Source organism: Thermobia domestica, chromosome 11 (genome assembly GCF_964235325.1).
Source record: "Thermobia domestica chromosome 11, izTheDome1.hap1.1, whole genome shotgun sequence".
Taxonomy (NCBI): domain Eukaryota; kingdom Metazoa; phylum Arthropoda; class Insecta; order Zygentoma; family Lepismatidae; genus Thermobia; species Thermobia domestica.
The window spans coordinates 58,946,426-59,221,920 of record NC_137464.1 but is presented as its reverse complement, the minus strand read 5'-3'; the positions used below and the strand labels follow the sequence as shown (position 1 = coordinate 59,221,920).

At 35.8% G+C, this 275,495-nt stretch overlaps 5 protein-coding genes across 6 annotated transcripts; all 5 read right to left on the bottom strand.

Annotated features, from left to right (window-relative positions):
• Nucleotides 1–26,448: 26,448 nt before the first annotated feature.
• LOC145663581 (NPC intracellular cholesterol transporter 2-like) lies at nucleotides 26,449–54,139 on the bottom strand. Its single transcript, XM_081729696.1, has 3 exons — nucleotides 54,037–54,139; nucleotides 36,887–37,083; nucleotides 26,449–26,666 (listed from the first exon to the last, which is right to left on the bottom strand). The coding sequence occupies exons 1-3, from the start codon at nucleotides 54,095–54,097 to the stop codon at nucleotides 26,544–26,546; spliced, it is 381 nt and encodes a 126-aa protein (XP_081585822.1). The 5' UTR covers nucleotides 54,098–54,139; the 3' UTR covers nucleotides 26,449–26,543.
• Nucleotides 54,140–71,344: 17,205 nt separating this feature from the next.
• Nucleotides 71,345–102,756, bottom strand: LOC145663580 (NPC intracellular cholesterol transporter 2 homolog a-like). 2 transcript variants are annotated; one of them, XM_081729695.1, is made up of 4 exons: nucleotides 102,648–102,756; nucleotides 86,244–86,351; nucleotides 76,833–76,960; nucleotides 71,345–73,207 (listed from the first exon to the last, which is right to left on the bottom strand). In XM_081729695.1, the coding sequence occupies exons 1-4, from the start codon at nucleotides 102,745–102,747 to the stop codon at nucleotides 73,121–73,123; spliced, it is 423 nt and encodes a 140-aa protein (XP_081585821.1). In that variant the 5' UTR covers nucleotides 102,748–102,756; the 3' UTR covers nucleotides 71,345–73,120. The 2 variants fall into 2 exon arrangements, with proteins under 2 accessions (XP_081585821.1, XP_081585820.1); XM_081729694.1 differs by having other exon boundaries at nucleotides 72,968–73,207; nucleotides 76,833–77,029.
• A 13,685-nt stretch (nucleotides 102,757–116,441) lies between these two features.
• Nucleotides 116,442–161,958, bottom strand: LOC145663579 (NPC intracellular cholesterol transporter 2 homolog a-like). Its single transcript, XM_081729693.1, has 4 exons — nucleotides 161,842–161,958; nucleotides 126,277–126,384; nucleotides 121,242–121,438; nucleotides 116,442–118,787 (listed from the first exon to the last, which is right to left on the bottom strand). Exons 1-4 carry the CDS (start codon nucleotides 161,927–161,929, stop codon nucleotides 118,701–118,703), a joined length of 480 nt encoding a protein of 159 aa, XP_081585819.1. The 5' UTR covers nucleotides 161,930–161,958; the 3' UTR covers nucleotides 116,442–118,700.
• Nucleotides 161,959–172,830: 10,872 nt separating this feature from the next.
• On the bottom strand, nucleotides 172,831–218,487 carry LOC145663578 (NPC intracellular cholesterol transporter 2 homolog a-like). Its single transcript, XM_081729692.1, has 4 exons — nucleotides 218,226–218,487; nucleotides 213,708–213,815; nucleotides 203,878–204,074; nucleotides 172,831–173,046 (listed from the first exon to the last, which is right to left on the bottom strand). Exons 1-4 carry the CDS (start codon nucleotides 218,308–218,310, stop codon nucleotides 172,960–172,962), a joined length of 477 nt encoding a protein of 158 aa, XP_081585818.1. The 5' UTR covers nucleotides 218,311–218,487; the 3' UTR covers nucleotides 172,831–172,959.
• A 4,571-nt stretch (nucleotides 218,488–223,058) lies between these two features.
• On the bottom strand, nucleotides 223,059–273,526 carry LOC145663577 (NPC intracellular cholesterol transporter 2 homolog a-like). Its single transcript, XM_081729691.1, has 4 exons — nucleotides 273,363–273,526; nucleotides 245,767–245,874; nucleotides 231,535–231,731; nucleotides 223,059–223,734 (listed from the first exon to the last, which is right to left on the bottom strand). Exons 1-4 carry the CDS (start codon nucleotides 273,448–273,450, stop codon nucleotides 223,648–223,650), a joined length of 480 nt encoding a protein of 159 aa, XP_081585817.1. The 5' UTR covers nucleotides 273,451–273,526; the 3' UTR covers nucleotides 223,059–223,647.
• Nucleotides 273,527–275,495: the final 1,969 nt, after the last annotated feature.

Here is a 275,495-nt window from a genome sequence, read left to right as displayed (position 1 = left end):
AATCACATTTTCACAACTCAACCGAAACTGCTTTCAAGGATAAATTAGAGTGTTTTTCTCTTGTAGTTCCTGTTACAGTCTATAAGAACTGGATTAGTACTTGCAACTGGAAACACCTTACTTTATTGCTATAAGTAAATTATATAATAAACAACACAAACACGTAACTTCTAACTTTTGCCCTATCTTATAAACAATGACTTGCATTAAGCCTTTAAAGTCGGCTATTTTAAATCAATTTTTCTTCAGTGACGAAAGAAAATAAGAACAAACAATTTTCAAACTGATTTTTTATTGCGATACAATTACTTATTTCAGAAATTAAATGTAAATTATGTTTATAAACCACACCTATCCTCTCCATCTAGATTTTGTGTTTATATACCACGCACAACTCTAGAGTGTCTCTTCAGAAATAAGTTTTTCAATTTTTTTTAGTAGACGAAAAAATTGACTCCCTAGAAGCCATCCATATCTATGGTTGAGTATTGAATATCTTATTTGAGAAATTGAATCTCTTATTTGAGAAACGCAAATGAGTCTGATAAACCAAACCCGTTCTCTTTGTCCAGATGCTTTTCTTAACAGAACGATTGACATGTGTTTGTATGCAAGCCCGTTCTCTTTGTCAAGGTGCTGTTTATATACCCCACATGACCTCAGGAGAACGTTCGACGTGTGTTTATATGCCGCACTCGTTATCTTTGTCCAGATGATTTGATTATATAGCACGCCTGTCCTCAACAGAACGAACGACGTGTGTTTACGTCACATTGCTAGAGAGTTAATGTCTTATGTGCACTTTTGTCCCAGTATGGTCTTCGAACTTTTGCCCCTACAGATAATAATTAGATTCACCAACACATGCCACAAACTAAAGATGAGTTAATTACTTATTTCTGATAATTTCTTCTTAGAAATACAGATTCCAACCAGTTGAGAATGTTCCAAAAATATTGCCAGAACGAACTTAAAAAGAATGGAGAGATGGAGTGGGAAGGATAACTGTGATGTTCCTACTTGTAAAAATAAATCTTTTTATTGGATGAAAAGATCCAATTTATTTCAGGCAAAAATTTTCTTTTAGGCCTTATATCTCGAAAACTACATATAGTGTACCAAAACCAAAACTAACAATTTACTCAGTATGATGTGCTTATTCCGCAAAAAATACGAAAACTCGATTTAGGGGCGGTATAAAAATTTTGTGGCCCCTGATTCAAAAAATTCAATATATTTCACCTCAGGAGAACGTTCGACGTGTGTTTATATGCCGCACTCGTTATCTTTGTCCAGATGATTTGATTATATAGCACGCCTGTCCTCAACAGAACGAACGACGTGTGTTTACGTCACATTGCTAGAGAGTTAATGTCTTATGTGCACTTTTGTCCCAGTATGGTCTTCGAACTTTTGCCCCTACAGATAATAATTAGATTCACCAACACATGCCACAAACTAAAGATGAGTTAATTACTTATTTCTGATAATTTCTTCTTAGAAATACAGATTCCAACCAGTTGAGAATGTTCCAAAAATATTGCCAGAACGAACTTAAAAAGAATGGAGAGATGGAGTGGGAAGGATAACTGTGATGTTCCTACTTGTAAAAATAAATCTTTTTATTGGATGAAAAGATCCAATTTATTTCAGGCAAAAATTTTCTTTTAGGCCTTATATCTCGAAAACTACATATAGTGTACCAAAACCAAAACTAACAATTTACTCAGTATGATGTGCTTATTCCGCAAAAAATACGAAAACTCGATTTAGGGGCGGTATAAAAATTTTGTGGCCCCTGATTCAAAAAATTCAATATATTTCATTCAATCAAACAGTTTCTTGTACGCTCCATATTTTGAGAACTACATATACTGTAGTCAAGTCAAAAATAACAATTTACTCAGTATGATGTGCTTATTCCGTAAAAAATACGAAAACTTGATTTAGAGGCGGTTCAAAAATGTTGTAGACCCTGATCCACAAAATTCAATATACAGAGCGTTCAAAAAGTCTCTATACACCTGAATTGTCACATATTCAAAGCAACGAGAAAATTATTTTACTCAAAATTTATTATATTTTATGGCATAAAAGCACTATGTATAGGGCGTAGCATATACATACACATTTTAACACACATTTTCACAGCAAATGTTGGAAACGTCCCCCATGAGCCTCCAAACATACTTGCACACGTTTCTTCTTGTTCTCAAATACTCTCACAAGTTGTTCATGTGGAATTCTATCAGCTAAATCTCGAATAGCTGTTTCGAGTTCTTGTAGCGTGTGGGGGTTCCCTTTATAAACAGAATTCTTTGTATAACCCCAGAAGTAAAAATCCGGAGGAGACAAGTCAGGAGACCGAGGTGGCCACAATCCCTTTGAAATTATTCGAACTCCAAAAACCTCTTGCAGTAATCTCATGGATTGGCGAGCTGTATGTGCTGTAGGGCCATCTTGTTGTGTCCAAGCATTATGAATTTCGTCTTCCGTTAGTTCTCCCCTGAACTGGTGAATAATTTCACAATAACGAGAGTTGAATCTATTGTTTGTCTGAAAAATATGGGGCCGACTATTCTTCTTCTGAATATTGCAATCCACACCCCTACCTTCTGGTCATGCAGAGGAACTTCATGTATGACATGTGGGTTTTCTGCACACCACAAACGTGAGTCCTGGGCATTGATGTAGCCTGATAAATGGAACAAGCCCTCATCAGTTAAAAAAAATATCTAAAACATCGTCAGATTTGTCCATAACAAACCGTGTAAACCATTCACAATACTGCACTCGTTTTACATTGTCGGGAGGAAGTAACTGCTGCACCGCTCTCACCTTATACGGGATAAGACGCAGTTTCTTACGAACAGCCTTTTGTGCCGAACCAAGGGTTTATAGGGGCTACGTTGCATTGCATCCGATATGTGTAGCATTTTTTCTTCATCGAGCACTGACGGTCTACCACTTCGATCATAGTCCATTACCGTTCCAATGTCTCTAAATTTATCGATCAGTGCCCTTACAGTGTGACGATTCGGAACAAGTGTATCCGGCAACCTAGCTGCAAACTTATCTTTGACTGTCTGGTTGTACTCATCTTGTTCACGGAACAAATGTTCAACTAGGAATATTCGTTGTTCCAAAGTTAACACCATTGTTTCAGAGACCGCTAACTAGATGCAACAATCACTTCAACATCACTTTGCCGACTGGAATCTAAGAAAGGAACTTCTCACAAGGCGATAATATAGCAGTGTTGCAAACCTTCGCATAAAATTTTATTTCATGTGACTTTGAATGCGACTTTGACTTGCCACGATTCAGGTGTATAGAGACTTTTTGAACGCTCTGTATTTCATTTAATCAAAGATATTCATGTACGCTCCATATTTTGAGAACTACATATCGTGTATCAAAACTAACAGTATGATGAGCTTATTCCGTAAAACTATGTAAACTCGATTTAGGGGCCGTTCAAAAATTTTGTGGCCCTTTATTCAAAAAAATCAATATATCTCATTCAATCAAAAATTTTCTTGTACGCCTCATATTTTGAAAATCACATAGGAGACATAGAAATTGAGACCGAGAAAGGTTGTCCACAAGGTTCTATCCTGGGACCAACTTTTTTGGGACATTGAGCTACAACCATGCTTGGAAGTATTCAACAAGATGCAGGAAGTGGACATAGTTGTTGCATTTGCCGACGATATTGCAATAACAGCAAGTGGAAATAGCAGAAGAGAATTATAAATTAAAACTGCAAAAATAATAGAACAATTAGACAAGTGGAGCAAAGATAGTAAACTAAAACTATCAACGAGCAAAACTAAATACCTAATTTTTGGAACAAAGTTACAACGAAACCCAATAATAAAGCTAAATAATATAAACATAAAAAGAGAACAAAAGATAAGATATCTGGGAATAATAATAGATGAAAAACTAAATTTTGATGCACATTTTAAATATATAACAACTAGAGGGAACAGCATAGCAAATAAATTAATTACGATAGCTAGAAACAAATACAAACTACCACTGAAAATAATAAATTTGTACCAAGAAACCATTTTATCAGCTGCAATAACATATGCATCAAGTGTTTGGATTGGGAGAACATTAGAAAATAAAACATATAAGAATAGATTAAATAGACCACAAAGAAACATACTCATAAGATTAAGTGGAGCTTTTTCATCAACATCACATAGCTCATTAAGTATAATATTAGGAGTAAAACCCATGAATATTGCAGCTCTGCAGAGGGCAGCGAACTATTGGTTAAGAAAAGGAAATCTAGACAAAATCAGGAATACATTTGCTAAAGAACTAAATACCGAAAAAGAAATTGAAGATCATATGATAGCAATTTGGAATGAAGATTGGCAACTGTATGAAAAAGCTCACAGAGTACATCAGATATTTCCAAACATAAAAGATAGACTACAAATAAAACATTTAAATCCCACTTACGGAATAATTCATTTCCTAACAGGACATGGACCGTATGAAGATTACTTGTATAAAATAAAATCCAAACGAACACCAAGCTGTGAATGTGGAGAAATTGGCACACCAGAACACCACATTATGTGGTGCCCAACAATGGAAGATGACGTGATACTAAGAAGGGATATTCGAAACAAGACTTTACAAGAAATGTTAACTAGTAAGGAAGATTGTGAGAAATTGAAAAAAATAACTAATGAATATTCAGATATAAGAAGAAATATGTACAGAAGAAATTTAAACAATGGAGAGAATTAAAGTGATGAATGAAAGAAAATGAACGAATGTGAGACTTGTTCCTGGACCGGAGAAAAGACTCCAGGAGAGGAAACACAGGAAATCCGTGTCTCCCACCGGGAACAAATTGAATGAATGGATGCACCTCCAGCCTAGGGACTGGAAGAGGAATTCCGGTGCAAGAGTGTGTGAAGAAGAGTGCGTGAAGTGGAGAGTGGTGGTGGGTTCACGGGAGGGAATAGGGTAATGGCAAGAAAGGACAAAATGGAAAACACCGCATTTACCGTTTCGGGCGCCAGGTGAAGTTGGTGAGGATAGCACTGGGATACAACGGACCGGGGTCCACACTAAGTGCTCCGAGTGGACCCCGGACCCAGTCTATAAGAACCAGCCAAGATACCAAGGAACGCAAAATGAGCGGTTAAAAGAAATAAATAAATAATGAATACAGTATTAGAGTTAAATGAAAAGATAAATTTTTAGTATGTGGAAGTGAGAAAGTAGACAATAAATGAAAAAAAGAACATACAGGCTGAAAAACTAAAAGCTTAAGTTAAGCCAGAAATTCGTGTGGTGGTTAAATATATATATATACGAGTATATATAAATAGAAAGTCATATAGGTGAAAAATAAGTGTCAGTGATTATTAGTGTTAGTGACAGCAAAAGCATACAGTGTAGTGTAGTGTTAAGAATATTAGTTTTGGTGCACAAGTGCTAGTGTGGAAACACAGGTGAAAACCATTAGTGCAGTGAAAGAAATAGGCGAATACCAAAGAAATATATTTAAAAATATGTATATATGTATATATATATATATATATATATATATATATATATATATATATATATATATATATGTATATGTATGTATGTATATAAAACATATGGGTGAAAAAACCTAATCATATAGGGAAAACCTGCAAGAAACAAGAAGAAGCCTAAGGTAAAAAGAAGAAGCAGCCAATAGGTAAAAACATAAATACGCAGAGAACACAGATACCAAACACACACACAGAAATACACAAAAAACAAGCAATCTAGATTCAAACTTATTTGTTAAATTCTTAGTTTTTTTGTTTGTTTTTCGTTTTTGTAAATTTTCCCTTTTTTTGGTCTCTTTCCCTCCCAAATTTTCCTATTTTTTTCTTTTTTCACTTATGGAAATAAAGAAAAAAAACAAAACTACTATAGAAATCATTCGCAATGATGATAACTCGTCGGTTTTCGAATGCTCTAGGTAACAGACTAAGAGAAACGCGACTGAGCGAATGTAAAAAAAAAAAAAAAAAAAAAAAAAAAAAAAAAAAAATCACATATGGTGCAGTCAAACCCAAACTATCGCTTAACTCAATATAATATGCTTATTCCGTAAAAAAGTATGAAAACTCGATTTAGGGCCGTTCAACAATTTTTGGTCTCTGATCAAAAACTAATTATTGGCCAAGTTCTCAATCTTTTCATGCATTGTTTGGATCATTCCAAAAAAAATTTGGCCAAGATCGTAATCTTTTGATCCATTTTTTGGATCATTCCTAAAATTCTTGCCCACATTTTCGTCTGTTTCCCGCTAAACTTTGCAAATATCATCTCTTTATGACTTGCGGTTCCCGAGATATGGCTCCTTAAATCTCCCGAATTTAGCACTCTTTTAGACAATATCTGGTGAACGGTTGCCAGTTGGCCAGTGGCAACCGGTTACCATTTGATACCAAAATATTCACCATCCTTTTAGGTATTGTTCAACACCAATATAATTTCTTTATGATTTACGGTTCCCGAGATATGGCACCTTAAATATTTCGATATTGGAACTATTTTTGGCCAATATCTCGGGAACGGTAAATCATAGAGAGATGATACTGGTGTTAATCAATATCTACAAAGATGATAAACATTTTATTAACTATATTAACTGGTGGACACTTGCCAAACCAGTGACTAGTTGAACAGTGTCCACCGGTTACAATTTGATACCAAAATACTCACCATTCTCTTAGGTATTGATCAACACTAATATAATCTCTCTATAACTTATGGTTTCCAAGATATGGCTTCTTAAATCTTCGGAAATCGACTATTTTTTGGCCAATATCTCGGTAGCGGTAAGAGTGACTCGAAAAATTCCACCACTTTCTCAGATAGTTTTTGATACTCTATCGAACGGAAGGCTCAAAATTAAAAAAAAAAAAATCACAAATAGCAGACAGACAAACCGAAAACGTTATTCGAATAGTTTTCAGCTGTTATTCAAATAGGTGTTACTCGAGTCGTTTCTTCGCTATTATTCGAAATAACTTTTCTGTTGTTATTGGAATATGTGTTTTTTTTCTGCTGTTATTGGAATTTGCGTTATTCGAATAACTATTGTGTTATTATTCGAATTTGCGTAATTCGATTAATTTTCTTATCTTATTCGAATAAACGTTAACTCGAATATTTAGTCTATTGTTTGAAAATTCGTTTTCAATATTCGGACAATTATTCAGATATATTTTCAGTGTTCGAATAAAGAAAATCCGAAGACTCCATTATTCGAATAATGATTTATTCTAATTTCGATACCATTATGTACGACATGCCATAAGTACAACCTACCCATTAATACCAAGCGTCGCTTACTAGTTTGATATGATAAATTGTGCAAATGCGTACGTACCATTCCTGCAATTTCTTATTGGCAGCTCGCTACAAGACATAGAAATACACACAATTAGAATACACACCATGAGTGATAAACGCATTACTTAGCTTGATTTCTTTCACAATTTCTGACTCTTAACGCTTCTAGAGCTAAACGTGAAATGAAAATATGGGTGTGGGGAGGGTTGACTTGCAATAAAATTGTATTATGTAATAATAACTTCCTTTGACCTAAAAATACATGTTGTAATAAACTATTTTCGCAGCAGAACTTCCTTTGCTGTAAGTACTCGTAATGCTTTGCAAAAACAAAATTTATATAATTACATTGCAGAAAAGTTCCAAGTCCCTCTATCTTAGCAGTTTGTAATTGGGAATAGTTAAGAAATACCATGCGAAAACTTCCTTATTTAACATTTATAATTATGAGTTTTATTCAGCACACATGTTGTTATTCCGTAAGTTATGCAAGAGGTAGTTCTATAAATAAATAATAATTATATCTTTGAATTGTTTCACAATTTAGCAAGTTCCGTTTCACACGAAACTACAAGAAACTTCCAAACTATGAGAGTTATCTACTGAGACCGAAAGTAATAGATCTTGGAACTTCCGGTAGCAACATAGGGTTAAGGTCAAAGGTGGAACCGGTTCTTCGAACACAGACACAATATCAATAAACCTCTTTTACAATCAATTACTATACGGGGTGTAACATAAATGAGTGGCCCAAAGAGACGAGGTGATTGCGGACATCCAAATGAGTAAAACTGTTCCTACGAGTAAAATGAGTAAAAATATTCCAAATGAGTTCCAAATGTTCCCAATGAGTAAAAATGTTCCTCGTATAAACATGGGTGTGATGCCGCTTGGTTTCCGAGATACAGAGTGTTCAAATATCGAGTCCCTCCAATTGCTCACTATAGGAAAGTGAATGGAAATGTTCAATATTACAGGAATGATAAAATCAAGTAGAATTATGCCTGTAAAAATACATTTACACTAACATAGAGAGTGAAATTTATTAACATTTGAAGTTATTGAGTTGTCAGTGTTGCCATTTTGGTACAAAATGTCATGTTTTAAATAGCACTAGACATCAACACGTTAGCATATGGTTTCTGACATGAAAACGTTCCTAAACATGGTACAGATTCCGCTTTGTTTTCGAAAGAACACGCGTCGTAATTTGAAGTCAATTAACACCACACAATAGTAAATAACGATTCATAGATCACAACTATTGCATGTTTTCAAGGATAAGTGATCGAGAAAGGTATTTGATGGAAGCCACAACGTTCGTTTATACCACACATAAACTTCGGAAGACAGTATCTCATGTTTGGGAACGCTTTGATGTCAGAAATCACCTCGTCACTTTTGGTCATGCATTTATGTTACACCCTGTATAGTAATCAATACAGACAGTGAGACAATAAATTTTCTAGCACTTCCGAATGCCATAAACGAATACAGTTTAGGTATGGAACAAATGCTTGCGGTACTGAATACACATGGTGAATTAGTCTTAAAACCGAACATCATTGACTACCACCGCTTCCACTTTGAAAAGAGGGATAAAAATCGAAACGAAAATTATTCCTGGAATGCTGAATCCACATGATTAACATAATCCACATGATCTAGCTGCTCTCTCCTGTTGTTTTAGCTCTGTAGTGATCAATATTAAAACTGGAAATAGTGGTAAATTTCTTTCCGGTTTTGGTATTATTCTTGGTGCGCTAAATCGATAATAATAATAATAATAATAATAATAATAATAATAATAATAATAATAATAATAATAATAATAATAATTATTATTATTATTATTATTATTATTATTATTATTATTATTATTATTATTATTATTATTATTATTATTATTATTATTATTATTATTATCGACGACAGGGACAGGCCGAGTGGCCTGCATCGTAACAGCCGATAGACAGGCCATAATGCGTCAAATCGCGGAAAGTTTAAATGCAAGACAACAATGTCGTGTCAGCAGCCTCATAATTCGCAACCACCTGCTCGCCATGGGTTACAGATGCCATCGACCCAGGCGAGTATTCCTTCTAACTAGGGATGGTACCGAGACCGAGACGGACTTTTATATACCGAGACGAGACCGAGACCGAGACGGATTTTTAAATACCGAGACGAGACCGAGACCGAGACAGACCTCTATAAATCGAGACGAGACCGAGACGAGACTTAGGTCAGTCTCGAAAGTCTCGGTCTCGTCTCGAATATTGATATTGATAGATACTAAAATTGCCTTCACACAAAATTTGTTTCGTTGCTGTATTAGATAATATGAGAACAGTTGACTAATGTACAGTGGGGTATTTACGGGGGGGTTATCGGGCTCAAACCCCTCCCAAAATAAATTTGTGATAATTTTTTGCATTGCATATACAACGCAAATGTTTCTTACTCGTTCCTCAAGCATCTCCCGAAAAAAAAATCCACTGCTGATGCAAATAGAATTCTCTCTCTCTCTCTCTCTCTCTCTCTCTCTCTATATATATATATATATATATATATATATATATATATATATATATATATATATATATATAATATACTTTTGGAGGCGGTTCCATATACGAAATGAAAGAAAACAGTTCTAATAAACATGGGTCGAAAAACGTCTCCTTTCAGAGTTATGAACTACCGAAAATTCGAAATGTCACGTTTCAAAACATCCTGGCTTAGAAACTATAGAGCCTATCCCAAGCGGTTTAAGGAATTACACAGGAACTGGTATACGCTTTATCTAAATATCCATGTTTCAGAATTCACCGGTACCAGCGAAACGAACGCACCATTAGTACTTAAAGGAGTATCCCTATACTTCAACTTCCTTTTCACAGTTCCTTTCACCGATAACGGAAGATGGTAAAACATGGATATTTAGATAGAAAACGTACTAGTTCCTGTGTAATTCCTTAAACCGCTTGGGATAAGTCCTATAGTTTCTAAGTTAGGGAGTTTTGAAAAATCGATTTTCTAATTTTCAATGGATCATAACTCTGAAAGGAGGCATTTTTCGGCCCATGCTTATTAGAACTTTCTTCTTTCATTTCGTATAAGGAATCGCCTCACAAAGTTTGTCGGTGGAGTTACCTACCATCCTGTATATATATATATATATATATATATATATATATATATATATATATATATATATATATATATATATATATATAATATGGTCGCAGTGCCACCCAGGTCCGCCCTGTATGGGTTCCCGGAGCCCAACTTTAATTTTAAATGGAAGCAAGGGGAAGTGGTACCTCGTTCGATAGATCATCTTGAAAAACTAAAAAGCGTCGTGGCAAAAGATCTTTCATATCGGGCACTGTATTCAAAATGGCCGCCAAGACATGTTGCCTCTATCAGATACAGTAAAACGTGCAGTACCACTAATATGAAAACGGTTGAACATAAATGAACCGAACAAAATGTCAAATAGAAAATGTCATGTGGCACATCTATTGATATTGTCGCGGAGACTCCCAGGGCGACCCTTCATGGGGGCCTAGGGCGCAACTTCATAATTGTAAATAGAAACATGGGGTGAGTGATACCTCGTTCGACATATCTTTAAAAACTAAAGAGTGCTGTTGCAAAAGATTGTTTATATGGGTACCGTTTACAAAATGACCACCAAGACATTGTACCTGCATCAGGTAAAACGTCCAGTATCACTAATATGAAAACACCAGAACATATATTCGAATAGGAAATCACAGAGGGTATTTATCATTCTATAGCTCGGGTATGTTGCAACAGTCGAAAAGATGATTAGAGTGAAAGTGCCATAATGGAGAGGAAGAAATTTAACTCCTAGAAAGAAAATTATCGCTCCAACCTCACTCTGTACGTGAGTGAAGCGGGAAGAATCGGTGAAATTGCAAATGGGAGCCTTAGTTTTTGCAAATTGTATCTACGAAACAAAGTTATTTGAAATGTGTTTTTATAAGAGATAAATGTCTCTGTAATGGGATAAAGCATGTAAAATTCTTGTTAAATGGAACCTTCCATTTTGATTTCGGGCAATGGTTTGATGCAAAAATGAATCAACTGAAATGCGAAACCAATTTGTCGAACAATGCAATTTTAGAACAATGTTTACAAACGTTGGTTTTGTTCAACAGTCGTCTGCATGATATTGGTTCGCTTGTTTTCCTTCTATGTCTTCTTGCATGTGATAGAATATGAGTTTCACTGAGATGTCTACAGTTACATTCCGAATAACTTTCAACGGTAATTTCAGTTGTGATCCTTAGTAACGAAACGGTACATACTGATGCAGATATGTCGCAAAAATCTTGCACGCAATGCGTTGAATTATCAGGGGCGAAGAGTTGGGTAAAATGTTGTTAAACTTGAATTTCACCTTATTTTTATTCACATTATTTCACTTTATGTTTATTCATTATCATCAAGTGTGTCAGACAAATCATATCTATTGCAAATAAAACTGAGGTTCTCATTTGAGATTTTACCATTCATTCCCGCTTCACCTACTTACGGACAGAGATCGGAAAGATAATTATCTATCATTTCCTCTTTCGCATCATGTCAATTATACTTTAATAATCTTTTTCTCCGTTGCATTATACTCGAGCCGTGGAATGATAAATACCCTCTGTGCTTTCCTATACGAGTTTAATTCTGTTCGTTTATCTCCAATTGTTTTCATATTAATGGTACTGGACGTTTTATCAGATACAGGCACCATGTCTTGGCGGTCATCTTGAATACGGTGACCGATATGAAAAATATTTTGCCACAACGCATTTTACTTTTTAAAGATCTATGGAACGAGGTATTACTCGCCCCATCTTTCCATTTAAAATTTTAAAGTTTGGCCCTGGTACCCCATGAAAGGCGGCCACGGGAGGTGCCGCGACAACACTATTCAGTGTGCCCCATGGCATTTCCTATTTGAGTTTCTGTTCGGTTCATTTATGTTCTACCGTTTTCGAGATATCTCCGTGGAAAGATTAAAATGGGCCATCCTGGATATATATATATATATTAAAATGCTGAAATTTTGTACCAAGTTGGGAAATTTTTCTTGATACTCTGCAATATCACTAGATAAACAAGCAATGTTGCTAAAGCAAAATAAAGTTGTATTTTCTCAAATTGCGCAATGTCAAGTATTACATATTTCTAATTTAGTTATTTTACAAAACCACAATACTGGACGGTGCAATGCGCATCAACTGTACCTTAGTGTCAAATACTGTGATCATGGTATAATATATTTCGAATGAATGAAGGAACAAAGTTACAATAAACGGAAATCTAGATGTTTCTAAAGACTTTACTTCGAAAACGCGCTGACATATCACGTCTCATCATGCAGATGCTTCCAAAAGACTTAAATGATTATAACGCCATTTACAACAATTGTTATTTCAAATCGTTTCAGAGATACCAAACATTGGTAGTGATTGTTATACTGCTTAAAATGACGTATTTGTATTAAATTTTTTATAATGATTATTGCTTTCCTTTGCTTCTATAACATTACAACAATAGTTTTTGGTGGTTTTAATTACAAGTCGGCTACATTATTTTAAGCAGTGTTGCCCACTTAAATAAATTGCTAAATATTATTCTAAATATGTGCTAATAACGTAGATAAACTGCAAAATATTTTAAAATTACTCGTAATTCGTTTCATGGTGCAAGAATGCTTTCAAGAGACGACGTTTTTCATAGTCTTTGGGCTACTTATGATGTTAATGTTTAAGTCTTCGTTCCAACAACACATGTAAATGCAAATTGTAACTGAAATTAAATGTAACTGATGCATTTTCAGTAACAGTAGTTGTTCCCCCTAAGCCTTAGGCCAGGTGTACACTTTAGATTAAGACCGTGCTTAATTAAAAGTTCTAATTACACCCTAATTACATTTCACTTGCTTTAGTTTGACCACCGACCACCTCAAACTCGATCCATACCGTATAGCTATATGCAATTATTCAAGGACTTACAGTTAGTAATACACAGTGTTCCCTTTTGTTTTGTTTTGTTTTAGTTTGACGTCCCACAGTTATGCTAGGGCGGCTAAAGGAGACGTGGAGCTAATGATTATAGTGGAATCCGAACCACTTCAGTCGTTCAACTTTACCCCTACCAGAAATCGAACTCGGGACCACGCGAACCGAAATCAAGAGTGCTACCCGCTAGACCAAATGGGTGTCCTCACATTGTGTTGATTTAAATCATTCAGTCAGTCTTGCCAGATCTGAAGATTAAAAAGTAGCGTGTGTGTACTCCGAAAGTAGCGAATTCGAACTATTTGTAGCCCAAATATATAGAAATGAATACTGATGGTGCTAATGAAATAATTTAATATGAGCTGGAAAGTGTGCTGGTCGTATTGCAAGAAGAAATTATGATAGACGGACGAAAATAATTCTAGACTGGATCCCACGAGACAAAAACAGCCTGGGAATCCTCCCCATGCAAGAAGGTGTGACGAAATCAAGAACCACGGAGGAGTAACCTGGAAAAGAAGGAAAAGTTAGATAGTTGTGGAGAAGACTTGGAAAGACCTTCATCTAGCAATGGATTGATAATGGTTGATTATGATGATGGTGATGATTTTATTATATGTGGACATTGGAGGTAAACTAAACCAAGTCATAATTTCGTAATTTTACAGAAGCGAAAAACCGGTTCCTCAACTAAGACTAAATATATAACGTTTACTAGGTAAGGTAGGGTAAAAATGTATCCAAAATTTAATGAAAGTCATAGAGCGAAAAAAATATTTTTGACTATTCAATCCATCATGATACAGCAAAACTACGAAAATTAATACAAAAGAAAACTAGAAAGTTAGGAATCACCTGTTTTGGCGAGTGAGAAAAAATAGATACAAATAACTCGAATTACCTATATACTTATATAATATGAATGTCCATGTTTCGCAAGTAATTTTTAATCAATATAAAATTTCAACGTAATGAACGCAAGATTAGTTTTCTCGAATAAAGATTGCGTGCACCGTTGAGAGCTAAGGAATAAGATTAATCTATGTTACGGCACTGGATATGTGCTTACGTAATGCATTACGACCTTATGAACTTGTATAAGAAACAGACTGCACTTAAAATGAGACGCGAACTATATGAAACATCGGACTTTGAATCTAACTTGTTTTGTGATCCGACTCGAGACCTCACATAGCAAAGATGAGTGTAGTAGCATCCACCATAAGGTTCAGGACGTTCGTGTTAAAAAGTGTCAATTAAACACGGATATGTGAAACGGTAATATAGCATTTCATCAATTTCAAGCAAAATACGTATATTGTAGTAATTTTACCCTATTTGTTAAGATAATGAACGTTATATTTTGTTTTTAAAATGACAGTCAAAACAGAATGTATTGAATAATAAATGAGAAATTGTAAAGTTTCAATTTCGATGCGATTAAATACATTCTTGCTGCTATGAGTTGCGTTATCCGTTAGGAGGTATTGAACAATTCTGATTCAAAGGAAGGAAATAAACTACTGTATAGTACTGGAGTTAATTTAATAGAGTTTAATTGTATACGCAGTTCTGAGGCTATATGAGACAGAGTCTATTGCTGAAAGTGAAATATGGGTTCTATTAGAATTTTAGCGTGATATACCCACTGACCATTGAACCTGGAATACGCGCATGGAAAGCATTAGCACTAGCAAATTAGCTACGAAGAGGTACACCATACCATAATTCTAAGTCAAAATGAAAGGAAAAAGTAAGCGGAAACGACAGACTGTACGAGAATAATACTTTCACTATTTTAATTTCACAGTATTTATTTCGAGACTTTCGAGACTTTCGAGACGAGACCGAGATTTGGTACTCGAGACCGAGACCGAGATCGAGACAAGCATCTGTTGACCGAGACGAGACCGAGACCGAGACGGTGATTTTTTACTCGAGACGAGACCGAGACCGAGACCGTTCTTTATCAACCGAGACGAGACCGAGAGTCTACAAAGTCTCGTCTCGTCTCGTCTCGATACCATCCCTACTTCTAACAGCACAGCACAGGAAACAACGTCTAGCATGGGCAAAGGAACACTGCCTCTGGACCTTGGAAATGTGGAAAAATGTTGCCTCAACAGTTTCACATTGGTACATGCCGATGAACCGGTAAGGGTGCGTCGCCAATCGCAAAAGGAAATGGATCCATCGTGACAGCAGGAAACTGTGCTGGCCGGTGGTGGTGGTATTCTCATCTGCGGCATGTTCACATGCACTGAAATGGGTATCCTAACACGTGTGAGACAGTTTCTCACAGGTAGACGCTACTGCGATATTCTGGACGATTATGTCATGTCATTTGCTCGGCTGCTACATTCATGTCGTGACCTCATCTTCCAGCAGGACAATGCGCCGTCCCACCGCTCTAGGATAGCAGCAAACTAATTTGATGAACACTCCTCTGATCTGGCAACACGGTCATCGGACCTCAATACGACTTAACACATCTGGGAGGCTATGGAACTACGCCTGCGACTGTGGACTCTCTTCAAACTAACCTGCAAGCTCTGTGGGAGACTTCGCAGCAGATATGGATTGAGATTCCACAACAACGCTTCAGGCTCCTCATGGAGTCCATACCGCGGTGGGTAGCCGCCTTATCAAAGCGAAATGTGGTGTTACACGCTATTAAGTAAGTGTCTATAATTCAACTGGTGATCAGTTCCTTTTTATAACTAAAATACTTTTAATTTTAGCAGTTTAAAGAACCTAAAAATCTAAGCACAGAAGAATCTAAGCACAATTATAAAAGCTAGTACTATACTGAAATAGTGAAAAACATGAAACAGGATGTGATGGTATTTGCTGTGTAAATCGGATACAAAATGCATCCCCAATAATTCCGGTTAGTATATTTTCCTTCATTCTTAATAATTAGTCCCTTGTTTAAATCACCATTTTAATTTTTTCCTAAATTTATATTTTCAAGTACTACTAGATAAAACTTTAAGGTACACTGAACTTTTGGTAACACGTAGGCACGTAGCCAAGGGGCAGGTCGGGTGGGTCCGGAACTCGCCTTTGAAACCAGAAATGAAGAAAATAGGCTTGCCGCTGTATTCTATTGTTTCCGCTTTGATACCTGTCGATAGACAGACGGACGGACAAATAGACAGATAAATATAGGCATTATGGGCATTCTATTAATGTTTTCTGCTCAAGCATATCATAAATTGGAAGTCGAAAAGCTGAGATTGGGTTTAAAACGCTTTTTCAACGAAATTGACACTCTTTTGAAATGAAAACCAGGCATTAAACTTTGAATTTATACTGTATCTTTTAATTCAAACTGTTTCACTACTGGGGTATTGAAAAAGAGTCATAGTGTGGAAAATACATCAAAATTGATGTCAACAGAGCACTGTTGATAAAATTGCAAAGGAAGGTGCAACTTTTTAACAAAGTTTCACATTCAGCAACTAGTATGGGCTTAGAGGTGAAGCTGCTAACTTTCCAATGTAATCTTTGGTGACTTGAGAACATATTCCCTATGACGATTGCCATAACAGACTGAGGTTGTGAATTCTGACTTGCTTGTTGCAGAATTGTCAGTTATTTGTGATAGATTACCATGATGTTAGTAATGAAGGTGAATGATCTATAGGCGCTACTATTGCACTTCCTTCTGCATCCGAATTCGGTGACTTAGTATAGTGATGCTACTATGGCGTAGATGTCCCTTAGTGCATCCAGGTAAAAGATAATGACCTACAGAATTTTGTCTGTAGACTGGTATATTTTCTTCAGAACTTGGGGTGTTGGCTTAACTACAATCTCATGTAAGGGTGGGGTGTCGAAATTCTCATGTAGCTGGATTGTAGAAGTTTCAGCGATAGCCTGGTATTACTCTTGTACTCGTAGCATTGGCTATGTACTAGTTGTAGGTAAACTTAGAAAGCAGCTGCAACTCTCACAGGCTAATTGAATGTAGAATGTAGAGATCTGGCAATCATGTTGTGCATTTTTGTTCTTGCACAACTAAAGTAAAACTGATGGGTTATGAAATTTATTATTTTGCGATTCTAATGTTTCGTGTTTATTCTTTTTGTTTTTACTCTGGCTAACGTTATTGTTATTGTTATTACTTGCCTATTAGAAGCTTCCTTTTTGGTTCAGAATTTAAAACGTTATCGTTATTTGTTCAGAATGTACATTAAGAGAACTTTCTTGTTCTGAAATCACGTAATCATGGATTTTGCTTGAGTGAGGAATCCTGTTCATGGTGTTCATTATTTTCACCAGTAGATAACAGCACTTAATTCTAAGCCTAGATTCTTCTTTCTCAACGTCATAAGCATAAAGGTTTGTCAAAACATGGCCAAAAGTTTCGAACGTCATTCAAAAATTATTACATTAATTTTCTGAACTAGAGCTTAAATTGCTATTATTTATGGAAAGAAATTTCACATAATTTACTGTAATAAATTATTATTATTATTATTTTATTACAAATCACTATTGAAATTTAGTTATGTGGAAAACACTTAATAAGGCCTGGTTGAATTTTAGAAAACATTCTCCAATTGAGCATAAATAATATGATCGTAATACCGATAACGGAGTATTCATCGTCCTAATGATGCTATCCGCCGTGCTGAGGAAACAACAGCTTGAGATACTCCGTTAGAGAGAGAAAGAGAAGGAGAGAGAGGAGGGGAGATCTGACATATATTATATTACAATTGAACACAGACCTCCACAAAAGCGACAGAACTTTCTTAATTACTTTTATAGTAATCAATATTGATACTGGAAGTTTTCTTTTACTTCTGGAGGTCATAACTGAATAAAATGGGATCTATCATTACATTTTCTTTTACTATGGCGATCAGTCTTAAAATTGGACATCATAGTTTTCTAGTACTTAGACTTTGAATATAGTAATATAAATCAAGACTATAATAATAATAATAATAATAATAATAATAATAATAATAATAATAATAATAATAATAATAATAATAATAATAATAATAATAATAATAACGCTTGTAGTTATTTGTGACCGGTTTTGTTCTATGACAACAAACTCTTTGAGTTTTATGTCCCACGGTTATGCCGGCTAGGCTAATGGAGAGGGTGATGATGAGAAATGAATGAAATGGTAGAATGAAGAAAGTGGGAGTAAACGGGAGAACCCTAAGGAAACATATGCACCTGGTTGTTCTCTACCACAAAGTCCACTTGTAGCAAGCTGGGGTCGAACCAGGGACCTTATGCACTAGATGTGAACACTCTACTACTGAGCAGTGCAGCCTCTCTATGACAACAACTTCGGATAGGAGATTCATGTAGGTATCAAAGCCAACCTGGGAACGCTGAATCGATTGTAAATACCGCTTTCCGCTGCATTCTACCGTTACTGCTTTGATGCCTGTCCATAGACAGACGGATGGACAAATAGACAGAGAAACAGGCATTATAGGCCTTCTATTAATGTTTTCTACTAAAGCATATCATAAATTGGAAATCGAGAAACTGGGATTGAGTTTAAAAAGCTTTCTTTCAACAGAATGGACTGTTCTGAAATGAGAACCAGATATTCAACTTTGAATTTATACTGTAACTTTTAAATAAAACTGTTCCACTTATGAGATGTTGGAAAGAATCCGTAATGTGAAGTATCACGATTGTTTCAACAGTGCTAGTGATGAGCTGGGGATAAAGATTGCAAAGAAAGGTGCAACTTGCTGAATAAGTTTCACTTTCAGCAAATGGTATGGGTTTAGATGTGAAGCTGCTAGCTATCCAATGCCATCTTTGGTAACTTGACAACATATTCCCTATGACAATTGTCATTACGGACTGATGTTGTGAATTCTGACTTGCTTGTTGCAGAATTGTCTCTTATTTGTGATAGATTATCGTGATGTTAATAACGAAGGTGAATGATCTATATCCGCTACTTTTGCACTTTCTTCTGCATCCGAATTCAGTTGAGTTAGTATAGTGGCACTGTTCTGTTGTAAATGTTCCTTAGTTAATGCAGCAAATCGATGATGACCTGCAAAACTTTGTCTGTTGACTCGTGTACTTCCTTCAGAAATTGGGATGCTGGCTGATCTACAATCTCATGTAAGTATGGAATGTCTAGATACTCATGTAGCTTGTTTACAGAAATTTTAATTACAGCCAGGTATTACCGTACCATGGTTTTGTACCCGTTGAAGGTAAACTCAGAAAGGAACTACACTTTCAAAAGCTAATTGAATGTATAAAGTAGAGATCTAACAATCATGTTGTACGTGTTTATTCTTTGTACATCTAAAGTAAAACTGATGGGCTGTGACTTGTAACTATTACAGGTTCCAGGTTCCATTATTTCTATGTTTCATTTTTATTCTTTTTTGTTTTTACTTTAGTTAACGTTATTGTTATTGTTATTATTAGCCTATTAGTAGGTTCTTTTTTGGTTCAAAATTTCAAACGTTTTCCTTATTTGTTCAGAATATATGAAGCGTGATTTTAAATAAGTATAATTTTGAAATTTGGCCGCTGCAGCGCTGCATTTGTCAGTCTGGTTCATTCTAAGGATGGCCGGAACCAGCTCCTGGTGGAAACGGTTTTCGGTTCTGAACGGATCCGGTTCTAGAAGATCAAGTTCCGGAAAAGGGTTTTCGGATCCAGGTCTGGAACCGGGTTTCGGATCCAGGTCTGGAACCGGGTTTTCGGATCCAGGTCTGGAATCGGTTCCTAAGATCCGATTCTGGAACCGGGTTTTCGGATCCAGGTTTTGAACCGGTTCTGAAAACCGGGTCTCAAAGAATCGGCTCCTTATGGAACCGGTTCCGCCGGAACCAGAACTTTTTTGCCATACCTAATTCATTCGCGCTGTGTACCTACATCTATTGGTAAATCAACACGCCATTACGTAGACATTCGATTGTGTTTACATTTTGTTTGTGAGTAGTTAAAATGGCTCCACCGATTGTGAAAATGTGCGCTGTGATTCGTTTTCTTAGTGCTAAAGATATGAAAGCAGCTGAAAGTCATTGCCAGATTAGTAAAGTATATGGAGAAAACATTATGATCGATGAAATGGTACGGTAAAGAGTGAGTGGCTTTAAAGATAGCTGCACCAATGTTCAGGGTGATGAACAAAATAGATGACCTTCTGTCATCATTGAAGACTTGGTGCAGAAAGTCAACGAAAACGTTAAAGTGAACACACGTTTTACGATTTCGTTGTTATCTGATAAGTGGCTACCAATGTTCGTGCCTTTGAAAAAGCGTTTGAGTGGGCAGCGCCACGACAACGATGATGAGGTCAAAACGGTCGTGTTGCAGTAGTTGTCAAATCAGGCGCCAGATTTCTATGAGTCTAGTATGCAAAAGCTTATTTTACGATATAATAAGTGCCTTAACATTGGTGAAAGCTATGCAGAAAAGTAGATTAAGTTACATACTTTCACGTAATAATAAGATTGTTATGAAAATAATACCTGTTTTCTTATTATTGCAAAACGATAGTTACTTTAAAAAAACACGCCCCGTACATTAAAAGAACCTTCTTGTTCTGAAATTTTGTAATTATGAATAATCCTTGAATGAGGAATTCAGTTCAAGATAGGGTTCAATATTTTCAACGACAGATGGCAGCAGTATAAACTAAACCTAAATTGCTGATTCCAAACGATATCTCAGCGTCTTGTTTCCTCAGAGGATAGCAACATATTATTATTATTATTATTATTATTATTATTATTATTATTATTATTATTATTATTATTATTATTATTAATAATAATAATAATAATAATAATAATAATAATAATAATAATAATAATAATATCAGGTATTATGCCTTTCGGCAGGTCCTGGGACTAATGATTTTTTTTTCAATTTTAGATTTGAGCCTGGAAATGTTTAAAAAAATGGAAATGTTTCTTCCACTTTTGTCGATCTTCAGCTTCCTCTTTTAACTCCCAATATTTTCTCCTATCTTTCAAATCATCGATCAGCTGTGTTCTTCTTCTTCCTATTCCTAGCTTCCCTTCCATCTTTCCTTCTATGACTGTGTAAAGAAGACAATTTCTTCTCAACATGTGTCCAATCCAATTGTCCTTTCTACGAAGAATGGTGCCTAGAAGTGTCCTCTTCTCTCCTATCCATTTTAAAACATCTTCATTTGTTGCTCTCTCTTTCCATTTCATCTTCTCCATCTTCCTCCAACACCACATTTCGAAGCTCTCTAAATATTTCTTCTCTAATTTCCGTAATGTCCAAGTCTCTGAACCATACAGTCCAATGCTCCATATATAGCACTTGATCAACTTCTTCTTAAGTCCAATATTGAGCCTGCTAGTTAAGAGTGATCTTTTCTTGTTGAACGCTTCTTTAACTATGGCAATTCTTGACTTGGTCTCTTTGGAGCAGTAAGCGTCTCTCGTCAAAATACTTCCCAGATACTTGAAATTACCGACCTCTTCAAGTTCCCTTTGTTCTACTCTGATTCTAAGAGCGTGTTTCCACGGGATATTCTCATGACTTTCAACTTTTCGATGTTAATTTCCATTCCATACAGTTTTACAGTGTCAACTATTTTGTCAATCATCTCCTGAAGTCCTCCTTCTGTTTTAGCTATTATAACCGTATCATCTGCATACCTGATCCTGTTAATGATCTTTCCTCCAGTCTTGAAGTCTCCAGTTCCCATTAATGCTTCCTTCATTAAACATTCACTGTAAGTGCTAAATAATTGGGGCGAGAAACTACATCTTTGTGTGACTCCTTGTCCAATCTCCACGCTATTGGTTTCTCATTCATTCAAGCGCATCTTCACTCGTTGTCCTATGTACAGGCTTTGAATGAGTCGTCGATCTCTCCAGGTGACTCCGATTTCTTTAAGTATTTTCAGAAGTTTCGTCCAATTGACTCGGTCGAAAGCTTTCCGCCAGTCGATAAAGCACAAACACATCTCTTCCTTTACATCAAGAATTCTTTCTGATATAATTCTCATCCATCCAATAGCATCTGTTTTGTCTTTTCCTTTCCAGAATCCAAATTGATCTTCTAACCTCTCATCTATCTTGCTTTCCAGCCGCCTGTTCGGTATGCGTGCAATGATCTGTCCAGTGTGGGGAATCAGGCTAATGGTTCTGTGATCGCTTCACTTCTTTGCTTGATTTTTCTTGGGCAATGGAACCATTGTAACACTAAGAAAATCCTTTGGCCCTTCTCCAGTCATTTAAATCTTATTAATAAGTGAAGTGAGCACTTTCATTGCATTGTCTCCTAATTCCTTGAGCAAATTTACTGGTATGTCGTCGTCTCCAGTGGCCTTTCTTCTTCGCATGTCTTTGACTGCTTGTATTACTTCACTTTTCAATATACTGGGTCCTTTTTGATCATCATCCACTTCTTGCTCTGCTTCGATCGCAATATCTTTGGGGCGGTTCTTCTGATCATACAGATCTTTTATGTATTCCTCCCAAATTCTAAGGATTCTTTGATGGTCAGTGGTTACATTACTGTGTTGATCTTTGATATCGAACGTTCGTATACTTTTGTTAGCTCTCGCTCCTAATTCTTGGGCTTTCTGGTACATCAGATCATATCTGCCGCGCCATTGAAGTTCCATTATTTCTTCACATATCTGCTCCATGCACATTTCTTTGGCTTTGTGAGTTTCTTTTCTCAATTCATTATTAAGCCATCTGTACTCATTAATGTCCGTGTTTTTTGCCCTTCTGCGTTCCTCCATCTTCTTAAGCATTGCTTCAGTTATCCATGGTTTTCCCGGTGCTCTTTCCATCCTACCAATGTTATTATGGAGAATGTCAAGTAGAATCTGTTTAACTTTTCCCAAAGTATGTTCTATATTGTCAACCATATCTCTCATTGCACAGAATGTTTCTTCAATCTCTTTCACATCATCGTCGATATTTCTTAGTCGCTCTAAGTTCCATTTTCGATTTCTCCTCCATTTTTCTTGATCGATTTTAACTAGGTTTGCACTTCCGCCACCAGTAGATTGTGAACCGAATCAATGTCCGCTCCTGCCAATGTCTTTACGTCTTGTACGCTATTTCTGAAACTTTACTTCACAAAATGTAATCGATTTGGTAGCGTTTCTTATCTCCTGGACTTTTCCACGTGTACAACTTGGTCTTTCTTTTCTTAAACCACGTGTTCATGACCACCGGATCATGTTGTCTACAGAAATCGATAAGCATTTGACCTCGTTCGTTTCTTCTACCTAGTCCTGGGATCAATACTCTGTTATCGGGACTAGCAACCTATTATCCTGGCTCAATAGCACAACGTTTTCTAAAATTCAACTAACCATTAAGAATTGACAAATTATTCATATGACAAAAAGCTGTGAAAGTAAAGTTTGAGGAATGGTGAAATACATAAACTTATTTCACAGGTACATAAATAATCCGTTGTAGGCTGAAATATCTCTTTCATGAGTTTTCTCTAATCTCTTGATATAGACGTGTGCATTCATTGGAACGACAAATTTGAATGGTCGGAACAGCGGAGAGTCTTGACGGAAGTCGTGTTGGTAAAATCCACAATGTTATTGCTCCTAGTATAGGGAAGAAAAATTTGAAGAATTAGGATATCAGAACATAATTTAGAACATTAGCTGTAAATCTTTCTCTCTTTGCTTGTAGCGATAAGATGGTAACATTTAACCAACGTGACTTCCTTATATAATATAGGGCTTCAAAACTCCGGGGTCATAGTCCAATTCCATTATGATTAAAGACACGAAAAACGTGTAAAGATGGGAAAATTATTGACAATAGGTAGTTTTCAATCTAAACTGGCAGATTTTATCCAATCACTCTAGGCATACTGACAAAGAGGCTTGTCTCAAATAAAGTAGCAACATTTCCAGTTTATCCGCCTGCTCGATCGGAAAATAAAGACATGTTAAAATGACACAGAGAACACGCACATTGTTATAGAAGGGAACTTAAAACGTCTCGAATCTCTTTCCGAACAATACTGTATTATTATATTAGTATGGTGAGGACCCAAGGGAACAGTTTGTTGAATTGGCAACGTTACACTTTTTTCAATTAACATAGAGTAAGTTGCCAGTGTCAAACTCAAACGTACTGTACGGATAGTACTATTGAAAAAATTCTAGCATTTTAGATTGAAAATTCTCTATTTCCAACTTTAATTTCTTTCCATTTACTCGTACCTTTACTTTATTCGTATCTCGAACTTTTGAGATAACTTATCCTGTAGACGTGCATGTTCGCAGGTATTTATTTCAGGAGGAGTATAACACTTTTAAAAGAGCTCAAATTCAATATGAAAATAGATTATATTAAAATTTGTAAAATCAGTCCTAAAATTAGACTAAATTTACAGAAAATTCGGGATTTAATTGAGTCTGGACTCTTACGATCCATCCCTGCACACATCTCAGCCTTAGGATAAACTTCTTCTCTTTGGTTACTTCTAACACCTTGTTAAACTTATGTGAAAATTGAACAAACGTTGCATGGGAAATAACCGAATTTTTAGATTTCTAAGCCTCTGTATAGCTACTAAGCACTTTAAAGCTATATAATAAATCATATTGTACAAGTTAAGAATTCTATAAGTGCAAATCAGTAACTTAAGAAACATTTTATTTAAAAATTTAACCCTGCAGTGGTCGCTTGCGGACTCTCAGTCCGCAGTCAACAATGGTTGAATTTTTCTCCCGTGCAAATCACCCCTCCCCCTTCCTGTTTTACATACCTCCTAACAATCGGCTTCTGCTTATCAGTACAGAGTTGCACTTCGAAGCGTGCACTAGTGTTGGAGATATTAGCTAATGCGGAGTGTGAGTCTGCAGCGACCATTAACGTTAGCTAAATAAAGTGGTGACCAGAAAGATGTGGGAAAGCTCAGTGAGAAATAAATATGAATATGACGAAGAGAAAAAGCCTATCCAGCGTTTGTTGGATGAGTGCTCAGTCGATGGAAATGATACCATGTATGAAGATGATGAAGATGACAGAGAAGACGACAATTTGACTACTGAAATCATGGACACGCACACCGAACAGGAAATATCTGATGAAGAGGAAGTGCCACATAGCAAGCAAGTTAGTTCATTTTATCTGGGGAAAGATCAGAAGACAAAGTGGAGTGTGCACGTACCCCCGAAAAACGTAAGAACAAGATCAGTGAACATAGTGACGCATTTACCTGGTGTAAAACAAGCCACGAAGGATTTGAAAGAATCACTCCAAATTTGGAAATATTTTTTTTCGGAAGAAATAATGAACGCTATTGTAGAAAATACAAACAAAAAAATTGCACTTGTAAGACAAAACTATACGAGTGACCGAGATGCAAAAGAAACAGATGTTGCTGAAATTCAGGCCCTCATTGGCCTGATATATTTAGCAGGCGTTTTGAAATGTAGTAGGCTTAACGCTGATGACCTGTGGCGAACGGATGGTACGGGCGTAGAAATTTTCAGACTCACTATGTCTCTATCCAGATTTCGATTTCTCCTCGTGGGAAAACTAAGTGATTGGGAAAATATTACAGAATGTGATTGTATCTAGAACATGCGTAGTTTGTATTGAAAGGCCTTCAGAAAAAAAAATCAGTGTTGACGGAAAATGATTTTTTTTATTTTTGCGTATGACACTATAATACAACAATATGCATACTATCTCTTTTATATTGTATAAGCTCTGAGTTACGATAATGCTAAACAATTGTGATTTTAATTAAATTTTATCACGTAAAACATGTTTTGTAACTCATTCTAAAGCAACGATTTACTACAAGAAAATTAAATAAACAGAAATACGCTAGCGATAAATACAAATCACTAAATCAAGTGATGAAATAATAATAGTTTTATAACAAGTGTTTTCGTGAAAGTGAATATTTTTTCAATAAAATAGTTAATATTCTTTGCGATTTTTGTAATATCGTTTATTTAGTATGCAATTAAAAACTTTAATACACCTGCGGAATGTCAGTCCGCAGCGACTACTCATGTCATAAAATGGGCGCGACTACAGCAGGGTTAAATCAAGGTTGTATTTTATACAACTTTGCATCAACAAAATTTCAGTTTGATAAAAATATGCGAATTAATTTTCATATTAAAATTGAAGAACGTCCTTTTCTTGAGCTTGGTTTCGTAATTCTTGCAGGAATAATAACACAAAACGGTGTTTTGCCTTCACGAGTTGCCAGTTTCCAATGAACTCTCAGACGTACCTACAAATAAGTAATATTAATATTATGAGCTTAATACAACAAAGTTTCAGTAATATATCCTATGTAACTTATTAATACTTGAACAATGTGGTGATTACAGAAATTATGTATGACATATTCCACCTGACACATTCAAGTAGGAACAGTATGGTAAAAGAAGTTGAAATTTATATAATTGGTTTTAACACAATTGACATTTTAGTAATATTTCTCTAATCTGCCAAGCATGTTGATTTCACTTATGTGTTCATCCTAACTAATCGAAATTGACAGTGCAATTTTGAACACTTCAGGGATGGCAAAATTAAGGCGTTGGATGGCAAAATGCGTAACTCATATTTTTTTAAAAAATGATAATAAGCCATTTAAGTAAACTTGGAAACATAACTTATTAGATGGCAAAGTTGCGTATCTCAGAGTTAAAAGACCAGGCCATAGGCCAAAAGATGGAAGCATAAAAAAACCGATTTTGTCGGCTCTTTCTATATCGATTCTAATAAAACTCTCAACATCTCACAACGTTTCAAAACTTAGTTTCGGCACTTTGCCATCCAATGCCTCAATTGATGTTCTCTATTTATGTAACATATAAATACATAACAAAGTTATGACAACATTATTTTTACAATTGCAGAATTTGGATAGTGGTTCTGTCTTTATTAAAAAGAAAGATTAATCGAAATTTGCAAATTCACGCAAACATTAAACGGAATATTTTGACCAACGTTAATAGTAATCGCATTACTACCTCGACGTTCCCAGCTTGACAACAATATATATTTGTACTCAAATCACATTGTACATTACAGATTACATCAAGTCACACTACACAAACCTATATTTTCACAATGTTTACATAACTCTTAACAAAGTATGTGTTTGATTGTCTAAAACAGTCTTATATACAAACTTTAAAAGAAACTTGGGAACATTGATTGCCTAAACTTTGGTCTATAAATTTAGATTACACATTGAAGACGTAGGATTTTTAATTGAATTGTATTTGTGAATAAGAGTTCCTAATTTTACTTCAAAAATTAACTCACTTACTTCACTTTGAACTGAATAAACAATGTTGCCAGAATAAAAGAAAAATGAACTTGTAAATTTGAGAAACAATAATTATTCGAAACACACTTCACATTCCTTATATGAAACTACTCTGCATACACAAAACTATATTGGTGACTAGAAGAAGTTAGTAATATTGGATTATCTATCTGAAAGTCTATATTATGTAATATATCAAGAAAGCTCGAGTTTTCATTTTCAACATTTCAAGATAATTGCATTTCTATCTTATTTGTAGCTTTTAGGAGCTACAACTTTGCAAAAAAAAATCTTCAATGGATCTTCTAAATATAAGCTTTATAAATTTCAAACTTGTTTTTCAATGGGCAAGTATTCCTTGTTAGTACACAAACTTCTTACTGCAAATTATTTTGCATGTTTTTGAATTGTACTGCATTGCTTCTAAAACGACTTATAAATAAAAAGAATCTAACACAACTTAAGCGTTATTTTCTGTTTCTAAACAATAAGGACGAAAACAGATTTTACTAATGCAAAAACAACTATGAAACAAAATGTGTAACATTAAATATTTTTAAACTATTAGTATTGAAGCTAGTGTATTGAATTTACTATACGGCATGTTACTGCTACGAGGGCTGCTATATATATTTCTGGCCTAATAATGAAAATACGAATATTTATCAACGAAAATGGTTTTATTGTTTTTCAAAATATTCTCCATCAAGATTTATACACTTTTGCATGCGCTCAAACCAATTTTCGAAGCACTTTTTCCACTCCGATTGAGACACCTCCAAAACATGGTTTTTGAATGCTTCAACAGCATTTTCTGGCGACGAAAATCGTTGACCACGCATTTTTTTCTTGATGTGTGGGAATAAAAAGAAGTCATTGGGTGCCAAGTCAGGGCTGTACGGCGGATGACCCATCACTTCGACGTTTTGGCCGGTCAAAAATGCGCTGGTTTGAGCCGATGTGTGAGAGCTCGCATTGTCATGGTGCACAATGATTCGTCTTCTCTTGTTCATTTTTCGAATTTCTCCGAAGACTTCAGGCAAACAAATGGTGGTGTACCACTCAGAATTGACCGTCCTACGTTGCTCAAGCGGAACAGTCGCCACATGACCAGTTATGCCGAAGAAACAGGCGACCATTTGCTTCGAAGTGCTTCTTCCACGAACAACTTTCGTTGGATTTGGCTCGTCTTGGAAGACCCACACGGTCGATTGCTGTTTTGTTTCGGGCTCATACGCATAGATCCATGATTCGTCACCTGTGACGATCTTATAAACGTCTTTTGAAGCACCGCGATCGTATTTTTTCAGCATTTCTTTACACCAATCCACACGAGCTTTCTTTTGAGCGATTGTCAAATTGTGCGGGATCCAACGAGAACAAACCTTTTTTACGGCCAGGTGTTCATGCAATATCGAATGTATGCTGGTGGAAGAAATGCCTAGGCATGCCTCTATCTCACGGTAAGTCACATGACGGTCTTGCATTATCAGTTCACGTACGGCATCGATGTTTTCTGGCACAACGGCTGTTTTTGGACGACCTTCACGGAATTCGTCTTTGAGCGAGCGTCGGCCACGATTGAATTCGTTGTACCAGTTTTTCACAGTGCTATAGGATGGTGCTTCGTCGCCATACAAAGATTTAAGTTCATCGATGCACTCTTGTCGTGATAATCCACGTCGAAAGTTGTGAAAAATGATCGCACGAAAATGTTCACGAGTTAATTCCATTTTTTTGCCAAGTTGATTTCTTCAAGTACCTGTAAAAGAAAAAAAAATTGTCGTAAGTCAAAAAGTTCTGAGTACATTTATGCTACAAAATGTCAAACTTTCCAATGGAAATGTCAGATTGCACCTGGCAACACTTAGTGTTGCCTAGGCCAGAAATATATATAGCAACCCTCGTATTACTATCGTTACAACAGTACATCAATTCAAGGAACATATCAATCCAACATTTCTGCCAATATATATTTTTTAAACTCTGTTTTAAACAAATTAAGTGAATGTACTATTTAACGTATTAACGGCAGAATTACTTAAAATAGTTCGAAGAAAATATTCAGTTAGGTATTCTACATGGATTAGGATTACTCAAGTTAAGTCAACTGATAAATATGCGGAAAATATATTTTTTTAAAATAAATTTGTTCGACAACAATTTCGTACACTGATTGAGGGAGAATTAAGAGAAGTATGTCGCGACTCAAATTCGACTCCTCCTTCTTCAATCCCCCTAATCCTCCCTCAATCAGTGTACGAAATTGTTGGCGAGGGAAGCAACAACCTAGATATGTATATAAAAAATAGTGACTTATAGGGATTAGTAAGGGAAAAACTTGAAGCATTGGAAATCCCCATTCCCTAGGGCTTTTCACCTTCCTTTCTCTCGATGTATTTTTTCAACTTTTTTGCAGCATAGACATGCAGTACACGCTATTACTATGTGTGTATTATTTATTTATCACATATACAAAAATCGTTAGTGATATTTATCAGTACCATCTAAAAATGTTAGCGAATACTATCTATAAATATTACTGCCGAATGTCGCGAATACCATTACTACCCGAAGAGCGACATAACACATTCTTGTAATATTTCAAGAAACGTTTTGTCCAAAACAGACAATATTACAACCTGTAACAGTTGAATATTCATAAGTGTTAGTTTTTATATTACAAGCACGTAACCTGTTTTGCAGTAGAGCAAAAGATGAAAACAGTAATAACACAAAAACTCATTGTTCTACTGCTGCGAAAATCCTCCCACTCACAGAAGTACACAAAATCGCAGATAGATGATATACTAAGCAAGGATGAGTTCACTGGCACGTTGTGAATTCGTTGCAATCGGCATCTATGGCCACCACCACATATCGGCTCGTAGAAGCACGGCTAAGAAGTATGTTTCGAATTTGCGATAGTCGTCCGAAAGGTGTTAATTTCTTAGCTTTAATCATCAGACACCATTTCGAAGCAAATCTTATTCATGCTTCAAAAATAATGAACTGAATAGTCTGCAGTATGATGCAATCAACAAAGTAAGGTAGGTTGCATATATCGAAATGATTAAGAGCATCTTTGTAGCCAGTATTGGTGATGCCATGACTTCTTTCATGGCAGTCTTTCTCGACTTCTGGCGGAATATCATCCTTTTTTCTTCAGTGATTGGTCGCCCACTGCTAAAGCATCTTGAAGATCGAAAGCAAAAAATTAAACAAACATAAGAGAAAAATAACCTGCCTAAGAGCGCACTAAAAGCAGGAAATAAAAAAAATTAAGAGAAAATAACTGAACACCAAAAACACTAAACAGGAGAAAATAATAATCGTTAAGCGCATAGAAGTAGAAAATAATTTATTACTATTACACGTAATCCTACCAGTGATACACATACTTCTAGCCGTGATGCACATACTCCTAACATTGATACACATGCTCCTAACAATGCTACGCATGCACCTAACAGTGATACACATACTCCTAAGAGTGACACATATGCTCCTAACAGTGTCACATATTCATAACAGTGATACGCATGTTCCTAACAATGTTACACATGTACCTAACAGTGATACACTCCTAACAGTGACACATACGCTCCTAACAGTGACACATATACCTAACATTGATACTAGTGCTGTCGAAATCGGTTTTTGAAAAAACCGAAAACCGGTTTTTGAAAAAAGTGAAATTTCATAAAACCGAAATGTCGGTTTTGGAAACCGCTTTTGCGGTTTCGGTTTTGAAAACCGCTTTTGCCGTTTCGGTTTTGAAAACCGCATTTGCGGTTTCGGTTTCGAAAACCGCATTTGCGGTTTCGGTTTTGAAAACCGCAAATGTCACAAAAATTGTACAGCACTAATATCAAGTAACGACGAGAAAACAGCAAAGAATCTTTCCCCACACCGGCTTACAGTTGCCAGATGGAGGGAAATTTCCCTCGGCGGCGTAGGGAAAAATGATCAAAATTTGCAGAAGGAAAAGAAGGTATTTTTTCTTAAAATGTCCTAAAGTGTAGGGAAATTCTATACTTTTACAATTGGCAGAATAAAAAAAAAAAAAGTTGCAATTTCTCAAAGAGGCACGGCTATCGTTATTGGGAAGTAAAAAGATACAGAATAAAATATGATCGGTGTTTCCGTCTAGTATAAACTATTGCAGGTGTCTGGGACTTGCGATAAGAAGCCAGTCGACACATGCAAAACCACAACATTCACATTTATCGGAGTAGCAACAAATCAACAATAAAATTGTGTATTGCGATAGAGATTTTCTTTCTTTCTTTTCTCTTTCTTTATATTAAGAAAGGGAGGTGGTGCCTTTTTGTTAACAAAAGAAAGAGTGGCAGTACTATTTTTAAAAATATGGGGAAAGAGTAAGAATAATATAAAAGATGTTAGTCTAAGTGGATGATATTTCAAATTGAATTTCATGAGTTGCATGTGTAGTGATCTTAAATAGGGATATACCTTATTTCTATTGAGTGTTGGCTTATTACCCTATTTTAGCGGGTACCACCCGATTTTCAGGTTATATATTCGTCCCCCGCTTAAACATATCTTAATCACGAAAAACCACCCGCTTTTTGGGATTGGAGAAAAATCTAAGAGGACTTAGTTGATAAAGTGTTGGTATGGTATATTCAACGTAAACCGCTACACCTTTGACAATCTCAATCGCGATTGAGTTAAATTTGGACTCGCGCTCAGGCTCAGTCTCTGGGCTGTCTGAGCAGTGCGCGTGTGCAGAATCATTTGCTAATAAGAGATCTGCTCTAATGCACAATGGTTTTCTTTGTATAGTTCGTGTGTTTTCTATGTAATGTATTGGAGGTTCTATACGAATGAATATTCGTTTGTAGATGTTGTAACAAACATACTTGAATTATTCATGCCTTCACAAGCTACAAGAATGCCGAACGACAATTTCAAGTGTAACTTTAAAGACTCTTATAGAAGCGAATTTACGTTTCTTAGCCAGGGCAGAACTGAGTTTGAAGCAAAATGTACACTCTGGAAAACTGTTTCGTTTGAAAAGTGGGATGCAGGGAAGCAAATTGGACCTCCCCTGATTTTTATATATTTTGTAAACTTGATCACGAGGAACACGAATCTGAAGGCGTTTTGACATTCCGACCTCCGGAACTCGAGATATTAAAACTTAAAGTTTACGTAATATAGACGCTATATGAAAAAAAACACAATATTCTCTATACGAAACATATTATGTCCTGTGAGATATATAAAGGTAACCAAGAAAGTTCTGTCGCTTTTTGTGGAGTTCTGTGTAAAATTGACCCTCATACCCTGAGTTGAATGCGAATGGAGATAAGGCGAAGGTCAGTTGTTGGTGTGGGTATATCCGACATTCTACCTGGTTGTGGAAGTTCAGTTACAACGTAAACGTATGTAAGGACGGAGTGAATATGGAACCTCCACAGAGCGTCATAGGGGCGTGTATGCTGTATGAGTTCCAGCTTGGATCAAACGCCACTGTAGCGGGGCGGAAGATACCTCAGGCCTTTGGTGAGGGTGTCGTGATTACGCAGACAGTGCAAGGGTGGTTTAGCAAGTTTAAGAACGGTGACGAAACACTCACGAAAGACGCACCACACGTGCCGGAAGACCAACACATGTACAAAATGAGGATCTTCAGGTAGCAATTGAGCCGAACAGACATGTGAGGAACTGGTGTTAACATTCAATGTTAGTCGAGAAACCATTCGCCAGCACCTCCATCAATTTGGGAAGCACTACAAGTTGGGTCTATGTGTCCCAGATGATTTGTTTCCGGGCCAGAAGGCTACGCGTGCAGACACTTGTGATTCTTTGCTGTCTCGTCTGAGGAAGGAGCCATTTCTGGACAGGATGTTGACATGTGATGAGAACTGGGTCCTGTACGAAGCTCCACGGCGCCGTCATCATTGGTTAAAATCCCATGAACCGGTTCCAAAACAGCTGAAATCAGCAATGCAGCAGAAAGTCCTCCTGTGTGTTTGGTGGACTGCTCACGACATCGTGCATCGGGAACTGCTACCGGGCGGTCAGAGAAGAACATCAATGCAACTGTCTACTGTCAGCAGTTGAGCCGTGTTCAAGAAAAACTCAAAACCCTGGAGCCAACACTTCTCAATCGCTAAGGGGTTCCCCCATTACGGGACAACGCTATGCCCCACATAGCTAGAATGAGCCGGAACACCATCCTACACCTTGGATGGGAAACACTATTGCATCCGCCATACTGTCCGGACATTATAACGTCCGGTTATCACCTGTTCCTTTCCTCGGACACTCACTTTAGAGGACTCCAGTTCAACTCCGTAGTAGAGGTGCTAAATGCACTTGATACCTTCTTCGCTTCACGGCAAACCAAGTTCTACCGCGAAGGAATCCATGCCCATCCCGAACGTCGGCAGAAGGTCATTGATACTGATGGGTACTATTTTTGATCTTCCAGGTACGTCTTAGGTGACATATCGATGCTCTAAGTGATAGGTCAAAAAGCGACAGAACTTTCTTCGTTACTTTTATACATATTACATAAAACTACTGTATAAGTTCTAGTATCTCGAGATCGGGAAATCGGAATGTCAAAATTCGTTCAGATAATTGCTAATTTTGGTCGTTTACAAAATATATAAAAATCAAATAGTGTCCTTTTTGCTTCCTGGTTACTTTATGTTCGAATATCTCGAGTTCCGAAATTCGGAATGTCAAAATTCCTTCAGATTCGTGTTTCTCGTGGTTTAGTTTACAAAATATATAAAAATCAGTTAGGGTCTAGTTTGCTTCCGTTTTCACTTGATGTTCGAATATCTCGAGTTCCGAAATTCGGAATGTCAAAATTCCTTCAGATACGTGTTCCTTGTGGTCTACTTTACAAAATATATAAAAATCAGGTGGGGACAAGTTTGCTTCGATGGTCAATTTATGTTCGAATATCTCGAGTTCCGACATTCGAAATGTCAAAATTCCTTCAGATTCGTGTTCCTGGTGGTTTAATTTACAACATATATGAAAATCAGGTGGGGTCCAGTTTGCTTCCCTGCAGCCGAAAAGTACATTGAGTGTCGTCAAAGAAATAACTAAAAAAAAAAGCTAAGGATCGAACGTCAGTATTTGTCACCCTAATTTAGCTGTGAGTTGTACAACCATCGAACTATCCCTTTCGCACTGTGCTGCGCATATTACCATAATAGTCTTGCAGCAAATAAAAAAAGTTAAAACACACATATAAATCAATACATTTGTCTCGATCGATAGATGCTTTCACAATTCTAAAAAGGTGTAATTAAAAACAGCAAACATTGTTTCTGCTTTGAAAAGGACAATCCCTTATAAAACCGCAAACACGGTTTCGGGCGGCTTTCGCTTTCGAAAAGAGCTTTTTCGGTTTTAGTTTGGAAAACCGCATTTGCGGTTTCGGTTTTGAAAACCGCATTTGCGGTTTCGGTTTTGAAAACCGCATTTGCGGTTTCGGTTTTGAAAACCGCTTTTGCGGTTTCGGTTTTGAAAACCGCATTTGCGGTTTCGGTTTTGAAAACCGCTTTTGCGGTTTCGGTTTTAAAAACCGCTTTTGCGGTTTCGGTTTTAAAAACCGCTTTTGCGGTTTCGGTTTTAAAAACCGCTTTTGCGGTTTCGGTTTTGAAAACCGCATTTGCGGTTTTCGGTTTCAGAAAATCGGTTTTCTCAAAAACCGAAAATCGCAAATGTCACAAAAATTCAACAGCACTAATTGATACACGTATTCCTAACAATGATACACGTACTCCTAACAGTGATAAATATGCTCCTAACAATGTCACTTATGCACCTAACAATGATACACGTACTCCTAACAGTGACACATATTCCTAACATTGATACACGTATTCCTAACAGTGATACACCTGCTCCTAATAATATTACACATGCTTCTAGCAGTAATACACGTACCCCGTACAGTGACACATATGCTCCTAACAGTGACACATATTCCTAACAGCGATACGCATGCTCCTGGCAATTTTACTCTTGCATCCAATAGTGATACACGTACCCCTAACAGTGTTACATATGCTCCTAACAAACACACATATTCCTAACATTGATACACGTACTCCTAACAGTGACATACATCTGCTAACAATGTTAAGTATTCATCTAAGAATGACACACGTACTCCTAACAGTGACACAATTTTCTAACATTGATACGCATATTCCTAACAGTGTTACACATGCTCCTAATAATGTCACGCATGCATCTAACAGTGATACACGTACCCCTAACATTGACACATATGGGGGCCGCGGTGGCTCAGTGGTAGAGCGTTCACCTCTGGTGCTTGGGGTTCCGGGTTCGATCCCAGCCCCCGCCAAGTGAACTTTGTGGTGGACAAACACCGTGTGCGTGGGTTTTCTCGGGGAGCTCCCATTTCCTCCCACTTTCTTCATTCCACCATTTCATTCATTTCTCATCATCACCGTCTGCTTTAGCCTAACCGGCATAATCGTGGGACGTAAAACTGAAAGATTTCATTTTTTCATTTCAGTGACACATATGCTCTAACAGTGACATATATTCCTAACACTGATACACATATTCCTAACAGTGATACCATGCTCCTAACAATGTTACATATGCACCTAATAGTGACACCCATTCTCCTAACAGTAACACACATTCTCTTAACAGTGACACACATGCTTCGAACATTGATATACATTGATATACAGATAGTTCTAACAATGACATGCCTACTCCTAATAGTTAACACATATACTCCAAACACTGACATAATACTCCTAACAGTGATATAAATATGTCTAACAGCGACGAATACTTCTAACAATGACACATATACTTTTAACAGTGATGCACATATTCCTAAGAGTGACAAACATACATCGAATAGTGATATACCTACTCCTAACAGTAACACAGATAGTCACAATGACACACGTACTCCTAACAGTGACATACCTACTCCTAATACTATCACAAATGCTCAAACAATGACGCACTTAACCCTAACAGTGATGCTCATAATACTAACATCTAAATTAACAATATTTAAGTTTGGTCCATACAACCTTCCCCTCTATTCTTCTCTTTACATTTATTTAAAAAGTTTGTTGTATTTTAAGAATACTTTTTGGTATAGCTAATAGTTACATAATTACCTCCGGATATAATCGGTAAATAGGGAAAGAATTGTTGTATGTGTAAATTTCATCTGCCTTCAAAGGCAAGGTTGCCTTTTCTCCATTTGCAGTGTAAATGTCATTGTCAACAGTTGTATTGTCGATTCCAAAAAATGGAAGTAGGATACCACCAATTTCAGCATAGACATGGTTTATTAATTCAGGGATATCTTCTACTGAAAAAGAAAGAATATTATTATTCTTAGCTTCTTTAAAATTTTATCAGGACTTAACATCTCCAATTTTCAGCTTGTTAACCATACTTATAAAATATATAATTTTGTAAATTAACATTAGTTTCTATTACTTACCTTTTATTTTATTTTAAAGAAATTATACAATTATTTAGGTTAGAGACAAATATACATAGTATTTCAAAACAACACCGACGTTTGGGAGGTTGTTCCTGACACCAAGATAAGATAAAATGTATGCACTATCCTGGGTGCACAAATGCTTCCTTTCGGAGTTATACAGGGTTTGTCCGGGAAGTAATAGGACTGATTTTATTCCGCCATGACTGTACTTCGGAGCGTGCGCGCACCGACTGGATCCGGTAGAGGGCGTTCCTAGCTAACGAACGAGCGGCTGGTCAGTTGTCTCAATGATGTCAGATTGAGGGAAATTTCCCACGGACATGGGAAAAATAGAGATAATTTTCAAAGTGTGGGAAAAAGGGAAAATATGCAAAAATAGAACGAAAACGTGGGAAATTTCAACAATCGTCTTAGATAGGTTTTATTAGTGGTCAAGTCAAGCGAATAAAAATTTCCTATATTCAGAGAGCAGGAAATATAATGGGTTTTCTAGCAATATTTTAAAGAATCACACTCCTCACGGGTTAAGGAGAAATAGTTTTATTCCCCTCTGTACAATATGTTGAAAATGTCTCCTTTTGCTGCAAAAATTTAAGCCAATATAACTGTATTACAGCTTTACATTCACCTCAGAATATTTATAGCACATTGTTGGGTTCTTATAAGTAAACGTTAATCAAAGTAAAAACCGCTCCAACCGTTGCGATTTCACAACAATTACAATAAGAGTAAGATAGATGAAAAAAGCATGTCAACACTCAAGAGTTATACAATTCACGCATTGTCTTTTTCTACTTCCAGAGTATATATAAACAAATCTGTCAACACTCGAGAAAATTCTACTTACAGACATCTAATTTAAGGAGTAGACCTCCAGTCCCTATATCGAAAGCATTATGTAGGTGGAATCCAAAACTGGAGTAGGGTAGGCGGAGTTTAAACTTTACTGTATTCACCTACTGCTTTCCAATTCAATTGCCGTTTGTATGATTATTGTTATGTGTAAATGTTAAGTAACGTACTGCACATAATATTTTCTTTCGTTAGATTGTTTGTATTATTGCGGTGAGGGTAGGATGTGGCATTCCGTCCACACGTATTAAAAATATTTCTGCGTCTTGTTTGAAATTGAGCGTCATATAAAATATCGTCATTCGGATTTCATTAAGCACGAGACTTAAGACGTAATAGGATTCTGGCAGTGCCTTGTCTGGATTATGAACATTTTCGTTTGTGTGCAGTGTGTGGTGGTGTAGCGCTGTGTTCAGTAAAATGAATAAATTACTAGGACGCCAAAAAGAAAAGGAAGATTCGCTGAGAACTTTCATCTGAAGAGAAAGGGGAACAAAGCAGAGAGAAAAAAAACATTTCATATGTCTACACAAGAACGCAGTGAAATCATTTTCGGCAACACCATCAATCAGTGGATATGTGCAAAAAAATAAGACACACACTAAATATTCTACTAAGTTCTCAACGAAAGTGAAACTTAGATAAAACTTGCCGCTTTCTTCGCTGAGTACAACGTAGTGTTCCAAATAGTTGAGCACCTAGTTCCCGTTTTTCAAGATATTTTCAAAGATTCTACAATTGCTCAGGTACTAAAATTAAAACAAACGAAATGTACGAGTTTGATCAAGAATGTTGTTGCTCAGTTGAAACAGATGAAGTTGTGAACGATATCAATGATACCGCGTGCTCTATTTTAGTTGACGAAAGTGCATATATTGGATTTTAAAAGTTTCTTTGTGTCCTTGTGCGCTATATTTCACCGATAACAGAGAGAGTGAAAACTCAGCCCTTGGAGCTTGTAAATCTAGATTCACGAGACTGTTCGGCAGAAAACATATATACCACCTTTAAAGAGTGCCTTATTTCCAAGGATATACCCTTAAATAATATAGTCAGAGTTGCTTGTGATAGAGCCAGTGTTATGATCGGGGCCAGAGACTCTTTTGTTTCGCGCCTTAAAAAGAATTCGAGTGACCTAATTCCCATGGGATGCATCTGTCACTTTGCAGCTTTAATCGCTAGCAAAGCCTGTGAGAAACTCCCTCGGTCACCGGAAGAACTTGTAAGGAATATTTCCTCCTATTTGTCATGCAGCTCAAAACGAAATGCACAATTTCACAAAATTCAAGAATTTTTGAACACGGAAAGGAAAAAAAATTCAAGCCTGCCCTTACGAGATGGTTAGGAATGCATGCGTGCGTGTGTCGTATTCTTGAAAATTAGGAAGCGCTCAAAAGTTTTTTTTTCAATTAGCAGTCTTCGAAGATAAATTGAAAAGTGCAGAAATGATATTGACAGAACTTAACAATCTATTCACAAAGACATACATGTTTTTCCTCAAATACGTGTTCATGTACCTTAATACTTTTAATGTACTTTTTCAAGGTCGGAAAATACTTATTCATACCTTAACCGAATCTGCTGTGCTTGTTCTGAAGGAGATAGTGCAGAACTTTTTAGTGTCAAGTGCTTTACAAGATATAGAGACAGTGAAAGCTTCATGTCCCAGAAACTTTCTTCCCTTGTCCGAAGTGTATCTTGGCCAGGACGCTGAGAATTTGTTACGTGAGTTACCAAATTCCGGGGCAGAAGAAGTGCGAAAGAGATGTTTGCAATTTTATGTTACAGTGGTGACTGAAATTCAACGACGCTTAGCAGTGAATCAACCTCTCCTTCGTGAACTAAGGTTTCTCTCTCCCTCTGTAGCCTTAGAAGTAAACTCTAGAAATGAGCTAAAAGAGCTTACACATTTAGCCAAACATTTCATTAAGAGTATTAACGAAAACGATTTGTTTATTGAATGGAGGGTTCTGCCACACTTCTTTAATGAGAACGAAAAAAGTAATTTAATGGCTATGGAATTGGATATTATGTGGGATTTCACTTCAAAAACGAAAGATTTTAATGATGAACTTAAGTTCCCCAACTTAGGCAAGCAAGCTTGCAAGACTTGTACTCACTTTGCCCCACTCAAATGCTGAATCGGAAAGAATTATCTCCATTGTAAATTATGTGAAAACAAAAAAGAGGAACAGATTTGGAGATGATGCTCTTAATGCAGTGACAATCTAGTGAGATCTGCTTTTCAGGCGAAGAACATAGATTGCTACCTGGCTGCTAGCCTGAGAATACCTGTTCACAATACGTCGCCAGGAAAGCTTCAATAGATAATTGTTATTTTTCGTCAGATTTCTTCAGTATGTAAAACTTTGATGTGTGTTGTTGTTGTTGTTGTTAATGATTTCATTAATCTAATGGCTCTTATACTGAATTAGAAATTTGGGTCCTTATGCAGAGTCGTTTTGAAGTGTGATTAGTGCCATACTAAAGAGTTCGACTAACTTAAGTCTCCTGCAGTAGTCAGTGTTTTAGTTTGACGCTAATCATACTTCAAAACAACTCTGCATAAGGCGGATAATGTTTTACATCAACCATTGAAGCCGCTGTTTGTACAAGTCCAGGTTTATCAGCACATGATAGTTTTAAACTTCGATTTGCGCAGAACAATGGTTTAATTCGTTAATGCAAACCATCCTCGTATTAATTGCTAATATTTAGTCTGTAAACTTTTCTTCCTGTTAGTGAAGAGGGTTTTCTAGCAGGGGCGTCATTTAAGACTTCGGTTGGGGGGGGGGGGCAAGAGCACCACCGACATAAGACTTTCATGCTTTGTATTAGTATATTAGTATACAATTGATTAAAGTATACGTGTTCCATAAACTCTTGGAAGGGCAATTGCCCCCTCCTGCCCCCCATAAAGGCAGGTCTTCGGTTTCTGTGAGAGGTGCAAGCCGAAAATGCAGCGTTCGTTAGAGCAGAGGTACGCGATTAAATTCTCTGTTAAACTCGTAAATCTGCGACAGAGACGTTTGATATGATCAAGCAGGCTTACCTAGATGATGCTTTAGCAAGAAGTGGTGTGTTTCGGTGGCACAAGGCCTTTTCGGAGGGCCGGGAAGAGGTCGCCGATGAAGACCGTGCTGGAAGACCTTCGACTACGACAAACACCGACAATGTGACTCGTGTGCGCAAAGTTTTGAACTCAGACCGTCGACTAAGTATTCGTTTAATTGCCCAGATGTTAAATTTACCAAAAACTGTGGTTCATGAAATTGTGACGGAGCATTTTAACATGCGCAAGGTGTGCGCGAAGATTGTCCCAAAAGTGCTCATTGACGACCAGAAATTGCGGCGAGTGGAATTGTGCCAAGAAAATTTGAACATGTGTGAAAGTGACCCCCAATTTTTGAATAACGTAATCACAGGTGACGAATCATGGATCTTTGAGTATGATCCCGAGACAGAGGCAATCTTCCGAGTGGCACACGCCGGCGTCTCCTCGCCCAAAAAAGGGAAGAATGAGCAAATCCAAAGTGAAAGCGATGCTCATTGTCTTTTTTTGACATCAAAGGCATCGTCCACCATGAATTTGTTCCTCCTGGACAAACAGTCAACGCCAAGTTTTACTTGAAAGTGCTCAAGAGACTCAAACGAAGGGTCAATCGGGTCTAAACAGACATCGGAGCCGACTGGAAGCTGCACCACGACAACACCCCGGTTCACACCGCCTTTCTTGTGAACAGCTACCTGACCAAGGCCAGCATCCCAACGCTTCCGCAGCCGCCCTACAGCCCAGATGTGGCCCCCGGACTTCTTTTTGTTTCCTCGCCTGAAACGCCCGATGAAAGGCAAGCATTTTGAGACGACAGAGGGAATCCAAGCAGCTTGCACCGCGGCTCTCAAGGCTATTCCGGAGAATGACTTCCGTGACGCCTTCAATGCTTGGAAATCGCGCTGGCAGCGCTGCATCGACGCAGAAGGAGCCTATTTTGAAAGTTTTTAAAGAATTGTAACGATTGGCTCAATATATTTTTTTTAAATCGATTCAGTCCTATTACTTTCCGGACAAACCCTGTAGGTTGCCGAAAACATGTAAAAAAAATAATAATAACCTTTAAAGATCCATAGTTCCATAACTATGGAACCAACCGTAGTCGGGTCAAGACTTCACTTAGGAACTAGTATGCGAGCTATTCAAATATTCAAATTTCACAACCCTGCTGTACTTCCGCAACACTTTTTATGGTGGTAGTTGGAGAATACATCATATTATATGTCAAACTCCCTCTATTAAAAAAATGCTTCGTGAGTACCTTAGGATTCTGAAACATGTGTTTTTGGATAGAGTACACGTTAATTAATAAGTGACGTCTTGATCCGACTGCGGTAGGTGGTTTTGGAGCTATGGACCTCTGAAGTTCATTTTTTCATGTTTTTGTCAGCCTATAACTCCAAAAGGAAGCATTTGTACACCCAGGCTGGTCTATATTTTTTGTCTTATTTTGGTGTCAGGAATCACTTCCCAAACTTTGTCGGTGTAGTTTTCAAACACCGTAAAAACTGTTTCCATTGGTTCTAGCAATATCTTCAATTTGGCAACATGCATTTAGAAGGAAAGGACCCCGCACTTTCCTTATGGAAAGTGGCTTTCGGCTAATGTTGTTGAAACTTCGCTGGTTGATAGTTCTTAACATGTGGATCAAAAGTCTCAATGGGCACAAAGACCGAAATCCACTCCTTCCCCCCAAAAACCGCCTCCAAGTAGCTGGGGGGAAGAACTGATTTCAGCATGTAAAACAATTTGTTGTTTTAATCAACTCAACAAGGAGCCCAAACAACCACATGTTAGACTATCAAACTACCCCACTTGACACCGCCCTTTGCCCCCCACATACCCCCCGCCGCGAATTACCTTACGGATGTTCCATATTACTGTAGTTTATAGTTGCGCGTATGTGTTGAAATACCTACAGTTTTGGTCTCACCGACGATATAATGGGATTCACGTATCGCTGATTACGAATCTGAGGTGAGACTTCTAGAATTCAAGATGGAGGATCAATATGGCGGATCAAAAACACGAAACTCCTGAATGTAGCCACAAATAGCTGTTTACTAGGGTATTTTGGGTCGTTGGTTACGAACCTGAGGTCAAAATTCTTGAATTCAAGATTTCAGATCCAATATGGTGGATAAAAACGTCGAAGCCACAAATCGTAGTAGACTAGAGTGTTTTTAGATCGCTGTTTAAGTACGCAAAATTCCTTGATACTTCAGGCACCATGTAGAATTATTCTGCACCCTTGCCCTTTACCAAAACCCACCACAGATATCTTAATGCTGAACGGTGTTAAAATAATTCATCAATTATCTGTTTATATTTTCATCATTTCGGTTTGCAGCATGTAATGTGGTACTTAGCAATGAGTCATCGGGATATCTAATATTCTGTAAATGTCGTGCATGGCCTAAATACCACAAGACACTTGCAACATGCGCATATGTACCTAATGTACGAGCACCGCTTTGACATATACAGTAGTAACCTTGAATAACATTTTGATCATAATCCTGGTCATTGTGTTGGTAGACAGAGGATACCGCGATGCAATTCCTTTACTGGAATATTTAGGAATTGATCATATAATGCCCGCACTCCTACTACCACGTGAAAGACAACTATCAACAGAAGATGCGAATACTTCTCGACTAGTTACTAAAAGTCGATGGATAGTCGAGGCAAGAAACGGGCATCTAAGATCTGTTTTTAAGTTTCTAGCACAAACGTTGAATCTGCAACATGCAAAGAAACTGAATAGTTTCTATCGCATAGCTGGAGCTATTTTGAACAGATACCATCCCGTTATTTTCATGCAAGATGCAACCATTGAATTAGCTAGAGAAATGAGAAATAGGTCAATCATGCCGAACGTTGTTAAAGCAAGAGTGGATGTAGATAATCTTATTAGAAGGAACGGTCAATGGGTACCGCTGAATGATCAAGGCCTAATTGATTTCTCTGTACTTAACTTAAACTACTTACGAGATTTCACTGTAGGCACATATCAAGTAGATCTCTCATCCTCTTACGTCCAAGATAAACTAATACGAGATAAGGATGAGCAATTCCAGCTTGACGAAAACGTAACTGAACCGGGATTCCTGCGCATACGTCTCTGCTCAAGGTTCCGCAATGCAACTAAGCATCAAGTTTTCATAGCATATGTAGCCAATGATGAAGATGACCAGGATTATGATCAAAATGTTATTCAAGGTTACTACTGTACATGTCAAAGCGATGCTCGTACATTAGGTACATGTGCGCACGTTGCAAGTGTCTTGTGGTATTTAGGCCATGCATGACATTTACAGAATATTAGATATCCCGATGACTCATTGCTAAGTACCACATTACATGCTGCAAACCGAAATGATGAAAATAATGAACAGATAATTGATGAATTATTTTCACCCTTCAGCATTAAGATATCTGTGGTGGGTTTTGGTAAAGGGCAAGGGTGCAGAATAATTCTACATGGTGGCTGAAGTATCAAGGAATGTTGCCTACCTAAACAGCGATCTAAAAACACTCTAGTCTACTACGGTTTGTGGCTTCGACGTTTTTATTCACCATATTGGATCTGCAATCTTAAATTCAAGAATTTTGACCTCAGATTCGTAACCAACGACCCAAAATACCCTAGTAAACAGCTATTTGTGGCTACATTCAGGAGTTTCGTGTTTTTGATCCGCCATATTGATCCTCCATCTTGAATTCTAGAACTCTCACCTCAGATTCGTAATCAGCGATACGTGAAACCCATTATATCGTCGGTGAGACCAAAACTGTAGGTATTTCAACACATACGCGCAACTATAAACTACAGTAATATGGAACATCCGTAAGGTAATTCGCGGCGGGGGATATGTGGGGGGCAAAGGGCGGTGTCAAGTGGGGTAGCTTGATAGTCTAACATGTGGTTGTTTGGGCTCCTTGTTGAGTTGATTAAAACAACAAATTGTTTTACATGCTGAAATCAGTTCAATCCCCCCCAGCTAATTGGAGGCGGTTTTTTGGGGGGAAGGAGTGGATTTCGGTCTTTGTGCCCATTGAGACTTTTGATCCACATGTTAAGAACTATCAACCAGCGAAGTTTCAACAACATTAGCCGAAAGCCACTTTCCATAAGAAAAGTGCGGGGTCCTTTGTGAAAGACGTTCTGCAAATGCATGCTGATTTTATCTTCTTACTACCCTTATAACATTTTTTTTTTTATCATTTCAATTATCGATTGTGTGACTGTTCAGTATATGTAGACAGAAAATTTGTTTTCGACATCCGTACTGATATTCACTATACCTAACGTTCCAATGTGAAAAATCGGCCCCTCGAACTCGTTGGCAGGTATTGTGATAAAACTTATCCATATTGTATTAATAAATTGTGTATGTTTTCTTTCTTTTTTTTCTTTCTTTTTTTTTTTTTTAATTTTCAACCTAGTTCGCTTTACAAATTAACTCAGCAATTTTGTACAATCGATTAGCTAACCTTGTCGTGGAACAAATATTCAATCAGAAGAACAATAGGCATAGCTCATCTTTTATTTTACAACCTTACTATGAATGAAATATAAGCTATATTTGCAGCATCTGTGTTCATATATTGCACTATAGTAGTGTGTTAAAATTTGAGCCGCTAAATAGCACTTATATATTTCTTTTATTTCCTTTCTTTCTTTTCGTCAGAAGGAACGCTTAGTTGAACACATGTTTTTACTTTTATGCTCTTGGGAGTGAAATGGAAGAATTTAAATGCTGGTCAGATTTTGAAACTTCTTCACGAGGAATCCGTTTTGGACCCATTTAGTTGTACGGCGACACCTTCAAATTCGAATTTTAACAAGCTTAGAATTTTGAGCTATTTTTGTACCTTTTAGTACCACCAAGAAAACAAAACGTACGTTCAAATTAACAAAAGAGGGTCAAAACCAGAATTTGGGCCATTTCAATGGCCTGTAATGCGACATTTTAAATTCAAATATTAACTAGCTCAGAATTCTGTATTATTTTTGAGCCAGCAAGGAAACATTCTGTTCCATTCAAATAAACTAAGGAAGGCCGTTTTAAAATTTTGGGAGCTTATTTAGCTATACTTCAACATTCTATAATTTTGGGAGATTTTACTATTTTAGAATTCTGTCCTACTTTTGTAGCTTTTTATACTATCAAGGAAACAAATTGTATCTTTCAAATAAGCGAAGGAACGCCGTTTCAATGTTTGGAGAGCCTTATTTAGTTGTGGTGTGTTACCTTCAAATTCAAATTTTAACTACACTCATGCTCAAAAATTAAGGATAATTGCAGATTGTGGTACTACACAACGTGGCACTATACAAAACTGGCGCTAATAGCATGGGCACATAGTGAACACAACATACGAACAAACGGAACATATCAGTACCACGGTATTGGTGATATCCACGGTATCCACGGTATCCACGGTATTGGTGATAAGTTGAGAGACACATGTGCTACACAACGCCACTGTTTTCTGCGCATGTACCCCGACATCAATATGGGATATGATCACCATGCACACGTACACAGGCCGCACAACGGGTTGGCATACTCTGCATCAGGTGGTCGAGCAGCTGCTGGGGTATAGCTCCCATTCTTGCACCAGTGCCTGTCGGAGTTCCTGAAGTGCCCTAAGGGTTTGAAGACGTGCATCGACCTAGAGCATCCCAGACATGCTCGATGGGGTTTAGGTCTGGAGAACAGTCAGGCCACTCCATTCGCCTGATATTTTCTGTTTCACGGTACTCCTCCACGATGGCAGCTCGGTGGGGCCGTGCGTTATCATCCATCAGGAGAAAGGTGGGACCCACTGCACCCCTGAAAAGGCGAACATACTGATGCAAAATGACGTCCCGATACACCTGACCTGTTACAGTTCCTCTGTCAAAGACATGCAGGGGTGTACGTGAACCAATCATAATCCCACCCCACACCATCAAACCACTACCTCCATACAGGTCCCTTTCAAGGACATTGTGGGGTTGGTATCTGGTTCCTGGTTCACGCCAGGTGATAACCCGGCGAGAATCACCGTTCAGACCTGGACTCGTCCGTGAACATAACCTAGGACCACTGTTCTGTGTACTATGTACTGTGTTCTTGACACCAGGCTTTACGGGCTCTCCTGTGAACATGGGTCAGTGGAATGCACCTTGCAGGTCTCCGGGCGAATAAACCATGTCTGTTCAGTCGTCTGTAGACTGTGTGTCGGGAGACAACTGTTCCAGTGGCTGTGGCAAGGTTCCGAGCAAGGCTACCTGCTGTACTCCGTGGCCGTCTGCGGGCACTGATGGTGAGATATCGGTCTTCTTGTGGTGTTGTACACTGTGGACGTCCCGTACTGTAGCGCCTGGACACGTTTCCTGTCTGCTAGAATCGTTGCCATAATCTTGATATCACACTTTGTGGTACACGGAGGGCCCGTGCTACGACCGGCTGTATATGATCAGCCTCCAGTCGGCCTATTATTCTACCCCTCATAACGTAATCAATATGTGTTCTTTGAGCCATTTTCAACACACAGTCACCATTAGCACGTCTGACAACATCTGCACACTTACACGCTGCACCGTACTCTGACATACACCAACACACCTCTGCGTATTTGTACTGCTGCCATCGCCACCGTGCGACGACCGCACAGTATGCACCGCACCGAATGGTCAAATGCACCGCATGGTCATACCCCGAGGCGATTTCCAACCGAAAACTGCCCAACAGACCGTTGTTTCACCATGGATCCGCATTATCCTTAATTTATGAGCACGAGTGTAGTTCAGAATTGTGTGTTATTTTGAATTTTTTTACCAACAAAAAATATTCGATTGAAATAAACGAAGGAAGATTACTTCAACATTTGGGTGATCTATTTAGCTATACTATGACATTTTTGAATTCGAAATCTAATCAGCTTAGAATTTTGTACTGTATTTTGTAGCTTTCTATAGCATTAAAACAATAGTACCACTCAAATAAACAAAGGAGGAAGTTTTTTTTATTTATTAGAAGGCATGTAATTGTGGTGGAAGACCTTCAAATTTGAATTTTAATTAGCTAGGAATTAAGTACTATTCTCATACCTTATTTTAACCACAAAGAAAATGTTTTGCACACTTCAGATAAACAAAGACAACCACTTCAAAGTTTGGCAGGATTCATTTAGTTGTGGCGTGACATTTTCTAATTCGAATTTTAATCAGTTCAGAATTTTGTACAGTTACTGTAGAATTTAATTTCGTCAAGAGAAATACTTGTAAAATTTAAAAAAAGAAAGTTAAAATTAGGGCCAATTATCTAAAAATATAACACGTTCAAGCTCGTGCATCAACTACTACTAGATTGAACTCTTCAACTAGAATAATGGAACAAATAATTTATGGTGTTCAATTTTTAATTCGTAAATCGTAATATGATGATATTAAGTGGGAATTGTGATTATATTCACAGGATACGTATCTACCAATGATTGTACGAACATTTTACTCTACACTTTAGGAGAGTTGTTCAGTGGAAGTATCAGGATGGACTACAACACCTCCCTTGGCCTACTCAATCCTCAGTCCTCAACTTTATTGAAATTTTTTGCCCACTTCTGAATGTCAGACTCCTGGTCGGGTATCCTTATACATTCTCGTTTACAATACGACGTGCTGCACTGCGTTAGAAATGGCATCATCATCATCATAGGTATTCTGCCATTATTGGCAGATCACTTGCTACAACTGAGAAGCTTCCATGCTACATGGTCTTCCGCTAACCTCTTCGTCTTCATTGATTATCTTTCTCTTTCTATATCTTCCATTAATTGTAGCCTCCTTCGCTCTCTCCCTCTCTTTCCTGCCACCATACCCTCCAACCTGTCCCTCATGATATAGTTCCTTCTTACCCAGTGTTCTAACTACTTTCTCTTTCTCTTTTTTTTTTTTTTTAAATCTAAAATTGTTCTTTTCTCTCCCAGCATTTCTGATATCCTCATTCGTTTTCCACTCAACCTAGCTAATTATTTCCATTCTCCTCCGCACCCATATTTCGACAAATTCCAGTCCTTTTTCATCTTTCTTGCGTAATGTCCATGTTTCTGATCCATGCAGCACAATACTCCACAAGAAGTATTTTATAAGTCTTTTTTTTCTCAACTCTTTATTTAAGGTTCAACAAAGCTGTATTTTTATACTCCTCAAGGCTTCATTCGCTACTTCTATCTTTGCTTTTATTTTACTTTCACTCTTCATATCATCGTTAATATAATACCCAGAAATCAAGAGCTAGTCACCTGTTCTATTTTCCCTCTCGTTCTCCTACTGACAGCTTCGTTCCAATCACCATAACTAACATTTATTTTCATCCCATATTCTTCACAGTCCTTCCTCAAATTTTCTAACTTCTTATTGATTTTCTCTTCAGATTCAATCATTGTATCATCTGCAAACCGTATTAATGTAATCATTGTACGTCCTACTGAGATTCCATCTTCATTTTGCAGGCTCTTTTTCACTATCTATTCTATATAGATATTAAATAATGTTGGCGAAACAGAACCCTGGTCGAACTCTCTTTTCAATTGCACTCTCCTATGTACTTTCCTCACCTATTCTAACACTTACTTGCTGGTTCATATATAAGTTTCTTATAAGCCTCCGATCTTACCATTCCAACCCAACTTTCTTTATATCTTCCAACAACAATCTCAGTTCACGCGGTCAAAAACCTTTTCTAGATCAATAAATACAACATACGCCTCTTTTCATTTTTCCATAAACTTTTCATGAATCACCCTTAATAAATCACTTGCATCTCTTGTGCCCTTACCTCTTCTGAACCCTAATTGTTCCTAATAAACTTCTTTATTGGTTCTTCCATGCAACCTTCTGTTAAAAATTCAATGCAAAAGTTTTGCTGCACGAGATGTGAGACTAATAGTTCTTTAATTCTCACATTTCTTTGGGTTCTCTTTCTTAGCTATCGGTATCATGATCGTCTTCAGGAGGTCTTCTAGCCACTCTCCTGTTTCATATATTTCATTGCAGAGTCGGAACAATTCTTCCTTGCCCTTGTTCCCCATATTTTTTATGAATTCCATTGGTATCCGGTTGCCTTTTTATTTCTCGGATATAGCTTTTTGAGACTCATCCGGAAGAATACTAAACCCTTTATCATCCTCGCTTACTTCATTTTCTACTTCAACCACTAGGTCATATGGTCTATTTACTCTCATATAAGTCCTTAACATATTCTTTTCATCTTCCTGAGACTTCATTTCTCTCACTGACTACCTTCTCTTTCTTTTTTCTACTACTATCGTAATACCTCATTGCTTCATCCGCAGTTCCCATAGATTTCTCTTTTCTGTACATTTCCTCTTATTTCGCAATTGTTTCTATTTCTTCTATGTTCTTGCATGTTTTGTAAAACTTTCCTTGCTCTGTCTGTTTCTCTTTCCAACTCGTTGTTTAACGTCCGGTACATCTTTTTGCCCTGTTCTGAATCAACCCTGTTTTAACGCCTTCCTTTCACCAATTTTCTATAACATCTGTTATAGTACCCATGGTTTCCTAGCAGTTCGCAGATCGCGGTAACCTATTACTTCTTCTGCTGGCTCCTATCTGATATCTTCCACCGCCCACTGGGGATTTCCATGTATATCGTCTTCTCTTGTGTTGATTGAACCACATATTCCCAATTACTAGTGAATTCTCTCTACAGAAATTGACCAGTTCTTCTCCCCTTTCCTTTTTTCCCTCCAAAACCATGTTTGCCTACGACACTGCCTTCTTATTTTCTCTCACAACTGCATTGAGATCTCCCATTACAATTACACATACCTTCTTCTCCCTGTCTATAATTTCTTCTATTTTCTCATAATTTTCCTTTAATTCTTCAATTGGATGAGAAGTCATCGGTGCATATGTCTGTATCACTACTAGATTCTTCTTTTTTTTCCCTTTAAGTCTTAACATCATAACTCTATCATCAACATATTCTACTTCCACTGTCTTATCTTTCAAACCCTTACGAAGAGTTATTCCTATGCCCTTATGATCGCACTATTCATTACCTGAGTAAAACATTCTATATCCTTCGCTGTTAAACACCCCATTACCTTCCCATCTAATTTCACAGACTCTTACTAAATCTATATTATTTTGTTTCATTTCTTCTTTAAGAGTTTGTAATTTACCTCCCTGTAACATGGTATGCACGTTCCATGTCCCTATCCTAAATCTTTTTTTCTTTAGCGTATCTTTTTTTCCCTATCTATCTTGCCCACATTATTACCTTTTCATTCAATAATCCTTTCTAAATCCTCCTCCTCCTGGAGATCAAACTTGGGTTATATTTTACGTCCGGAACTATATATTGACCTGTGGCAGACTATTGTACATATGTTCTCTTTCTGCTGTCAGCAAACCACCAGTCAAAAGTGGAGTGGTGGTTTCCCGTTCCCTTCCACTCCGCAGTATTACAGCAGCCGTTAAAGTCACTCTGACTTCGCCTGAAACTAATGTCCAAGTTGCCATACCAATCACTATGGTTTCCGCCAACTTGTCTACTGGAGAACTGCTGCTTCCTCCCAGAACACTCCTCGTCTGGCTTCTGCGTTTAGACCAATTCGGTTGAGGTAGCTCTTCTGGTAGTGAACTACCACCGAAATAGCTCTAAATTTCACTATAGCATGCAATCCTCCTCACTCGACACATAAATGTCTTCGTAAACGTGGTGTTTATCGGGAAGGTATAATATTATTCTGAAAATTGTTCATGACTCATATGGATCCATTGGAAGACCAATCAGAGTATCACAGCAGTCTAATAGCAGTTGAATTCGTAAGTAAATAGATAAGTTACAGTTCCTTCAGTTTCCATTGTGGGACAACTGTATCTCGGTGATGATGGGATTACCTTTGATGCTTGGTGCAATGAACCCCGAGTTTTCAAATAGTCCTCCTTCGTATATTTGAATAGGTATTTTTTTAGCGGTTCAAAAGTAGTACAAACTTTTCAGCTAGTTAAAATTAGAATTTGAATCTAAACATGTTAGACATTTGAAAAGAAAAAAATGTTAATTTAAAACAAACAATGGAAATGCGCATGAGTGTGTCACTTGAATGCGAACCTATAACTTTAAAAAAAATTCGTGTTTACGTTGTTATGCTCTAAATGAATGTTTAGTGTACGTGGATGGTCCTAGGTCCCTACTGTTCTTATTGCTTTTTTTTTTATAAAAAAGCTAAACTCATAGTGTGCATTCCAGAAGTTTAATTATATAATCACAGCAAATTTAAGGCGAAATTATTTTTAAATATGAGACGTTATTTAATGCTTTTCATTCAGAGGCGGCTTTATTATTTTAATTTTGGGTAGGCCTACCTCCTCGTTTATGGATACATACATACACATTTGATTGATTAATGACAGTAGGAAATTACTTTAACAGTAGTAGTTGATGCTATTTGTTAAATAATTATCTACGATTAACATAAATAGTGGAAAATATATTTACTCTTTATTGTATCTTTTAGCGTTTATATATTTTTCAAAATTTCTGGGTAGGCCTGTACTTACCCGGCCTACCCGCTAAAGCCGCCACTATTTTCATTAACTTACAATATTCAACTTTGATATCAGCTCTTCCAACCTTAATTCTAAGACCTCTTACATAATGCCAAAGGAGCCATATGTGTCTCAGCACATCCAGGCTTTTAGTGCAAACATTTTTGAATAATAGAAAAATCCACAAGATTTTCCTGGTATGTGCCACTCATGGAACATTATTTGGATGTTTAAATGTCACATTCTGCGATTATCGCGCAAAGAATCCAAAAATATCCAATAGGAAGAGCCCTTTGTAGTACATAAGCGGACACCTGAATTTCGGTGGGGTCTGTATGGTACACTCAGGAGAAAAAATTAAACATGCTGTGGGTATCTTACAAGGAACGGACATGAACGTGTCATTCGGAAATGGAATAGATATGAGGGAAAAGTTTGTATACCAATACACGCTTTTTCATCATTTCTGTTCTTTCTATCAATACAAAACTTGGTACACTCATTTCCGATCCCCTATAGTATTTTTCGAGATAGACGTGGATTGTATACTTTAACCCGGGGCCACTCCAGAAGAGTCCAAAGTTGATATGTGGGATTTCTTCAGGGAATTTTCTCGACACTCTCCTAATTTTCCCTCTTCAAGTTCATTATGGTAATAAATACATAGGACCTCTGGAAAGTTTGTTTTATGCAGAAGAGAATGAACTATAAATCATGGCTTTCCAATAAACAGTGTTAATGCAATAGCAATTTCACTGCGAGTCTGTGTATTTCTTTATACTTCCAGGTTTAATGGGCCCCAGAGACTTACTCCGTTGTAAATGGCACCTAATTTTTTGTGCATGAACATATCTTTGTTGTGTTTATCGAATGGTATAGACTTGATTCAGATGTACGGAAGACACGTTCATGTCCGTTCCTTGTAAGGTTCTGAGACTGGCATTCCTTGAATGCCTAAGGGGCAGATCTGAAGTGCGGACATTCGTTTCGAGATGAATGTGAACGGTAGAATATCAAAAATGGGAAGAACGGGAAAACGCCGAGTAAATCCTTGCAAACGGTACTTGTTCATCACAAAGCCAGCTTGGCAGCAGCTAGGATCAAACCAGGATACCCATGCATCAAAATTAAGCGCTCTACCATGAGCATTTACTCGCAATTTTGCACCATACGTGTTTTAGAACAAATGTTTCTGCATATTATAAATATGTGCAATATTGTTTTGTTCTAGCTCCTGAGGACATAAATTTGTAGTTTAGTACTAGAAGAATTAAATTTCAGTATCATTATATGAAAATAAGCTTGAAAGATATACCTATTTTTTTCTACTTACACACTTCGAAGGTAAATTCAATTTTGGTATTCTTTGTTTTTATTAATCTGCAGTCATCCATATCGCAATTTGATACCTTCACTGAAACAATTCGGCCAATGTAGTGCTCTGGAAGTAAATATTATTTTATAAATATTAAAGTCATTTTTAGGGCGATTTTTTTAAAGAAAACTCTTTTTCATCAAAATTCATATAATTTTCGAATGATTACACATAGGACAATATTTGTCAACCCATGAAATTATATTTGGCTGTATATATAATGTATTTCCATATATAAACTTAATAATATTAAATAAATTAAATTCGTTTATTACATATTGCATATCTGCCTGGTCTAACCAAGTTAGTTTAAGTCCTCCTGAAATAACTGGTAGAAATTTATAATCAGCGTGGAACAACCCGATCATCAAATTGCACCAATCAGTGTTACTAGAAGGAGCAGATACCCAAGAGGACAAGGCCATGCTTCTCGCCCCCTCATCTCCAATTTTAGGTGCTTGGCTATAGGCGTTACCTTCACACAACCTAGGACTACACCTTTCAAATGAAAGTTTTCGAATTGCAGTTGTACTTCGCCTAGGTGCAGACATCTGTGAATCACACAACTGCTCTAAATGTGGTGTATCAGACAACCAGAAAGGTCTACACAGTCTCTCTTGCATAAGTAGTTCCGGAAGACATGTGAGACATTCGAACGTGAACGGTATTATGTGGAGAGCACTCATATCGGCGGAAGTTTCATCTGTTCGTGAACCTCCGGAATGTAACAGATCTGTCGGCAAAAGACCAGATAGCATGACCCTACTACCATGAAAGAGGGGAAAGATTCTTTGGGATTTCGCCTGCTGTGACACTTTCGCGTCATCCAATCTTACTCTTTCATCATCACTAGAAGGAGCAATTGCATCCCGCAGAGAATGCGAAGAAAGATGAAAATATAAAGAATTACTCGATAGGTACATGCTCGTAACCGTGGCCATTGAATCGAGCTGTACTTGGGGCCTCGAAGTTCTAAATTTCATCAAAGAAGTAGGCAAACGTATTGTATACGTTACTGTTGACAAACGGGCTGCTAATTTTCTGATAGAACGTATCAGCATAGTCGTTCAGCTAAACAATGTGGCTTCCATTTTAGGTACATTACCTCAAATTGTTAGAAGTTTTCCTTTTATAACTATGCAGAATTTGCTGTTTTCTCATATTTTTCGTACTTTCTTTACTACGCACTATCGTTTTATCTTTATTTTTCTTTACCTTCTCTCTTTCTCTTTCATGTCGGGCCATGTTTTTCTCAAAATATTCAATTAGAACTGGACAATCTACACAAAATTTGGCCCGACCAGCGAAAATGGCATGTTTATAACACTTGTGGTTTTCGAGATCTCATTGTCGAAAGAATTGGGGACAAACATATAAACTTTTCTTTGGAGACAAACATATAAACCTTGCATTTTAATATGTAGATTTTTGGCACATCAATGCATCTTGAAATGAAACGAGATCTTTTAGTTTTACTTCCAACGCTTATGCCGTGTAAGCCAAAAGGGGTGGTAATGATGAGAATGAATTAAAGTGGGAAGAACCCCGAGAAAACACACTTACATAGTGTTCGTTTACCACAAAATCCACTTAGTGAGAGTTGGGATCAAATCAGGGACACCACTTACGAGAAGTGAATGCTGTACCATTGAACCACCGTGGCCCTCATTTATGTATATTGTTCTGTGTTGAAGACCAAAATGCTTGTTTTACTCAAACACTACCCTAACACTTTAGAAACACATTTTGAGGTGAAAATATTGCCGGCTGCACATTTATATAAATTAAGCCTGCGCTAACCCCTGTAAATTAGAATAGTGTTATCTTATACACGTCTACTACAAATATATGTTTATTCAAAATTGCTTAGCACATTTCTTCTGTAACTGAATAGATTCTATTACGAAAACATACTTACCATCTACACAAAATGAATATCTCGTTTCACTGCCACAAGAAAGCGTCAACAAAGAAAGTAAACAAATTAGACGAAAGCGACGCATTGCTTTAAGAATTTGATCTGCAAATCAAGTGTCCAAAATTGAAAAAAAAAATTCTAGAAAAAATATTGCATACGGTCTTTCGCGGTTCACGCTACTGTTGACGCATTACAATTTACCAGTTTTGAAAATTCAATAAAACTAACTAAATGACTGTGTAGTGCTTCTCTTGTGCTTTTAATTCTTGTGATATAAGCTTACACAGTATAAATAGATTAAGGTTACGAAAGATGCAAACGTGACTAAAATAAAGAGATTTTAGTCAACATACTATCTACAGTTATTAATACGTGTGCACATGATGATTTTAAATCTTTATTATCTGTTATATTTATTATCTATTTAGTCAATCCTAGTTATACGTATGAAGTTATTTTACGTGAGCATATTGCAAATACAAAACTAATAATTATCCTTAATATTATTACTATGATGTAATCAGCATACTGAGAGTATGACAGCTTATAATAGCAGTGACGTCATTCGGAGCTCCAAGGGGGAGGAGGACAATTGTATTCTGAGTTTTGAAATATATTTACATTTTATCCAGTATGATAATAATATACAAATGTAAAACGTGAAATTTCATTTATATCGGAGGGTCTTGGCCCCTCCTCAAGCAATATCTGAAATGATGAAGTTGGAGAAGAGTATGGAATTATATTTATTTTTTGTTCTTTTTATATTACGTATTTATGTTGTATATTTCTGGGTACTCGGCATATACAGCTTTTGCCCACACCACCTAGGGGAGTAGGAAAGGAAGAAAGAAATGAGGAAAGAAAGAAGGGGCCTAAAACTTTAATGTTAGGTATCATCCTGGCATTGTTCTGGCATGAGTAAGGAAAACCCGGGAAAACCTCTTCAGGATGGCTGCCGTGAAATGACTTTAACACCTTTTCTAACCGAGTTGACCCTATTTGGAATAGAACCAGGGACCGAACAAGATTGCCGAATACTACTCCTACTACCATTACTGTTGCTACTACTACTACTACCACTACTACTACTACTACTACTACTACTACTACTACTAATAATAATAATAATAATAATAATAATAATAATAATAGTAATAAAAACTGATCAATTAATCTTCGTTTGATTAGGTTACACCAAAATTTCCAACGTTTGGTCTGCTTTACTAACAGAGAAGTAAAGGGTAGTAGAGGGAACTAGGCACCTACACATTTGATTCAACACTTTACCATCTCAATTTCTTCATCCTCGTTTGATCTCGTATGATCAACAATTTCCAAAGTTTGATATCCTTTGCTAACAGATATATGGTGTCCAATATACAATGCATATAGTTTTAAACTAGGGAGCAACGATTGAAGTGCACTAAGAACCACACAGTGTCTCCAGATGTAACCGAAGGTGTAAATCAATTTTTTTACAAGTCACGTTAATTGACTCATAACTCATACTTATAGATGTTCTGTCGTTAATTTTCAGTTTGTATAGTTGGAGTAGCTTGGAAACTGTGGAATGAAAAATTTTTTTTTTATTTCCACCGATAACTAAACGGCGTGATAAACATCTTGGCATTTGAAGGCGGTGCTCGCTCGAAGTTCCCTTTAAATGCTGCTAGCAAATGAGAGGCCAGCGGTATTGCCATGTTTATTTTGTACACATCTACGTCTATCCTCTGCCACCTGATCGCACTGTAGTTTGTCTGCTTAGCCATAGCCACACCCCTTAGCATTCGGAAACGTCGGTTCAGAGCTTGCGTTTTATTCGTTTAGCTGAAATGCCAAGATGTTTGTCACAAGCTTTAATCGGATGAGGCCTCTGTAAGGGGTTACTAGGGAAAACGTGGTTATCGTAAATTAACCTTCTGAATTGGCAATAGTGTTGATGTTTCAGTGCATCAAAAGGTCTTTTAAGGATCTGTCTACATTATGCAATTCCTGAAAACAACGAAAAAGAAATTTTGAAATTATGATAAAATTTTTCTTACATGCGCCCGGCAAGATTGCTATTCATCACGAGCTGAATTGTCAGTTCTACGGCAGATTCTGGAAGTGTCCTCGTTTTGAATAGGGATGGTCACATTTTCCGGAAAAACGGATAATATTTTTTCCGGAAACCGAAAAATTGAAAACGAAGACGGAAAATTTTCAGGAAAAACGGAAGACGGATAATTTTCCCGAAAACGGAAGACGAAATTTTTTTCGGAGAAACGGAAGACGGAAAATTTTCCCGAAGAACGGAAGATGAAAATTTTCCGGAAAACGGAAGACTGAAAATTTTCCGGAAAAGGGAAAGACGGAAAATTTTCCCGAAAAACGGAAGATAAAAATTTTCTAGAAAACGGAAGACGGAATTTTTTTTCTGGAAAATGAAAATTTTTACTTGGAATAGTGATATTGGTCGTCTTATATTAAGAAAGATAACGAAAAATGCTACGCGAAAACAAGTAAATGGGGCAAAGTTCTTCACTATCTTGTGCTAAGAAACGCAACTCAAACTTAACAGTGGATAGGAGAGGAAAGGTCGAGCAAATCAGCGACGAAACCTACTTTCCTGCTACATTTATTTGTACACTTCCTTAATCAGGTACTTTTTCTGTTTACGTGAGGGCTTGCGGATCATTCATTTGCACCGGGAAATTCCGATCATACATGTGTTTCGGGGAATCCCCGATTATGCGTGTGCCTGAGGGCAGACCCCTGGCAGTAAAGAGAGCTGGCAGTGTGTTATTAGTGCAACTGGTATGTTTATATTACAACCATTTCTTCATTGCTTATCATGATCACTGTGATCTGTCAAGGTCACAGATCCTGGGGGGCCGGGGACAGTCCTCTCAAAGTTCATGTGGACCCCGCATTGTATTTATAAATATACAATATTTTGCATAATTTGAATTCAATTTGTCTTAAAACCCTCATATATGCCCTTCTGCATCTGAATGGATCCCCAAAGTTACAGAGAAATCGGCGTCCTAGATTCTATTGAATCCACACGCAGTAGTCTTGCATCATTTCATAGGCGGGAGTACACTACGGATTCCAACTGAGCTCTTCAAACCCTGCTCCCGCCAAGTGAACTTTGTGGTGGACAAACACCGTGTGCGTGGGTTTTCTCGGGGTTCTCCCGTTTCCTCCCACTTTCTTCATTCCCCCATTTCATTCATTACTCATCATCACCGTCTCCTTTAGCCTAACCGGCATAACCGTGGGACGTCAAACTCAAAAATTTCATTTCATTTTTTCCAACTGAGCTCAGGTGTTAGAAGATCGGATTAACACTCAAAAGACCGATGTTCGATTCAAGCGCCCTACCGGCCCGACTGTTTTTTTTTTCCTGTAAATTTATTACTCAGCTACACCCGACCTGTGCCATAGACTTTTTAAACCCGTAAGATAAATTCAGTTCTACTGAGAGCACTTACCTCTAGCGCGTGGGTTTCCCGACCAAGTAAGTTAATGGTGGACAACATCGTGTCCGTGGGTTTTCTCGGTATACTCCTGTTTCCTCCCACATTCTCAATCTACCAATTCTTCCATTAATCTCCATTATCGTCTCCCTTAGCCTAAAGAGCATAATATTGCGACAATAAACTGAAAAATTATTTCAATCTTCCTTCCAACCGGAAAAATTCTTTGCAAAAAAAAAAAAAAAAAAAAAAAAAATCTCCACTTATGAAAGTAGTTTGACTTAGATGAAAGGAGCATAACATTGAAGAATCATATGAGAACTCGGAATTATTGAACGTATTGAAACGAAAGGATTCTATACAGAGAGGAACGAATGCTTGTTTGGAGGAATCAAATTAGAAAACTTTATATTGCTAGTAATCTATATAATATATGCTTTATTGATATTGCCAATATGCTCTAATGATTGTGTAAACTATCTTGTATGTGTATGGACAAGACATATGCATGGTTTCGGCAGACGTTGCACTTTGTGTACTGTAAACGCCCTTGTCTAGAGAAGAGATTTGAATAGTAGTACTAATTTAAAAAGTGTTTTGTTGTTGCACCGCAAACGTCCAATACCTGACACGATCTTCCAGTCGAAATTAAACCAGATACGTTGTGTACCTAAAGCTACTCTCTATTAGCTACTGGGCCAGAGAAAAGGCCTACAGCTAGTCCTTAATCTGGAATACTATTAGCTGAAATTTTAATATAAAATGGCTGTGACTCTGCTCGGAAGTTTCGAAGCTTCTACTTTACGTGAGATTCAGACAGTCTTCTCATACTCGTACAATTCACTTTGAACATGGAAGTGTTTGTTATAGGTTTCCTATGTGAAACGCACAGGGTTACAATTTAGTAACATTTCTTGCATTTTAACATACTTTCTTTATATGTTACGTTAACAACAATAGCAAAAGCACTGTAATTACCTATCTTATCCATATTCACAGATTTCCGCCTTGGAGGGACTTTCGAAACACGGGCAATGAAGCCCACCCAGAAGTTCTAGTGTCTGTGTTGCACTGGGTCCCAGGTTTTATCCCTGGTGAGAGAATCATGAATGTATTAAAATTGGATGTTTCATATTTCATCGGTTCTTTAAATGTACGCTAAGTTACATAAGAAGTTCAGGGTATGGAGGCAAAAATAGAGGTAAGTAAAATTTCTATGCTTCCATAAAAAATTATCCCCTTGACTTCTGAAATGAAATCATAATTGTTCACAGATGAAGTTGGATTGCTTTGTGTGAATAGAATTGCTCATAACATCCATTGCAACAGAGGGCAGAAAATAATAATCTCGAAAAGATTCTTGTTCACTTTAATCTCATAACATTCTTATATAATATTCCACATTATAAATGGAACTAGAATAAATAAATACTTTTAATAGTAGGTCTAATTAAAATACCTTAAAATTGAATGAAAATCAAAATTCGTATTTTCTTCTTGCTGTTAGCCAAATGAGCTGTCCGGTTATTATTGATAAATGCTACGCGTAACATGTTGGAATGTTACAAAAGCTGCCCCCTAATCAAAGCATTCAATGTGACATACTATTTATTTCACAGTGTTTCAAATGTTTTTACTGTTCTTTCGAATGCAATTGAGATATATATGTATTATTTTCGAATAAAGTTTCAATGTATACATTGTATGTGTATAAATTAACTGCCAATAAAGAAAGTTGAGCAGCCTCGCTATTACCATCACCATGTGGAACTCTCACATCTAATAGCAGAAAACGAATATTGCTGCTTATAAGTGGAATGAACTCAGTTCAGTAATGGATCAGACAATTTCTAATGTGTGTTCTTTAATGAAGTATCTAAGATCAAAATTTGATGATGCGTACAAATGACTATATATGAAAGATCAACTTTGAATGTTGAAGGAAAACATAACGGAAGTCGGGATATAAAATAACACGAGTGCATTAGCAGAATATGTAACATCAGAAGCTGGGTGAAAGAAGTATTAAAATATCGAATATTAAAACTGGAATACTTTTTTGTTTGTTCTAAAGGAACAACTTTTTATACGTTGTAATTAATTAATTAATTTGTATAGTTTCAGATACAGAACGTTGGCCATTTCATACTGAAACATATATCAATAGTAGCACGTAAACTAATGATAATAATAATACAAATAAAATAACAACATCAACAAAATTTTACATGATATTTTTAAATTTAATTTTGCCCAATTCGGGTTAATTAATTCTTTGAGGGATTATTCCAGATTTTGAATGATAGATTTCTCTCATTTGTTTCGTAACATTTGTAAAGGTTAATTATTCATCTAACGCATTCTCTATTCTTTTGTCCAATTTTATGAACCGATGTCACGTATGTTTTCCTTCAAGGTTCAAAGTTCTTTCATACATATAGGTTGTTGTGCAACCGTTAGCTTTTAGATTCTTCCCAAAACAGTACATATTAGGATTTAGTTTACACAATTATGAATTGTGTCTATGGTTCCCCCGTCAAGACTAATATTTATTCTGTACTGTTGGATTGCTTGAAGTGAAGCTTAGCATTTCTTTCATCATAGAGGCTATATGAGACGTGGACCTATGGCTGAAAGTTGGATGCGAATCAAATGAGCTTCCGTCGGGAATCGAACCCTTGTCACCTGCTCAAAGATACGTACTCTAACCATGCAACATAAAGGGTGTTCTTCTGTGATGTCAATGTGAACAATTCCAAATGTGGGGTTGGCAATAAAGAACACTGTTATACAAAATAGAATCTCCCTCTACCATATGTGGGTCTGACGACATTTGTCCATTCTATCTCCTTTAACTTTGTAGTTGTAACAATTAATTAGTCTGCTAAGTAGAAAGGAATAATATTGATAATTGCATTTTGTGTGCAATATTAGCTTATTGTAATGACAAATTAGTACCAAATATTGAATTGTATTCATTATTCAAGTTTAACTAGCTATACTTATCATTACATTAACTTCCGTTGATTGTTTTAATCCACTGATCGAACTCCACTGTAAATCACAATGATAAATTACAAACACATTAGAAACTCGTTTATATTTTGTTTCTTATTCTTCATGAGGAATTGACGTTTGCGTACCCGTCGAGAATGTTATACGTTTCCTCTAACTTCCTCAGCTTTTCGCCTAAGCACTAAATTTTGAACAGTACCCCAAATGACTTTTAAAAAATGTCGCGTAATCAGTATTGCCTTCTATGTTAAACATCTGCCGTGAAATGAACAAATCTCGTATACTTACGTTTATACTACGTTAACTGTGGTCAACTGGATATATGATAAATGAAATCACTTACCCCTGATGCGTCAGGTTTCTTGTTCGAACCCCAGCCAATTAAGTTTATGATGGACAATATCTTGCCCATGTGTTTTCTCGTAGTCTCCTGTTTCTTTCCACAATCTTATTCTACCAATACTTTTACCATCATTCACTTGCCTCCCGTCTCCCTTAGCCTAAACACCCGTGGGACGTTAAAGTGAAAGATTTCAGTTCATTTCATAGATGATAAACTTTGGCACTCTCACTTTACCTACGGACTTATGTATTCAACATTCAATGACGCTACACTCTGTGCTAGCAGTGAGGTATATATATACACCCTCCATTCCAAAAGAAACCGAACTTTTGAAAACAAATAGTACCACTAGTGCCATCTGTTGTAATATTTTACCGGTAGATGGCGTAGTCCCTCATTGACAACTGGTATAAATGTCATGACATTTGGATGTACGGCAACAAAGTTATTGCGTTTCAACTGTCAGTGTGTTGTGTACATCGGTCGGAAAATGAGTTTCAAACAACGAGCTGCAATTGAGTTTTGTGTTAAACTGGTTAAAACTTTTAGTGAAACGCACCAAATGCTACAAAATGCATATGGTGATGAGTGTCTATCCCGTATGCAAGTTTACGAGTGGTTCAGGCGATTCAAATCGGGTAGAGAGACGCTGGATGATGACGAAAGATCATGCCGTCCCACAACCGGATTATCGGAAGAAAACATCGAAAAAGTGCGTGAATTCATCAAACATAACAAAAAATCGTCGGTGAAAGTTATTGAAATGGAATTAGGCATTCCTCAGACAACCGAATACCGCATTTTGACCGAAGTTTTGGGCCTTAAGAAGGTTAATTCGCGGTTTGTACCACACAAACTCACCGAAGACCAAAAAGTTGATCGAATTGCGCATTGCAAAGACATCGTTAAAAGTGCTCGGCAGGATCGAAACTTCTTGAAATCGATTGTAACTGGTGACGAGACGTGGTGTTTTGAATATGAGCCCGAAACAAAGCGGCAAAGTGCTGAATGGAGAGCGCCGGATGAAGGAACACCCAAAAAAAGTCGCTTGGTGAAGTCAAAAGTTAAGGTGATGCTGATTTGTTTTTACGATTCAAAAGGAATTATCCACAAAGAATTTGTTCAGCCCGGCCTGACAGTCACTGGAGAGTTTTACTTGGGCGTCATGAAGCGTTTGCTGGCAAGAATTCGTCGTATTCGGCCCGAATATCGCGAAATCGGCAGTTGGACTCTTTTGGACGATAATGCACCATCACATCGTTCGCGACTTGTAACTGAATTTTTGGTCAAAAATCACATTATTCGGTTGCATCATCCGCCCTATTCACCAGATCTCGCTCCGTGCGATTTCTATCTGTTCCCGAAACTGCATTTGGCGATGAAAGGAAAGTGGCACGCATCGATTGATGCCATTGAGAAGGCGACGACCACCGTTCTAAAGACCATTCCAACAAAGGACATGGAGAAGTCGTTTGACAACTTGTTGGAGCGTGCAAATATGTGTATCGATGCAGAAGGGGAATACATTGATTAATAAAAATGGTTTGTTCCAAAATGCAAATTGCTTTTTTGTTTTTTAAAACGTTCGGTTTCTTTTGGAATGGAGGGTATATATATATATATATATATATATATATATATATATATATATATATATATATATATATATATATATATATATATATATATATATATATATATATATATATATATGGGGGAAACCGGGGTATTCGCCGTACAACCAAGTTTACGCCCAAGGAAGCTTGTTAAAAAAGAGATGATTATGCTGCAGGCTAGAGGAGAGACCTGAAAAAGTGTAGCATAAATTTGGTGACAGTCAGTTGAGTGCATTGCAAGGAAGAATGCCTTTTGTTGTTTTTGTCGATTCACTTATAATGTTGATTCAAAAATCTGGGCAAGGTAAATTGACTCTTGTCTTGTCAATATATTCTCCTATATGTGAGCATCAGTTCTTTGTATTCTTACTAGCCTGTATGCAGTCAATGATTAGTTTTAACTTTATCAATAAAGTGGTGTCTCATGTCGAAATGCCAGACAGAATGTTTGCCATTACCCCGGAGTGTTCGGGATTGCCCCATGGTGTGAAACAAATTATATATATATATATACACACACAGAGAGAGAGAGAGGTCTTTTTGTTGTTGTTAAAATGTAAGTAATAAGTTAATGAAATTGGTTTGGGAAATAGGTCATGTCTTGGTAATAAGCGGTAACAGCTTTATTAATTAGAATAGTTTGCTATATTTATTATTTTAGGCCATTAGTCGCCTACTTCATTATTCTATAATCAGTAATCCTATTTTAGATATCTGATACTTCATAAGTTGCATTTTTTTGTGTGTGATTCACAGAGTGTTCTACAAATTTATTTTGTCCAGTAGCGTCCATTAGCCATTTTTGTTCATCCTATTAACCGGATTAGAACATTGGACTAATAAAGGATACTGTCTTTGGGGGTAAAACATTAATGCGTATATCTACAACTCCAAATAATGTTTTCATTTCAATGAATGTTTTACTTAATGCATCATTATTTTTGAATATGTTTCATAAGAGTACATTTTGTTTAGCCTATCACCTATTAGCTTCCATTTGTAATAGTTCAAAGATGATGAGATCAGGTCATGTTTCTCATTAACTTGAGTTGTTTGCAATTATAATTCTTATTAAAGATTTAAATACTAAATGAAGGTGTATTTTTAATGTATTTTAATGCATTTCGCTTCTTTCGTAAAGAAAAGTTTAAAGTGAACAGTATGTTTGGGATTACCTCAACCACTGGGACAATACTGAAGATAGGTACATTTTTAAAATATTTCACTAATTTGTTGAAAAACGTTAGTTTTGTCTTTTCTTTACTTTAGTAAACAGCAAAAACTCCAAACTTTCTATACACAAGAAATCGTTATTTTATCTCTAAAAACAATAGAGTTATTTATAATCAAAGCTTAAGTGTTCGTGAATACCCCGGCCTCCCCCTATATATCAGCTCTATGAAGTTTAAAAAGATAGCACAATAGTTTCTGTATATATGTTAAAGGGAGGAAGAGACTACAGCATAGCAATTAGAATAGCTACAATGCGTTTAAATAATTATTAAGAAATATTTATAATTGAGTGTCCCCTCTATAGCTCTTTATGAAATTCAAAATACATACACACATGAAATTTAATCAATATTATATGAGAAATATAATAGCCTCTTTCAAAGCTAATTTTTATTGCGACCAGTGGCGTATTTACGATTTTGTATCGGGGAGGGCTTTGCTAACTTTCGGGGGGGGGAGCTTTGCCTGAAAATGTGAAAATTCTGCAAGATATTTCATATACTTTACTATAGTAAGTAAGATTTCGGGGGGGGCTTAAGACCGGAAGCCCGCCCCCTAAATACGCCACTGATTGCGACTGTTAAAAACCATTACAATCAGTAAATTATCTTTCATCATTTAGCAACAGATGATAAAAAACTACTGTTTAGTACTTTTCAGAAGTTGTAATAAATAAGATTCGTAAACTTACACAGTTCTCTTTCCTCTTATTAAAGATTATTGAAAAATAATTTATTCCAATTATAGAAACAATTCTTTTGATATTTTTCTTAAAATCTATAAAATTCATTCAGAAGTCTATTGTACAGAAAATCAGTGAGCACAAGATAAAATGTATAAGCTGATATACCTTCTATAGTCACTAATTCAATAAGTAAATTGTTTCTTATATGGCGGCCATGGATACACATTGCAACAGTGTATATTCATTGTGACAGACTATACCCACACCGATTGTTGTACTTTGACTTAAAGGATCTACGCAGAGATGTATGGAAGAGATACATCAAACAAATGTTTTACCAATTAGCTGTACGACAACTTGCAGGAGACAGGTAATGTAGTGGACGCACCCGAAAGCAGTCGATCGAGATAACAGAAGAATAGTTGATGGGTGTGAAAGATGCGTATGTTGCGGGTTTTAACAGCAAAAGAAAAATGTAAGAACAACTTTCAAGCCTGCCAAGGCTCTAACTACCAGGGAACCTAAGGCCTTGAACAAGTGTTTGAAATGATACTTATATAAAGTTAGAGCGGTCCAGCAACCTCTGCTTGAAGACATTGATGCTCAAAAGACTATTGTCGTTGATTCATGGAATCTGTAATGTCAGAAAAGAAAGAACTCGATGATTGGTCCTAGCCGGATGATACATTGTTCCATCTGCATAACTCATCCGCAAAGTGTTAAAGAATGGAAAGAAAGTTTTTGTTCCTATGTTGATATCATTACAGATAACATCGAAAAGGATTTCCATAAACATAGTTTGTCGTATTTATAAAGGTAATCAAGAAAGTTCTCTACCTCTTTTGGAAGTCTGTGTTTTGGAGGTCTGTGCCCTCACACCATGAGTTGAATGTGAATCGAGATAAGACGAAGGTCAGTTGTTGGTGTGGGTATATCCAACATACTACCTGGATGTGGCAGTTCAGTTAAACCGTGAACTTTGACCTCCCTAGAGCGTCATAAGGGCATGTATGCTGACATGTATGTTTGACATGTATGCTGGAGTCAAACGCCACTGCAGCGGGGTGGAAAATATGCCAGGCCTTTGGTGTGGGTCTTGATTACGTAGATAGTGAGCGGTGGTTTAACAAGTTTAAGGACTGTGACGAAGACGCACCACGTGCCGGAAGATCAACATGTACAAAATGAAGATCTCCAGGCAGCAATTGAGGTGAACACTGGCCATACATGTGAGGAACTGAGACTACAATTCAGTGTGAGTGGAAACTATTCGGGAACACCTCCATCAACTTGTAAAGCACTATAAGTTGAGTCGATGGGTCCCACGCGATTTCACTCCGAGCCAAAAGGCAACGCTAGCAGACACATGTGTTTCTTCGCTGTCTCGTCTGAGGAAGGAGCGATTTCTGGGCAGGGTGTTGACATGTGATGAGAAGTGGGTCCTGTATGAAGCTCCATAGTGCGTCATCATTAGTTAGCACCCAATGGTTAGCATCCAAAGCAGGCGAAGCCAGCACTGCACCAGAGGAAGGTCCTCGTGTTTGTTTGGTGGACTGTTCGCGGCATCGTGCATCGGGAACTGCTAAAAGCCTGTCAGAGCATAAATGCAACTCTGTACTGTCAGTAGTTGATCCATGTTCAAGAAAAACTCAAAACTCTGGAACCAGAATTCTGAATCACAATGAAGTCCTCCTATTACAGGACAGCTCTAAGCCCCACGTGGCTAGGATGACCAGGAACACCATTCTACGCCTTGGATGGGAAACACTATTGCATCCGCCATACTTCCCGAAAATTACTTCGTCCGATTATCAGCTGTTCCATTCCTTGAACAATCACCTTCGAGGAGGCCAGGTCAAATCCCTAGTAGAGGTGCAAACTGCACTTGATATCTTCTTCGCTTCACGGCCCACCGAGTTCTACCGTATGGAATACATGGCCTTCCAGAACGTTGGCAGGAGGTCGTCGATGCTGATGGGTACTATTTTTGGGCTTCCAGGTACGTCTTAGGTGATATCGATGTTCGAAGGTGGTAGGTGAGAAAGCGACAGAACTTCCTTGGTTACCTTGATACTGTGTTTATGTGAAGAACAAAACGTTAATCGCATCCACTATTTAGTGTAGAAAATTTACAAAATATTAATAAGAAACGTTTTCCCATAAGCTTCTGTAACATTCTGAACACCTTGTATTCAAGAAGCTATATATAATTTCAACATCTCCATTTTAATTTATAACACATACAGTTTCAATTTTTCTCTGGCCGTTCCTCGGTGTATAGTATTCGGCTACGCTATTTAGATATGATGACTGGATTTTGTACTTAGGAGAATTCCATACCTCAAATAACCGGAAAACTTATCTAAATGTCATTCCAAACTTCCAAGTGATTTAGGATAAAATAAGTAGCAGGTTCACGTGTATGGTTATTTTTCAACAAATATTATAATCGGTAGTATAGATGTTAGAGTGAAGATGGAATATAATTTTCGGACGCTTATGAGATTGAAAAAAAAAGAGCTCTTATGGCTATCTATTACCCATTTTTCTCTTTAGTGATCAATGTTAAAATTGGAACAGGTTGATATATGTCATTTTCGGTTTGAATATTGGGCTAAGAGTGAAGGCGATATTTATTTATTTTTTTGAGAAACTAAATCAATTCCAGGAAACTTTTTCTCTCGCTTTTTCTTAAACGTTTATCCTCTGCGTAGATCAATCTTGAAACTGAGAGTTGTAACGGAATTCTGTCACTTCTGGCATTAATAGGGAGTTAAGGATGGAAATGAAATGTGCTTTTGGAGAGCTTAATCGATTTTAGGATACATAATCTGTTAAATGTGTTTCTCACAACATTTTACGTTTTGGTCCATAGTGACCAAGGTTAAAACTGCAAATGGTTGATATCATTTCCCTTAACGAACTCGATTCATTATTTCGACGTTCTGCATACTCTCTAAAATCGATGGTGATCCATCAAGTGGGTCTTGAGATTCTGTGTCTCCTTGACGGACAAACGCATGGGTAGTCAAGGCAAATATTTAAAGAAGTTTTGATAAACCAACCTCCTTAAAAATTGAACATTTTCTCTCGAAAATCCGTAACTGTTTAGAAAAGAGTTCAAAACTGTTTGAGATATTGGACATATATGATACTGATAATATATTGGTATTTATTAAATGTCTAGAGTTGGGCTTCTTATCAAAATACAAGCTTTGTTTTGTTAAAGAGAAGCACAAACGTGGTGCTGGAAGTACGAGAACATTCCCGAGGAACAACAACATTGGAAGTGGGAATTTGAAACACCGCCACCAACATGCTGAACAATTGCCCGCTTCGCGATAAATTCGAAGCATAACCACTTGCCTTGCATATTTTAGTCACAAAGATTTTACCTATTTTACACATTTTTTATTTGCTTTTTGGAATGTACACTTAATGCCACTAACAACAGTTGAAACAAAATATATAATTGACGGTGCTATGACGTCATAAATCCTTTAACAAAGACCTTAACATTAAACTGTTAAACTGTAACATTGTTATCGAGTTTGCAGAAAAATGCAAACTTTTGTTACAGATCCTACGAGTAAACTCGGGTTGATAATATATTATACATAACATGATTCCGAGTATACTCCCAGTATTCCGAGTAATAAGGCAAGTGGTTAAATGCAAAGTTAAAGATATGCTCAAGGAAAGATCCAACCTAACACGAACAGATAGAAGTCCGGGTCCAGTACTGCGGTGTTGTAAGATTTCACCCGATCACTGCCAAAATCAATGGTCCACGAGCATGCGAAAGTAGGATAAGCCAATCAAGTGAAAGAAACATTCTAAAGGGAGCGAATACATTCCAAGATTGCTACATGCGATGAATAAGGACGACCCACATCGAAGGATGGAATACTGTGAATGGTTTCAGCACATGGTTGGCAAGGATGCGAAATTTGCAGGAACGTTTGTGTGCACTGAAGAGGTCAATTCGATCTTAACGTACTGCGAACCGCCAAAATTCTGTCTACTGGGCTCCTGAAATTCCTCATGGTCATTTGAACACAACAATGAATCTATCGGGGGTTGCTGTGGTCTATCAGTAAGTACCCTTGTTCGATGGTACCGTAACTGGTGAGACGTATATTGATATGCTTCAGATATAGATTTTGCCTGCCATCCAAAACCTAAATGGTGATTATTTTTGTCGTCCATTACATATCAAGGCCGAAGCACGTTCTTCCACCAGTGCGTAGAGAATTTGCCAAAAGAGGTTCATGATTCTGGCCGGTTTCTTGTACAGGGGCAAACTGCGTCTCCGAAAGATGGAATGAAATGTCATAATCAATGCTGCATGCTACCAGGCTCATGTATTGATTAAAATATACCAGCATAAAATCCCAGCATAAAAAAGTGTAAACCAGGTTTAACTGCAACAAGTGGCGCCTGCCCAATACCTAGTCTGCATCATCTGCAGGCTGTGGAAAGCCGGTAAAGAGGATTGGGAAGCAATGCCCATGGTCCATCTGGAACGGTGTCTCCTATAATGGAAACTCCGATGATAATAGTCAGTAAAGATGGCTTGCAGATGGAACACAATCGGAAGTTGAAACACACCATTTACTAGGTAAGTGGAACTTTCAATTTCGGCTCAATAAAAATGAATCAACCTCTGAATGAGGACGTTCCTTATTTCATTTGTTTCTCAATACATAGTTAAAAAGTATTTCTGTTCAGTAATCATAAATTCTTCTTCCAGTGTGACATGTATCATAATTAAATTTTCTGAATCTTGCTGATTTTTCTAAAATGAAATTCTGTTCGGAAACACCGTTGTTGTCAAACCTATCGCTGACAATGGAGAATATTGACAAATTAATATAGGTGGTTGTAAATAGATTTATATCATCCCCTCTTTCATCCTTTATAGACTTCCAGTTCATTTTCCCGTCTATCAAACACACACAGAAACTTTAATCGAAATAGACATGTCTTTATTTTCACAATTACATCTTGCACACCTATTAAAACTAGCATTTACATATGCAGACGTACACTTAGTGAAAAAAATGCATATTTTGAGATATGATCATTTTATGTTACGTAAGACTTACATTTTACGTAGAGTATTGACAAAATCTGAACATAGTTCGAGACTTATAAATATATATGAGAAATATTTGTATTTGGAATAAACATCTTGATAACCTGACTTCATTACTTAATAGAAAATGAGTCAAACCAACTGTTCTCAAAACACTGCTGAATAAAAGTCTCTTGAATTCTTCTTCATAACTATCTAGCTCCCTTGACATTTTACATTTTTCTCTACAGTTGGTTTCTGATTTCGTCTCACAAAAGCTAGCTTTTGTTCATGTTGTTTATTACCTGCTTGGCATTTTATATTTACACCAGACGTTGCGGAGACAAAACCCAATCGCAACCAAACTATATATAGAAATATATCTTAACGAGCTATGACAACATTACAAAATAAAGTTGTCTTTCGTTTAGCTAGTTCACTATTTAAAGAACTTTACATCTACGTATATTTTATTGTTAGGTACCCTATACAAAATTTCGTTAATTAAAGACAGGAAAAAGAAACTGCATGAAATGTCATTTACAGCTTAGCAAATAACACAAACATTATTTTCGTTTATGTTTCCTTTATACATATTCTTTAGTGTAAAATAGAAAGTGTTAAGTTCAAGAATAATAAAGATAATTTAAGAATGTTTCATAGGAATTTTCTAAAATTTCTTTCTTTTTTTTTTTAAGAAAGAAAGGATGAAGTTTAATTTACAGCTTTTAAAATTTAAATGAAGATTATATATAACATATGGACCTTGTTTTTGGGGGGCCTAGAGGATGTGGTAGAGCCTTCAGTTCTGGTATGCATGAGTTTTCTCTAGTTCTTCCGTTTCCTCCCACTTTATTCATTACACTAATTCAGTCTTTCTTATCATCACAGTAACGTATGGCCTACACATCATAATAGAGGGACGTAAAACAACAAAATTTCATTTTTATACATTGTTTTCATTTATCCATACTCTTTGCATGTTCGTTAATTGAAGCACCCCGCCGAACAACACTGTTTGTTACATTTTTATGATTTCGAGAGAAACGAAAAGAAAAACTGTAACACATATCGTTTTTCCGGTCAGAAATCACTTTGGCAGTACGCCAGTACCAAGGGGACCGAAATACTTTGAGTATATGTCCGACATGTTCCGTAGAGCATAATTTTACTGGCAACTCACAATGTTTCAACATGTCACATGTATCGTTGTTCGGCGGGGTGCTTCAACTGTAGAACGGAATGCGTTGGGATCAGTTATGTTCCAGAAAATTGACTACTTTACCAGAAAATTAAATTTAATTTAGAAAGGTTTCATAGTAACCATCAACAAAACTTCATTTAAAACAATGCTGCACAAAGTTTCATTTAGAGTTTTTTGGAATTTTAATGAATGTTATTGTATATTATTACACAAACTTAATACAAACTAAAAATACAAATCACTGAAGAAAACAACGCTCAATACAAAATAATAACTGTGTAACAGTTTCGCCAACTGACTGAACATATTGGCTTCATCAGACAGTCATCTGATGTGTGATGAAACCAAAATGTCTAGTTAGTTGGCGAAACTGTTACACAGATATAGTAAAAAAATAAACATTTTTTTTATTTATTTATGCTCCCTTTATACATTTTTATTGATGAAATAGTAGTTTGTATTTCTTTATTTACATACTTTTTTTTTCTTACGAAATAATTCGTGCTGGAATAATGAAACAAAATGCTGAATGTTCTTTCTTGTTTCTCAAAGACCAATGAATGTCAAATGGTACCTGAAAAATAAGTTTAAAAAATATAAAAATAAAGTATTTTGTTGTAATGATAAATAAGAAAGGGAATAGAGTAATTTTCCTTGAAAATTTCTAGACCATTGAAAATACAAAGGGTATATTTATTATGATACTTACAAATAAATTATTATATAGAGTGAAGTATTAAATTTAAACATATATATATATATATATATATATATATATATATATATATATATATATATATATATATATATATATATATATATATGAGAACATTTCGTTGAATAAAGCATAACATAAATTATGGAAACATAGTATATCGACATACAAATGCTCCCGCACTCAAAGAGATATTCAACAGGAAGTTCAAAGCTTTCCATAAGGCAGAATACTAAAATTAATTACTTATTAAATGTTTTAGAAAGGTTGTTAATTAAGGTTTAGAAAGATTATAAAGGTTAAGAATTGTAAGACTCAGCCATTGTTACTTTGAACCACTTCTTTGAAGGCTCTGCAGCTTTAGCTTTTTTGTTATTCTCACAATAATATACTTAAAATTTTGGAATGATTCCACTCAGTTTATAAACTTACTGCTAGGCTGAAAGATACTAGACCAGGGTGCAAAATTTCAAAGTCAGACGCACTCGCCAATTTAAAAACGATGGTCTCCAGTATCTCTCACGTACAAATTATGAGAGGTCCCCTCTTCCCAAGGCTTTTGGTTTGACAAAGAAAGAGATTATATCAGGGCATAAAATTTCAAAACCAAACATTTAGCTTCAGGATAGTCAATTTTGAATTGGACAATTTATATACATATTTAAAAATATCTTATATAAGACTTCACGTTTGTTTAACGCATTTTCTGGACTTCACATTCTGTTTTTTCTCTCACTCAGTAACAATTATTTTCGTGCAAAAGCAGAAACTGCGCAGCCCTCTGAGTGTAGGCAGGAACCATTTCTACTGAACACTGGCTCTAAATTTCTAGTCACCAATATCGACCTGGCGACCGGAAATTTTGCGCCCTGTATTATACCACACCGGACGAGTAACTTACTTCTTTCTTTTTCTTTTTCTTTTCTTTTCCTTTTTTTTTTTTTACAAAGTATTCACTAATATGAAGTCACTGACTTCAGAATCCCTGAAATGTAATTCATGTCTCTCTTTACAATTACATTCGATTTAAATATATATAGGGTGTATCAAAAAGAACTTTCCAATTTTGAAAACTCATATTGATTTATATACTTAGCTTACAGAGATGGTTTTGCTGTCGGTTTTAGCAAATACATCAAGTTTTTTTTTTTTTTTTTACCTTATACCTAAAAAGGTTAAATGTGGTTTCCATTGGTAATGCGGTACACATGTATCTGAGGTCGATTTCTTGCCAAAAATTCCATACGAGCAATTCTATCAGTGTCTTTTAATTCTTGCACCGTTTGTTATTTGTATGGTTTGAGATGCAACCGTTTTCTCAACATAACATATGTCAAACTGTCATGTGTGCGACCTCCAGCTGTCAGGAATCATGCATGGTTTATTTTGTAGGACTGTTCACAAAGCTATGTCACTTCCTCTACATCTTCAGGGGACAACCTGAAGATCTGTTGTGTCTTACCGAACATCCAGTTGCAATAAAATACTTATGCCACTGATAAACAGTAAACCTATTGGGAGGATGTTTACCATACTTTGTACGTAAACGTTGCACAATTGCAGCAGACTTGGATTCTTCAAGCGGGCCGCGCTGGCTCAGTGATAGAGCGTTCACCTTTAGTGCATGGGGTCCTTGGTTCGATGCCCGCTCGCGCCAAGTGAGCTTTGCGGTGGACAAGCACTGTGTGCATGGTTTTTTCGGGGTTCCCCCATTTTCTTCATTCCATTATTTCATTTATTTCTCATTCTCACCGTATCTTTTAGCCTAGCCGGCACAACTGTGGGGCGTACAAATTCAAGATTTAATTTCATTTTTTGGATTCTTCAATCCAAAACACACAGCTAGCACACTCGGTACCAGTAAAGGCAGCTATCTTGATGCAACTGCCGCTACCGCTTGCGGTGGCTTGTTTCTGAACGAGTGTACTACGTGAGACAAAACGTGATGTATTATTCTACAAAATGACACCAAAACCATGTCTATAAGATAAATGAGTGAACCAATATTAGTTTCCAAAGTTGCAAAGTACTTTTTGATACACCCTGTATCTGTTAAGCTGTAAAAGTTTAGTAGAATCAGCCCAGAGTGAACCGGTGACACGGTATGACTGTAATATAGCGAGACATCGCCATAACATGGGAAATGTGTGCAAGGTTCTAATACAATTCTAACAAACATGACTCTCGCCTGTCTGCCTATCTTCTCATTAAATCTAGAATTCTCTTTCTAGCTTGTTGTTTACGCTTTTGCTTGCGTTAAGGAAATGCACTGAAAGAAAACAACAAGTTTGATCATGGTACAAACGCATGAAAATCACAGAACTGATAAGGTACATGGCTTTCTTATGAGGGATCATTGAAGTTTAATAGATGCGAACCTGAGAACTTGTCATTCAGAATACAGAACAGAGAAGATGTCACTAAGGTCAAACGGTGTTCTATTAAATCGTTTTATATAGTCCATGATAAAAAAAAAAAAAAAGAAACGCATATGGAATTATATTTGAAATAAGCTAGACACGGTGGTTTGATTAAGAAACTTCTCGCTGGGAATCAATCAAAAATGCATTTTCGAGCTCGAGTACAGAATGTCATTAAACCAACTATAAATTTCTGCATCAGTATTACAAAGTATATATATTGGGAATACTGATCGTCGAGTTCATTGGAGTCATCGGATCTGTCCAGGTCACCAGGCCTGTCTGTGTCATTGTGTCTATTCCAGTCAGATCATGGCTGAGAAGACTCGTATGATCTAGAACAAAGTCATGACCCAAATGACCTGTGACCTATGATCCAAATATATAGTAAATTTAATAGTCTCTAATGAAAGTTAGAAAAACTTAATAGAACATTAGAACGTTTTACGCAATTAAGTAAAAATACACTTTTTCATGCTCTTTCTTCCTCACAAGGGAAGTTCCCACAAGTTGTCGCTCCAATCTGATTGCCACATAGCATATCTGATAGAGTATCATAAGAAATGAACATGTTCAAAATTTCGGGTGATATGAACCAGAAGGATAGGACCTATAGAACTTCAACATTTGAATACTTTTATGCTGAGTTAGCAACACTGCTTCCTCTGCGGCAACACCGTTTGTGGTTTTCGATACGGCATTTTGTTCTCATTATATTGTGCAATTTTTGTTTTGATTGCTTTAACGGTTTTCAAGATATTTACTTTAAACGTAAATGAGATTTGAGCGACAACTTGTGGGACCTTCCCTTGTCAGCACTGTTCTGTGTGTGAATGAGTTATTCTAATTCTTGAGAGAAGTCACATTCGTTAAAAAAAAAAAAGTACAAAATAAGAGGTGAAAGTTTACCTAACAGAGTAATTCTTGTGTGCAACTTCATGGAACTGTGCGAAGCTTTCCTTCCTTAATTTTCAATTGCAAATTTTAATTTTTTTACCGACTTATCCACCGTTCATAATTCTAATAATAGGTTTACTATCATGAATGCAAGTTTTGTTACTCACCTGTGGATACAAATGAAGAACTTTGAAGGTTTTTTGGTACACATATTCTTCGTCCTTCTTCAAAGGGAAATTGGCTCTTTCACCTTTCAATGTATAAATATCATTATTAGCACTCGTTCTATGGAATCCTGGGAATGGGAAAGGAGTCCCAACAATGTAGGCGTAGACGTAGTTTACTAGATCATATATGTCTTCATCTACACAATAGAAAAATATACATTTTTTAAAGATGATTGTGAACTTGATAGATATTTGAGTTTAAGCTGTTAACTTTGAATTCATATGGCAAGCTTAATTCAAACTTGCTGTTGACGGGTATAACGCATTTCAAGGGGCGACATTTTATCATGTCTTTCAATCTTCAGTAAGAGAGCAAAAACTCTTCCTTGTGCTCATCCAACCGAGAAATGTCGTTGAAAGCAATCAGATAAGAAATTTTACATGTTCCCACTCAGCCGTGGACCCAACAACTCTCGTTATCCTTCGATCAGCGTTTTTCTGCTAAGATCACTATAAACGTTCTCCAAGGAAGTGATTCTTTGTCACAAAAAATTGCTTAGTTCATTTATAAATTACTGATTCCATTTCACAGGTAGTGAGGTATATGAAGGCACAATTATATACGAATATCCAAACTCCACTGCTATTCCAGTTGAAGTTGTCTAATATATGTTTCAAACAAACATTCTTGTTTTGAATTTCTTATTGCTGATCGTTGGGAATATATTACACTGTTCAACAAATTTTGATCGAAAGTACCGGTATGTAAATTCTTTGAAATTGCGATTTTTACATTCATTTAAGCACAATATGAAAGGAAATGATAATAGAAAAATTTTCTTAGCTCAGGTTGTGAAAAAAAACACCCTTGTACAACAGTAGCTGTATATACACAAATGTATTAATATTTATAGAACATTTAAACAACCTCCTTGTAAAAACCTACATTTCACTTTTTTTATCTATTTCGCTGTGATGTGATAAGCTGGTGAGTTAAGAAGTACCCTAACCTATAGCTTTCTATACGTACCCTTGTACTTCCTTTTTCATAATTGCGCAAATTCCAGTTTCACAGCGATACAGAAAATAAAATAACCGTGGTCAAGTTAAACATTAACAATTCCGTAATAAAAATCAGTATTAACATCAAAACATGAAAAATATGTACAAATACCTTTTGTGCAAGAACTACACTGCAATGTAGATAAAAGTTTCAAGTGATCCCTTGTACAGGATTATGTTTATTTTATTTTGAGCGTCTTCGCTTGGCTTGCCTTTTGTAGGTTACATCTGGAGCATCCCTTGCAATAGTCCAACATTAGTCGGCCAATATGTTAGAACTCCACTTTCCCTCATATCTCTTCTCCATGGCTGCAATATCTTGGAAACGCTCACCATGTTCGTCACTTAGTGCTCCACAATCTTCGGGAAAGAAGTCTAGATGTGAAAGAAGAAAGTGGAGTTTCAGAGACATATTGCAACCAAGATTTTTGTAGCACAATAACAACTTTGCTACCAGTTGTTTGTAATTTGTTGCTCGGTGTCTTCCCAAGAACTGTGAACAAACACTCTTCAAGCTTTCCCACGCAGCTTTCTCCTCACCTTGGATAATTTCGTCGAATTTGTGATCTTTGAATAGTTGCCTAATCTGTGGCCCTATGAAAACACCCTCTTTAACTTTGGCATCACTTAATCGAGGGAATTGTCCTCCTAGGTACTTATAGGCCTCATCCTCTTGGTTCATGCTCTTAACAAAACTTTTCATAAGACCTAATTTAATATGTAGAGGGGGAAGCAAAATTCGGTTACGATCTACCAGTGGTTCATGCTGCACATTTTTCACTCCCGGCTGAAGAGTTTCTCTGGTACTCCAATCACTTTTGCGGTAATGAGATCCACGATCTCTACTGTCTCATTCACATATAAAGCAACAATACTTTGTATACTCTAACTGCATACCTAGCAACGGTGCTATTACTTTAAGGTCACCACAAATGAGCCACTGAAAATCGTAATATTTAATGGCTTGAAGTAAACGTTTCAGGCTTTCATAAGATTCCTTCATATGAACTGCGTAACCTACAGGAATTGAAGGAAGTTCATTTCCAATATGTAAAAGCACTGCCTTTAAACTCACCTTGGACGAATCTATAAAGAGCCTCCACTCCGTAGGTTCGTAATTAATTTTAAGTGCCCTCATGAGACCATTTACATCTGTACATGCCACAAGTGTGTCTTCCATAGTAAAAAATAAAGTGAACATCTCCCTATTCCGATACACTGAAATATTTACTTTTTCCTGCAATAAATTCCATTGCTTTAAGCGTGACGCTAAAATTTCGGCTTTGCTTTTCGAGAGGTCCAAGTCTCTGATTAGATCACTTAGTTCCTCTTGAGTAAGTCTATGTGGTTCACATGGAGGTTCTACAACAAACGTAGGGTCCTTCGAAGTACTTGATTCAGGAGCTTCAACTTCTTGATCATCATCAGAAAAAAGATCGTATTCTTTAGGTAGGTCAGGAACAGGTAGTACTTCTCCATGTGGAACAGGGCGCATTGCAGAAGGAATGTTAGGATAGATCAAGGCCCGCTTCTTCTTCGTGGAAATTCCCTTCTTGACGGAAGGAACCATACAAAAATAACAGTCTCTGATGTGGTCGCTTGGCTCCCTCCAAATCATGGGCACTGCAAAAGGCATTGAGCGCCCCTTCCCATTAATCCAATTTCTTAGATTGCTGGCACAAGTGTTACACACAATGTAGGGTGCCCAAGATTTATCTTGGTCTCCAATTTTACAACCAAAGTAATATTGATAGGCTTTTCTTATTAGTGGTGTTATAGTCCGCTTTTGTGAGGAAAATGTCACTTCCCCACACACGTAGCAGAAGCTATCCGCACTGTTTACACAATTTCGCGGTATTTTTGTTAATTGAAATCCTCAAAATGTCACTTGAAATAGTTCCGACAACTATTTAAAAATATACATTCGAAATACCAGTATTTTTGCGTACTTGTAGTTGTATTTTTATGTCCTGCACTACACAAACGTCACACCCAAAACGCTTATAACTGCACTAAACCTGTCTTTTCTAACAATAGCAGAACACTACTGAGATAAGGAACACAATGAAACCAAGCGTTCATATAGTTTCTCCAGTGTTGCCGGATCAGTGTAACATTTTACCCCCAACGAAGCGAATATATTTATTTTTAAAGCGTTATTATTAGACATGCCTGTAAAACGATAAGTAAAGCTAATATTCGAAAATAACTTTCAAATTCGTGATCAGCATCACAAAATCAATAAGAATTAGCTGATTTTGTTCAATTTACATTTTCATTGTTGAACAGTGTTATACAAGTGTAGAAATGTATGACCGTTCAAGTTAGGACTTTACGTTGATTAGCATAGAGCAAAAACGATAATACCTGGCTACAAGCTGTATTTTTTAGAATTGAATCAGATTCTCAAGAAAATATATAATCTCTAATTATAATATGCTGCTAAAACCGAACATGGTTGAAATTTAGTAGTACCTCTGGTCTCGTTATTGATTTCCATTAAGCAAAAATGGCGAGAGTTATCGAGAAGTGTTTTCCTGGAATCGATTAAACGTCCCAACAATACATGCCTTCTACTCCGTTAACCCTCTATTGAAACCAGAAGTGGTTAAAAATCAACAATTTCTAGTTTTAACGTTGATAGCGGTAAATAGATAGGGACGAATAGTTTTTGGAAATCTCTTGAGCGTTTCAAGGAATCATACCATTTGCAATCTTAGCATTCTACGAAACCGGAAATATTTAATGCTTCTTAGTTCTTCCGGTATAAAATTTGATCACCGTAGATCAGAAACGGTAAAATATAGCGAGTAATGGCTTTCTAATACAGGGCTGTCATTTGGGAGGGCAGGGAAGCAATTGTTCCAACTTAAGTTTAAGAAATACATGATTCTCTTAATGTAGCCTATTCTAATATATAAGAAAAAACGTCGAACTCTTGTCGGAGCACAATCTTGCTTCTCTGACAGAATGTGGAATGCCGCTATTGTTCTCATATGTATTCAATGTCCCAAGAAAGGAACGTATTTATTTCTCTATCCTCAAAGATTTACATTAGTTACACTTGTCTATATGATAAGCTGTTGTGGGCCCTGTAATAAGACAAAAATACTTACTTTCACAATCAAGTGCACGTTAATCACATCTCAGGTGCGTTTTAATCTAAATATACTGTATAATATGTGATGAACTTTCTAGAAATCAGTTTCCCTTAGTTTATTGTCAATTAGACTAGTGCATAAATTTTGAGTTCCTGTTTGAAATCGAAGTATTGGCTTTTTTTATGCCAACTTTTGTCTGCTCTTTTATTGAAGCTCCGAAAACTTGGACCCTCTTTTATATCTCGTATTGCAATTCACATGGTTAAGTCCAATCAAGTGTGAGAAGTCTTTGTTTTACGCTTCGCAGAATTGACTCGTACGTGATAGACCATATTCATTCTATGCTGGCAGATATAATGGCATTACTCTTCGGTTCCTCAATTAGTTGCTGAGTTCGACAAAATACCTCCTCACATAATCCAAAATAATCTATCAAAAGTCTGTCTGCAGTTCCTCATTTTTCAGTACGCTCTGCAATACGTTCTACATTACATATGTCTCAGGCCACTTTCAACTTGATTCACTGCTAGAAATGCTAAGCACAAATCATTCCACTACGGTTGTACGCACTGATTTATCTTCCTTGTATAAAGTTAGTGAATCTAATGCTTGAATCTTCCTCCACACAGACTGCAACAAATGGTAGAAACAGCCTTTCACATTTACACTAGGTCCGAAACTTTTTCTCTTAAAGGTTTATTATCGCCATTTCGAAGCCCATCACAATAGTCAAAGAGTCAAGTATTATACTTAGAGAAACATACTTTTGATACTGTGTATCTCTTATCTCTCTGAATAGTATAAATTTTAGCAGTATTAGGTATAATTTGTTTTTGTACCATTTTAATATATGTCGCGTCCTTAGAGCGCAAAGGTTCTAAGTCCATTTTTTTTTCGAAATTGAGTTTTCTATACTTATAAATGGCGCATGATGTGCTCTTTCACATGGCGATAAGAAAGCCTATGAAATCGTTATTATTGATGCCATATGTTCTCCTTGGTCCTATGTCCATTCTTTTTGCTCCACTGTAAAATTTCTAAAATTGTACATAGAACCTTTGCGCTCTAAGGGCGCGATGTATCTACAATAACTTCAGTAGGTCTAGACGTCCGTTCGCAGTCTCCATCTTCATCTTCAATCGTAACTTAAGGCTGTAATTGCTTCTTGTTACTGGAATGATTATGGTCTACGTAGTTGTTTGAGTCTTGAATCTACATTCATTTTTCAATGACATATCATTCAAAAATTATATGCTTATTATACTGACAATAGATTTTACCCTCTTGAATTTCTTCCGTCTAGCAAGAATTTTGCTAGGTTTCTGTCTGCTGAGATTGTCACTTGGATTTTGCCTTTTGCCATCGCATTTCGCCTCTATGAAGCAATTTACGGAAGCGGTTATATAGTTTTCGTTTAAAATATATAATTAAAATTTTCGTTACTCACATGGAACTCTACTTAAAACAGATTAAAATACGATACCCATAAAAATAGCTATAGGCTTCAAGAATAAGGAAATAGCTGAATTATTCCAATGGAAATCTAGAAGAGATTCAATGAAATAATGTTAAATTTATTGGAAAGCTTATTATGGATAATTTGGATGTGGTTCAGGTACCAGAAGTAGGCTGACAGTACAATATGTGGTTATTTTTTATTTCTTGCGTACTATTACATTCAAAAGTTTCTTTTCTTTTACTTGTTTTTTTTTTAATTCAAAGCTTTAAACATACTAAATTTTAGTGTTCGATTTGTGAGAGGAAGGTTGGGATACATCCGCTTGTATTTTTAGCCTACCTCTGGTACTTGAACCACATTCAAAAATTGCAATTTTTGTCATATATCATCTCCTTTTCTAAAATTTCATAAATCATAAAGTATTCCACTTATTCTGTTCTACGTTTCCATTTGAACAATCTATTCATGTTCTTTAAGTCTGTATTTGCATAGGTATTGCATTCAAGAGCGCCCAATTGTGGTTTCCAAGGGGGCGGGACAAATATAAGCGACGTTTCAAAAATAGTTCCAAATTTTGCTGTAACGAATGTTAAAAAAAAATATATTGGATTTTCGATATTCTGAAGTACAATTTCCTCTAGGGGCCGAGCGCCCCATCTTGCCCCCCCCCCTGATGGGCGCCCTTGATTGCTTTTATTTAAATCTAATCTCGAAATTTAATTTGAATAATTAAAATTCAAAATATATATATACGTATATTCAAACGGATGTAAATGCTCCCCTAAGCCATCTCTTGGAAGCGAGAAACAGTAGTGGGAAAAATCTGCCATGTACTCATATAACATGATTTTTGATTTACTAATTGTTTGTAGAGTTAATGGGTACATCACTATTGATGCATTTGTTCCCCGTTACGAGAAATTCGATTTTGTATGATTATTTATGTACGCACCAATTCCTTCGGGTATAATTATAGAACAGTGTTAACCGGGGAAATACAAACTTGAGTAGTGGTTCAGATCCCACTTATACCCCGTCTCGCATATCAAAGAAGGAATATGTATTTGTCATATATATTAGACAATTTGAATCGAAATAACAACTTGAGCTTTTGTTGCTTACGGGTATAAAACTCATATAAACGAATTTTATATAAATCTCAATCCACATTTTTTTTGTTTTAAATAACTAATTTACAATTCAATTTTGGAGATTTATATATAGACCCTAAACGTGCCTTCATATTCCTCGCTATTTGTGAAATGGAATCAATATTTTAAAATGAACTAGTTAGTGATTTCCTGTTATTTTTAATGCGTGACAAAGAATCACTTTCTTGGAGAATGTTTATAGTGATCTCGGAAGAAAAACGCTGATCGAAAGATAACGAGAGATGGTGAGTCCACGGCTGAGTGGATACCTGCAAAATTCCTTATCTGATTGCTTCCAACGACATTTCTCGGTTGGATGTGCAAAGAAAGACTTTTTGCTCTCTTATTGAAGATTGAAAGATGACAAAATGTGGCCCCTTGAAATGTGTTATACCCCTGTTGACTTACGTAGTTTAATTTACTTATAGTAAAATTTTATACAGACAAAATGAACCTTTGTCAACGAACTTAAAAAGGTGTTACTGAACTCTCTCTCTCTCTCTCTCTCTGTGTGTGTGTGTGTGTGTATGTATGTGTGTTGCGAATTTTTAAATTTTGACCCCTCCATTCGATAGAGCATAAAATCTATATGAGAAAGTGATTGAATTTTTCGTGCCACTCTTACCATTGTCGAGATATTAGCCAAAAAAAAGTTCCGATTTCGGGAGATTTAAGGAGCCATATCTCGGGAACCGTAAGTAATATAGAGACGATATTTTGTGAATTTTTCAATTATGAGCACTTCATTTTGAGCATGTATCTTCGTAAAACAACATATCGTATAACAATTTCACAGAACTCTTAAACAAAGCATATGGAAAAATTTAGTACTCAATGAAATTATAAATGGATAGAAATGCAGCAGGAATTGTTTAATGAGTATAATAATAAAGTACATAGAAGATATTGGTATGAAACCTGTAGAAGTCAATTCTAAAAATTAATTCCTTTTAAGTTCATTCTGGCAATGTTGTTGGAGCATTCTCAAGTAGTTTTATCTACAATAAGACTATCTAACGGATATTTAGGACAACACGCATGCTGTCAGTGAATCAAACATTGTTATAGTTACAAAGAGATAGCCACTTGACATTGTGACCAAAAAAACCAACAAAGTTTATCGTACAGAGATGTGAATGAGATAAGAAAAGAGTCTGTTCTATCGGGGTGTGTTATGAAAGCGACAGTAGCGTACCCAGGAATTTATTTAGGAGGGGGTCCAAACTAAATATGAAGGTATTTTATATTAAAATTCCTAAAATTACCCCTAAAATTACGCTAAATTTTAAAAAAGTCGAAATTTCGGGGGGTCCGGAACCCCGTGACCCCCCCTCCCCTGCGTACGTCCCTGGAAAGCGATATCTTGTCTCGAAAAATGGATCTGTTTCTATTGGAAGAGTTTCGTCTCGTTTCCAATCCTGTGACGAATATTCTGACTCATTACGTCTTTGTGTGCAAATCTACGCTGATCTTATTAGGATCATGCAAGTAAGGCTTACAACACGGTAACAATAGTACTTCCATTATTACACGCAATGACTCTTGAACGAAAGAGAATTTGTGAACTCTTGTCTTTTGCAACAGGTAGCTATAACGATTATCTCGGTCTAGTTGTTAATGAGATGATTCCGTTAACATCTTCACGATCAGCAGTGACTTACGTCCGTCCGTTAGCAGATAAAATCTGTTTTATATTTGCAATACATAGGTCGAACTATAGTCTTGGCTATGTTTGTTAATGGTCCGATAACGTTTGCATGGTAACAGTTGTTACGCATATCCTATTTTTTCTATAGAAACAAAAGTATTATAATTGTATAATAATAGAATGTACACATCACGGCGTTAGATGACAGCAAACATCCTTCACCAGATGACATCTACCGAACGAAATCGAAACTTCGCATTATCCTCATTACTTTTTTTTTTTTTTAACAATATCGACCATAAGTTTTGATATTTTAGGATAAAAGTAGATTTTCTTTGTATGTGAACTTATTACATGCAATTTTAAGCCAATCGCAATGAAAAGTCCAGCGGGGGACACTTCTAAATGGTACACCTTAGCCGTAAATCTCCATATGGCTGTACCATTTAGAAGTGTCCCCCGCTGTACAAGGTAGTTTGAATATGTTGCTGTAAAATCGGAGCAGTTTTTAAAATAGCAAAGACAACCAAATATACCATGTTAAAGGTAGGTCATCTGGTAATAATGGCCTGTATGTATGTGGACCAATGTAGATATTGGAAGAGTGATAATCATCGAAAACCAAATAGCAGCATATCTCTACTTATTTCAATCACTTTCTTTCCACAAAATTTACACTAACTCAGTCAAATTCAAGAGATGAGTGTTAAAACTTGATCCCGTTGGTCTATTGCATGTGCCTTTAGTGCACTAAATTCCAGGTTTGAATTCCGGTAGATTCTCAATGTAGTGGTTCGGATTTCATCTTAAACTGCAGTTTCAGTTCTTCTACATCCTTTGTTGGTGATCAAAAGGAACCTCAGATTCTTATAAAACAATTAATAACAATTAATAAAGAAAATATAGCTTATAAGACAAATACAGAAAATTCTAAGCAAGATCTTAATATATTATTGTTACTATTGGAGTCTTATATTAGTTTATACTTACGTGGTTTAAAATTGTGTTTAGCTTCTATGTCAGTGTTCTTCTTTAGTACGCAAGGGATCTTGTCACAACCTGACACCTCGACTTTGGTAACATTTCCAATTAGATTAACTGAAATAAATAAATAAATAAATAAAGTTGTTGCTGCTTATTACTGTTTAATTGAAATTGTCTTTCACATAAGATTAGACAGGATTTCTTTTATACCATGTTCCACCCGTTTTCGAGCCCTCCTTTCTTCACCCGTTAAAACAAACATTTTAGAAAACACCTGTTTCTCTGATTGAACCAAATACTTGTTTTTCTTAAGTTTTAAGAAACAAGAAAATATAAGTAGTTGTTAATGATATTTATTTCTCCTCTCTACTGTCTCAGACAGTAATGATTTCAGGAGCCTGAGGGTAAATTCCCCTCTGCTCCGAGCTACGAAATTCCCCAACGTCATTTCTCTGATCGTCTTAAAGGAGGATTACCATTATATTTGTAGTTCTACTTTCACTCCCTGTGTACTTAAATTTCCCCTTCTCTCGCGGTATATCTTTTGAAATCATCACTTCTCTCAGACGTTTTCAAAGGTAATGACAAGGTCAATCAATTGTTGAATATGCACGGTACGATAATTTGAAATTGGGACTGATATTTTTTTTCTCGGTAGGTAATATAATTTTGCAAGCGTTCTGTGGTGCAAGTATGTGAGGAATATTTCATCAACAATTGTTGCACAATTAAAGCAAAAACCAAAAATATAGGCGGGTTGCGCGCGCAACAAAAAGTGGGTGGAGAGAGCAACAGCCAACTAGCAACGTACGCACTTGCCACATTTACATTTGTCTTGCTCAGTCACTGTCAAGGTTTCATGTTTCGCGCGCGTGTTGAAGATTAGTTACAGCAGAACGCAGGCTTTGAGCTGTGGCTGGATAAACGGCTGTCGTCTGCTTACTCCTGCAACAGGAGGGGAAGGAGGTGGCACATGATAAGGGAGAGTTGACAACAGCGAGCTGTAAGGTGCGCGCGCAACCCGCCTATATTTTTGGTGTTTGCTTTAGTTGACTTTGAGCGATATTGCCGCGTGTGGTAATACTAAATATTAGCACATGAGAGGTGCGTCGTGATTTCAACATGGAATACAAGTCAAAGTTCTATGCGCATCGGAGTATAAATTTGCTACGGGAACATTTTACACATTGCAGCAAGTCTATGGGGACAGTTGTTTATCCCGTACGTGTATATTTAAATAGTACAGACATCTCACTAGGGAAGTACATGAAGTGGTATACGGGGATCTACATGTGTTACAATCGTTGGAAAGGTCATACTGAATAATCTCGCTGAAATGGGTCTTGTATGGGGCGTGGCGACCATTTGAAGATCAAAATAAGGCACGCTCCGAAACACAACAAAACGTGGACAAGACAGAAAGGTATGATGTAGTTGTTTTGAGACGTGGTATATATAGGTTCGAAAGATAGCTGAATACTAATCTGACATCAAATGTTTACAAATCAAAATGGCGGATCCAACTTGGCGGACACAGATTACAAAAAACAAGCAATGGATCTGAAATTGGATATATAGAGACACTCGCCGTCGCTATATATGAGTCGATACCAAAATATAAAATTCAAAATGGCGGATCCAATATGGCGGACAAAATGCAAAACACTGCTATTGAACAGAAAGGAGGTATGTAGAGGTTTTCGTGGTCGCGGAGTGCGAATTTAATGTTGAAAGTGAAAAATGCAATATTACGCATCCAATATGGTGGACAAAAGGTGCAAAAGTACAGAATGGGCGTATGTGTATCGAGACGAGCCTGGGCCCGTCTCAATTTGGAAAAATACATTAGAGACGAGACCGAGACAAGATCGAAACTAGTCTCGGTGTCAGTACCATCCCTATTACGGAGAGTGGCCATTTGTCATACATATTGCTCACAAGTGTGCATGGCATAATATGAAACCGGAAAGACAGTTATGGAAGCATAACGTTGTTTTAAACGCGCACTTTGCATTGTCATTGTTCGAATCTTCAACTGGTATCTATAAATAATCGCAACGCATCCTACAGGTGCCATTCAAGTGAGATCAAGTGTAGTCGATGCAGTTTTTCAACTATATATAACAAATGTTGATCCCCCCGTATCTCATCGGGAGGGGGTGAGGGAGTTGCTACTAAAATAATTATTGTCTATGATTACAATCTGTTTCTATCATAAGACTTTCATGTGCACTACAAAACCTGCCCTGCATTCTTTGCCTCAATTTTGGCATGATTGTATAGCAAAAAACGTTCCTTGTTTATTGTAAAACATCACCTGTCCCTACTTGCCATACTACATGTGTAAGAATAACATATGCCCGTTCTGTACAGATTTTTTGCACTTTTCGTCCGCCACATTAGATACTTCATATTGCCTTTTGCACTTTTAACATTGAATTCGTATTCCGCGACCACAAAAACCTCTACATACCAGCTTTCAGTTCCATAGCAGTGTTTTGCGTTTTGTCCGCCATTTTCAATTTTACAGTTTGGTATCCGATTCATACATAGCGACATCGAGTGTATATATATATATGCATATCCAATTTCAGATCCATTGTTTGTTTTTTTGTAACTTGTGTCTGCCATGTTGAATCCACCATTTTGATTTGTAAACATTTGATGTCAGATTCGTATTCAGCTACCTTTCAAACATATATATACACCACGTATCAAAACAATTACATCATATCTTCCTGTCTTGTCCACGTTTTGTTGTGTTTCGGAGCGTGCCTTGTTTTGATATTTAAATGGTCGCCACGCCCCCTACAATACCCATTCAAGCGAAATATTTCACATGTGAGGTATACTCAGTATGACTTTTCCAATAATATATAACATATGCAGATCCCCGCGTACCACTTCATGTACTTCAGTAGTCAGTAAAGAATGGAAGTCAATATGGGTGCTGTAAGGACAGCAAGAACGCCGACATTGGCTGCGAAAGTGAGAACAGCTAGTACTGAAGACCAACATTTACGCTCCAAAACCTTGCTAATGAGTTCAAAGTAAACATTGAACGTACAATTCAAACAATAAGTCAGTTAGTGAAAACAAGGCCCCTTCAACAGGACAAGTTGATCACTGTTGAGAGCTGACTTTTACCGCCAATTTTTTGTTTAATATATCAAAAGACGATGCATGAAATTTTCAGCATCCAGGGGTGTCTAGGGGGCGGGCGTCCCCTCTAAAAGTTTTTGCTGACCCCTCTAAAAGTTTCACGGTATGCTTGCAAATGAAGTATAATATGGCGATGAACTATAATTGGGTTGGATCGGCCCCCCCTAACTTCAGCCGGACCCCCCTACATTTTTGGGCTGGCTACCGGCCTGTTTTTCAGTATGATCCGTTGATAAACTGTCAAAATAAAAACTGAAAGTCTTTGAACTCCTAACAAGCCAAACTAATTGGATCAGTCAAAGTCAAAAAATGAGACTTTGTATTTTTTTAATGACAATGAAGATATTGTGAACAAGGAATTTTTGCCTACAGCACTGTCTGGTTAGCACTGGACTTTATCTTGAGACACTGGAATGTTTGATGTAAAGAATAACACTTGTAGGATGCTAATATCAGCGTGATGGTATTAGCATCTTCCTCATGACAACGCCACAAGTCACAAGGCTTTGGTTGTGAACGAGCTTCTAGCCCGCTAGGGAACTTGTGTGTGTTTTCAGACCCTGACTATTCACTGTTCCTGCTCCCTATTGTGTTTTATGTTTCTTAAACTGAAGACCGGTAGGAAAAGTTTCTATTTTGATGATTTACCAATAACCAAGAAGCATACGCCATGGATTAAAAAAAAAAAAAAAATTCTAAACATGAATTCCAGCACTATTAGGCAGAGTGTAATGGATGCAGGAGAGTTCTACTTTGAATGATCCAAAGTAAATATCTTTCTATGAACATTGTTTAAATATATATAGCACCAATACCAATTTCAAATTCCTTCACTACGTATGTATGACTTTATCTGCAATTTACTGCTCAATTGCGGTAAATGTTTTTTTTTTTTTTCTGTTGTGCACTGTACATGTGTCATTACAATGATACGAGTGCATAAACTATATTATAAGTGGAATGGAATTTATTCTCTTTTGAATTAACAAAATACCTTTAGTATTTATGGTTTAATATTAGCATTGCTTAAAGATAATTATAAATGTTAGTTTCATGGGACACTGGTTCAGAAGGCGAATGAGACAAAGAGCAAAACGATAACTCTGTAAAAAAAAAATTATATAAGTAAGTTTCTATGATCTGAAACACATACATAGCATGTACCATAATCGTATCGTATTCAGTATTCGTAGTTTGAGGGAAACTTTTCTAATCTAGGGAATTTAATTTAGCAATAAGGAAAAAAAGGGATTTTTTTTACAATAAAAGGTAAAAAATCAGGAAAATTCTCGCAGAGACTGGTTGATCAATATAAATGTTTAAATTTTTCTTTGTTCTTCAGAAATGAACTACTACAATAGTAGTAGTAGTAGTAGTAGTAGTAGTAGTGTGTTCAAAGAAACATAACCTGTATTCATTGTTGTCTGAGTGTATTTATGTGTATTTTGCACCAAAAAAGGTAAAAGTAAAAGAAATAGAAGCAAAAATTAATATGTTGATGCTTCCCTTAATATTTTCTGTAGCTAAATTAAATTTATCACATAACATCTGTCGTTGGAAATGGACACTCAACAAACGAGGGATAATTTGATAACAAAAGGGAAAAAATTGTCAGTCGTAGCAAATTTTCCTAATGCAACCTACGAAAACTGATTGTCACTAAGAGTGATTTTCTGAAGGAAGTAAAGATAGCAAAGAATGTGTGAGAATTTCATGAAAATTGTTTGTTCAAGATCCTTCCACTTTAGTTTTTTTTTAAATTGATTTATTCTAAAAAAAAATCAACGACACTCACTATTTAGAGTGTTGTTTTCAGGGACGTACCCAGGGGTGGGTTCTGGGAGTCTGAACCTCTTGAAATTCCGACTTTTGTGTAAATATAGCCTAATTTTAGGTGGAATTTCAGAAATTTTAACATAAAGTACCCTCATTTTGAGTTTGGACCCCTCCCGAAATAAATTCCTGCGTACGCTACTGGTTATTGGTTACCGTATCATAAAATTGGGAACTGACATTGCACACCAAAATAAGAGAAAATGATCATTGGTACATATATTTCTTAATTTCAGAGCAAGACGACGTTAAAATCGGAAGAAAAACAACTTTATACTGATGTTTCTTCGCCAATCAATCAACGTATGCATCGCAGTGTTGTGCAATCCGAAACTGCAGATAGTAGAAATGCGCAATAACTGTTTATAGGATTCCCTAAAGTTAAGACGAATTACCCAAAACTTTTAATAGTCGCATAGTGTATTAGTATATTTGCTAGGGCAGGGTACATATTTTCAGATAATCTGGACATCATCTAGTATTTGGGAAACAGAGTAAAGTCCAATTGTTAATCGCCAAACCAAAATATTTGGTCACCAATGGGGCAATCTAACGACCGGAAATTTCGAGGCATGCACTAAGGCTTTGGTGCTCATTCACTGCATTTTCGACTATGTGCTTAGGGCTGGAGAATTCTAGAACGGAAAGCGTGAAAACGTTCCCGTGCTTGGAAAGTGTGATTACTTCGGAGAGCAAAACTACGGGAGATATTATACTGTATGGCGGTAAATTAGTTGTACAAAAGCAGAGGAGTGATTCCTGAGATTAAAAAAAAAAAAAAAAAAAAAAAAAAAATGTTACGATAAACATAGGGCGAAAACCGCGTCGTTTACGGTGTTAAAGGCTGCCGAAATCGTGGGAAAACAAACTTTAGAGTTAAATATTGTACATACTACTGGCCGTAGATATGATGTGTCATGGTATCGTCAAAGAATCCTAAGAATATAGTCAAATTTGCAGTTTTCAGATTTGTGAAATGGCGTCGCAAGGGATTCCCCAAAGGGCGTTAGAAACATGATATAAATTGAGTGGACAAGAGCATGTAAAGGATACCTCATTCTCTGGGTATAATCGTATGTGGCAGGTCAGAATTCATACACTCAGATTAAAAGATGGCGGATGAGGTAAAAATCACTGTGCGTGGTTGCATACCTCCTCAAAAAGTACGAGTAAAGACGTTGTACAATACGAAGCAAAAAACCTGCAACATGAAAGTTTAAGTTCATTGTGAAACTACGCCAACAACATAGGCAACCAACCTAACGTCTTTGTGGCACTGATCACGCCACGATAACCTTCGGCTTCGTCCCCCTGCACACTTCGTTTGGAGCAAGAAATGCATAGACCACGTGACTACAAATCACAAACTTCTCACAAGATGGAGTAATAGATTGAGGTTCTTCTCATTTCTCTTCTCATTTTACATCCTCAGTTTTAAAGAGAGAGAAAGAGAAAAAGGTCAACGTGATAAAAACTAAATATAGAGGAATATGCGAAATATAAAGGAAAAGAAAACGTGCGCATATATTGACAAATGACACATGCACTTCAAAGGAGACCACCTCAAATTTTGTTATGAACCATATATAATAACTGTGAGAATCAGCAAACCACAAAGACATAATTACACACAGTAAGTGTTATATAACACATATTTATTTAAACAAATAAAAATGCTCGCAGAAAGCTGAAAATGTCTTTAAAATCTCAACCATAACTGAAACAAGAGATTACTTCTCTATTGTTTTTCTTCGTAGCATCCATCTACACGGAGAAATGAGAAAGAGAGAACATCTTAAGAGATTCGCACGTATACAATTTTGGAAACTGCTAAATGGAAAAAATTACAGTCCTTGGATGGGATTCGAACCCAGAACCATAGTATTAGAAATCCCACACTCTACCGATGTAGCTAGTCTGGCAGTAATACCCTGTTCCTCCATCATTACCTATGAAAGATGGAATGGAGTCTGCAGAAAACTACGTCTAACATGTCCACGATAGACCGCCTATAACTTATGTCTAATTGGTACTTAAAAAAGCTAGTTCTACACGTGCATAGAAAAGTAAAATCAAATGAGTAGTTAGTACACATCACTTTGTCTGTCTCACTCTATCTCTGACTATAGAAATCGAGGAAGAAGAAAAAAGTATAGAGGTGAGAACATAGGAAGAACAAGCAAAAATATAAGTTGCAGAAACTGAATATCAAGGGGAGAGAGAGAGAGACATAGAGACAGAGAGAAAAATAGAGGAACGGAGCAAATAATTTAATATACATCGGAAAAGAAGGTTCACAACTGTGCTATACATTTAATGTATTGAATACTCTGCAGGCCCGTCTTCACGGGGGGGCTAGGGAGGCCGGGCCCCCCCTAAACTTTGGCCGGCCCCAATAAAGGTTTCACGATAGGCTTGCAAATGAACTATAATATTGTGATGAAGTATAATATGATTGGGTCGGGCTCCCCCTAACTTCGGTCGCCCCCCCTAAATTTTTGGGCTGGCTACGGGCCTGATACTCTGTTTCTTCTAAATTGCTTGCTAGATGACAAATATTAATTTGTAAAAACGTAGCAAATGCCCGCGTTGTCTTGTTTTCTTACTGTTTCAGTAATAGTGGAAAACGTGGTTTATGCAACATAATAAATTACTAATTTTCCCACAACAATCATGTAGATGTTGTTGATGATTTTGAGTTAACGTCCGTTCTGCAGCGAGACTATATGAGACGTGGACCTACTTATTAACGTGGAATCCGAACCATATGAGCTGCTGCCGGAAATCGAAGCAACCATGTACTGTTGGTAAGAAATTTCTAAGCAAAAGAAAAAACTGATCAGCAAAATACATAAAACGATAGTCCTGCAAACTATTACTTAAAGAGAATTTATTGTAAAATCAATACATCCATGTGGCGGTATATAGTCGTAAAGTGATTAGAAAACTTAATATTAAACTGTCGATCACATTGTTTTACTTATTTGAATTCAATGTCGTATAGATTCGGTTTTAGCTCTAGATTTCAGCGTTCTCACTTCGATTCTTAACTTGTTGGAAATATGCATTAATCGAAATTATAAAAGTATACGAAATTTAACTAGCTAAAAGAAGAGAATAACATAAAAATCCGGATTAGAGTACGTCGTCGCCAACATGTGCTTTTATTTCAGGGAGCATAAAGTCGAGAAGATCAACATTTTTTTACCATTAAGTCGGCCTATAATTCGATGGATACCACCTCAACCTGCAGTCTCGCATATCCATCCCCAACAGTGAATCGTCACATGACCCATTCGCGCTGAACGGACCATATATTGTGGATCAAACCGTCTTCCAGATGGGCGATACACACGTGTTTTCCCAAAGTTTCCAGTGGAAAATATTTTCTCATCTGTAAAGACAACAGTGCCCCAGTGACAAGTAATATTAATACGCACTCATTTTGGCGTATTTATTTAAACTAAACAATTCTATAACATATAGTAAACGATTTTTTTAAACATACTCAAAAGTTTTAATTTACGATTTTTAAAGTCCAAATTGTTTTCAAGCTCAACGGTTATTTATCCAAAATTTATAAATAAGTATTCCAGGAACTTGCAGCAGTGCCACTCCGAACAAGAAACCTCAGCGTATCTTACATACTATACTATTAAGTGAACAAAATGCTTATATGTATATATTATTATTTCTAACCTATATTATTATTCGTTTAAATGGAAATAAAGCAATATCTCTGAAATCTATAACGTTTGGCGTTTATTATTTTCAGATGTATGATGCAGCTCATAACAACGAACTTAATTACCAAATTTACAAAACCATGGATAATTTATATCCATAATTAAAGATTTATTACATAGTTTTACGATAAATCACAGTAATAATTTATAATAATTTTCAGTTATGTAGCTAATCTGTCTAATAAATACTTTGTTTCCAATACACGCTTATTTATTCAATTTATACATCTCTATATCATATGCTGGAATCTATGCCTGGTTTTCCATGTTTAATTATTTCTTTTATGACTGAACAATCAGGAACATCCCTCGTCAATTTATGACGACAACACAAAATACATTTTATATTACTCTCCTTTCAGATCATAAAGCTTTACTATAATGAGAGCTCAGCAACACAAGAATGTAGATTTTTTTTTTATAAGAATAACTTACTCTCTTCAATAAGAATAATATGTGCACATTATCACAATTCATATCTCAGTAATACGAGTTTTCAATCTCGTCACCATTTTAGTATATACGATTAACACAAAAGTAACACAATTAATAACTAACCTCCCTAGTCTAAAACGCTATACCTATACTATACCTAACCTAGCTAACTTAACCTATTTATCATTGATAAAAGAAGTCCCGACTCGATTTATCTTATTAAGATCTTATCCTCCCTTAACAATTAATTCTAGGTTGGAGAACCAGTGCATAGATCCTATGAATCATCCTCGTATACATATCATTAAAAGTCAAATAAGAAGATGTGATATTTTTCTTAGTTTAATGTTAAAATTCGATTTCATACTGATTAATAAATTATCAACGAAAACGAGCTGCAAATGCGAACTATTAACTCGGCCGAACAATGGTTTGGTAAATATCGTTATTCTATTGAACTAATTTAAATATGTAACAGCTTGTGTGCTATGTTAGTTACTTTCTCCGCATGATTATATTGACTTGGTCTTGCTAGATTATATATATATATATATATATATATATATATATATATATATATATATATATATATATATATAAATATATATCGTGACCTCTTATAATTCAGTGATAGAACATTTAGGCCTATCGATTAAGAAGCAACAATTTAGACATGTCCCCTTTTATAGTCTGCCCAGATATGTGCAACCGCGAATTTACCTTAATTAGCCATAGTAATAATAACACATACTCCCATCAAACTTGTAGAAGAAAACATCCGATGAATAAATTCTTGTAAGGAAGTTCCAATACACCTTTTACGAAATTAAAAGTTTAAGAAAACAGGACCCTCTTTAAACTATTAGCAAGATGGCGATCTTCATTACTTTTTGACTATTGGACTTTTTCACAATTTCAATTACGTTACCTTCTAAGTCTACGTGGCCCTTAAATATATCCAAACATTGTTCGATGTCCAAACTTCCTTTTTAAACAGATTTTATAGTCCAAATTTTTACATTAGATATCAATCGTCCAAATTTCCGGGCCCAAACTATACGATGAACTTGTTATTTTTTTACTATCTTCTTCTATTGTCACAAACAGTGTAATTATGGTAATACGAAATTTCATGGAGTATAAATGGAGTATAAATAAATTCGTTCAATTGCACCTATGGACTAATTACATTATAAAATGTATATCAAATTTGTGTACATTCGCTTGAATATGTTAGCACTATACTTAGAATTTACTTTCTATGGCCACACAAAATAGCTTTATATATATATCTGTATTTTTTATAAAATGCAACGATCCATGCGACGCAGGTCAACATTAATGGCACACAAGTAAACATTTTTTTTTTGGTTAGTACAGGTCAACATTATACACACACCAAATAAATAACATTAAGTGCAGGTCAAAATTAAACACGCCAACATAAACGAACTCATACCTAACAATAACCATATTTAAGATTGATTTCAATGATACGATTTGCTTTTACCAAAAGCAGGTCGTAACAATATTTAGCTCTGCAAACGCCAGTCTATCGACTTTGTGATCTTCTGTCAATCTCTCCTTAACAGCAGCCCGGAAGGACCTTAAGCCTGCGGCCCGAAGTCGCCGTCGGACTGTAGTTACATCACCTGGAAAGGCGGTAGACTGCTGCAGTTGTCGGGCACACATGAAAGGCTGTCGACAGCATTGATCAACTAATCGTTGGTCTTGTGTCGGTGAGGACACTCGTGGCCGACCACTTCCAGATTTTCGAGTTAGACTTCCAGTTTCCTCATATTTTTTTCCACCATCTGAACGCTGCTGCACGATACACGCCTAATCGAGCGCCTGCTTCAGGAACACTCAATCCCGCATGTTCAATAAGAGCGATAACACTCTCACGTACAGAATGATCATATTGCGCCATTCTTACACAAAAGTAAAAGTGCTAAAAACGTCTTTGAATATACGATAATGCACAATATTGCTATACATGACGTCGTATTATGAAAAACATGCGCAGAAGAAGTAGATGTGCCTGTAATCAACTGTTGTTGCACGCAAAAATACTCATTCACTGTTAGTAACAAAATATTTTCCATTTTTTTTTTTAAATCCAATACACTAGAATATAGTAGCAGTTACTATCTTTCAAGAACATAACTTCCATCGAGTGGTGGGCATAAACAAAAGCTCGTAACTATGCAACAGTTAACTTCCATCAAAACCCCCGAAGCACATTACAGATTTAATCTGATTTATTTGTGCAATTTAGATACATATAAGATTACAACTTGTCTGGGAAATTTGTTCATACTCGTCTAAAACAGTTCTATTCTATTATTCGCCACTCGTATACATTATATGACAAACAACAAAACAGAAACAAGTAAAGTGCAAATACTCTAGACAATATTTTTCAAAACGTACTAGAGAATTAAGATATAGCCGAGCGGTTTGGTAGAGTAGTCTACTACCTCCGCCTTCTCGTGTTCAAACCCACCTGAGGTTTGTGTCTATTCTCTGCTTTCTTTCTTGTGCTTTCACAACGAACGTTTTTTCTATAATTCCTATAAGCTATGACTTGCAAACCCTAAACAAAATACACATGTTTATTGTAATACTCTAATCCGGATTTCTATGTTATTCTCTTCTTTTAGCTAGTTAAATTTCGTATACTTTTATAATTTCGATTAATGCATATTTCCAACAAGTTAAGAATCGAAGTGAGAACGCTGAAATCTAGAGCTAAAACCGAATCTATACGACATTGAATTCAAATAAGTAAAACAATGTGATCGACAGTTTAATATTAAGTTTTCTAATCACTTTACGACTATATACCGCCACATTGATGTATTGATTTTACAATAAATTCTCTTTAAGTAATAGTTTGCAGGACTATCGTTTTATGTATTTTGCTAATCAGTTTTTTCTTTTGCTTAGAAATTTCTTACCAACAGTACATGGTTGCTTCGATTCCCGGCAGCAGCTCATATGGTTCGGATTCCACGTTAATAAGTAGGTCCACGTCTCATATAGTCTCGCTGCAGAACGGACGTAAACTCAAAATCATCAACAACATCTACATGATTGTTGTGGGAAAATTAGTAATTTATTATGTTGCATAAACCACGTTTTCCACTATTACTGAAACAGTAAGAAAACAAGACAACGCGGGCATTTGCTACGTTTTTACAAATTAATATTTATCATCTAGCAAGCAATTTAGAAGAAACAGAGTATCAGGCCCGTAGCCAGCCCAAAAATATAGGGGGGGCGAAGTTAGGGGGAGCCCGACCCAATCATATTATACTTCATCACCATATTATAGTTCATTTGCAAGCCTATCGTGAAACCTTTATTGGGGCCAGCCAAAGTTTAGGGGGGTCCCGGCCCCCCTAGCCCCCCCGTGGATACGGGCCTGCAGAGTATTCAATACATTAAATGTATAGCACAGTTGTGAAGCTTCTTCTCCGATGTATATTAAATCATTTGCTCCGTTCCTCTATTTTTCTCTCTGTCTCTATGTCTCTCTCTCTCTCCCCTTGATATTCAGTTTCTGCAACTTATATTTTTGCTTGTTCTTCCTATGTTCTCACCTCTATACTTTTTTCTTCTTCCTCGATTTCTATAGTCAGAGATAGAGTGAGACAGACAAAGTGATGTGTACTAACTACTCATTTGATTTTACTTTTCTATGCACGTGTAGAACTAGCTTTTTTAAGTACCAACTAGACATAGGTTATAGGCGGTCTGTCGTGGACATGTTAGACGTAGTTTTCTGCAGACTCCATTCCATCTTTCATAGGTAGTGATGGAGGAACAGGGTATTACTGCCAGACTAGCTACATCGGTAGAGTGTGGGATTTCTAATACTATGGTTCTGGGTTCGAATCCCATCCAAAGACTGTAATTTTTTCCATTTAGCAGTTTCCGATATTGTATACGTGCGAATCTCTTAAGATGTTCTCTCTTTCTCATTTCTCCGTGTAGATGGATGCTACGAAGAAAAACAATAGAGAAGTAATCTCTTGTTTCAGTTATGGTTGAGATTTTAAAGACATTTTCAGCTTTCTGCGAGCATTTTTATTTGTTTAAATAAATATGTGTTATATAACACTTACTGTGTGTAATTATGTCTTTGTGGTTTGCTGATTCTCACAGTTATTATATATGGTTCATAACAAAATTTGAGGTGGTCTCCTTTGAAGTGCATGTGTCATTTGTCAATATATGCGCACGTTTTCTTTTCCTTTATATTTCGCATATTCCTCTTTATTTAGTTTTTATCACGTTGACCTTTTTCTCTTTCTCTCTCTTTAAAACTGAGGATGTAAAATGAGAAGAGAAATGAGAAGAACCTCAATCTATTACTCCATCTTGTGAGAAATTTGTGATTTGTAGTCACGTGGTCTATGCATTTCTTGCTCCAAACGAAGTGTGCAGGGGGACGAAGCCGAAGGTTATCGTGGCCTGATCAGTGCCACAAAGACGTTAGGTTGGTTGCCTATGTTGTTGGCGTAGTTTCACAATGAACTTAAACTTTCATGTTGCAGGTTTTTTGCTTCGTATTGTACAAGAATTCACTGGAATCGTCACGTCGGTACAATGTAAAAATACGTACAACACAAGCCGATAGGTAACAGAAAATAAATTCCGTTTGCTGATCTGCTCATATTAACGACATAGCAACCATTTTGGGAACGTGTCAAATTTTACTACTACAAGAATTGAACAAGAACAAAGTTTGTTTAATTGAACCGTTTACTGCAGAAACCAAACATGTCCACATTTCATAATTTTCCAGGACAGGCAAAAACCTGAAGAACACTATCTTTACTATATTTCCACCATAACATGTATTTTTCTTTAATGATAGACGTATACGTGATAAATACACATGCAAAATTTGTGTATGACGTAAGGGGATGGAGGGGGGCACTGTTTTGTGTTTTGGACATGTTTCCTTTCTGCAGTAAATGCATTGTTCAAACGAACTGTGAATTGAATGATTCAAGAAAACGACCATGAAACTGATGAACCTCCTTTATTGGAAGTTAACTGTGAAACACTTCTGAATAATATGTGAGTCGTGGAACTCTATATTAATCATTTACCTTTGATATCAAAACTTTTTCCATTGTGATGGGCCAGGATGCTATTGAACTCCAAGACAGCATCTATTCTTGAGATATGTAGACCAATGTTTTTTTGCTGCCATCCATTTTCTTGTTGTTTATGGGCAGTATTGAGTTGCAGGCTTGTCAAAGTGTTTAGAAGAGTTCCTCAGCCTAAAAGTATCGATTTTATCAACCCACCAATATTCATGTTACACTGAACAGTACTTGGAGTTAGAGATGAGAAGGTATTCTCATGGTATTTTGAAATTCCTTTTTAGGTGTTTAGGGAAATTTTTGCCATAAGAGTAATCGCTCAGACATTATTATTATTATTATTATTATTATTATTATTATTATTATTATTATTATTATTATTATTATTATTATTATTATTATTATTATTATTATTATTATTATTATTATTATCAGGGCCCGGATCTTGTTGACCTAAAATTTTCTAAAACGTGACCTATAAAATGACACTAAAATTCCTGTAAAATGACCCTAAAATTCACAAAAATTAACCTTAAAACTTACGTTTTTAAAACGTTTATTTCGTTAAACATTGACACTTTTTGAATATCTATTAGACTTTAATCACCTTTTCTCAGTCATTTCAAAATTTTTGTTTCAGTTAGTTGCAGTCCATTGTACAGCATTGTACGTACTGAAAGCACCAATTCACCCCAGAGTTGTAACTAGGAAGCACACTTAAAGAATAGAAGTTCGCAAATATAGACTGTATACACAAGAATAATAGATAAAAAAAAACCTGTTTAAAACCTTTGTGTCTTCTAATCCATTTTTAGTTATTCACGTGATCACATCTTTTGTGGTTAACAACCCAAACCATGTGTTTGGCCACCTACCAACCCTTACCTCTCGCTAATCAGCTGCAGCTTAGTGTTCATTAGCATTTTAGGAATGCCGTTTTCCACCCCAATAGTCAGGAAACAGGAAAAGATAGAACTTCGTATTTTTCAAATCCGTAAACAGTGTTCATTTTAAGATTTCCTTATGTAAAAGAAAAAAGGACTAAAGGACCATAAATGACCTGAAAGTTACCTTAAAATATTAAGAAAAATGACCTGAAACTTCAAAACGGCAAAAAGTGACCAAAAGTTGACCCTAAAAAATATACTTTAAGAACCTTGAGTTGACAGATAACGTTTCTATTTGAACTTGCCTTGTCCTATGCGTAACAGAAAAAAAAGTTGACATCAACAAGATCAGGGCCTTATTATTATTATTATTATTATTATTATTATTATTATTATTATTATTATTATTATTATTATTATTATTATTATTATTATTATTATTATTATTATTGTAAAATTGAGGCCACCAGGAACTGTAGTCAATGAAATCAGTCGCTTTCATTTGAACAATGCAATACTTGTTGGGAGATGATAGAGGATTTTTTTATAAGGTCAACAAGGTCAGCCACTGTGTATTTTTCCTTCTTCCTCGCCTTCTTCGCTATTATCCCGAAATCAATATCATTGGGCATGAAAGAGTGACTTCTAACGGAAAAGCTGCAAAGTCTCATTTTCTGCTGATAAGAGAACTCGTTCGGGACAAGTATCCTTTCTGCAGTACGCTGAAAATTGAAGGCATCGCGATGTCCATTGTTATTGGGAGGAAATGTGTCATTATGTCCAGTGTCATTTCCGTGCTAAACGATCCATTGATCTACTACAAACCATTATCGTCACAAAAAAAGGAAATGTGTAAATGTTGGACATGTTTGTTTTCTGCTGCAAGCGATTTAATTATGCAGTAAATAGATAGAAAAAATATATCCTTAAGTATCAAATTCTATATAGAAAATATAATTAATCACTTTCTCTTAACGGTGACAGACGCACTTCTAATTGTGTCACATATTGCTTGCAAAATGAGAGAGGTAAAAAAAAAAAAAAAAAAAAATCACTGTCCAATCTTTGATAACGCGTACCTTCCAGAAACTTCATTAGAAGTTATTGCTTTTTTATACATTTACTATATAAGCTTAATCAATTTAAAATTAAACGAAAAATCCATTTAAAAAAACATTACTATTGCATTTAACAAATGTAATTATAGACTAACGAATATTTACTTACCATCGCGACATAACCTTACTTTTAACTCTCCGCCGAATACAGTTACCACAAATATTAAACATACAAGAACCAACACTCGATGTTTACTCATGTTGAACATACCTCTACACTACAGAAGTGTTTCGTTAAATAAGAACATTCGAGCACGAGGCGTTAATAACAATATTGCAAGTTTAGTGTGAAAGTTGTTTCCCATATACTTAATTTCTCTACGTCATAAATCTAGAATTTCAACACTTTTTCTCTGAAAACAAAACACGCTTATTTCCTCGAAGCAATTGTAGATGTTTAGATGCACATGTGCTCTTCACTTGTGTGTTATTAACAGAGGATTTGTAGAGGTAGGTTTCACTGAAAAAAAGTAAACTAAAAAATACAACCCATTCATAAAGTCCATAAAAGATAAAATATTTTTCTAGTGAGGTAAGATGTGAAAATTGGACTAATGTGAAAAGCATTGGGAGACTGATTATGATGGATTAGAGGAGCTACTGAGGGCACCCAATCCCACATAGCACAAGTACGTCCACGGGATGTCCGAGACTGAGCCCACAACGGACGACGGGACATCCCGAGATTATCCGAATGTGCTCCCGGGACATCCACAGGATTTCCGCGGGAGATCCAGATGTCCGCTAATATCCCGTGATACGGGATATTCAACGGGACCACGAAGGGATGTCTATTGGTTTTCCCTCGGCCCTCCTGTCCCATCTGGGACGTCCCATAAACATCCTACATGAGTATCCTTCAGAACGTCCCGTGGAGGACGTCCATGGGATGTCTTCTCATTGTCCCGATAATCCCTGGAACCGAATGAGATGATTAGGATCAAAATGGGACATTCCAGGGACGTAGTGTGCTATGTGGGAATGCTTTTATAGTCATACAGGTGCAATCCATAGCAGCTTTCGAAAAGAGTGTTACGTAGTATATGCAAAACATGCGAAAATCGATTAATTCTTATAACTTCATGTATCTTGTTGCAAACTAAAACACAGATTTTGCATTGTGTTGACACAAATCTTTACAGGATGAGGCCGTTAGTTCCATTTCTTAATTTTTCACCATCAACAAAATTACTTTCTCCTTTTTAAAGCAAATTCTAAAGCATTGTTTCTTATAAGATATTTTAAGGTTATTACTGTAAATGTTTTTTTTTTTTCTTTTTAGTAAGACCTTTTCATGAACTCCTTCGTGGTAATATGATCGGCATACACGTCTCTCGCGCGGGAGATCCGAGTTTAAATCGGTTGCAGCTCATATCGTCGGTAAAGGCACGTACAGGTGTATCATAATGTTTTTAATTTTACAGGGAAGCAATTTAAAATTATTCGTATAACGTTATATCTTACCACTCATTTCATTTTCAACACAATGTTGAAACAGTTTGTACCCAAAAAGCTTTCAGTTTAGTGTTTATGAAGACAGCATTATAAGGTTGACAAAGTTGTACTTTTTGCGGGAAAAATGTGCCTTAATCAGTTCCGCTGGTTAAGCTTCCGCTGGTTATATTTCTAAAGAAAAAGTCTAAGTTGCGCCCTTTACAAATTAAAAATAAGATATAGCAATGGTGTTTAGCATTCAAGAATACACTGATGTCCATAAATGAAGTCGAGCCGGAGTGCGCCTAGGCGATGCCTTAGTACTTTTCTTACTGCTAAGGCAGCGCTCCGGTACGTTTTCAGATACTGGTGTACTGTTCTGAATATTCCTTTGCGAGAAACTTTGTTTTTATGTTTTGCGGTTTGAATTCAATAAGTTTGTAAGTACTACAGTGTGTGTGGCCATTATTATTATTATTATTATTATTATTATTATTATTATTATTATTATTATTATTATTAATAATAATAATAATAATAATAATAATAATAATAATAATAATAATAATAATAATAATAATAATAATAATAATAATAATACGCGATGTTGAGCGCCACGGCACTTTCCTAATCATTACTGCCGTATGCATCTCTTTCCTGATGACACTCCAATGTTTTTGTAATTGGGGCCAGGAAATAATAATGTTCCTAATATAGGTAAAAGTGCTCTTCCTTTTGAAAGAAACAAATTAAATTATCAGTAAGAATGTTTTCTTCTCACACGTTACGTTGACTGCCAGAGCGAAATCGGTTAAGGTGCATTGTGAGACCATTTTTATTGGAGGAGAATATGTACCAAAATGATCAAATAATTTCTAGGAAAGAAACTATCACAAGCCGAAAACCAAGGACGCCGAACATCTTTCTGAGGCCAGGGTATTTATCTCACTATTTAGAACTTATGTGCCTATGCATCACCGGTGATTCAGTGGTTTCAAAAAAAAAAAAAAAAAAAAAACATTGATGCAAAACCTGTGAATCACATATGAAGCACATGGTTGTCAACGTACTAAATAAAGAATTTTGTAGTATCATACTCGCATCTTGAATCAGTAAGATTAGCTATTGGTGTTACAAAATAAGAATACTGTATAACAAGATAAGAATCCTAAAGAAAAATATTGTTTTTAATGCAACTTAATCCTGCACAATGAAATTGCTAACAGTACCAAATATAATGCTATTTCCATTATTATTTTTTTTTTGCATCATTTAAATCATATTTTTATTACATACTTAGCAAAACAAGAAACTCTTTATATTCCGCAAACTATTATTCATCAAACTAAATGTTATAGAAAATAACATTTAGTTTGTTTCTTTTTTCTATCTTTTCTTTTCTTTCTAGAAAGAAGTTATGCCAGATTACTCTTTCACAAATAGAAATGACACAAGGAACTAATGAACGCTCGAATAGCTATATGTTAGTTATGACTCTTCACAGATGTTTTTTAGAGGCCTAATTTGAAGATATGCCAATTTCAGACAGCTCATATCTCCATTCATATAAAGAATTCAGCTCTGAAAGTTTTATGGTCGATAAAGCAGGTTAAATATGCATGTATGGTGCTCATAACTCAAACTCACAATGTTGCAAGTTGCGCCCCTACGTGCCTTTACCGACGATATGGTTCCGAAGCAGTAGGTTCAAGTGTTATATAACCTCGGTGCTGGATGGAATACTAAACACCAAACCAACAAACCAACTGAAATGCTTTCACATTCGATATGAATTGAAATTCTAGAAGATGTCGTGTGTGTCGCAGTGTATATGTCAACTTCAGAATAGTTGTGGTTGCATAGCGGAAAATTATATCATATATAGCTAGTAGGAAACAATTAAGTACCTTAATTAATTTTATGGTAAAACAATATGTTGAAGGAAAATTATGTAAGACATTAAAGGAACGAAGATATTGTAATAATAAATAGAGAGAGAGAGATAGGAGGAAAGGTGTTAAAATAGGACCAAAATAAGGGAAATAAAAATTAAATGAGTCATCCTTCAAAAATTTGGCAGCTGTTTCATCTTTTTAAAATTTAATTGCTTCTTTCTTAAACTTTAGGTCCCTTTTTAGCGTTCAAGCTACCACTCACTGGATTGACAGTCAGTGATGATTTCAGATTTTTCCCAGGGGTAGATGGTGAAAGTAGTACTGCGTAAGTAGCGACATGAAATGGAATGAAATCACTCAGTTTAACATCCCATGATTATGTCCTTTAGGCTAAGGGAGACGGTGATTAAAGCAAGTGAATTATGATGAAATAATTGGTGGAATGAGAATGTGAGAGAAAACGGAACGGAAAACTTACTTACACAATGTTGTCAACTACGAACATACTTGACTGCGAATCGAACCAGAGACCCCACGCGCCAGAACGAATGCAGAAATACTTGCAAACCATATTGAGAATGAACAAAAATATGATTCCGGGATGAAATATCCGTATTTCGGGGGAAAGGTGGAGATTTTTCCCCATGTTCATCCCCTGAAATTATCATTGCCTACAATTCAAGGTGGGAATTTGAACAGCCCTAACGTGTTCTATGGTCTTCCAGTGATTACGAACCCGAGAATGTATTTCCCAAAGGTACGAGTAGCAGCCACAAAAGTAAACGAAAGGACGTGTTAGCTAATTGAAAACAATTTAATCCAAACTGAATACATCTTCATAATGTGTATATTTGTATTATGTGTACGCTGACAAGACTTCATACTCAGTTCTTGCCAGAGAAAAGGAGAAACATAAAAGTGTACTATAGAGCCACTGTACCTCCCTTCCTAATATTTAGAGATAAAATATCTTTGTAGAAGCTAAACCTTCCCACATCCACAAACAACACAACCAGTGGGAATTCGTACGTCTATTAATTCTGAATGATAATCAAACCCGTCCGCAGAGGGATGATCTGGACCCACTTCCTCCGAAACCTCGACTTTTCTCTAAATTTTAGTATAATTTTAAGGGCGAATTTACTGATGTTAACATAATTTATGCTCATATTTCATTTGGAAACCCCCAAAAGCTTTGGACTCTACTCAAAATAAATTCCTGCTTGAGGGCTTAATGACAACTCTCTATGTTGCAAATTAGATAAGATGCATGTTCTTCTGAAGGCTAAATTAAAGCTTATCTTTGACAAACCCACGTAAGTGCTTCTTCACCACCGAAGTACACATAAACTATTCTTTTAATGAAGGATTGTTGTTCCTAAATTTGAATGGCACCTATCACATATTTGAAACAATATAAACAAACGTTGAGGCTACCTTGTGTACTCTCTGGCTGAAAAATTTGTTTCGTGGCTTAAAAATCCTATTTGAGTCGTATGGATCGACAGAAAGTACAAAATACTGAATCTATTCAAAATTCTCACACAAAAAGACATTCTCACTCTATATTCTCTAGCCAGTAATAAAAATGGCAAATTTCGACCAGGGAAACAGATCCATGATTTCCGTTTAGGCAATGCTATCAGGACATTTCCGATACAGGACATTTGCAGTACAATGAGACAACCAGTTTTTCTGGAACATTTGCGGTACTGTTCAAAACTTTTCCTTAGACATTGGGACATTTGTGGTGCACACTGTAGAACCTATGAACATTCTGAAGATAGATGACGAGACAAACTACCTGTTAGCAGATGACACCACAAAAGAAGGAAGAATGTTAATATTTGGCACTGCGAGGGAAAGACAGTGTGCAACTAGCACATTGCGTTTTTCATGGATAGAACATTTTATAGTACTGTAAGACTATTCATGGCTTTGGATTGATTACTTTAACAAAAGAGACATTGACCAAAGCTGAAAACCCACTTTATTTTAAATTATAATTTGTAACTGTTTGTAATTATAATGTGTGTTACCTATTAATGAATTATGGCAAGGAAGTTTGAATAGCATAGAGAAAAAGAAAATAAATATTTAAAAAAAGAAGACCCTTATAAGAACCAAAAATGAAGGAACGTGATTAGTTGGAAAGTGAAAACGAAGACTTATGGGATTGGCTGAAGGCCTCAGTAAATAGGAATAATAATAATAATAATAATAATAATAATAATAATAATAATAATAATAATAATAATAATAATAATAATAATAATAATAATAATATATAAATAAATAAATAAAAATAAAAAAGTACAACAACAACTATACATACCAGGGAAGCAAGAAAGTTCCTGCGCTTTTATACTATGGAAGAAAACTGTCAATTACAGGGTTTTAACGGTTAGTTTATTCGGCAAAATAGCCTCCATTTGCTTCTACAACCTTCTCCCAGCACTCAACAAGCTTGTAAATGCCAGTTTTGTAGAATATTTGTTCCCCAGACTCTGAAAACTCAGCAACTGCATTTTTGATGTCTTGTTCAGTCTTGAACTGCCTGCCACGCATAAAGTTGTCTATGGCCAAGAATAAATGGCAATCCGAAGGGGCAACATCTGGGGAGTAGGGAAGATGAGATACAAGCTCCCAACCAAGTTCTGAGATTACTTCCAGCGCCTGTTTTGCGGTGTGAGGGCGCGCGTTGTCCTGGTTATAGAGCACACTTCTTTTGTTTACTAGTGCTGGCTGTTTCTGGGTCAGTTTGGTGGCTACCGTTCTCAGTTGTGATGAGTACACATCTGTGGTAATTGTCTTACCACGTTCCAAGAATTCGTAGTGCACGATACCGTTTGTAGTCCACCAAACACAGAGCAAAACCTTGTGCTGATGGATGTTCGGTTTTGCAGTCAAAGGCTTCGGATCATTCGGTGATAGCCAATGGTATGACCGTTTTTTATTGTCATACATGACCCACTTCTCGTCACAAGTTATTATACGGTCCAAAATTGGACAGATTTTGTGTCTCGTCAACAAAAATGAACAGATATTCAGTCTTAGAACTTGGCTCATAGCGGTCAGCTCGTGAGAGACCCACTGACCCAGTTTACAGGTCTTCCCCAACTGATGCAGACTTACCCGAATAATTTTCCTGCTTACCTCGAATCGGTGAGCAAGTTCCTCGCATGTTTGACTGGAATAATCTTCAATAGAGGCCTTCAGGTGGTCCATATCCACTGATTTAGGCCTCCCAGAGCGAGGCTTATCTTGAAAGGTCTCGTCACCAGTTGAAAAGGTCTGGAACCATTTTTGTGCTGTACATTTACTTATTACACCCTCTCCGAGCGCAGCACATATTTTTCTAGCTGCTTCTGCACCATTTGTCCCCAATTTAAACTCGTAAAGCAAACAAGCTCTAAAAATTTCATTTGACACTGACATGATCACTAGCGATTTTTACACACTACACTGACAAATGCGTTGTTATATTCACCGTGGCTGATGCGTCAATGAATAAGCTTCCCCAAACAGTCAAAACTTTCATGCTACGGGGACAGATGTCGCCACAGCAGACAAATGGAAGCGGGAGTGGTTCAAAAGCGCACGAACTTTCTTGCTTCCCTGGTATGTCTGTTAAAAGAATTTAAACTTTTTCATAATAATGACTATATATATGACGGTTAAATAATGTAAACTTTGTCATAACAATATTTATATATATGTCTGTATTTTCATTTATTTTCGATAGTGTCTGAAGAAGGATATGCTAGATATCCGAAACAGTTACAAATTATAATTTAAAATAAAGTGGGTTTTAAGCTTTGGTCAGTGTCTCTTTTGTTAAAAGAAAATTTTAGTGTTGCAGTCAGCAGTTTGCTCAATATACATTACACATAGGCATCGGAAGTAACTTGGAGGAAACAAACATTGTTCTTTCGATCTTCGGTCTCTTACTATCAAGAGATAGTAAGACGTAGTCTATCAGAGGATTTTCAGTTTGATGAAGTCTAATATTGATGATTGGAATCCGCAATTAATCAAATTGGATTTCGAGCAAGCCACAATAGTATCTCTAAGAACACTGTTGCCGAAAACGCACATTAGTGGATGCCCATTTTCATCAGTGCTTGTAAAGGAAGATTCAGGAATTAGGACTCACAAACAAGTATAAATCAGTTCCAGAGGTGAGGCTTTCCTTATAATGTGTTCTTCTTTAACATTTCTCCCTGTAGATGATATCGAAATGAAATCTTTGAGTTTTACTCCCACGGTTATGCCGGTTAAGCTAAAGGAGACGGTGATGATGAGTAATGAATGAAATGGTGGAATGAAGAAAGTGGGAGGAAACGGGAGAACCCTGAGGAAACCCACGCACACGGTGTTTGCCCACCACAAAGTTCACTTGGCGGGGGCACTGATCGAGATGATATCGATGTTGGGTAGCTTTCCATTATGTAAGTTGCACCACATCACGAAAGACTTCAAATGTCGCAATACCGCAAGTGTTGAGCTTTTTGATTGTGTCTCGCTCTAAGTTCATGGTGCACGGAGAAATGTGTGAAGTGCATAATTTCGTGTATGTTGTGCTAATGTGAATCGCATCACAAGGAAATATGCGACACAGAGTCCTGGGTCCACCACACCTACGCGAGACCTAGAAACCAGCCTCATTGTAAAGAAGACCCTTTCACTATTGTGTTTTTCGGGTATGGCAATCTCCGGAAAACCTCCAAAGGGCGTGTGGTGGCCATCAGATGCCGCACATCACAGGTGACATTCAACCGTGCTATCCGCAGGGATTTATGCCTCACGTCCGCTAGAGCACCCTGAAACCCTGTCATATAACTAAGCATAAAAGGAAATGGAGAAGGCTGTATGAAGTCATCTCGCGTTTGATCGGTGAAGTTTATTATCTTTGTTGAGGCGTGGATTTGTCTCACAGACACTTGTAAAGTTCGTCCATTACACACAGACCTATTGATGTCAAGGGCCGAATCACATCACACGAATCACAATAGACTCCTACGGTGCATTCTTACTCCGCAAGATGTGATTGTTCCACCTTCGAGTTCGCACTACTATGTGGTGCATCTTACATAATAGAAAGCTACCCAACATCGATATCATCTCGATCCCAACCCCGGCCAAGTGAACTTTGTGGTGGACAAACACCGTGTGCGTCCGGTCTGTGGAAATTCTGCAAAGACGAGTGAGATGTAATTCCCATGGCTCAGTTGCAACAGTCTCCTGAAATGGAAATTCCATTGCCGAGGAATAGTCAGTAGAGTTAGCTTGCAGATCAAACACAACCAGTGGTGGAAACACAGCATTTACCAACTAGGTAAATGGCACATTTAAATTTAGCTCAATATAAATGAATCAATCTGTAAATGAGAACTTTTGTTAGGTCATTTGTTTCTCAATACGTAGTTAAAAAGTGTTTCTGTACAATATAGTGTTGTAAAGGCCTGAAAAAAAAAACCGGAAATTTTGGGTTTAAAAAAATAGTTTTTTATCGTTTTTTCCCGAGCTTTGGAGAAAAACGGAAAAATTGAGAAAATGTGAAATTTTCGAACATTTTACTGCATTATGCTTTTAAATAAAAACTATTTTATATTTACTAGTTTGCAGTTAAGATCATAGAGTATTTATGTTCCTTGTATTAGAATAGGGAAAATTTGCGGCAATAAATATATGTGGACCACTGATTCAAACACATTAAAGTTAGCACCATGATAGAATGGAGCTATAGCCACAAAAGACACTAAAATATATTCCTAGTTAGATTAATTAATAAATAAAGTTAGATTAATCAAATTCATTTAAATTATCTTAAGTAAACTTATAAAGTTACCGTTTTATGACAGGAAAGTGTTAAAATAACAGAGTCAGAATCATTTTAGTTAATACCAGTATGTAAAAATCAAATATATATTTTATGGAGATACGTATCTTCCTTGTGCTGTGTAAAATTTCCGGGAAATTTTGAACCCATCAGAAAAAATCTTTTGTTTTGAAATATTGGCAAAACCCGGAAAACATAATTTAAAACTATTTCTTCGCCTGATGCTAATCTTATTTGCTGTAATGTGTCTGCAGCATATATAGAACGTATTTCGCTAGCATAAGAAACACAAAGCAACATATGTTAATTTTACTTTTTAGTTTTCTGATTTCTGTTAAAAATCCCTCTTTCTTATTTGTATATTTTTCAAACAACCCCAAAAAAGAGAGGATCTTATTTACATATACACATACATTTTTTTTCTAATCTATGGAAATTGCGTAGGTAAATTTAGCAAAAAAAAGGGGAATAGCAAAATCACTAAAACGTGAAAATCTAATGAAATTCTCAATCTGGTTGTTTGAACAATATAAATGCTTAATTTTTTCGTTCTTCAGAAATAAATCATTGCAATAGCAATAGTTTGTGTGTTCAAAATAGCGTAATTTGCAACCATTGTTGGTTGATTGTTTTGTGTGTGTGTGTTTTTTTTTTATGAGAAATGAGGAAAAAAGTTAAAAAAAATGGAAGCAAAATGCAAATGAATTACACAAACGTGGTCCACACTTCCTTTAGTATAGGTAAATTAATCTTATCAGATAAGTTCTGTATAAGAATTCAACAATCAACAAACTAGGGAAAATTTGGTAACAAAAGGGAAAATTTGTGTCAGTCGAGGGACATTTTCTTAACCCTGGAAAGCTAACATGTTCAAAAAGTTACGTTAAAGCTAACGTATCGTAAAATTTACGACTGGCTACAAAAACTTAACTACATACATATCCCTTTACAAATTGAGACTTTAATAACTACAGTTGGTAAGAATACATATTAGTGAACATTTATGCAGCCAATTTGGTTGCTCAAACTCTTTCCGTGCAGTACACACAGCATTTCCCACGATGTTCTCAACAGATCGACCTGTTGCAGCGGCAGCAAAACATTGTCGTCATTCTCCTCTTGGCTGATGGGCAAATCCCACAAATTGTGTGAGGCTGGTTTTTGGACTGGACAATATTCTTCTCTGGCAGCGGTATTTTCAGGATATCAGCAATATATTGCCGGAGTTTTTGGCAAATTTGAGTATTGAACTCATTCTTGGAACTATCGCTCAATAAGACTGCTGTGAGTTTTCATGGTGAATTTTCTTGTAAAAAGAGCCTTTTGACGCATTTTCACAACGTTTCGTACATAAATGACGTATGCATTAACCAGGGTTATGTTTATCATCCCAAAGAAGACACACAAGGGCCATCGTTTGGTCTTACGTCTGCACGACATCTGATCACACATTTGATTCAGTGCATTAACGTCTCCTTTCGTTGCATTATAAGTCTCGATAAGGTCCCTACCATCAATACGCGTTCGATTCATTTTTTAACTTTCCTTGCATAAATACTATAAAATAAAACCAATACTTTCACTAAAATGTATTTGTAAGTACACTCTAGAAGTAGAAAATAATAGTAGGCAATATACAAAAATCCAAGGGTTATTCCTAACGTATCGTAAATCTTACGAGCGGTTAACGAGCTCATATAGAAATACGACCGGAAACTGAGCAAAGAAAATACTGCCCAACAATGCAGGCTTAGTAGAAAACGGAACTCAGCGGACGAGTCCATTTTCGCCGGATGAGAGGAGTGAACATCAAAATAATACTACTCGCTCGTAAAATTTACGACACGTTAGCTTTCTCGGGTTAATGAAACCTATGAACACTGCTCCCATGGTCTGAGATCGAACCAGAAGTGTATCCTCTACCACTTTTTTCTTTCTTGTTTTATTGTTAATCTATCTTATTCTTATAGATTGTTCGTTAAACATTGATGTGTACCAGACTATAAAGTGATATGAATACAGAATCATCGACAATAGTTAAAGGTATGAATGCTTTTAAGAGGGATTCGAATCACAGATGGGGTTCACTTCACCGTCGTCAGGCTAATGCAGGATTTTTCAACATCGGAGTCGTGACCTCTAAGGGGGTTGCGGGAGGGTTTCATAGAGGTATTGAATATAAGCGGAAGAGATAGTTATAATTAGAATCAAGTACCGGAAATATTTTTAAATATTATTTTACGCTTTGTTCTGATAGTCATATTTTTATGTTTTATACATACTGTTAAGAACAACAAAAGATAGGTCTACTAAACATTTTCAATATGTGCAGAGTTGTTTAAAAATCAATTTAAATGAGAGGTGTGATATGAAACTAATGAGAATTTATTTTTTCAGCTGACAAATCAACAATGGACAAATTATTCAACAATGGGTTGCTTTTGTTTGGGATCCTTTATTGTTCTTTGCCGAATTGTACACGTTTGTGTGAGCGAATAGCTTTTTTTTTTTTTCAGCAAGCTGGTCACAATGAAGTTAGGTTTTTGGTGTGGGATTTTATTTATGTCCTAAATTTTAAATGGAAACAAGTTGCTTTTAGCAGTTTTTGGTGATACTGAACACATATAAAACAATGTACGAAGTTCACAATAATATGAGGTAACTCAAAGTGACAACCTCTCGAAAGTTAAAATAGTCAAACTTTTTAAACAACTGTCCAAGATTTTTTTATTATCGAAAATTAGAAATTATTTTATTTTTTCTTAAATCATACGACCTAAAATTAAGGGAATTATGAAGTTTTAAAATTTTCAGACGGCCTCCATTTTGAAATGTTATGACCGATCGGATTCGATATTTGAAATGTGAATGAACTGACCAAATTTGACTTTAATTCAAGTTACTGGATAAACTATATACAAGAAGTGGATTTTTACTATTATAGAAGTAGATAGATATTGAGAGAGCTCCGCAATAGATTTATTAAAAATCCTACAGAAGCTTATTATAAACGAGAAATTATAAGGGGGTCGTTGACAAGAGGTTGTGGTTAAACGGGTGTCGTAATAGTAATTGGGTTGAGACTCATTGGGCTAATGTGTCGGACCATAATATTATGACACTGTGGTATTGTACCCCCTAACAAAGCTCAAACATGTAATTGCGTTAAATAAACAGACAACAGCATAACGATGGAAGTAGACTGCCCACAATGATAGAAAAACACAGAGCAACCTTGAGGACTAACCTTAGAGTCTTCGACAATGCGTGTGACAGATGAAGGATATAGCAACAGAAGTGTACGAAGTGCTTGTTAACGACAACGAATTTTAATATTTTTTTTTAAAAAAAAAAATTATTTTATTTTACGTATTTATTTATTTTTAGCGGTGTTAGAAACACAGCCACTATCAATTAAAGCAGCGTTGAAATTACAGTCACTTAAATACATTTCACACGCTACGCACACTGAATGGAATTCGACGAATCTTTGGATATCTACATTGTAATAGAGTAGTAAGGGCATGATAATTCTTCACGTTGCGCTGGTACACTACGTTGTGCTGGATATATATTTGTTTCACCAAGAACAAGCTCTTATAGCTATTTCCTTCAAATAACAAATTAAAACTAGAAACCTTTTTTTATGCTTCTTGAGTTTAATGTCCCACGATTATGCTCCACAGTTTAATGTCCTGACCAAACTAAGAGAGAGTGATGATGATACCGAACGACTGGAGATTCCCGACAAAATCTACGCGTAAGGTTGTACACTACAAAGCCAGTTTGAGACAAATTAAAGACAAACTACAGAGGATCCATGGACCAGTGGTTATACTACTGAGCTAACGCGGCCAGAAAGCAATTTAGAATGAACTCACGCATTGATTTTTAGATTCAGCAACTTTTGTGGTGGATTAAAGTGTTTATAAGCTAACGGAATGGGATGAAATTGAAAATTTTATTTGCATTGACACCTTGTTCACATATTAACTATAAGAAACGCTTAAAAGTGTATATTTTTCATTTCGTTGAAAAATTTGGAAAACTGTAAGATTTATGTACTCGCTGAGCCAAGATATATGGAGGCAGTAGCTATAACGTAAGATGTCAGTTTTTTCTTTAAAAAAAAAACACTGTAAACGTGTTATTTTATTCTTCTTAAATAACAGTGTGTAATTTGTAATACAAAAGTATCTTCTATAAACTGATATTCCAATAAGGCTTCGGGAAGTTATCATTTATCCTTATTATGCAATTGATTTATATTATTTCAATAACAAATGTATTTGTGATGTTACGCTTTGGTAAATAATTTGACATCAAATTTTAATGTTCCAGATAATACATCTTTGTCTCCTGTATTAATGCTACAGTCATATTGATCTATTAACACAAAATTTTAGTGTTCCAGATCTTTGTCTCTGTTATTATTGCTATAGTCATAGATCACTGTAATAATAAAATTGTGGAAATGTTTGTTTTAAAAATCGTATCATTATGAATGATTATGGGTTACATCAGCATTGTAATGTAGGTTGGGTCCACTATAAAATTAATATTTTAACATTAATTATTGACACTCAAGCCATACAACTGCTTATACGTAACTTTATTATACAATACCAGGAAAATACAATTTTAAAAAGTTTGAGAGGTATCCTCTACAAAACTTCTTTAATGAAAGAAAGGAAAATAAAACTGCACGAAGTTTCATTTATAGTTTAAGAACTTTAATAAAGATCATATTATACAACACATATATTATTTTCATTATAATTTCTCTATACATATTCATTTAGTGTAAAATGGAATACAGTAAGTTAAAAAAACAAAACTTATCAAACAAACCAGGATAATACAAATAAATTAAGAATGTTTCATAGGTACCCCTCTGCAAAATTGCTTTTTGTAAAAAACGCACGAAGTTTCATTTAGTCCTTAAATTTAAGTCAAGATTATACTAGGTATATAACATATAGACCCAGATTGTTTTCGGGGGGGGGGGGGTAAAGTGGTTCAGTTTAGAACGTTCATCTCTGGTCTACATGGGTTTCCTTAGAATTTTCCCGTTTCCTCCTACTTTCTTCATTCTACTATTTCATTGTCTCTAATCATTTCAGTATCGTGTGGCCTACAAGACATAAAAGTGGAACTTAAAACTGTAAGATTTCATTTATATACATTGTTTTTATTTATTTTTATATTCATTAATCGTAGGACAACATGCATTAAGATCAGTTATGTTCAAGAAAATTTACTACTCAAACACATAATTCAGGTAAATACACATAATTTAGAAAGGTTTCGTAGTAATCCTTAACAAAATTTCTTTTAAAACAATGCAGCACAAAGTTTCATTTACAATTTCGGAATTTTAATGCGTGTTATTGTATAATTTTACACATACTTTTTTGGATCAAAAGATCCAATATATTTCAGGCAAAAATTTTCTTGTAGGCCTTATATCTGGAGAACTACATATAGTGTAGCCAAACCAAAACCATCACTTAACTCTGTATAATGTGCTTATTCCGTAAAATATACGAAAACTCGATTTGAGGGCCATTCAAAAATTTTGTGGCCTCTGATCCAAAAAAATTGAATATATTTCATTCAAACAAAAAGATTCTTGTACGCCCTATATTTGAAGAACTACATAAAATGTAGCCAAACCCAAATTATCACTTAACTTAGTATGATATGCTTGTTTCGTAAAAAAAAAAAAAAAAAAAAAAAAAGCTCGATTTAGAGACAGTTGAAAAATTTTGTGGTCCTTGTTACAAAAAATCCAGTCTATTTTATTCAATCAATGTTTTCTTGTACATATCTGGATAACTACATATACTGTACCCAAATTTAAACTATCACTTAACTCAGTACCGTATGATGTACTTATTCCGTAAAAATGCGAAAACTCGATTTAGGGGCCGTTCAAAAATTGTATGACCCCTGATCTAAAACTTCCAATATATTTCACTCAATCAAACATTTTCTTGTAAGCCCCATGCTTGGAGAACTGCATATAATGTTCCCAAACCCAAACTATCACTTAACTTAGTATAATGTGCTTATTCCGAAAAAAAAAAAAAAACGATAACTCGATTTAGAGGCTGTTCAAAAATTCTGTGGCCCATAATCTAAAAAATCCAAAATATTTCATTCATTCAAACATTTTCTTGTACGTCCCATAACAGGAGAACTACATTTAACGTAGCCAAACCGAAACTATCACTTAACTCAGTATGATGCGCTTATTCCGTAGAAAAATCGAAAACTCGATTTAGGAGCCGTTCAAAACTTTTGTGGCTCCTGATCTATAAAATACAATATTTTTCATTCAATCAAACGTTTTCTTGTACGCCTTATATCTGGAGAACTACATACAGTGTAACCAAACTCAAACCATCACTTAACTCAGTATGACGTGCTTATTCTGTAAAAAGATACGAAAACTTAATTTAGAGGCCGTTCAAAAATTTTGTGGCACCTGATAAAAAAAAACTAATTATTGGCCAAGATCGCAATCTTTTGATACCTATTTTGGATTATTCCTAAATTTCTTCGCCAAGATCGCAATCGTTTGATGCGTTTTTTTTTATCATTCCTAAAATTCGTGGCCAAAATCAGAATCTTCTAATCTATTTTTTTAAATCATTCCTAATATTCTTGTTTAAGTAACTAGTTCATATTAGCTTTCCTATCCTAAATGAACAAAACTAAAAATACAAATCATTGAATAACGCAATGTTTTTTTTTTTTTTGTTTTTTTTTAAATAATAACTGTCTAACAGTTTCCACAACCGACTTAACAATTTGAGTTTATCGGAATGTCTGGTGAAGCCAACATATAAAGTTAGTTAGAGAAACTGTTACACAGTTAAGAAACTTATTGTTTTTTAAAAATAAACTTTTTTATTTATGTTTGCTCTATACATGTTTATTGATGAAATACATAATAATCGTATTTCTTTATTCACATACTTTTTTTCTACGAAATAATTCGGGCTGGAAGAATGAAACAAAAAGCTGAATGTCCTTTTTCGTTTCTCAGAGACCAATGAATGTCAAATCGTACCTGAAAAATAAATTAAAACAATGCAATATTTTGAAGTGATTTTGTTTTAATGGTAAATAAGAAAGGGAACAGAATAATTTTGCTTCAAATTTCTAGACTAGAAAAAATTTTAAAAAAAGTATAATTATCTATTATTATATTTATAAACAAATTATTGTATACTGTAAAGCATTCGATTTTTTTTTAAATGACGAAAGTCCGTTAAACAAAGCTTAACATTAGATATGGAAATGTAATACATTGACGTGCGACTATTCCCGTACCCAAATAAATCTCACAAAACCCAAATAACCCAAAACCTAAATAAATCTTCGACAGGGACTACAAAACTTCCCATAAGGTAGAATACTAAAACTAGTTACCTGTTAAAGTTTTTGGAAAGATTCTCAGATTTATCAATTGTTTGTTTGAACTGTCAAGAATTTTTTTTTGAGTCCTTACAGATGAAGCTTTCTGCTATTTTCACAATGATTTGCTTAAAATTTTCGTATTTCTCAACACAGTTTATAAACTGACGGCTGAGCTGAAAGACATTTGACTATACAGGAAGAGTAAGAAATTCACTGATACGAAGTTACTGACTTCAGAACCCCTAAACTATTATTCGTGTCCCTCTTTATAATTACAATCAATTTAAATATATATTTCGTAACCTCCTGAGACCCTGCGCGTTGCATACAATACGTTTTTCGAACGCTCGTCATGGCTACGAATATTCAAGAACATGCCCGAATCTCGGTTATTGTATTCGAGAATTGTCGAAATTACTGCAGAAAAGGCAGCTGGTTTTTGTTTTTACCTGCAGGTGGCTCTATTGTCTGCTGAAGGCGGGTAGAAGACAATTGGGGCTATGGACGCATCTGATCCAGGTACATTGATTGAATAATTTCTCAGAAAATAAAACATGGTGAAGTAAATTTCAAGTTTAATGATTTACATATTTTATGCTTATATTACGAAGGGAAATATACAATTTTCCTTGTGTATTGTATGCAATACATAGCAATTTGAGACCCAAAGTACTGCATACAATTCGACCCATTACCGATCAATAGGACAGCAGTATGACAAAATGGTTTTTAAATATGTACTATTGGGTCTGTTGTTACCTAATATACAAAATTTTATCAAAAGTTCTTGACAAATAAATGCTCTTGTCTCAAGAGGTTAATCTGAAAAAATCCTAGTAGAATTGGTACAGAATTAATCGGTGGCCTGGTATGACGGTAATATGGCAAGACATCGTCATACACAGGAGGTATCTTGTGAGGTTGCTAATACGAGCAACCTAACAATTCGTATAATTCTAACAAAAATGTTTCTCGCCTATCTGCCTATCTTCTCATTAAATCTATATTCTCTTTCTAGCTTCCTGTATACGCTTTTGTTTGTGTTAAAGAATTGCACTGAAAGAAAACTACAAGACTTATCAAAGTAGAAACACATTAAAATCAAAGAAAAGATAAAATGAATGTTCGAGATTGAGTACTGAAGACCATTAAACCAACTATAAAAATCTGCATTACTACTGCAGAGCTGATTATTGAACAAATTCCCAGATACAGCATAACATTCCCATTTTACACAGGGAAATGTTAACCAACAGGAAAAAGAACAATGTTAACAAAGAATGTAAAAATAGTAGTATTTCACCAAGACTCGTTTAGTTGCTCTCTCAAAGCCAGGTAACTCGAAAAAATGTTTACAACAGTTCGAAATGTCAGGTCAGAGTTATTTATGTATACTCCCTGTGTCTGGATATCAAGATGTGGCAAGAGTTTCCCCTTAGATAATATTCGAAGTGAGGGAACACGAAAATGTACTATAACAATAAAGGAATTGAGAATAGAATCAAGTCTGGAGAGATTTGCAGGTGCTGCCATGGCCCATATGGGAGAGCAGTATTCGATCTTGGGTTCTATTGGAGTTTTATAGAATATTGCTAATGGTGCCCCACTGCATAGTATACTAAATTGATAAAGAAGCCCGAACATACGCATTGAGTTCTTAAGTATTGAGGTGATATGGTCAGAGAATGTGAGTTTCGATTCAAAGATGACACCAAGATCATTATCACTACCAGAATGGGTTGTAGATGAATCGTTAATATGACATTTGGAGTGAACAGAAAACTTTTCTAAAGAAATGATAATATTGTTATATTTTTTACTCTTAAGTTTCAAGTGTCATATTTTACATCAGCCTATAAGGTAATGTATGTCTTCCTGTAGGGCAATCCTGTCATGGAAACACCGTATTTCTCTGTATAACTTACAATCGTCAACAAAAAACAGAAGGCCACTAATATATTAATTCTTGTATATAGGTTTCTGAAGCTGTGTGAAGCTTTCATTCCTTAATTATATATCAATGTCAAAATTTCAAATTTTTACCGACTTATCCACCGTTCATAATTCTAATAATACCATCATGAATGCAAGTTGTATTACTCACCTGTGGATAAAAACGAAGAACTTTGAAGGTTTTGTGGTAAACATATTCTTCATCTTTCTTCAAAGGGAAATTGACCCTTTCCCCTTTCAATGTATAAATATCATTATTAGTACTTGTTCTATGGAATCCTGGGAATGGGAAAGGAGCCCCAAGTATATAGGCGTAGACGTAGTTTACCAGCTCGTTTATGTCTTCATCTACAGAGTAGAAAAATGTATAATTTTTATATGATTGTGAACTTAACTGATGTTTGATTTTAAGCTTGGCAAGCTTATTTGAAACTTGCTGTTGACTTTTAACATAATTGTTATTTACAGTGAAACTATATAGACAAGATGAACCTTTTCTATCTACAATATTGTAAGACAATCGAACGGCCATTTAGGACAACGCACAATGATGTTAGTGAGATACAGTTACAAAGAGTTAGAAATTTGATATTGTGAGCAAAAGATAGAAGGTAGTTTAGTCTACAGAGATGCAGACACGAAATATGAAAAGCGTCTCTCTCGTCTGGGTGTGTTATGAAAGTGATGTCTCGTCTCAAAAAATGGATCTGTTTCTATTGGAAGAGTTTCGTCTCGTCCCGAATTTTGTCTGAAAATTCTGACTTTTTCCGTCTTTGTGCGCAAATCTACTCTAATCTTATTAGGATCTTGCAAATAGGACTTACAAAGATGGTAATGATTATACGAGCATTACTACACGCAATGACTCTTCAACGAAAGCGAATTTGTAAACTCTTGTCTTTTGCAACGTGTAGCTATAACGATTGTTTCGGTCTAAACATTGTTCGGCGTAAGCTCTAAACTGCGATAAACAAAGCCACGTGAAACTAAATATCGCTGATTTGCTGTTGTCCTACCGACTCCGCTTGTACTCCTCCGCAAAATAGTTCATGTAATTGCATTATTACTTTTACTATGAAGTTTCATATAAAACTGCTATATTATTATAAATGACAAAAATATAATAGGATTATCTAATAATACTGCAATCGAGTGTGGCTAATGAAACAATAGAAATAAACACTAAGCATGCGCATTAATTATGGCGCCAACTCAACTGTGGACGGGTGTTCTGCTTTTAAAGTCTGAAAGATGACTGGCATGAATCCCGGTTCCGCGAGTGTTGTGGGGAAACACCAACAAGGCAAACCTTTACTCACTAAGCAACAACTGTTTACGAGCGAAATTCAAATACTTTTTTTTAATCTTTCGAGTTTCTTTTCTTTCTTTTCTGCTGCTGCTGTAAGTATCTGGACAACACGAGAAAGTACTTAACATCTTAACGATTAACAGTGTATTACGTCTGTCCGTTATTCTATAATTAATTTTGCAATACTTAGCTGGAGCTATTATCTCACTGTGTTTGTTAATGAAGTCAATCTTCATAGGTAAATGTGACTTTAATGATGGCTATGCCTATCCCATTTTCTTCTATTGAAACAAAGGTATATAATTGTAGAATGCTAGAACTTACATATCACATCGTTAGATAGCACCAAATATCCTTCAGCAGATGATATCTGTCTTTTGCAATGTGTTTTTCTTCTTCTTGAACAATACTGACCATAAGTTTTGATCTTAAGGATGAAAGTAGGTTTTACGTGTATGTGAACATATCATTATATGCAAATTTATATCAATTGCAATGAAAAGTACAAGTTACTTCCAATGTGTTCTTGTAAAATCGAAGTCACTTTTAAAATAGCAGTGACAAGCAAATACAATGAAACATGTTAAAGGTAACAATGAAACATGTTAAAGGTAGGCCTTCTGGTAATATTTGTCTGTATATATGTGGACCAATGTAGATATTGAAAGAGTGATAATCAGCGAACAACATATGGCAGCACGTCTATTTATTTATTTATTTCCTTTCCTTTCGAAAAAAAATCAATACCCTAGTGAAATTCAAGAGGTGGGTGTTAGAACTTTATCCCCAAAAAATAGTTTAGTATTTTTGCTTCTAAAAGGTAAGTTTAAAAGACACTGTAGGTTTACGGTATTTATTAGTGATAGACACACTTCTACACTTGTATTAAACTTACGATATGAATAAGTTGGAACATTTTGTATGGAAACAAAGCTGATAAACTTACACTGAATTCACTATTATATCTTTATAAATTTGTATAGATGATAGATAATCATACATTTATATGGAGATACGAATTGTCAATTTTGGGTGGAGCTTATTAATCAGGTTTTCACTTATAGTTCTTATTATTTAGAATATGTTCATGTTTAAGTCAGTTGATAATGTTCCAAGAGCATTGTCAGAACGAATTTAAAACGAATACAGCAATAGAGCGGGAAGAATAACTGTGATTGTTTCTACATGTAAATCTTTTTATCCACACCTTGTTCTGTTTCACGCAAAAATGTTCAAAATCTTATTTTTCTATGACTTACAGTTCCCGTAATATGGCTCCTTCAACCTCGAAATTTGAACTTTTTCGCCAATATCTGGGGCATGGTGGCCAGTTGGCCAGCGGCTACCGGCTACTATTTGATACCAAATGTTCAACATCCTCTTTGGTATTGATCAGCACTAATATGATCTCAGTATTATTTACAGTTCCCGAGATATGGTTCCTGAAATCTCTCGAAATAGGAACTAATTTTTTGGCCAATATCACGGAAACGGTAAGTCATAGAGAGATGATATTGATGTTGCTCAACACCTAAGAGGATATCGATATTAACTGGTGGCTATTAGCCAACTGGCCACTGGACAAACCAGTGGCGAGTTGGGCAGTGGTTACCGGTTACTCTTTGGTACCAAAACATTTACAACTCTCTTCGATCAACATCAATATCATCACTCTATAACTTATGGTTCCCGAGATATAGCTCCTTAAATCTCCTTGAATAGGTAATTTTTTGGCCAATATCTCGGGAACGGTAAGAGTGACGTGAAAAATTCCACCACTTTTTCAGATAGTTTCTGATGCTCTGTCGAATGGAGGACTCAAAATTGAAAAGAAAACGCAAAAAAAAAAAAAAAAAACAGACAGACGGACAGACAGACATATAGACGTAGAGAATTCAGTAACGAACTTTTTAAGTTCGTTGAAAATGATTTTTTAAAAAAGAATTTAGCATTTTTTTTTCACCATCGAGAGCATACAAAACATGTGTTCATAGTTGAATTATAGCATCAAATTTATACTTACTTCTACGGAGAAATCAGAGTATATATTTCATATACAAAAGTAAGTAATACTACTGAAGTAAAACTATGTTGTTAATTTTCAACATAGAACAAGACAATAATTTATTGATAACAACAAAACAAAGGATACTTTGTACAAACTGTTACTATAAACATAAATATCACAGCATATAGAATATATTATATTATAATAAAAGTAATACATAATTTTATGATGCCGTTTTCTTCTAATTTTTCCTCCCCGAAAAAAAGTTAAAATTACATAAGAAATGTTCTAAAAAGATTTTTAAAACACGCTTTAACAGAAATCCAACGAACCAACCTATCATCCCACTAGTTAACAGTGTCTACGCTTGAATAAATTTCTAATTTTATTTTTTTATACAAATTTGAGGAATACACTGAATCCGATTGAACTATTTTCCAACCTGTACGTCCACGAAGTACTTTGCTCCCACTTTTCTTTCATCAAGAGGGAATAAATATTGTTTTTAGATTTGTTTCCTTTAGAGCCACTGAAGGCAAAGCGATTGAGTTGAATTAATTTTGAGTTTAACGTCCCTTTCAGCAGAGAGGCTATATGAGACGGACCCTACTGATTAACGAAGAATCCGAACCACATGAGCTCCCGCAGGGAATCGAACCCGTATGTCCCACGCTAAAGACTCGTACGCTAACCGCTTAGTCACGTGGGAGCTGTTTAGGGCAAAGCGAGTAGTGGGTCGAAATAAGTAACTAACTAACTAACTAACTAACTCTATGGCCTATGGAACCCGCAGGTTTAGTGCCGCGTTCACAAAAGCTCTCCACTGACTTCTATCCTTAGCTAATTGCATCCAGTTTCTACTTTGTATTCCTATCTCTGCGAGATCCATTTTAATATTGTCCTCCCATCTGCGCCTAGGTCTTCCTAATGGTCGTTTTCCTATGGGTCTTCGAAATGAGTAATGTTATGAAAATTAAGAGCTGGCAGCACAGCAAATTTTTACCTTTTGTAGTTAGTCAATGTGTTTAGTCGAGTTGTGTCTACATGTATTCCGGTAAACACAGTAGGCAACAAGCTTCTTCTTTGAGGGGAAAAAAAAAATTGGAGACCAATACAACCTGTGAAGCACTATGGCTGATTAGATTTGGTTTGGTTTAATTTAGTTTAACGTCCCACGGTTATGCATGCTAGGCTAAAGGAGACGGGGACACCTAATGATTATTGTGTAATCCAAACCATTTTGGTCGTACAACTGTACCCCCAGCGGGATCCGAACCTGGAGCCATGCAAACCGAAGTCAAGCGTGCTAGCCACTAGAACAAGTGGGGGTTCTATGGATGATTAGACAGCTTTTAGTTAGTATGGTATATGGTTGTCACGTTCATGTAAATCACGGTTACTTGAAATTGTTCTAGTTTGGAGTTCAATACCATTTAATTCAAGTAATTTCTCGCCACATCAAAAATAGAGGAACTAGAGTAACATCAAAAAATTATCCCGGAATTGAACTTAGAACCATGCACACAAAAGACATGCGTGCTTAACATCCTTCTCTTTCAATGAAAACACAATACCAGATAACTGCTCTCTGCGCTGACCTAGTGGCTATTGCATGTACCTTTGGTGCACTAGATTCCAGGTTTGAAACCTGGTTAATTCCCATTCTAATGGTTCCGATTTCATCTGAAACTTTAGTTTCACTTCTCATATACCCTTTGTCGGTGCTAAAAAGGGACCTTAGATTCTAATAAAACAATTAATAACAATTAATAAAGAAAACTTAACTCGCCAGACAAATACAGGAAATTCAATGCAAGACCTTAATATGTTATTGCTAGTATTGGAGTCTTTATATTAGTTTATACTTACGTGGTTTAAAAGTGAATTTAGCTTCTACGTCAGCGTTCTTCTTCAGTACGCAAGGAATCTTGTCGCAGGCTGACACCTCGACTCTGGTAACATTTCCAATTAGTTTAACTGAAAGAAACAAAAGAAATGAACTTACTTCTCCTTGTTATTATTTATATGAAATTGCTTTTTAAATAGGATTAGATTACAGGATTTATTTTGTACCCTCTTCCACCAGTTTTTGAAGCCCTTCTTTCTTCACTCGTTTAAAAAAAAAAAAAAAAAAAACTTTAAAAACATTCGTTTCTCTGACTGAATCAAATACTTGTTTTTATTAAGCTTGAGGAAACAAGGAAATATAGGCAGTTGTTAACAATATTTGTTTCTCCTCCCACCTCTCGGATAGTGATGATTTCAGTAGGCCAGGGGAAAATTCCTCTTGCCCCGAGTTGCGAACTTCCCCCGGGACATTTCTCCAATTGTCCTCAAGAAAGATTACTATTCTATTCGTAGTACTACTTTCATTCCCTGTGTGGTGAAATTCACGGGGGTTTCTTCTGAAATTATCACTTATCTCAGACGTTGTCAGATCCCAAGTAGCAAGAAAGATTTCCGCCAGTTGGCGCCTGCTTGGCTTTTGGCTTTCTACGCTTGCATTGAGATGAGTTGATTTTGAGTTTAACGTCTCGCTCAGCAGCAAGGCTATATAAGATGTGGACCTACTGATTAATGTGGAATTCGAACCACATGAGCTTCTGCCGGGAATCGAACACGGGTCTCCCATACCAAGGGCGCTTACGCAAACTTCTTAGCCACGAAGGAGCTCTACGCTTGCATTTTCAATGCGTGCTTTCATACAATCTGCCTTTTGTTGTACATGCAAGCTATGCTTTAGATATCCGCACAGCGTCATAGCAATAGTCATATTGGCTATTGACTTACCGCCAGCGTAAAACACTTTCATCAAGCTTGAACGGAAGACTGAATGCAATGTTGTCTCCATGTAACTTCGTTATTGGAATCCAGCTTGCGGCATGCTTGCATGCTTTCCAATCAAAATGTATGCAAGCTTAGAGTAAGTGGTTTGCAGGTTGTCTCTGCTATTAGGGATATAATGATAAGGTCAATCAATTGTTTGAATATACACCATGCGACAATTGAAATTAGGATTGATTTTTTCCTAGGTAGGTAAGTCATTATGTAAATGTTCTGTAATGCAACCATGTGAGGGATATTTCAGGAATAATTGTTGCAGAGCTCGTTGACATTGAGCGATATTTTGCGTGTAGTAATACTGAATATCATCACGTGTCGTTAAAGTGCGTGAAATCAAAAAAGCAGTGTTGGGTAAGTTACTTGTAAAAATGTAACGCGTTACAAGTTACTTTACTTTCTCTTAAAATGTAACGCGTTACTTGCCCCCAAAAAGTAACTGTTACTTTACTTCGAAAGTAACGCGTTACTAACGCGTTACTTTTAGGTCCGAAACTTTGAATATGTTTAAAAATCTTATTACTTCAATTTTCCGTACTATTACTACCGCTATTATTATTATTATTATTATTATTATTATTATTATTATTATTATTATTATTATTATTATTATTATTATTATTATTATTATTATTATTATTATTATTGCACGTTCTGAATCACTTTATGTAAATGCAAGGACAAATTTTTACTTGACAGCTATATGAATATTTTCATATAATGTAACATTGACTAAAATTCCATACTGCGTTACTCGTAGGGATGGGAGGGGGCGCGGTGGCTCAGTGGTAAAGCGTTCACCACTGGTGCTAGGGGTTCCGGGTTCGATCCCAGCCCCCGCCAAGCAAACCTTGTGGTGGGCAAACACCGTGTGCGTGGGTTTTCTCGGGGTTCTCCCGTTTCCTCCCACTTTCTTCATTCGACCATTTCATTCATTACTCATCATCACCGTCTTCTTTATCCTCACCGGCATAATCGTGGGACGTAAAACTCAAAGATTTCATTTCATTTTCGTAGGGATGGGTTAGGATGAGCAGATTTACTGATTTTCGCAGTACAGTATTGTTTTTCAAAGAGCTGTCCTACGTGTTGCGAAGACGCCTTGAAAATCGAGAAATATCCTTCTTCTTTAAAATGTCGTGCGAAATGTCCAGAGTTAATTTATTTGCAATATCTTAATGTTTCATTCTTTATTCACAATATTTTGAATCAAAGGCACTCTTTTTCTGAATGATGAACCGCTGTTTTTTTTAACACTCCTCAAGAGACTAGGGATGGAGAACAATCAACAAACTATTTTTTACAATACATTGCTGAGAAGGGCTTGTTGATATATCGGTAAAATAGGAAAGGGTTTATTTTTCAACTTATGATAGTGATGATCAAGTTAAGTACCTGTAGAAGTTTCCTTGTGCCGGTCTAAATTTTCTCTCATTTCTTAAAATAATACCACGCTTCGAAAATCATTTTTTTTTTTTTTTTTTACATATACCAACACAAAGTTTCACTGCACGTTCATAAAAATAAACCATTTTGTCATTCATCAAAGCATTTGGAGTTGTGTTGAATTCCTTTAATACTTTTGTTCAGTGTTTCTTCTTTTTAACAAAAACGAACGATAAACTTAAGGTTAACATTAAATGAAATAAGGATATGCGTATTGCCGACGCAGTAAACTACTCGTACTATTATACTTGTGTCCTACTTTTCGTTTGTTAGAATCTGGTCACCCTAGGATGGGCACGAGCGAGTACGAGCGAGTTTTCTTTGAAACTCGATTTGACTAGAAACAGACATCTTTGAGCTCGACCCGAGATCTCGACTCAAAAAATTTCCTCCAACTCGACTCGAATTCGGGTCGAGTTTCGAGTCGAGTCGAGCCAAATCTGGTGTGTAGTTTTGAGTACTCTCTTCAAGTATCTTGCATAAATATAGGTTATCAATGATAGTACTACTACTACTATTACTACAACTTTTATTATTATTATTATTATTATTATTATTATTATTATTATTATTATTATTATTATTATTATTATTATTATTATTATTATTATTATTATTATTTATAACAACACTGTGTTGAAACAAGAAAGATAGGCGGTTTGTATTTGAATACTAAAAAACTAGTTGATTGCCAACCTCGGTAGTCGTGAAGTCTAGGAGTCAAGGACATTGTTCACGAGCTTCTGAATTTGGGTTGAGGGTCTAGATTGAGTATTCGGACTCGAGTCAAACATTGTTAAAAGTTATAGGGCACTGACCAAATATCTTCAAAACTGCTCAGCCCGGGTTTAGAATTGTCAACGACTTGAGCAGCTCGGCTCACAGCTCATTCACTATCGACCCGAACCGAGAAGTGAGCCGAGCCAACAGCTCACCCAACCGAGTCGGCTAGAGCCTTCGGCTCAGATGAGCCGAACCGAGCAGATGGCTCATCCCAACCAAGCCAGCTCCAGCCGATGGTTCACCCCAAGTGAGCCGGCTCGAGCCATCCTCTCAGTTGAGCCGAGCCGAGCTGAGCTTGTTATAAAAAATCTCTTGTGGTCTCGATATCGAGACGAGAAGAGATGCGAGCAGTGTTCCCTCTCGTGAGCAACACTAAAAGTATTCCATATTACTGCTTAGCTTATTCTATATTTCTCATGGCTTTTGCTTTCCAGTGTAATCAGGCCATGATTTCAAAACGAGTTAAAACGAGCGAACCATTTATCAAACTCAACTCGACTCGAAACTTGACGCCAAAAACAGTGAATCGGCTCGGAACTCGACTCGAGAATATTACCTTGACTCGACTCAAAACTCAACTTGAATCTGAATCGAGTTTTAGCTCGACTCTTGCCCATCAATATGCGTTAGAAAATATGATTGCTTATTATTCTTCTGCTAAACTAATTATATAATAATAACCAGGGGCGGATCCAGGGGGTGATCGCCCCCCAGAAGAGAAAACTTTCTTATTTTATATATATACGGTGTAGTCTAAATAAAACCCATTCCAAACTTTGAAGTCCTTAAAAGTAGCAGTATGACAACCCCCCCCCCCCAAAAGTCGGTCCTGGATCCGCCCCTGATAATAACAATGTTGTTATGTAAAATTAAAAATACAGAATATAGAGTAGCATTATAATATAACTAATAAAATGAGAACACATTAACTGAAGGTGAATCAAAACTTGCCAGTAATTTTAAAATCGATACATGATTTTCAAAGCTAGTTGTTCCAAACTCTATAATCAACGGAACTCTAGGATATGCAAACTGATCTGAAAGAACTCCAATATTACATACCATCAACAAACTATTTTCTAGTAATAAAGTAGGTCTGCTCAAAGAACACAGTTTATTCAAATTAACCCCTTACTGTATATCGTTAATTATGGCACCCTAGTTGTTGATAAATATTTCCCGCCGGGCCACCACTTTACTTTTAAATTCTGTCCACCATCATCTTCAGCTTTTAAGAAGAAGTATCTTTCAAATGTTCGAACGGTAAAATATTTTCGTTCTCCATCTTTATAAACAGAACACCAACCAAAGTAATATAAACTATCGGTACAATTGCACTCGTTGTTCACTCACTGAATGGACTTGGAGCTGTCAAAATCTATGACAAAACATTCCAGGTGCTTGCAATCAATACACATGATTTCCCTGAGGCTGTCCTCATCTTCCAAAAACAGCAAGTGGTACTATGATCTTATCTGTTTCTTTGAGTGCAAGTGACTAACTGTTGGTCACTGACATCGTTGATGCTCTATTGCTCCATTCCGAGAAATTCACTTACAGGAAAGAAACATTTGTTTCCGAAAAATATATAATATACATATATTGTAGTTGCTCATCCGAAATGTAACGCGAAAAAAGTAACGCAAACTAGGTACGTTACTTAAAAATTTGTAACGCGTTACCGTTACCGTTACTTTGGAAAAATGTAACGCGTTACTAGGAAACGTTACTTGCGTTACGTTACTTCCCAAGGCTGCAAAAAAGTCAATATCGTTTTATGCGCGTCTGGGTGCATCTGTTATGGAAACATTTTATACACTGCAGAAAGTATATGGCGATAGTTGTTTATTCCGTACGTGTATATTGCAATAGTACATGCGTGAGTAAAGAACGGAAGTCAATCTGGTTGGAGCAAGGACAGCAAAAACACTGAAAGTGGCTGAGAAAGTAAGAACCATCAGTACTGAAGACCGAAATGGGAGGCTTCGAAACCTTGCTAAAGAGTTCAAAATAAACACTGAACTTACAATTCAAATGGTAAGTCAGTTAATGAAAACAATATCCTTACAACAGGACAAGTTGATCACTGTTGAGAGCTGACTTTTACCGCCAATTTTTTGTTTAATATTTCAAAGGACGATACATTAATTTTTCAGTATGATCCGTTGATAAACTGTCAAAATGAAAACTGAAAGTTTTCGAACTTCTCACAAGCCAAATTAATTGGATCAGACAAAAATCGAGACTTTGCATTTTTTAAACGACAATGAAAATATTGTGAACAAGGAATTTTTGTCTCCAGGACTGGCTGTTATGGCTGGACTTTATCGCGAAACATTGAAACACTTAGTATAAAGAGTAACACTTTGTAGGATCCTAGTATCAACGTGATGACACTGGTATTTTCCTCATGACAATACTGCAAATCAGTGTTGGTAAGTAACGTAACGCAAGTAACGCGTTACTTGTAACGCGTTACATTTTTCCAAAGTAACTGTAACGGTAACGCGTTACAAATTTTTAAGTAACGTACCTAGATTGCGTTACATTTCGGATGAGTAACTACAATATATGTATATTTTTTTTTTTCGGAAACAAATGTTTCTTTCCTGTAAGTGAATTTCTTAGAATTAAACAATCCAGCATGAACTATGTATGTCAGTGACCGACAGTCAGAGACACACAGAGAAACAGATAAATTTATAGTGCCACTTGCTGTTTTTTGAAGATGAGGACAGCTTTTGGGAAATCACGTGTACTGATTGCAAGCACCTGGAAGATTTTGTCGTAGATTTTGACAGCTCCAAATCAATGCATTCAGTGAGTGAACTAGGAGTGCAATGATACCGGTAGTCTATTTTACTTTAATTGGTGTTGTTTTTATAAAGAGTAACACTTTGTAGAACGAAAATATTTTACTGTTCGAACATTTGAAAGAATACTTTTTTCTTAAGAGCTGAGAATGATGGTGGACAGAATTTAAAAGTAAAGTGTCTGAAGTGTCCCGGTGGAAAATATTTATCAACAACTAGGGTGAAATAATTAACGATTTACAGTAAGGGGTTAATATGAATAAACTGTTTTGATGAGCAGACCTACTTTATTACTAGAAAATAGTTTGCTGATGATATGTAATATTGCTTATCCTAGAGTCCCCTTGATTATAGAGTAGTGTAATGTTTCTCTATATTCTTTATTTTTAATTTTACATAACAACATTGTTATTATTATATAATTAGTTTAGCAGAATAATTATAAGCAACAATTTTTTCTAACGCATAGGGATGAGCACGAGTCAAGCTAAAATTCGACTCGACTCGAATTTAAGTCGAGTTTCGAGTCAAGTCAAGGGTAATATCCTCGAGTCGAATTCCGAGCCGATACAGTTTTTTGCGTCGAGTTCCGAGTCCAGTCGAGTTTGATAAATGGCTTGTTCGTTTTAAGTCATCTTGAAATCATGGCCTGATTACACTGGAAAACGAAAGCCATGAGAAATGTAAGCTAAACAGTAATATGGAATACTTTTAGTGTTGCTCACGAGATGGGACACTACTTGCATCTAGTCTCGTCTCGATAACGAGACCACAAGAAATTTTTTATAACAAGCTTAGCTCGGCTCGGCTCAACTGAGAAGATGGCTCGAGCTGGCTCGGCTTGGTAGGGATGAGCCATTTGCTCGGTTCGGCTCAATGAGCCGAGGGCTCTAGCCGAGGCGGGTGAGCTGTTGGCTCGGCTTACTTCTAGGTTCTGGTCGATAGTGAATGAGCTGTGAGCCGAGCTGCTCGAGTCGTTGACAATTCTAAACCCGAGCCGAGCAGTTTTGAAGATATTTGGCCAGTGCCCTATAACTTTTAACAATGTTTGGCTCGAGCCCGAATACTCAACCTAGACCCTCAACCCAAATTCAGAAGCTCGTGAACAATGTCTGACTCCTAGACTTCACGACTACCGAGGTTGGCAATCAACTATCTTTTTAGTATTCAAATACAAACCGCCTATCTTTCATGTTTCAACACAGTGTTGTTATAATAAATAATAATAATAATAATAATAATAATAATAATAATAATAATAATAATAATAATAATAATAATAATAATAATAATAATAATAATAATAAAAGTTGTAGTAATAATAGTAGTAGTAGTATCACTGATAACCTATATTGTCTATGCAAGATACTTGAAGAGAGTACTCGAAACTACACACCAGATTTGGCTCGACTCGACAAGAAGCTTTGCTTTTTATATACCCTTGCTTTTTATATACAGTGTTATTATAATTAATAATAATAATAATAATAATAATAATAATAATAATAATAATAATAATAATAATAATAATAATAGCGGTAGTAATAGTAGTACGGAAAATTGAAGTCATAATTTTTTTCACATTTTTAAAGTTTCGGACCTAAAAGTAACGCGTTAGTAACGCGTTACTTTCGAAGTAAAGTAACAGTTACTTTTTGGGGGCAAGTAACGTGTTACTAACCCGTTACATTTTAAGAGAAAGTAAAGTAACTTGTAACTCGTTACATTTTTACAAGTAACTTACCCAACACTGCTGCAAATCACAAAGTTTTGGTGGTGAACGAGTTTTTAGCCCGCTAGGGAACCTGTATGTGTCATCAGACCCAGCCTATTTATTGGTTCTACATCGTGTGCGTGGGTTTTCTCGAGGTTCTCCCACTTCCTTCATTCCACCATTTCATTCATTACTCATCATCACCATCTCTTTTAGCCTAACCGGCATAAGCGAGGGACGTAAAGCTCAAAGATTTCATTTTCATTTCCTATTTATTGGTTCTGGCTCTGCATTGTGTTTTTTGTTTCTTAAACCGAAAATTGCAAGGAAAAAAATCTATTTTGATGATATACATAGAATCAAAAAGGCTATGACATGGATTTTAAAAGGATTTCTAAAAAAAAAAAAAAATCCAGCACAACTAAGTAGTATGCAACGACGTATGGATGCAAGAGAGTTCAATTTTAAACTATCCAAAATAAATATCTTTCTATGAATACTTGTTTCCTGTTATAGCACCAGTATCAATTTGAAATTGCCGCACTATCTATGACTTACTTTGCAATTTACTGGTCAATAGTCTGTTTTTAAAAAATAGTTTTGCAATACATCTATGTCATTACAGTAATACGAATGTACGAACTCTATTATTAGTAGAATGTTTATTGTCTTTTGAATTAACAAAATATATTTAGTATTTGTGGTTTAATATTAACATTGCATATAGTTATGCTTAAAGAAAAATGCAAGTTCAATGGAACACTTGTTCAGTGGGCAAATGAGACAATTAGCTAAATGTTAACTCTTTAAAATTGATATAAACAAGTGTCTATTACTTGAAACACACAGCGTATACCATAGTTGTATTGTGTCTAAGACAGATCATCTGAAGAAACTAAAAGTAGCAAAAAGAATATAAAAAAAAAAAAAGAAAAAAAAAGAAAAAGATGTCTGAAAACCGTCATAAAAATGGTTTGTTCAAGATTCTAACACTTTCGATTTTCATAGTTTTATCTTGAAAAATCAAGGGCACTATACAGGATGTTAATGGCTACTGTGTTATGAAATGAAATTTATTCTCTATATGTTCATTGAAACGTATAACATTGTAAACCCTATAGTTTCCGAGTGAGAGGCCTGTAAAATCGGGAGAGAAACAACTTTATAGCAATTTTTCTTCGACAAGCAATCAACTTACGGGTGGTAATTCCGCACTATCGAAACTGCAGCTAGTATACATACGCAATAACTGCTCATGGTGTTTCTGAAATTTGTGTGTTCCCCAAAAGTTTTATCAATCGCATAATGGATTAGTATATTCACTAAAATAGGGCACAAATTTTTACAGAATTTGGTCTCTATCTGGTATTTTTCAAAAGCCAATTCTTTGGGTAGAGTAACGCTCAATTCTTTATCGCCAAACTAAAATATTTGGCCACAATGGCGACGTAAATTTCGAACCATGCGCTAAGGATATGGTGTTAATTCACGTCATTTTCGCCTAGATGAATATTCTCTCCTAGAAATACCTTATAATCCGTTAAATTGTACTATGCAACACAAATGGCTTCTATCCGCGAGATTCGTTGTATATCTACATAGGGGAGCGAGCATGATGGATTAGTGGTAAAGTCCTTATCTCTGGTGCATAGGTTCTCTGGTTTGATCCCTGGTCAAGTAAGTTTGTGTCTGTGAGTTTTCTCGGGATACTCCCCTTTCCTCCTACAATCTCGTTCCATCAATTTTTCCGTCATCATTCACTTGCGTCAATCAGCCATGTACCTTGCCTTAAAGGGCATTACTGTGGACTGTTAAACTAAAGGATATAACTACATAATCACTTTGGCGTTACTCAACCATACACAACATCTGAAACTTCGACTATTGAGACTCTGATTATAATATCGAATTGTTCATCCGTGATTTCGGGATTCGTAAACAAGGAGTACGATAGGGAAAACACCACCCAAATACTTATACAGAATGAAAATCGATTACACAGTTTGACACAGACTTTCGTACACTGTAAACAATTATGGTTAACTGACCGATTACCGTCAATTCAGACTGTCAATCGATTACTCTAAAATTTATGGTATTTGTGTGAAAGTTATAGAAATAATCGCATAAATACGGCCTCTTTATAGCATATAACTATAAATTTTACAGTAATACTGTAAATTTCAGAGTAATCAGCTGGCAGCCAGAATTGACGGTAGTAAGCCAGAATCCATTAAAAAAAAACTTACTATCTACAGTACAAATTTTACAATATGTCAATCGGTTTTGAAACTGAAAACAGCAAACTTTCATCATTTCTGTTCAGAACCGAGAGATAGTGATTGAAACAATACTTACTCTTGAGATCCTTAATCTATATGAAGAAACCGTAGCATAATATGATTTTTCTTTTACCGTTTCCAACTCTATGCAGTTCAACATTTTAACTACAGCTACTATTATATTTCTACTGCTTCTGTTATTAGCAGAGAGCAGGTGAACACTAATAAAATTTTCGTTGGAATCTGTCCAAACTTTAGGGGAGGGGTCCAACACTACAAGCCACTACGTGTATGTAGTATTGAATGGGTATTATTCTGCACCCGAAAAGACAATAAGTAGTTGTAAAATACTTCTACTTATATTTTCAGAAATAAATGATAGAACTAGATTGTTTTTATAGGTGAAAAATATAAAGGAAAAGAAGTATTTATGTTCCACGTTTATGTCGGCTAACTTAAAGGAGACGATGATGATGAGAAATGAAGGAAATTGTAGAATCAAGAAAGTGGGAGGAAACGGAAGATCCCTGGGAAGACTTACGCACACTGTGTTTGTCCACCACAAAACTCACTTGGCATGAGATGGAATCCAACCAAGAAACCCACGCACCAGAGTGAGCGCTCTACAACTGAAAGACAGTTGAGTTGAGTTGATTTTGAGTTTAACGTCCAGTACACCAACGAGGCTATATGAGACGTGGACCTACTGATTAACGTGGAATTCGAACCACATGAGCTTCTACCGGGAATCGAACCCGGGTCTCCCACGCCAAAGGCGATGAACTACAGCAGTCCCCTATAAAAGAAAGAGTATAGATCAAGTGTGAGAAGATATTTTCGTTCTAGATCCATCTTTTCCCTATTAAACAAGAGTAGCTTTATTAAGAAAATATACAAATATATGTGGAGTTTGGAAGTTTTTTTCGGTGTGCCCCTGGTAGAGATATTAGGTTGATATAAAATTATTCTTGTTACACTGATGCAATTAAAGTAGAAAAAGAACGTTTATCTCCTATAATTTTTATTTACCCTGATACCTGCCTCGACAGATAGACCAGCAGACATAGTGTAATTTTTTTACATTTACATATCAAAAGCTGAAAGTCTAATAAGGAAAAAAGGGAAATGCCGTGAAATATAGAAAAGAAGGACGGAGACTAATCAAAATATAAGACTGGTGAATAGAGCGGAAGGCATGAGGACGTCCGTCCGTGCTTGGCAGTGAAGTATACAGGACAAATGTTCGAGATATTATGTGCGACACAAATATCTCAAGAGAAACAATAATTTTACATTAAGAAATGCTAGTAACTATAATAATAATAATAATAATAATAATAATAATAATAATAATAATAATAATAATAATAATAATAATAATAATAATAATAGGGTGGGTGCGCTATATATGGAATACGTTCTTAATATGAAATACCAGACTATTTCGTCTACTATGTGCTGCCGCCGAGAAGACTTTACGTAAACTTGTACACAGTGACACCCTCAGTCTGCGCATGAGTGGTTTGCTGCCGAACGATAACAAAACATTTTCTTTTGTTGCAGAATATTTTTCTAAAGAACTTGAGTTTTTCGGACGTACCCTTCCAAGCTGCTGAATGTACGCAAAAAGGCATGTATTATCTTTGAGTTTGTGATGTTTAGATTACATATATAGTATACCATAAGGGCATAAAGATACAGCACACTGAGAATCACGTAAACGTGTGTAGGAAGAGAACTATCCAAAATAGCAATTTCCCTAATATCGAATACTAGCAGGATCCTAATATGGAATATTCCTAAATAGGTTCATACGTATGTGAACTAGAAGTGAATAAGAATAACTGAATTGTAAGATATATTATAGTCCGAGTCACTCGAATTGGCGTATGGCGTCAACCAATAAACTTGCAGTGCGCTGTTGGCAAACCTTCAGTGAGATTTCTAATCGTTCGTAAATGACCATAAATATGAACAAAATCAACTACGAAAGATTAAATTTCGTACTGAAGGTTTGGAATCAGCGCACTGCGAGCTTATTGGTTGACTCCATACGCCAAATCGAGTGACGCTGACTGACAGGCCTGACATATTATTTTAGACCGAGCGTCAGCGAACGTCTTCTAGTCGATACGTTTGGCATTTGTGTTGTCTGTCTGTGTGTCTCGCGATAACGCCTGAACGCGTGAAACGATTTGAATGAAATTTTCACAGATTAGTTATTAGTTCAAATGTCCCAAATACCGTGTCGTCTACAGTGCAAAGTGAAGAGAACAGCACGACAGTACCGATTGAAATAGTGAGTCTGGTACCACAGCATTGCAGCATTGTGAGTCCACAACTACAGCCACAGCATTGCAACACATTTGGTCAAAAGCCAGGTGAGGCTAAAGTAGTTACGAACACTCTATACAAAAATGATTTAGAAGGTGCCTCTACCTCATCACAACGGGCCTTTACCTCATCTCTGTGAGTAGTTAAAAAATGTTTAACTTTCCAAGCCCCTCCAAAAAAAAAAAAAAAATCAATCGAAACAGCCAAAGATAAGGACATCAAGTGGCTACAAGCTAGAAAGTTAATCTGAAGAGTCAGTGAGTGATTTGAACGAAGATCGTGATAGTTTAAGTGATCCTACTGATGATGATGATGAGGAGGAGGAATGTGAACATTGTGGTAAATTATGGTCGCTTAGTGCAGGGTAGAGACATTGGTTAAAGTGGACACTTTGTAAAAGATGGTCCCACGAAACGTGTCCCATGAAAGATGGAGAAAAATATGTTTGTGGCCAGTGTTTTGCAAAGCAAAACTGAAATTAAAAAATTGTACGCCTTGAAAGACACTAATCCAGTATGTTTGAACTTTTTCTTTATATAGGGCATTTTTGTATACTTTATTTGTCGCACGTACATGACATCGGAAATTTGCTTCATAGTTTGCTTCATCAGAAATTTCGTTTTACAAGCATTTTACAAACATAGGCCTAATGAATAAGTCCAGTCAAGTTCGATAATTATCTTTGTACTACGTAGAATTCTGGTATTTCTGCTGTTTAATATTTTAATTATCTTAAGAATGTTATGTAATTTTTGTTTATTTGTCTTATAGACCTATAGGCCGCAATGCCTACAAGGCGACATTTGGATAATTCGAGCATGGGCACGATCACTGCTCAGACCGCCCATTCTGAGTGAGGTTTTCCCTTATTTTCCTCCGTCCCATCAGGCGTATGAAGAGATGGTACTTTTCTGGAGGCCGGACCGAGTCCTTTTCAATTCGTAGACTTATATTAAGGGCCTATGTGATTTCGGAGTTCGAGGCTTGAACACTTCATATGCTTCTTTCCTTGAACTAATTAATATCTAAGTAAATTTATTCCTCAAATAAACAAATAAATTGCTCGAATACATCGCCCATGCTCGAGTTGTCTAAATGTCGTATTGTAGGTAGACACATACATTTGTTCTAGTATTCCATTTTAAGAACAGGTAGTGTTTCATATTAGGAGCGGGGTGTGCCTAATATGGGAAATTGAGTTCCTTTCAATTTTGTAATATTGTAAAAAATCAATAATGTGGAACACACTTTCATACTTGTATTTTGTTTTGCAAAGGTACCACAAGTATTATGATGTATGATATTTTTATTCTGGAATAAGCATTTCTGAGAAATGAAGAAGAAACAAAAAGTATTCCATGTTCGATGCCTTTTCCCTAATAATACACTTTTATTTTAAGTGCTGTGAACACCTCATAGGCAAAAATACAACACTATGTTAAAACCATTATAAAATCATTTTAAACAAACCAAAAAAAATGTACAATAGAATGAATATTAAGGGGCCCATCAATGCAGATACATGCATGAAGAAACGTTCCAACTTCCTTGAAAAGCTATAAAACCACAGACAAGTTTATCGTGTATGGCCTCGGTTATGCAGGTTGAAAGTTTTCAAAATTTGTAAGCATTCCGATTCCTGATGGTTTTGCCGATCTTCATGCGTGTGTATGTGCTCATTCATGTAACATGGTTGTTTTGGTGTCCCGACAAAACGTACCACTTGAGTTTTCGCGACAAAACGTACCACTTTTGACGACCTGTCATAAATGACAACCTGTCCTGGACTAATTAAAACATTTCAGATATTAATCCGCGACAAAACGTACCACTTAAAGGAAAAAATTGACCTTGAAATGTCAGACATTTAGTTCGAGGTCCGTGGTGGTTAATAAAATTTACTTTCACCAAAGGTTTTCCTGGGGAGGGGGGGGATAGGCCTCCTCGCTACTGAGAAGAACTCTACAGAGACAGAGATGTGCGGCGCAAGGAAATAGAAAAGAGCCTAACAACTGTAAAGAAGTGGTGTTAGAAAAAGAAACACTCAAGATGCTTGACGGTACTTCTTTTCTGTTAGCTGATGACAGAGAAGAAAATAGAATTATATATATATATATATATATATATATATATATATATATATATATATATATATATATATATATATATATATATTGTGGCGATAAGGGCAAAGAGAGTTTGGAACGCTTTAATCATTTTTTCATGAGTGGTACTTTCGAGTGCTCTAGTAAACAGTTTTCTCAGATTCATAGTATCCATGCAGACTTTGGCAGTTCGTATGAAGAAACAACATCAATCCGGTAGTTTTTGCTTTATTACCCAATAAGAATAAAGAGACAGATATTCTTTTGTTTCAACTCATCCTTCAGTCTGTCCCGGAGTGGAAACCAGAAATAGTGAACGTGGATTTTGAATCGTCGGCAATATCAGCGCTTCGACAAGTATTTTCTTCGACCGGAATCAGTGGGTGCTTCTTCCATTTTAAGAAATGCCTTTGGGGGAAAATTCAGGAGATAGGACTTTCGGTGGAGTATCGACAGAATGAGGAAATCAGTCATGGTCATGGTCGTGCATCCCTTAGTCTTAGTCTTGGTCTTACATCGGTACTTTTCTCATCACCAATCTGTTCAACTTTTAACCTTATTTTGTCCGGTGTATATATATATATATATATATATATATATATATATATATATATATATATATATATATATATACTTATATACCATCCTATCGAGTGGTAAGTTTTGAAGCCTGTCATTATTTGATGGCTGATTGGAAGACTCTTTGGAAGTAGCCCTCCAGGCAAGTGGTACGTTTTGTCGCTTGTCATTATTTAAAGTTTTTTTTAGAAAACCCTTCACAAGCAGCCCTCAGGATAAGTGGTACGTTTTGTCGGTGGTACGTTTTGTCGCGTATTCGGTTGTTTTATATTGAGTTCCGCCAATCACGACAGCGGAAGAAATCACGCAACTCTTTCCTCTGTATCAAGGTCGTTAAGTTGGGCAACAAGTTGGTACGTGTGTGGACAAAAATTTCTTCCAACATGCTGATGAAACAAGTCTTTCATGCAAGTGTGTGCATCTATGGCCTCCTTTAGAACAGGTTAAGATGCTGTGAGAAGGTTAATATATTCAACTTAAAAGGTTCAAGCTGATTTATGAAACAAGATTATTTTTTTAAAAAACAAAAGTCAATTTCATAAAAAAGCCTATAGCGCGCCATAGACGCACGCACTTGCATTACCAACATGTATGAAAGGTTTCTTTCATCAAGCATCTTGAAAGAATTTTTTGCCCACACACGTACCAACGTGCTGTCCAACATACTGAAAGTAGTTGGAGAAATGTGGAGGACGAGGAAACGCGTGCTTTTTCTTTCTGCAACTGCACGACCTTGGCATGCGACGGAGGAGAGACTCACGTGATTTCTTCCGCTGTCGTGATTGGCGGACCAAAATATAAAACAGCCACCTTGCATGATCGAGCCCATACACGGTAAACATGCACGCAGAACGGCTAAAACATCAAACATGTTTTCAGAAGATTTTGAAAACTTTTAACATGAATGAACGAGGCCATACACGATCAACTTGCCTGTGGTTTTATCATTTTTCATACAAGTCGGGCTGTTTCTTCAGGCATGTGTTTACGTGTATGGGCTGCTTATAATTTGCAGAACTATGCAAATTAAAGCTTTCTTTAACTATCGTTTAAAAGAATGAGCCAACCTTGCTTAAAATTGGACACCGCGATACAAAAGATCCTGTTGACTAATTGTCACACTCCAGCATAAAGGATTAGTTCTTTGAATAAAAGATTATAACTAAAGATATTCTGAAGATACATACCTCTAATAACCATAAAATCAAGAGTGGCACCTAGATACCTTGTCATAAAGTTCAAAAAAAAAAAAAAAAATGAGTTTTGTTAAGAATAGCTCTGCTGTTTCCCCCAAACATATGTTCATTTTAAATTATTGTAAGAAATTATCCCTCTTTTCAGCATTTCCCAATTTGAATTTAGTGCTACCAATGTCGATCTACTCCTCACACTATACATGCTGAGAAAAAGATATGTTTGATGTACGTAAAACGTAAGTTACATGTGGAAATCCTGTAGCTTTTGCACTTAACGTAGGGAAACGTATAACTGAAAAAAAAATAATATATATAGTTCCTTAAAGATTTGTTTTGAGGAACTGGTCTAAGAGCCTAATGGATTTTAAGATATTGAGTTGTGTGCTTACTTTTGCTAGAGAACCCGATGGTGGAAGGCATACAAAAGTAACAATCTGTGAGATCACAGCGATGTTCGTGCCAAACCATGAGTCAAGCTAATGTAACAAGTGCAGCAGCAAACTTTTGAATCCAATCGTTGTTCTGATCGTCAACTTGGCAATCCAAGTAAAATTTCTAAGTAGTTTTAAGAAGTGAAAAAACTGGTTTTCGTTGTGTCTTTAAAGTTAATTCTCCGCAAATACAGCAGAAGCTATCGGGATGACTTTACAGTCGCGTTACATAATTAAGCAGTAAGTCAATGCCCGATATTAATCACAACTCGCACTCATGTACTGTAATTCATTTGGGCAAAGCCGGAGTAAACAAATATCTACCGTTTTACACAGTTTCAACAGCTCGGAAAAACAGAATCCCCGCCTAGCATACCAACAAGTTGAGTCTACAATCACTAGAGTCGTGATGAGGGAAGGTAAGGATTATAGCGTATGACTTCCGCAAATTTAAACTTGTCAAAGCATGAACAACTGTGTGCAAGCCTGAGCTATTGAGCCCATCAACGTGGTAGAGTGAATTACAATTTAAGGATTTACAAGCCTCTTTCCTGCTGGAAGGCTCTTCCGGAAGGACTTCTGTACACAATCCGCCGTCCTGCCGCCAGGACGCACCTCCTCTGTGGTGAGAATGAGTTTGTCCTTCCGGAAGGACAGAAACCTTCCAGCAGTACGTATTTTAAAATATACAATAAACAATATAACAGTAGGGTTAGTGTTTCCAGTTATAACCGAAATTCGATATACTCCTTGTTTGGTGTATCAAAAAAGGAGCGTAACGTACACACAATCACCTTTACAACACATCTCGCCATTATTGAACTAACAGTCCTACAAAAATGATTTGTTTTGGAGCTAAAACTAGCGTTCATGCTCTTGCCACCAGGAGAAAATTCTGTCCTGGTGGACGTATACAAAGTACTCTAATTTATAGATAAGCATGGTAGGACTTTTAGGACGTTACGTCCTGCCGAAAGGGCGTTGTACATTCTACAGTTAAGGGGGAAAATTACCTCCAGATCTATCTCCTTTCTATAATGTTCATGGTTTAGAACTTTTCACCTCGTTAGCCATTCAGAAAAATGTACAAGCTAAAATAATAATATTTTTCATCCCTCCCAACTTTCAAAAAGTGTTAGAAATAGGTGGGGGGCTCCTTCAAAAACTATGGGTGATGGGGGAAAACGAAGGTCATATTCAAATTGAGGAGGTTATTTCACATAGGAATCAGCTGGAATATTGTTAGGGCCGATTTTTATGCAGACCAACGTAATAATAATAAAAATAATTGATATTATTTCTTCCGCTGGAATCAAAGTCTTTATTGATTTATTGCTGTATATATGTGGAAAAGATACGTCGTTAAGTATCACATTCTATATATCATTAATCACCTTACCTTAACAGTGACACATTCGTACTTCTAATAGAAACACACACACAATACTTGTAAAACGTGAAAAGGATAGAAAAAAATAGTTTCAGGCCTTTGATCATGGGTATCTTCGAGTAAATTTTATTAAGAAATCCTTGTATTCTTACAGTTACTATATAAGCTTAATACCTTTAAAATAAAAAGAAAAACAAGAAAAACAATACTATTGCAATTAATAACTATAATTATAGACTAATTAATATTTACTCACCATTGTGACATAATCTCACTTTTAACTCTCCACCGAATACTGTTACCACAAGTATTAAACATAGAAACAGTACTTGACGTTTATTCATACTGAACATATCCCTACTCTACTGTAGTCTTTCTTTAAATAAAAACATTCGAGTTAGCGTTGCTGCACGAGAAACTAACAATTGCATTGCAAGTTTAGTTTGGAAATTAGTTTCTCACATACATAATTTCTCAACGTCATACGTCTAGAACATAAAACACTTTTCTGTGAACAAATAAAATTTGGATATTTCCTCGAAGCAAACCTGGTTCTTTAGATGCACATGCACATGTGACCTTCATTCGTGTATTATTAACATAGCGTTTATAGAAGTAGTTTTTGTTTAAAAAAATACCTACAAAATACAACGGTTTCATAAAATTCTTAAAGGATAAAATATTCTTTTAGCGGGAAAATGGAACTAAGAATGAGAAAGCATTGGGAGATTGACTATACAAGGTCCTGAGAACACCTAATGCTTTAATTGTCATACAGGCGCATTCCATAGCAGCCTTCGAAAAAATGTGTTACCTAATATACGCAAAACATGCAAAAATCTATTATAGCTTCATGTCTATTGTTGCCTACTAAAACCAGATTTTGCTTTGCGTTGACTCAAATCGGTACTGAATGACATCCTTAGTTCGATTTCTTAATTTTTTACCACCAACAAAATTACTCTCCCCTTTTTGTACACAGGTTAAAAGGATAGTTTCTCATGTTTCATTACGGTTATTAAATGTTTAATTCTTTCGTTTTTGTTATTAGATGTTTTTATGAACTCCTTTAGGGCAATATAGTTGCATTACGAGCCTTTCGCGCGGAAGATCCTATTTTGATTTCCTCCAGGAGCTCATATGGCTCCGATCTTGTGTTAAGCAGTAAATCTAAGTCTTATATAACCCCTACGCTGGATATAACTCTTAAACACCAAATCAATAAAATCAACTAAAATGCTTTCCCATTCAATACGAAATGTAATTCTGGAAGATAACCTGTGTTCATACTGTATATGTCAACTTCAGAATAGATTTGAGTGTATAACAGAAGATCACATACGTAGTTAACACAAAGCAATTAAGTAACATAATAGTTCAGCAGCTAGATGAGTACCTTCATTCTCTGGAACCTAATGAAGAAAATCTAATGAAGAAAAGGGATTACCTGCAATTATCGTAAGCGATTGATCTTTTTTACGGCCAACCCCACCTCTATAGAACATTTTCTTTAAGAAATCTTATAACCTTGCAGTCTAACTTTTCAGTACCAACCTACACGCAACAACTCATTTCTACTGTGAATAATCCTCAACCTATACCTAATTATTATTCACAATCTTTACACTCCGCATCACGCCTACAGAACCTTTCCCACAACAGTCAATCACAATAAATACCTGAAGTTTCAAATCTAAGTCCTTACCAAATCTAAGTCCTTACCAAATAAATCAAAATCTACTCTCACAATTTCATCATACCAAACTAACCAGATGAGCAAACCAATTAGCCTAATTTTCGTTAATAGTCGCAAGTAACGCTATGAAGAATGATTTAAGCATAATAATGGATTGAGAAATCGGCAGAGAAACGGACAACAAAAGAGCGGCACGAAAAACACTGGTAAAATTGAATTAAAAAGATAAGCACAGTAAGAAATTCAAGAAGGACGACAAGATATCTTACCATTTTTCTCTGAAACTTGTCTCGATAGACAGACAGGCGGACATATACACTCAATAAGAGTTGTTAAGTATATCATAAACTGGAAGTCTAATAAGGAAAAAGAGAAACATCATGAAATATAGAAGGAAAGAACAAAGACAAATCAAAATATACACTTAGGACGGGAGAATAGAATGGAAGATACGAAACCATTTCCGTGCTTGAGAGGAAGTGTGATTATGTCGGACAGGAAAAATGTTCGAGATATTGCATAGAACATATATAGCTCAAGAGAAGCAATCGTTTTACAGAAAGAAATAATAATAATAATAATAATAATAATAATAATAATAATAATAATAATAATAATAATAATAATAATAATAATAATAATAATAATAAATCTGCTAAAGGTAATAAAAAGGGCCGCGTGAAGTTACACTATTTTATCCGGTAAATCCGAAATCCGCTAAAAGCTGAAGTAAGTTTATCGACATCTAACAGCGCGATACGGTATATAACTTCTAGCATTGCACAATTATACATATTTGTTCCAAGATAGAAAATTCTCGATTGCACGTTTCTCGACCTTCAGCTTCCACTTTTAACTCCCAATAAATATTTTCTTCTATTGTTCAAACCGTTTATCAGTTTTCTTCTTATTCTTCCTATTCGTCGCTTTCCTTCCACCTTTTCTTCTATGGCTGTATGAAGAAGATAATTTCGTCGGAGGATATGTCCAATCCAATCAGCCTTTCTACGAAGAATGCTGGTTAAAAGCGCCCTTTCCTCTCTTATCTCTTTTAAAACATCCTTCGTTTGTTACTCTCTCTGTACATTTTATCTTCTTTATGTTTCTCCAACAGAAAATTGCGTAGCTCTCTAAATGTTTCTTCTCTAACTTCCGTACTGTGCAAGTGTCGGAACCTTATAGGCCAATGCTCCATATTTAGCATTTGACCAACTTCCTTCTTAGTCCAATGTTAAGCCTGCTAGTTAAGAATGATTGTTTCTTCTTCAATGCTTCTTTCGCCACCGTTAAAGTAACCGTTACTATAGTACACTGTATGCTTAAGACAGAAAGTCCAAAATGATTATTATTTCCTGAATTTTAATTGTACTTTAACTATAATACTGTGCAAACATAAACCAAATTTCAATCGATAAATTACGTTGAGAAGAATAAAAAGAGGTTAGATTTCTCATGCAAAGTTTATAAGAAAATCGCAAAAGCAAGCAAAGAATTTTAAGATACTAAACTGTATGTAGTTCGTTGACAATAACAATAATAATAATGATAATTGCTTTTTTCTGCTGGAAACAGATTGTTTATTTCATTATGCAGTGTAAAAGTAGAAGAGATGGATCCTTAAGTATCACATTCTATCTATCATTAATTGTGTTCTCTCAGCGGCGTAACATACATCCTTACATTGACATACATACTACCTATAAAATGGGAAAGAGATGTCAGAAAACATATCAGACCTTTTGATCACTTTGTGTAAACTGCGGTTTAAAAAATCATCCTTGTGTTCACTGTTACTATCGAAGCTTAAAATAAAACAATAAAGAAATATACACCAATAATAATAATAATAATAATAATAATAATAATAATAATAATAATAATAATAATAATAATAATAATAATAATAATCCTATTGCAAATAATAAAAATTATTCCAGACCAGTGGCGTATTTACGATTTTGTTTCGGAGCTTAAGCCCGGAAGCCCCCATAAATACGCCACTCTTTTAGACTAACGAATATTTACTCACCATTGCGACATTAACCTTGCTTTTAATTCTCTACCGAATACAGTTATTACAAATATTAAACAGAGAAACAATACTTGAGGTGTACTTATGTTGAACTTGTTTTTACACTACAGTGGTCTTTTCTTAAATAAGAAAACTTGTTAGAGTTGCTGTTCGAAAAAAAACAAATTAGTAATATTTGCAACTTTAGGTTTAAAGATAGTTTCCAACATGAGTTCTCAATGTTTTACATTAGAATTTAAACAGTTCTTTTCTGTAAACAAATACAACTCGGTTATTGTTTCAAAACAATTCAAGTTGTTTAAAGGTTCATATGTAATTCGTTTTTGTATTATTTATAAAAGTAGTTCTCACAGAAAAAAATTACTAAAAAATATGATGCTTTCATAAAATGCATAAAATAAAAAATATATTTTTCTATGTGACTAAGGATATGAAAACATTGTTGGTAGATTAATTTTGTTGGATTTTCGCTTCCTACTTAGAGTGGCCAATGCTTTTAATATCAATCATACAGGTGCAAGGGCACCCATCAGGAAGGGGGGCAAGTTGGGACGCTTCTCCCCCTCCCTAGAGGAAATTGTACTCCGGAATATCGAAAACCCTATAGAATTTTTAGAATAGTTACAGCAAAATTTGAAACTATATTTGAAATGTCGCTTTTTCTTGCCCCCCCTTTGAAACCACAACATGGGCGCCCTTGAACAGGTGCAGTCCAGAAGATCCTCCTCCCAATAAGTGTAGTACATAATGCGGTACACAACAATTAGGTAAGCCAAGAGGAAGCTTCCTTTTTTTCTATGAATAGAAAAAACGGTTAGATTCACTGCTAAATATTTGTATCACATCACCAGTATGCAATTCTTGTCTTTAAAACTGGAATCAATGTAGACATTTCAGCTTCATCTTGTCACAATATTGTCTATCAGGTAAAAACGTGCAGATAAAACTGAATACTTCTATTGTTTTTTTAATATGAAATCAGTTAAGTTAAAATGAGATGACAAATATTCAACATGTGTTTGTAGGAGCGTCATTTTAGTTTTGCAGGAGGGGGAAATAAGATCCTCCATCGACATAAGAGTTTCAAGTTTTTTCCTAGTATATTAGTAGACAATCTTTTAAAATATATTTAATTCTCAAACTCCGGTGGGCAATTACCACCCTGCTTCCTCGTGTCGTGCATAGGCACCCGAAACAAAATCCTAAATACACATCACTGCCTCAACGTTTACCTAATTATTAGCAAACGGAATACTCACAACCTCTACCCTCTGCACCGCCAGTGCAGATTGTTTTCTCATCAGAGTCAACCTCCAGTCAACCGTAATAAATATATAAAATTTCACATCTAATTCTCAACAAAATAAACCAGAATTCACCCTCGCAATACCATCATACAAAGCTAACCAAGTGACCAAACCAAATGGCCAAACTTACATTAATGATCGCACACAATGTTATGAAGATTAATTTTAAGCTCAATAATGGATTAAGAAATCGGTAGAGAAATGGACAGCGAAAAAGCGGCACGAAAAATACTGGAAAAAGGAAATTACAAAGATAAACAGAATAACAACTTCAAGGAGGATTACGAGATATTATTTTTACTGTGATATATATCTCGACAGACAGACGGAAGAACATGACTCTCAATAAGAGTTGTTAAACATATCCTAAGCTAAAAGTCTAATAAGCAAAAGAGAGAAGTATCATGAAATATAGATAGGTAGAACAAAGGCAAATCAAAAGGTACACTTTGGACGAAAGAATAGAACGGAAGATATGAAAATATTTCTAGAGGGAAGTGTGACTACCTTGTTCAGGAAAAATGCTCGAGATATTGTATACAATATAAATAACTCAAGAGAAACAATCATTTTACAGAAAGAAATAATAATAATAATAATAATAATAATAATAATAATAATAATAATAATAATAATAATAATAATAATAATAATAATAATAATAATAATAATAATAATAATAATAATAATAATAATAATTATTATTATTATTATTATTATTATTATTATTGTTATTATTATTATTATTATTATAGAATTTTTCTGCTGGAAACTATTGTTTATTTAATTAAGCAGTGTATACGTAGAAAAGATACTGTACATCGTTAAGTATCTCATCCTATCTATCGTTAATTGTTATTTGTTAACGGTGAAACCAGAGCTGGATTTAGGTTTGATGGGGCTCTAAGCTACTGAAGATAATGGGGCCCTTTATGTGTTCCGATGAACGTAGGACCCCACATAGAAAATGAAGAAACTAGTGATGTTTTAGGATTCTGGCTAGCAGAAGGGGCCCCATTACATACATCATATGGACCTACACAAACGAAGCACTATTGTTATATGTAGATTATACTTTATTTATTGTTTTGCTTATATTTTGGAAATATGCACTCAATTTTTTGCTTTAATTTTTTGGGCCCCCAAGACCGGAGGGCCGTAAGGTATAGCTTGTTTAGGTTATACGTATATCCGGCACTGGGTGAACATTGATAGAAATAGTACTTGTAAAACAGGAAAGATGCCAGAAAACATCTCAGACATTTTCATCGTGCGTATCTTCGAGTAAACTTCATTTTAAGTAATCTTTGCGATTTCACAGTTACTATTTAAACTTTATTAATCTAAAATTAAACATTAACCTAAGCTTTATTAATTTAAAATAAACTATCGCAATTAATAAAAATTAATGAAATTTACTTGCCATTGCGACATAACCTCACTTTTAACTCTCCGCCGAATACAGTTACCACAAATATTAAACATAGAAATAATACGTTAGGTTTACTCATGTTGAAGGTAACTTTACACTACAGAAGTCTTTCGTTAAATAAGAACATACGCGGACGAGCTAATAATAATAACAATATTATAAGCTTAATTTGAAAGTTAATTTCCCACGTACATAATTTCTCAACGTTATACGTCTAGCACTTAAACACTTTGTCTGTAAACAAATGAAACATGGTTATTCCCTGGAAGTAATTCTAGTTGTTTAGATGCACATATGGCCTTCGTTTGTACGTTATTAACAAAGAATGTATAGAGGTAGTTTTCATCGAAGAAATATTACTACAAAATGCAACGCTTTCGTAAAATGCATAAAAGATGAAATATTTTTCTTTGGGGGTAAGATGGAAAAATGGGGCTAGTAATGTAAAAGCGTTGGAAGAGTGATTATAATGGATTATTGAAGCTACTGAGAGCACCTAATGTTTTTATGATAATACAGGTGTATTCCATAGCATGCTTTGAAAAGAATATGTTGCGTAATGTACGGAAAATATGAAAAAATCAATTATAGCTTCGAGTCTATTGTTCCTAAGTAAAACACAGAATTTGCGTTGCGTTGACGTGAATCGTTGCAGAATGAACCCGTATTTCCATTTCTCAATTTTTACCATCAACAAAATTACTCTTCCCTTTCTTTGTTCATATTCTAAAAGTATAGTTTCTTATAAGTTTCTTCATTATTATTATGTGTTTTTATTTACCTTTGTGTTGAAAGATTTTTTTTATGAACTCCTTCGTGGTAATATGATTAGCATACGCCCCTTTTGCACGGCAGATCCAGGTTTAATTCGGTGGTAGCTTATGTGACTCTGATCATATATTAACCAGTAGGTCTATGTATTATATAATCTTGGTTCTGGCTGAAACTCTAAGCACGAAATCAACAAAACTAAGTAAAATGCTTCACATTCGATACGAAATATAATTCTCGAAGATATCCAGTGTTCCATAGTGTATATGCCAACTTCAGAATAGTTTTGGTTGCATAACGGAAATATATATATAATTAGCAGGAAACAATTAACTAACTTTATTAATTTTATAGTAAAACAGCAAGTTGAGTGAAAATTATGTAATAGGTAAATATGTAAGTGCGTGAAAATAAATTCCCAAGATTTGAATTCACCACACACATACTACACACATCAAAGTAAACAAGATATTGTAATAATAAAAATATCTGATATGCACGTCTTTATATTACGTTCCAATTGTCACGATTAGAGTTTCAATTCCAAGTTGGCTTCCCTGTCACCCTCCACGACGAGGGATTCGGCAACATGCAATAGGACTTTTTGTCTTCTTTTGATATCACGAATAACCCGGTTACTGTTTGGCACCTAAATGTTTACCATCGTCTTAGGTATTGATCAACACCAATATAATCTTTCTGCGATTATGGTTCCCGAGATATGACTCTTTAAAATTCCCGAAATTCGAATTTTTTGACCAATATCTAGGTGCCAGTAAGAGTGACGCGAAAAATTACGTCACTTTCTAAGATAATTTTTGATGCTCTATCCAATGGAGGGCTCACAATCTAAAAAATTTGCAAATAAGAGAAATACATAAACACACACATATACGCATATCCAACCCACCCACCCATCTACACACATAGAAAATTCAGTAACGAACATTTTAAGTTCGTTAAAAAATTTAACACTGATGATGCGTACCTTCGAGTAAACTACATTTTAAGAAATTCTGTTTCCACAGTTACTATGTAAGCTTAATCGATTTAAAATAAAACAAAAAAGAAACACACACCAAAAAAAAGCAATGCTATTGCAATTAATTAATATAATTAAAACTAACTAATATTTACTTACCACTGCGACATAACCTTACTTTTAACTCTATGCCGAATACAGTTACCACAAATATAGAACATAGAAACAATACTTGAGGTTTACTCATGCTATACTTATCTTTACATTACTGCAATTTTTGTTAAATAAGAACATTCAAGTTGATGATGCATCACGAGGAAGTAATAATAATAATATTGCAAGCTTACGTTGAAAGTTAGTTTCTCACATACATTATTTTCTCGAAGTAATGCTAGTTTTTCGGATGCACATGCACATATAACCTCTGTTTATGTATTATTAACAGAGGATTTATGAAGGATGTTTCCATCGAAGAAATGTGACTACAAAATGCAATGCTTTCATAAAATGCATAAAAATAAGATTAAGAATGGGATTAAGAATGTAAAGGTATTGAGAGATTGTCTATAATAGACTAAAGCAGCTACTGAGAGCATCTAATGCATTTATAACCATACAGGCGCTTTCAATAGCATCCTTCGAAAAGAATGTGTTGCGTAATAAACGCAAAATATACAAAAATCAATTATAGCTTTGTCTATTGTTCCAAACTAAAACCCAGATTTTGCGTTGCGTTGACTCAAATCAACACCAAATCAAATCAATTTCAAATCAATCTTAATTTTTACCACCTAGAAAATTACTCTCTCCTCTTTTGTGCACATTCTAAAAGGATAGTTTTTTATATGTTTCTTTATGGCTATTATATGTTTCTTTCCTTTTTCTTGTAAGATGTTTTCATTAACACTTTCATGGAAACAAAGTTAGGAAACGAGCCTTTTGCGCAGGAGATCCTCGTTTGCTGGTTTGATTCCCGGTGGGAGCTCATATGACGCCGGTCATATGTTAAGCAATGAGTCTAAGTCTTATATAACCGCGGTGCTAGATGGAATACTAATCAACTAATTAACAAAATCAACTAAAATGCTTTTCCATTCAATACCAAATGTAATTCCCGAAGATACCCTGTGTACCATAGTGTATATGTGAACTTCAGAATAGCTTTGGTTGCATAACTGAAAATTATATATAATTAGCAGGAAACAATTAACTTATTTTATTAATTTTATGGTTAAACAAAGAGATGAAGTGAGAATTGTGTAGTAGTTAAGTATGTAAGTTAGTGAAAAAAATGCACGATTTGAACTCATCACACACACACTTACAAACATACAAACTACACACATTAATGTTACGGAGGCATTGTAATAATAAAAAGAGAGGAGGGGAAGAAAGGAAAAAAATAGGACGAAAATAGGGCAAATAAAGATTATTTTTTTCAAAAGTTTGACAGCTGTTTCATTTTTTAAATTTAATTGTTTCTTTCTTAAAATTAGCGTTCCTTTTAAGCGCCCGAGCTACGGAAGAAATGGATCAACAATCAGTGATGATTTCAAATTTTCCCAGGGATGAAATTCAATATCAGAAAGGGTGCTGTACTACAAAACTTCGGAAATGAAATGAAATCTTACAATTCCAAGATTATGCCCTTTAGAGCAGGGTGCGAATTACCGGGGGGTTGAGGGGGATTTCCCCCCTCAAACACACTTTGTTTCCCCTCAAAAATACCAACTGAAGTATCCCTACTGGGAATGCTCGGTTTCCCCTCCAAAATTTGCTTAGTATAATGCAAAGTTTCACTAATTTTTGTCATTCCTTGTAAGTTTAATCATCTAGCTGTATTTCGAAATGAGCAATGTAAACTATTGAGCTCTGTCATTTCTAATTTCTCCACTATTTTCATTGTTGTTTAGTTGAACTATATTCCCCATGTAGCAAGCGTCGGTGGATCACCGGGACAACTAGCGACCTCCCGCCAAAAATTGGTGGCCACGCAGCGACAAAAGAGCGGCACAAAAAACACTGGCAAAATTGAATTACAAAGGTAAGCAGAATATAAGAACTTCAAGAAGGACGACAAGATATCTTATCATTTTTACTTTGATACCTGTCTCGACAGACAGACAGGTGGACATATACACTCAATAAGAGTTGTTAAGCATATCATAAACTGGAAGTCTACTAAGGAAAAAGAGAAACATCATGCAATATAGAAGGAAAGACAAAGACAAATCAAAATATACACTTAGGATGAGAGAATAGAATGGAAGATACGAAACTATTTCCGTGCTTGAGAGGAAAGTGTGGTTACCTCGTTCAGGAAAAATGCTCGAGATATATTGTGTACAACATAAATAGCTCAAGAGAAACTATCATTATACAGAAAGAAATAATAATAATAATAATAATAAATTTATTGAAAACAATTACTAGGATCTTAAAAAGTTTCGATTTCGTCCGGTGAAGGTCGAATGCTGAAGTAACTTTGCCGGGGTATAATGGTGCAATATATAACTTTTACCATTGCATAATAATATACATTATTTTCAAGGTAAAAAATGCCATTATGCATTGTTATTGTTAATAAATATTGTACCTTTTGGCAAGTCCTGGTATCCCAGATAGCAAAAATTACTTGCAACAAACCTGCAGCAGATTTGCAACCCAAGTCTGGCAAACTTGCAGCAGACTTGTGACGCAAGTCTGCAAGTTTGATGCAAGTTTAATGCAAACTTCCCAGTTGACGCTCTTCGAACTTGCAGCACGCCTGCAGTACAAGTGTATGGTAAGTTTGCAAAGCAAGTTTCTGTAAGGGGTTTACTTGCACAGCAAACCTACTGTAAGTGTCCACTTGCACTGCAAGTGCACAGCAAGTTGTGCAGGTTTGACGCAAGTATATGCAAGTATATCACGTGCACTGCAAGTGCACAAGTTGGCAGCAAGTTTATGTAGGTTGAAAGCAAGTCTTTGCAAGGATACCACTTGAACTGCAAGTCCCTAGCAAGTCTACAGCAAGTTTGTATTAAGTCTTTTGCAAGTGTATACTTGCATTGCAAGTCTACAGCAGGTTTTCATCAAGTGAGTGTAGTAAGTCTTCTGCAGGTATATACTTGCATTGCAACTCTGCTGCAAGTATGTGGAAATTAGCATATCAAGCCTGCAGCAAGCACTTTACTTCCTCTGCAAGTCTGCTGCTAGTGATAGCACATTGAGGCATGCATTAGCGAGTACAGCGTGCACTTTCATTGCAGAAGAAAAGTGCATTTTTTTACTATAATACAAATATACCACTTGGAAAGACCAAGTGATGTACTTGTAAAACAAATGGTAAAAGATGCATTTTTCTTTTAGAATAGAAAGTCTAAGCCGCGTATACAAAGTTAATCGCCACTCGCCACTGCCTGCTGACTAACACAAGATTTATGGAAGTGCATTTTTTTCTCGGGTACGGGAATAGGGTAACATTGAAATCTTTATTCATTAAATTTTGTTTTATCCTTATAAAATAAGTTCCTACTCCCAGCCATTAGAGGGTTACGCCCTCTCTTTGGCATAGGTTACAATACGTATTGGTGTTGCTAATACAAGTACAATAGATGGTCTGGGGAATTAATCATCATTTTATTCAGGTTCTATTTTATTTGATCATGATAAAAAAGAGAAAAAGAAAATTAGAAGAAGTAAATGAAAAGAGGAACATGTAGTGCGCTGTGACAACACAACACAGACGTGATAGTGTAACAGATGAATGTTATGTTCTGTCCAACTTTGGACGTGATGAAGACAAACGGTGCCCTGGTAAGACATGAGGTTGTTATTGTGCAGAGGATGAAGGTGTTATGAAATGAGGATGATGAAAAAGCTGCAACTGCGTCTAAATCCGGATGATCAGGAGGTAGGGTATAGCGGTAAAGTGCAAAGAGTAGCGACAAGTAGGTGCATCCAGTAATTTGCGAAGTGGATTGAACGGGATATCTGCTTGCATTGTGGTTAGGAGTAAGGGATGCCAGGACTCGAATCGGTTAGTAATATACTTCGTCCGTAAAGCTTCAAGATGGAACAGAAGATGTGGAAAGGGTATAATTTCGTAAAGATCTTGAGTAGGACTAGGAAGTTTTATTCTGTAGGCTATTCGTATGGCATGTCGTTCTAGTATTTTCAGTTTTTCATAATGACGCTGGAGTGCGGCTATCCATGCAGTGAATCCGTAGGTCAGGACTGGTCGTAAGAATACTTTGTAGGTGTTAAGAACGGTATTAGCTCGTGGCCCCCAAGTAGTACCCGTGAGGCGTTTGAGGAGGTTAATCCTGTTATATGCTTTCTGTATTACATTCTGAAGGTGAGGGCGCCAAGTGAGGTGGTGGTCAAAAATAATTCCCAGATACGTTACATGTTTAGCTGGATGAACCCGCATGTTATCTACTTGGATATTCAGAAGTGAAGGATTTCGATGTACCCATGATCTGCGTTTTGGCGGGAGAAACACTATTGCTTGTGTTTTATCTGGGTTGAGTTTCAGACGCCACTTCGTACACCAGGTGAGAAAAGTTTGAATTGCTGCATTAATTTCAGTACTTATACGATGAATAGTCCGGCCTAGTGTAAGAAATGCAGTGTCGTCTGCATACTGAAAAATATGTGTGTTTGGTTGCAATGGTGGCATATCTGCTACATATAGAAGATACAGCAAAGGTGATAAGGTAGACCCTTGTGGTACTCCAGAGAGAATAAATATCGGGTGCGAGAAAGTGTCATTAAGAGCAACATAAGCAATACGGTTGTGAAGAAAATTATAGATAAACCTGATATATGATATGGGAAGTGTCAGACGGGTAAGTTTATATATGAGAGCTGCATGCCATACCTTATCGAATGCCTTTTTGGAAGTGAAACGCTTTCAGAAAGTACTGCATGTAAACTTACACTCATACCAGCAAGAATTAAGAATCCAAATGATATCAAAGAAAATAACAATATGGTCTAAAATTCTGCAACAGCAAAATGTGACAAAATAATCTAAAAATTATTTTGCTGTAACACATTTCCTTTTGCATATTTCGCTCCTACTACAAATGACGACCTGGCCGGGAGATTTCTAAGATTAGACTTTTGTGCAACCTGTTGGTGGAAACTAGAACTGACACACTTGCTACAAAGTTGTAGCAAGCCTCCAAGGCAAGTAAAATCTAGCAAGTGAAAATCAAATTACGACATTTGAGGGAAACTCTTTCAAAAAGCCTGCAGCAGGTGTACAATGCACGGAAAGTCTAACAAGTTAAAATCAAATATAGTGAAAGACTTGCTGCAAACCAACATGCTAGTAGGGATTATTTTTTTTTTTTTTTACGTTTGAACCTACAAATGTTTCTACCAAGTTTCTCGATCTTCAGCTTCATCTTTTAACTCCCAATATTTTATTCTATTCTTCACACCATCGATCAGTTTGCTCTTCTTCTTCCTATTCGTAGCTTTCTTTCCATTTTTCCTTCCATGGCCATATGAAGAAGACAATTTTTTCGCAAGATGTGTCCAATCTAATTCGTCTTCTTACGAAGGATGCTTGTTAAGAGCCTCCTTTTTTCTTTCTAATAACCGTTTTAAAACATCTTTGTTTGTTAGTATCTCTGTCCATTTTATTTTCTTCGTATTCCTCCAACACCACGTTTCGAAACTCACTAGATATCTCTTCTTTGACTTCCATAATTTCTAAATCTCTTAATCATACTGTCCAATTCCGTACTCCATTTATATAACACTTGACCAAACCTTACTTAGTCCAATATTAAGCCTCTAGTTAAGAGTCGGGGGCGCGGTGTCTCAGTGGTAGAGTGTTTACCTCCGATGCTTGCGGTCCCTAGTTCGATCCCAGCTCGCGCCGTGTGCACTTTGTGGTGGACAAACACCGTGCTTGTGGGTTTTCTCTGGGTTCTCCCGTTTCCTCCCACTTTTTAGTTTCCACTATTTCATTCATCTTTCATCATCACCGTCTCCTTTAGTCCAACTGGCATAACCGTGGGACAAAACTTAGAGATTTTCTAGTTAAGAGGGATCTTCCTTGTTGAATGCTTCTTTGGGTATGATAATTACGCATAGAAACCGGTAAAGTAACCGTTACGATAGCAAACTATATGCTTAAGAGACTCCAAACTTATTATTATTTCCTGAATTTTAATTACAGTTTAACTATAACAATACACAAACATAAGACAAATTTCAATCGATAAATTAGGTCGAAAACAAAACGAGTGTATATTTCTTATGCATAGTTTACGAGAGAATCGAAAAAGGGGGCAAGGAATATTTAGATGCAAAAATATGTATAGTTAGTTGGCAATAATAATAATAATAATAATAATAATAATAATAATAATAATAATAATAATAATAATAATAATAATAATAATAATAATAGACATTTTCTGCTGGAAACTATTGTTTCGCAGTTGTCTATTTAGTTGTAGTGCGACATTTTCGAATTTGAATTATAACTAGCTCAGAATTTTGTCCAATTCTAGTGCATTTTTGTCCATAAAAGAAAAAAATGTACTATTTAAATAAACGAGGGAGGTCAATTTCAATATTTATCACACTTCGATCAACTGTAGTGCGACATCTTCAAAATCGAATTTTAACTAGCTCAGAATTATGTCCAATTTTTGTCCACCCAAGAAAAAAAATATTCAAATAAACGAGAGTGGGCTGCTTCAAAATTTGGCCACTTCTATTAGCTGTAATGCGATGTTTTCAGATTCGAGTTTTAACTCGTTCCAGTTTTTTGAATTTTGTCCCATTTTTGTCGTCATTGAAATAAAAGAGCGAGTGCCACTTCAAAATTTCGCCACTTCCATCACTAGTATTGCGAATCTTCAAATTCTAAATTTAATTATTCAGAACTTGGTCTAGCTTTTGTTCATTGTAGAACCACCAAGAATAAAATTTGTAACATTCAATTTAACAAAGAACTGTACAGATGGTGATTAGAAAAATGGAAACACCTGAACGAAATTGCAACTTACCAGATTAATATGGTGTCGGGCCATCTTTCGCCTTCAGAACAGCCTTGATGCGACGTGGGATGGAGGCATAGAGGTCGTGAATGGTAGCAAGTGGAATTTTACACCATTCCTCGTGGAATTTTACACCAACGGCCAGTTCTTTGAGAGAGGATGGAGGTGGAAATCGTTGCCAGAGTCGTGTTTTCAAGACGGACCACAGATGTTCAATTATGTAGATATCTGGGGATTGGGCGGGCCAGGGGCGGTGTTGAACTTCATCCCGATGTTCCTCAAACCACGCTGCAACAACGCCAGCTGTGTGAATGAGTTCATTATCATCCTGGAAGATGGCGTCATTGTCCGGGAACAACATCCGGACCATAGGATGCAAGTGGTCTCCTAAAATTGCGACATAATCGTTGACAGTGATTCGTCCGCTAAGTATGACCACAGGACCCAATGAAAACCACTTTATCAAAAGTATTATTTAATATTATAACGCATCCATAATTTGCTGTATTCCGGCCCCGACGCGCTTCTATGCATTTAGTTTTCTTTGCATTTACTTCTAAACCCATGTCCCTGCAAGCGTTTAACAAGATCTCTGCATTTGTTTCTATTGTTCTCCTATCATCCCCTATTAAATTTACATGATCAGCATACACCATAACTTGGTGAATACCGTTCAACTGTAGGCCCTGATTGCTATCTTTGATTTTCCTTATAGCGTATTCCGCAGAATACGCTATAAGGGGGGTAATATATCACCGGGGAATTTGTATCCTCATGCTGTTTTAAAATATAGAAGTGAAAAGTTAACTTCAATTGTAGGAATCGACTGGACATTGTCAAAGAACTCGATTAAGATAGTTCCGACACTATTGTTATAACTTCTCTTTCGTCTAGCCATGGGGTGGGGAATTTATACCCTCATATTTTTTTAAAATATAGAAGTGGAAAGTTAATTTTAATGGTAGGAATCGACTGGACATTGCCAAAGGACGCGATTAACATTGTTCCGACACTATTGTTATACCTCTCCTTGGTGTAGAAGGGGGTAACATTTCACTTGGAAATTTGTATCCCCATACTGTTTTAAAATATGAAAATGGAAAGTTAAATTCAATGGTATGAATTTACTGGACATCGCCAAAGCACTCGATTATGATAGTGCCGACAATATTATTATAACTTCTCCATATCATTGAAGTTAACTTTCAACTTCTACATTTTAAAACAGCATGAGGGATACAAATTTCCCCTGTGAAATCTTACTCCCGGTTAGGTCAAAGGAAAGTTATAACAATAGTGTCGGAACTGTCTTAATCGAATCCTTTGGCAATGTTCGGTCGATTCCTACCATTGAAGTTAACTTTCCACTTCTATATTTTAAAACAGCATCTGGGTATAAATTCCCCGGTGAAATCTTACCGGAAGCTAAGAAATCTCCGGTGATTTTGTACTCCCGGTACGTTTTTCACAATGCAGGTTTCCACCGTGACACCAGCTCAGTTGCGATGAGCCATCTGCTCGGTTCGGCTCGACTCAGGTGAGCCAGGGCTTGGTTCCTTTTGGCTCACGAGACTATGGGTTCGGTTTGGCTCAGTTGCGATGAACCACCGGCTCAGTTCGGCTCGGCTCAGGTGAGCCATCTCGCTTTGGCTCGGCTCAGATGAAACATCGGCTCTGTTCTGCTCGGCTCAAGTGAGCCATAGGCTCCATCCGGCTCGGTTGGGTGAGCTGTTGGCACGGCTCACTTCTCGGCTGAGCCGTGAGCATAGCCGCTTGAGCCATTGACAACACTATCATATTCGAATTGTATGTAGCTCAGAACTTCGTTCATTTTTTACCATCAAGAAATTTTTTGTAAACTTCAAATAATGGTAAAATATTTTTCTTGTTTGGACAAAAATTGGACAAAATTCTGAGCTAGTTAAAATTTGAAGATGTCGCACTACAACTAAATTGATCCGTTTCGCAGTGTACACGTAGAAAAGATACATCGTTAAGTATCTCATTCTATCTATGTTTGTCATTTGTTAACTGTGAAACATTGATAAAAATACTTGATATGAAACAGGAAAGAGATGCTAGAAAACATTTTAGACCTTTTGATCGTGCGTATCTTCGGGTAAACTTCATTTTTAGTAATCTTTGCTGTTTCATAGTTACTATCTAAGCTTTATTAAGCTAAAATTAAATATTAATCTAAGCTTTATTAATTAAAAAAACATAAAGAAATACACGCCAAATAATACTATCACAATTAATAGAAATGATTATAGACTAACGAATATTTACTTACCATTGCGACATAACCTTACTTTTAATTCTCCACCGAAAACAGTTACCACAAATATTAAACATAGAAATAATATCTGAGGTTTACTCATGCTGAATATATCTTTACACTACAGAAGTCTTTCGTTAATTAAGAACATTCGAGGACGAGCTAATAATAATAACAATATTGTAAGCTTAGTTTAAAAGTTAATTTCCCACATACATTATTTCTCACGTCATATGTCTAGCAATTAAACACTTCGTCTGTGAACAAATAAAACATGGTTATTCCCTGGATATAATTTCAGGTATTTAGAAGAACATATGACGTTCGTTTGTACATTATTAACAAAGAATGTATAGAGGTAGTTTTCATCGAAGAAATATGACTACAAAATGCAACGCTTTCATAAAATGCATAAAAGATAAAATATTTTTCTAGTGGGGTAAGATGGAAACATGGGACTAAGAATGTAAAAGTATTGGGACATTTATTATAATACACGAAAGCAGCTATTGAGAGCACCTAATTCATTTATAACCATAAAGGCGCAATCAATAGCAGCCTTCGAAAATAATGTATTGCGTAATATACGCAAAACATACACAAATCAATATCTTTATGTCTATTGTTAAAAACTAAAACCCAGATTTTGCGTTACGTTGATTCAAATCAACACAAAATGAAGTCAATCTCAAATCAATCTTAATTTTTTACCATCTACAAAATTACTCTCTCCTTTTTTGTGCACATTCTAAAAAAAAATAGTTTCTTATATGTTTCTTTATTGGCTACTAAATATTTCTCTTCTTTTTGTTATAAGATGTTTTCATTAACTGCTTCGTGCCAATATGGTTAGCATACGAGCATTTTGCTCAGAAGATCCTGGTTTACTAGTTTGGTTCCCGATGGAAGCTCATATTTCTCTGGTCATATGTTAAGCAATGTGTCTAAGTCTTATATAACCTCGGTGCTAGATGGAATACTAATCAATTAATTTACAAAATCAACTAAAATGCTTTCCCATTCAATACGAAATGTAATTCTCGAAGATACCCTGTGTACCATAGTGTATATGTGAACTTCAGAATAGCTTTGGTTGCATAACGGAAAATTATATATCATTAGCAGGAAACAATTAACTAATTTTATTAATTTTATGGTTAAACAAAAAAGACGAAGGAAATGCACGATTTGAGCTCGTCACACACATACATACTACACACATCAATGTAAAGAAGATATTGTAATAATAAAAAAGAGAGAGTGGGGGGATAGGTGTTAAATAAGAGAAAAATAGGGCAAATTAAGATTTTTTTTTTTTCAAATTTTTGACAGCTGTTTCATTTTCTTAATTTAATTGTTTCTTCAAATTAGCGTCTCTTTTCAGCGTCTGAGGTACGAAAGAAATGGATCGACAGTTAGTGATGATTTCAGATTTTTCGCAGGGGGTGAATTTCAATGCCTGAAGGGATGCTGTACTACTAAAATACTGAAACGAAATTAAGTATTTCAGTTTAACGTCCCACGATTACGCCCTTTAGGACTAAGAGAGACGGATGATTAAGTCAAGTGAAGGATGATGGAAGAATGGTAACATGAGAATGTGGGAGAAAATGAAAGTACCATAAGAAAACACACGGACATGATTTTGTACATTACAAACTTACTTGGCCGCAGATCGAACCACGGGCCGCACGTAGCAAAGGTAATGCGAAAATATTTCCAACCCTATTAAGCATGAATGAAAATATGATTACGAGATTAAGTTTCTGTATTTCGGGGCAGAGTTGGAGATTTACTCTGTGGTAATCTTTTGAAATTATCATTGCCTACAATTCAAGGTCGGAATCTGAATTACCCTAACGTGTTCTATGTTCTTCCAATGGTTATAAACTCGAGTAGCAGCCACAAAAGTAAACGGAAAACCGTGTTAGCTAATTGTAAACAATTTAATCTAAACTGAATGCATCTGCATAGTATGTATATTTGTATTATATATATATGCTGATTAGACTTCATTCTCAGTTCTTGCCAGAGATAAAGAGAAACATAAAGGTGTACTACTTAATATGTAATGCCTTTAAACCAGTGGAAGCTCTATTTGGAAACTAAATACAATGGAATATGATAACGTCCACGATAATGCACTCAGAGTAAGAGAAACGGATGACTAAGAAGAATTGGATGATGATGAAAGAATTAGAGGATAGAAATTGTGGGAGGAAAGGGAAATACCTCGAGAAAACCCACGGACACGTTGTTGTCTACCAAAAATTTGCTTGGTCAAGATCGAACTATGGATCCCAAACGCCAGGAGTAAGCGCTCTACCACTGAGCCACCGTGCCTAACTTTCTAATATTTAGAGATAGAAACACCTTTCTAGAAGCTAAAAGGCTTCCACATCCACAGACAGCACAACCAGTGGGACAAACTTCGTACGTCTATTAATCCAGACTGATAACCAGACCTGTGCCCAGAGGGTTGCTCCTGATCGTGTGGAACCTCTTTCTGCGAAATCCCGACTTTTTTTTAAATTTTAGGAAACCTATTGGAGTTGAAAACCTCCAAAAGCTTTGGACCCTTCTCAAAATAAATTTCTGCTTACGTGCTTAATGGCAACTTTCTAGGTAGCAAATTAGATAACATGCAGATTCTTCTGAAAGCTAAATTAAAGCTTATCCTTCATAAACCCATATAACTGCTTCTCACTGAATACATATAGGCCAGTTTTTAAAATGAGAATATTGTTGTTCCAAAGTTTTAATGGCACCTATCAAACATTTGTAACAATACGGCCGAAGTTAGGGCTACCAATCATGATCTTCTCTGGCTGAACAAATTGGTTCATGGCTTAGAAATTATATTTGCGTTGTATGGATCCACACAAAACACAAAATACTGAAACTATCCGAAATCTCGTACAAAAAAACATATTGAATCTATAATCCCCAACTGAGAAATTTGGACTGGGTGTGCTGATCCATGGTTACCGTTTAGGCAACACTGCGACTGGGGATTTTCAGAAGTTTCTTTACGATAATGTAGCTTAATTCACAAAATTGTACTTGTTCCTAATGGATTCACAAACAATATGAATGTATAATATCAAGCAAGTTCGTACTTTAACTTTGGAAACAAAGATTGTTTTAGTTAGCTAAGCACCGTTCCCACATACGAGCTGAGAGCCTGCTCCTGCTCCGTAACCGACCAGAACGTTATTTCGAGCTTGATGCGACCAGGATGTGACCTTTGACAAGTGTTCATGAAAGACTACTTACTGTACTGCCATTGATTTTTTCAAGTTCATACGTCTGGCACAATATTGGCTTCACTTCTTCTCCCTGGAGAACACCAAAACACTCAAAACATATATGGAATATCTGTGGTTTTATCTAGCGGTTCTCACATCAAACCAAGACTTTGTGTGTAATACTATGTACGGTATTCTGGTAGGTTGCCGCATTATCTTTTTATTTTTTCCATTTTCTTTTTTGATTAAAGTAGTCTACTTTCTTCTGGTACTAATATTATTATGCAATTTAAGATTGAATGGTTCATCATGTTGACGGGAAATCCTGACCACGTTAAAAGACTCAGCAATATTAAATTCTTGTGAATTCTGTATATTCAAAAAAATATTGTTCAAAATCAGTTCATAATAAAGGTTGTCGAGATTTGAAATCAGCAGGACTAGAAAACGACGAGTGGACACGGTATCGTTTCCCACAACTCGTGTTTGATATTGTTTTCCACGATTTTACCGCACCATTTTCATTGCACTTTTATCAGATCACATTTTCATCAAGATTCAAATACATCTGACATAAAAGGTAAGGGTTCCCAGGCATTTTTTTGATAATCTGTGAACAAGTGGTAACTGTTCTGGCCTTTGGTCCAGGCTCTTATCCAGTGGGGTCTAGGGGGGACGGCTCCCCTAAATTTTGGCTGCCCCCTAAAATTTTCACGGTAGACTGGCAAATGAACTATAATATGGTTACATCTGCCCCCACTAACTTCAGCTGGGCCACCCTACATTTTTGGGTTGGCTACAGGCCTGCAGGTCTCATTAGCCTTGCAGCTTAACCCGCCGTATTAAGCGCCGTGGAGTCACACTCCATGACTAGAGAAATTTTAGTTTTCTTAAAACTGTTAAAGGACTTTGTGCTTAAAATATACATGGGCAATTGTCAAAAACATTGCAAAGAAAATATTAAACAATTTAATCTCTCTTCAAAATAAAATGCACATTAAAATAAGATAAATAAATATTGCGGAGTGAGACTCAGCCCCTGCGCCTTGATGTTACAATTGACCACGCGTGCTAGGGAGGGTTAAAAAAAAAGAGCATTAAGCTAAAATCAAATGAACAGAGAACATCATTATTAGTACAATAGCTTCATTAATTGATATAATTCCATTTTATCTTTTAACGCACTTCTTAATATTATCTCCTGTTATATAGTGTTCAGTTTTTCATTATGCTAAACAACTAAAGAATTGGACTCTATATAATGATAAAAATGAAATTAAATATTTTTGTCCCTTGAATTTTGTCTACCCCAAAAATCTAGTTGGCGTGGGATGAGATCGAAACAGAAACCATACACATCAGTCGTGAAAGCTCTATCGTTGATTCACCGTGGCCATTATCAGTACTGTGCGGTATGGGGAAGGGGGAATCGGGCGATGGCCTCGAGTGCCGAAGTAAAGGGGCGGAAAATTTGGGAGGAAAAAAGAAAAGATATATATATATATATATATATATATATATATATATATATATATATATATATATATATATATATATAAAATGGAAGGAAAAAGTAATAGAAAAGTGCTCAAATTCAAGGGAACGCAAGGTTTAATTTTGAAAGTTTTATTACGCTTCGCGCCAACTATGGTGGCGCTTTGGGACTGTTCTATCTATCTCACTCACATGTACGAGGGATGGAGGAGCCCTCGTATACTCTTGCTCCGGGCGCTGATTTTCCACGACACGGCACTGGCCATTATTATATGTATATATAATAGTTTGGGTAGTCGCAAGGATAGGAAAAGTAATAATTGTAACAAAAAATACACATGGTAACGTTCGAAGCTCAAAGCTGACCTTATATAACCCTTCTGTTAATTTTAACTCATTTCTAATATTCCACTGCAGCCTCTCTGTAGAGATAACACATAAGAAGTAGTATTTATGCTCCCAGAGTATCTCCAGGACATCCAGAGTATCAGGCCTCTCGCACCTGAATATCCACATCGTTCTCATCCAGTCGACAAATTCAATCTGGATTCTTCTCATCTCCAGCCTTATGTTAATCACATTCTGCCCGAAAACAATCCTCTTACGGCACCGATCTCTATATCTGACATCAATTCAGTTGTAGCTCACAGACGTAACACAGCCTCTGGCATGGATTCTATTACATATAGACACATTAAAGAAAGACCTACGTAGTATTATATCTGCTTTGTCACATCTTTACCTTTATTCTTCGCACTGGCTTTGTACCTGCTAACTGGAAAATTTCTAAAACTCTTATGTTTCTCAAACCACATAAACCTGTTGCCTCTGTTAGCTCATATCGTCCTATTCAACCAACATCGACCTTCAGTAAAATACTGGAACGTATCATTGTCAAACGTCTTCATTCATACCTGCCACATCACGATGTTATTCCACTCGAGCAAGCTGGTTTCCGAACTTCGTTCAGCGTTAATGACCAATTGCTTCGCCTCTCAAATTTCATCTATAATCACTTTAACAGAGGCAACTCGTCCTGTTTGGTCCTGTTTGATCTCGAGAAGGAATTCGACAAGGTCTGGCATCCCGCTCTCATCTACAAACTCAAACTCAAACTCTGCCTATTGCTTACCTTAGATTCATCTTTAATTTTCTTAGCTGTCGACTGGCTTACGTCTGTATCAACACTAGTCTTTCATTTCCTATTTTTCTTCATTCTGGAGTTCAGCAAGGATCGGCTTTGCCGCCCTTACTATATATTCTATTCGTTTCCGACTTCCCAGTAATCCCAAATAGTGCAGATACTGTTAAGCTTTTTCAGTATGCCGATTACACTGCACTTTTTGCGATGGGAAAAACAATTCATCAGCTTAAACTAGCTCTCCAGAATGCTATCAATGCCTTTGTTGATTGGTGTTCCCACTGGAGACTTATAATAAACCCAGCAAAAACTCAATGTATTGTATTTCTTGCTCCGAAGCATCGTTCCCTTGTACATCGCAACCCAACACTCTTAAACCTCTCTCTACAAGATGTAACTTTAAAACCTACTCGCAGTGTCAAATATCTAGGAGTAATCTTGGATCATAATCTATCCTGAACAGCACATCTGAAGGATATTTCCAAGAAGGCGTACTCTCACCTCAATGTTCTGAAAAGTCTTGCTGGAACTACCTGGGGACTCCATACTCATACAATTCTTAACACACACGAAGTTTCTTCCGCCCTATTCTTACGTACGGATTCAGCTCGGATATCGACTCCGACCTCATACTATGAGAAATTACGCATCCTGGAACGTCATGCCTGGCACATTGCTTTTCATATCAAATTACTAAGTCCCACTCAAGATCTCTATCATAGACTTACATTTCCGCATATCTTATATCATTTAGAAACACTACGCACTAAATATATCACCCAGCGCCTGCACAAAAATCATCTATCTCTTCAGCAAACTTTTGACGACCAGGCCCGAAGTACCTCCCCCGTCGCTGCTCTGTTCCCTCCGCTCTCATTACTATTCACTTTGTACCGTTACACTCTACCTCCAGACCACCCCGACGCCGTCTACTACGAGCCCTACGCTACAACCGGTCATCTATCTCACATATGGCCATCATACGCACAGTAACACCTTCTGTACTAACAGGGCTCCTGTGTCTTCATTGATGCCTAGCGCCGCCCCTAGGCGAGAAGATAATCAGCATTTGTTCAAAATAGGCGGATTATATTCATAGCCTTGTAGATGTTTACGTTCCCCTATGTTTTAACGTAACGCTACCATGGAAACAAAAGTGTCAACCAGTGGAGGATCTAGAAGTTAAAAACTGAGGAACCAGTCAGAATCCAGATTATGATAAGTATATCAAGAGTTCACTACAAACTTTCGAAAATTTATAAATAGTAGTTTTATCTCATTGAAATACTTGGGGGGGGGGGCTAGGCCCCCAGCTCCGGGCTAAATTCAGCATTGGTGTCAACTCCTGATTTGAGGAAAATCTGAGATTGAAATTAGAGTAGTTGTTATTGGAGATTATAAATGGATGATAATCGTGTGTAGTAGTTTTGCTAATTTCATCAAAAGTAAGGTATGCTTTAAAACTAAAGCGTACTTACTAAATCTTAAAAGAAGTATTGAACTAAATTTGAAGAAGAAAATCTATTCAGTAATATAATTGTGAAAAGAAAATATCTTAAAGGAAAAAGTATCTTATTTCATTAGTGATTTAAAGATGTTAAACTTGCTTGCTGATTAATAAATTTTGATCATTACCGTGAACTGAACCCATATTTTGGCATAGGGTAGCCAAAATTCTTTTACTGGCAGGGAAAGTTGAAATTTTTGAAAGCATGGTAAAGGCAACTAACATGATTTGTGGCTAGTTTTGTTTTAATCCCTCTACTCCTTCCAACGAGTAAAATGATTGCACTTCCAAGCACAGCACAATATTTTGCTACTTTGTTAGAATGAAAGAGTTTTGGTGAACAAATATGTAATTACGATTTTAACTTAGTGACTTTAAATTCATAATAATGACTAAATCCTTTAAACCAGTTTTGTTCTGTATAATACTAAAGTTCATTCAACGAACCTTCTGATCCTGATGTAAACATTGTAGAATGGTATTACTCCGCCAGTCATCGGATGATTGGCTATCTGTCACCGCTTCTTTCGAGAAGCACGTGCTTGTACCCTGTCGGCGTTTTGCATATTCCCCGCACGTAGCCATATTGTAAACTGTGATTCGCGCATAAGGTGGGCCAAACCCAGTTTCTACGCATGCGTATTTTCTTTTATTGCATTAATTCAATTTAGTTCTTAGATAGAGTGTTGTTTCTGTTATTTCACTGTAAGTAAATTGTATTTCTGGTAATGAGCCCTATAAACAACAAAAATATTGAAAAACAGCTTACTTGACAATGGACTATTTTCTTCTGCCGTATGGATGCGACAAGGCTCTTTAACCAATAAAATGAAACAATCACCACGTGTATTTGTTTACATGAGGTAATGAACGTTCCTTGAATGAACTTTACGTATTTTATTACTGCATATAAAATTACGTGATATTACATTTTCTTGCCATTTTCTCGAGAAGCGGAAGTGACGTTACTGTATGACGTCATAGCCATGAGGAAAAACCGTAACATTTGAAAAAGGTCATGAGAAAAGTAACTTTAAAATAGTTGAAAAGCAGTGGATGATATTAGACACAATTTATCTTAAAAGTAAGTTTAGACTTCACAAACGAATTGCAGTCTATGGCAATAAAGTCGTGGATTTCTCAATTTACAATCTTCGAAATGAACGGAGTTTCAACTTATTTATTGTGACAAGCTCTGTACGAATAAAAAAGAGAGTAACGAATGTACAGTACAAACGCTACACTTTTGCTTTGATTACACTTGTGAACGATTTTTTTTCAAACTTGAGTATATGATCATTATGATATATAGATATAGAGTATACTGCATTTGATTCAGTACGGCTACTGAATAGTTTAACTCGTGCTATATGAGATCTCTGTACGTTTATGATACGGGCACGGAATCCGGAAAGGAAAAACAAAAAAAAAAAAAAAAAAAAAAATCCGGATTTCGGAAAAAATCTGAAAAAATCCGGAATTCGAAAAAATCCGGAATTTGGAAAAAAATCCGGATTTGGGAAAAATCCAGAATTCAGAAAAATTTCGATTTCGGAAAACCTGCAATTTTGAAAAGATCCGGAATTCGGAAAAATTCGGATTTTGGAAAAATTATTTTCCTTTTTGTAATCCTAAGAATTTAACCCGAAAAAATATAAGCACACCGAATTTCAAGTTTTTATTCCAATTCTAAGTACCTAAAACATGAGATTATAGGTCAAAAAAAAAAAAATAAAATAAAATAAAAATAAAAATACATTTAAATAACAGGAAAATTCTTCATCCTCTCTTTAGACGGTGTCTTTCCACTTGCGACAGTCCTATTAGCGACAGGAACTGTTAACTGTTCTATAAACGACCGATTCAATCTGTTAACTGCCCTATGAGTCACCGATTCGTTCATACTAAGATAATGGAAGAAGATAAGGTTCTCTCTTCTTTAACTTGTTTCATGCTAAGGTGATTTTAAAATGTACTATGAAAAATTAAACTATACCTCAATTTAATACGTGAGAATGCTCTCATTATATTAACAATCTTTTATAATCTTTTCCTAATATTATATTTTTTGAATTAATTTCTATGAATACATTGAGTATATCAAGGGGAAAACTAACTAAATACTTAGAGTAGCTCCGCCTCTGTCTATGATTCTAATATAATTAAAAATTTCATGGTAAAATTATACAGAGTATAAGTTTAGATTGAATGTGTTTATGGCATAAGAAAGAAATCAGAAAGAGGTAGGAGCGCCCGAAGAAAATTTTCTAGGGAAGGGCTGTATCACGTCTGGTGTATCTGATATTTAATATATGCGGTTTGCTACATTACGTATACATTTTTGTGAGCCAGGGGGACAACCCCTGACTTCCCATCGGGCGCCCATGGAAAGAGGATGTTCACAACTTGAGGATATCAAAGAAATTCAAAAACACGGTGTATTCCAAGAAATTATTACACAAGTTACAAATCTCTCGCAGGACTTAACAGTTCGTCTGGTTATAAGGTACTGTTTTAGATTACTACAGGACAAGTTTTTATGTATAAGTCAAAACAAGAGAGGAAGGCGAATTAAGCAATTAGTTTACGTTTTAGTAGTTTACAATAGAGAAGAATTAGTTTAAAGACTTTGTTTAGCTTTTGGATTGTTTAGAGTGAACTGCATTGGAATTGGTGGGATTGGATGATAATAGCCAATCAGATGTAAGGGATCTCAAAAGCTATCTTTTGTCATTGACATTTTTTTCTTCATTTTGTTCACGGCGAAACTGTTACACGTTTAAGTTTTTCAAAATAAAATATATGACTGGGCTTAGTGAGTAATTACATTTGAATCAAATTAAGTGCAGAAAACAGAGCTTTTGAAGAAAGGGGATATTACAACTGCATTTTCAATAATTACATAGGAATATACTTTTCATGGAAATATCCCTGTTTACTCGTTAAGTTATTTGATATGTTCTATGTCAAATCTAACTTAAAATTAAAATAAGTTTTATTTGCACTCACAGTAGAGGAAAAATATATTTAACGAACAGTATCACTGGCACGTACATATTTCATACCAAGGTTGTTCGGGCGCTAATAACGCCAGAGGCAAACATACTTTACGAGATGGAATCATATCATCTTCCATCATCTCCATGTAAATGAGCCGGTCGCTCATAGGACAGATAACAGTTCCTGTCGCTAATAGGACTGTCGCTTCTGAGACTAATTCCTTTAGACCCCCTAAAAATTCAAAATATTCACTTTTGGTAATTTTCCTATGGGTTAATTCCGAAAAGCTACAATCGTGCTAAATTTAATCATTGGACCCCTACAGGAAGTGCTCAATAATTTATATCAGCTCATGTAGTTTTATATATAGTTAAGATTTTCTTTTTAGCTCTTTCTATTACCAGCATCAAACAATGTAAACTTGTTATAAAAATCGATCAATTTAACATTGATAGTTAGGTAAAAATTACTACAACAATATCATAATCGTAATATATTTAATCCATTGGATAAAATTCACATGAACAATATATCTCAAATCTAGAATAACCATTTACACTAAGAGTATACCTAGGTAAATGTGGTTGAAATACATCCACTCTAGTTCCAAACATGATTTTCAAATAACAAGAAAACAAAACACAAAATAGTAAATTCAAATATTTAATTGTTTTTGATTCTTTTCTCTCAATTTTTATGGGCTATATTTACATAGGAACAATGAGTAAATTTGAAGTAATAATTCAAGGGACAATCCTCAGAGGTACTACAAAGCAAACAACTGCTTGTCCATTGGGAGTTTTCAAAGCCCAGTAAGCATCAAGTCGGAGCTGAAATGATAAGAAACCATCATTCTTTGTAAAAGTAGATGCTAATCTTGTAATAATCATTTTCTAAAGTTAGATTATTAAAATAATCACAAAATAATCTTAAGATGCTGATTTTTATTTTCTCAAACTTGTCCACCTTAAGATCCTGACATGCTAAAAATAATACAAAATTTATCTTTGCTTGACTTCATAAGTGAAAATAAATGAAAGAAAATGCAACTTACCACGATCATAGATAATGTTATACTACAGAGAAAATATGAACCTGAAGAATCTTCAATGTTGCTATCCATCTAAATTACAGTGTTGCCAGGATAACATTTCTCTAAAAATCTAAGTAAAGGCAGCCACTAGAGGAACGAAATTAACTGCATTTGATTACGTATCATGTTGTTTTGGTATGTTGTGAACTACTATTTCAATGACATTATTATTTAATTTTAGTAACTGTATGTTAGAATTATTTTGTTTATTACAAACTCAATACATTTTACTATTTAAAAGGTAGTTTACAGGATTCCAAGATAACAAGATACGTAATCAAATAGAGTTGAGTTCGTTCCTCTAGTCGCTGCCTTAACTTAGATGTTATTCGGGGAATACTGGAAATTCTCCGGGCTCATGTTTTCTGTTGTAGAATAACGTGATCTATGATTGTGGTAAGTTGCACTGCATTATCTCCTTTCACTTATGAAAACCAAGCAAAATATGGTAAATTTTCTATTACATTTAGTATACTCTGGCATGACATCCTTGTCCACATTTTAATAATTGACTCTCGTTTTTTCTTTTTAATTTTCGTTACATCATCACCCTTAGAAAAAAGTACGATAATTATTCCTGTTGTGCTATACGATTACGAATCATGATCCTTTACTTTGGGGAAGATTGTAGACTGAACGCATGGGCGGCGATTAGGGGGGGCAAAGGGGGGCAGTTGCCCCCCCACTTTTTTGAAGTTACCCATTAATGTATATATATCTAGTTTCATTTGGAAATGTAAAATTATTGTATGTAGACCCTATTACTGGTTCATAGAAAAAATTATGCCATATAATATTTGCTGTTGCGTGAGTATGTATTGGTTGTCTTCCCGTGGAGATAAGAAAGCTACAAGAATTGCGTTGTGATTGCCACGGAAAATGGCTGAAAAATTAATCTATTGGAGCGCAATTCCAGCGTATTTTTATTTCTTCTTATACCAGCCATACACTAACGTATTTTTCAGCCGTAACCATAAAATTTCTTGCGCTAGTCTTGTTAGCAGCTGTCAATACGTTAGTGTATGGGACCTGGCGTACGTTTACGTACCGAATTTTCATACGCTGGAAAAGTCTGGGTGCTTTTAACTTCGAGCGTAAATACGGCGCGTAAAAACGGCTCAGATGAAAGGGTTTTCGAGCAGCAGGTGGTCTCTTGCCCTTTCCACGGCCTTCTCCCCGGTCTGGTCTTATTGTTTTCAGAAGAGAAAACCTGTTCTTGTGTTGTCTTCGCGAATCGTTGCTGAGGTTTGCTGGTAGACTCACCAGAAATCATCATTCCAATCTAGTTTCAGTCTTTCTATACAATACATGATTTCGGCTAAATTAATATTTTCTATTGCACAAAACGAGACATTACTTCCTAATTAAAATTCATAATTAATTTTCAGTACATAGAGGAAAAGGTATTTAAATCCAATACTTTCTAATTAGAATTTGCAAATGATGAGAGCTCCTCCGTGGCTATATGGTCAGCGTAAGCTTCTCCGGCTCAGGACTTCCTGTTCGATTCTCGGCAGCTCACGCAGTTTGAATCTCACTTCTCATATAGCCTCGCTGTCTGAGAGGTCGATAAATTCAAACCCAATCCAATCGGACATGATGTCTTTCGACAACGAATTTAACATTAAATTAATATTTGACAATTAGTCCCCCCCCACACACACACAGAAAAATGAAGTCACACTTTAGAGTTGCTCATATTCTGATATTAAAAAAAGAAGTATAACATGACTTTTAATAGCACGTGACCAATTCCCGACAAACTAAAAATGTCATGCTATTTAGAAAAGAGAGAGAAAGCAAGAGAAGGGAAAGAAGGTAAGGGCAACCAACTGTAGAGTACGCAGGAATTTATTTCGGGAGCGGTCCAAACTCAATTTGAGGGTATTTTATATTAAAATTCCTAAAATTGTCCCTAAAATTAGGCTAAATTTACACAAAAGTAGAAATTTGGGGGGGGTCCGGACCCCCAGGACCCATCCCCTGCGTACGTCCCTGGCAACCAACATAAAATGTTACTTCCAGACATACTTTCTCGTTCACTTGGTTCTCTCCGGTCGAATATGAATAAAAATGTCCCCAGTAGCAAAGATAAATTACATTTCACTCTTATGAAGAACACTCCTTCACCAAACAATGTTCAAATTTAGCTTTCTCATATTTTGTTTTGTCCCACGCTACCCGTACAATATTTTTGAAAGAAATCACTACCAGCATAGAGGCTACAGGTACCTACTAGGTATATTTAAGAATGAAAAGTAATAATCCTGACCTTCAACAAGATATTATCTCGATATCTGCCTGATAAAACAGCAAAAAAATTGCGTTTGACTATCGAAATTCGGTGAAAATTTTTTGCTATTTCGACCACCTGCTGCTTGTTATTTTAAGTACCTTCTCAATTTTACAAGAACTTGTAACAAAATAGGTTCAGAAAGTCACTATTTTTTTCCCGTGATCTTAACATTACTCGTGAAAAAGAAAATGTGAGAAACCGCAATACATGGCCTAATGTTTCTTTCTTTGTGAATTATTTCAAACCTCAGATTATACATATATTTAAATTTAATAGAGCTAATAATCCTATTTCACCATTAATGCTCACATACTAAGTCTAAATAGCACAATCATTGTACTGCTCGCTTTAGTGTGCTTGCTTTTCAGCCTAAAAGTTCTAGTTCAATCCAGGGTACCAGGTATGTTGAATATTTTTCAACATTTTATTATATCTCGTCATGATGGGGACTGTACCAACACTTATTTGAAAAGCTTAAGTAGACTCAAAACAGAACATACCTAACACCAAAATTGAAATGACACCCATTTGCAGGAAACAGGATTACACTCATAATAGTTCATGTTAACTTGTAGTATACCATTAAAGCATTTCTCAATTTTTGTGGCGTGGTTACTAACAATTCTTCCCAGATAAACGTTAACTTAAGGTCTATTACCACAAAATATTAAATAACAATGAATATCTGACACTTAAATAATTTCTTTCACGAACAACTCAATCATTTTACTGAGCTCCTCTGTGGCTAAACGGTTAGCGTGCGTGTCTTTGGCGTGGGAGATCCAGGTTCGCTTCCCGGTGGGAGCTCATGTGGTTCGGATTCCATGTTAATCAGTAGGTCTCGTCTCATATAGCCTCGCTGCTCAAAGGGACGTTAAATTCAAAATCAACTCAATCGTTTTATTATGTTTATAAGTAGCATGTCCATCAGTGTTAGAAGGATTTATATAATAATTGACACAACTTCTTACTTAATAGTGTTATTTTAGTGTCATTTTTACTACTAGAGCTTCGAAATTAATTGATATTGTTTTCAGTTTCGTATAACATACAAGTTTGTTTACATTTTTCTTTTTACTTTCTGCTTAATTCCTTATAACTACGCTTTCTTACAGTGAAATATGTCTTATTCAATGAATACAAGAACTATGAGTATTAAAAACATACAATTCGACGGATCTTTACACTGAGAAAAATGAAAATTTAAAATAAAACAGATCTGTTTATTTTCTGAATCAGTAAATGGAAACTCTTCCGACATAGATTGCTTCAAATCATTGGTTCATAAGTTGGGAAACAAATGTAATAATAATAATAATAATAATAATAATAATAATAATAATAATAATAATAATAATAATAATAATAATAATAATAATAATAAATTTAAACGAACGAATGGATTTGGTTCAAAGTGTCTTTAATGAGTTAAAAGTTTAAACTTCATTTGAAAAAGAAATCTGAACTAAGATTGGGTAGCTGAGTTAATTTTAATAAGCAGTTGGATGTTTGTACCAACATGTAGTGAAATTTAAACAAACCAGTCATTCAGAATAGTTTAACTTTGTTTCAAAATAACCTAATCTGAGGTGAATTGGAGATTAAAGTGTTGTGAATAGCTAATGTTTGGTCCGAATTTGACTAAGTTCGAAATTAAATAAATTAAGGTCTATATTGTGGTAATGCTTCGTGATAATATGCCTAATATGATAGCTACGCCAAATTCATGAAACAGCTATAATCATTTGTAACAACTCCATATTTTATTATTTGCAGTTTATGTTCCCTTATAACATACACATGCAAACCTTTTTTTTAAAGACAAATTTAATATTTAGTACACTAAATAACTATAATAATTTTAATCAAGCGTTAAAATTATCTTACTTTTCGTAATCAATTGTAGTTGCGCAAAAACACAGATCTATTCGCTTGAAATGGAAAGTACCAATGACGGTAATTGGGTATGAACACTAAAAAGGGGGACAAAACACTACTAATAGTAAGGGGCATGTAATTAGTTTATAGTGTAAAGCCAAAAAAGTGGGGGCAGCAATTACCTTCACGCCCCTAATCGCCGATGGACAGCACATTTGTTAATAATATTCCTAATTTAAGTGAATTTTAAGACTTTATTGAGGAATAATTTTAGTAGTATTTAATTAGATCTATACGCTTTTATTTGAATCACTTCACTTCAGATTTACAATTAGTTTCAGTATATTTTCATTAACTGTTAATCATCCAACGATGCGTTCAAACGTAGAATATTCACTAATAGTCATTACATTGGCCAACAACTTAAATTAATTTGTTTACAATTAACTAAATTATTTTAAAAACAATACCAAATTTGTTATATTTAATTTGAACATGTGGTTTGGTCCAGTCATTAGAATCAATCATTTTTTAATTTAAAAGTTGGTTTACATCGATCAAAAGTGTCTGCTTACTGTGTCAAAAGCTTTTCAGTAGACCTTACATCGAATGCTGTAAATTTCTTATATCTTATACACTAACATGAGAGGCGGACATAGGGCGTATTGTGAAATTATATACTCAGAAAAAATGTATGTGGCGTACTTAAAAACGTAGGTTACATGTGTAAATCATGTAGTTTTAGGACTTAACGTACAGCAAATGTATAACTGAAAAAAGCACATTTTATACATACTTTCCGCATACATGTTTCGAATAAACGTACTTTCTGTACGAACGAAAGAACTGTATATAGATGGTCAGGAACTCACATACAGATATACGCATGTAACATACAACTGGCGTATGTAACATACGTATACGTATGTGATATATGGAAGACTGTTAGATGTCATACATCCTGCAACGGCATGATGTAACATCTAAGCGGGGAAAGTCTGTAGCATATGGATAACGTATGCTCCGTGCAGGTTTCTGTAGTAAACATAATGATTCCGTATAATTGTACAATATACCGCTGTCCGGATAACGGACTTTTCTCAGTGTATTAATTGATAAGAATTTGCGTCCGGTGAATGAGAATATTAAAAGTTCGAAAAATTATATATATATATTACAATAATGAGGAATATTACAGTCGAATCGATAAGTGTTAGTAAACAATACAAATGTTTAGAAGGTGGATGAAAAACAGAGCAGTAGCTAGAGATTTCGGCGCCAGGGGTGAAGTAGAATTCGGCGCCCCTACCTTCACTTTATCAAGCTTCCTTCCTTCCTTCCTTTATTTATTTATTTATTTACAAATAAGAGAAACAGCTGTTCTTGTTATGCTACGTTGAATTTTTATCATGCTGCTTGCACAGACTATTGCAACAACTGAAAGTGATCATTCTCTATTCTTTTACAAAGCTGTTTCCAAGAGGCTTATTTTGAACTTTTTGTTAAACTTACAAAACTGCCTTTGCTGTTCACAAATCCACTTTGAGAAAAGTTATAAAAAATTACAACATTTTACGTTTCATACTATATATAAGAAATGAAATTTTAATACGTTAGAAACTATGTGATTTAAAAATGTTCGAAATGGGTAACAGCATCAATTTCCAGTAATAATTGTAAACTTTTGTAATTTTATTCTGTGTGTGACCACATAAAGATTTTAATTTTGATTGTTTTACGGTCAAAAATATTTTGTGAAATGTAACGGAAACTCTGAAGAGACAGTATTTGCGAATTTCTTAATATTGATCGATGGAGGTAAAAAAAATATGTTTAATGTTCGTACTTGAAATCCAAAATTTAGTTTGGCTACTACATACACTACGTGATCAAAAGTATCCGGACACCCAAAAAACATACGTTTTTCATATTAGGTACATTGTGCTGCCACATACTGCCAGGTACTCATTATCAGCGACCTCAGTAGTCATTAGACATCGTTTGAAAGGATAATGGAGCCAGGGGTGAAGTAGAATTCGGCGCTAGGGGTCCGCGGAACTCACGGACTTCGAACGTGGTCAGGTGATTGGGTGTCACTTGTGTCAGAAGTCTGTACGCGAGATTTCCACACGCCTTAACATCCCTAGGTCCACTGTGTCAGATGTGATAGTGAAGTAGAAACGTGAAGGGACACGCACAGCACAAAAGCGTACAGGCCGACCTCGTCTGTTGACTGACAAAGACCGTCGACTGTTGAAGAGAGTCGTAAAGTGTAATAGACAGACATCTATCCAGACCATCACACAGGAATTCCAAACTGCATCAGGATCCACTACAAGTACTATGACACTGAGGCGTGAGGTAAGAAAACTTGGATTTCATGGTCGATTGGCTGCTCATAAGCCACATATCACGCAGGTAAATACCTCGCTTGGTGTAAGGAGCGTAAACATTGGACGATTGAACAGTGGAAAAACGTTGTGTGGAGTGACGAATCACGGTACACAATGTGGCCATCCGATGGCAGGGTGTGGGTATGGCGAATGCCCGGTAAACGTCTTCTGTCAGCACATGTAGTGCTAACAGTAAAATTCGGAGGTGATGATGTTATTGTGTGGTCGTGTTTTTCTTGGAGGGGGCTTGCACCCCTTGTTGTTTTGCGTGGCACTCTCACAGCGCAGACCTACATTGATGTTTTAAGCACCTTCTTGCTTCCCACTGTTGAAGAGCAATTCGGGGATGGCGATTGCATCTTTCAACACGATCGAGCACCTGTTCATACTGCATGGCCTGTGGCGGAGTGGTTACACAACCACAACTTCCCTGTGATGAACTGGCCTGCACAGAGTCCTGACTTGAATCCTATAGAACACCTTTGGGAGTTTTGGAATGCCGACTTTGTGCCAGGCCTCACCAACCTACATCGATACCTCTCCTCAGTTCAGTACTCCGTGAAGAATGGGCTGCCATTCCCCAAGAAACCTTCCAGTACTGATTGAAAGTATGCCTACAAGGGTGGAAGCTGTTATCAAGGCTAAGGGTGGGCCAACACCATATTGAATTCCAGCAGTACCGATGGAGGACGCCACGAACTTCTAAGTCATTTTCAGCCGGGTGTCCGGATACTTTTGATCACATAGTGTATGTTTAAAATTATAGTACTTACTTAATTTCTGAATGACTGAAAATTCTGAATTTAAGGTTACTTTTATTAATAAAAATATTAAAATACACACACACACACACACACACATATATATATATATATATATATATATATATATATATATATATATAAAATGTATGTGTGTGTGTGTGTTTTGTATGTATGTAGATAAATAAAAAAAAACACTGGTAGCGATCAGTCTTTGAAAAAGACGAAATTCGTGGAGTAAAGTTCTGACCCATTAAGCCCCTATTCTAAACTGTTTCAAGAACGTTATTATTCTCCTTGTCTACCTTTATTTTTAATATTCCCGCGCAAACAACAACTTGTGTGTCTCTTCACTCCTTTTATTTTTCATACCTTTATTCTCACCGTCATGATTAAAACGATTGGTTAGAAAAACGTGATTAACTAACCAAACTCATCATCATCAAAATGCCGAATACGTACGTATTTAAGACTGTGACCGTTTCTGATTTTGAAAACGCTCTTGTTTACACTGTAAGTCATTACTTGGCAGCATGTATGTCACATCGTCATTAAAAAATCATATATAATAGCTTTTTTAAAAAAAAAGTAATAAGTAAAAACTTGTTCTAACTCTTATTGAAACATTTGGATTGCGTGCGTAGCGAGCAAGAAAATTTTTAACAAATCTATTTTCATTTTCAATACTTTCCTTTCTTCTTGCTCCTTCGGCATCCTCTTGCTATCAGAGCCCGGGGCAACCGCCCCGCTGGCCCCCCAACTTAGTTACGACTCTAATGAGAACTATTCTAAATATAAAGCAATCTATTCTACAGTTGCTAAATGGATAAGGAATAACACAAGCACTTATATATTTAAAAATTAGTTGTATTTAAGGTAAAGTATTTTTTTATCTTAAAAAGATATTTTAACTTCCAAAAACAACTTATTATGAGCAAATGTACTATCCAATGTAATGTAGCATGGTGCATTAATATCGTCACTGTTAGAACAAATGCTATGCTTCAAAGATTGTGAAAGAAAACAGGAGAGTGAATTAGTTGCCGCATTTCATATTAGTAAAGTACAACAATACAATTGATATTGTTTTCATTTGGTTATGTTATATCCCAGATTAAGTGTTAATTCGTTTTCTAAATATAAAATTTTAATTATTCTAGATATTCTTTGTAACTTTTAAATAGCTTGTCAAGTCACACTTCGAAATTAAAACTTGGTTTCTTTGTACTTGGAGACGGTTGACTTTCCTTCTTTTTGTTGACCCTTTCATTAAGGACTAGATTCTACAAGAGCAGCAGATGTGCTGAGCATATATTACCCAATAGCAATGCGCGAATTAGGTTGTGTATATTTGAAGGGGGATAAAATAGTTCCTAACAGGAGATAGTTGATTGCTTTGTGAGGGACCAATGTTTCAATTCGTTGCTTTTGGAAGAGATTAAAACAAAATAGAAGGAAATTCCGCCCCGGGATTTGCACCCTGTCCTAAGGGCATGAGTGGCACAAGCTGGATGGTAGGCCCTGGTTCCATGAGATATGTTACGCCACAGAGGGTAGATTTATTTATTTATTTATTTATTCGAGAAATCTAACAAATTTAGTGAGAAAATTTATTAAATTGAATTACTACTTTCGCAAAATCATGGATTTAGCTTTTGTTTTTGTTTGTTTGTTTGTTTCTTTCTTTCTTTCTTTTTTTAATCTGTCTGATTTAACTTTGTTAAAACATTCTATGGGAATTTTCACATTCCGATACTATGAAAAGAAATAAAAAGCACTCCTACATTGAATATCACTTGCTAGTCCAAATGTTTTTATTGTTTTGTTCTTTCTTTTTATTCGTTTCCTTAATAGCATAATGTTTATAGGACCTGCATTTAAAACATAGATCTGTCCTGTTCAAACAACTTGAGCAAACTGGAAAACGACCGCGTGCTGAAATAACAGGCAAAAGGAAGAGCGAAAACTGACCGCTTCTGTTTCTTCTTTTACGCGCCTATTTTTACGCTAGGTGTATGGGCCGACTTACGGACCGAAATTTACGACATCATTTTACGGACCGAAAATGCGCGCTGAAAATACGCTAGTACTTCGAGCGTAAATACGGCGCGTAAAAACGGCTCAGATGAAAGGGTTTTCGAGCAGCAGGTGGTCTCTTGCCCTTTCCACGGCCTTCTCCCTGGTCTGGTCTTATTGTTCTCAGAAGAGAAAACCTGTTCTTGAGTTGTCCTCGCGAATCGTTGCTGAGGTTTGCTGGTAGACTCACCAGAAATCTTCATTCCAATCTAGTTTCAGTCTTTCTATACAATACATAATTTCGGCTAAATTAATATTTTCTATTGCACAAAACGAGACATTATTTCCTAATTAAAATTCATAATTAATTTTCAGTACATAGAGGAAAAGGTATTTAAATCCAATACTTTCTAATTAGAATTCGCAAATGATGAGAGCTCCTCCGTGGCTATATGGTCAGCGTAAGCTTCTCCGGCGCAGGACATCCTGTTCGATTCTCGACAGAAGCTCACGCAGTTTGGATCTCACTTCTCATATAGCCTCGCTGTCTGAGAGGTCGCTAAATTCAAACCCAATCCAATCGAACATGATGTCTTTCGACTACGAATTTAACATTAAATTTAATATTTGACAATTAGTCCCCCCCCCCCACACACACAGAGGTCAAGATGGTTATAAAAATGAAGTCACACCTTTAGAGTTGCTCATATTCTGATATTGAAAAAAGAAGTATAACATGACTTTTAATAGCATGTGACCAATTCCCGCCAAACTAAAAATGTTATGCTATTTAGAAAAGAGAGAGTTGAGTTGAGTTGATTTTAGTTTAGCGTCCCTTTCAGCAGCGAGGCTATATGAGACGTGGTCCTACTGATTAACGTGGAATCCGAACCACATGAGCTCCCGCCGGGAGAAAAGAGAGAGAAAGCAAGAGAAGGGAAAGAAGGTTAGGGCAACCAACAGTAGAGTACGCAGGAATTTATTTCGAGAGCGGTCCAAACTCAATTTGAGGGTATTTTATATTAAAATTCCTAAAATTGTCCCTAAAATTAGGCTAAATTTACACAAAAGTTGAAATTTGGGGGGGGGAGGTACGGACCCCCAGGACCCACCCCCTGCGTACGTTCCTGGCAACCAACACAAAATGTTACTTCCAGACATACTTTCTCGTTCACTTGGTTCTCTCCGGTCGAATATGAATAAAAATGTCCCCAGTAGCAAACATAAATTACATTTCACTCTTATGAAGAACACTCCTTCACCAAACAATCTTCAAATTCAGCTTTCTGATATTTTGTTTTGTCCCACGCTACCCGTACAATATTTTTGAAAGAAATCACTACTAGCATAGAGGCTACAGGTACTTATTACTAGGTATATTTAAGAATAAAAAGTAATAATCCTGATTTTCAACAAGATACAGTATTATCTCGATATCTGCCTGATAAAACAGCAAAAAATTGCGTTTGACTATCGAAATTCGGTGAAAATTTTTTGCTATTTCGACCACCTGCTGCTTGTTATTTTAAGTACCTTCTCAATTTTACAAGAACTTGTAACAAAATAGGTTCAGAAAGTCACTATTTTTTTTTCTCGTGATCTTAACATTACTCGTGAAAAAGAAAATGTGAGTAACCGCAATACATGGCCTAATGTTTCTTTCTTTGTGAATTATTTCAAACCTCAGATTGTACATATACAGGTATTTAAATTTAATAGACCTAATAATCCTATTTCACCATTAATGCTGACATACTAAGAGTAAATAGCACAATCATTGTACTGCTCGCTTTAGTGTGCTTGCTTTTCAGCCTAAAAGTTCTAGTTCAATCCAGGGTACCAGTTATGTTGAATATTTTTCAACATTTTATTATATCTCGTCATGATAGGGACTGTACCAACACTTATTTGAAAAGCTTAAGTAGACTCAAAACAGAACATACCTAACACCAAAATTGAAATGACACCCATTTGCAGGAAACAGGATTACACTCATAATAGTTCATGTTAACTTGTAGTATGCCATTAAAGCATTTCTCAACTTTTGTGGTGTGGTTACTATCAATTCTTCCCAGATAAACGCTAACTTAAGGTCTATTACCACAAAATATTAAACAACAATGAATATCTGACACTTAAATAATTTCTTTCACGAACAACTCAACCATTTTACTGAGCTCCTCTGTGGCTAAACGGTTAGCGTGCGTGTCTTTGGCGTGGGAGATCCAGGTTCGCTTCCCGGTGGGAGCTCATGTGGTTCGGATTCCATGTTAATCAGTAGGTCTCGTCTCATATAGCCTCGCTGCTGAAAGGAACGTTAAATTCAAAATCAACTCAACTTAATCGTTTTATTATGTTTATAAGTAGCATGTCCGTCAGTGTCAGGAGAATTTATATAATAATTGACTCAACTTCTTACTTAATAGTGTTATTTTAGTGTCATTTTTACTACTAGAGCTTCGAAATTAATTGATATTGTTTTCAGTTTCGTATAACATACAAGTTTGTTTACATTTTTCTTTTTACTTTCTGCTTAATTCTTTATAACTACGTTTTCTTACAGTGAAATATGTCTTATTCAATGAATACAAGAACTATGAGTATTAAAAACATACAATTCGACGGATCTTTACACTGAGAAAAATGAAAATTTAAAATAAAACAAATCTGTTTATTTTCTGAACCAGTAAATGTAAATGGAAACTCTTCCGACATAGATTGCTTCAAATCATTGGATCATAAGTTGTGAAACAAATGTAATAATAATAATAATAATAATAATAATAATAATAATAATAATAATAATAATAATAATAATAATAATAATAATAATAATAATAATAATAATAAATTTAAACGAACGAATGGATTTGGTTCAAAGTGTCTTTGATGAGTTAACAGTTTAAACTTCATTTGAAAAAGAAATCTGAACTAAGATTGGGTAGCTCAGTTAATTTTAATAAGCAGTTGGATGTTTGTACCAACATGTAGTGAAATTTAAACAAACCAGTCGTTCAGAATAGTTTAACTTTGTTCAAAAAGACCTAATCTGAGTTGAATTGGAGAATAGAGCGTTGTGAATAGCTAATGTTTGGACAGAATTTGACTAAGTTCAAAATTAAATAAATTAAGGTCTATATTGTGGTAAAGCTTCGTGATATGCCAAATATCATAGCTACGTCAAATTTATGAAACAGCTATAATCATTTGTAACAACTTCACATTTTATTATTTGCAGTTTCTTATGCTCCCATGTAACATACACGTGCAAACCTTTTTTTAAAGACAAATTTAATATTTAGTATACTAAATAACTATAATAATTTTAATCAAGCGTTAAATTTATCTTACTTTCCGTAATCAATTGTAGTTGCGCAAAAACACAGATCTATTCGCTTGCAATGGAAAGTACCAGTGACGGCAATTGGGTATGAACACTAAAAAGGGGGACAAAACACTACTAATAGTAAGGGGCATGTAATTAGGTTATAGTGTAAAGCCAAAAAAGTGGGGGCAGCAATTACCTTCACGCCCCTAATCGCCTATGGACAGCACATTTGTTAATAATATTCCTAATTTAAGTGAATTTTAAGACTTTGTTGAGGAATAATTTTAATAGTATTTAATTAGATCTATACGCTTTTATTTGAATCACTTCACTGCAGATTTACAATTAGTTTCATTATATTTTCATTAACTGTTAATCATCCAACGATGCGTTCAAACGTAGAATATTCACTACTAGTCATTACATTGGCCAAAAACTTAAATTAATTTGTTTACAATTAACTAAATTATTAAAAAAAAACACCAAATTTGTTATATTTAATTTGAACATGTGGTTTGGTCCAGTCATTTGAATCAATCATTTTTTAATTTAAAAGTTGGTTTACACCGATCAAAAGTGTCTGCTTACTGTGTCAAAAGCTTTTCAGTATACCTTACATTGAATGCTGTAAATTTCGTATATCTTATACCAGCGTTTCCCAACCGGTGTGCCGCGGGACACTGGTGTACCGCAAATGGACCGCTGGTGTGCCGCGAGGAAATCGAAACAAAATTATTAATTCTATAGCAATCAAATTGCAAGACATAGGAAAAAATGTAAATTTTTGTATTTCACATTACTGTAAATTTCTACCATGGAAAAATTACTGTAATTGTAATATATCATTCTGCATCTATTACTGTATAGCATACAGTATTTCGGTTCGTACACATTTCCACGGTTAGCTGCTATGTTACGCTTCAATTGACAGTCATATTAACACCGAGAAATGGAAGCACATGTACGGTATGAGTCAAGGGAACGTTCGTAGAACACTCATTAGCACGTGAATGACAGAACAACACTTTGTTCAACAGCTGTGTTTTGACTTCGACGCATCGCAAGCTGTGTGATTGCAATAATATGCACTGGTTTTGGTTAAAACAGTAAAATTAAAACTACAAGACATTTATTTGTTTGTTCGTTTGTTATTTAGTGAGCTTCCTTCTTAGTGAAAGGTTGGATACAGTTTTCGAAAAAGAAAGCGTATTTTTTTAAAATCTGAGTCCTATATTTCATTGCAATTGTTTTCTATTTTAAAATTAGAATAAAAATTAAGCATAACGAATTAGTATAGGGGAAAACCAGTGATCGTGCTTTCATCTCTGTGAGATGATCAGTAATCACAGAAAAAATACCATGGTATTTTATATTTGCAAATGAGTGTGCCGCGAGAATTCAAGTAATATCCTTAGTGTGCCGCAAGTTGAAAAAGGTTGGGAAACGCTGTCTTATACACTAACATCAGAGGCGGACATACGGCGTATTGTGAAATTATATACTCAGAAAAAATGTATGTGGCGTACTTAAAAACGTAGGTTACATGTGTAAATCATGTAGTTTTAGGACTTAACGTACAGCAAATGTATAACTGAAAAAAAGTACATTTTATACATACTTTCCGCATACATGTTTCGAATAAACGTACTTTCTGTACGAACGAAAGAACTGTATATAGGTGGTCAGGATCTCACATACAGATATACGCATGTAACATACAACTGGCGTATGTAACATACGTATATACGTATGTGATATATGGAAGACTGTTAGATGTCATACATCCTGCAACGGCATGATGTAACATCTAAGCCGGGAAAGTCCGTAGCATATGGATAACGTATACTCCGTGCAGGTTTCTGTAGTAAACATAATGATTCCGTATAATTGTACAATATACCGCTCTCCGGATAACGGACTTTTCTCAGTGTATTAATTAATAAGAATTTGCGTCCGGTGTAGGAGAATATTAAAAGTTCGAAAAATTATGTATATATATATATATTACAATAATGAGGAATATCACAGTCGAATCGATAAGTGTTAGTAAACAATACAAATGTTTAGAAAGTGGATGAAAAACAGAGCCGTAGCTAGAGATTTCGGCGCCAGGGGCGAAGTAGAAGTCGGCGCCCCTACACTCACCTAACCAAGCTTCCTTTATTTATTTATTTATTTATTTATTTACAAATAAGAGAAACAGCTGTTCTTGTTATGCTACGTTGAATTTTTATCATGCTGCTTGCACAGACTATTGCAACAACTGAAAGTGATCATATTCTATTCTTTTACAAAGCTGTTTCCAAGAGGCTTATTTTGGACTTTTTGTTAAACTTACCAAATTTCCTTTGCTGTACACAAATCCACTTTGAGAAAAGTTATAAAAATTTACAACTGTTTACGTTTCATACTATATATCAGAAATGAAATTTTAATACGTTAGAAACTATGTGATTTAAAAATGTTCGAAATGGGTAACAGCATCAATTTCCAGTAATAATTGTAAACTTTTGTAATTTTATTCTGTATGTGACCACATAAAGAAGATTTTAATTTTGATCGTTTTATGGTCAAAAATATTTTGTGAAATGTAACGGAAACTCTGAAGAGACAGTATTTGCGAATTTCTTAATATTGATCGATGGAGGTAAAGAATATGTTTAATGTTCGTACTTGCAATCCAAAATGTAGTTTGGCAACTACATACACTATGGGATCAAAAGTATCCGCACACCCAAAAAACATACGTTTTTCATATTAGATACATTGTGCTGCCACCTACTGCCAGGTACTCATTATCAGCGACCTCAGTAGTCATTAGACATCGTGAGAAAAGAGAATGGAGCGCTCCGCGGAACTAACGGACTTCGAACGTGGTCAGGTGATCGGGTGTCACTTGTGTCAGAAGTTTGTACGTGAGATTTCCACACTCCTAAACATCCCTAGGTCCACTGTGTCAGATGTGATAGTGAAGTAGAAACGTGAAGGGACACGTACAGCCATAGGCGCAAATCTATCTTCAACATTGGGGGGGACGGGTAAGACGTTCCCATATATATATATATGTTCAAAATATTTATGAAGTTGAAAAACAATGCTGTGAAGGATCAGGGGAGCAGAATTGTCTTCAGTGACGTATTTAGGAGGCTATCGGGCTCATTCTCCCCTCGAAATAATTTGTTAGTTTTACGCATTCCACGTACAACAATAATCCTTCTTACCATTTCTAGGAATGTCATTGACTTTCCATTTTCTTATGCTTTTTGTTCAGAAACAATACTGTATTTGTCAAATTTCATTCCATGTAAGAACTGCGTCCTTTTGTTCTTTCTTTCGTCCTTTCTACTTTTCTGTTTCTTTTTCTTGACGTTACTTTCTTTCATTTTTACTACTACCCTATCATACTTTATCGACCCTTGTTAGTTGTGATTCAAGTCGGCCGTCATCAGTAACACCAAAACTAAGAGGAGTTGATAAGCGAAACTAGTGTTCCACACCAACATGCGCGGATATCAACATGACAGGACTTTAGTTATTATAACAAAGGAACAATTATATCGTTTAGTTATTTTTAAAAGAAGGAAATGTTTGAATTAAAGAAAATCAAAACGGGGGAATAATTAGCCCGGGAAATCAGGACGGCCAAGAGGATGCTTTCTTTTTCTTGTATGAATAGAATAAAGGGTTAGATTCACTTCTAAATTTTTGTATCATATAGGATTTATCAATCTGTAATTCTTGCCATTATAACTTCAATTTATGCATAAATTAAAATATATTTAATTCTCAAACTCAGGTGGGCAATTGCCCACTTCCTTCCTTGTGTTGGGCATAGCCCTCGAAAGAAAATCCTAAATACGCCATTGGTTGTCTTCAACATTGGAAGGTGGGCAGATTTGAGGCTTATTCTAGATAAGGGAGATGAAACTCATATTACGGTAGATGAATCTGATCAACTGATCAATAGAGTCTATTATATATTAGGTGATGTAGATGAAGTAGGTACATATCAGTATTACAAATCACTGCCGTGAAAACATTCTGAAATCTGAATACATGCATATTTATAATTGGTATGTTTCTAATTAGGCATCCACAAAGATCCACGTTAAAATTGTTTTATAGTAATATAATAATATAAATGACGACTTCCCCAAAACTATGAAGAAAGAATATCAATTATGTATGACGCAACAATAGTTTTTGAGCAAAATGATTATAATCTCAATAACATTATAGGAATCGTTTCAGAAATCTGACGCATGTCATACTCTTCACTTAACAGATGTAACCTTAAGATTACGGAGAAAAATATTCCAGCAATTGAATTCTTTTCTTTGTTTAGGAAACATCCTCTCTCAAAAGAAAAATTGGGACACGCGGAAATACGTAGGAACAAACCATGGTTCGAACTAGCAGAGAAGAGAAAACAGGCAAAATTACGTTGGTTGGCTACACAATCCGAACGAAATAACTACACAAAATTTCGTAGACATCAGGCGAGGAACTTCCAAAACTTAGAACAAAGAAACGCGATCTTTTGAAAGCTAAAATTTAGGAACTTGAAGATAATAGTAAAAATAAAAACATTCGGGACATCAACGGATAAAGGGATCAACGAATTTAAGAAAGGCTATCAACCTTGTTCTTGTATATGAAAGAAAGCTGATGGAACAGTTCTCACTGATAGAGATAGCATTTTAAATAGATGGAAAGATTTCTTTGACGATTTGCTTAACACGCAGCCAAAAACTAATGTGAGTGGAGAAAGGAAGATACACACCGCAGAACCATATATTCCAGATCCCAATCGAATAGAAGTAAAAATCGCTATAAAGAAATTTAAAAAACACAAATCTCGGGTGTAAACGAAATTCCGGCTGAGTTAATTTTAGCTGGAGGCGAAAAATTGTGGAACAAGATACACAAACTCATTCTCCTTATCTACAACAAGGAAAAATTGCCACAAGAGTGCGAAGAATCAATCATTGTTCCAATCCACAAGAAAGGCGACAAAACTGACTGTAATAATTATCGAGGCGTCTCTCTTCTGTTAACACCCTATAAAATCCTTTCAAACATTCTATTAGCAAGATTGACCCCATACGCAGATGAAATTTTTGGAGATTATCAGTGTGGATTTAGGCGAAAACGATCAACTATCGACCAAATATTTACCATTCGCCAAATACACGAAAACAAGCGGGAATACAGTATTCCGGTACATCAACTATTTATTGATTTTAAAAGGCTTATAACTAGGTTAGGATAGAAACATTGTACAACGTTCTTACAGAATTTGGAATACCGAAAAAGCTAATTAGATCAATTAAGGCATGTTTAAATGAATTCCAAAGCAAAGTTCGGGTAGGAAAATTTTTGGCCACGAACTTTCACGTTAAGTATGGCCTGAAACAAGAAGATGCGTTGTCGCCATTATTATTCAACTTTGTCCTGGAATACGCTATAAGGAAAATCAAAGATAGCAACCAGGGCTTAGAGCTGAACGGTGTTCACCAGGTTATGCGTACGCTGACTATGTAAATTTAGTAGGGGATGATAGGAGAAAAATAGAAAGAAATGCAGGTCTTATTAGACGCGCTTGCATGGACATGGGTTTAGAAGTAAATGCAGAGAAAACTAAATACATGGAAGTGCGTCGGGACCGTAATATCTACGGCAAATTATGTATGTGTTAAAATATTAAATAATACTTTTGATAAAGTGGATACTTTCAAATATCTAGGATCAATATTAACAGACGAAAATCATATTCACGAAGAAATTAAATGTCGACTAAAAACAGGGAATTCGTGTTATTATTCAGTTCAAAACCTCTTGTCGTCGTGAATTCTGTCGAGGGATTTGAAGCTTAAAATGTATAAAACGATAATCATACCTGTTGTTCTATATGGTTTCGAAACATGGTCGCTTACTGACTGCAGAGCATAGACTGAAAGTATTTGAGAACAAGATCCCGAGAGAAATATTCGGACCAAGAGGAACGGGAATGGGGAATGGTGGAAACTTCATAACGACGAACTACGTAAATTATACGGCTTACCAAGGTCATCAAGTCTAGGAGGCTTAGGTGGGCAGGACATGTAGCTAGGATGGAAGAAAGTAGGAACGCTTTCAAAGTGTTAGCGGTAAGAGCAATCGGAAAACGACTATTAAGAAGACCTAGGTGCAGATGGGAAGACAATATTAAGATGGATCTCACAAAAATAGGAATACAAAGTAGAAACTGGATCCAGTTGGCTAAGAATAGAAGTCAGTGGAGAGCTTTTGTGAACGCGGCATTGAACCTCCGGGTTCCATAGGCTATAGAGTTAGCTTACGAAGCATGAGTAGATGCCTAGGCCGATACTACAAATAGATTAAATGTGCATTTACTGAAAAGATGGGATCTACTGACATTGGATAGTCTATATACTCTTCGTGTGCTAGGGCCTAGGGGAGAGGAGTAGATAATATTTCATATCATGTTACGTCACGCACAGTCGCACGCCTTCATTTTCATTAAAAATGGAAAAGCCAAGAGAAACAAATTTCATTTCACTTTCTTTTGTGGCAGTCGGACACAACTCATCACAGTTATCTGCAAAAAGCACTTTTCAAATCGGATTCTTGGGAGAGCCTCCAGTTCCAATGTTGGGGAGGACATGTCTCTCCATTTCCCCGGAATTTGTGCCCGTACCTACAGCTGAGACAACTTTCCAGCATGAGGAGAGGGGCATATCCTCCTCTGGCATTTATTGCAATTTGTGCCCAAATAGTGGAAGTGGAATTAATACATATTGATGAGACTACTAAACTCACTACAGCACGAAGTTCAGTTTGAAATACTACAGAATACGATTCTTTTTTTTTTTTAATGGAAAAACCAAGAGAAATCAATTTCACCTTACATACCTTTGGGGCAGTCGGACACAAATCATGACACTTATCCGAAAAAGCACTTTTTAAATCAGATTATTGGGGGGGACAGTCCCCCCCAGGTCCAAGATTTGGGGGGACATGTCCCCCTCGTCCCCCCGGGATTTGCGCCAGTGCGTACAGCACAAAAACGTACAGGCCGACCTCGTCTGTTGACTGACAGACCGCCGACAGTTGAAGAGGGTCGTAAAGTGTAATAGACAGACATCTATCCAGACCATCACACAGGAATTCCAAAGTGCATCAGGATCCACTCCAAGTACTATGACAGTTTGGCGTGAGGTGAGAAAACTTGGATTTCATGGTCGAGTGGCTGCTCATAAGCCACACATCACGCAGGTAAATACCTCGCTTGGTGTAAGGAGCGTAAACATTGGACGACTGAACAGTGGAAAAACGTTGTGTGGAGTGACGAATCACGGTATACAATGTGGCCATCCGATGGCAGGGTGTGGGTATGGCGAATGCCCGGTAAACGTCTTCTGTCAGCACATGTAGTGCTAACAGTAAAATTCGGAGGTGATGATGTTATTGTGTGGTCGTGTTTTTCTTGGAGGGGGCTTGCACCCCTTGTTGTTTTGCGTGACACTCTCACAGCGCAGACCTACATTGATGTTTTAAGCACCTTCTTGCTTCCCACTGTTGAAGAGCAATTCGGGGATGGTGATTGCATCTTTCAACACGATCGAGCACCTGTTCATACTGCATGGCCTGTGGCGGAGTGGTTACACAACCACAACATCCCTGTGATGGACTGGCCTGCACAGAGTCCTGACTTGAATCCTATAGAACACCTTTGGGAGTTTTGGAACGCCGACTGTGCCAGGCCTCACCAACCTACATCGATACCTCTCCTCAGTTCAGTACTCCGTGAAGAATGGACTGCCATTCCCCTAGAAACCTTCCAGCACTGATTGAAAGTATGCCTGCAAGGGTGGAAGCTGTTATCATGGCTAAGGGTGGGCCAACACCATATTGAATTCCAGCAGTAACGATGGAGGACGCCACGAACTTCTAAGTCATTTTCAGCCGGGTGTCCGGATACTTTTGATCACATAGTGTATGTTTAAAATTATAGTACTTACTTAATTTCTTAATGACTGAAAATTCTGAATTTAAGGTTACTTTTATTAATAAAAATATTAAATACACACACACACTTTATATATATATATATATATATATAATGTCTGTGTGGATTTTGTAGGTATGTAGATAAAAAATATCACACAACTAGATACGTAAGCACAAAAAAGAATCCTGGCGATACAAGTAGTTAATGGAGAAATGATCGCAATAAATTTCTTTAAATTGGAAGCATTTCATATGTCAATGAAATAAAAAGAAAAGAAAAAAAAAAAAACACTGGTAGCGATCAGTCTTTGAAAAAGACGAAATTCGTGGAGTAAAGTTCTGACCCATTAAGCCCCTATTCTACAACTGTTTCAAATTCAAGAACGTTATTATTCTCCTTGTTTACCTTCATTTTTAATATTCCCGCGCAAACAACAACTTGTGTGTCTCTTCACTCCTTTAATTTTTCATACCTTTATTCTCACCATCACACAGTGGAGTATTTGCACTGAAAACCTGGCCAAAACTCTTTGCCCTGATATTGCAGTGTTAGTTTTGAATAAAAAGGTTATATTTGAGTAAGAAAAACAGTTTACGCATTATAAATACTCAATACTATAATTGAAAATGGTGATAAATAATAGATTCTTAAGAAGCTAAGTATTTGTAAAATTGGACATGTAAACATACATTATTGAATCAACATGCACTGTTATTTAATTAGAAAATGGGTGCTAGTGGAAATAATGGAATCTTTTCGCATCAAAAATAAGATTATTTATTAATATCGGCTTTCTCGGAGAGTTGTCCTATCGGTACTATTGCATGTCTTATTACAGTTGCTCCATGCACTAAGACCTTATGCAATGTCAGTGTCATGGGGTGCCATCCATAATGATCTACCTATAATTTGGCTGTTGCATACTATATTCTTCAAACCTTTTCTCATCAATGTGGTGTCCACTTGTTATTGTTTCCAGGATGACTTTCAGTCTGGTGATCAAATTTAAGTGTATTCCTGTGATTTGTGAGGCTGTTGCTGGATCAGAAAAAAAAAGTCTGGCCGTGTTTCCGTCATTGGTGCTACCAAATCCTTGTTTAGATACATCAACCAGGAGTCCTAATTCTTCCTTACATTTCACCTGGATTTCCTTTTTTCTTTCACTAACATTCTTCTTCTCTTCCGAACTTCTAGCTTGCCACTTCTTGATGTTCAGTTTGTATGGCAAATGGAGAACTGACTCGAAGAATCTAATCCTGGTGTGGAGGGTTGAAAGACCAAATTTCAAATATTCAGGGTTTACAGCACCACGTTTTTCAAGGCTATTAAAATCTTTTGACGTCAACCCACAGATATAACACCTTGCAGTTGATGTTGTTCCTGATGCCGCGTTACATACTTTTCCGTCAACCATTGTAAGTAAAAGCGTGTGTTTGATGATAGCTGGGTTGTCACCTAACTGAACTTCAGTGTTCTTTAACGCTTTTATTTGGTCTTCAACATACTTGATCTCTTCTACTGTTATGTCTGTACTTTCATGTACAAATGTATACGTATCGGTCTGCACAACCTAGTGGAAAAAGGGGTTGGATTTTGCCAAATATTTTTTTTTCTTATCCTTTACGTTTGCCATCAATTTAAGGAGAACAAACGAACTCTGGAAAATGTTTGCATCACTTTCAGTCAAATTCTGGAACTTTTGCTTAAATTGTGACTGCTGTGACCCATTACACCCCCATTTTGAGACCATTTCTAAGTTTTGTTTCTCTTCAACAGAGATATGTTCCAATACTTCCTCCAGATACTTACATAATCGGGAGGTTGTGTGGTCTAGCAATGCCTGCAGTTTAACTTCAGAGAGTGATTCGGTAACGGTAATTGAATCCTCAGGTGGATAGCACTGCTTTTTAGCCTCCTTTACCAATGAATAGCAGGGATATATCTTTTTATTTGCATCCCGTATGACTTCATACTGATGTTTGGTAAATTCTGCATCTATCAAAATGCCTAATGCCTCAGTAGGTGTATGCTTCTTTATTTCAGTATTCTCGGAACTTCCTAATACCTTTCTAAATTTAGAAGCCTTAGTTGGGGTTTCCGTGATTTATTTAAACAAATCTGCTGCATCAGGATTCCCTGCAGCCCTCAGGCACATGGAAGCAGCGAATGTTAATTCTTCAGGGGTAGTCTGCTGTCTCAACTCTTCAGTTTTCCTCCGTTTATTCCTTTCGCTGGACTCTTGAAATTCTTTTCCAGGGCGGCCTGGAACTCTAGATGAAAATGTTGGCACCTTTATACCACCCGCCAACCAATCTTCATTCTGCTGCAAAAAATCTTTCCTCCTTGTTGCGTGACTGTGACCATCTTTGTGTAAATTGGGTTTTAAAATATCGGAGAGACCGTTTCAGGGCACTTCTTTGAGCTTCGGGACATTTTGTCATTTCTGCTACTCTGTTTTTCATGTATAGTAACTTTTCTTCAATAGCTCTGATTTCGCATTCCTTAACTAACTCGGAGAGTTCTCGCCTTTTAAACACTTTCTCCATCTTCAGAATCCCAAAAATATAATAAAAAAACAATAAAAACTGAGTGTATAACGATAATAATGTTTTATACTTACTAAATATATTTTATGTGAAAGTCAATTAAAATGACGGTTAAAGGGTTTCGTTTCTGTGCATTTCTGGCTCATATGTATATATTTTGTATATAAATACGTGTGTATATATTTACAAAATCAATGTTTTACAATTCTGTTATTTATATTCACCTCTTTTACGCACGTACATACAGTATAATAATTTGATTTTTGTGTTTCAACCTCATTATGTGCAGTAATTATCACTTCGATTTACTGAAAATCTATCTGCATCATGTTACAAAAGTATATATATAAGGAAAAAGCAACTGGTTGCGGAAAATTTTATTTTTGAATCAAGTAAGTAGTATACCACTGATTCAGAATATCAATGGGATAAAGCTTGACAGAGCTTGACACAGTGTTAGAATCACTGTGGTAATAAATTTTCTGCAAGAATTTATAGTAAAACAAGTATTCTATGTTTAGACGAATAGAAAAAATAAAAGGAATAATAGTAATGCAAATATACGTACATAAATCAAAAGCTCTTACATTGCGTTACATCCAAGAAAAGTATGAAATTGATCCTTCTATATACAGTCTCACAGAAAACTATAAACTGATCAAATACGAAAAGTATGAACTTGTGAAACACACACACGCGCAGACTGATACCCAACCATAACTAGGCTTGTTACCTACCACTAGTGACTCAGGCACCGGAAGTGGTCATTGTGTGACTCACAGATATGTCCCCTTGGCGCGGGAGTGCTTTTCACACCTATGTGACGGATTTAAAATTTGCCTTTTTGGCCAGGTTTATGGCCGTAATACTCCACTGTGCGTCATGATTAAAACGATTGGTTAGAAAAACGTGATTAACTAACCAAACTCATCATCATCAAAATGCCGAATACGTACGTATTTAAGACTGTGACCGTTTCTGATTTTGAAAACGCTCTTGTTTACACTGTAAGTCATTACTTGGCAGCATGTATGTCACATCGTCATTAAGAAATCATATATGATAGCTTTTTTTTTTTTTAAGTAATAAGTAAAAACTTGTTCTAACTCTTATTGAAACATTTGGATTGCGGGCGTAGCGAGCAAGAAAATTTTTAACAAATCTATTTTCGTTTCCAATACTTTCCTTTCTTCTTGCTTCTTCGGCACCCTCTTGCTATCAGCGCCCGGGGCAACCGCCCCGCTGGCCCCCCAACTTAGCTACGACTCTGATGAGAACTATTCTAAATATAAAGCAATCTATTCTACAGTTGCTAAATGGATAAGGGATAACACAAGCACTTATATATTTAAAAATTAGTTGTATTAAAAAGATATTTTAACTTCCAAAAACTTCTTATTATGAGCAAATGTACTATCCAATGTAATGTAGCATGGTGCATTAATATCGTCACTGTTAGAACAAATGCTATGCTTCAAAGATTGTGAAAGAAAACAGGAGAGTGAATTAATTGCCGCATTTCATATTAGTAAAGTACAACAATACAATTGATATTGTTTTCATTTGGTTATGTTATATCCCAGATTAAGTGTTAATTCGTTTTCTAAATATAAAATTTTAATTATTCTAGATATTCTTTGTAACTTTTAAATAGCTTGTCAAGTCACACTTCGAAATTAAAACTTGGTTTCTTTGTACTTGGAGACGGTTGACTTTCCTTCTTTTTGTTGACCCTTTCATTAAGGACTAGATTCTACAAGAGCAGCAGATGTGCTGAGCATATATTACCCAATAGCAATGCGCGAATTAGGTTGTGTATATTTGAAGGGGGATAAAATAGTTCCTAACAGGAGATAGTTGATTGCTTTGTGAGGGACCAATGTTTCAATTTGTTGCTTTTGGAAGGGATTAAAACAAAATAGAAGGAAATTCCGCCCCGGGATTCGCACCCTGTCCTAAAGGCATGAGTGGCACGAGCTGAATGGTCGGCCTTGTTCCATGAGATATGTTACGCTACAGAGGGTAGATTTATTTATTTATTTATTCGAGAAATCTAACAAATTTAGTGAGAAAATGTATTAAACTGAATTACTGCTTTCGCAAAATCGTGGATTTAGCTTTTGTTTTTCTTTCGTTCTTTCTTTCTTTCTTTTTTTTAATCTGTCTGATTTAACTTTGTTAAAACATTCTATGGGAATTTTCACATTCCGATACTATGAAAAGAAATAAAAAGTACTCCTACATTGAATATCACTCGCTAGTCCAAATGTTTCTATTGTTTTGTTCTTTCTTTTCATTCGTTTCCTTAATAGCATAATGTTTATAGGACCTGCATTTAAAACACTGATCTGTCCTGTTCAAACAACTTGAGCAAACTGGAAAACGACCGCGTGCTGAAACAACAGGCAAAAGGAAGAGCGAAAACTGACCGCTTCTTTTTCTTCTTCTTTTACGCGCCTATTTTTACGCTAGGTGTATGGGCCAACTTACGGACCGAAATTTACGACATCATTTTACGGACCGAAAATGCGCGCTGAAAATACGCTAGTGTATGTTGGCCTTTACAGTGTTATTCGGACCGATATATTAGTCAGCCGCTTTGAAACTAATTGAGAGAACATTTCACAAAAGAAAAAAAAACTTTCATAAAGTTATTCTTTGAACAAAAATTGACAGTTTCTATTTTTTTTTCCTTCTTTCTAATATTAAGGAATATTGATTAAAAAGGGAGAAATAAGAAACAACTTGTACCTTTTCCACTGTTTTGCAGTGTAATATACGAGTGAAGTCATGCGTTTAGGGGTGTACGAGTGTATATACAATTAAATTTAGTGAACTCAACATAATTCTAGGTATTAGGATTATTTTGTATAAGTGGAGTGTGGAGTGATAAGTATTGTTGAGTTTAAATGTATTCCTAGAAAGTGAAAATTGCACCTAATGGCAACGAACATATTTCGGAAGGGCCTTGGTGGCTCGGTAGAGCATTCATCCCTGGTGAGCGAGGTCCTTGGTTTGATCCCCGCTCAAGCCAAGTGAATTTTGTGGTGGACAATCACCGTATGCGTGGGTTTTCTCGGGGTTCTTCCGTTTCCTCCCACTTTCTTCCCCCCACCATTTCATTCACTTTTCATCATCACCGTCTTCATTAGCCTAGCCGGTTTAACAGTGGAACGTAAAACTGAAAGATTTTAATTTCATTTTAACATGTTTTGGGAAGCTGCAAAAGTACTTCTTTAAATTTTGTACATGTGCTTGTATTGTAGTATTTACTGTCTTTCTAAGAGTAATAACATATATTTAGAAGCATGTGTGGAATTAAAAATAAAAGTTGTTCATTAATCCCTAGTTTCAATATAACTTTTTTCAAAACAAGCCTCATTATTTATTACTATGATTAATATTATCCTTTCTATTTATTTGTTTTGCAAATTTGTTATTAAATAGCTACCGGTAATCTGATCACACAATTTTCCAGACAGAATTTTAAGATATTCATAAGCAAGGAATCATATCTCTTCTTACACCTTCGTTGTTTAAGAGTACCAAGGATTATACGGTTGCTCTTGTCAATTGACTTAATAAAATATAAAATACGATGTACGGTATTTTAACTGAAAAAGATAGTATCCTATTAGTTGTACAACCTTCCGTTAAACAAAGTGTTAGAAACAACCAGTAAAACTAACACTGATATACAAATATTCATACTATGTCTTGCCCCCCCACTTTTAACGTTCAACCGCCGCCACTGACTGAACGTATTTGAGAATAAAATCCTGAGACGAATATTTGGACCTAAGTGAAATGGGAATGGCGGAAACTTCATAATGAGAAAATGCATACTTTATATTGTTTATCTAAAGGCTCAGGAGGGTAGGACATTTAGCTAGAATGGAAGTAAGTAGGTAATACTTTCAAAATATTAATTGTAAACCCAATCACAAAGAGACTATTAGTGAGACCTAGTCTCAGGTGGGAGGACAATATCAGTATGGATCTTGCAGAAATATAAATACAAAGTAGAAACAGTTGGTTAAGGACAAAAGTCACTGTAGAGTTTTTGTGAATTGTGGTGTTTATCCTCCGAGTTCCATAGGCCATAGAGTTAATTAGGAAGAAGGCAACGTTTATTCTTTAAAGCCAGCTAGAGGACTCAGACTAATTTTTAAAACTGAATTCAACTACTGTCTTCAAATTTCATAACAAATGGAACAGTACAATAGACAAGATTGTATCGGATAAAAAAGGTCATTAATTTATATTGTTTTGTTCAGGTTTTGCAAGATAATAATAAACACAATAAATAAAATTTATTAAATTCTTATACAAATTTACTCGAAATATTGGAATATTTATGTAAAGTATTGAGAAAATTAAAAATAGATATATCGATCAAACATGGTGCTCCAACGAGAGATAAGTAAAAGCTATGGTTCATGTCAATTGCTATTTTTAGCCTGAAACCAAAGTTAAACAGTTGATGCCGAAGATGTTTTGGGTTATGAATGTTGAATGACTTAAATTAGTTTTAAAGAATTTATAAGACGCATAGATGTCTATTGTATTATAAGGAGTAATTGAATAAGTATGAAAATAGTGAATATAAGAATATTGCGTCTTTTTTATATATTCTTACATGGTCGAACTTCTAATTATATTCAAGAATAAGGCTTCTTTTGATTACTGATTACATGACAGTGTAGCTGTTTGGTTTGAGCTACTTTGTTCCCTGAGTTACTGGGCCAGAATAGTTATCATGGTTTTGAAAACATAAAACATATTTCATTTTACGTTTTTATTTCTACGTACATCAACATTATATGTCTATTATTTATGTCGTCATCTGATATAAACATATATGAATAATTCTGTATAGTAAGGGCGAACAGTGATATCTTTCAATATTCGAGGTGTTTTGAGTGATTTTTGTGCTTCGAGATCTAGAGAACTGAATATGACAAGGAAGCCAAGGTAATTAGTCATGAGCAGAAATATTTCAAAACGGAATCGATTATTGTTAAATAAGCATATGAAGTAGAATGTGCTTTAAATGGAACATATCCACTTTTAACCGACCGATCCAATTATATCGTCCGAAAATCAATTAGAACATTATATTAATGAAGTATAGAACAGTGTTAGTAGTCTCCAAGTTTTCACGTACTTGAACCGTGTAGTTGCAGATAATGACTGGAGAACAAAACCGACGAATTCTGCTAGATGTAAGTTTACTTATATCATGCGTATTAGGCAGACCTGTTAACCTGGGAGGAATTTTAGGCGGGAAACTTCCTCGAAATATAAAATATAATAATAGCAACCGTCGGAGGATGCATAGACTATCTGTGTCTCACTCTTTCTTTCTTTCTTTCTTTCTTTCTTTCTTTCTTTCTTTCTTTCTTTCTCTCTCTCTCTCTCTCTCTCACACACACACACACATACACACGTTTAAACACAGATTGCCCTGAATTTTATCCGTTAGTTTCTACTGTGAGTGACCAATACAAAATTGTCTAATGATGGGGAACAGGTACCCACTATTATTGTAGTTCAATGTATACTTTATTTCATCCGAAAAATAAATTAGGTGAAATTTCAAAAGTATTTTAAGCGGTTGCTTCCCTCCTACTCCATTTCGACTATGCGGGAGTTTGGTATCTTCGTTGCGGGAGAGCGGGAGTGAACGTTGAAATACGGGAGACTCCCACATAATGCGGGTCTGTATCAGGTATTTTATAACAGTCTGCATATCGTGCACCATCAATTGAATAAAGAGTTGAATCAGTGCGTACGACCCAGAGACCAAAAATCGCAGTATTTCCATCAAAGAAGAGTGAAGTTAGGAGTGCGAATATTAGTATGCTCAAAAGTATCTTTAACACTCGTGAACTTACGCACTGTGGGTTACCGCCAAAGGGCCTGTCCTTTAAGTCTGGTATTATTATAAGGTTCTTATGATATGAGATTGAGATCTGTGGCTCAAAAAAACATTAACTATGACTTCATGGCAATTGGATGATCTCTTGTAACACTGCAGCTGTCACAGTGTTCAAAATATATAAATTTTTCTCTTGCAACATCATGATCACACTTACACACCTTCCTTTACTCCGGAATTATCCTTATCAAGACTTTATCTCTTCCCGAAGGTGAAGAATAATTTTTCCAGAAAGTAGAGAAAACCCGTGAAGAATCAGAATATACTTAACGCTTAGAGTTTCTAGGGGATTTTCCAAACTGTCCACATAGCACACTACGTCCCTGGGATGTCCCATTTTGATCCCAATTATTCCATTCGGTTCCCTGGATTATCGGGACAATGAGAAGACATCCCATGGATGTCCTGCATGGGACGCCCTGAAGGATTCCCATGTAGGATGTCCACGGGACGTCCCAGATGGGACAGGAGGTACGAGGAAAACCAATAGACATCAATTCGTGGTCCCGTTGAAATCCCGTATCCCGGGATATTAGCAGACATCTGGATCTCCCGTGGAAATCCTGTGGATGTCCCGGGAGCACATTCGGATAATCCCGGGATGTCCCGTCGTTCGTTACGGGCTCAGTCTCGGACATACCGTGGACGTACTTCTGCTATGTGGGTGGTAAAGAGCTGAGAGCTTTCTGTCACTGCAGAAATATACTATATTGATTAAACCTGTAATCAAATTGATTTTTGTAAGTATGCTGTTCTTTGTACCCCAAGCATTATTACCTTTTGATGCTCACTTGTAAAATGACTGATTTTACAGGTTTTCTTTTTAAATAAAATATTTACAATTTTCCTTCACAACTTTTGCCTTCCTTGAATGATCCCCTTGATTCAACTTAACATTTTGACGAGTTCCAAAATTACTTCCCGTCACATACACTGATCCACTCATTAGCAAGTACCCTTTTGTGTACACGATTCCAAATTCGGTTCCCAATGGGAGAGCGTTCAACATATTACGGTAATTCAGTGTTAAGAAAGGATGCTAAAAATAGCCAATACGCTCAATTTATCAGTAACCTGGTCCTCTTTGCTCGTTTATCAATCGCTCTTACGGGAACATTCAGTTTGAAAATCACTAGTTTAAGATGCAGTTTGCCTGTTAAAAATATTTTTTACCCTTGCTAGACAGATCTAGCTGTCCTGAAGAAAATGCGACAGTTTTCATTAGGCTTCATCTTAATGTTCTACTTTATGGTTCCAGGAAAACTTCAATTCAGATCAATTTTGTTTCAGCTTTCAAAAATTATACTAACTAAATATATACATTTATAAAACGTTCTAAGTGCAATAAAACAGGTTTATATTAAGAGAGAGAGGAAAGATATGCAATATACCAACCTGTGGGTATATTCTATAAACCGGTAGCGATAGTTTATATACATATTCTTGTCCTTTCTTCAACGGAAAAGTTGCTTTTTCATCCTCTTTTGTGAAAACGTCGTTCTTTGCATTTCTCAAATGAACTCCAGGATAGAAGAATGGAACACGAAAAATGTATGCGTATGCATGAATGATTAAGTCGTCTATTTCTTGATCTGTAAATAAATGAAACAATTTAAGGGAATATACAATAGCAACATTATACACAAAGAGGGAAAAAAGGAAAAAAAAAAAAGAAAACGGAAAGCTCATGAATTACAACAAACAGTTTTTCTGATTGGTAACATTAAATAGATACATTGGGACTACCTTCTATCGTGATATATTGGGTGATGGTAAGTAGTACACAAAGCGATACAATACAGATTTGTATATGTAATAAAGGTCAGGGCCGTATTGCAACCCAGGGGCCCACCGGCAAAATACTTTATATTCGGCCCACTCACATATACGTACTGCCTCTCTCCCCGGACATTAAAAGGAGTCCGAGAGTGTCACATAATTTTTTAAATTCAATAATTTCTCTCCTGACACTGATTGATCTGACGTAATGCCCAATCCTCCATTCTTTTCTTGCAACTGTACAATTATCAGCACAAGCTCCATTACTTCATATCTCCCCCTAATATAACAATGGTGCACCTGTTCTATGAACCTTTCATGGGCGCCCTTGGTACATATACAAATACATATATAAAGCATCAGAAGTAGTTTATAGCTTATACATATGCAACGTAGCTAGGGAGGTGGGCGAGCAAGGCCATGGCCCCGGGCGCATATATAAGAGAGTGTCGAACGAGCAAAAAGAAAGAATAAGTGTTGGAAATGAATAAATGACGCCGCACCCCGAAAAAGTATTGGCGCTCTATTAAATCAATATTGTGGGATTGCAAAGGAACAGATTTGTTTTCAAAAATACTTCATTGCTTCGCTCGCACCCCAAACGTTTCAATAAGAGTCATAACTAGCTTTTACTTATTAGGCCTTCTATACACTATAGGATAGATCCTAGAAAATCTCTTACGATTTTTCCCAGAGTCAAGATCTCAACGTGTATGGCATCAGATCGCAAGTCATTTCCTGTATTCTGAACGATCCCACGAGATTTCTCTTGTTTAGATCACACTCTATTTCGGAAAGAAAATTCGTAAGATTTCGATTTAAGTGACACCAGATGACAAAAAGTGAAAACAGACAACTGATGCGGTATGATTTTCTAATTATCTTCTGATCGAGCAGTTTTACTTTTAGTACACCACTCGAAATAATTGTTGAAAAAATGTAATTTGTGACTAATTTCCTTATTATTTCCTAAATGATTTGCGCTGAACGAAATGAAAATATCTCATATGGCGTAGATAAAATTCAAGGGGACCATCAAAAACAATTATCTATTGAAAAACTACAATTCTTTTACGCTTTGCCTATAAATACGGTGTCCGGATGTATATTATGAAAACTATAGTGCAAAAACACACACAAACCTGTGGTAGGTGGCCACTGAAAAGCAGGAATGCTATCTAACCGTGTTAGGTAGGGTGAAGTAGGGGCACAAGTGTTAGTGAGGGGGTGTGTCCGAAGGAAGCAGGCGCAAAAGCAAAAGTAGTGAAAACGAGTGGGTTTTGGCAATGATACGAGTTTGAATAGAACTTGTCATGGTATAATGCTAGTACCGTTCCACTTGTAGACATAAATTACAGCTTTTGTAAACTGTGCAGAAATACAGCGGTGGTGGAAAATAGTATCACCAATCATCTTTCATGTGCACTCACTTAGGTAAATGTTTCGCAGAAGGGGTCCAGGAGAACGTAAAAAATATAACATTTACAGGAGAAATGGAATATGCAATTACTTAGACCTAACATAACCAAATCTAACCGAATGAAGATAAACTAACCTAATATTAATAGAAAAAAAGCAAACTTCTATCATTTTTTGAAAATCATGCTGGACCCCTATAATAATATAATCTAAATAACATAACCGGGACTAACCTAAACTAATGTGAACAGAAACCACGTAAATTATAACATTTCTTAGAAAATATAGTTGGAACCTTCCCGTAAACATTGTCCCTCATTTATTTTTCATCCGTAGTAAAACACTTATAATGATTTTACACTAGTAAACATGCACTTGTAAACGTAAAATGTAGGCGAATTAGTCTGAATTTAATTCTATTGCTTGCAGAAACTTGTTCTTTATAAATATGTCCTTTCATGCAAAGTATTGAATTTTACCTACAAATCTTCTAAAATGTGGTACGCGAAAAGTACACCAGCAACCTTCTGATTTTTTTGCTTTTTTAGAGGTATCCAAATTAACAATATAACGCCTGGTATTAATATTAGTAGGGTGTGCAGTGTAGTTAGCATAGGAACTCATCAATCTTGTACTTTTATTAAGTAGAATTATTTCATAATATTGAAAAACGTCTTTTGGTCAGACAGAAAAAACTCCTCACGTGTATGGCACAAAACGGTAGGTTTTCCTACAAGATATGTCATAACATTTTCCCGAAGATAAATCGTAAGATATTTCCTAGGATTTATCTCGTAGGGTACAGCACGCCTTACTGAAATAAAGTTATTACGTATGATTAGTTAATGACGATGTGATATAGGAGGCGGCAAGCTGCTCTTTGCGCAAGAATATTAAAAATGAAAGTAAACAAAGGGAATAATAACACTTTCAGACTTGAAGGAGCTGTAGAATAGGGATTTAAGGGGCCAGAACTTAATCTAATGAAGTTCGTCTTTTTCAAAGACTGATCACTACCAGTGATCATTTTTTATTTCATTGACGTGAAATGCTTCCAATTTGAAGGCATTTATTGGAATAATTTCATCAACTAGCCTACTTCAATCGCTAGGATATATTTTTCGTACATACGTATCAAGTTGTGTGATATTTTTTACACTATCTACATACATACAATCATTATATATATATATATATATATATATATATATATATATATATATATATATATAGTGTGTATGTGTATTAGTGTATTTGCAATATATTAATAATAAGTAGTCTTAAATTCAGAACTTCCAATCATTAAGAAATTAAGTAATAACTATAATTTCAATACAAGCATTTAACCTATACTTTATCTCCATTAGTAAGTATTGAAAAGTTCGAAAAGAAGGCTCCTTCTGAATAGTTTTGTAAAGGCCTGGAAAAAACCGGAAATTTTGGGTAAAATGCCAATTTTTTACCGTTTTTTCCAGAGCTCGAAGAAAAAGGAAATGTTGGGAAAAATTGAAATTTTCGAGTATTTTACTACATTATGCTTTTGAAAAGAAAACTATTTTATAAATACTAGTTTACAGTTAAGATTATTGAGTAGTTATGTTTCTTGTATTAAAATAGGGAAATTTTGTGGCAACAAATATTTGCACCACTCCTTTAAAGTTAGCATCATGATAGAATGAAGTCATGGCTACAAAAGATACTAAAATATAATCCTAAGTAGATTAATTAATATAGACGCATTTAAATTATCTTAAGTAATATTATTAAGTTACCGTTTTATGCCAAAGAAGTGTTAAAATAACAGGACCAGAATCATGTTAGTCAATTCCAGTAGGTTGAAATTGAATATATATTTTACAGAAATACGTATCTTCCTTGTGCTGTGTAAAATTTCCGAAAATTTTGAACCCATTGAAAAAAAATCTTTTGTTCGGAAATATTGGCAAAAACCCGGAAAATATAAATTAAAAACTATTTCTTCGCCCGATGCTAATCTTACGTGTCTGCAGCATATATACAACGTATTTCGCTAGTAGGATAAAAACTTAAAGCAACAGCTTTTAATTTTATTTTTTAGTTTTCTGATTTGTGGTTTAAACAATTTTTAGTTTATTATTTGTATATTATTTGAACAATTCTTTTTAAAAAACGAGATTATCTTATTTACATATACACAATGCACCTCACAAGTGCGTAAATTTGAACAGTGACAAATATATTAAAGATTTTAACATGCGAAACTTTCCGTTCGTTATTATTAAAGACTACCAGAATAACCGTTTTCGCACGGGGAGAATACGTTTCATCTTGAGTATAAAGAGCACCAAAACTGTTACCAATGAACTTAGGGACCCCAAAAGCTATGAATTCGATACTAGTATCAGTCATTTTCGATCACCATATATATATATATATATATATATATATATATATATATATATATATATATATATATATATATATATATATATATATATATATATCGGGTGTTGCAAAATAAGTGTTACAACTCTTGGGAGGTGACTCCTGCCACTGAGACAAGAAAAAAAGTTCTCTTCAACTTTCGGCTATCGGACATAGTTTCAGATCTACAAGGTGCCGAAAGCGTGGGAAAATGACTTTCGGACGCCAATAGTTCAGAAACTATCCAACATAAAGAGCGCGGGTAAAAAATTCACTGAAGAAGTCATACCTGCTATATTGAATTTTGCATGTTTCATAATCCTACCGTGCACGCGCAAGGGATTCCCCAAAGGAACATAAGGAGTCCCGGGTAATCTGCCAAATGAAACTTGGTCTAAATGAATATGAATTCATAGGCTTTCTACCAGATAACAATAATTCGTTTGTATTAAGTCGATATCTGGAACAAATACAAAATGGCGGATATCTTCATGCCCGTTGTGTGTGGTTGCATAATCGCCAGGTACGGATGCTGGCCAACAGTGATGTTCTGAGTATTAATTGTAGCGAATTTGTACTCAAATGCTCTAGAAAGACATCTGGAGTGTCGGTAGAGCATAACAGATGAAGCAGGGTGATTTACATGTGTGGAAACACTTAACGAAAAATGCCCAGAAATGCACTCATACTCAGTAAACATGAGTTCCAAGCGACCGAAATGTAAGGATTAGCGTCAAGAACATGAAAGCCATTGCCAATTCACCAATAATATTCCTTCAAACCGATGCAATATGATGTGCACGGTTGCATACCAATAAGGATGCAACAACTGAGGCCAAGTTCAAATTGTACAATTGGACTCACAAAGAAACTGGATAAACTAAAGGAATGTCACTAGTGGGATCGCATGATCGATATTGAAATGTGGCTAATGTGTGCGTTGATATTAACATGTAGCTAATGGATAAATGTCAACATGTCGCACTACTGCTGGGACACCGTCTCACATGCGAAAACTAGGAAAATAACGTTGTACATTCTGCTATTACATCTGGTGCACCTTTTGGTAGAACGTAACTAAAACACGATTGTATCAATGTCCCTCTTTGTTTGGGATATTGTCCCACAGTCGACAAATATGAAAAGTCGACACACTCTTATTGCATGGTTCAAATTCTGATAGAGCGTAAAAATAACAAACTTGTATCATGTCCCACGTCTTCTGAGACATATGACGTACTCTAAATATAGGAAAATACCTTCAGAAATTCGTATCTTACACACAGTGTACATGCCAAGACAAAGACGAAAATGAACCGATTTGGCACATTTAACACTACAGCTGGAACACCATACATATGGAAAATAAAACGACATGAGAAATAGAAAGAAACGTCTTAAAGCTCTGATTGTTTACAACTGTGCAGTAAAAGTAACAAAATGAAACACACAAGTATGTCGGGAGGCTGTACAAGAGTGCTTGCCAAACAACGTGGGTACTCCTCAAAGAAATGAATACAGAGAAAGTGAGGCTCCTTCGAACCTCAGGGCTAGAGCGCTTGCTTTTGCTCGCGTGGTCGCAGTTTCCAATCCTACTGGGAGCCCACGGCCTCAGATTCAAGACCCAAGTAGTTATTTTCCTATTTTTCGCACGTGGGACGATGTCCCAGCAGTAGTGGGACATGTTGACATTTGTTCATTAGCTACATGATGATATCAACACACACATTGGCCGCATTTCAATATCGATCATGCGATCCCACTAGTGGCATTCATTTAGTTTACCCAGTTTCTTTGTGAATCCAATTGTACAATTTGAACTTGGCCTCAGTTGTTGCATCCTTATTGGTATACAACCGTGCACATCATATTGCATCGGTTTGAAGGAATATTATTGGTGAAGGAATATTATTGGAAATTAATACTCAGAACATCACTGTTGGCCAGCATCCGTACCTGGCGATTATGCAACCACACACAACGGCATGAAGATGTCCGCCATTTTGTATTTGTTCCAGATATCGACTTAATACAAACGAATTATTGTTATCTGGTAGAAAGCCTATGAATTCATATCCATTTAGACCAAGTTTCATTTGGCAGATTATCCGGGACTCCCTATGTTCCTTTGGGGAATCCCTTGCGCGTGCACGGTAGGATTATGAAACATGCAAAATTCAATATAGCAGGTATGACTTCTTCAGTGAATTTTTTACCCGCGCTCTTTATGTTGGATAGTTTCTGAACTATTGGCGTCCGAAAGTCATTTTCCCACGCTTTCGGCACCTTGTAGATCTGAAACTATGTCCGATAGCCGAAAGTTGAAGAGAACTTTTTTTCTTGTCTCAGTGGCAGGAGTCACCTCCCAAGAGTTGTAACACTTATTTTGCAACACCCGATATATATATATATATATATATATATATATATATATATATATATATATATATATATATATATATATCCGCTCCCCTTCCGCTAGTTGCACTGCTGAATTTGAATTTAATCTTCTTCGAAAATGTCAGTGTCCAAGTTGAACCTTCAAAGTGAAATGATAAAAACTATCCCAGGGTCGGACCTCATCTATGTTGAAACTTTTTATCGAGATCAGTCTAATAGTTCAAAAGCTGTTAAGTTACAAATATAATCACTTTCATTTTATATATGTAGATAATTTGTTGCACTAGAAAACAAGTATTTGTTGACATACAAAATTTTCAACATAAAGTTTATATTAAAGTCTGCATTTGATTATTAAATAATATTAATTATTTAATATATGTCTTAGTGCATAAGTATTAGTGAAATTTGCCTATTGCTCTTTCTTTTAAGAAGTAATTTGGTTAAAATTAACAAAATTTCACCAGATCAAAGAGCACATTAAGAAGTCAGATTCATTCAAGAGCCCTTTGCAACAGAAACGCATCATGGTGGTAGATGCGCATTCAATTGTGAAAGTTCTGTATTTAATGCACAAGCAGGAGTAAACGACTAAAAGACACATAAAGTAAATGAGTGCAGACTATTAATTTTCAAGAATAATTACAACCGTTTTACTTTCGAATGCTTGTTTTTTAAATATTCACAATATTGAAATTTCTCAACTTATATTTTTCACGCGTTCGAAAAAAAAAAACGGTTCCATTACTAGTAAAACTAACCTAATACAAAGATTTTTGTTATTTTCCCAATTTTTCCGGAAAGAAACCGGAAAAAACGTTTTTTTACCTTATGATTTTCATTAACTCTGATGTTGTCAAGCCACATGCAAATCTGTTAATGGCGCACTACCCACCATCTTCTCTTACAAAGATAATTTTAGTCCATTTTCTACTAGGTCATAATAATGACATTACAAGTAAATGTGATTTTACTTTGTTTCTTGACATCTCCAACCATTTTAGAAACAGAAGCCCATTTCCTCTCAACCTCCTACGCAAAAGACGGGTCGGATGACTCACGTGTTATATCAGAAACCATCAAGAAACCATCACCATTTCTTTTTCTTTTTACTTAAAGGTAATCTTTATTTTCATTTCTATTTCAACACAACAGAAGTACGATAGACCTAATAATAGTGTTCATCTATGTTCTGTAACATTACCGTTACACAAGTCGAAGTTATCGCCATTTGATTTTGCCGAAATGGCATTGTTATGTAAAGTACACGTTCTTATAATAGGCGATATATCTAATGTATTAGTACGTTGTTTCGTTAGATGAAAAGTTACTATATTATACCCTTATGTACGGACGGACGGCAGGGCAGCAATTTAACGAACCAATTTTGGTACCACAGAACAACCAGGTTTTCTCATTACGAAGCCACTGGTGATAGAAGGAACTGAAACTATTCGTTTTTGACTGCCAGCCTAATCTGTGCATTTGGTTCAGTGCGCATCGCTCTGTTTCTGGTTATTCAATATAAGTAGACGCGTCCATACTGTTTACTCAGTTTAGTCTTTTATTTTTAAAATGCTTACATGTAATTGAATATGACCAATTAAAAGGCACAAATCTTCTTGAGCCGTGAAAGACCTAAGTACCTAGGGAGGAGCAGTTCGAATAATAAGATTCTCGAACGTACACCTTACTTAAACACAGTCTTTTCTTGAAAACAGCGTGAAACGGTCTCATCGAATCTTATCACCCATGTTCAATCATTTGCCCTCCATTTTGCATGATCTTGGCACAGTTATTTCCGCGTTTTGCGATGACCAGCTGTATAGAAATAAAATCCCAACAGCAAATATAACGTAAGACTATGACTGTTGGAATAGGCTATTCCAGAAGCAGAATCCGCTCCGCAGTTCCTTTTTACTGTGTATATTGTACAATCCTTACTGGAAATTATCTACAATGTTTAGTGACCTCTGTCATTAAGGATTCTCTTCCACCTACTACATGTATTACACTTTGCCAATATTGTTTGGCATGAGTTCTGAAGGCAGTCATAAACATAGCCAATGTTGCTCGTTGTACGTTTAACTTGCTGCTTACGTTACGTACATTTGTGCCAGCTAATTGCTCATAAACCATTTTGACTGTTTCAAACTCAAAGAGATGTCGCATTTTGCATCACCAACGTTCTGGTTCAACACATGCCTGTGTTATACCACCTGGCGTACGACATATGATCCCTGAAACACCACTAACAAAGAAAGCTGCTACACCACACATCCTCAGCGTACCACCTCACATTGCTTGTAATGGAAACTACATGTATTTCAATATATTTTATGTATATGTATTGACAGTTATAATCTGGTGTTTAGTAGAGATAAAATATTATACGTGTTATACTGAAAATATGTTAGACACATAGAATTGAAAATTTGCAACCATACACAAAATGAAGCTTTTTTAATTCTTATATTCTGACTAGAAAAACGAACTCATTTCAACACGTTGTGGCTTTCTCTTTCGAGATTTATAGCATTTTATTATGTTATAAAAGTTTAAGTTTAAGGATTAACATTTCGCTAGTAATCCACTATCATATAGGACTATTGAGAACATACCATATTTGAACTAAAGAATTCGAAAATTCAATATAGAAAATTATATAACTAGGGATATAGAACTTACGGTATAGAACGTTTTGGCCTAAGGACGTTACAATGCAACAATGTTTGCGTTCTTACTGATGATAATGTCATTACAAAACTCCTTCGATGCGAGCGGTCTCGGGTTCGATTCCCGGTGGCGGCACTAGGTCCTACAAATGTAAAACGCTTTTTCAGGCCAGCCACCTGAATAAGGTTTTCCTGGGTTTTCCTCATTATTACCAGGCAAGTACCGGGATGGTACCTAACTTATAAGTCCCAGGCCATTTCCTTCCTTTCCTTTCCGCGGAAAGTGTGCTCGCAGAGAGACGTCATCCCTCATACGTGACGGGCTAAATGGCCTTAGATGCCAAGAGCTCATAAATCTAAATCCTTAAAAATAAATAAATAAATAAAAAAATAAAACTCTTTCGAGATGTATATCTCCAATGAAAAGGCCATACACTGTTTTAATTTTTGCTAATCTTTTTAAAAACATTTTCATATATTTACCTTTTCCACGTCTTAAATTCTGGCATCAAAGAAAACTAAAATATTTCCATGTTATGAGATACTTACTGGTTCTAAATGTAATCCAGAATCTTCCTGTGGTATTTTTCTTTAATCTACAAGGCGTGCGATCACAGTTTTCGATATCAATTTTTATAAGCTCACCTACCATTTTTTCTGCAACAGAAGAAAATTGTATTACGTTAAACAAGGTTCTTACTGAAAGTTGAGGTGCACTCGTTAGTCACCGCGGCAGATAATATGCGAACTGCACACAGGAAAGAAAACGCAGCTGATAGAAGCATGCAAGATAAAACAGTATTTCATCTTGTTACTAGACCATCATTGAAATGTACAACAGTAGTAGGGACTCGCGTATATCTATAAAGTGGGATCCGAATCATTGTAATCCGTTCGCGTTTTTCATGACTCTCTTTTCGCAAATCGAACCCAAGAGCCTGTTCAACAAAGACTCGTGCTAGCCACTAGACTAACACGAAGGATTAACACACTAAGAGCCTTAGACATTTTCATTAGATTTAAAAAAACACATATGTACAGCCTAGTTACTGATGATCTACTGATAATTCATTACATAGCCACACATTTTTTTTAACAAAAAAAAAAAAAAAAAGAAAAAGATGTGCAGCGGACCTCACGGTATAAATAGGATGTATTTTGTTACCCATTGATACCCCAGGATGATTGACGTGTCATTCTTTTATGCTCGAAAAACTTGAGCGATTTTGGAAGGGAGGATACAGCAACACAACCATACAAAATAAATAAATAAATAAATAAATAAATTTGGAACGGAGGGCATACGTTTTTCGCCCATAAAAGATTGACGTCCACCCATAAAAAGTTTTTTAAAAAAGTGTAATGGTCAATCGTCCTGAGATTCCGAAATTTGGATTCTGAGCTATAAAATATATCGAATCCATACTCTGTGGTTCGCTGCTCAGAACTTTTGTTTCTTTGTATGGCTGTGTTAGCCCTACATGTATCTTCCCTATCCATAATCGCTCAAATTTTTATCCCATAAAACAATGACAGGGTCAATCGTCCTGGGATTTAGAAACTTAGATTCCGTGTAAGAAAATATATCGAATCCATACCCTGGGGTCAATTGCACAGAACTTTATTTATTTATTTATTTATTTTGTGTGGGTATGATTATCAAAGCAAACATTGACAGTGTACGTAGATTCATAAATACTAGTTTGTGGGGCATTACATAAGAATTAAAAAGGACATCCTGTCCATAGCCATACTAAAGTTAATCTCTTCAATCTTACCTATGGTAAATGGTGTAATGTTAGCCCATATAATATATTATTTCAAAATTGTATTGAGAAATATGTCATTTTCAGGAACATCGTCTGTAATAAATCTTTTATTTTATAAAATACCATCCATATCTACTTTTGATTTCCCCTTCGGAAGAATACAAACAAAATCAAAATTTCTTGTACAGTGAAAGTATAGAAAGATTTTTCTAAACCATAATACCATTTAGATAATATAATCCTCTGTAAGGGTCTTTTCGAATGGCAGAATACGAATTGCTCATTCATTGTGGGAATTTGGGAAATTCAGTCACGAAAGTAAGTTCAATTTTGATATAGTAAATAGGGCTGAGGTATTAACAGAGAAAAAAATGTGTTTTGTGAATAGTTAGGTGTAACTAGATGTTTTATATATTAAGGTACATAAAATACGATAAAAGAAATTTGTGAAAAGATTTAGGTCTAAACTGTGTTATCTTGCTCCTTTATAAAGGTTTACGTTAAATACAAGAATATCTTGTATGCACGTTTACGAACTACTTTAAAATTAAATAGACAAAAAATTGGTGGATGCAAACTAAGCACATGATTTTACACGTTCTTGTAGTACGTGTATTTGAGAAACACAATAATAACTTTAAGAAAGTCTTAAGATGGCATTATAGAAATTTGAAGAATTTAACTCGATATATGATTAGAAAGATTTTATATTTTTATGATTTCAGCTTGGCTAAACTTAGATTAAATTAAGTTAGCTTATCTTTGCTTGAACTTCAACTGTTTTGCACTTCAACAGAGTCCGTAAGTTAAATTAAATAAAACTCTACTTAACTTCTGAGTTACACTTTGGGATTTTCTGTTTTACTATGTGTATACAAAAGCATTGAATCATTGGTTGAAAAAGCTACTTATTGAATTAGAAATCCGAAACACGAATCCCCTTTAAGGTAGGCTCTTTGCTAATGATGCTTTGACACACTTTTCTCAGCGCTCCCGCTATCGCTGCAAACTTTTCAAGAACATAGTTTTTGAAATGGTGAGAACCTCTGTTGTCGTATTTCGCATGATGTTTTCTCTTGACTCAAATCGGGTCCCTTTTAGCAGCATTTTCAGATTCGGAAATAACCAAAAGTCACGCGGAGCCCTGTCGATTTAATAGGGAGCCTGACGGCACACAGACATATGTTTGGCGACAAAAATCTGAATCAAACTTCCCACACACTCTCCTCATGCCAAAATTCTTATTCAAAATTGAATAGTTTCCGCTTGGCTATCACCAAGCTTTTGGAAAATTTGATGTGACATCGCTGCTCAAGGTTTTCTGTCATTGTGCAAAGAAACTGAAACCCGACGACCGCTCACTAAACGTCTTCACTGGTTGGTCGAATGTAGCGACTTACGCTTTCTGCTAGCGGAAAAAGAAAAATCACGACTGCATATTGACTGTCCCCTCTACATCTACACTCAAGAAAGTCTCTTGCGCTTCACTGGTAAGGCGAATAAAGTGACTTACGCTTTCTGATAGCGGAAAAAAAATCACGACTGCGTATTGAGTGTCCCCTCTACATCTATACTGAAGAAAGTCTCTTGCGCTTCACTGGTTAGGCGAATGTAGCTAGCGCAAAAAAAAAAAAAAAATCAAGACTGCATATTGACTGTCCCCTCTACATCTACACTGAAGAAAGTCTCCTGCACTTCACTGGTTTCCGCGGGAAGAAATAAGGTTCGATACGGTTTGAACACACCTCGTACATCTTTATGCAATGACGAGATTATAAAGGATTGGATCTACTTTTAACAGGGGCTTCGAACCATGAACGAGAACTTGAATCCGGTTCCATTCAAGGTTTCACAGTCCATTATGCAAGTCATCGGAATTTAACCCGTTCTTCACAAACCTCTACTCCAAGAGAGCAGTAATGGATTACACCATTTGTCTCGTTTAGTCTTAATAAGTTAAACAAACCTAAGCTAACCTAAAAGAAGCTAACTGGAGATATCTTTATGAACGCTAAACAAAGCTTTCATTAACTTAAGCGAAACGAAACTAAATTCAAACTATTTTAACTAAAGTATGTGAACCTAAGCTAAGTGATATTTTTTTTTCTTTTAAAAAAAGAAGTTCTATCATCAACATACTCTACTTTCATACCTTCTGTTCTAAACGCTTACCAAGAATTATTCCTACACCATTCTGACCGTTTTTTTCATTACCTAAATATAACATTCTACACCCTTATCTGTTCAAGATTCTATTACCTTTCCATCAAACTTCTCAGACTTCTATCAAATATTGATTATTTTGTTTCATTTCCTCTTTAAGATTTTCTAATTTCCCTCCCTGTAACATGGTACGTACGTTCCATGTCTCTGTCCTAAACCTTTTGCTCTTACATGCGTTTCTTTCCCTATCTATCTTCCCCACATTATTACTTTCTCGTCCAATAGTCCTTCCAAAGCCATCCCCACCAGGAGATCCAAATATGGGGATATTTTACTTTCCAGAACTATATTTTGATCTGAGAAAGACCATTATACATATGTGCTCTTTCTGCTGTCAGCAAACTGGGGGAAAACAGAGTGATGGTTTCCCGTTGCCTTCACCCCGCAGTATTCCAACCGTTAAAGTCACATTGACTACGCCTGGAACTAGTGTCCAAGTTGCCGTACCAATCACTATGATTTCCGCCAACTTGGCTACTGGAAAACATTTGCTTTCTCCCAAAACACTTTTTCACTGGGTACTTCATTTAGTACAATTCAGTAGGGGTTGCCGTTCCGGTAGTGAACTACCGCCGACATAGGTCTAAATTTTACTGTAATATACAATCCTTCTCACCTGACACATAAGTGTCTTCGTAAAGGTGTTGAGTTCATTTTAGTTTAACGTCCCTTTCAGCAGCGAGGCTATATGAGACGTGGACCTACTGATTAACGTGGAATCCGAACCACATGAGCTCCCTCCGGGAATCGAACCCGGGTCTCCCACGCCAAAGGCGCGTACGCTAACCGCTTAGCCAAGGATGAGCTCTTCGTAAAGGTGGTGTCAATCGGGAAGAATCTTAAGCTAATAGCTAAATAATGTATAACGAAGATAAAATATCGTTAAATTTGGTACCAATGTGTGAGAGTCATACAAAATTGGATTCCTCTTAATCTATTGACCATCTTTTATTCTTAAAAGTTCTCATACCTTAAAAACCAACCCTAATCATACACTACAAAATTGTGTTGAAAATGTTCTTAATTTGTTAACCCCTCAACCAAATAAGTAAATTGCTTTAACAACAACACTCACCATTTTTACAACTATATACATGTATTTCACCTCCTAGTACATGTGTAATGCAAAAAATAAAACAAATTATGATTAGTCTAAACATTCTACACTACGCGAATCTATTCAGACAATAAAGAAAGTAATATTTATTGAGTTATTCGTTTTCCTGCTTGGTACCACAATTGAAGGTCAAGAAACACTTATTATTGAAGATTTCTCAGTGATATCAGATTTCAACATGCAAAGGCGAAAGAAAGTGAATGTGAATGATTTGCTCATTTTTCTCTGCAATATCCAGTTACGGAAGTTTGCATTCCATCCATATTCAACACATGCAAACTTGATAGAAGTATTAAAATTATGCAGTACAGAAAATGACTACTAATCAAATGTACTAAAGTTTCCTTTCTTAAGAATATTATATTGCTGGTAAGTTGTATACATGTATTAATATACAGGGTGATTTTCTTTTTAACTAACTAATCTCATTTGTATATTAAATTTTTAACTGAAGTCCAATTTTTGAACAGTTTTCGCGAATGATCAAGGAACAATTGGTAGCTTTTAGAGTATATTTACTGAATTAGATTCCTTGTGAATAACATAAACAATGCCTGAAGAAAAAATGGCAGATATCCATCAGATTTCTAAATATTTGAAGCGGGATTGAAAAATGAAATTAAAATATATAAAAATAATTCATAGTTAGTAGTGGTAACAGCTTTAAAAATTATTAAATGTATTACATTATATATCCTTTAGTGATGATATTGTAGAAGTTCTCCTCTTTCTAAAGGCGAGTCGAACATGTCTTTCATGTTGACGATTGCCAAACGTAATGCCAATTATGATGTTTTGACTGGACATTTCTAAGGATGTTGAGTTGTTTCTGTACATGCATCCTTTCAGGTAGTCACGTAGAAAAAAGTCAGCCAAACCCACAGATCTCGAAGGCCACAACTTCTTTGAAATAAACGAAATGTTTAAAAAAAATCACAACAATTCAATCGCACATTAGTATTGTATACAGCACAATTGATGAGATTTAGATCTACCGTAGAAAACTCAAATCACAACACCACCGCAACAAATTAAACATGTTTTTAAATCACCCAATATATATATATATATATATATATATATATATATATATATATATATATATATATATATATATATATAATATGTGTGTGTGTGTGTGTGTGTTGCCAACCCAATATATATAGTTATATTTTTTCAAAAGACACTATGTCAGACTATTACAAATTTTCAAGCCCTTGTAACTTCGTTTCTATTCTTTCGAAACAACTCATACCATGACCATGGTATCCAACACTAAAGTACTTTTGATCATTATCCTGTGCATCTTCGTGTGCTATATGTGCATTAGAGGCTTCTAAACTTTGAATCTTTGTGATACTATAACATTCTTAGCTTGCAACACTGAATAATAAAAGTGGTTTTTTAAGTTTTCGTTTGCATGTTGATTTGGAATATGGAATAATCTGACATAGTGCCATTCGAAAAAAATATAACTTTATATTGGGTTGACAAAATTGTGTGTTTCTGTTTAATATATGCAAAATTGTCCCCTTTCTTATAGTTGGTTCGTGCAAAGTTTCGCTTTTCTCTCTCGTTTGGTTTTTGCGTTATAGAAGATAATCCAGATAAATTGTTAACCCTGTATACATAGGTATATGTATATAAAACAGCTCATCTAAGCTATTCTAACACCAAGTAAATTAACCATAGCTAAGTAGAAATAACATTATTGAATGAGTTATTTGAAGTGTTGACAATGAGATTTGAGTTTAATTCTGAATTCGCAATATATTGAATTGACTTGATTTAAACTTCTTTTGTCATTCGGGAATAATAGCAAGTGCTGTGATACCTTCAGACCCGCCATTCTTAACTAACTAGATCGCTTCTACAAATGAGAGACTGTGAGTTACTCATTAGAAAGCCACAAGTATTAGTGGTTGGTTCAGGTTGCATAGGGATGCAAACAATGATACACACTGCTGGATAATAAAAATGCAACACCTAGGAGCAAACATCCGATTTACTCAACATAAGAGTATGTACACTAGTTGAAAGGAAAACAAAATTGTTAGTATTGCAATTCCACGAGGCACTGCTCCGAACTGATGAATATGGTGAACTCCGGACTGATGAATATGATGATACTGATACTTGAATTGACATTTATAATGAGTCCATGTGCTACTCTGGAATGACACCTACGGGGGACCTACGTACGATGGACTGACCCCTGGACTTGCGCCTATGGTAGGCATACGTACTATTAACCTCTAGGCTGACGCCAACGATAAAATCAAGTGCTATTGATCTCTGAATTGAGGCCTATTATGGATTCACATGTTTTTCTCCCTCTGCAGTGACGCGTAAGGTGAGCAAACATGCTACTTGCCTTTGCCCTGACGCCTATGGTAGACCTAAACGCTACTGGGCTATGATAGTCCAATGAGTTACTGCCCTCTGAAGTGACGGCTGTGGTAGACTCACGAGCTGCTTCCTCTGGACTTTGTTAGGTTTCCATAGTGTTGTTACACATCTTATAGAGTGGTAAGTGTTTTCCTTTCACATTTCTGCCTTAAGATATTTGCTAGCCATGTTTCAAGTTATTGTTACTTCTCCTTCTTCATGTATCATTTTTATGGTCGATCAGTGTATTTAAGAAAGATTAGTAGTAAGTCTGAATTATAACTTGGTATAACATAGGAAATTTCTCTGACAGTTTTTCTATTGATTTAGAGATACTAAATTATTTGGACTTCAATAAGACTTTGTAGCGTTAGCAAACCTTCAATGTTGCTCTACGAATTGCGGAAAATTATAAAAATATGGTTAGTTTATAATCTCATATCTGATATTTGGTTATTTAAACAATACTCTGCACTGTACTATTCATTAAAATATAATTTTTTGATGAAGAAAATGTAGAGGATAGATTTCTCACCTTTCAGGTGTATTGCTGTAAAACATGGGTTATTTTACTCATTATCTATTTTAATTCCAAGAATAGTTTAAAAATACACGATAACCCAGGATTACCACAAATGATTCTTGGAATTGCAAAATATTTTATTTAGAAGCAGTGGCAGCTCGAGAGTTCTATAAGAGGAAAGTAACATCGACAATGGTACCAAAACTATCTTTTCATCTCCTTTGTTCAATGCCTCCTTCCGTAGTGGTGCTATTCAACCGGTTCACATCGGTCCCCCAGAACCGGTTGTTAAAATATATTGAGTTTGCGGAACCTCTTGTTATGCCCAAACAGAACATGAACGTTTACTCAATTATACCCAAGGGCAGTAAATTTTAGTTTAAGTATATTTGTTTTTGGAAATACTTACAGCTACATAGTATATGATCTCTCAGAACTAGGTATAAACGTATATTTCTTAATCTCAAATGTTCAGATATCAAGAATATAGTGGTGAGGGTCATTTATATCTGAAACACATACATACCATTATCAACAATTTGTCGATCCATTAATATCTTCCAATGTTTTGACAACCATCTATCTTGGATAATTTGTTTTCAAGATATTAGCAATGCTACCTAATTTCGTCACACTACTTTGTATTAGGATGCTGTATAAATCTCTACTTGTCACTTGTGGTATCCACTAAAAATTTTGCTTTTGTCTACCATGTACGGATTGTTTCTTAAGGAAGTTGTAAGATAGTCTATTTACACCCATCTATCAATCTAGATATACATCTATCTATTATGAGATATATATAGAGAGATGGGTGGATAGATAGATGTAAGTATAGATATAGGTGTAAATAGATAGATAGATACAGATATACAAAAGTGGTTGTTACAAAAATAGAGTAACACCACTGCTGCTCCCCGTTCCGTAAACTGATGATTTTTCACTGTGAAGGCATTCTGATGGGAGGCACGAATATTAAAGGGGAAAAAACAATAACAACGTTATTGAACGTATAGAAAAAACTGAATTATCATTTAGGCATGTCTGGTAACCAACGGTACACATACTGAGCATCTACGGTTTGTATAGACTTGCTCATCCACCTTGTTTTAAACAACCATATTCTGGGAATCGTACATAGAAAATTCAAAAGATTTTGCCCTAAATAAATATCTTAATTTACAACACAAAATCCAAATGTCATCGGTTATTTCCAGCTGTAGGTAAAAATATTGGATTTATCACAGATAAGTGAGTGGTCAGGTCCTTTTGAAGAAGATCGTACTTGAAACTTGGTGAGTGCTGGTGTATCTTTTGATGTATCACCAATCTTTGTAGGTCTTTTACTTCTAAATACGTAGTGTTTTGAAACCCGATGAACAATTTATGCTTCTTCTGTACATTAACTTTTTCACTTACATTAACTCTTTCGATTTAACATAATTCGCAGACATGTAGTAAATTTAGAAAACTTTAACTACTAGCGCGTATGAATATGCTTGCGGTTTTTGCTTCTTCGATATCCATTTCAGTATACAAGGATATACGTAGTAAGTATACATTTTTCTGTATAAAAGAGTATATAAATTGTGAAAGAACCTTTATATATAATCTAGATATTATTAATACTCTTGTAGATTATATCCGAGTGTATGCTACTGCATGATATTTCATTTATAAAATAATATTTTGGACACATAATATACAAATGTACTTATACATATCACATAATAATAAATATTGCAGCTTCTTTGGAAGTTACATTTAAGGAATTTACAAATCGACCTTCAGACATATTTAAGTTACGTAAAAGTGTGTGGAACGCATTACACGTATAATAAATGTACTCTGATACTGAAGAAATAATATTACAAAGACAATTGTAACATTTTGTGAATAATTTATTGAGAAAGTTTGTCTTACATAAAATCATACATAAATTCTGTCACTGAATATCAATATCAACACAAAGTTTCTTCGTATGAGTACTATTTTATTAAAACTATACTCAAAACTAATATAGTCAACTATGCTTTTAAGTGTGGAGGTGGGTGTGAGTGAGTGTGTGTTTCATTTCTTGAAGCAAATGTAATCCGAGCTTTGAAATACTCTTATATTCTTTATGAATATAAATTAGTTACTTCTTACAACATCGTTGAATCAATTTGTCAGTATCCCTCAAATTTATCATGTATTGAAATTGCATTTTATGATAAGCAAGATCCTCAATTTTCTTCAGGGGCAGAACACTTACAACTTTCAACAAAAGTCACCAACTTCAATAAGGGACTCATACATCAATATTAAAGTTCTTATATATGTTTTATTTTCCTTACTTTTATTTATTTCTTAAGGAAAGGAAAAAATTGCACAAAGAACACAAGTGGTTGTGATCCGATCAAGCTTATTGAGTTGATACTTATAAACCTTTTTTGACCATCCAAAGCTTTCCACAGATTCTCAGTGATTTCATGATACGATTCTTGCTGGGAGCATGAAGCAGAAAGCTGCTTGTCCTTTGGGAGTTTTCAGTGCCCAGTAGACATCAAATCGGAGCTGAAAAGAAACAAAAACCAACAAAATACATTACAGGAAGATAAATAAATTTTAAGTTTAATCATAATATCTATTCCTTCCAATGGCTTGCGGGATTTAAGCCTTCCATAATCTAGATACGGAAAATAAACATTTACCTAATATCATATCAGAATCATCATATGACCTTTAACCTCCGGGACCTTGTTTTGGAGGTAGGGGCCAGTAAAGTTATAGCAATATGACAACACGATATGGTGCATTAAATATAAATATTTAACAGAGAATAGTTACCTTTGTATGGCGTGTGATAGGGGTACCAAATAAATGTGAAAACATATTTAGTTTGTACTACAAAGTGGACATGGTATTCGCATTTCTCGCGTACCAAGTAGCTAGGAGACTCACCTCCAATGCACATAAACTTCCTTGTAGCTATGCAGTTAGAAAACACATTTTTTGTTGCGGGAGGCTTTGTATCGGTTTCTGGTGGAAGCTCGTATGGTTTGCATCCCAGGTTAAGCTGTATTTCCACGCCTCATAACGACTCGGTGCTAAACTTCAAATTAATCAATGAATCCAGTGCGCATAAGCCTGGTTCGACTCCCGATGTTGGCACTTTCAGATATTTATATAGTATGTCAGTGCGCTTATTTCTGTTTCTTCACAGCATTTCCATTTGTTTCATCATTTCCTTTGACGCTACGCTGGCAATAATATTTTGCACATTAAAACGTGCAACTAGTGGTTAGATTAGAACACAGATAGCCTACTAGTCAGTCACATATGTCACTCCTACAACCACGCCAAACAGTAATAAATTTTCTCCTTAGACTCTTATATAATGTACCATGCAGTGTTGCCACATCATAGTATCTTTAGTGAATCTACCCCCGAAACAATCCTCCTGGAGGTTAAAGGGTATTTTATGTTTTCGTCTTATCTTAACGTCTAGCTACATACCATCAACCCTCGCTGTGTACGGTCGCGATTTTTAGACCACAAGATATATATATATAAGATAATTGTACCAGATTCAGAACTTAAGTCCCATTGATGAAGTTCAGTGCACCACTGATTCTATGCATACTACAGAAAAGAGTTGGATCTTTAGTTCAACCTTATGTAAATATACACATAATTTGCATAACACAATTAATTGGCTCTATGCAAAATCACATTGTTCGAAGTTAATTTACAGTGAATTTTAAATTTAATTTGATCACCACAAATTTTTTTGATATCAAATAAGTTTTAAAATATTTTTAAATAAATAACAAAATCTTTTAGCTATATAAAAGCGTTTCAAAATTATTTATGTATTTACTTCTTTGTAAATTAAAGAAATTGTAAATTGTAAATTGTAAATTGTAAATTGTAAATTAAAGAATTTGTAAATTTTAAGTCGTTCGATTATGCTCTATAGGCTAAAAGAAAACAGATGATAACCCTTAATTACTAACCCAGGGTGACAAAGCAACTCAGAGAATTATTTTCGTTTATCGCCAAAAGAGGTTAACACCTACAAAACTGTCTTTCAGTGTATTTTTTTTCTTATCAGTCAGTGTGCTAGTGGTACAGACATCTGGAGTTTGACTACTGCATTGAACATATGGAGAAAATACACCTGGCGTTAGTAATAGTGTGTGGTTAGTAATTAATGGTTAATGAGAGTATATTATTATGGACAGAATTGTTGAAATGAGAATACAGGAGGAAACACATTTGATGCTAGTGGTCTACTGGTCCACGCTTAGTTGCATGCATGGGGAGTATGCCCGCGACCGTTCGGTCTATTTGATGGACGGGTTCCGCGAAAAATGACACACCCCGCCCGTAGTTCCTCTATACACTACTATATGCACGTGTACATTGTGCACCGTCAGAATTTGTCCCTTAATTCTGACTCGCCTAAGCGATGTAACCCCCATTCTCTGAGGAAGTGGGATACGCCCACTGCGCGGCCATACCGAAGTCCTGAGTGCCTACCAATAAACTACTGGTTGAGGCAGACTGCTAGCGAGGCAGTTCTACCATGTTCTGCACGCATGGCGCCCGAGCGTTATAAGGCAAGCTCACCTCCCGTCTTCGCCGTTACCCAGATCCCTGGAATTGGCTCCTACAAGCTACCGAATCCCACGGTATGACCGCAGCCCGACAGAGTCCAACCCAAATCCGGGGCCCCAGGCAATGCTTGAAGGGGCTTGTTCAATCCCGGCCCTGCCTACCTCTATCATTCAACTGGCAACCGCCTTGTCATGTAGAGGTACCATGCACACGTCGAGATACTCCCGTATCACATCCCGGACCCAATGGTACGTGTTAAGTCACCATTTGAGTTTGGTGCCGGCCCATATCCTACAGTTTCCTCCCTTTAGCAGGATCAGAACCGTTACCCACATTCCTGGGATTGGCTCCTCCCCCACCTCCGTTTGGTCCCCCCGCAGGCAGGAATCCGACATTTCCTCCCCCGGTAGGGTCGCCCAAGCAATACTGGACTTCCTTTAATTACGATAGAGGTACACAGTACATTAGCAGAGCCAATGACTGATGTAGACCATTTGCTCAAAGGCAAACATTGTCATTTGGGAGCCGTGTCTCCCCTGGTAGGCCCGCCCAAACAATACGGGGCTACCTATCTTTAACGTGTTTAGGTACCACGTACACGTTGTAGCAAGCTACTTGTCCGAATCCCAATGGTACGTGTAAGCTACTATTAGAAGGGACACCCACACCCTTCCTTCGGTAGGGTCGCTCAAGCAATACGGAACTTTCTCTTCTTACGTAAGAGGTCAACCGTACATTACCAGACCAAATGGCTGATGTAGACTGTCTACCTTTAAAGACAATGGCCATTTGGGAGCGGCGGCTCCCCTGGTAGCGTCGTATATTGCTAACTTCCTCAGCGCTCCTGAGGTACTAGTATGCGTTAGGATACTAAGTATCCCATCCCGGACACTCTCTTTGAGGGCAGTACCTACATCATCCTCCCGGTAGGGCGCTGGATTCGCCCACACTCTTGGACACACCAGCTACCTACTCTTTTTAGCGTGTTGATATACCACGCAGCCTTATCTCCCGGACGCAAGGGCACGGCCTAATTGCCCATTTTGGGGGATACCAAAAGGCTCACTCAGCCGGTAGGTACGGCAGCCAAAAACTACCTACCCTACTGAGGACGTGGTGGGGTCATACGTACTCTCCCAGATCCAATGGCACGAGTTAGTCGCCCATTTCGGAGGATACCCAAAGGCTCACCTTCGCTGGTAGGTTGTTGTCTCGATTAGGGACGTGCAGTATAAGTCGCTACTACGCCGGATTTCCACGAGACGCCCGATCTCCCCCACTGGCACATTGTGACCACAATGCATGCCACAAGGTATCAGCCAGTGAGGGTCCCCTCCCCCTTTCTCAGCACGGGCTTAGGACCGGCCATGGCTTGGTTGCAGGAGGAAACAGGCGAAAACTGCCGGACATACTGTAATCAACCACGACTTCACAGAAAATGGAATCGAATTGCAGATCCCTATAATACAACACCAGCTATAAGCCCTCTACAACTGAGCAGCGTGTCATATCCTTCGTCTTCAATTATGCATTGTGTAATACATATTGTCATATCACAAACCAACGCCCGACTCGACTACATACAATACTTCTATCTTTACATTTATAAGGTCTACGTTCTATTTATTGCCTTTATTCCAGACATTTAAAATGAATTGGTAAAGCTATTATCAATGGGTAGACATACGTAATTATGAAAACCGTGTTAGAACAACAATATCCATGTTGTTTCATATTCTTTTCATATTATTTTCTTCCCTTTCTTTCTCTATTTATTGAGTTAGATGTCCCAAAATTATGGTCCAAGGCTAAAAAGGTCACCCTTTGGGGATCCCATGGTACATTTTGTACCATACGGGGTGTTTCATGGTACATTGCGATATAACTCTCCTATTTGAGCTTTTTCGTCCGGGTTTCTTTTGTTTTTCAAGTCCAGAGGCATCGTAGAAGACATTACGTATGGTTTCACACCTTCCTGCGTCGAGACATAGGAGGTGATGACGTCATAAATCTAAAATTTATATTTTCGTGTAATACTTTTTTAAGGGGTGTTATGTAAAGTATTTTTGATGGGCTTATTTTTGCACGTAGAAGATTGAAATTTTGCACAAACATGCAGTCCACCGAGTAGTATTTACCCGATTTTTTTCATATTTCTGCGTTAAAACAGGAGGGGGATCCAGAGGGTCAAAAAGTTGAAAAAAGGGAAATTTTTTTCCAAAAAATCCCTTTCACGGAATTTTCTCGCCTTAGATATATGGTGGGGACAAGTGAATCGTACCGTCTGAAAGGCAGTTCTATTCTGAAGAGAACGATGGGCGAAACATGACCCTAGGGTAATTAGGGATGTCTCAGGGAATGTTTAAAAATTTCCCTCTATATACGGAAATATGGAACAATGTCGATATATTTTTTTTGGCAGGCTTACTTTTGCCCCTGGAAAATTGGAATTGTGCATAAACATTCAGCCCACCGAGTAGTATTTACCAGACTTTTTCAGATCTCTGGGGGGCTAAAACAGGGGGTCCGGGGAAGCTAAAATTTGAAAAAGGATATTTAGACCCCAAAAATCCCGTTTTTCCTCATTTTCCCGCCTTAGGTACATGATGGAGACACGTGAGTCATACCGCCTGAAAGGCAGTTCTATTCTGAACAGAATGATGGGCGAAACATGACCCTAGGATAATTAGGGATGTCTTAGAAAATTTTTTACCTGATATCATGGTGTTTTACGGTAATTTGGGGCATAGTGGGAATCCCTGATGAAATTTCTCCCGCCTTTGGTATTCAAGATAGAAACTTGAAATTTGGTACACACATTCAGTATACCAAGTACTATTTATCAGATTTTTTTAGATGGCTACGTTCACACAGGGCCGCTCCAGAGGGGCCCAAATTGCGAGAAAAAAATTTTCCCTCCGAAATTTTCCCTTTGACATCATTTTTCCCGCTCCTGTTTTATGGTATGATCATGCAAGTGGTATCATTTGAAAGCCAGCTTTATTCTGAAGAGAATGAGGTATGAACCATGATCCTAGGATAAATAGTGACGATGCAGTAGTTGCTTGACTGAAAGTCTAAAAAATAACCCAAAAAACCGGGTACCGGAAAGGGTTAATGATAATAATAACCAAAATGACGGGATGAAGAAAGTAGGAGATAACGGGAGAACCCACAAAACCCCTCACACAGTGTTTGTTTAGCTCAAAACCCACTTGTCACGATGTGGGATCGAATCAAATATTTCATACACCAGCGATACCATTCATATTGTTCAACGGCGCTGTATACAAGGTATTTCTGTATATGTCAACCAAGTTCCAAAGATACATTGTTTTTTATAACACGATACCTCCACATTTATAGGTAAGATAAACTAGGTATTTCAAGTGTGAGTTAACGTTATAGGTCATAATTGAAAATACGGAGTATTCCTATAGAGGAAACTAATTGCTTTTTAGACAATGATCCTAATATCAAAGCAGGAATGAAGTTTGTCTTGCACTTTGCTCAGAAACATAGACTCTATGTATGTAGACGTACTATATCTGTCAGCGAAATTAAACATTACCTTGAGAACTAACCGACATACCTCTTGCTCATCTATAGATCAATAATTATGTTCCTTTCAGTAAGATAAATAATAATAATAATACAGGTTTTCGTTTTACCTGCGAAATGCAATAAATGTTCTTGAACAATGTAATGTTATTTTCGATCAAATATAATGAGCTCTATGACTGATTCAGAATTCTAGTTCAATTTAACAGAAAGGATAGACCAACGGAAGTTCTGTTTAACAAACCGAGTTACAATTTTTAGTAATTACTGTCATTTCCTTGTTTAGTTTCACGGTGGTATAGTTGTTAATTTATATTTTTAATTTACAACCATTGTTCGCAATATGACTCACAAGTTCGTCTAACTTTTACAAGTTGAGGAGAGTTGCCAATTCTAAAACGATGTTGTCTTTTTTTTTAAAAAAAAGTTAAGTGATACACAAAATCTGGCTATATCTTTATAAAATTGTAGGTAAACGTATAGCTAACAGAATTTAACATAAACAAAACAAAATATTTCAGAATTTTATTATATACCTAAACATTGTGTAATGTTCTTCCTAGTTATCAAATAATAAAAAAATAACCTTCAACTAACACACAATATATATAGTACGTTTCCCTTGAATCATTGATGAGGTGCCACACATTCTTGAATTACTTGCCAGGTTAAAACAACAACAGAAAAATGGAATCTTTCAGGTTTACGTCCCACGATTTTGCCGGCTAGTGATAATGAGAAATGAATGAACTGGTGGAATGAATGAAGTGGGAGGAAACGGAAGAACTCCGACGAGATCCACGCACAGGGGTTTTTCCACCACAAAGTTCAATTGGTGTGAGCTGGGTTTGAACTAGGGATCCCACGCAAAAGAGGTGAATGCTATACCACTGAGTCACCGCGTCCCCCTCTACAACAGCAATAACATTATTATTATTATTATTATTATTATTATTATTATTATTATTATTATTATTCATAATAATAATAATAATACAGCAGCAGGTATGTTATTTGCTTTTAACGGGAAAATCATTCAAAGATGATACATACCAACTGATAAATCCTTTCTAACTGGAAAAAAAATATATAACTGAGTGTTATATCAACATGTTGTTTTAAATATGAGAAACTCAATAAAAAATGTACTGTTTTGTAAATCTGAATATTGATGCTCTATGGCAAAATGAAATATAGGTCAAAATTTACAAATCTACAATTAACTCTAAAATTTGTTTTCCGACTGTATACAGTACAATTCCTCTTGTTCGGTCTCGGCTGGTCCACCACTCCAGTTGATTCGACCTTGTACCGACTTGTCGGTGACTCAATGATGCTCATTGTCGTTTACTGCCGTCGCGGCATTGTTGTTTACTTGTTACCGCTTGTCCGCATTAGTGCTTCATCATCTCTCGTATCGTTTCTTTAGTTGTCCGTGTTTTCTGTTCTGTGTTGTGCAGTTTTTAGTGCTTACTGTTCGTTTGTTTTTACTGTAGATAACAATACAGTCATTTTTGAGTTCAGAGGTTGTTCATTTTACTGTAAATTCGCATTTATCTGTATTTTCTGATAATCCGATTTTTTCTTTTTTCTTTTCTTTTCTTTTTTCTTTTTTTTCATTCCGACAATATTCCCAGTGCTAATGGTGACGGATTAGAGGAGTTCTGCTGTAATATTTTTCGAAAGATCAAAGATACCTCAACCGATTGATCCCATCGAATTAAAGAAAAGTAACTACGTATTTGAAGGTGAATTGTCGTACGAGGTTTTCAAGAAAATAATAAAAAAAGAATAATTAAGACTGCTAAAAACTGTATAATTTTTTGTCAACAGTAACCGATAGTTTTTATTTTGGTGGAACAGATTGTTTATTTATGTTTGTACGGTATTTGTAAAAAAAAAAGTTCCGAATTGGAGAGAATACAAGAGACTAAAAAGAAAAACAAAATAGGTTTATGTCTTCCGGTCGCGCATGTGATCTAAAGTTTGCCGAATTAAAAAAAAAAGAAAATTCGCATTTGTACGATACTTTTTATCTTACCTAACTTCTCAATATTTAAATCTTATTCGAAAAAGAACTGTTTAAATCGGTGAAAGTATTCCGCTCGTGCAACGGCTGCCAATTCTAAGAAATTTTAGGCGCTCGTTGTAAGAATTCACAGAATTCCTTGACCGATTTGAGTGGCAACTTACCTGTGGATAAAACCTTAATACGGTGAATGACCTTTTGTACATGTATTCCTGGCCTTTCTTTAGTGGGAATGTAGCATTGTTGCCTTCTAAATCATAAATATCACCCTTCGCATTAGTCTTGTGATATCCAGGGAAGGGGAAAGGCACTCGCAGGATATAAGCATAGATGTGATTGATAAGGTCTTCTATATCTTCAGCTGCAAATATAAACAAATAAATGAAATTAACAATTTGTTACGTTCAAGAAAAAGAATATCATTACTTAGGCCTATACTACTTGCTGTTCTGCCGTAACTTTGAGCCAACTGTACACTATAAGTTAAAATAGTGTTTTATTAAAATTTCTAATTGTTTACATTAATATGTTTTATTTTTGCGTTTTCTTTCTTTTTTCTTTTAGTTTGCCCATCAATCACCAGAAACTCTGTAGCATATTTATTCAATTAGTCAAGGATATACAGGAAAGCGATTGCGCAGTTAGCGAAATTATTAGCATCAGGCAGGCAAGCGTTTGCGTAGGTAGTATCATCAATTAGCATCAGTCGGACAAGCGATTGCGCAGGTAGCGACATGTATTAACATCAATCAGACAAGTGATAGCGCAGGTAGCCACATTTATTAGCATCAGTCAGGCAAGCGATAGCGTAAGTAGCCATATTTATTAGAATTAGGCAGGCAAGCGATTGTCCAATAGCAGTCAAGCAAGCGACACCTTTTAGTCTGATGTAGGAGTTAATGTGACTCACAAATTGAAACATTTACTGTTCATTATTAGGAATTTTTAAAAATATCTCCTTTAAAATGATACCACACAGAAATAGGACGCTTATTAAAACAAAGTCCCATTGTAGCTCCCTCGTGGCTGAGCGTTACCGTACGCGCCTTTGGCGTAGGAGACTTGGGTTCGATTCCCGGTGGAAACTCACGTGGTTCGGATTCCACATTAATCAGTAGGTCCACGTCTCATATAGCCTCGCTACGGAAAGGGACGCTAAACTCAAAATCAAATCCAAAGTCCCATTGATAGAATATAAATTGTGTATGCGCATTATCGTAACTCGGAATACTTATTCAAATGGGAAAATTTATTTATTTCTGGTTCAATATTTCAGCAGAGATTAACTGCAATTAACCAAGTTATTTTATGATATTCCATGGAAATATTAGGCTGTCTTCTCGGTAGAGTTTAGTTTGAGACACGGGATTACATACTAGTAACTATATATATATATATATATATATATATATATATATATATATATATATATATATATATATATATATATATATATATATATATATATACAAAAATCCAACCCAATGGGTCAGTGTTCTACGTGCTGAATCAATTTCCTATTCCTTGATAATGTAATACGAGTTATACGAGAAATATTCAAAACATTATACACTCACCACATTATGCAAATCTCACATGTGCATGGGACTTTGCACATATATTGACAAATTCTTGTTAGTTGTTGTGGGTAGCTAGAGCCACTAATCTTTCGTTATTTCGTTTTTAGATGAAACCATCTGGATTCCTCATTCAAGGAAAATTACGAACATGGAGCAAAGGGTGGCAATAATGTTTTTTTTTTTTTAAAAAAAAAAAAAGTAAGCGAGGTCGAACAAACATTGATTATAACCCAAGGAGTGGACGACTAGCAATCGTTCAAACTAAAGGCATGTTCGACAAAAGTGGGTAAATTGTGATGGGTGATCACACAACAAGTATGCAGGAGTTAATAAAAGTCTTGAAGAGCAGGGTCATGACCAATTACGGCTCTCCAAGTTCTCACCAAGTTGAGTCCCCAGTAAGTTGACAAATTCTCACAAATTGGAAGAGCACGCCTGTAGAGAACTTTCGAGTCTCTGAGCTCAAGACGAAGAGGCCTTTCTCCACCGAATTGTGGCTGGTGATAAAACATGGGTTCATTGCTGTAACCCAGAGACGAAGAAAGCGAGCAGAGAATGGAAGAATTCACCATCACCGCCACGGAAGATCTTCAAAGTCACCTCATCTGCTGGGAACATTTTCTCTCGGGTTTCTGAGATGCCAGGAACATCATGTTGATCGATTTTCTGGAAAAGTGACACACTATTAGAGGAGAATATTACAGTACTCTTTTGGTCAAATTGTGTGAAAACGTCAAATACCAGGATAAGAGAAATGTTAAGTTGAGGTGTTCTCTTGCAGAATGAAAATACATCGCCTCACAAGTGTGAATTGTCCACTAGAGTGGGTCCCAAAAATCGAAAATGCGAGGATTGAACACTTATAGCATGTAAATATTACTGCTAGGCTAACGTAATGAATTGGCAAAATTTGAACGACATCGGTTCATATCTTTTACCACCGAAAGTATGCGAAAATTTGTGAAACACTGGAAGAAATGGGCATAATGTAATCATTTAAAATATATGAAAATACATCATCCATTCCCCAATAGAGTGCAGAAATTTCTTTGTAATGCATAAATTACTTGTAAAAAATTCATTTTTGTCAGTTGTTAACTTTTACTGTCGCAATGTGTTCGAAGATTTGTCATTAACCGTATTATGCAGGTTGGGGATGATCGAAAAAAAAAGAAGAAGAAGAAATGACAAACCTAGTTCTAGGACTAACAGCTAAACTGGGATCTAATTAACTAGACTGCGAAATGAAACAAATGTGGATATAAAGAAAAAGAACAGACAAAGGTGAAACGTAAAAGAGAGAGAATGAACGGGAATAGTTTTCCCGAAGGATCTCAAGTATAGTACCTTTACACATGAGTTGACTCCTTGACGTGCTTTCGGAGCTCTTTGTCCTAGTCGTGGATGAATAGGCTTGAGTGGCTCTTCGACAGACAGGTCGTGCTGTTTAAATCTGCATTGAGTTCTTAGTTCTTGCCCAACATTGTTCTATCTCTCTCTTACACACAGACAAAGAGTGACGTTTGGAAACGATAGCTTTTTTGTTCAATTTTGTTTATTGAGTATAGCGTCCCCTTCAGCAGGGGGGCTAAATGAGGCATAGCCTATAGCTTAACGTGAGATTGAACCACTTGAGCTCCTATCGGGAATTAAACCGAGTTTTCCGTAGTTGAGTAAAATTGTTTGGTCTGGTGAGGTCGATTCAGAATCTTCTCCACTTTCTGCCACGATGAACTTGGGGATCACTAGGTGGCAGAAATAGATTCAGAAATGTGGAAGTGGAGAAGATCCTTAACTGACAGCCGACTGAACAAATCAACCAACCATTCCCAAAGATCATTCCGAGAGAAAGAAGAAGAAACAGATATCCATGTTGCGCCAGAACTACAAACTCAATACAGGTTTAAATTGTTACTAACTGTGCCAGTTCTCTGTCCGCTTAGAGCCGCTCAAGTCTCCAGATATAGTACTAGGACTCAAGAGCCACAAAGAGCGACCTAAGGAGTGAACTCATATAGAAATGTATTGTGCTTCAGATTCTTTCTCAAAGCTATTCCATTTTTACATCTTTATCTCTTTCTTTCTGTTTCATTTATTTATTTTATTTTTGACTGCTTCATTTCTGTCTAGTCAATTAGATCCTAGTTTAGCTGTAAAACCTAGAACTACGTTTGTCAATTCTTTTCCCCAATATTTCCCTTAAAGTTATTCAACTACAGAGGTGGGATCCTCAACTTACATAATACGATTATTGACAAATCTTTGAACACATTGTGGCAGTAAAAGCTATCAACTGACAAAAGAAAATTTGTATAAGTAATTTGTGCACTACAAAGATACTTTTGCACTCTACTGCGGAATGATTATTGCATTTTCAATATATTTTAAAGGTAATTACATTGTGTCTATCTCCTCAAATGTTTCCTAAACTTTGGCCCAATTACGGTGGAAAAAAGATGTTAACCGGTTTTGTTCAAATATTGCCAATTAGTCACGTAAGCCGAAATTTAACTTTTCCGTGCCACTATGATTCGATTCTTGCATTGTCAAATTCTCCACTCACCATATTGTTTACCGGCATTATGTTCGATTTGGTATTCGAATCAATGCCGCACTCACTATCAGTGACTGGAATTTAGCATTGCTCAACTTTCACATTTTTGGAAAATTGAGAGACAAACTTCGCGGAAAGCATTTTTCTGAACTGTGAACACTTACTTTGATGAGCAATATGATAGATTCTACAAAAGTGGAGTTTTCAGTCTGAAGCACAGATGGGAGCTTACATAGAGAAGCAGTGTAATGCATGTTTTATTTTATTTTATTTTATTTTTTATTTTTATTTTTTATTTTATTTATTTATTTATTTTTGTCAGTAGGACTTCCAGAACTAGCTGAGTGCGAAAGGTTTTGAATTTCCCTTGGGCTGTTGTCATTTTTTAATTAAAACTTACTTGGAAATTTTAAAACAAGTTAGAAGTAAGAGCGTTATATTCTTTCTGCGTAAGTTGATTACTTTATACTATTAGTAATTGATTATAAACGCACCATTCTGAGTTTAATAGGAAACGGTGCATGATTTCCGTGCGCCAGGGTCGAGATTTTATCGTGCTACCTTGAAAAAATCTCGAGCATTGTTTACGATTACATATTCTTTATACCCGGCAGTGTATGTACATTAGAAGGTATTTTAAGAATCATCACATGAAGATTTTGGTAGCTAATCACATTTTTCGTCAAATTGGGACGACTGTTCTTCTATAGATGGTTGTATAAGTATCAAGAGTATTTTTTTTTTTCTCTTACAAGGGACATCACCCAATTGTTCGGCTACGATTTCAATGATTTTTATTTGCTGATAGAGGACATATATTCATTATTTCTGATGACAGAAATTTTTGCCATGGTGCATGTTTTCTATTATATATATATATATATATATATATATATATATATATATATATATATATATATATATATATATTTGGTCTAGGAATTAATTCGTGCGGTTGGTACGCACACATTGAAGCTGTAGTACAAACACAAAATACATAAATACCTTAAGAAAAATATTGTCCATCGATAGCCACCACTTTCGCCCATCTGTCAGGCAATGTGCGGATTCCGTGGCGAAAGAAGTCCTCATCCTTGGAAGCGATCCAGTCAGAGACCCATGTTTCGATATCTTCTGAAGAAGTAAACCGCTGTCCAATCAAATCGTTGTTCATGCAATCGAACAAGTAGTAGTCCGAAGGAGCAACGTCTGGTGAATACGGCGGGTGGGGTAAAACTTCCCATCCGACATTTTCTAAATAGGTTTTGACCGGTTTTGCGACATGTGGGCGAGCGTTATCATGTTGAACAATAAGTTTCTCATGTCTGTTCTCCCATTCTGGTCGTGTTCTGGCCAGAGCTTGCTTCAAACGCATTAATTGTCGTCGATAACGTTCTCCATTCATAGTTTCACCCGGTTGCAGCAGCTCATAGTACACCACACCTTTCATATCCCACCATATGCACAGCATAACCTTTGCACAGTGAATATCAGTGAATTTTGGTTGTGATGGATCTGGTTCACCTGGTTTCACCCAGGCCTTTTTTCGTTTAGGGTTCTCGTAATGGATCCACTTCTCATCACCCGTAATAATTCGATGCAGAAACCCCTTTCTGCTCTGTCGTTGAAGCAGCAATTCGCAAATGGTTTTTCGTCTTTCAACGTCTCTGTCTTTCAATTCATGTGGAACCCAATGTGACATCTTTTGAATCATTCCCATGGCTTTCAAGCGTTTGGAGACTGTTGTTTGATCAACGCCTAATGCTGCTGCAAGTTGTTCCTGCGTTTGACTCGAATCCTGCTCGAGCAATGCTGTCAATTCTTCGTCTTGAAATTTTTTTGGCTGTCCAGCTCGCTCTTGGTCTGCCAAGCCGAAATCACCACTTCTAAACCGTGCAAACCACTTCTGACACGTTCGCTTAGCTAGAGCATGGTCACCATACAATTCCACCAAAATACGATGACTTTCAGTCGCACTTTTCTGCATGTTAAAGTAATGCAGCAGGACACCCCGCAAAAACACTTTATCAGGCACAAATTGCGCCATGTTCACTTAACTACAAACTGGTGTTGTTGACGCTTTAATCCACTGCCCTATACTACGAACGATACGCGATGACAGGGGTTTGCAACACATGTGTGGATACACGGAACTGTGGGACGCTCCGTTCGTTGCGCCATCTCTTGTCCACCCGCACGAATTAATTCCTAGACCAAATATATATATATATATATATATATATATATATATATATATATATATATATATATATATATATAATTTTTAAGATTTGTGATATGGTAATTAGAGATTACTGCAGAAGTCCCTTACTACTCTTCGTAAACAGGGTGCTAATGAAAGAACAAGCATATAGATGCATATAAGGCCTAGGGGGAAGTCGTATGGTAGGTATGACCTTGACGGTAGCCATATTGAAATCCGCCATTTTGAATTAAGGTCAAGTTTTTCCAATGGGAATAGGGTAATATGATACGTAATTTTGGGCTAGAATTTAATCACGAAGGCAACGGTGAAGTTAGTTTTAAGATATGCCCATTTGTAGAAAAGATACAGGCATATCAATTGTTTATACCTACTAGTGCGTAAGTCCCTTACCTCCGCTTCTAACCTGCGTATTAATGATAATAAGTGGATAAAGTTTCGGTAATACATATTTTGCCTAGAGGAAAGTGATAAGGTAAGGGTATCCTTGACGGCAACCATCTTGAAATCCACCATTTTGAATTAAAGTCAAGTTTTGAAAAATGAAAACCATAGTATGTGACACCCCACTTTAATAGTAAATTTTCCCAGAAAGCTAATGGTATGCTTATTTTTGTTCTATAGTTAACCAGTATGAATTTAGGGCTCTTCTAATGTGCACCAAACATCCATTATTCGATCTTATAAACTGGCAACACTCCTAATTTTCACCGCATGTTTTAAGATTCCAGCTGGCACTTTGCAATTGTTGCCGTGGCTCATGTTTTCTAAATTTATTACATTTTTTAAGAGTTGTGATTTGTCAGTTCATTAATATTGTTGGGATACGAATCCAGCAATCTTTCTGAATTTTGAAGACTTGCAAATTTAATTATTTATTTCCTATGCCATATAATTATTTATTTCCTATACCTGCCCTTCAAAAACTCGTTTACTGACATGAATCATCGCACAACGAAACAACTCCAAATTTGCATTCAGGTAAAACCGAAGATGTAGCTTGTAATGGATAGTAGATGAAACGAGAAATCAAATAAAAATTCACTTCAAAAAGGAAAATGAAATATGATTGTTGTGTAAATCAATGATCTTTTGTTTTGTTTTGTATTTATTTCTTTATTTATTTCCTATGGCAATTTTTTAGCTAGTCAGAGAAAATAGTCATTCGTTTCCTAGCGATTGTTATCGACGGTTCATGTTTGTAGGATTTCTAATCAGTACTGATCAAGAGCTCGATTAAGTTACACCTCTTTATAAACAAGTTACCTGTTTTCATATTATGTTCATGGTACAAACAGCGTGTTGGAAACAGTCATATTATGCCTCTTTGATATTTTATATCATTGCTGCTGTTCCTTTAAAGTTGTATTTATCAAAAATATGTTATTGCTTGTCTTTGCGCAACCTGTAGGCTACATTTCTTGATAATTTTGTGTTCATATAACACCAATTTGTCATAATTTCGTTTGTATTTCTTTACGTCACATAGATCCATACGTTCCTCATGTATTCTGGTTTAAAATAAATAATTTCTAGTCTTCAAAGTTCAGAAAGATTGCTGAGTGCTTATCCCAACACTATTCACGAACTAACAAATCGCAACTCTTAAAAAATGTAATAAATTTAGAAAACATTAGCCATGGCAACAATTGCAAAGTGCCAGTTGGAATCTTAAAACATGCGGTGAAAACTCAGTGTTGCCAATTTGAAAAATCGAATATGGGACGTTTGGTGCACGTTAGAAGCAGTCCTAAATTCATACTGGTTAACTATAGAACAAAAATAAGCATACCATTGGCTTTCTGTGAAATTTACTATTAAAATGAGGTGTCACATACTATGGTTTTCATTTTTCAAACTTCACTTTAATTCAAAATGGCGGATTTCAAGATGGCTGCCGTCAAGGATATCCTTACCTTATCACTTTTCTCTAGGGATAATATGTATTACCGAAGCTTTCATCCACTTATTATCATTAATACGCGGGTTAGAATCGGAGGTAAGGGACTTACGCACATAATAAGCATAAAGAATTAATATGCCTGTAACTTTTCCACAAATGGGCGTATCTTAAAACTAACTTCACCATTGCCTTCGTGATTAAATTCTAGCCCGAAATTATGTATCATATTACCCTATTGCCGTTTAAAAAAACTTAAACTTAATTCAAAATGGCGGATTTCAATATGGCTACCGTCAAGGCCATACCTACCATACGACTTCCTCTTAGGCCTTATATGTATCTACATGGTTGTTCTTTCATTAACACTCCGTTTACAAAGCGTAGTAAGGGACTTCTGCAGTAATCTTTAATAAGCACATCACAACTCTTAAAAATTATAAAATAATAGAAAACATACACCATGGCAAAAATTTCTATCATCACATTAATGAATACATGTTCTCTATCAGAAAAAAAAATCATTGAAATCGTAGCCGGACAATTGGGTAGTGTCTCTTGTTAGATTTTTCAGATGAGCATTTAAGATTATGTCGTATCTTTGTCGTATCTTATGTCGTATCTTTTTTCTTTTTTACACATCTAAGCCTAAACTTTTTATAACGAGTGTAATGCAAATATAAATAATTTCCTTTGCAATAAAGTGATTTCAAATCAATTTTACTTCATAATTTCATCACCATGATATTAACTTATAAAATTAATTACGTGTTAAGGTTTTACTGTTTTATTGTGTTACTATTTTACTTAAAAAATTATATTCCTATTTCCCCAGTTCTTAGAAATTAGGAGTATATACTTCTATTCGGCTCAACCGGGTCTTCGTCTGGTTTTTCAGATCCCGTATGGCAGTGTTGAATTCAGACATGTTCAAGGGGGGATGAACCCCTCTAGAATATGTATGCGCTCCCCTTAGTATCCATACACATGCATTGAAATATTTGCTTTTATCAGTTTAATTTTTTCTGACATAAAAGTCTTAAAAGCAAAGATTTTTGTGTTTTTTTAAAAAAGAAAATTAGTTTTATTTTTGCCCAACCTAATTGTTCTAATTAACAAACCGCATTCTCATATAAAGTCGAAGTAAAAAACTTGGAAATTAGATACAGTCGCACACAAAGATTTACAATGTTTGTTAGAGAAAATGGTAATATGTTGCTTACAGCAACCAACCACACAATAAGTCACCAGTTTTGTTGCGATAGATTCCTGCTGTTCTATTACCAATGACATAACTAAGGAGGGACAAACGGGGCTTGTGCCCCAGGCGCCGGATTGGGGGTGCAATACTAGGTAAATATTTATTTTCACTATAAGGCGAGGAAAGAGCTTTAGCATATTAAATATCATAAAAAAATTACCTCAGAAATTTAATAGGACAACAAGGACTCACCAACCGTAGCATCATGTCCATAGAGCATAAATTAGCTTCAAAGCTATCTTTCTAGGACATTGTAAAACAGCCTACAAAGTTAAAATTTACTTCCAGCTTTTTATGTTTTCATTTAACTCACATTGATTTAAGAGATTTGCAAAATGTCCGAGTATACCAGACAACAGCTTGACTGTTTGTCATCATTACCATAAATATTCTATTCTAAAGCAACTGACTGTTGACTCATTCTACACATATGCACATTCCAATAATCCGCACGTATAATTCCAAAACCATGTGTTTTCCAAGTATTATGATAAGAATATGTCAAGCATGCTACTCATAAGGTACCGTACATTCGCTAAGTTTCCGCTTGTGATTTTTGTAAAATTTATTCAAATTCAAAGTTCTCCGCAGTCTAATGTGTATTGTACTAATTTTAGCGGCCCATACCAGTAATTTGCATATTTATGGGCCTTCATATATCCGGAATTCAATAGTACACTACTTTAACTCTCGGACACAAAATTGTTTTTAGTTTCTTTAGATGTAACTGAACATGAATTTGACCATATGCAAAACAAATAGGATCAATTACTGCTTCTCTGACACATGTTACCCACCCCGGCCGAGATCTTGGATCCGCCATATAAAATTCAATTTCGGTTTTTCAAATGGGAATAGGTGCAAGTGATACATCAAATTCATGTATAATATTCTTGGAAATCCACCGGTGAAGTGAATTTTACCGTATTTTGTACTGTTTGAAGGGTTTTGCATATTCAATTCCTCCAGGCACTTCGTGAATAGACATTGCAGAGTAATATCAGTTACGAGTACGTTTTTAATGTTGACAATTAAAACAATTTCTAACTGGAAAAATGCTGTAGGTATGAACAAACTCTTTACAACATTGGTGTCAAAATCTTAGTACACTTCTGTGAGTGATTGTTATTACTTCCATGTTATGCTATAACAAGGAAGTATTATATTACGGTCAAAATGCCTAATGTAAATCCAGATACGACCAGATTTGAGTGAAGACATACCATTTCCATATTGACGTCTGTGTGTCTGTATATATGTACGTTCAGAAAATATTTCGTCAACGATAAATCACGTAAAAGATCACATACACACGGGGCCCTGCACAATTTTCTTTTTGGTTCAATATTTGTGAAGTGCCTGACATTCAACATTTATTTATTTAGAAAATAACACAACAGGCTTAATGCCTAATTATAGTGTCGTATAATACATACATACACGTATATACATTTACCCATACCCCAACATGCAATACCTTGCAAATGGTACAAGGCATGGTAAAACTAACTACACCAATGAATTTCCGAGAAAATTATACATGAATTTGATGTATCACTTGCACCTATTCCCATTTGAAAAACCGAAAGTTGAATCTAATACAAGATGGCGGCCGGAGTTGATAACATGTGTCAGAAAAGCAATACTTGATCCTATTGGTTTCGCATATGCCCACATTCATGTCCAGTTACATTTAAAGAAACTAAAAAGCAATTTTATGTCCAAGCGCTATAGTAGTGTACGATTGAATTCTGGATATATGACGGCCGATAAATATGCAGATTTCCGGTATTGGTCGCTAAAATTAGTACAATACGTATTGCGCCGTGGAGAACTTTGCATTTGAATCAATTTTACACGAATCCCGAGGGAACACTTCGCGAATGTACCTTGTTAGATTATTTGGCAATCAAATACTAATTAGTTTGGTGTTTTATCTTGTACTAAAAATTAAATTATGTACTGCAATTTTGAAATTAAGCTTTACCACTTGAAGAAAAAATGTAATAGGAGAATTACTATGTGATGCCAATTTCAGGTATATCGGGGAGCGTTTTAATTAGGTTGGTTAAGGGAGGGAGGCCGCTAAGGCTAGTTCTTGACCCGGGCGACAACTAGCCTAGTTGCGTCGCTGTCTATTGCAATCTACAAGAGAACCCCCTTAAATTTTTATTGCCCCCCCTTGTACAGAAGTTTGAGTTCAACACTGCCGTATGATCTGAAATGACTCGGACACACTCGGCTATCTGGGCAGACCCAGATAGACAGGACTGCTCGAAATCGAATATTCACAGGTTTGAATCCTGATGTGACCTTCTTTACTCATGGTAATATTTCTTGATTCAAATATAATGTCATGTTCATTCGTCTTCTCGTAGCTACTGAAAAATAATTCAGTGATTTTGATATAGACTGCACAAGATTTAACGAAACATTGTATGAGGTCAATTGTTTCTCTTATAATCTAAACGACAAGTTTTACAGGCTAATGACGAACCTTCATAAGAGAAACATCTAGCTTTTCTTCCCCTAATTCTCACACATTTATACTCTAATAGATCTTGTGGTTATCTTTCAGTGCAATGCTTTACAAACTCAAACAATAAGAGAGAAAGAAAGTAATGGGTTTAATGAGAAAAGAGAGAGAAGAAAAGAGGAAAGAAAAGTAGAGATGAGAAGAGATGAAAGCAAAGAGAAGAGAAGAGAATCGTATTTGTTAGAATTACATTAACAGACTCACACTTTCTATGTATATGACGATCTTTTGTCGTTTCTGGGTCACACGTGGTGTACAGGGTTTTCTATAAAGTCTGGACGGATTTAATGTGCTTATAATTTTCATAAAAATGCTCATAATGAAATCCAATAAAATGCAAACGGTAGCGTAAGGATTAAATTTTTAGTTGGCAACACTGTTAGATAAGCGGCAACTCTGAACACGTTGAGAGAGGGAGAGGGAGGGCAAGGGTCAGTTTCTTACCAAATTCCATCCATTGTTGTTTTCATTGTTGTTTCAATGTTGACTGTTAAAAGTAAGTTGTAAGCTGTATTGGTGTGTGTGTCTTTTAAAGAAATGAATAAATGAAAAACTCCTCTGAGAAGACTATTTTTTTACCGTATCAAAGAGGGCGTCGGTGAAAGAGAAAGCGCAATGTGTTCTGTGGTACGCAGAGCTAAAATCACCAATTCTGGTGTGTCGAAAGTTCACCAAAGAGTTCAAAAAGCCGGCACCGACTGAGAGTGCAATCCGAAAGTGGCATGCTAAGTTCTTGGAGACAGGAAGCGTCCTGGACCGTCCTCGAAGTGGGAGGCCGCTAACATCGCCTGCAACAGTGAGCAGGCTAAGGGAAAGCATCATCAACAGCCCACAGAAGTGGACGTGAATGGCGCCCAGTTGGAGGTGTGGCGGTGAAAGAACTGAGCTGGTGCAGATTACAGGTAAAAATCTAATCCTTCCGCTACCGTTTGCACTTTATTTGATTTCATTATGAGCATTTTTATGAAAATTATAAGCAAATTAAATCCGTCCAGACTTTATGAAAACCCTGTATGTGGTTCATTACTCTGTCTACATCCGGGTCCGACAAATCATGGATCTTATTGTTTCGGGTTATTTCGGGTCGTGAGTCACGAATTAAATCGTCACTAAAATACTGTGTGTGTAAGGCATTAAAAATATCATTTTCTAGGAATAAACTAACAACTGAAGGATTAAGAGCCAAAGAAAAGGTACAGCTTCAGAAAACGAAGACGTTGAAGGATCATGATAGTGATTATATGACGCCTGACATTGGAACGTGATAGTCTTTAGTAAACTTCACTAGTCAATTATAAGTATTGTGTATTCTACCTGACTTACATGAAATATGACATATGGTTTGTATTTAACACAATATTTTGGACTCTGCTGCTAATAACAAAACTATGACGAAAGTAGAGTAATTCTAGACAACAGTGAAATGTCTAGATGGATTAAAACATTTTCAGCTGACATAAGCAGTCGTTTAGAAATTTTCGTAAAACAGTAGATACTAAATAGATTACCCACAATCATATCATCAATATTTTAAGTAAATATGCAGTAACAACTAATTAGAAAAATGTTTCTTTTAAGTACTTCAAGTACTCAGTACTCACAAAATCTTCATAACTGTGAAAAATAACTACACAAATTACTATTAGAATGTTTGGTAGAAACATGAGAACGCATCTGATCATGATTGCAAAACACATGAATAAGCTTTGTTCATCTTGATAAATATAGTTAATATTACATTCAAGTATTTTAAGTAATAATTATTGCATACAGAATATCCTAAACTAGCACTACATCATGTATACTTGGCCTGATTTTTTTGTTATGAGTGTGAGCTATGCGGAAAATGTAAAAACCAAACATAATGCTATTTGAGTACAAAAAGCTTTTCATTGAGTTTTCAATAGTGCATTGCCTATGCTTTTGGTAATAAAACTTATATGTGTATAGTAAGTAGACAGTGTTATAAAAACTTTCCAAATATTACTTACAAAACATTGCTTGTAATCGTTGGTTATTTTTATCTATTTATGTACAAATTTTATTATTATCAGAATTGGTGATAAGCAAATTTTCATTATACCATACTTTTGATATTTATGGTTATTAGCAGCAAAAATTTCCAACATTCTTCACACTTTTCTTGGTTCTATTAAATCTACTTAAAATTCTAATGTTGGACTATCTTGCATTATGTAATATCCGATTGCTGAAATTGGCTGAGGAAATATTTCTGGAGAAAACATGCCCATTCTGCGGTTTTCAATGCATAATAAAATATAAATAGTAATATATTAATATTAAATAGCTTATAAAAAGTGATTTTAATATTTATACCTACTTGGAATGAACCTGAAAGTCCCTGTAACAGAGGTATTTTTCCTTAATCTGCATGGAAGTCTACTGCAGCTAGACACTTCGACTCTTGTCAGATTTCCAACAAACTTTTCTGTGAAAATAAAGAGTATGTCTATATTGATAACATATTAAGTATTCAGCAAAGATGTATGTACACTCATGTCCAAAATTATTGTCGCATATCTATAAGTGTTTTCTTTTAAGAATATAATTGCATAATAACTTGACAGGATACTTTTAATACTGATACTGATGTGCATAATCGGAAAATGTATATTTGTGGTAAATTTCATAGAAAAAGAATTATAAATACGAAAATTATGATGAGTAAAATAAAATGTTGCAAAATGGACGAGAAAATTTTATTTTCGTTTTACTGTTCTTATTTACTGCTCTTTTGACTTTAAATTTCCCACATAGATGTCTTTGCCAATTATACACATATTAACGTTATAAGAAATACCGGGCGAATTCGTTATCAAATTATATTCCTAGAACAATATATTTGTAGACATGCGACAATAATTTTGGACATGAGTGTACATATATATATCTTTTGCTATCTACAAACTAATTTCATCTCGAACAAACTTAGAATGAATGTAGATGCTGACTTACTTGCTACACATGGGAAATATTTTTCTGTCCAGAGTGACCCATCAAACTTCGAATTTAAACGGTCACATTAAAACAAATATCTAACAGTAAAAGAAACTCACTAGTTTAAAAATGAATGGGGATAGTGATACTTGACCAAGTTTAATATCTACAGATTGTTAAAGACTATCCAAGTTCAAAAAGTTCTAACCTAAAAAGAGTGTAAATACGCGATGGAAATTATTAAACATTATCTCCTAAACATTTTGTTCCTCAAAGTTCCAATAGTACGTTTCAGCTTTGTTGTATATAGCCCCCATTTGGTTCCTACTTCACTGCTTGATACCCTTCTATTTAGTATCCAGCAGCTGCTAAGAGATCTGCGGAGTGAGTATGAAAACTAAAAATATATTTTAAAGTCTTATTTTACATAAAAATATTAGTATTGTTTTTTATTTTAAAACTTCTTAATTTCCAACCATAAAAATGCATTAAAGAAAAATAAAAAGATATAAACAATATTACATTATAAATGTGAACTTTTCCGTAAATGAGAATTTACAAAATCTGTAGAATATACTACAGTCCTATTTTACGTCAAAATGTGTACACTTGCTTTTCGTTTAAAAAGTTCAAGTAAGGCTCTTTATTTACAATCCTAAATATATAGTATACCTATATAAGCTTGCAAAAAACAATTGAAAAAGAAAGAAAATGTAAATAATTTTGCAATTTTGCTAGTAGATAAGAATTGATAGTGTCTGTGGGAGCTATGGATTCAGAAAGAAAATCTATAGAGATATATTTTCCAGTCTTGTTTTACGTAAAAGTTCCTAACACCTACTCTCCATTTTTAAATCTCTTTATTTACAACTGTATAGATGCACAACCTTACAATTAATACATAGAAAGGAAGAAATATATAAAAGATATCTTCTAATTTTACTGACGGATAAGAATTTGTAGCATTTGTCAAACCTATGGAGAAAGTATGTAAACCATAAAACCATAATTTGTAGACTTACGTAACAATATGATCATTTGTTGTTCTTTAAAATATTTTTTGAACTATAAAGATGCATAAACTTGGAAAAAGTACCTGAAAAAATAAATATAAACCATATTTTATTAAAATTTCTCAAAGAGAAGAAAAGAAGTGAAATCTTTCACTTTTACGTCCGACGATTATGCCGGCTAGGCTAAAGGAGATGGTGATGATGAGAAATGAACGAATGGTGGAATGCAGAAAGTGGTAGGAAACGGAAGAACCCCGAGAAAAACCACGCACACAGTGTTTGTCCACCACAAAGTTCACTTGACGCGAATTGGGATCTTAAGCAAGGACCCCATGCACCAGAGGTGAACGCTCAACCACTGAGCTACCGTGGCCCCAAGAAGAAAAATATAAATCACGAAACTTCTAATCTTACTCAGAAGAAAGAAATGATAACACCGAGTTCGTATGAAAAACTGAAACAATACTCAAGTTTTAGTTTATGTAATAAATTGTACCATTTGTTGTCTTACAACATTCTGTTTGAAGCTTCAAATGAATAGTTGAGAAGATATATATATATATATATATATATATATATATATATATATATATATATATATATATATATATATATATATATATATATATATATTACTTCACAACAACAAATTTCCAGTTGAATTTATGAACAAAACACCTTCTAAAGTATGACGTCATTACTTAATACTTTGACACCCTTCTGCTCAAAAACACAAAACGCGCTTTGTTGTGTGTGTGATGGTATACTAAAGGACTAACTATACCCAAAATTTCAGATTTTTAAATCCAGGCCCATTGGAGATATTGGACAGTGAAGGGTGTTAATTTGGCATAATTCCCCAACTTTACGATCTTTTTCAGACCTTTGGGAGCAGCAACAGGTTTGTAAATTTTTTGGTATAAACGTATGACCCCGCACTACATACACATACAAATTCAGAAATCTACGTCAGTATTTTCTTCTTCCCAAACATATTTTCAATGTCCAAAAATGTTACTGTAGACTCTGATTTCACCCCCTTCAAGTGGTTTTAGACAAAAATGTTAAGAGATCAAAGTTTTAGCTCTGCACGAGTTGGAGACGTCCAGCAATTTTCAATTTGGTAGGACAAATACATGCTGAGATATTCAAAACGATGTAAAGGCCTAAAATCGAAAAAAAATGCAAAATGGCGGGAGCCGTTGTGTCAAAATAGAATGTTCTAAAAAAAAAAAGAATTAATTGTGGTTTTGTAGTACCCTGATATAGGATTAACATTCATGAAAAAAATATTTTTTTGGAGATGGTCGAGTGGCACATGGTTGATCATTTAGAATGGATTGACTCTATTGTATTTGTTAAAACGTTTTTGCATTTTTTGTGAGATTAACGCATTTTCCTGTTGTTTCACCTTTATCCTCCCATTTTGCTAAATTAAATTTGAGAAACAATGGAATGTAAAAATTTTGCAACTCAAATGAATTTCCTGTCCATATGCTTACAAGAAATATGCTTTATTAGTTTCTATTGACGTTCTAGGACTTTCTCAGCATACAAAGGTCATTTGAGATCCTAGGGACAGAACATAGAAATGTTTTGCATACCAAGCACAACAAGTTTCTTGAAAAACAGTTGAAGTGGTATCTTTCTTAAGTTCTTTTTTTTTCTACTGTTGAATAAAGAGCTAATGACACCGTTTGGCACTTAAATAATACATTTTGTATCTATAAATAAATTTACTTATTGCTTTTGTTGAATCAAAAAATGTTCATGTCACTGTTTAGCACCTAAATAAATGCATTTTATCTGCGCTTTTTTTTGCTCTGTTTCGAATAATTTTACACCTTTCTTTGCCTTTTTCTAGTCACAAGTCAGCATTTTAAAATTCCGTTCTTATTAATGAGGTATCTGTATGAATGTAGATATCCAATAATTGAGGTAGAATTTATCATATCGATGGGAGGGAGAGAATAGATTTAAATATTTAGGTAAGTTCTTAGTGTGAACTAATATTATTTAATGCAAAAGTTCTTCTTATTGCTACTGTGATATCGGAGTAGTTAGAAATGAAAAGTGCAATAGAATGATATTATACATAGTAATTACTTAATGAGTGCTGAAATTGATCAATAAAATCGTGGGCTAATCTAAGTTGAGGGGATTAAAAAACAAAGTCTTATGGGGAGTTCTTGGAAGCAAAAGAGACAAATAAAGTTATAAATGGAGAAATTTACGCAATTTCACAGTGTATAAGCTACATCTTATATTGGGGGACCACGGTGATTTTGTGGTAGAGCGCTTACCTCTGGCACTAGGGGTCCCCGGTTCTATCCCAGGCCAAATGTGTTTCTGGCTGATAGCATCGTATCCATTGGCTTTTTCGCAGTTCTCTCGTTTCCATTAATATTTTTATCCCACAAATTCTTTATCATTTACTTCCATTAATTATCTGTCTTCTTTAGTCTAAAGTTCATATCCGTGGAACGTAAACTTAGGAATTTCATTTCATTACTCCGGATATTAGTCCTATACAACTGTTAAGTCCATACACCAAACAATAGAAGGAAAATATTCGTTGTAAAAACAATCGTGTGAGGTGTATAGAGCTGTAACTGGAAAGAGAAATAGACTTCTGGGTAAGTCTAAAAGAAGATAGGGAACAACAGAAACCAGGATATTCGAGGGAAGCAGAGTGTACAAATCCCTTTACTGAATTTGTTCCGTGCAAAATATAAATAGAAGACATTCATGTTTGTTCTTCACAGGGTTCCTAAGGCAAATCATTTAAACAAGTAGGATTTATCTCACAGCATGAAACAAAAGTAGACATCAAACTATGGAGATTCAGCATTGAAATCTAACCTATGTCGTTTTCGGTTCCAATTGAGAAATTTGTTCTAGGAACAAGTTGAAACCACATCAAGAACCTATTTCTTTTTATCTTTTGCTGATTTTTTTTTCTTTCCTCAATGTAAATGAATAGTTCTGTTTGAATCAGAGCTCATAGTAGATTTCAATCGATTCTGATCTTAGGAGAGAGTAATAGCTCATGTGGGATCTATTCTTGAAATACGGAATCCATGTCAAAAACCGTTATGTTCTATCTAATTATCACTTTTACTCTATTATGATCGAGCTCACATGAAGGATAAGGAAAAAAAAAACAAGGAATGTCCATGTGTGTGCTTTGGTCTATCTGTTGGGGACTCTTGATACTATTTGATGGTACCGTATATGCCATGTAAGCGTAGATGTAGAAATGTCCATGTAAAAGGAGCAAAAGATTTGACTAACCCTATTCATTTGCACGCAGTTTTCAATATTAAAACGCCGTTTACTCGAAAATGGGGTTTCGTGAAATTCCTTCTTTTTTACCCTTACCCTTCACATGAGATCTATTTCTGAAATTCTGAATCCACATCAAAATCCGTTATGTTCTATTTAATTATTATCACTTTTACTCTATTGTGATCGAGCTCATATGAGATCTATTTCTGAAATACTGAATCCATATCAAAATCCGTTATGTTTTATTTTATTATTATCACTTTTACTCTATTGTGATCAATATTGAGACTAGGGATGGTCGATTTCTATTATTTTCGATTTAAGCAGATAGACACTAAATTCATACCAAAAAAAAAAAAACGATTTGCACTATCTCGTTACTGAGTAAAATGCATATCTCGTTACTCCGGTGACTCACGCTTACTTTTAGTGTTAGGAGCCCTGGTTGGATCCTATGCTATGTAAATTTCTAATGGACAATATTATGTCAACCTGTTTCTCTCGGTATTCCTCCCGGGTTCGATTTCCGGTGGGGGCACTCGGTCGATAAAGTGTAAAAACCTTTTTGAGGCCAGCCTCCTGAATGAGGTATTCCTGAATTTTTCTCATTCACACCAGACAAATGCCGGGTTGTTCCTAACTTATAGGTCCCAGGTCTCTTCCTTCCTTCTCCAATCCTTTCTTCTTTCCCTTTCCCCGGACGTCATCCCTCATACGTGACGGGCTAAAGGGTCATAGATCCCGAGAGCCCAGAAATTTAAATTTTAGATCTCGATATTCTTTCGTTTCCTCCCACATTCTCATTTCCCGAATTAGTGCTTCCTAGTAGCTACTTTGTTAGCGAACACCTTTTCGATGCTGGAGTCCGCATGAAGATAATGTAGTTTGAATTTGACGTGAATCTGTAAATCTACGTATTATATAGCTTCGATGCTGAAAGAGACGCTAAGATCCAACCCAAGAATCGTTTTTAAATTCTTCCATCATCATTAACTGTTATTAATTACCCATTTGTTTAGCCTACAGAGAGCGTAACTGAGGATTGCAAAAATACGGATTTTTCCTTGTTTCCTTTCTGGGTAAACGGACTACGCCCACAAATACCATGCCTCCCATCCTTAACCATGCTCATCGAAAGACCTACATACTATACCTAATTATTCGGGTAAATGTGACCAAAACAAAATAATTTCCTTACCCCTTCTGCAATTTCTTACATGCACTTGACTTCCTAAAACTAACACAACAATACAGCTTAGGAAACCAACAACCACAACAGATTTGAGCATTTTGCTGACTGAACCCACTCGTCAAATGTTCACGCATTATTTCATGTGTTTACAACATGGATGTTGAATTTTAGTAGAAGGTCAACCAGTTCTTCTTCACAAACTTAATGAGTGTTTTCCTCCCTTATTCACACAATCCTCACATGTCTTTCTAAAATATAAACTAATTAGTTTTAGCAAATTCCCACGATACGCATTAGGTGGGCTCCTAAGGTATTATATAAAAATTGTTTACATTCATTTTAGCCCTTTAAACAGTCTTATATTATTTCTTCCCATTGTAACATTGATTTTTTCCTTTCATGTGAATGTACGAAAATACTAGCATTTTGTTTAAGTTAACTAAAAAAGATAGCAAATAAAATGTTTCATCATTTTGTGCTACAGGAACGTGAAATCTATCCACATTTATAATTTTGAATGCGAATAAAAGTCACTGAGACCAAGGACATTTGTGGGGGCAGAAAAGGGCAATTACTCCTTGAATTTAAAAAATATAAATGTGATTAACTATGTAATTGCATAGTAATATACTAGCAAAGAACGTGAGTTTCTTATATGAGTGGAAAATCGTGCCCTCCCCTTCTAAACAACATCTGAAATGACGATGCTGATTAACATAATATCGCAGAACCACAGGCCTAATAAAAGGAAGAAGCAAAGACCGCACACCCCTTTAAAATATCGTTGGGACATTCGAAGGTTTTTATTGGATTTCGATAATGTGTTAAGTTCATCGCAATCTACGCAAAGCGATTTTGTGCTCGATTTTCTCACTTAGGAGAAAACACGGAACCGCGAGTGTCAAACCCATTCAGTCTAGCACCAGACCAAGGTGGAGCTTACGCTCTAAGGACCATAAGAAATTTTGAAACCTTTAGTCATTTCCAACTCTCTGATGTATGACATAGGAGGGGCTATTGTGATCAGGGCCAAGAGAGTGATAGAACAGGTTAAGCAAAGAAGGAGAGGAAACGAGGTCTTTGCAATGGAACGGAGGAAGTGTTTGCAATGTTTGATGAGCCATATGAATTCTCCAGTAATGTATCTTCAAAATCATCGATTAAACTTTATTGCCCGTCACCACTGTCTTCCATCAACAGTGTATTTTCTGCCTTCTACTCCACTTTCTGTGTGTCTTACACTGCGAACATCAACATTAAATTGTGATGTCAAAGGGAATTGGAATTAATTGCACCTAGATGCACATTTCTAGGCTATGAAACTTCGTGAACTGGATTTTCTCCACAAATACTACTCTGGATCCTATCATATTTAGAAGACGTTAGATCAACATGATACAATGAGAAAATGATACATAAATCGGAATTATTGGTTTTACAGTTTTGTTAGAGCAATCCAAAGGGAACGAAACACATCCATACTGCGTATAGTATTCTGAAATCGTGATACATTTTGTCCATCAACTTTGCGACTTTTTAGTGTCATCTTTGAAGAAGGAAGATATATAAATGCACAACCAGCTTCACACGAACTCTTCGACTCTATCGCCGATCAAATCGCTGTTGTCTTTGAATTGCTGTTTGTCCACTGCTTCTTTGAATGGGCCAAACAAATGGTAGCCGGAAAGCGATAACTCTAGACTGTAAGGAGAATGTATTCAATAGTTTTTTTCCTGATTTAGGAGACGAGGAATGCACCTGAGAATTTCCGTATATTCAGTTCAGTTCAGAGGAGGCTTGAACACTACCATAAATTATTTCTAATGCAGAAGCAATAATCTTAGTTGCCATGCTCCCAATTGCTTCAATAATGTCACGAACAGCACGAATGTTGTCAGCAGTGTTTATCCGTGGTCATCTACCGTGCGCCTTGTTTTCCAAGATGCCTAAACTAACTATGCCATTCACACACATAAGTCTTTGAAATGGTTGTCTTCCCCAACTGTACTTTGGAATTTGTATCTTCTCAAAAGGACACTACACAAGAAACCTTGCATTTCCTCCTCTGTCCGATTTGGGTGATTTTTCGATATGTTGTAGCTGAGGATCCCCTGATCAATTGTTTATATGGGAACAACTCCCTATGACCTCCAGAGGTCACCGAAAGTAGCACCGTGCAAAAAGCATTGCATTTCCTTGTATGTCCGATTTGTTTGATTTTTTAATATGTTGTAGTTGAGGACCCCCTGGTCAATTGTTTATATGGGGCCAACTTCCTATGATCAACTCTGTGATCTCCAGAGGTCACCAAAAGCCACACCGTTACGTGGACTATCCTTATTTGCCGTAGCCCTGCATAACACAACTATTTTTTGTATGCCCAATTTGAAGCAGTTCTACCAACACCCATTGCGTGACCTTTGGTGACCTCTGGAGAGCACAGGGTTGGTCGTAAGGAGTTGACCCCATATAAACAATTTCCCGGGAGGTCCTCAGATACAACATATCCAAAAGTCTCCCAAATCGGACAGACGAGAAAATGCAATTTTGTTTGTACGGTGTGACCTTTGGTGACCTCTGGAGGTCACAAGGTTGATCATAGGGAGTTGGCCCCACATAAACAATTGACCAGGTCGTCCTCAGCTGCTACAACATATCCAAAAATCTAAGAAATCAGACAGACGATAAAATGCAATCCGAAGGTTTTATTTTATTTTATTTTATTTTTATTATTATTATTATTATTATTATTATTATTATTATTATTATTTTGTACAATCCGAAGGTTTGGTGCTTCCTTTCGCGAGAAACTTGATGATAGTAGAACTTATTAACCTGTATAAAATGATACAGGTAATTGTGTAAAATCATGCATGGTCTTCGAGAAAATGGAGGGAAAGTATTTTCTTTGTAATCCTAAATTTGATGCTGTATGCAACGTAAGAACCATACAACGTAATGAGGATAAACTGATACAAAATTTTACAGTGCGTTCAAAAACTCACTGCGCAGTGGCAGAGTGATACATAGACACACAAACATTAAATGTTGCAAATGGTTTATTTTAACTTGAACGCACAGGTCAATCATTCTATAGGTTTCTGCGAACACTAAAAGTAAAGATTGGTGATCGATACATTTCATGTACCTTATATGTAATCGTATCTCTCAGTCGTTTCATAGTTTGAAGTCGATCCTGATTCTTTTCAACGAATACTGTTGAACCACTGTTCCACATGTTCTCAATACTTGTCGTCGGTACCAAGCACGTGCTCAACCAAAAAACAAAATGTTGGTTGCTCCATTGTTAAAACTTCAACACATCTATGTTAATAGACACTAAATTTTGACCGAACTTTGAGCACAATAACTGGTTAGAATGTAACACGAATCATTTTTATTGTGCAGTATACGTCTCTATTGGTTTAAAAGTTAAAGTCTAACTTCGTTCCTGTCAGTGTCGGATATTTGCTTAATGTAACATGATCATACACAAGGACAAAAGGGAATATTTCAATCCTTTTTCTCACAATAATAAGTATCTACAGAGAGAGTCTTTGAACGCACTGTATGTTGAAAACTTTAAATTAAATATTGCTCCAATTTTCACTAATCACCACAACTGATTACTGATATTTGTAGATTAGAAATTCATAAAGGAGTAATGAAAGGACAAGAAATAATGTTTTCCGCTCGATTGTCCCCTAAGTGCGGCCAACGAGGAAAGTTCTCCTTCAGTTAATAATAATTTTAAATTCATATAGTACACACATTGATATATTTTAAACAGAAAATTGTATTCCAATTCTATAAGATGTAAAATGAGTTACACATTCATCACGTTCCATTTCATTTACTATGAGATGAGACAAGATACGTGTAATTTCACACATACTTTTTTTTTTTATGTTAGGCATTCTACAAAAGAACATAACGGAAAATTGTTGAATGAAATTTTGGGGTAGGACAGTTGAAACTTTAGAAATTAGTTCAAATTAGAGACTATATAAAGTTTTTGCAAAATTTCGTAGTTTGTACAAGATAATATTTTAATAAAAACGCTTATTCAAATAAAGTTCAGATAAGAAGATATTCTTTCATATGATATGGAAGGAACGCTACAAGATCTTTCGGGCGATTCGTCATGTTCCGTGGAGACAGACATTCCTGTTATCTAGGCCCTACAACACAGGACTAGAGCACTCAAGATATGGTGTGGGTCAATGAAAACTTGATTCATGACCCACTTGACCCACGACCCACCGTAACTCATTCGGGCCCACCACCCATCATGACTCACTCTGACTCATCATCCACCAAACCTCATCGTTTTCAATTTTGACCACGATCTACGCCCTCCTCGCCACTGACTAAAGAGTTTACACTTGTAATAAAACAAGGCTGTGAAATTATCACTAATCGGAGTATGAATATCTACGGTCGCTCACTCAAGCACTGTTCGTATTATCGGTGAATCTGACCTTTAAGGTATGAAATGGTTAAGTGTTTGTCAGGGGCCATATTACAAAGAATTTCAATTTAATTATCATTTATAAATATTTCTTTGATGGGTTATAGAAACTTTTCAGTGGAAAATAGGATAAAATTTGGAAATTCAAAGTCAAGGTAAAGTAGAAAAAAGAAACAGTGTGTAACATAAAGAAAAAAGTGTAAAATTCAACCGTCTCGAAAGCGAAGTAGTAAGTCATATTGCTATTTTACAATTACAAACATTAACATTGAAAAATGCCTGAAATTCCTTTTTTCTACTTAATATACTCATTTCAGGTAAGTAATTAGAAACAAATAAAAAAGGAAGAAAATGGAGATCTTAGAAATGAAACAGACACATTCACCAGTGTTCAGAAAATGCTTTCTACAACGCACGGAGCAGAATGAGTCGGTGGGTCAGTGGATCATGGTGGTTCATTGATTCGTGGTGGGACGGTGGGTCAGATTGAGTCACAGTGGGTAGTAGATCGCAGTGTGCCACGTCCTGTTGACTCATGACCCACTGACCTATTCCATCTTTGGAGCTGTCTCGTAACTCTATGATTAGCATATGCGTAACTGGCGCAGAAGACAAACGTTCAATTCCTAGTGGAAGCCAATATGTTTCGACATGTAAGTTAAGCTTTAGGACCAAGTCTCATACCTGTGCTGAAAGAGAGGCTAAACTCAATCCAAAAAATGAAATGAAATCTTTGAGTTTTACGTCCCACGGTTATGCCGGTTAGGCTAAAGGAGATGGTGATGATGAGTAATGAATGAAATGGTGGAATGAAGAAAGTGCGATGAAACTGGAGAACCCCGAGAAAACCCACGCACACGGTGTTTATCCACCACAAAGTTCACTTGGCGGGGGTTGGGATCGAACCCCCCGGGACACCAAGCGCCAGAGGTGAACGCTCTACCACTGAGCCACCGCGGCCCCGTAAACTCAATCCAGTTAACTATCTGATCTATGATACAAAACTTTAAAGTCTTGCTTCAAGTTTTATATATATATATATATATATATATATATATATATATATATATATATATATATATATATATATATATATATATATATATATATATATATATAAACTTCGAGCCATCCTAACTATATATTCATATAAAACTACATGAACTGATATAAATTAAAGGATTACTTACGGTTAACGTGAAAAGTTGAAATTTGGCATTATTGTAGCTTCCCGGGACTAACCGACAGGAAAATTGCCAAAACTGATTTTATTTTTTACTTTTAGGGGGTCTAAAGGGGAGATAACCGAATTTCCCCATGTTACTTACATGGGTCTTTTTTTGACCTATAATCTCATATTATAGGTACTTGGAATTGGAATAAAACTTGAAACTTGGTATGCTTATACGTTTTATTTTATTTATTCATTTAGTCTAATTTTACATGGCGAATTTAAGGATAATCGTGCAATGATCATGATTTGTAATACAATAATAATAAAATATATAACACACTCCTAATCACACACATACACACATGCACCACATCACATGCACACATGGATTATAACAAATAACCACATAATATAGTCACATTCATTTAGTGATCAAAAAGAACAAATAAAAGACAGGAACAATAAAAATCATCATTTTTTCAGATGTTAGTAAGCCTTGATAGACTTATGGGGGGTCTGTTCAACCGACTTCTTAAATAGATTGATTGTCTGAGGTTGCCTTGTGTTGGATGGGAGGTCATTCCATACACGGATAGTGGATGCAAAGAATGCATTCAAGTAGAATTTTGACGAATGTGGGGGAAAAGAAAGAACTTTATTTACACCTGATCTTGTATTGTGATCGTGGTGAGCATTTAGTGATTTCAAACGTTGAAATAAGTAGAAAGGTTTTTGAAAGCGCACAGTCTTAAAGAGAAGTATGAGTCGATGCAAATCAAGTCTATCGGCAAGTTTCAAAATTCCCAACTTTCTGTAATATGGAGTTAAATGATTTGATCGTTTGAGATTATAAGCAAACCGTATACAGGCATTTTGGATACGTTGCAAACGATACACTAATTCTTCATTTAATAGAGCTACATCACATTTATCTGTACTGTGATGTAGCTCTATTTATGATGATAATTGTTTCATTTATCTGTACTGTTGGTATATTCGAACGGTGCATTTTTATAAGTCGTTTAGAGGAGGCGCAAATTCACTTCTATTTAAATGGATTTATGGGTAACCCATTTTCTTTTGACCACAAATATATGCGGTGCAAATCGTCATTCATTTGTTGAATTGAATTGCCCAAGTTTTCGGGTAGACAGATATAGATTTGAAAATCATCTGTGTATAGGTGATACTTACAGTACTGTAAGACAGAAGGAAAGTCATTAATGTATAGACAGAATAGGATAGGGCCAAGGACGCTTCCTTGAGGAACGCCGTGAGTGAGATTCCGTAGTGCAGAAGAAGTATCGGTCCCTGTAGATAATTTTTAACCCATTTTACAGCACCATTTAAGAAGTTAAATTTCGTCGCCAATTTATGGAAGATAATCTTACGTATAATTGATTGAAAAGATTTCGAGAAATCTAGTAGAGCAAGAATTGTTACTTGCTTTCTAGCCATTGCTAGTCTAATGTCGTCAGTGACATATGTAACAGCTGTAGCAGTACGGTGGTACTTTCTGAAGCCTGATTGAAACGGATCAAAAAAATTGTATTTCATTAGATAGGTTAGAATTTGATCACTAACAATGTATTCTAATGCCTTTGAAAGAGCAGGTAAAATACTAATTAGCCGAAAATCATTAATACTTGTGATATTGTTTGTTTTGGGGAACCCTAGGACTTCAGGTGTTTTCCAAGCAGATGGAAAAGAGCCGCTCATAAGAGAACGGTTGAAAATATTAGTGATGGGATTTAGTATAAAAGGCAAAATTTTTTTGAATAAATTCAATACTAATTTGGTCAGCTCCAGTTGCATTTGATTTTATTCTATTGATGGCATTCATGACTGTTAGAGGACTGACACATTCAAAGGAAAAAACGTTTTCAGTACGTTCTGGACTCTCATCATATGTAATTTTAGAAACTGCATTACTTAAAAATTTAATGTCACAAAAATTGTTCTTAAGATCATCTGCAGTAAATTTATTGTTAGCCATATTTTGTTTCCTATTGCTCTTAATCCCTAATATATTTAACTTTTTCCACAAAATTTTCGAGTTACCAGTGCTGATCGCTAGGTTTGAGGCAAATTCCATTTTGGTTTTCGTAATTAAGTGTAAGATTTCGTAAGATTTTGTATCTTTTAAAACAGTCATCAGCTTGTACTGGATTATCTTTACGAGATTTCGTGTATTGTCTATAAGAGGAATCGCAGTTAGCCATTAAATTTAGAATTTCTTTAGTTATCCACGGGGAAGCAGGTCGCGATAGTTTGCGTTTAATGAGTGAAGCATGCTTAACAAGTAGTGTTAGTATCGCGGTATTAAAGAAATTAAGTTGTTCGTCTATACACGAAGAATTGCAGATTACCTGCCAAGGAATATTTGTCGCATCAAAGGACAGAGCAGCTTCATTTATTTTATTTAAGTTTCTGTACGAAATAAATTTTGACTGTCTCTTCGGAGTGTGTATAGAGTAGCAGGCGAACACTAGATCGTGATAAGATATACCCGGAATTGGTAATTGTCCATAGTGAACAATTTTTTGCGGATTATTAGTTAAGATGAGATCAAGTAGTGAATGTGATGTAGCAGTATGGAAAGTGGGATTTAGAGTGCACATTGTCAGGTTAAGACCGGATAAAACATCATGAAATGTTTCAGTTTCATTGTTCGACTTTTGCATATTAAAATTAAAATCACCGAGAACTATACAATTTTCATAAAAGGGCAAGTATTGCAGTATTTCATCTTTGAAAATTTTAAAATTTGCTTTTGACGGTCTGTACACCGAGCAGATTAGAATGTTTTATTCCAGAAACTACATTCAATGATAATGTACTCTGTACAGAAGCTGTATTCGTGTGGTGACAGCCAGAATTTTCGTATCCACGTCGTCATCCCTCACATAGATACCAACTCCACCAGCGTCTTTTTGTGTTCTGTCGTTTTCGTTAGCATTACCTAAGTAAATCATTAAAAGTAAAAATTTTCAATTGTAGAATGGTTTTATGGGAAACTGAAAAATCTTTCCCATGTTATTTATATGGGACACTTTTACAACCTAAAATTAATAGGTGCTTCTTGTACGGCTGCAATGATTAAATTTCACTTGATAGTAGCTTCTCGGGACTAATCGACAGAAAAATTGCCAAAAGTGAACATTTTTTATTTTGTGGGGTCTAAAGGGTAGATGAAGAATTTCCCCATGTTACTTAAATGGGCCTTTTTTGAACTTTTTTATTTTACGTACGGTTTTGTTAATGTTAGCTAAGTCATCATCATCATCATAGGTATTCTGCCTTTATTGGCTAAGTAAGTCAGTAAAAAAAAATCAAACTTTAGAGTGGTTTTATGGAAAAACTGAAAAATCTTTCCTATGTTATTTATATAGGACGTCTTTTACACCCCAAAATGATTAGGCACTTCCGGCAGGATTAGAATGATGAAATTTGAGATGACTGTAGCCTTCCGGAACTAACCGACAGGAAAACTGCCAAAGTGAATATTTTTAGAGTTTAAGGGGTCTAAATGAGGATGAAGAAATTCCCATGTTATTTAAATGGGCGTTTTCTTGAGAAATAAACTCTTTATCTTTTAGATAGTTGAATTAGGAAAAGAAAGTTGAAATTCGGTAGAAATGTGGTTTTAAGAGGCGCAACATCGTAAGCAGAGCAAAGCCGGGGATGTGGGGGGAATCAGCCAGCTGGGCAAATTCAAGAAATATGAAGGTCAAATGCACGAAATTCACTATTGATGCAAAGAATGATACATAAGAGATGCGAGGCCTTAGGCCGAGCAAACCCGGGGTCTGGGGGCGGAGACCCCAGCAAACCATAGACTAGTCCATATACCAGGTAATCATAAAATAAGTATCGCTGTTCAGAGAACTCTGGAGAAGTAACCGCTTGACAGAATGCAATCAAACCTAGTAGGAGTGTATGTGGTAACATGCAGAAGTGATTGATATGGAAAATAAAATTAGTTCCAATTTTCACCACCAGAGGTAATTTTGGCGCTGTACAACACCTAGTAACTGCAGTGTGGAAGAGAAACGACACAAGAAAGGCTGCAATTACCTCTCCTGCAGGTCCCTTGTCATTGATTACCAATGCTATTAATACCTTGTGGTCAGTGGCAGATTTATGGGAAGGGAGCTCTTGAGGTGAAGCGTTAACTTAAAATTCTTGGATATCTTACAAAAACGAAGTTAAATGTTAGTCTTTCCTGTGCTTATAAATTGCAAGCTCCTCCCAAAATTCCAGGAAAAGATTGTCAAATCTCGCCTCCAGGTACTATTGTGTTTCTGTTCAGTGTTAAGTAAGATAAGTGAGGTATGAAAGACAAATGATATTATTGATATTCAATGTGAAAGAAAGGCCGTAATTATACCCCCGTGCGAAACATGGTATTGATTTGTACCCCTATTAATAACCACGTGGGGTAGTGATGTGTTATGGATGATGATGGTGATGTGGGGCTCTGCCCAAAGGCAGGTGTTTGATGTGAAGGTCCCTGGGCAAGGAAACCCATGGTGATTAGTACCGTATGAGATCATGGTGACGTTCTAAGGACGGGACCTACAGGTTAACATGGGATTCAACTCACGTGTGTCTTCACATGAAATCGAACCCGAGACCCCTTGATCACAAGCTAAGAATATGGGAAGAAAATAAAAACAAACATCGGATCACCATCGATTCACTTCTGGCAGTGGCTCTCAAACTCGTATCACTGAAACACATGCGGCGTGAGTAAGCATCTGGAGAGCTAATTACATGCTTTCTTATCATTTAGCATTACTAGTGTCGCTTTTCTTCTATGCTGCACTTACTTGGCATTGTACAGCGCCAGAAATACCTCTGGTGGCGAAAATTGGGACTAATTTTATTTTCTACACAAATCGTTTCTGCATATTCCCAAATATATCCCTATCAATTTTGGTTGCATTCTGTCGAGTGGTTACGTCTCCAGAATTCTCTGAACAGCGATACTTATTTTCTGGTAACCTAGTATAAAGCCAACTTGCATTTAGTTACGGAAGTATAAAACTGATTTGAAATATTACTTTGAGGAGTTACGGAGATTGTTGAGCACACTACAAGTGATAGTTCAGAGACTGAACGTTAAATTGGTTACTAAAATTCCTAGTTTGTTGGATATGTGCAGGGGATAAGATCTTGTCGAGGCTTTCTCTTCTCGAAAATGTATCGCGAGATTATCTAGGTAGTATCTCGCATCGAAAAAATGTATCTTTTATTGAAAAAGCTCTGTTATCCTCTCGAAAATTAGGTCTCGTCTCGTCTAATGCGGACCTGTATTGGGTTTATTTCAGACCAAGCTTATTCGTGGTGGACAACACGATAATATCATGCACTGATATCATCGTGAAATATCTTAATACGAAGTATTTAATACATTTTCATTAAATTGTATCTTTTCTGTGTCTCTAAACTTAAAAGGTGTAGCAGTGTGTCGATGAAAGAACATTACATTTCATGAGAAGGTTGCGAGTTTAACACCCTTTGTTGTTCAGCAATTACTTTTAGCTGAAGACCACTCTTAAGGTTACAGGAACAACAAGTTATTAAAAATCATCCTAGAATTTTGTTTTAGAGTTTATCGTCTTCAAAAGAAAGGGAAAACATCGTATATTTAAAGAAATATACTGGGAATATTACAGGTATTTTGTCGCAACCATTTTAAGTATATATTTTTATATGCTATATGAAAAAAAAAACTTTACTATTTACTAATGAAAGTGCAAAAGAGAAGAATCAAAAATGGAATAGGAAATAAATAAGATAAGTAGAATAAAATAAATGAACAAGTCAAAGCGCACTCAAGGAGAAGAAAATAAAGAATGGAAACTATGTACAAAAAAAAAAAAAAAAAAAAAAAAAACTTGGGCGAATAGCAAGGTGTTTTCATTGTGTTCAGTGGTATTATAATGATTTCGCTTTGGGAAACTAATTTCTTAATAATTAACAAAAAGAAAAAAAAAAACAAGAAAAGGACAAGATCTGGTTCAGGTTTGACGAAATAAGCGGAAAAGAGTAAAGGACAAATAAATACTATTTTACACAGCAAATTATAAATATGAAATTGTTTTTATGACTAAAATATAGTGTTTCCTTTTTAACGATTGTGCCGTTTGTCATTGAAATTAGAATGATGTTAACCTGCAATACCAACTTTGGTAGACAAAAGTCATTTTGGTAAACTGATTACACTTACCGCTCTGTGCAATGTACTCCGTTACCTCGGGAGCTAAATATACCTAACAATGCGTAGGCCATATTTCGTGAAGCTACCATGGGCGTTAATAACTGTCGAGACACGAAAGAGACCTTGGATTTCCTCCTGGGATGTTGCAAGACGCGATTTCGACATGTTGCCAAAATTAATCTGATGATTTAGCACGTGAATTGTTTTCAGGATCGTGTTGTGTATTTATAAGTCTTTGTTTCGTTTAATTGTTTATTACATGTTTCATCATTCAAGCATCCAATAAATACAAACTGTGTTCAAAAGGTATTGAACAAATTTATTATTTAAAAGAGTAAAATTTATTGAGATAATATACACTGACAATAATTCTCTTCAGATTAATCTTGTTCGGAATGCATACACTTTTTTGAGCGTTTCTTCCACTGTCAGAAACACTTTTGGGGACGCTTATTTTGCAATAGTGTTGAATTAATCCATCGTACTCTGCATGTCTTCTCTAGAATCATATCGGATCCTTTAGGCGGCATTTTTATCTTTGGGAAATGTCGAAAGTCGCATAGTGAAATGCTGAGGAGACGAAAGCATCATGGGCAATGGGAATGCTGTGTTTGGCCCAAAAAGTCTGAACCAGATATGAAACAAGGACTCATGACATGAAGCCTGAACACTTGTTGTCTCTTGCAAGTCACCTCCCCTTGGGTATCTCCAACTCTTGGCAAAACTTGATGCATACACGCTGCTGAAATCTTTCCGTCAATTTGACACAAGTTGCAAATATGACCAGCGCTCACTTCACACCCGTACTCAAAGGCTAACTGCTCTCGAGTACCGCTTTCTGCGAATGAGTAATAAATTCACGCATGCTCACGATGTTCCTTACACATTTCTACCCGTGGGTATATTACCTGGTTAACATTTTTGATGCTCATCATTTCTAACGGTGTTGAACAAATACATCCTTGATTTTTAGCCAACGAAGGTTTTTTGTTTGTTTTCTTTGAAATGATGTGAAATTTTAATGATTTGCTTCAAATCTACCTCTATTAGTGAAATTAATGTTTGTTAAAAATAAGTTTAATATTTAATAATCAACATTAATGTAGGTCTACGTAATATTAAGCCTAAGTAAAATGCAAATTTATTTGGAAAATAAAAGGACATTGAACTAGCCTTGAATAAGAAATTAGAAAATTGACATCATTTATAATTTCAGATCATATAATCGCCCATATAAATCAATGAGCTAAAAGAAAATCTATGTAGCGCAGGAACTCAACACCGTTAAGTTATTCACTTAAACGAGATGGGTACAGATCTGCCTTTCTCCGCGTATGATAGTCCTTAAAAGTAACAGTGATCGTAAAAGCCAATATATCATATGAATAATCAGTTCATACATCTCTGTAAGATACATATAAAAAATACTGTAGCAACTCAATTAAACAACTTCACAAAGAAAGTATAGTTGTTGATATTCTGCCAGTTCAGATGTTTTTTCGAACTTGAATCAATAATTTTAGTGCGAGCGCTTCATGAACAACGCTTCATGAACGCTTGTTGATAAGTTTATTAACTCTAGCCTCCACGGAAACAAGAAGTATAACGGTTTGTGAAGTGGCTCATACTCAAATTGTAGTTGCAAGTTCGAAGAAACGTCTAAGTTGTCAAAATATCAAAAATCACGCTTTGTTTGTGGGACTGTTCGTGTGAATGACCACAATATTTTTCATATGTGTATTTACAGAGATGTAACGTTTAATGTTTTAACTTCATATTTACACGATATACCGGTGCCTATTAAAGAAGGATTTTCGGAAATTCAACAGGGATTGGCAGAAATATGGATGGAACTTACTACTTTAAGTGCCCATGGCTCAGATTATCTGAAGGTTATAGACATAAAAATTTGTATACAGATTTCTAATTTAAAACAATTAAAGACGTGTTTCAGTAGTTTTCAACATTTTACCTAGCAGAGAAGGAAAATGGTGAGAAGTAAAAAGGGATGGGGATTATAACTATTATAATAAGATGCAACTATCTCGAAATCTCTTAAGGTTAGAGAAATGAAATTCAATACTTGGACTTCTTATTTAAAATAACAAGATAAATGTTTCAGTGTACTGTTTCTTGACTTATGATCAAGAAAGAAACAAGATAGGATAAGCAGGAAGATAAGGTGGGACTACAGTTATTATAATAAGATGGATATTTCTCGAAATCCTTTAACGATAGAGACATGAACTTTAGCATTAGAACGTCTTCTTATTTAATATAATTTACGTTGTTTCAGCGATTTTTGGTGTTTGTTCTTGAAGGGAAGAAAGAAGGTTGGGGTTGCAATAATAATAATAATAATAATAATAATAATAATAATAATAATAATAATAATAATAATAATAATAATAATAATAATAATAATAATAGATATTATTATTATTATTATTATTATTATTATTATTATTATTATTATTATTATTATTATTATTATTATTATTATTATTATTATTATTATTATTATTATAAGATCTTTGTATTTGAGAATACCTTAACATTCATATGAAATTAGGTGTTTAGACCTTTAATTTAAAATCATAAAATCAGTGACGTCCCTTGCTAAGATCAATTCCCCCCCCCCTTGAGTTTAAGACGCATATGTTTTAAAATTAATTGTATATTAATATCCTAGCAAAAAATATGAAACTCTTATATCGATGGATCGATGGACAATCTTTACCCTCGGAAAAATCTGAAATTATACTAGTGCATAAATTATACAGGGTGTCTTAAAAGTCCCCTGATATAGAGTAATTCTGTTATTATCAGAGTTACAACAAAATGTAAGAGGAGAAAATATCTCCACATATGATGTTTTCAATCTAAAATGAAGGCATTTTTTAAATCGAACGAGCAATTTGCGCTGTACACTCTTTATGAGCCCAATGTTAAATGAAAATGCAACGTTGCCATTTACGTGGACTCACAACATAAGTTAGTGAAGTTACAATCTTTTATGCTAAAACATCGATGACCGCTTCCATTTCAAACAGTAACTTCGTTCACTTATGTTGTGGGTCCAGGCAAATGTCAACGTAGCATTTTTATTTAACATTGGGCGCATAAAGAGTGTACAGCCCAAACGGCTGGTCAGACTTTAAAAAAAAAAAATTTCCTTCACTTTAGATTGGAAATATAATATGTGGAGATGGTTTCTGCTCTTACATTTTGTTGTAACGCTGATAATAACAGAGTTACTGTCAGGGAACTTTTGAGACAGCCTGTATGTTTCATCAGATTTTTTTTTAAATAGTTCTCTTAGAAGGGAAGAAGAGAAGTGAGAAGAAAAAGGAGTGGGGATTTCAGTTATTATAATATATCCACATCTCGAAATATCTTAAAGATATGATATTTGGTATTTGAACTCATTTAAAATAATTAAGCCTGGATTTTAACGTTATATATATATTTGATCCAGAACTGAAGAAAAAGAAATGGGGTTGCTTTCCTATGATGTCCACATGAGAGATATTCGAATATTGTGCAAGACTTCAAGTCAAAACAAATTCTATATGAAAAATGCAGAAAGAAGAACACTGAATCACCAAGCATTTGTTAGCTTCTATGTAAATTTTTTTAATGCAACGTCACATCCTTATGTATGGAAGCTAGGGGGATATAATGAGGTGGGTAATAATGGTAGAATGAAGAAAGCGAGAGGAGACGGGAGGACCCCAAGTGAACGCACGTATATGATGATTGTCCACCTAGAAGTCCACTTCGAAGAATCTGGGATCCAACTAGAGACCCCCACTCATCAGAACTAAGCGCTCTACCACTGAGGAACCGTGGTTCTATTTAAACTTACCTTTCAGAAATAAATAGTTTATAAACATATGTGTTATTCCGGCTTGAAAGGACAAACTCAATCAGAGTCACTTACCATTTTTTTTATTTACCAATAGTGATTATAATAATATAAACTTCAACAACAGCAATACAATATCGTGTCCATGGGTTTTCTCTGTGTACCCTTGCTTTTGATACATTTTCATTTCACCAATTTTTATTAAATTATCATTCACTTGCTTTAATCATGCATCTCCCTTACAGTAAGAGGATAAACGTGGGTCGTTAAATTCAAATATTTCAACAACACCAACAATAAAAACACAGTATTATTAATAGTCACGTTATTATTATTATTATTATTATTATTATTATTATTATTATTATTATTATTATTATTATTATTATTATTATTATTATTATTATTATTATTATTGAGTTCGCCCTTAGGGTTTTCTCGTGCGTTTCTGACTTGGGTGGGAGAGACCTGAATTAGATTCCCGGTGTGTGCTCATTAGGTTAGGACTCCACGTTAAGCTCTAGGTCGGGGCTGTGGTGGATCAGTGATAAAGCGTTCACCTCTGGTGCATTTGCTCCCTGGTTCGATCCCAGCTCGCGCCAAGTGAACTTTGTGGTGGACAAAACACCGTGTGCATGGGTTTCCTCGGGATTCTTCCGTTTCCTCCAACTTTCTTCATTCCACCACTTCATTCATTTCTCATCATCACTGTCTCCTTTAGCCTAACCAGCATAACCGTGAGACGTAAAACTCAAAGATTTCATTTCAGTTTGAGCTCTAGGTCCACGTCTCATGTAGTCTAGACGTTAAAAGGGACGGTAAAGTTCAAATCAACCAATTAGATTCGACCCCTTGAGAAAAGTTAAACTGTATTTTAACTAAAACAAGTCTTTGCAGAGTTCGCCCTTACTACCTGGAACGCCTAACATTCACTGTATGATAATGCGTTAAGTGGCTACTCGTGAAAAGGATCTGGAGGAGTAAATAATTGATAGAGTGAGTTTATATTTCCTTTAGAACAACTTTCGGAGAAACAGCTCAGACGATTTTCTCCATATTTCGTACTTGATTAACAATCATACAATGAAGTGTAATCAGGAATAGAAGTGGGAGGAACGCGGGAGGACGCCGTCACCCCACTTCCAAAATAATATCTATGTCGTCTCCACCTCCACTCCTTAAAAATTACAATGGGAAAAGATAGGCACGGGGGATGGCGTGATCTCATCCGTCCCTTTACCTTTTCAGATCATTTACCACTGAGTGTAATTATTCTACTTTATACATATGAATATATATATATATATATATATATATATATATATATATATATATATATATATATATATATATATAAGAAAGGTAGTTTATACGTTTATACATGAGGCAACGATGCTACTTAGATTTCAAAAATCAATATTTGTTGCATCAGCAATCCTAGAAATAAATACCATAATTCAATTTGGGTTGGGGATGGGGGATCAGTAGTAGTTTAGCAGTGAATTTGAAATTTTCGAATGCTTATCTTTAAACATCGTCTCTAAATATTCGATGAGTAAATAGACCTACTTCATTAGCAACGCTACATAGACATTTTTCTCAGAAAATTAGAGAAGATTACTCAACTGAAGTGGGTAAGTGTTTTGTTCCGACTATATACTTAAAAACATTGGAGATTTCCTAGGTTTTTTACGAATTATTACTGACGGATTGGATTGAAGTTTGGCGCTCATTACACCACTGAGGCTATATAAGAGGCACATTTACGCTTATCTTCCACTGGAAATCGAAATTGGGTCTCTCGCACCAAGGGCGCCTGCACTATCCATATATCCATGAGGGAGCTCAATATTTCACCATTAACGTTGGTATATGAAATAGATAATTTATCTTGGAAGAACTCAGTAGGATATATTATTTATTGGGTGAGTTTTCTCCGAACATAGGCCTCCCAAAACATGTTATAATTTTGTTCATAATTCATTAAATAAATGCTTCCGAAATAATGCTAGAATGCATTCGATTAATTTAATTTAAGAAGTGAAATTAAGATAAAAATTAGCGCGGTTGTTTTAATTAATTGTTTTGCTTCTAGAGAGAAACATATTCAATAGTAACATTAAGTAATACATACATGGTTACCAAAATAATGGAATAAAAAAAAATGCAACATACCTGTTTAACACAATGTGGGGCCACCATTAGCTTACAAAAGAGCTCTGTTTTGTTGCGGAATGATGGTATATAACATATGAATAACTTTCGGAGAAATATTTCACTATTAGGCTGGGGGACTGGGAAGGATATCTGCTCCGGAATTTGAGCCTCAAGACTGACCACAACCAGGGCCGGATTTAGGGGGGTGCACCGGTGCACGTGCAACTCTTCTACGTTGTAAATATATATTATCTATAATAAAAAGCTACCAGTGAAAAAAAAGTAACACTTTCCGAAACTTTTTGCTATTGTGTTTCATTTGGAACTTAGAAGAAAGCAGAGCTTTGCAAAAGTAAAAGTTTAAGTCGATTTTCTGAAGGTTGAAGGAAAAGGATTCACGAAGTAAAACAATATAACAATTGTCAACTAGGGAAGTAAACAGAAGTCAGGAGGAGAGAAGAACATTTTTTCCTGCATATCATTTGTGACCCTCTTTAAAATACTCCCCCTCTCCCGTTTTATGTACCAGTGTTGTAGGGGCAAAGAATATTGTCACATGTCACCTTGAATAGTTTCAGTGTGATTGGTAGTTACTGGTGCACCCCCCTTCAGAAAATTCTGAATCCTACTCTGCACTGTTCAATATTGGTGAGGTCTGGGATTAAGACCGGTCAGAAGAGATGTAATTTATCCCGATATCCACGAAGCCACGTCTCAACAACTTCAGCACTATGAATAGGTGTATTGTCATCTTGAAAAGCAAACCTCTTTGGAAATTTCCCATACATAAACACGACCTGTTAGAAATCATGTGAAAGAGAACTTATCAGTCCGTATGACACATTGTCAATCATCAGCACTCCACTTTGCATGAAAGTTGCTCTTAAGTTTTCTTTCCGATGACCAGAGGTTTGAAAATTGCAATCTTGTCACGAAGTTCAGATTAAACTTGATAACAACTTGATTATTATTTTGATTGTTGCAATATACTGACAGAGTTAGCAGTTGCTATGCTGCTTTCGCTCTACGGTCCTTCGTGAGAATCTACCTCAATCGTCGGAGATCCCAGACTTCGATGTTTCTCTTCCATCCACTATTAGACCTTCTCTCCGCCGATGTTGTTCCGCCACGAATGTTGTAGGCCGTTATCAGTTTGAAAACTGTCGCTCGCTACACCTCTAGCTCACTGTCCACTTTAGATACACTTGAGGCAACTTAGAAGTCCACAGACTGACCACTTAAAAGTCAGAGAGATCTTCCATTTTGCATCACCACTTTCTGTCTGTTTCAGCATACACCTCCGTTCTTCCTTGCCTAACGTATTACAGACGATCACCTACTACACCACAAACTATGGCTACTTCCTCACATATCTTACACATTGCAAACTACTGATGTTTATATTATTTTAAAATCTATATGTATATCCTTGAAGTACAGTTCTTTTTTAAAAATTTCCAGAATATCATTGCTTATATGAGCAATTAAAGAAAAAGTGTTGGATATCAGTAACTGAATTATTCAACAGTAGATCCTTAATTTTATTTTCTAGCGACAACAGGAGAGAAGATCTGCTGATCGTTTTTAAAAAATCACACCCAGAGCCCTTACTTAACAGAATATATATATATATATATATATATATATATATATATATTTGGATGCCCGTCGTTCTTCTGTCTGTTCGTTCCGATGTACGCGACATGCAGAGACCATGCCACTTAATGAATCCTATTCCAATTTTAAATTTTAAGTTCTCTGAAGATTTGCCAGTTTTTCTTTCGAATTTTCTGCCACCTCCAGAAACAAGCGTAGTTTATTAGACGATGAAAATCTAAGCCTCTCTTATTTATATTTTCTAAAACAGTTTCCAACGATTTCAACCATTTAGCATTAATATACGTTGTTCGTCATGATTAAATCCAAAATGGCAATTTAGCTTTCGGAATGGTTTCTCTTAACTAAAGCATGGCATAATTGAATTTAGAAAGTGGGATGCAAGAAAGTTGAGTACAGTAATTCTAGGAGTATATAATTAACGATCCTGTAAAAATTGTTTTTGTAATACTAGCCTAGTCTACTTTGAAGTAAAGTAATAACAGTTAAAAATATTCTTCTATAGTTTTTCGTTTATTTAGTCTTGTTCAAAAAAAATCCTGGCCACATATTTTGCTTTAAAAGACTATATTTTGACTGTAGGTAGAAAATTTAAAAACATTGACTCAAAACGAAGATGCCACTTACCATTAGAAAACCTATGTTTATTTGATTTAATCTAGAGCTCTACAGGTGAGAGTGTAGAGCTTTTCAAAAACAGCTGGGTGACCATTTTTTTTAACAAGGCTATACATAATTTGGGCTTACGATCAAGAATTTTAGTTTTTGAGCCACAGAAATATTAGTGAAGCAAAATTAGCAATCAAGTTTGTATTATAAATAAGGTCTACCAGCGTAAAAAATATTCGTGAGTATATTCTCAACGTATGATTCGATTTAGTTTCCAAAATCGTAGTTTAAATGCATACAGCTTACAGAATTTGTAAATAATATAAACAATGTTGTAATTTTTATACATATTTAAAATACGATATCAAATTTATATGAAAGTGAAACTCATATTTCTTGATGAAAATAGTATCATCATGCCTTCTACACTCTCCTTTTGTTGACGCATGACCCGTTCTAATAACTAGACGCCATAACAGACCTAACGCAAGTCACTTTGATACACTGATTACATGTTTTGCCTTGAAATTAATTAGGAGACAGACTTGTATTTCTTCCAGGATTTTTCGAGCTTCGCTAATATCTCCACTTGAAACAGATTGTTATTTAGGTAGGTGATTGTTAAACAGAAAGTTAGTTGGATCCACCATGTTTTTCAAAAAATTAGAATTATTTGATTATACCCTGACTGCCTACTTGCGAGAATTAAATGTGCTACATGGCCATCACAAGGTCACTTTGCATTACAATTACATAAAAAAATTAATGAAATTAAATGGAATTAAGTTTTACGCCCTACACTTATGCCAGCTAGGCTAAAAGAGACGGTGATGATGAAAAACGAAGGAAATGGTAGAATGAAGAAAGTGGGATGAAACGGGAGAACCGCGAGAAAACCCACGCATTTGATCACCACAAAGTTCACTTGGCACGAGATGGGATCGAACCAAGGACCCTATGCACGAGAGGTGGAACCCTCTACCACTGAGCCAATGCAGCCGCACACAATTACATAATAATGAATAAACTTTTAAATGTTATTTCTATGTTAACTGATATCTTAAGACGTTTTTGCGCCAAAATTAAGAAATACTCTGAAATGTTCAAAACCACCCCGTATTCTTAATCTGCGCCATAATTTTATTGAAGATAAGCATGAGAATATATATATATATATATATATATATATATATATATATATATATATATATATATATATATATATATATAAATCAGATCTATAAAAGTGGGATTAAAAATTACTGACTTTAACTGAAATCCAAATCTCTGATTAAATAAAATCTAAAATGCATATAAATACTTTCTTTTTTTAAAAAAATGTGGAGGATATACAAATCAATTACCATTTCGACAATTTCTCACTTGCAACTCCTTGGAATATACAAGCAACACAGAGCACACACAAAAACCAAACACAAACCAGAGTTTCATCCTGAAGACTACCTTCTTCCCTTACAACATAATCTTTTGTTGCTTCTAAGACAGAGAATTGAATGATTCAATGTCTTGCTTGAAGGTCATCCAGCTAACTCCAGCCTGATACCCTTACCAAATACCTCTGATTCGTTCCTTTAAGAGAAACATATACACACAAAAAAGTTAACACAACAGGTAAATAGGAGCCTTCAATTCTTCCCCTTCGCGTCTAATAACCAAGAAACAGGTTAAGCAACCCAAAGCCAGTTTTTTATGGCGAAAGAAGCAAAGCAGGTGGATAAGTTAATTTGCATTACATAGGAACTTAATTGAATTTGATGACGAAAGTGAAGAGAAAGAAATCCAAGGAAATACCCAATGTTGTTCTTTTTTTATTTCTTCCGTGTTTTTGTTCGTTTTACTCGCTAGGAAGAAGTGCAAAAGTGACCAAAAAAAAAAAAAAAAAAAAAGAGAAAGATCTTCCAGGAATTACTTAGAATATGTGAAACAGAGCTCTTTATTATTACTATTACTTTATTATTATATCTTATTACTCTTTATTTTATAAAATTAGGTATGTTCATTTATAAGCTTCATGAAGAATGTTACCACCATACTACAGCATAATACAGAATTCCATCAAGGAGTCGGGTCAAGCTCCAATGTTCATATTATTTCAGATGTTTGTATACAAAAGAAGCCCGAATACCCCGCTCTTGTGTACGCCATTGCCTTCATGCGTGTATAAAACTTCATGGAACATTTTAATTGATTTATGTAATCTATTTTTCTAACCTTTAATACATTGTATAGTTTATCTTCGGCACTTTAGTTATGAATCACATTTTACATGGAAGCACACAAAAACCTTGCATAAAGTGGTTAATTGTTTCTGAGAAACGTCCTTGCTGAGTAACATAGCATTGTCAGGCACAGTGGCGTAGACAGAAACACATCGAGTGGGAGAACTCATATAATAAACAACATCATTATTATTACCCTTGTATCCAATTATTGTCAATCTACTGCTGGATGAAGTTTTCTTTAGTTCTCCACAACCACTTATTATGAGCAATTCTTTTCCACGTTCCGTAGTGTTCTTGATTTCGTCACACCACCTTTTATAAGGACGTTTCAATGTCATTGCTTTTGTCCATAGGTCGTTTATCTCACTCTCTGTATATATTCCGCAAAATTTCCGGTCACCGTTGGGAATGAAATATATTAGTTTGGCGAGATAAGCATTTCCGTAAATTAAATACGTAGGAAAAAAATAGGTATCAAACATGAAATTTTGACACATATGGACCGCTTGGATACCAAGTGTCCTAACTCTAAACTCCAAAAATATATAAGTAAATAAAATAAATAAAGAATGAACTAATCATTTGTATTTACTACTATAGAGGGATACCAAGTTTAAAAGAATCTTGTAAACAGTAGATTATAACAGCATAAACTGCATATTCATTGTTTCTGTTGCAATAAATAAATAAATAAATAAATAAATAAATAAAATATGAATTGTTTATGAGGTATTGAGCTTCAAAATTTCAGTTTTGTAGGTAGGCCATTTGCCTTCCAAGTGGTTTATATATAACCTAACCGGGAACTCAATAATATTAAAAGTAAATAAATAAATTTAGTTTAGCGCTTTCTATTATTTGTACTGGCAGATGGTAAATGTTGAAGCATATAGTACTGACATGTGAAAAAGAGCTAAAATGGATTAACAATGTAACACATACGGTTAAGGTGCCGAATATCGGATGGTTTCCTAATATCGGATACCGAGAAATATTCCGTGTTAGGTGCTGCAGCTTAGCGGTCGTTATCGTAACTGCAAAACAATAGGTGGGCCATTACACACTTAAGTTATGATATCTCTCGCAACATGTTTATTTGTGTGATGAAATGTTTTGTGATTTTGACCTTATGAAATATTTCCAGTACTACAGTTGATTGCGTTATGTCGTCCATAAAGATAACCTAATCATATTCATGCTATTCATATAGGCTAAGAAGAGTAGTCTTAAATTATATGATGTTTTTGTAGTTCG

What these genes read in the sequence shown, in the direction of transcription:
- LOC145663580 (XM_081729694.1), bottom strand. Translation starts at nt 102,747, where the DNA reads ATGTTCAACATGAGTAAACATCGAGTGTTGGTTCTTGTATGTTTAATA. An exon ending in AGTAAGGTTATGTCGCGATG is followed by an intron (nt 86,352 to 102,647) that starts GTAAGTAAATAT and finishes TATTTATTTCAG; the next exon opens with TTAATCTAATTGGAAATGTT. An exon ending in TTCTTCATTTGTATCCACAG is followed by an intron (nt 73,208 to 76,832) that starts GTGAGTAACAAA and finishes CTTATTTTTCAG; the next exon opens with GTACCATTTGACATTCATTG.
- LOC145663581 (XM_081729696.1), bottom strand. Translation starts at nt 54,097, where the DNA reads ATGGATGACTGCAGATTAATAAAAACAAAGAATACCAAAATTGAATTT. An exon ending in TGAATTTACCTTCGAAGTGT is followed by an intron (nt 37,084 to 54,036) that starts GTAAGTAGAAAA and finishes TTTCTTTTTCAG; the next exon opens with TAGAAGATATCCCTGAATTA. An exon ending in TTTACCGATTATATCCGGAG is followed by an intron (nt 26,667 to 36,886) that starts GTAATTATGTAA and finishes ACTTATTTGTAG; the next exon opens with GTACGTCTGAGAGTTCATTG.
- LOC145663578 (XM_081729692.1), bottom strand. Translation starts at nt 218,310, where the DNA reads ATGTTTAGACTAATCATAATTTGTTTTATTTTTTGCATTACACATGTA. An exon ending in TGTATATAGTTGTAAAAATG is followed by an intron (nt 213,816 to 218,225) that starts GTGAGTGTTGTT and finishes CTTCTGTTGCAG; the next exon opens with AAAAAATGGTAGGTGAGCTT. An exon ending in CTGGATTACATTTAGAACCA is followed by an intron (nt 204,075 to 213,707) that starts GTAAGTATCTCA and finishes ATTTATTTACAG; the next exon opens with ATCAAGAAATAGACGACTTA.
- LOC145663577 (XM_081729691.1), bottom strand. Translation starts at nt 273,450, where the DNA reads ATGAAACTCTGGTTTGTGTTTGGTTTTTGTGTGTGCTCTGTGTTGCTT. An exon ending in GACTTTCAGGTTCATTCCAA is followed by an intron (nt 231,732 to 245,766) that starts GTAGGTATAAAT and finishes TTATATTTGCAG; the next exon opens with CTGAAGATATAGAAGACCTT. An exon ending in TATTAAGGTTTTATCCACAG is followed by an intron (nt 223,735 to 231,534) that starts GTAAGTTGCCAC and finishes GTTTCTTTTCAG; the next exon opens with CTCCGATTTGATGTCTACTG.
- LOC145663579 (XM_081729693.1), bottom strand. Translation starts at nt 161,929, where the DNA reads ATGAGTAAACCTCAGATATTATTTCTATGTTTAATATTTGTGGTAACT. An exon ending in AGTAAGGTTATGTCGCAATG is followed by an intron (nt 126,385 to 161,841) that starts GTAAGTAAATAT and finishes TGTTTCTTTCAG; the next exon opens with TTAAACTAATTGGAAATGTT. An exon ending in TTCTTCGTTTTTATCCACAG is followed by an intron (nt 118,788 to 121,241) that starts GTGAGTAATACA and finishes TTTATTTTTCAG; the next exon opens with GTACGATTTGACATTCATTG.